At 37.9% G+C, this 283,127-nt stretch overlaps 25 protein-coding genes, 4 long non-coding RNA genes, 3 other non-coding genes and 3 pseudogenes across 64 annotated transcripts; 17 read left to right on the top strand and 18 right to left on the bottom strand.

Annotated features, from left to right (window-relative positions):
* Positions 1-644: 644 nt before the first annotated feature.
* Positions 645-1,356, top strand: LOC139194314 (protein FAR1-RELATED SEQUENCE 5-like). Its single transcript, XM_070818617.1, has 2 exons — positions 645-1,136; positions 1,291-1,356. Exons 1-2 carry the CDS (start codon positions 645-647, stop codon positions 1,354-1,356), a joined length of 558 nt encoding a protein of 185 aa, XP_070674718.1.
* Positions 1,357-1,706: 350 nt separating this feature from the next.
* Positions 1,707-2,464, bottom strand: LOC139194344 (uncharacterized). The gene is made up of 2 exons (XR_011579076.1): positions 2,339-2,464; positions 1,707-2,079 (listed from the first exon to the last, which is right to left on the bottom strand). It is a non-coding gene; the product is annotated as an uncharacterized lncRNA (long non-coding RNA).
* Positions 2,465-12,157: 9,693 nt separating this feature from the next.
* Positions 12,158-17,068, bottom strand: LOC103452449 (uncharacterized). Of its 2 annotated transcripts, none has more exons than XM_070818703.1 (9): positions 16,911-17,068; positions 16,195-16,490; positions 15,672-15,853; positions 15,516-15,555; positions 15,348-15,430; positions 14,384-14,461; positions 14,204-14,257; positions 13,845-13,979; positions 12,158-13,713 (listed from the first exon to the last, which is right to left on the bottom strand). In XM_070818703.1, the coding sequence occupies exons 3-9, from the start codon at positions 15,762-15,764 to the stop codon at positions 12,379-12,381; spliced, it is 1,818 nt and encodes a 605-aa protein (XP_070674804.1). In that variant the 5' UTR covers positions 15,765-15,853; positions 16,195-16,490; positions 16,911-17,068; the 3' UTR covers positions 12,158-12,378. The 2 variants fall into 2 exon arrangements, with proteins under 2 accessions (XP_070674804.1, XP_008390162.1); XM_008391940.4 differs by having other exon boundaries at positions 15,672-15,803.
* A 19,617-nt stretch (positions 17,069-36,685) lies between these two features.
* Positions 36,686-37,635, bottom strand: LOC114824100 (uncharacterized). The gene is made up of 2 exons (XR_003772348.2): positions 37,432-37,635; positions 36,686-37,325 (listed from the first exon to the last, which is right to left on the bottom strand). It is a non-coding gene; the product is annotated as an uncharacterized lncRNA (long non-coding RNA).
* An 11,964-nt stretch (positions 37,636-49,599) lies between these two features.
* Positions 49,600-50,234, top strand: LOC139194358 (uncharacterized). Its single transcript, XR_011579088.1, has 2 exons — positions 49,600-49,785; positions 49,901-50,234. It is a non-coding gene; the product is annotated as an uncharacterized lncRNA (long non-coding RNA).
* A 140-nt stretch (positions 50,235-50,374) lies between these two features.
* On the top strand, positions 50,375-58,121 carry LOC139194313 (putative disease resistance RPP13-like protein 1; annotated as a pseudogene).
* Positions 58,122-59,124: 1,003 nt separating this feature from the next.
* On the bottom strand, positions 59,125-113,528 carry LOC114823837 (uncharacterized). Of its 12 annotated transcripts, none has more exons than XR_003771784.2 (8): positions 113,405-113,528; positions 112,263-112,572; positions 111,737-111,870; positions 111,570-111,597; positions 110,438-111,477; positions 110,261-110,314; positions 109,916-110,045; positions 108,707-109,783 (listed from the first exon to the last, which is right to left on the bottom strand). XR_003771784.2 is itself a non-coding variant. In XM_070818698.1 (7 exons), the coding sequence occupies exons 2-4, from the start codon at positions 112,569-112,571 to the stop codon at positions 111,587-111,589; spliced, it is 507 nt and encodes a 168-aa protein (XP_070674799.1). In that variant the 5' UTR covers position 112,572; positions 113,405-113,528; the 3' UTR covers positions 108,707-109,783; positions 109,916-110,045; positions 110,261-110,314; positions 110,438-111,586. The 12 variants fall into 12 exon arrangements, 7 of the variants coding, with proteins under 7 accessions (XP_070674803.1, XP_070674799.1, XP_070674801.1 ...); XR_011579086.1 differs by lacking the exon at positions 113,405-113,528 and having other exon boundaries at positions 110,438-110,515; positions 111,071-111,160; positions 111,336-111,597; positions 112,263-112,946; XR_011579085.1 differs by lacking the exon at positions 113,405-113,528 and having other exon boundaries at positions 110,438-110,515; positions 111,071-111,597; positions 112,263-112,946.
* LOC103407549 (putative disease resistance RPP13-like protein 1) lies at positions 79,541-125,049 on the top strand (annotated as a pseudogene).
* Positions 97,045-100,012, bottom strand: LOC139194356 (uncharacterized). Its single transcript, XM_070818695.1, has 2 exons — positions 99,461-100,012; positions 97,045-98,571 (listed from the first exon to the last, which is right to left on the bottom strand). Exon 2 carries the CDS (start codon positions 98,346-98,348, stop codon positions 97,191-97,193), a length of 1,158 nt encoding a protein of 385 aa, XP_070674796.1. The 5' UTR covers positions 98,349-98,571; positions 99,461-100,012; the 3' UTR covers positions 97,045-97,190.
* Positions 100,314-101,164, bottom strand: LOC139194357 (uncharacterized). Its single transcript, XR_011579087.1, has 2 exons — positions 101,057-101,164; positions 100,314-100,979 (listed from the first exon to the last, which is right to left on the bottom strand). It is a non-coding gene; the product is annotated as an uncharacterized lncRNA (long non-coding RNA).
* Positions 124,382-129,497, top strand: LOC103415191 (uncharacterized). The gene is made up of 8 exons (XM_029099271.2): positions 124,382-124,552; positions 124,648-124,752; positions 126,722-126,935; positions 127,396-127,501; positions 127,825-127,917; positions 128,003-128,198; positions 128,493-128,659; positions 129,017-129,497. The coding sequence occupies exons 1-8, from the start codon at positions 124,382-124,384 to the stop codon at positions 129,036-129,038; spliced, it is 1,074 nt and encodes a 357-aa protein (XP_028955104.2). The 3' UTR covers positions 129,039-129,497.
* A 14,013-nt stretch (positions 129,498-143,510) lies between these two features.
* Positions 143,511-147,937, bottom strand: LOC103415160 (uncharacterized). Of its 3 annotated transcripts, none has more exons than XM_008353520.4 (8): positions 147,426-147,937; positions 146,961-147,066; positions 146,539-146,631; positions 146,257-146,452; positions 145,794-145,972; positions 145,224-145,435; positions 144,823-144,983; positions 143,511-144,179 (listed from the first exon to the last, which is right to left on the bottom strand). In XM_008353520.4, the coding sequence occupies exons 1-8, from the start codon at positions 147,757-147,759 to the stop codon at positions 144,012-144,014; spliced, it is 1,449 nt and encodes a 482-aa protein (XP_008351742.3). In that variant the 5' UTR covers positions 147,760-147,937; the 3' UTR covers positions 143,511-144,011. The 3 variants fall into 3 exon arrangements, with proteins under 3 accessions (XP_008351742.3, XP_017182341.3, XP_008351753.3); XM_017326852.3 differs by having other exon boundaries at positions 145,230-145,435; XM_008353531.4 differs by having other exon boundaries at positions 145,794-145,960.
* Positions 147,938-149,604: 1,667 nt separating this feature from the next.
* On the top strand, positions 149,605-152,762 carry LOC103415149 (non-specific lipid transfer protein GPI-anchored 6). The gene is made up of 3 exons (XM_008353505.4): positions 149,605-152,141; positions 152,258-152,359; positions 152,488-152,762. The coding sequence occupies exons 1-3, from the start codon at positions 151,799-151,801 to the stop codon at positions 152,622-152,624; spliced, it is 582 nt and encodes a 193-aa protein (XP_008351727.3). The 5' UTR covers positions 149,605-151,798; the 3' UTR covers positions 152,625-152,762.
* Positions 152,763-154,821: 2,059 nt separating this feature from the next.
* On the top strand, positions 154,822-157,881 carry LOC103415140 (uncharacterized). Its single transcript, XM_008353496.4, has 2 exons — positions 154,822-155,475; positions 157,549-157,881. Exons 1-2 carry the CDS (start codon positions 154,981-154,983, stop codon positions 157,591-157,593), a joined length of 540 nt encoding a protein of 179 aa, XP_008351718.1. The 5' UTR covers positions 154,822-154,980; the 3' UTR covers positions 157,594-157,881.
* Positions 157,882-159,320: 1,439 nt separating this feature from the next.
* LOC103415116 (uncharacterized) lies at positions 159,321-161,936 on the top strand. The gene is made up of 3 exons (XR_011579083.1): positions 159,321-160,097; positions 161,647-161,792; positions 161,825-161,936. It is a non-coding gene; the product is annotated as an uncharacterized protein (transcript).
* A 2,150-nt stretch (positions 161,937-164,086) lies between these two features.
* LOC103415132 (F-box/kelch-repeat protein At1g55270) lies at positions 164,087-167,451 on the bottom strand. Its single transcript, XM_008353488.4, has 2 exons — positions 167,033-167,451; positions 164,087-165,703 (listed from the first exon to the last, which is right to left on the bottom strand). Exons 1-2 carry the CDS (start codon positions 167,093-167,095, stop codon positions 164,453-164,455), a joined length of 1,314 nt encoding a protein of 437 aa, XP_008351710.3. The 5' UTR covers positions 167,096-167,451; the 3' UTR covers positions 164,087-164,452.
* A 2,176-nt stretch (positions 167,452-169,627) lies between these two features.
* On the bottom strand, positions 169,628-175,332 carry LOC103415108 (DEAD-box ATP-dependent RNA helicase 37-like). 2 transcript variants are annotated; one of them, XM_008353464.4, is made up of 7 exons: positions 175,155-175,332; positions 173,892-174,798; positions 173,728-173,811; positions 172,344-172,586; positions 171,889-172,056; positions 171,622-171,735; positions 169,628-170,798 (listed from the first exon to the last, which is right to left on the bottom strand). In XM_008353464.4, the coding sequence occupies exons 2-7, from the start codon at positions 174,648-174,650 to the stop codon at positions 170,292-170,294; spliced, it is 1,875 nt and encodes a 624-aa protein (XP_008351686.3). In that variant the 5' UTR covers positions 174,651-174,798; positions 175,155-175,332; the 3' UTR covers positions 169,628-170,291. The 2 variants fall into 2 exon arrangements, with proteins under 2 accessions (XP_008351686.3, XP_070674795.1); XM_070818694.1 differs by having other exon boundaries at positions 175,166-175,266.
* Positions 175,333-180,975: 5,643 nt separating this feature from the next.
* Positions 180,976-185,909, top strand: LOC103415097 (serine/threonine-protein phosphatase PP2A catalytic subunit). The gene is made up of 11 exons (XM_008353455.4): positions 180,976-181,296; positions 182,422-182,478; positions 182,610-182,693; positions 182,862-182,933; positions 183,376-183,447; positions 183,539-183,579; positions 184,255-184,321; positions 184,714-184,905; positions 185,020-185,109; positions 185,201-185,308; positions 185,397-185,909. The coding sequence occupies exons 1-11, from the start codon at positions 181,210-181,212 to the stop codon at positions 185,460-185,462; spliced, it is 936 nt and encodes a 311-aa protein (XP_008351677.1). The 5' UTR covers positions 180,976-181,209; the 3' UTR covers positions 185,463-185,909.
* Positions 185,910-186,310: 401 nt separating this feature from the next.
* LOC103415087 (phytoene synthase 2, chloroplastic) lies at positions 186,311-188,853 on the bottom strand. The gene is made up of 6 exons (XM_008353445.4): positions 188,466-188,853; positions 188,276-188,326; positions 187,890-188,062; positions 187,557-187,792; positions 187,206-187,398; positions 186,311-186,688 (listed from the first exon to the last, which is right to left on the bottom strand). The coding sequence occupies exons 1-6, from the start codon at positions 188,794-188,796 to the stop codon at positions 186,524-186,526; spliced, it is 1,149 nt and encodes a 382-aa protein (XP_008351667.3). The 5' UTR covers positions 188,797-188,853; the 3' UTR covers positions 186,311-186,523.
* Positions 188,854-191,340: 2,487 nt separating this feature from the next.
* Positions 191,341-193,611, bottom strand: LOC103415080 (uncharacterized). The gene is made up of 3 exons (XM_008353438.4): positions 193,344-193,611; positions 192,428-192,799; positions 191,341-192,172 (listed from the first exon to the last, which is right to left on the bottom strand). The coding sequence occupies exons 1-3, from the start codon at positions 193,507-193,509 to the stop codon at positions 191,469-191,471; spliced, it is 1,242 nt and encodes a 413-aa protein (XP_008351660.3). The 5' UTR covers positions 193,510-193,611; the 3' UTR covers positions 191,341-191,468.
* A 43-nt stretch (positions 193,612-193,654) lies between these two features.
* TRNAG-UCC (transfer RNA glycine (anticodon UCC)) lies at positions 193,655-193,726 on the top strand. Its single transcript has one exon. It is a non-coding gene; the product is annotated as a tRNA-Gly (tRNA).
* Positions 193,727-194,311: 585 nt separating this feature from the next.
* On the bottom strand, positions 194,312-201,314 carry LOC114823836 (phytoene synthase 2, chloroplastic-like; annotated as a pseudogene).
* A 2,407-nt stretch (positions 201,315-203,721) lies between these two features.
* On the top strand, positions 203,722-205,350 carry LOC103415510 (probable polyamine transporter At3g13620). The gene has a single exon (XM_008346458.4). It carries the CDS (start codon positions 203,745-203,747, stop codon positions 205,170-205,172), a length of 1,428 nt encoding a protein of 475 aa, XP_008344680.3. The 5' UTR covers positions 203,722-203,744; the 3' UTR covers positions 205,173-205,350.
* Positions 205,351-213,046: 7,696 nt separating this feature from the next.
* Positions 213,047-215,008, top strand: LOC103415069 (probable polyamine transporter At3g13620). Its single transcript, XM_008353431.4, has 2 exons — positions 213,047-214,690; positions 214,824-215,008. Exon 1 carries the CDS (start codon positions 213,255-213,257, stop codon positions 214,632-214,634), a length of 1,380 nt encoding a protein of 459 aa, XP_008351653.3. The 5' UTR covers positions 213,047-213,254; the 3' UTR covers positions 214,635-214,690; positions 214,824-215,008.
* Positions 215,009-216,978: 1,970 nt separating this feature from the next.
* LOC103415060 (F-box/kelch-repeat protein At2g44130-like) lies at positions 216,979-218,969 on the top strand. Its single transcript, XM_008353423.4, has one exon. The coding sequence runs from the start codon at positions 217,704-217,706 to the stop codon at positions 218,754-218,756; it is 1,053 nt and encodes a 350-aa protein (XP_008351645.3). The 5' UTR covers positions 216,979-217,703; the 3' UTR covers positions 218,757-218,969.
* A 3,281-nt stretch (positions 218,970-222,250) lies between these two features.
* LOC103415491 (feruloyl CoA ortho-hydroxylase F6H1-3-like) lies at positions 222,251-239,688 on the top strand. Of its 3 annotated transcripts, none has more exons than XM_070818687.1 (2): positions 222,251-222,865; positions 223,469-223,625. In XM_070818687.1, the coding sequence occupies exons 1-2, from the start codon at positions 222,373-222,375 to the stop codon at positions 223,489-223,491; spliced, it is 516 nt and encodes a 171-aa protein (XP_070674788.1). In that variant the 5' UTR covers positions 222,251-222,372; the 3' UTR covers positions 223,492-223,625. The 3 variants fall into 3 exon arrangements, with proteins under 3 accessions (XP_070674788.1, XP_028955099.2, XP_017186473.3); XM_029099266.2 differs by lacking the exon at positions 223,469-223,625 and adding an exon at positions 238,280-238,460 and having other exon boundaries at positions 222,252-222,865; XM_017330984.3 differs by lacking the exon at positions 223,469-223,625 and adding an exon at positions 239,424-239,688 and having other exon boundaries at positions 222,257-222,865.
* LOC139194354 (uncharacterized) lies at positions 224,093-225,627 on the top strand. Its single transcript, XM_070818686.1, has 2 exons — positions 224,093-225,140; positions 225,467-225,627. The coding sequence occupies exons 1-2, from the start codon at positions 224,228-224,230 to the stop codon at positions 225,493-225,495; spliced, it is 942 nt and encodes a 313-aa protein (XP_070674787.1). The 5' UTR covers positions 224,093-224,227; the 3' UTR covers positions 225,496-225,627.
* A 467-nt stretch (positions 239,689-240,155) lies between the features above and the next one.
* LOC103415048 (probable CoA ligase CCL12) lies at positions 240,156-245,855 on the bottom strand. Of its 4 annotated transcripts, none has more exons than XR_011579080.1 (15): positions 245,395-245,855; positions 244,839-244,968; positions 244,494-244,756; positions 244,082-244,283; positions 243,753-243,793; positions 243,462-243,590; positions 243,255-243,328; positions 242,936-243,156; positions 242,711-242,805; positions 242,415-242,631; positions 242,071-242,196; positions 241,822-241,920; positions 241,479-241,685; positions 241,115-241,316; positions 240,156-240,577 (listed from the first exon to the last, which is right to left on the bottom strand). XR_011579080.1 is itself a non-coding variant. In XM_008353414.4 (14 exons), exons 1-14 carry the CDS (start codon positions 245,661-245,663, stop codon positions 241,203-241,205), a joined length of 2,187 nt encoding a protein of 728 aa, XP_008351636.3. In that variant the 5' UTR covers positions 245,664-245,802; the 3' UTR covers positions 241,025-241,202. The 4 variants fall into 4 exon arrangements, 1 of the variants encoding a protein (XP_008351636.3); XR_011579081.1 differs by having other exon boundaries at positions 240,372-240,651; positions 245,395-245,795; XR_011579082.1 differs by lacking the exon at positions 240,156-240,577 and adding an exon at positions 240,602-240,725 and having other exon boundaries at positions 245,395-245,795.
* Positions 245,856-252,249: 6,394 nt separating this feature from the next.
* Positions 252,250-253,886, bottom strand: LOC139194152 (uncharacterized). Its single transcript, XM_070818554.1, has 2 exons — positions 253,846-253,886; positions 252,250-252,998 (listed from the first exon to the last, which is right to left on the bottom strand). Exon 2 carries the CDS (start codon positions 252,992-252,994, stop codon positions 252,395-252,397), a length of 600 nt encoding a protein of 199 aa, XP_070674655.1. The 5' UTR covers positions 252,995-252,998; positions 253,846-253,886; the 3' UTR covers positions 252,250-252,394.
* A 1,786-nt stretch (positions 253,887-255,672) lies between these two features.
* Positions 255,673-262,959, top strand: LOC103415016 (putative disease resistance RPP13-like protein 1). 6 transcript variants are annotated; one of them, XM_070818688.1, is made up of 11 exons: positions 255,673-259,489; positions 259,744-259,853; positions 260,008-260,256; positions 260,341-260,549; positions 260,648-260,777; positions 260,890-261,066; positions 261,161-261,289; positions 261,428-261,523; positions 261,616-261,733; positions 261,846-262,127; positions 262,205-262,959. In XM_070818688.1, exon 1 carries the CDS (start codon positions 255,728-255,730, stop codon positions 259,439-259,441), a length of 3,714 nt encoding a protein of 1,237 aa, XP_070674789.1. In that variant the 5' UTR covers positions 255,673-255,727; the 3' UTR covers positions 259,442-259,489; positions 259,744-259,853; positions 260,008-260,256; positions 260,341-260,549; positions 260,648-260,777; positions 260,890-261,066; positions 261,161-261,289; positions 261,428-261,523; positions 261,616-261,733; positions 261,846-262,127; positions 262,205-262,959. The 6 variants fall into 6 exon arrangements, with proteins under 6 accessions (XP_070674789.1, XP_070674790.1, XP_070674791.1 ...); XM_070818689.1 differs by having other exon boundaries at positions 260,881-261,066; XM_070818690.1 differs by having other exon boundaries at positions 260,008-260,549; positions 261,475-261,523; positions 261,633-261,733; positions 261,870-262,127.
* A 313-nt stretch (positions 262,960-263,272) lies between these two features.
* LOC103415035 (constitutive photomorphogenesis protein 10) lies at positions 263,273-265,907 on the bottom strand. Of its 2 annotated transcripts, none has more exons than XM_008353401.4 (4): positions 265,583-265,907; positions 264,160-264,233; positions 263,881-264,028; positions 263,273-263,583 (listed from the first exon to the last, which is right to left on the bottom strand). In XM_008353401.4, exons 1-4 carry the CDS (start codon positions 265,770-265,772, stop codon positions 263,486-263,488), a joined length of 510 nt encoding a protein of 169 aa, XP_008351623.1. In that variant the 5' UTR covers positions 265,773-265,907; the 3' UTR covers positions 263,273-263,485. The 2 variants fall into 2 exon arrangements, with proteins under 2 accessions (XP_008351623.1, XP_008351628.1); XM_008353406.4 differs by having other exon boundaries at positions 263,881-263,956; positions 265,583-265,896.
* A 28-nt stretch (positions 265,908-265,935) lies between these two features.
* Positions 265,936-266,007, bottom strand: TRNAM-CAU (transfer RNA methionine (anticodon CAU)). The gene has a single exon. It is a non-coding gene; the product is annotated as a tRNA-Met (tRNA).
* A 1,525-nt stretch (positions 266,008-267,532) lies between these two features.
* On the bottom strand, positions 267,533-271,830 carry LOC103418654 (glucan endo-1,3-beta-glucosidase 4). 7 transcript variants are annotated; one of them, XM_008356761.4, is made up of 6 exons: positions 271,666-271,830; positions 271,278-271,355; positions 270,522-270,650; positions 268,682-269,929; positions 268,116-268,143; positions 267,533-268,032 (listed from the first exon to the last, which is right to left on the bottom strand). In XM_008356761.4, the coding sequence occupies exons 3-6, from the start codon at positions 270,586-270,588 to the stop codon at positions 267,891-267,893; spliced, it is 1,485 nt and encodes a 494-aa protein (XP_008354983.3). In that variant the 5' UTR covers positions 270,589-270,650; positions 271,278-271,355; positions 271,666-271,830; the 3' UTR covers positions 267,533-267,890. The 7 variants fall into 7 exon arrangements, with proteins under 7 accessions (XP_008354983.3, XP_008354985.3, XP_008354984.3 ...); XM_008356763.4 differs by having other exon boundaries at positions 270,522-270,625; XM_008356762.4 differs by having other exon boundaries at positions 270,522-270,615.
* Positions 271,831-272,767: 937 nt separating this feature from the next.
* LOC103418655 (serine/arginine-rich SC35-like splicing factor SCL30A) lies at positions 272,768-276,538 on the bottom strand. Its single transcript, XM_008356765.4, has 6 exons — positions 276,303-276,538; positions 275,663-275,843; positions 275,413-275,490; positions 274,172-274,336; positions 273,571-273,708; positions 272,768-273,196 (listed from the first exon to the last, which is right to left on the bottom strand). The coding sequence occupies exons 2-6, from the start codon at positions 275,821-275,823 to the stop codon at positions 272,974-272,976; spliced, it is 765 nt and encodes a 254-aa protein (XP_008354987.1). The 5' UTR covers positions 275,824-275,843; positions 276,303-276,538; the 3' UTR covers positions 272,768-272,973.
* A 289-nt stretch (positions 276,539-276,827) lies between these two features.
* LOC103418657 (transcription initiation factor TFIID subunit 7-like) lies at positions 276,828-282,378 on the top strand. Its single transcript, XM_070818685.1, has 6 exons — positions 276,828-277,016; positions 277,153-277,266; positions 281,074-281,207; positions 281,296-281,415; positions 281,523-281,594; positions 282,026-282,378. Exons 2-6 carry the CDS (start codon positions 277,155-277,157, stop codon positions 282,185-282,187), a joined length of 600 nt encoding a protein of 199 aa, XP_070674786.1. The 5' UTR covers positions 276,828-277,016; positions 277,153-277,154; the 3' UTR covers positions 282,188-282,378.
* The last annotated feature ends 749 nt before the right edge of the window (positions 282,379-283,127 follow it).

Raw genomic sequence — 283,127 nt, 5'->3', positions numbered from 1 at the left:
ATGCAACATAATAAAAGCAAATGAATAATGGAGAGCATATTTCATGTCTCTAGTATTAATGTTATGTGGCAGGTTATGGAGAACGAAGAACCTACAAGATCAGACAATGAGTCATTACCTAGTGATGAAGATGATTTACAAGGTGTAAGTTCTTCACCTACTTGTCAATCTTAAAGTCATGATGGTTCTTTGGGACCTCCTCAGTTGAATAAAAGCAAAGAAATAATGGGAGATCTAGAACTTGGAATGGAGTTTTGTTCTAAAGAGAGCGCATACGATGTTTACTGCAACTATGCTAGAGATAAGGGTTTTGACGTGAGGAAGCATCATTGGAAAAAAATAATGCAGGAATTGTAACAAGAGTAACTTACACTTGTTCAAGACAAGGTTTTCGAAGAAATGATGAGCCAATTGAAGGTACAACTTATACTCAACCAGTTTCAAGGGTCGGTTGTCAAGCCCACATGACTTGCCTTCTTAAAAAGAATGGAAAATTTAAGATTGTTTCCTTTGATGCAAATCATAATCATGCTTTGGTTCGAACCCCTATGAAGCACATGTTGAAGATTAATCGGAAGATGTCCTGAGCTCAAAAGGCGCATGTTGATGATGCAGATAAGTCATGAATATAAATAAAAGCAACTATGGAATTGATGAGCAGAGAAGTTGGTGGGCGAGAGAATCTTGGGTTTCTTGATAAAGATTATCGAAATTACATATATCAAAAGCGAAAGACAAACATGGAAAAAGGAGATGCTGGGGCTATATTGCAATATTTTCATAAAATGCAAGTGAAGGACTCGTCTAGTTTTTACTCGGTGCAGCTTGATGAAGATGATATGATCAAAAATATGTTTTGGGCAGATTCACGTTCAATAATTGATTATGGTCTCTTTGTAGATGTCATTTGTTTTGACACAACGTATCGGACAAATGAGTATGGTAAACCTTTTGCACCAATTCTTGGTGTTAATCATCATAAACAAACCATAGTTTTCGGTGCAGCTTTGCTATATGAAGAAAGTGCTGATTCTTTTACATGGCTATTTGAGACTTTCTTGGAAGCAATGTCTGGGAAGCAACCAAAGACCATATTGACAGATCAATCTGCTGCAATGGCTAAAGCAATATCAGAAGTTTTTAATGAATCTCACCATCACTTGTGTGTTTGGCATATTCATCAAAATGTTGCCAAAAATTTGAGCCATGTGTTTAATAGGTCAAGTCAATTTGCTTCTTATTGTTTTTAGGAATGATTTTATATAATATAATTTGTTTTGTAATTTATAGGAAGTTATAATGCACCATCATGACCTTTCACAAAGTAACAGTGCAAACAAGGGGCTTGGAAAATGAGAAGATAAAGACCATGGAGGCAATTTCTATTGAATTGGAGATGTTGTAATCATTTTGTTGAACTTGTATTGTATTAAACAAGTGTGACTGAAGGGATATCACAAGTCAAGTGCTACTTTGGTGATAATTTTGGAGATTGCTATTGCTATTTTGGTTTTTGTTCAGCAAACGACAAAATTTCCCTTCACTAAACGTCTTATTTTTCATGTACTACTAAGGAGCCAAACTGGTTTCATATGTTGATTTTCTCATGTACTCCTCTGTAGGTATCTCAATGTAGCTCTGCATCAATACACATAACACTCCGACCACATACACAAATGACAATGCCCTAATTAAGTAAAACTAAATAAAGGAGAAAGACACTTTCATATGTACATGAAAACAAAAATGTTTTCCTTGAGAATACATAAGGTAGTAAACTCTGTTTGACTTATAGAGAGGATTTGAAAGAGGCTATCAAAATATACAAATACAAAACATAAGTCTCTTACTCGTTATGGATTTATAGATTCAAACCCAAAATTATAAACGAAACTAAGACCCTTTCATACCAATTTGAGAAACAATCTATGTCCATATTAGACCATAGTCATCAGCATATACAAAGACATTATTTATATCAGATAGAGACATCAACTCCTTCAACTGTAGGCATTAGAGACCCGTCAGTGATAGCCAGGATGAGCCTGTACTTCCATCCTTGTCCTCGTAATGAACATCCTGCACACAAATGACCCATAGATTATGAGATACGAGATATTTTGGAAAACATATGAACATGGTAGCTTTCGTTATATGGGCATACATCTTAAAAAATGGAACGAGTTGATTACTAAAATCTTGACAACTCCCAAAAAAAATGGAACACAATACTGTAAACTTATATTGCCAAGAACAAGATTTAAGTCACAGAAATCACAATCAAGAAAGCATGAAACCTTTTATATAAATAAATAAAGAACTCTGCAATACCACTAACCTGATGAACTGCCATTGGAATATGCCATAACTGCTACCATTCAGTCTCGGTGTTGCAATCCTTCTCCTCTCTGTCAGATTGATTTAAGCTCTAACCAAGAATAGGACTCGGATCTAACTGAGCACACATCTGTGAGAGTAGAGGTTACAACATTTATATATATATAAACACACACACACACACACACACACACACACATATATATATATATATATATATATATATATCCTTCTTATAACTTGACAAGGATTTCCTATTACAATCCTTATAGAAAACAACTTATGTTTTCCAAACCATATCAATTCAAGTATTCTTGACAGAATCCTTCACAAACAAGGATTTGTTCACAGCTTCTCATAAGGCTTTCTTATTCTAATTGGACTTATCCGTTCACTGTAAAAAACATCCAATCTCATGTTCATATTCTTACAAATACATCTTTAAAAAGTGACCAAATTGTAAAACCAATCAAGGGGCATGGAAATGGAAAAAGGAATCTAATACTCACAGGCAAAATGGTTGACATCGTGGTGTTGGAAACTCTGCTTTGTATGGCTTTGCCCTTGTGGCTGTCCTTTATGCAGCTCTTCAACCTACTTGTATTCAAACACAAAAAAAGAAAAGAAAACATACTCAAAACTAAAATAAAAAAAAACCCAAAAAACCCAGAATTCGTGCAGCTGCAATCCCTGATATACCAACACCAATAGCAATAACAAAATGGACGAAAATAGCCTACTATCGAATAATACATCAGAGAATGGATCCTTCGGTTCCATTGGAATTGAAAAGAATATGGAGAAGTGAAAAGAATTCAATTCAATTTTTAAATAATTCAAACAAAATTAACAATGACAAGAGCTAACCCTAATAAGAGAAAACCCTGCTCACATCATAAAAATTGAACATAAAAATTAAGAGCGGAGAAAAAGAAAGATGTAATTCTTCGAAAACATACCCGATTCCTTGTTTTTCAAGATCGTCTGACTTTTCTATTCAATTTTGCTGCTTGTCGTCGTTGTTCGGAGCTCGCCATCGCCGCTTTAGGTGGATGGTGGTCTGAGCAAGAAGGAGATGTAGTCTGAGAGAGAGAAGGACAGGGAGCAAAACCCTGCTCACATCATAAAAATTGAGAATGGAGAAAAAGAAAGATGTAATTTTTCGAAAACATACCCGATTCCTTGTTTTTCAAGATTGTCTGGCTTTTCTATTCAATTTTGCCGCTTGCCGTCGTTGCTCGGAGCTCGCCATCGCCGCTCTAGGTGGATGGTGGTCTAAGCGAGAAGGAGAGGAAGTCTGAGAGAGAGAGGGAGAGGGAGAGGTAGTGTGAGAGGGAGGGAGAGGTAGTGTGAGCGGGAAGGAGAAGGACGATTGAAGTCCTCTGTCATTGGGATGGGAGAAGACGCCGTTAACAAGGCTCGGTTCTTTTTTTTTTTTAAAGTTACACGTGTTAAGTTCTTATTGTGCCACATAGAATGGGCAGTATGAAGTGTCCTGAATTGTCCTAAAAATAAAGAATAGAATAAAAAAAGGGGGATCGTTTGCACTTTGACAAAACAAAACTATAAAAAATAAAGAATAAAAAAGGGATGATCAGAAACAAAACTATCAAAAATAAAGGATAAAAAGAGGGGGATCGTTTCCACTTTGACAAAACAAATTAAAAGAAAGGGCCCCATCCTGTAAAATAATCACTTCATGGTGCCCCGTGGAAAAGGATCCTTGACAGATTCATTTATTCGGAATCCGTGATCGCAACCGTTCATTGTATATCTTGTGATCAGTTTTTCGTTAAGTACTATTTATAGTTAATTTTAAATTTTAAATTTTAAAATAATTTATAATCATACGATATACATTGAACGATCATAATCACGGAATCCTTAGGATCTCTAGATCAAGCCCATAAGTTGATCACTTCATGGTCCCACCCCGTAACGTAAAATGATCACTTCATCACTTCATGGGTCCCACCCAGTAAAATGATCAATTCATGACTTCATGGGTCCCACCCCGTAAATTGATCACTTCATGGGTCCCGCCTCCTTTCCTCGTTCTTTCCCAAGCCTCTGCCACAGTGGCATCTCACTTGCCCCAGAGGATCAGGATCCTCTCCTGAGCTAATGGAGAGGATCATTCTGATCAGGTTCATCAGACCGTTTAATTTTTATCCAACGATTACAAATAAGGGATCTTTATAAAGTTATAATAATTATAATCGTTGAATAAAAATTGAACGATGGATCTGATCAGGAGGATCTCTCCATCTGCTCAGGAGAGGATCCTCTCCGGCCCCAGACACTCTTTGTCTCTCCCGGGCCCCATTTTTGGCAGGTTGATGCTCTACTAGTCTACTCTACCCGAGTAACGATTCATTTAAGGGGATGTGGTGTCTCATTATTTGCTACGACTCCTGCTACGACTCCTGTTCTACAATTTATTTTAGGGGATGTGGTGTCTCATTCTTTGCTTTTTTGTCCCCACCGTCGCACTTTATCCCCCCCGGGCCCCATCATGAAGTGTATAACCACCCCCCCCCTCCCCCTCTCCAGACATCTTTCCTGCGCCTCTTTCTAAACCAACTCCTACCCCCTTCTCCCCTTCCTTATTAGCAAACAAGTATGAAGAACAATATTGCTAGTGCTTATCGGTGCCTTCGGGCATTTTTTCAGCAACAACTCAACAAGGTCATCAACGCGTTGGATAATAATCTTGACCCAGAAGCAATAGTACCGGCTGATCAACCACCGCTGCGGCCAGCCACGGCCACCAGCTCTAGGACTTCGAAGCACAACTTAGACTGGGCAAAGATTATCATGGCGTATTGCTTGTCGACAGCTATTGGAATGGCTCTCGTTCCCATCCAACTTCATTCCGACCATCTCCCTCTAACTTTTTGCGTTCTCGGTCTCGCAATCCTACTAGCCTTTACTTGTATAATGGTTAGCAAATTTATCCAGCACTCCAACTCTCCACGGAGAATAGTTCATCTCTTCCATTATTTCGGGGTCTTCTTTGGAGTCACCGCTTTCTTCATTTCCGTCACAATCCCATTTCCTGTCTGGTTCAAATGTACGGCCTCTGTCATCTATGTGGCCTCAGGCCTCGTAGTACTGTTTTGTCATCACTACTATACATAAGGCTATTGCAAGCAAGGAGAAAACCTCAAAAACAAAACGATCGGCAGGGAAGCATAGTTGTAATGTACTAGCTAGATATCTGCATAAAATCACATGCAGACTCCTTTATGTCAGGAACGAGCAACATTTGATAACATATTTTTCATATGTAATTGTTTTCCACATATAACGATCAAGTTAAACTGTATTAGATAAAGTCTTATCAAGCTTGTGAATTTTATACAAGTAACAATATTATTGTCTTGCTTTTAGTTTTGGCCGGTATTTTACTTTTTGGAAAGGGTTTCACCCTAATATCAATAAATATTAATTGTTTGTTTTTGTTATTTTGTTTTTCTTCACCCGCGTTCTTAGCAGCTGTAGACTAGTGAATTAGCTCGCCGGACTGTTCGGTTTGCTTGGTCCCTTTTAACTGATTTGTAATATAAATGCGGTACTCTTTCGTACTCTTTTAACGAAAGGGAAACAAATTGATTGATAAAAAGGTAACGAAATGTGTTTCTATGAAGAAGTTTTGTCCCGTCAGAAATCAGACAACAGCAACATGTTAATATGAGCTATAGACTACAACAACTCCAAATTCTTGTTTTGTTAGCTGCTTCACTAAATCCGAAATTGTAACTCCAACCAAGGCAATCAAATCGCATTAGTGTACATCAATCCCTTGCTTTCACATCTTTCCTGGATTACCTCCTTGCTGTTGATTCGCGGAAGTGGGTGAGAATGGATCATAAAGTTGCTGTCCTCCTCCAGGACCAGACGCCGACTTGCCAGAGGAAAATGCAAGGTGGTTGCTGAACTGTTGATTTGGAGCACGTGGGATCTCAGGTCGAGTTGCGTGAGCAGGATAGTTTTGCTGAATTTGAATATAATTTCCTGGCCTTGGAGGCAGAGGACCTGGCAAATTGGGCATCTGGTGAGGTGGATTGAAGTTACTCCGTCTCATTGGTGGGTATGGCGTCTGAGGTAGAACGGTACTGGATTCTAGAAATGTTGCGAGTCTGGGAGGAACTGAGATGGCAGTTGAATTTCTGGCATAGGGAGCAGCAGACATATGAGCTGATGGATGCTGACCCATGTGGTCACCGAGTTGTGGTCTCGATAACACCTGACTGCCTGGCTGAGAATCCAGAAATACCCTCCTCCATTTCTCCTTCTTGCCGCGCAGAGCTCTTCACGAGTCTCTGTCTCTCTCTCTTCTTTCTCTCTAGAACCAGAAGCTCCGAGTCTTTAAGGTTCGTTTTGGCTTCGGATCGGGTCCTGCATTTGTATAAATCGGAGCTGGAAGGGATTCGGATTACAATGATCGAATTCGCTTTTTGTCTGATTGGATGGTCTGATTGGGGTTGAAGATGAACCCGCTGTGCTGCATAGCGCCGGTTTCGGTCGATCGGGACCGGGGCACCCCGGTGGCGGCGAAAATGAAGAATTTTGATCTGGGATTTTTCACAAAAAAAAAAGAAGAAGGTGATTTGAGCTTTTCAGAGAGAGAGAGAGAGAGAGAGAGGATTTGAATGGAGTGCTTGCAGTTATATCATTGAAGAAGAATACCAAGGATAATTGAATGGAATAAAAAATGGCAAAAGTGGATTAAAATATTGTAAGAATAATGACTAGATAATGCTGGAATGAAATAAAAAAAATGGCAATAGTGGATTAAAAATTGTAAAGAAAATTAACCTATATTTGTTAAAAAAATTAAATTAATAGCACATTTAGTATTATATATTTTTTAATCATTTCACACATTTACAGCTGTTTTACATAAAAGTTTACCAAATACTATCATACTGCTTTTTTTCTAAAAGCACTCTTACAAAAAAGTTTACCAAACACTCTGCTGCTTTATTTTACAGCCACTTATTTTCACAACACAACATAAGCAGTTTTTTTTCAAAACACATCAATACCAAACCAACCCTAAGAGTTCAATTACGGCAACCGCTGCATCTACTTTCTCAAATGTGTCAGCTGATATATGAACGTATAAGTTTTCATATTCACCCTGGACTTCACTCCCATCAGATGATTTTATTTCAGCCTGCAAATAAGTTAAAAGAATAAAAGAAGGGAAGGTCAATGCATGTACGTACGTATGAGCATTATGTCACATCTCGAACCAACCATTCCACAATAGATTTTTTTCCGTAAAATAATAGTTTAAGAAAAGATGAAAATGAGTAAAATTGATGATGAAGACTCCCAAATTTATCTTGATATTGATTCCTTACTGTTCTATATTATTTACTGAATATTTACGTTATGTCCTGTCCCTGCTTTGGTACCAGAGACATGAATTTTGGCTCCGGTTTCCTTATTTGCGCCGATCAAAATGAAATATAGAGAAAACACACACGACACACTGAATATGCACTTGCTAATCACAAGTGTCCTCCCTTAGATACTTGTGGATCGGTGGTGAAGACCTGGATATGGTATCGTTTCCACCGGACATGGTCCGGATGGAGATGTTACTCCCCAAATCTCTCACTGAACTCTCAATTGGTGGCTTATAGAATCTGAAGAAATTGAGCAGTAAGGGCTTTCAATTCCTAATCTCCCTTGAATCTTTGGAACTCTGGGATTGTCCAAAGCTAGCATCCATTCCAAAGGAGGGACTGCCTCTTTCACTTACGGAAATTTGCATCTATGGGTGTCCTATGCTAAAAGAGAGATGTCAACCAGGAAAATGACGCTACTAGCACAAAATATCCCACATCCCTTACATAGATATAGATTGGAAGATGATTTGAAGCTGATGGTCGATTCGATCTCATTCTTGAGTTCCAGGCTATTTCTAGGCCAAGGTTTGTTCTCGCGTTCCTCGCAACTCTAGTGTATTCTCCAGATTGCTATGTTTGCTTGGTCCCTTTTCAATGATTTGTAATGTAAGTGTGCTACTCTTTCTTCTAAATTTGGAGTTTTTCCCACTGGGGTTTCTCCGAGCAAGATTTTAACAAGACCGCTTAAACTTAATCTTTTATTTTATTTTAGCAACTCGTGAGCTAGTAATGCATTCAATTAATGTGTCGAGAATAAGCCAATCAACATGGAAATGGAAAGGCAATGGGCTTGTCGCTCAAGAGGGTAAGAGCATTTTTACCCTTACACCTGAGGTTCTAAGTTCAAAACCCCCCTTCCCCATCATTGCTTGTATAACAAACAATAATAAATAGTAATTTGGAAAGCGAAAGGGAAACAAATGGAATGATAAAAAGGTGAGGAAATGTGTTTTCTATGAAGAAGTTTTGTCCTATCTTAAATCAGATTACAGCAACAACATGTTTTGTCACCTGCTTCACTAAATCCTAAATTGTATTGCTCCGACCAAGGCAATCAAATCCCATTAGTATAGATCATAGTCTTGCTTTCACAACTTTTCTGGATTACCTCCCTGCTGTTGAGCCCAACAGCCGCGGAAGTGGGCGAGAATGGAACGTAAAGTTGCTGTCCTCCCTGCTGTTGAGACGCTGACTTGCCAGAGGTTGGGAACATCGAACTTGCAATTAGAGAGGTTTGACATTGCGCAAACACAAAAACGGGTAAAGTGGGAAAAAGATACATAAACCAGGAGCAAATTTTGATCTTAGAACTACGAAATAACATAGTATCAAACGAAAGATGACCTGAAAAGGACTTGCAAACAATACAAACAATACCTGATAAGCTAAAGCTCTTCCCTTTTTGATAGAAGCATCTTGGGTGAGATCAGAGCCCCATTTTGTTTTCCTCTGAAAAACAAAATTTTCTGGGAAAAGGACAACCTACCTGCCTAAAACAATAGGAAATACAGAGAGAGAGAGAGAGAGAGAGAGAGAGAGAGAGAATAACAGTGTGAGGATTAAGGAGAGGGATGATCAGAATGCTGCGTTTTGGGAGTGTAGACTCGCAAGTCGCAACCCAATTGCTCTCTGCTCTTCCGATAAGTGTAAAGTCTCAGAGGAATGAAAAGCGCGCAGAAACTCCATGGAGTTTTTACAGTTCCACACTTGGCCAACACGAGAGTGAATCGAGACGAGGGCCCGTTGGGTTCTTTGGTGGGCTCAAATATGTTCCGGGCCTCAGTCCAATCCAAGATAACAAATCACTACATTCACCGCTCAATTCTGTTTGAACGAGGACATTAAACTTTTACAGGCTTATTAATTGTAATGTCTTTTAAAACTATCATTTAGTAGTCTCAGTTTACTTACTGAAACTGATTTTATCTCACTTTGTTATCTTGAAACTGACATTTTCAACTCTTTTTGTCTCACTTAACCCGTCACGTTAAAGAACTGTTCAATTCCAGGATATTTTAGATTTTAGACTTTTTATACATCTATTTGCCTCTAGATCACACACTAAACCGATCACAAATACATTTTTGACGACTCTAATTCAAACCTCAAGCGTTAGGGCCTTTTTAAAATAAATTCTCAGTCGATAGAAAAATTTTGAGCAACAATGTGAAACTTTTGGTTGCAAACTGTGCACATTTTCTTTAGATGATTTTTTTTTGTATGGGAAGTATTTTGGAAATGATAGCTTAATGGTTTTTGAGATTATATTTGTTGCAAATGATCTTAGATCATTTTTTAATGGGTGAAACTTATGGTTAGGCCAATTTTAATTAGAAAAATATCTTGAAATAGGCATATCATGATTCTTTTTTGTCGTAATGAGTATTTTTTAAGTGCAAAGTTTCAAGCCAATACATGATGCTTTGCAATTGAAATAACTCTAAGAAAAAAAAATATAACCCTTATTTTGATTGATATAATGATTTTGTTACTCAAATTTTTTTTATTTATTGAATAATTTATTTTTTTTAAAGGCTCAAAATTCATGAATTTGAATTACAGTTGTTAAAATTGGAATTGAGATTGGTTTAGTGGGTATGCTAGAGGTAAATAGATGTGTAAAAACTAAAATGTCTAAAATATCCTTAGATTTAACAGTTATTTAACAGAATGGGGAAAGTGAGACAAAAAAAGTCTGTTTCATGGGGCATTTCAATTAATAAGCCAAATTTTGTGGAAATTAAAGTCTAAATTTCTGAACTGATACACACAAATTTATGTTTTATTATCGTGATATGTACACTTCACTTTCCACATCACATGATACATTATTAATATAGTACAAAAATGTTGTCTCTCTAATATTTTCCTTTTCGTTTCTAATTGTATAGCATAATTGTAGGCAAGAATATATATTTTAAGATTCATTTTCCCTTTTTTTTTATTTTTTTATGAGAACTTCGGTATATATACTTACGAAGTTGTATGAGACTTTAGTGGTTGACCTATTTTGTTTGCTTCTTCTCCCATATATACTTGCGAAGTTGTATGAGACTTTAGTGGTGACTTGTTTTGTTTGCTTCCCCCATAAAACCCCATAAAACTCCCGCCCCGCCCCCGCTTTTTCTCCCTCACACAGCTTTCTCCCCGCTTCTCCTGTGACTCCCACCCCTCCCACGGTGTCACTCACACACAGTTTTCTCCCTCTCCTGTCACTCCCACACCCCCGCCCCCCCCTTTAGATCCCGCCCTAAAACGCCCATTATCCTAGAGTTCCGAAGTTATCCTCATTCTCACCAACCCCACCCCAAAAAAAAAAAAAAAACTCCCACTCACACACAGTTTCCTCCCTCTTCTCACCCTCCAAAACCACCCACCACCAAAACTGTTTAGGGTTCCATCACTCTCCCTCCTTATTAGCAAACAAGTATGAAGTACTATATTGCTAGTGCTTATCGGTGCCTTCGGGCATTTTTTCAGCAACAACTCAACAAGGTCATCAACGCGTTGGATAATAATGTTGACCCAGAAACAATAGTACCGGCTGATCAACCACCGCTGCCGCCAGCCACGGCCACCAGCTCTAGGACTACGAAGCACAACCTAGACTGGGCAAAGATTATCGTGGCGTATTGCTTGTCGACAGCCATTGCAATGGCTCTCATTCCCATCCAACTTCACTCCAACCAGCTCCCTCTAACCTTTGCTTTCTTGGTCTCGCAATCCTACTTGCCTTTACTTGTATCATGGTTAGCAAATTTATCCAACACTCCAACTCTCCGCAGATTATAGTTCATCTCTTCCATTATTTTGGGGTCTTCTTCGGAATCACCGCCTTCTTCATTTCCGTCACAATCCCATTTCCTCTCTGGTTCAAATGTACGGCCTCTCTCATCTAGGTGGCCTCAGGCCTTGTAGTACTATTTTGTCACCACTACTATACATAAGGCTATTGCAAGCAAGGAGAAAACCTCAAAAACAAAACGTTCGGCAGGGAAACATAGTTGTAATGTACTAGCTAGATATCTGCATAAAACCACATGCAGACTCCTTTATGTCAGGAACGAGCAACATTTGATAACATATTTTTCAATATGTTATTGTTTTCCACGTATAATAATTGAGTTAAACTGTATTAGATAATGTCTTAGCAAACGTGTGAATTTTATACAAATAACAATATCATTGTCTTGCTTTTAGTTTTGGCCGGTATTTTACTTTTTGGAAAGGGTTTCACCCTAATATCAATAACTATTAATTGTTTGTTTTTGTTATTTTGTTTTTCTTCTCCCGCGTTCTTAGCAGCTGTAGACTAGTGAATTAGCTCGCCGGACTGTTCGGTTTGCTTGGTCCCTTTTAACTGATTTGTAATATAAATGCGGTACTCTTTCGTACTCTTTTAACGAAAGGGAAACAAATCGATTGATAAAAAGGTAACGAAATGTGTTTCTAGGAAGAAGTTTTGTCCCGTCAGAAATCAGACAACAGCAACATGTTAATATGACCTGTAGACTACAACAACTCCAAATCCTTGTTTTGTTAGCTGCTTCACTAAATCCGAAATTGTAACTCCAACCAAGGCAATCAAATCGCATTAGTGTACATCAATCCCTTGCTTTCACATCTTTACTGGATTACCTCCCTGCTGTTGATTCGCGGAAGTGGGTGAGAATGGATCATAAAGTTGCTGTCCTCCTCCAGGACCAGATGCCGACTTGCCAGAGGAAAATGCAAGGTTGTTGAACTGTTGATTTGGAGCACGTGGGATCTCAGGTCTAGTTGCGTGAGCAGGATAGCTTTGCTGAATTTGAATGTAATTTCCTGGCCTTGGAGGCAGAGGACCTGGCAAATTGGGCATCCGGTGAGGTGGATTGAAGTTACTCGGTCTCATTGGTGGGTGTGGCGTCTGAGGTAGAACGGTACTGGATTCTAGAAATGTTGCAAGTCTGGGAGGAACTGAGGTGGCAGTTGAATTTCTGGCATAGGGAGCAGCAGACATATGAGCTGATGGATGCTGACCCATGTGGTCACCGAGTTGTGGTCTCGATAACACCTGACTGCCTGGCTGAGGAAACTGGAAAGACGGTGCTTGAGGTGCTGGAGACGGCAACATTGGTCTGGCAAGAGAAGCGTTATGGGCTGAAAAGTGACTGCTTGGTTGGGGAACTGTTTGGAAGGATGGATTCTGTGGTCGATGCGGCTGAAAAGTGAAATCGCCAGGGCTTTGAGCCGTCATCATTGGTGGTTTTAGGGGAGCAATATTTGGAACACTTCCAGAAACAGAACTTGGAACTCTTGCTTGCAGAGATGTAGAAGGAAGTCCTGCTTGAGGCAGTGGAATAAAAATAGAACTTGGTGCTGCAATAGGATGGTTTACAGAAGATACCATATTCCCCGTTGGTATATTTGAAGGTGGTGGCATGGACGCAACACCTGGTTGTGGAGCTGGTGGACCGCTTGACCATCCAGTAGAGCTCCCAGCAGGCAGTGGTCGGTTTCCCATGAATGTGAGAGGAGCTGAAACATTAGTTTGCACTGATGCAGGCTGGGGAGCCATATATGTATGCGGCAAAAATTGTGTTGTTGGTGGATTTTGTCTAGGGGAAACAAGAGATGGCGGAAGCCCAAATGATGAAGGCAGGTACGCAGGGTTGAAAGGTGATGTTGAAAGATGGGAAGGATTGTTGAGGTTTGGTCTCGAAGAATTCAGAGGAGTGAAGCCAGGCATATACATGGGAGTGGAAGATGGGCCCCTCGAGAGAAATGGACCACGGTACTGAAACTGCCCATCCAGTGGAGTTTGTGCCAGTCCTGGCAGTGGTTGTACCATTCCCTGATTTACCACAGTAGTTGGAACCATATTAGAGGTGGTAGTGTCCTGGACTTGATTAGGAACATGAGCATTATCAGCAGAAACTGAAGCACCTGTACTGCTAACCGCTGCCAGATTGCCCTATATGGAAAGTAATTATAAAACAATGCTAAGAAAACAACTGTAGAAATCATAATAAATAGCACGGAAGAGAAATTTTAAGAAACTGTTGGATGTAAAGCTTTCTGTTTAAAAATATAAATGAAACTCACTGATACAGAGGTGACTAAGAGCTCAATCACAGCAACCGCTGCATCTACTTTCTCAAATGTGTCAGCTGATATATGAACATATAAGTTTTCATATTCACCATGGATTTCACTCCCATCAGATGGTTTTATTTCAGCCTGCAAATAAGTTAAAGAATAAAAGAGGAAAAGGTCAATACTACATGATGCACATCTCGAAGCAACCATTCCACAATGGATTTTTTTTTTTTTTTTTTTTGTGCGTAAAATAATATGTTTAAGAAAGGATGAAAATGAGTAAAATTGATGATGAGGAGTGAGGACTCTCAAATTTATCTTCATATTGATTCCTTACTGTTCTATATTATTTATTGAATAATTACCTTCTGTCCTGTCCCTGCTTTGGTACCATAGACTTGAATCTTGGCTCCGGTTTCCTTATTTGCATTGACCGATCGAGAAGAAATATAGAGAAAACACGACGACACAAAGATCATCAGAACAAGCACATGGTAATAACAAGTGTTTGGCATAACCGTCATAAGCATACACAAAACTCTTACCTTTTCTAATTGTTTCTGGTTATCACTTCCAGGACCATATATCAGGCCAACAAAATTGTATTTAGGATATTCTTTCACCTGAAAAGCATTTAAAAACATCTAAGCATCAGAATTCAAACACTGGCCGACTCAGCAAACCATGAAATTGGATAATATATACTCCCGTCTTTAGGTCCCACCCTCCACCCCTGGCCAGGAAACCTTATAAAAGTAATGGTAAACAAACATAGCAACCCATTGCATTCTATACTCAGTAATAAATTAATTGTATCCACAGTCCGTTCATCTCTGTGTGAAATAATGACATGTCAGCTCATACTAGAAGTCCTAAAAAGGCAGTTCAATGCATGTGGATTCCCGCAATGCGAGTTCAGGGAGGTAAAATATGGGCAACAATAGCCGTCTTTCTAGATGGACTGTTTTCGGAACACGAGCTCTCTACAACCTAGCCACTTGGTGAAAGTTCTTAAAACAACCAAATAATTCTTACTTATGTGAACTTACGATCAATATTATCAGGATTCAAACCAACACCGGTATCGCAAACCAACCTAAAAACGCTATGCTAAATATGCTTAAATGAGTAAATCTAAACTATTCCACCAGATTAATACGGAGTGTACCCATAAGTTGCAAAGCTTTAACCAGTTATTTCGAATTCATGTAGTACTCTATGGCCCATTCTTCACCACCCCTGAACCCCAAATTACAGCCAACCTGTTCAGATTTCAGATCCATACTTATCATTGTAGAAGTGTATGATAAGACTGCCACTTATGAGTCCAGGTTGAAATTCCACATACATGTTCTTCTTGGGTAAGTTTTATTTTAAATCAATACAACTAAGTTTGACAAAACATTTTCACACCATGATAAAATAACTTACATTATCTCAGTAGTTTGGACACATCTTAAAAAAAACAGTTAATTAGAAATGGGTTGCAGGACGAGAAGATAAACTTACAGGAATAGGGACTGTAGCCTCTTTCAACAAAGGTATATAATCAGGTGGGGCCTTGTAGCTTGGATTTAACTTTAATATCTCACCTGAGTATCGTCAAGAAAACAATAATCATGCAATCTATAATAAAACATACAGGAAGGTATAATCTAAGAAAGCTGTCAAACGCACCTATGGCTTCCCGCTTTTCAAGTTCCAACTGGTCGACATCCTACATCGATGAATATTATTATCAGTGCTTAAGAATAGAAACATCATTCAACATAGAAACGCAAGTAATCGAGAATAAATGAAAAAAAAATATGAGAACATGAAATGGAATTTTACCTTTGTATCAATTTGATGCTTAGAGGATTTGTGGTGCAGATCTTGAGGTGCTGATAGTAAGTCCTCAATCTCATCATTCTCATCCTCTAACATTCCAGATTTCAGCTGTTGTGTAATTTGATCCACCCGAGTCTGCTCAAAATTTGTACCACCAATCAGGCAGTAATATCACTTAGTGGCACCTGGAATGGGAGGTTTCCATGTGAACCATTCACACAGAAGACACAACCAGCATTTTAATACCCAATGTAAAAGGGAGACAATGAACTTCCACTAGCTGGAAATATTTATTCCTCCCACAAGTGGGGCGAGGAATGCCCTCCAAACCATAAATTTGAAATTTTAACTATATGGGGATGGGAACATGCAATTAGCGAGGTTTGACATTGCCCAAACATAAAAACGGGTAAAGTGGGAAAAAGATGCATAAACCAAGAACAAATTTTGATCTTAGAACTACGAAATAACATAGTATCAAACGAAAGATGACCAGAAAAGGACTTGCAAACAATCCAAACAATACCTGATAAGCTAAAGATCTTCCCTTTTTGACAGAAGCATCTTGGGTGAGATCAGGACCCCATTTTGTTTTCCTCTGAATCTGTTTCTTACTTTCTCCACTACCTGCATCACCGGCTCCTAGGTTTTTACTTCCGCGAAAGACAGGCACAAGTGAACCCGACAGCTTGTTTTTCGGTATAACAAACCCAGCCTTGGCAGCAAACATGGAGACCTTTTGTGTACCAGCTGATGATGCAGGTGTCATCGTTGTACCAGACATCTCAGCAATGCGACGCAGCACCAACCTTTGCAGTCATCCTGTTCTCCAATTCAATGGGCACATAAATGCCGAAAAACTTAAGAGATGAACCAAAGCTGGTAACTTTTAATCTAAAGATTTCACTTCAAATGACCAAACACTTATAAATTTCAGTATCTCCCTAAAGAGACAAGACAACCACGAAGTTAGGTAGAGAAGATACAATTTCAATTAGGGTTTAATTTCCCAAAGCCGTTGATTTCAATGGAACTGCAAATTGCTGACCTTAATTCAAAGAACTCATTGAACTCTAAAGTAATTAAAATACAAAACTGACTATTTAATTCACCCCACCAACTCCAATTTCTCTTCTTTTCTATTATTTTCCTCAGGTTTCTCAGCAGCCAAACAAAATTTTCCCGGAAAATACAACCTACCTGCCTAGAACTATAGGAAATACGGAAAGAGAGAGAGAATACCAGTGTGAGGATTAAGGAGAGAGATGATCAGAACGCTGCGTTTTGGGAGTGTAGACTCGCAAGTCGCAACCCAATTGCTATGCTCTATTGGTAAGCGTAAAGTCTCAAGAGGAATGAAAAGCGCGCAGAAACTCTTCCATGGAGTTTTGCCAGTTTACAGTTTTACCATTGACCAACACGAGAATGAATCGAGACGAGGGCCCGTCGGGTCATTTGGGCCCAACATGTTCCGGGCCTCAGTCCAATCCAAGATAACAAATACCATTTTGTTTGTAGAAAGTCTGAATTTCTGACTCATATTATCATATATTACTTCATTTTTCACATCACATGATATCATGTTAATAATTAATATAGTAAAAAGATGTTGTCTCCCAAATATTTTCATTTTCGTTCCTAATTGTATAGTGTAATTGTCGGCAAGAGTATATAATTTAGCTTATCATGAACTATCATATACCTGGGAGATTCGTTTTTCTTTTTTTGTTTTGGAGAACTTTGGCAGTACAAGAGAATTCTATTGATATGAAAAAAAGAAAGTTGAGTCTAATCAAGGGGGACATGAATCGTACTCTTCATAAGCAAAGCAAGAAGTTACACTAAAGAGTTACTTTCAAGTCATAAATTTTGTCAGCCCCGTGCATGAGCCAATTCCACAGCAAGAATGACAACATGAAACTTCACATAAAATGATTATCCCAAACTCTGGAATAAGCCACCAAAAAAATAATCTGTAAAATCTCAAAACACCCCACCACAAACCGCAAGACCCAATTTACCTTTAGTAAGATCATCCGTATTCATTTTGATCCAAGGACATAGAGAATGATGCCAAATAACTATAACTGTATAACAAGCTTACTTATTCAAAACACTATTGACATGACCAGGAGGATTTACTTTCAAACTTCACTTTTATTAAACAATGTAATTTTGAAATCACCGGAAGCTTCTTATGTTCTAGTCAATTTCACATTTCTACGTTGCCTTCCAAGGTGATAAGCTACTGTGCGCTTTAAGGAAAAAGGCATTTTATAAAATTTCAATGTTCCAATAAGATCATTGATGTAGACATGAAAAAAAGAAATTGGCTGATGCATTGCCAACGTCTTGGATGTATTGTTTTTTAATAAAGAAGGGGAGCAAGTGTTGAGTTTCCACTTCGACAAGACAAAAAGAAGAGGATCCAGTGTGGAGTTTGGATCCAATTTAGAAGCGGATCAAGTGTTTGAGTTCCCCATTTTGACAAAACAGTTGGAAAAAAAATTTCATTATGCTTAGAACACAGGTGATATACCACATATTATTATAAAAGTGAAATAAAATTTTATTTTTTAAGATGTTAAATTTTTAACACAAGCATTTCACCATTTATATAATGACATGTGATATATCACACCGTGTTCAGCACAAATTCCAAAATCTCCCCAAATGTTGGGTTTCCACTTAAAAAAAGAAAGAAAGAAAGAAAGGGAGGGATCAAGTGTAAAAGGGATCAAGTGTTGATTTTATAAGGGCCACCCTTATCATGATCCCTTCGTGCACGCAAGCATAGCTCTGCCCCAGGTGTATAAAGTCTACCATGAATTCTCTCATGGACTTAAAAATTAAACCATCACTCTCCCTTCCTCCCCAGCTGTGTAGGGTTATTAGCTACTAGTATGAACTACCATATTGCTAGTGCTTATCGGTGCCTTTGGGCATTTCTGCAGCAACTACTCAATAAGGTATTCATCAGCGCGTTGGATAATGATCTTGACCTAGAAACAATAGTACCGGCTGATCAACCACCACCACCGTTGCTGCCAGCCACTGCCGCCAGCTCTAGGACCAGGAAGCACAACTTAGACTGGGCAAAGACTATCGTGGTGTACTGCTTGTCGACAGCCATTGGAATGGCTCTCATTCCCATCCAACTTCACTCCAACCAGCTCCCTCTAACCTTTTGCTTTCTCGGTCTTGCAATCCTACTTGCCTTTGCTTGTATCATGGTTAGCAAATTTATTCAGCACTCCAACTCTCCACGGATAATAGTTCATCTCTTCCATTATTTCAAGGTCTTCTTCGGAGTCACTGCCTTCTACATTTCCGTCACGATCCCATTTCCTGTCTGGTTCAAATGTACGGCCTCTCTTATCTATGTGGCCTCAGGCCTTGTAGTACTCTTTTGTCAGCACTACTATAAATAAAGCTATAGCAAGCAAGGAGAAAACATCATAAACAAAACGTTCGATAGTGGAAACATAGTTGTAATGTACTAGCTAGATATCTGCATAAAATTCCATGCAGACTCGTTTTTTTATGTCGGGAACGAGCAACATTTGCTTTTTTAATATAAGTATTTTCTACATATGAAGGTCGAGTTAACCTGCAGTATTAGATAATGTCTTAGCATGTATCAATTTTATACAAATAACAATATTATTGTCTTGCTTTTGGTTTTGGCCCGTGGTTTACTTTTTAGGAAAGGGTTTCACCCTAATATCAATAAATATTAATTGTTTGTTTTTGTTATATTGTTTTGTCTAGCTTAATTTATGGATCACATCCTACGAAAAATCTTGAGTCAAGTAGCATGACCAACTTCACAAGATCAAAAAATCTCTTTATTTTAGTTTTACTCGACTCTTCTGCCTATTATAACCTGTATGAAAAATAATAATAAATAGTAACTCAGAAAGCGAAATGAAATAGATCGATTGATAAAATCGTGAAGAACTGCGTTTTTATGAGGAATTATGTCCTGTTAGAAATTAAATTACCGCAACATGTTAATATGACCACCTCTTTCTTACTTCTCCAACGGAGCTGACTACTTCCCCCAGATGCTGTTTTCTCCAACTTTTGATTTTTTGGAGGTTTCGGATGTTGTGGGGGTCTTCAGGGAATTCATGTAGGCTTTGTTCTGCCTTTGAACCCTCCTGACCATGGAAGCTCCCATTGGTTTGGTAGGTTGTCCGTTCTTCCCGACTACGTACCATTTTCGCTCGAGGTGGGCAGGATTTCCTTTTCTGACAGGATTTGTTATCCCATCAATCTTCTTGGTTTCCCTCCCCATCTGGCCATATTGAGGATGATCTGCACCCCTTCGTACTTTGGCCACCATATCTTCTGCCTCTTCAGAAACTTCATGGTTTCGAAATACTTCTGACAACGCTTTGGGTTGGGAATCACCTCCCAATCGTTGAAAAACGCTTCGGGAAGTGTCTTTTATTGTTGCCTGCCTGATCTTTTCGCGGGCTTTTCTTCTTTCATCTTCTTCCTTCCTCTTGATCAGCTCATGATCAATGAGGATTCCAGCCGGGGGAATTTCAAGCTCACACTCGCATTGGCACTTGCTACACATAACCATCCCCTTGATTATGGCTGCTTTTGGATACTCGGGCGATTTAATCACCCTTCCTGTAGGTTTTTCAGCCAATCTTTCTTCCTCTGGTTCCCATGTGATTCTTTCTTTTCCCTTCTCAGCCCATGTCATATTGATCATATTTACAGGGGCTTCTGAGAAGGGAACTGCAGGTTTGGCCATCATCATCTCTTCTGGCTGGCCGGCTCTAAGTCCTTTTCTTTCGGAAGGAACCAAGTCTGTATCATTTCTGGCACTCATGGAGGCTTTCTCCAATCTTTGCAACATTTGTAGCAACGTGGTTTGCAAATCTTCTGGCATTTTGACATATATCTTCTGATAAAAAGGGGGGATCCCACCGGGCGTGCCAAAACTATGTTCGCGTCAGGAATTTTCGTCGGGGATGTTTCCTGGCCGACGAGCACACAGCTCCCCGGGAGGTTGGCGCCGGTTGAGGGCTGCTGTCGGGCTTCTGCTTCACTGTCGGGCTTTGTCGGGCAAGTCTCGTCGGGCAAGTCTTGTCGGGCAAGACTCTTCGGGCAAGGCTCGTCGGGCAAGGCTGAAAGAGAAGGACATAGTTAACTTTGAGAGGTGTCTTTGTGGGGCCTTAGGTGTAGGCCTTGAGGATGCTCAGGCGTGCCACTGCCATCTTTAGCATGATAGATGTAAAAGGATGTCGAGTTTTAGTTGTATATATGTATATATCCGAGAAACCGTGTTAGTTATGACAGGTGCCTTTGTGGGGCCTTAGCTGTAGGCCTTGAGGCTTCCCATCATTAACTAAACCAATGCTCGAACACATCATATTTGTTTTCGTGATTGCAGGAGTTTTATAACTATTATACTTCTGATTACCCGAGTCCGAGAGGTAGAATGAACCCAAATAGGTGCCTTTGTGGGGCCATAAGTGTAGGCCTTGAGGCTTCCCATCAGAATTCGTTCTTATACTCAAACTCTCTAGATCGCAGAACGGAATGAATCCAAATGGGTGCCTTTGTAGGGCCTTAGGTGTAGGCCTTGAAGCTTCCCATCAGAATCCATTCCATGCTCAAGCGTTATATGATAATCATAATATAATAGAAATAAAACTAGAGGGTAGGTCGATTACTTGCGCCCCAAGTAATTTCGGACTTCTCGTTTATCAATGACTGTCGTGGATAGGTTAAGTCCACATAAGGTTCTTTTTTATGCCTTGAGGCCAAGGACTTTTAACTCATCAGATTTGCATGCCTGAGGGCTTAGGACTTGGATCTGGTTTGAACACTGAAGATATATTCAAATCGGATCCAAATACTGAGAAAGCCGTTTAATAGTCATATTGCTAGAAATAACTTGCATATAACTGGAAGTATACAACATATTGTTAGGCTTAATGAATGAAAAGACAAAAACAAAGCAAAGAAGGTCGGGCAAGGTTAAACCTTATCAGGTAAAGCTGCTCGTCTTGTAGGTTCCTATCTTTGTAGTTTTGTCAAGGGTCTGAGAGCTTAGAGAGGTAGAGGGAGAGAGAAGGATTACAAAAGATGAATCGATACTACAGCAAGGTTGAACAGGGTAGCAGAGCTATTACAAAGGTTTGAGAGAAGGGTTATCCCGAGAGGGATGAAGGCTTGGCTGACTACAGCTTCGTTTTGAAGGCAAATCTGGCTTTTGAGCAGAGTTTGTGCTTGCATTTGTTTTTTTTTATTTAGTGTCCTTATTCCTGATTTCTCTTTCTTCTTATATAGACAACTCGGCTTGGACTCCTGTAGCAGCAGCCTTGCTCGAATGCGGTTTGAGGGTGATGACTCATCAACTATTTTACATGTAATGCCACCATAAAGTACTTTATGGGCTGTGTAGCTGATCAGTCTATACCACTTGGCCCTTGGGTAGGTGAGCAAATGGCCTTCATGAGCTGCACCAAGTCAGAAAAGGCCACTTTCCTGCTTTCTGGGCTTTGACTGGGCTTCGGCCGGGCTCTTCTCTAGGCATCCCTTTGGGCCAGCTCTTTTCTTGAGCCCAAAGTCAAGTTTTGATCCAAACAGTGCCCCCTTCAATTAATGTTAAGGTTGGAATCCCAAGCGCCAACATTGATTGAATATCCGCATGCTTGTATATCAATCTTTTGGAACTTGTGCTTTCGAGACAGAAATGAAGGCGACCCTGTGCCCCTTGCCCTTCTCACGACCTTTGAACTGTCTTCTGGGCCCTATAAATTCTGGCTCGGAATCACTTCTGCCAAGCCATCAAATCCTCCTCAGCCTTCTCTTCCATCTTCCTTGAGCGTTCGAAAAACTGAGAGATGGGTTCCTCAGGCTTTGAGTGGGTTTTCCTAAAACTCCCTTTTCGTGAGAAAAAAGGGTTTCATCAAATGACTGCTGTCTCCAACACCCTCGGTCGAACGCCCCGCTACCTCCAACACCCTTGGTCAGGCGGTTTCCTCTTGAAGGCTTGTCTTCCTGCTTGTTGCGGTGATAAGTCAGGCTTCACCATCACATATGGTGACGGTCCTGCCAGAGGATCCTCTACCAGGTACATGTTGGCCGCACAACCCGATCACCTGATCGGACTCCATTCATGAAGATATCGGAAAACCAGCTGAAAGCATCACTTTATCCCGAGAGAATCAAATGTAATACGCAAGAATTGAATCTTTTGTTAATTTCACCAATTTGTCGACATGAAATAAATATTATTTCAGCAACTTTTGTCTTTCTGTCTTTTTGAATGGTTGATGAATAAACACTGCATATGAAACTCCCGAAACTTGTTTTACTTTACCCCCTCTTCAATGTAACAATCTCTAACATCCCATAATGTAGGACAGAACTTCTTCAAGAATTTAACATTAATGGGATGTTTCTGCCTATTTCCTTCGAGGTCCGCCAAGTAGTAGCCTCCTTTATCCAATACCTGACTAATAATGAAAGGACCTTCCCATGTCGGGCTCCACTTTCCAAAACCCCGAAGCTAAGCTCCTAGCGGGATGACTGTCTTCCATACTAAGTCTCCCTCTTTGAAAGACTTTATCTTCACCTTTTTGTTATAAGCTCGGGCAACAGCTTTCTTTCCTTCATGAATCTGGTTCAAGGCTTCAATTCGGGTTACATCCAGATCTTCAATTCCTTGACACATGGCTTCGATGTATTCTTCACTATGTAACCCAAATTGGTTTTGAATTCTAACAGAACTAACATTGATCTCCATGGGGAGCACTGCATCTTACCCGAAAGTTAAAGCATAAGGAGTTGTCCCAGTGCCTGCCCTCTTGGAAGTTCTGTATGCTCACAACGTATTCCCCAGCCTCTCATGCCACTTTTCTGGACTATCCATCACCATTCTTTTGATAATGTTGACCAAGATCTTGTTGCTGGCCTCTGCCTGGCCATTTGATTGAGGATAGTATGGACTAGACTGGATCATCTTTATTTTGTACTTGCTTGCAAACTCCTCAACTTCTTTTGAAATAAAAGATGGTCCACGATCCGTTACTATAGTTTCGGGCACCCCATATCTGTATAGAATCTTGGTCTCGATAAAATTCTTGACTGCATCTGAAGTTATGGATTTTACTACCTATGCTTCCACCCACTTGGTAAAGTAATCCGTTGCTACGATTATAAAAGTATGCCCTTTACTAGAAGCTGGATAGATTTGCCCGATGAAGTCCATCGCCCATCCTCTGAAAGGCCAAGGCTTGACCACTGGATTTAAAGGTACTGAAGGCACATGTTGGAGAGGTCCGTGCCTCTGACACTCTTCACAACCTCGGGCATAAGACTTGCAATCTTTCTCCATGTCGGGCCAGAAATAACTGTACCTTCTAAGCAACCATCTCATCTTTGTCCCAGCTTGATGTGCTCCACATATTCCTTCATGTACTTCGGCCATTACTCTCATGGATTCTTCTTGGCCTAAGCATTTTAATAGTAACCCATCTGGAGTCTTCCGTAGCAGGTTCTTCGCCCATAAGACATACTTGGTGGCTTGCTGTCTATTCTTCTTGCTTGTAGGCGAAGAGGGATCCTTCAAATGATGAATGATAGGTGACCTCCAGTCTTCTATCTCGGTTGTTTCTAGAACCATTACATCCAGACTAAATCCCCTTTCTAGGATAGAAGGAAGATTTCTTCTTTGGACCTCGACATCTACCCCATATTTCCTCTCATGTATTGGCACTCCTGAGGCCAGTTGTGCCATTTCGTTGGCCGCTAAGTTAGATCCCCTGGGGACATGATTGACTGATATCTCAGAATCCCAGAAACTCAATAATTGCGCAGCTGCTAAGTAATACCCCGCCATAGTGATATGTCTGCACTTGAACTCACCATTTAGCTGGTTTATTACTAACTCTGAATCACCAAAGACATCTACCTCTGCTGCCCCCAGATCCATCAGGATTTCCAGACCAATTATTAAGGCCTCATACTCTGCTCGATTATTAGTATTTCATTGGTAGTCGAGGAGAAATGAGTAATAATGATAAACCCCATGAGGGTTTACAATCACTATCCCAGCTCCTGAAGCCTTCTGAGTGTGAGATCCATCGAAATATAATTTCCAATGAGTGATCCAGAGACCAGCTACTCTTCTTATCTCTTGCTGGACCCAATCTTCTTTACCCGAAATATCTTTTCTTGGCGGGATCCAAATGCTAGTAACCTCCAGGCTTCCCGAGATATTGATCACCTCACTTTGAGATTCTTGATGCTCGGTCAGGAAGTCGGCAATTGCCTGACCTTTGACTGCCCTTTGGGGTACATATTGAAAACTGAACTCTGATAATGCTAGAATTCACTTCCAATCCTTCCTGTTAACATTGGCTTTGACAACATGTACTTTATCACATCTGTTTTGGCAATGATATGTATGTGACAGGGTAACATGTAATGCCTTAGCTTGCTGGCAGTAAAATATAGAGCCAAGCATAATCTTTCTACTGAAGAATATCTTGTCTCCACCTCGGTCAGAATTCTACTGAGGTAGTATACGGCCTGCTCCTTCCTGCCTTCATTATTCTGGGCTAGCAAACTCCCAATTGACTTTTCTGAAGCAGAAATATACAGTTTTAAGGGCTTTCCCCTTTGAGGTGACACCAACACGGGTGGAGAAGTTAAATAGGCCTTGATGCTGTCAAAGGCCTGTTGGTGTGGTGGTCCCTACTCGAAGTTTTCTTTATCTTGCAATCTTAGTAGAGGAGTCAGCGGCTGGATCTTGCCAACTAAATTGGCAATGAATCTCCTCAAGAAGTTAATTTTGCCTAGTAACCTCTGGAGTTGCACCTTATTGGTAGGTGAAGGTGACTCCATTATTGCCCGGGATTTGTTCTTGTCCACTTCTACACCTCTTTGATGCACCAGGAATCCCAAGAAGTTGCCCGCTCTTACTCCAAATGCGCACTTTTTTGGATTCATCTTCAATTTATGGATCCTCATCCTTGTCAATGCTTGCTTGAGGTCTACCAGATGCTGCTCTTCTGTCTTAGATTTTACCACGATGTCATCAATATATACTTCCATGCTCTGGCCAATCAGATCGTGAAAGATGGCATTCATTGCCCTTTGGTAGGTTGCACCGGCGTTCTTGAGCCCGAATGGCATGACCAGATATTCATATGCCCCCACATGACCGGGACACCTAAAAGCTGTTTTATGTATATCTTCTGGAGCCATCTTTATCTGATTATATCCGGTATTTCCATCCATAAAATATAAGACTTTATGTTTTGCCACTGCATCTATGGATAAATCGGCCATGGGCATGGGATACTCATCTTTTGGCGTGGCACTATTAATATTTCTGTAGTCAACACAACATCGTACTGCTTTTGTCACAGCTTTTAAAACGGTTACAATGTTGGCTAACCACTCCATATATTTGGCTGGTCTAATAAAGCCAGCCTTTACCAGCCTTTCAATCTCTTCTTTAACCTTTTCCTCTATCTCATTTGACATCCTTCGTGGTGCTTGCTTGATAGGTTTATATCCCTCCTTAATCGGCATTTTATGTTCCACAAAGGTTGGATCTAACCCTGGCATCTCGGTATAATGCCAAGTAAAACAGTCTTTGAATTCTTGCAAAAGACAAATAATCTTTGCCGGATCATCAACCCCCAATAAACCATTGATCTGTATTGGTCTCGGATCCCCCTATGTTCCTAGATCAATAACTTCCAGAGGATCTTGGACTTCTGGTGGTGGTTTATCCGATTCTGCACACAAAAATTCGACCAGCTCCGGGCTCTCGGGCAAGTCATCTGGCCCGTCTAGATCATATATGCATTCGGCCATTTGGATGGCCCTATCCAGTTCCTCTTTGCAAGATTCTTCCTTGTTTTCATGCTGGCTGGTTGAAGCTTCCTCCTGCCATTCCTGCTATTCCCTATCTAAGAACTCCCTTTCTTGCCTCCTTCCCTTCCCATACACCAACAGTTTTTTAATCAGGGATCTGACTGCCATTACCCGATCTTTCTTCTTTTGTTCAGTCATTGATGGTGTAGGGGATTTGGGATGATACAAGGTCTATCCCACTCCTCTTCAGTAAGGAGCATTCTTTGTTCCAAAAGCTTTTGGGCCGTCACCTTGGTAGGGCGGCCGTTCTGATCAGCTCCTGAACACTTCAAGATTCCTACATTGGGGTTGTAGAAACTTGCTTATGCAACATTAGCTGTGGGGAGAAATGGCCGTGACTCGGCCTCTACCATCTCCCAAAAGCCTGGTCCTTCTGTGCCCGCTTCATGATAAACAGCCACTTGTTGATGAAGAGTGGAGGGTATGGCTAGACTTTGGTGGATCTAATCTCTTCCGAGTAAGGCCCCATAAGTGGAGGTGCAATCCACCACAAAGAATGCCAGCATTATCTGTTTAGATCCCAAATCCACTTCTAAAGGCAATATCCCATGAGTCTTGGTGATAGCGCCTGAGAAGCTAGAGACCGTGAGGTCTGTGGGAATAAGATCCTCCGTGCCTTTTCCCATTTTCCTCATCTGCTTGGCTGGTAACACATTGACAGCTGCTCCCCCATCTATTAAAATTCTTTTGAAGGGCACCCCTTCCAGATGAGCTGTAACGTATATGGGCTTCAAGTGATTGGCCATCGAGATGTTCGGGCGGCTGAACACTATCTCGTCTGTATGAATCCTCAGAGGACCCCTTTTGGATGCTTCGGCTTTGCCCGATTCTTCTTCTTCAGCTACCTCCACATTGATATGTGCCATCATTGGCTCAGTCGTCAAGTAATCACCCTCCATAGTAGCGGGCTGACCAGGTATGGCACCAAACGTGGCGGATAATACATATGCCATGTTGATATGGAAATTACTAGGCTCGAGCATATCTTCTTTCTTGCTCCCTATTTGGTCCATGAATTCATCCAACCAGGCCATTGCATCGGCTGGAAGTAGTGGTTCTGGTGCCCCCTCCTGTTGCTGCTGATTCATGTCCGTATACAGTGTTTGTTTTAGAACTTCACCAAAAGGATCCACCAATGGCAGAGAAGGTGGTATCCTCTCAGATGAAACAGTTCCAACGCAAATAGGCTCTGGCTTCCACCCAGAGGTTGGTACCATGATCAGATCTTCTTGAGCTCTCCTCAAGATCCTATACTTCCCAGGGTGTTGGCTCTGCGGCACGTGATCCCCCTCGCCCTCTGTCTTGCTGTTGGCTTTTTCCACCTCTTTCTTACTTCTCCAACGGAGCTGACTACTTCCCCCAGATGTTGTTTTCTCCAACTTTTGATTTTTGGAGGTTTCGGATGTTGTGGGGGTCTTCAGGGAATTCATGTAGGCTTTGTGCTGCCTTTGAACCCTCCTGATCATGGAAGCTCCCATTGGTTTGGTAGGTTGTCCGTTCTTCCCGACTACATACCATTTTCGCCCGAGGTGGGCAGGATTTCCTTTTCTGACAGGATTTGTTATCCCATCAATCTTCTTGGTTTCCCTCCCCATCTGGCCATATTGAGGATGATCTGCACCCCTTCGTACTTTGGCCTTCATATCTTCTGCCTCTTCAAAAACTTCATGGTTTCGAAATACTTCTGACAACGCTTTGGGTTGGGAATCACCTCCCAATCGTTGAAAAACGCTTCGGGAAGTGTATTTTATTGTTGCTTGCCTGATCTTTTCACGGGTTTTTCTTCTTTCATCTTCTTCCTTCCTCCTGATCAGCTCATGATCAATGAGGATTCCAGCCGGGGGAATTTCAAGCTCACACTCGTATTGGCACTTGCTACACATAACCATCCCCTTGATTATGGCTGCTTTTGGATACTCGGGCGATTTAATCACCCCTCCTGTAGGTTTTTCAGCCAATCTTTCTTCCTCTGGTTCCCCTGTGATTCTTTCTTTTCCCTTCTCAGCCCATGTCATATTGATCATATTTACAGGGGCTTCTGAGAAGGGAACTGCAGGTTTGACCATCATCATCTCTTCTGGCTGGCCGGCTCTAAGTCCTTTTCTTTCGGGAGGAACAAAGTCTGTATCATTTCTGGCACTCGTGGAGGCTTTCTCCAATCTTTGCAACATTTGTAGCAACGTGGTTTGCAAATCTTCTGGCATTTTGACATATATCTTCTGATCAAAAGGGGGGATCCCACCGGGGGTGCCAAAACTATGTTCGCGTCAGGAATTTCCGTCGGGGATGTTTCCTGGTCGACGAGCACACAGCTTCTCGGGAGGTTGGCGTCGGTTGAGGGCTGCTGTCGGGCTTCTGCTTCACTGTCGGGCTTTGTCGGGCAAGACTTTTCGGGCAAGGCTCGTCGAGCAAGGCTGAAAGAGAATGACAGAGTTAACTTTGAGAGGTGCCTTTGTGGGGCCTTAGGTGTAGGCCTTGAGGCTCACAATCAAGGTTAACTTTTAGATGCTCAGGCGTGCCACTGCCATCTTTAGCATGATAGATGTAAAAGGATGTCGAGTTTTAGTTGTATATATGTATATAACCGAGAAACCGTGTTAGTTATGACAGGTGCCTTTGTAGGGCCTTAGCTGTAGGCCTTGAGGCTTCCCATCATTAACTAAACCAATGCTCGAACACATCATATTTGTTTTCATGATTGCAGGAGTTTTATAACTATTATACTTCTGATTACCCGAGTTCGAGAGGTAGAATGAACCCAAATAGGTGCCTTTGTGGGGCCTTAGGTGTAGGCATTGAGGCTTCCCATCAGAATTCGTTCTTATACTCAAACTCTCTAGATCGCAGAATGGAATAAATCCAAATGGGTGCCTTTGTAGGGCCTTAGGTGTAGGCCTTGAGGCTTCCCATCAGAATCCATTCCATGCTCAAGCGTTCTATTATAATCATAATATAATAGAAATAAAACTAGAGGGTAGGTCGATTACTTGCGCCCCAAGTAACTTCGGACTTCTCGTTTATCAAGGACTGTCGTGGATGGGTTAAGTCCACATAAGGTTCTTTTTTATGCCTTGAGGCCAAGGACTTTTAACTCATCAGATTTGCATGCCCGAGGGCTTAGGACTTGGATCTGGTTTGAACACTGAAGATATATTCAAATCGGATCCAAATACTGAGAAAGCTGTTTAATAGCCATATTGCTAGAAATAACTTGCATATAACTGGAAGTATACAACATATTGTTAGGCTTAATGAATGAAAAGACAAAAACAAAGCAAAGAAGGTCGGGCAAGGTTAAACCTTATCAGGTAAGGCTGCTCATCTTGTAGGTTCCTATCTTTGTAGTTTTGTTAAAGGTCTGAGAGCTTAGAGAGGTAGAGGGAGAGAGAGGGATTACAAAAGATGAATCGATACTACAACTAGGTTGAACAGGGTAGCAGATCTATTACAAAGGTTTGAGAGAAGGGTTATCCCGAGAGGGATGAAGGCTTGGCTGACTACAGCTTCGTTTTAAAGGCAAATCTGGCTTTTGAGCAGAGTTTGTGCTTGCATTTGTTTGTTTGATTGAGTGTCCTTATTCCTGATTTCTCTTTCTTCTTATATAGACAACTCGGTTTGGAACCCTGTAGCAGCAGCCTTGCCCGAATGCTGTTTGAGGGTGATGACTCATCAACTATTTTACATGTAATGCCACCATAAAGTACTTTATGGGCTGTGTAGCTGATCAGTCTATACCAATTGGACCTTGGGTAGGTGAGCAAGTGGCCTTCATGAGCTGCACCAAGTCAGAAAAGGCCCTTTTCCTGCTTTCTGGGCTTCGGCCGGGCTCTTCTCTAGGCATCCCTTTGGGCCAGCTCTTTTCTTGAGCCCAAAGTCAAGTTTTGATCCAAACAATTTCAATTAGTGTTTAATTTCCCAAAGCCTTTGATTTCCATGGAACTGCAAATTGCTGACCTTAATTCAAAGAACTCATTGAACTCTAAAGAAATTAAAATACAAAATTGACTATTTAATTCACCCCACCAATTCCAATTCCTCTTCTTTCTATTATTTTCCTCAGGTTTCTCAGCAGCCAAGCAAAATTTTCTCGGAAAATACAACCTACCTGCCTAAAACTATAGGAAATACAGAAAGAGAGAGAGAGAGAGAGAGAATACCAGTGTGAGGATTAAGGAGAGAGATGATCAGAACGCTGCGTTTTGGGAGTGTAGACTCGCAAGTCGCAACCCAATTGCTACGCTCTTTTGGTAAGTGTAAAGTCTCGAGAGGAATGAAAAGCGCGCAGAAACTTTTCCATGGAGTTTTTACAGTTTACAGTTTTACTCTTGACCAACTCGAGAGTGAATCGAGACGAGGGCCCGTCGGGTTATTTGGTTGGGCTCGACATGGTCCGGGCCTCACTCCAATCCAACTTTTAAATATGTATAAAATTCTGAATTTCTGAACTGATGCTCACTAATTTTTTTCTTTTATTGTCATGAGATGTGCACTTCATTTTTCACATCACATTATACATTAACATAGTATAAAAAAGTTATCTCTCTAATATTTTCATTTTCGTTGCTAATTGTATAGCGTAACCGTAAGCAAGAGTATATATTTTACTTATTTTCCTGATCAAGGGGACATCAAGTTTATCTCTTATAAGGCAATGAAAAGAAAATACAGGAAATGATAAAAAGAGCCAAAAGAAAAGCAAGATTTTACACTGAAGAGTCACTTTCAAGTTATAAATTTTATCAACCCCGCGAGTCAACTCCACAGTAAGGATGACAGTATGAAGCTCCGCATAGAAAGTTTATCACAAATTATAGGATTAAACCACAAAAAAAATAACCGGCGATCTCAGAAAACCCCACTACATGTCGCGAGACCTAGTTTACCTAGTTTACCTTTAGCAGGCATCCGTATTCACTTTGAAAGAACAAAGAGAAGGATGCCAAATAATGGTAACCATAAAAAGAACTTTACATGACTCAACTGGGATCTCAGGAGAGACTAAAAGTTGTTTATCCTAAACAATATAAAGCATGACTAGGAGTGAAAACTCCAACCTGCCTAATCCATGTTAAATTATAACGATAAAAGCATGAAAAAAAGGGAGGTTACTTTCAAAATTCACTTTTATTAAACAAGGTAATGTTGACATGAACGGAAGATTCATATTTTCTAGCCAATTTTACATTTCTACTTTGCCTTCAAAGGTAATTTTGCTACTGCGTGCTATAAGGAAAAAGGCAGTCTTATCTATCTACGCTTAATTTCATAATGTTTCAAATGCTTCCGATAAGATCGCTGATGATTTCGACATGGAATTTATGTAGATCTTTCCTTTTGGTGATTGGGTTGGAAAATTGTCACTGAAAATGGGAATTGATGGATTTAAAAAGTTAGAGAAAAAAGAAAAGAAGAGTGGTTCATGCATTGACCACATGTCTTGGAGGCATGCTTTTAGAGAATTCAATATCTTATCCGATGCTACCATCAATCTTGGTTACAAAGTGACTGATGTTGGTAAACTTGAGTTCTGTTAAAAAAACTAAGATTAATTTTATAAATCGTTTAGACTTTGACAAAGGTGTTGGAGATATATTTAAAACTAAGATTAATTTTTTAAATCGTTTCGACTTGACGAAGGTGTTGGAGATATATTTTTAAATTTAGATAGCAAATGTTGTCCGTCCGTCCGTGTGGAATGTCTATGCTCATGCACATGCTAAGAGGGAGCAGGATAAAAGTTGTGTTAAAAAACGCTATATGGTGTTTTATGGTTTAGTGGAACTTCCCACTATGACTAAGAAGGGGCCCCAGTCTTATAATGCTCCCTGTATCATAGTGCTGGTAACTACGTAAGCCTAGTTTTACCAAAAAAAAAAAAAAACTACGTAAGCCTAGCTCTGCCCCAGTTGTATAAAATCTACCAATTCTGTCTGATGGGCTTAACAACTTATTCCAACTCTCTCCCTCTCCCTCGATCCCAAGCTGTGTAGTGTAGGGTTCTTAGCAACAAGTATGAAGTACTATATCGCTAGTGCTTATCAATACCTTCAGGCATTTTTGCAGCAACTACTCAACAAGGTACTCACCAGCGCGATGGATAATGATCTTGACCTAGAAACAATAGTACCGGCTGATCAACCACCACCACCACTGCTGCTGCCTGCTGCCGCCGCCAGCTCTAGGACTAGGAAGCACAACTTAGACTGGGCGAAGATTATCGTGGCGTATTGCTTGTCGACAGCCATTGGAATGGCTCTCATTCCTATCCAACTTCACTCCAACCAGCTCCCTCTAACCTTTTGCTTTCTCGGTCTCGCAATCCTACTTGCCTTTACTTGTATAATGGTTAGCAAATTTATCCAGTACTCCAACTCTCCACGGATAATAGTTCATCTCTTCCATTATTTCGGTGTCTTCTTTGGAGTCACCGCCTTCTTCATTTCCGTCACAATCCCATTTCCTCTCTGGTTCAAATGTACGGCCTCTCTCATCTATGTGGCCTCAGGCCTTGTAGTACTTTTTTGTCACCACTACTATACATAAGGCTGCAAGCGAAGAGAAAACCTCATAAACAAAACGTTCGACAGGGGAAACATAGTTGTAATGTACTAGCTAGATATCTGCATAAAATCACATCCAGACTCTATTATGTCAGGAGCCAGCAACATTGTACACTTTTCAATATAGGTATTTTCTACAAACAATGATCGAGTTAACCCTGTATTAGAAAATATCTTAGAAAGTGTATCAATTTTATACAAATAACCTGTATGGAGAGAAAGTTAATGTGGTTTGGACATGTGAAACGAAGATATACAAATGCTTCGGTTAGAAAATGCGATTATGAGATAAAGGCCTAGGGCAAACGGGGTATAGAAAGACTTAGGAAGACTTGAGAAGAGACTCTAAAAAAAGATATGTGGTACCTAGAGCTAATGAAGACTTGGCGCAAAACCAAACGAAACGACGTTTTAGAATTCATACCAACCGACCTCACTTAGTAGAATAAGAATTTGTTGTTGTTCGTGCAGGGCCAAGGGGACCCACCCATCACGTGGTAGTACAATACGGGCCCGCTCTTTGGCTCGGATACCATGTAGAATTATCAGAGAGACGAGCCATACGGCCCACTTCTAACAACACCGATATTGTACCCAACTTGGTAATTACCACCTGCACAATCCGTCAGGTGTGGGGTTTTATCATAAAAGGTCTTGGTGTTAGTTAGAGCGGGGTTAGAATATTTAAACTATTACTTATCTTTTACTACGACCGATGTGAGATTCAACAGTTGTAACATTATTGTCTTGCTTTCATTATATATATATTAATAAACTTTAATTGTTTGTTTTTGTTATTTTGTTTTGTCTATAGCTTTGAACCTAGAGTCGACTAGCATAACCCAATCACAAGATCAATCAAATCTCTGTATTTTAAATTTACTTCACTCTATGCGGACGACTTTGCCGAGAACCTATTTACTTGACTATGCGGACGGCTCTGTCGAGAAATCCTACCTTTTTGAGATAGAGGCATATGCAAGATGTTGATGGTGTTGGGAAATAATATTTTTATTGAATGATTGGAATAACATTACAACCTGTATATATACATGTATCTTCAACCAATAAGAAAACACTCCATATAATTAACCACAACAAACCGTCCAATATTTAAGGAATATCTTATACAATGTCATTTACACTTTTACCCTTAATATCTCCCAAACTAAACTGAGGCTGTCGAAGTGCAAGTTTGTCTCTGAGAAAGATGAACCTGGATTTGGACAAAGCTTTAGTATAGACATCAACCACTTGATCTTGTGAACAAACAAAATGAACAGAGATTTCTTGTACCAAAACTTTTTCACAAATGCAGTGGTAGTCTATTTCAACATGCTTAGTCCTAGCATGGAAAATAGGGTTCTTGGCCATAGAGATGGCTGATATATTATCACATCACAACTTTGGATTACAAGGTAATTAAAAACCAATGTCAACTAGAAGCTTGCAGAACTATGTAATTTCTGCAGCAGTGTTAGCCAATGACCTATATTCAGCCTCTATGGAGGATCTTGCCACTTTAGGTTGCTTTTTGGCACTCCATCTAATGATAGAGTTGCCCAGAAACCACCAATGTTTTTTTTTATCAAGTGTACAACCTGCCCAATCTGCATCTCAGTAGGCATTTATACTGGGAATAGAAGAGCACTTAGAAAACCGTAGGCTAAGATCAATGATCTTTTTAGATACCTGAGAATTTTCTTAACTGCTTGAAGATGATAAACTTTGAGACAATGCATAAGCTAACAAACAAAGTTCACTGCAAAAGAAAGATCTAGTGACTCTAGTCTGGTCCATGTGAGGTATTGTAGTGCTGCTACAAGTGATCTATACTCAATGGGATTGTTCAAGAGAGGAGAATCATGATCAAGTTTAGATGTGCTGAGGGGAGTAACACATGGTTTAGCACCATCCATTTTGACATTTTGTAACAAATTCTGAATGTACTTAGTTTGAGATATGAAGATACCTTTGAATACCTTTTGGTTTGAGATATGAAGATACCTTTGAAGACCTTTCGACTTTAATGCCAAGAAAGTAATGTAATGAACCAAGATCCTTGATAGGAAATAGAGCACTCAACAGTTGAATAACCTGCTTGCAAGCTTGAGGAGATGGACCAGTGACAAGAATGTCATCAACATAAACTAGGATGAAACCCAAATAGGGATCTTTCTTGACAAACAAGGAATTATCAGATTGTGAACCACCAAAGCCCAGAAAAGTAATGCACCATTGAGCTTTTGGAGCTTGTTTGATTCCATACAAGGACTTATGCAACTTACATACAAAACTTGGATGTGTAGAACCCTCAAATCTAGGAGGTTGTTGCATAAACACTTATTATGTGAGAGTACCATGCAAAGCATTACTCACATCAAGTTGGTTAAGAAACCAATCATATTAGGCAACCAAGGTGAGAAGAAGTCTAATTGTTACAGCTTTGGCTACATGACTGAATGTTTCAGTGTAGTCTTGTCATATCCCAGTCCCGGCTCCGCCGTAACACAATATTATCCGTTTTCGGCCCCTGCCTCGCCCTCATGGTTTTGTTTCTGGGAACTCATACGAGAACTTCCCAATAGGTCACCCATCCTAGGACCGTTCTCGCCCGAACTCGCTTAACTTCGGAGTTCCTATGGAATCCGAAGCTAGTGAGTTCCCAAAAGGCCTCGTGCTATATGGAGGTGGGCATGTACATATAAGGCACATCACCTCCTCTCCGTTGTTCGATGTGGGATGTTACAATCCACCCCCCTTAGGGGTTCGACATCCTCGTCGGCACACTCGCACCACACTGCAGAGTGGCTATGATACTATTCTGTCACATCCCAGACCCGGCTCCACCGTAGCATGATATTGTCATCTTTGGGCCTGGCCACGCCCTCATGCTTTTGTTTTTGGGAACTCACGAGCAACTTCCCAGTGGGTCACCCATCATAGGATTGCTCTTGCTCGAACTCGCTTAACACTACTACAAAACTACCCATTACTGGCACAAATAAAAACGACAAGAAAAGGTTATTACTGAGGGATTTTAAGCAAAATCCGACAGAAAATGGTTGCAGTGGCGGATATAATAAGCGACAGAATTGCCTGCGTCAGGAAATGAATTTTCCGACAGAAAATTCTTTAAAACCGACAGTAATTGTGTTGGTTCCAACCGACAGAAAATACAAGAACCGTCAGAATTTGTGTCTGCTATAACCGACAGGATATATATTTATAATAAATAAATAAGACACTTTCTGTCGGTTAAAACCGACAGAACATATATTAATAATAAAAAAAATAAAAACAACCACTTTCTGCAGCATTCACTGCATTTTCCAGGTTTTCTATTTATATTTACATGCATACTCACTCAAGCAATTGGGCAATTATCAAATTCGCAGAGACGACGTACCAAAATGATCAACAAACCATGCAACAGGAAACTTCACACAACAGATTACAATCAGTAATACATTTCTTTACAACAATGCTAATATAATGTGGTAATCAAATATATCATTATCTTCTCAATCCATCAAATTTCAGCAACTGGGTCTCTCATTGATTTACCAGAAAACCAGAAAACTGGGTTTTCGATTTCTTAAAATAAAAAAAACCAAATAAGAAGCAATATTCAATTCATCAATCTGATCATTCACAAGAAAAATACTCAAAAATTCATTCGCCAGACAGAACATCAATCACCGAAAACCAAAATCCAAAAAATGATTCAAGATCTAATAAAGTCGAAATCAACAATGATCCAAACAGGCAGACAGGTACGTCGTCTCGAGTCGCTGAGTCGTCGTCGATGACCTTCAGCACCTGCTTCTTCCTCGAAAATGACGGCAACGGGAGCGAGCTCGGCTCCGGCGACACCACGAACGCTGATCCGGCATACATGTCGGTCTTCTGCACCATTTCTGGCCTGGGCCGTAGCCTCCCAGTCCTGATCCCAGCCAAACCACCCTTTTCATTCATCATCGAGTCCAGCGACTCTCCGCGCCTCAAGATCGTGACTTTCTCCATCTTGAACTTGAAGCCCCGAAGGTCGTCGTGGGAGCTGGACCTCTTCGCGACCGGTGCCGCATCCGCCGGGTGCACCTGGATCCTCCTGGATTTGGATCGCACCGCCGTCCTCTATAAACTTCTGCATACCCTCTTTTCCCAAATAGATTTTCTGCCAAAACCCACATCACAAAATATGAATACTATATAAATTTCAATCACTCAAAAATCCTCGAAAACATCAAACAGTTTTTGAAGGAAAACAAACAAAAACCTACCTGAGCTAAAAGCATTTGTGGTATCAGAAATCTCTTCATAGGAGAAGCATTTCCAAGTGGGTATTGGAGAAAACTCTTTTGGATGTGGGTGTGGATGTTGAACTGGAAGTAAATGAGGAGAGAAGAAAATGAGAAGGAAATGAGGAGAGGAGAAAAGGGGGAAGGGAGAAGGCACATGCGCAAGGAAGAGTTGGAGGGTTTTATGTTGGAAAATTAACATTGCTGTCGGTTTTAACCGACAGAAATATTTTTTTAAATATAAACCGACAAAAATTTAAAGAGATTGTTCATTCCTGTCGGTTATAACCGACAGAAAAAAATGGTGGAAAAAAATTTCCGCCCAAAATTTTAAATTCCCTCCCAAAACCAAAATTTTAAATTCCCTCCCAAAATTTTAAATTCCCCCCAAAATTTTGTTACGATTTCAAAATTTAAAATAATAATTGTGTAGTAAATAAATAGATAATATGTATTTAAATATAATACGTTTTTTAAAATTAAATAAATAATTTTTTTTTTGTGAAAATAAATAATTGTTTGGTTTAATAGATAATAATCCATGTTAAATATGCAATAAAGAAACAAAAATATAATTGTACAATGAAAATGTCATCACACTTCAAATTACTTTTCACACTTGAAAATAAATAAATTTTGATCTTTAATTTAAAATATTTAAGAATGTAATAAACAAATTACTTAGCACAAATTACTTTTCACACTTTTCACACCTCAACCCTATAAGAATGTAATAAATAAATTTGATCTTTAATTTAAAATATTTACACTAGTGGATACCATAAAATCTTATTTTATACTTAATAGAAGTATAATATTAACTCTAGGTGTTTGTTTAATCTACTGTTTTGACGCAATATGCATTCTACGAAACTTTTTTCAACGATCCAACCGTCAAACTTATTTGTACACACTTCGAGATTGCATACGTAAAAAATCGTAAAAAAAAAACATTCAGAGATTATGTAACAGAACAAAAGTTTTCGATGGTTATAAACGAAAAATCACAATTTAACGGTTATTTAGCTCTGATTTTGATGATTTTTTACAGCTACACTGCTCGACCCTATAAGAGTGTAATGAATAAATTTGATCTTTAATTTAAAATATTTACACTAGTGGATAACACAAAATCTTATTTTATACTTAATATAAATATAATATTAACTCTAAGTGTTTGTTTAATCTACCGTTTTGACACAATATGCATTCTACCAAACGTTTTTCAACGATCCAACCGTCAAACTTATTTGTACACACTCCGAGATTACATACGTAAAAAATTGTAAAAAATAAACATTCAGAGATTACGTAACAGAACAAAAGTTTTCGACAATTATAAACGAAAAATCCCAATTTAACGGTTATTTTAGCTCCGATTTTGATGATTTTTTACAGCTTCACTTTTTGACCCTATAAGAATGTAATGAATAAATTTGATCTTTAATTTAAAATATTTACACTAGTGGATATTACAAAATCTTATTTTATTCTTAATGGAAGTATAACATTAACTCTAAGTGTTTGTTTAATCTACTGTTTTGATGTGATACGCATTCTAAGAAGCTTTTTTCAACGATCCAACCGTCAAACTTATTTGTACACACTCCGAGATTTTATACGTAAAAAATCGTAAAAAACAAACATTCAGAGATTAGGTAACGGAACAAAAGTTTTCGATGGTTATAAAAGAAAATTCACAATTCAACGGTTATTTTAGCTCCGATTTTGATGATTTTTTACAGCTACACTCCTCGACCCTATAAGAATGTAATGAATAAATTTGATCTTTAATTTAAAATATTTACACTAGTGGATAACACAAAATCTTATTTTATACTTAATAGAAGTATAATATTAACTTTCAAGTGTTTGTTTAATCTACCGTTTTGACGCAATATGCATTCTACAAAACTTTTTTCAACGATCCAACCATCAAACTTATTTGTACACACTCCGAGATTGCATACGTAAAAAATCGTAAAAAACAAACATTCAGAGATTAGGTAACGGAACAAAAGTTTTCGACGGTTATAAAAGAAAAATCACAATTTAACGGTTATTTTAGCTCCGATTTTGATGATTTTTTTACAGCTACACTCCTCGATCCTATAAGAATGTAATGAATAAATTTGATATTCAATTTAAAATATTTACACTAGTGGATACCACAAAATCTTATTTTATACTTAATAGAAGTATAATATTAACTAGTGTTTGTTTAATCTACAATTTTGATGCAATATACATTCTATTTAACTTTTTTCAACGATCCAACCGTTAAACTTATTTGTACACACTCCGAGATTGCATACGTAAAAAATTGTAAAAAACAAACATTAAGAGATTAGGTAATGAAACATAAATTTTCAATGATTATAAACAAAAAATCACAATTTAACGGTTATTTTAGCTTCGATTTTGATGATTTTTTACAGCTACACTCCTCGACCCTATAAGAATGCATTGAACAAATTCGATCTTCAATTTAAAATATTTACACTAGTGGATAATTTTTTATACTTAATGGAAGTATAACATTAACTCTTAAGTGTTTGTTAAATCTATCAATTTGATAGGACATGCATTTTACGAAACTAGTTTCAACGATTCAACCGTTTGTATGTACTCCGAGATAGCATTTGTAAAAAATCGCAAAAAAAAAAAAAACATTCAGAGATTAGGTAATGGGACCGTGAGTGAATACAAAATATTTACACCATTTTTTTATTTATTTTTAATGAATGTAACATTTTAAAATGATAAAATAATCAATTTCTGTCGGTTATAACCGGCAAAATACTAAAATAATGACCATCAGATTCTAAAATAATAAAATAGTCAATTTATGTCGGTTATAACCGCCACAATTAACTTAGAAACCGCCAGAATATCTTTAAAATATTAAAAAAAAAGAATTCAAAAATACTGAGGGTTATAATAATTTCATGGCGGTTAAATCCGTCAGGAAAAATCCGCCAGGAATTTATGTCGAATATATCCGACAGAAAGTAACTTTAATCCGACAGTAAATAAATTATGTGTCGGAAATCTTTTATCCGTCAGAATAACTTATTAACCGTCAGGATCGTCCGACACCTAAAGCTAATATTGTAGTAGTGTAAATTCGGAGTTCCAATGGAATCCGAAGCCAGTGAGTCCCCAAAAGGCCTCGTGCTATATGGAGGTGGGTATGTACATATAAGGCACATCACCCTCTCTTCGTTGGTCGATGTGGGATGTTACAAGTCTAACCCTTCCTATTGATGGAATCCCATGGCAACAAGCCGAGATTTATACATGTCTATTGAACCATTAGGCTTCTTCTTGATTCAAAACACTCACTTGCAGCCTACAAGATTATGAGATGGAGAGGAAGGAACCAAGGACCAAGTGCCAGTATTTAGATGAGCATTTAACTCTTCTTGCATTGCTTGTCTCCAATGAGGGTGCTTAGATGCTTGGAGATAGGTAGATGGGACATAATCAAGACTGGATGAGATGGTATTGGATATTTAGTAGCAGTTAGGGCTTTAGGTTTGAAATTACCAGATTTTGATATGGTTTGCATAAAATGGATATTGGTGTTGGTATTGGTATTGGTATTGGATTGAGATTGTGGTGTTTGTGAAGAGTAAGAAACTTGGAAAGTATTTGGTGTTGTGATGTATTGGATGATGTTTGAGGTTAAGGTGTGTTTGGGATAGGTGAAGTAGGTTGAGAGAGAGGTAAATGTTAGAGTTGATGGGATAAGGGAAGATTGAATTTGTTGAGAAGATGAGGATGTGATTGTTGGCAATGGTTTATGAAAAGGAAAGTTGCACTCATAAAAAAACAACATATCTGGAGATGTAAATCCTGCTGGAAGTTGGATCCAGTTTTTTTACTTTGTCATATAAGATAGAGAGATTTTCAAGTACCGTGTATTTAAACAGTATTCTACATGTTATTAAATAAGTGAAGAAAATGATATTTTTTTGTACCTCTCCACGTAAAATACCCGTTTGAATATTGAATACTTCAAAAAAAATTCCTTTAATTTTCCATGTCCCATATATGAGCTCTGACTTGGGTACGTCACGTAAGCCAACCCAACATGGCAATCCATGCACCCCCAAAGTTTATGCATGCGAATGGGCCACCCCCGGTAAATTAAATTAAACATTACAGATGTGGATGACGTGCAGTTTATTAATAGACAGCGATTATGTATGGAATTTCTTTTATATTACCTCGCAGATCCACAATGGATTACTGTGTATTTTTGCCATATTGTTTAATTGCCTTAGCTCCAATGGCTAGTGCAAGAGATAATTCAACACTTCCAAAAGAAGCACCAAATCACTATTCACAATGTACGTGTTTTACAACTCCAATCTTGCTCATTATCCGTGTTAAATATATGTTCGTCATTGTTGTCATTGTAGTTTCAATACGGCCGTTGTTCAAACCTTTGTGTTTACACTACTACAAAAGGGGGCTATAGTGTCGGAGGGTGGTGTCGCTTTAATCTAATATAGTGGCGGATTAGGCAGTTGCGACACTAACTGAACATGACGTCGGATTTACTGTCGCTTATAAGCGTTATTAAATGTTTATGTCGCTTTTAAACCGACGTAAACATATATTTTAATAATTTTTAAATACTAGTGTCGCTTTTAAACCGACGTAAACATTATTTTAATAAATTTTAAATACTAGTGTCGCTTTTAAGCGACATAAAGTGTGTATATATATATATATTAAATTATATATATATATATATTAAATTAAATTTTATATCCCTAAAAACTATAATAATTATATATATATATATATATATTAAATTAAATTTTTAAAAAATTGGTGATCATTGGATTGGCTTAAATATACATACGATTCAATTTCTTAAGTGTTATACATACAAAATAAATAAATTTAAATCTACTTAATATATATATATATATATATATATATATACACACCATTGAACTTGATTGGATACGAATTCTATGAAACTAATTTTGATAGTTATAAACGAAAAATCACGATTTAACGGTTATTTTAACTTCGATTTTGATGATTTTTTACAGCTACACTCCTTGACCCTATATGAATACAATGAAAGGATTCGATCTTCAAATTAAAATATTTACACAAGTGGATACCACAAAATCTTATGTTATACTTAATGAAAGTATAAATAAACTCTAAGTGTTAGTCAATCTATTGTTTTGATGGGATACAAATTCTCCGAAACTAATTTCAACGATCCCAATCGTCAAACTTGTTTGCATATGCTTCGATATCACATCAGCAAAAAATCACAAAAAACAAACATTCAGAGATCAAGTAACGGGACAAAGCTTTTCGACGGTTATAAACGAAAAATCACGATTTAACGGTTATTTAACTTCGATTTTGATGATTTTTTACAACTATATTCCTTGACCCTATATGAATAGAATGAATGAATTCGATCTTCAATTTAAAATATTTACACAAGTGGATACTACAAAATCTTATGTTATACTTAATGAAAGTATAAATAAACTCTAAGTGTTAGTCAATCTATTGTTTTGATGGGATACGAATTCTCCGAAACTAATTTCAACGATCCCAACCGTCAAACTTGTTTGCATATGCTTCGAGATCACATCAGCAAAAAATCACAAAAAACAAACATTCAGATATCAAGTAACGGGACAAAGCTTTTCGACGGTTATAAACGAAAAATCACGATTTAACGGTTATTTTAACTCCGATTTTGATGATTTTTTACAGCTACACTCCTTGACCCTATATGAATACAATGAATGAATTCGATCTTCAAATTAAAATATTTACACAAGTAGATACCACAAAATCTTATGTTATACTTAATGAAAGTATAAATAAATTCTAAGTGTTAGTCAATCTATTGTTTTGATGGGATACGAATTCTCCGAAACTAATTTCAACGATCCCAACCGTCAAACTTGTTTGCATATGCTTCGAGATCACATCAGCAAAAAATCACAAAAAACAAACATTCAGAGATCAAGTAACGGGACAAAGCTTTTCGACGGTTATAAACGAAAAATCACGATTTAACGGTTATTTTAACTCCGATTTTGATGATTTTTTACAGCTACACTCCTTGACCCTATATGAATACAATGAATGAATTCGATCTTCAAATTAAAATATTTACACAAGTAGATACCACAAAATCTTATGTTATACTTAATGAAAGCATAAATAAATTCTAAGTGTTAGTCAATCTATTGTTTTGATGGGATACGAATTCTCCGAAACTAATTTCAACGATCCCAACCGTCAAACTTGTTTGCATATGCTTCGAGATCACATCAGCAAAAGATCACAAAAAACAAACATTCAGAGATCAAGTAACGGGACAAAGCTTTTCGACGGTTATAAACGAAAAATCACAATTTAACGGTTATTTTAACTCCGATTTTGATGATTTTTTACAGCTACATTCCTTGACCCAATATGAATAGAATGAATGAATTCGATCTTCAATTTAAAATATTTACACAAGTGGATACCACAAAATCTTATGTTATACTTAATGAAAGTATAAATAAACTCTAAATGTTAGTCAATCTATTGTTTTGATGGGATACGAATTCTCCAAAACTAATTTCAACGATCCCAACCGTCAAACTTGTTTGCATATGCTTCGAGATCACATCAGCAAAAAATCACAAAAAACAAACATTCAGAGATCAAGTAACGAGACAAAGCTTTTTGACGGTTATAAACGAAAAATCACGATTTAACGGTTATTTTAACTCCGATTTTGATGATTTTTTACAGCTACACTCATTGACCCAATATGAATATAATGAATGAATTCGATCTTCAAATTAAAATATTCACACAAGTGGATACCACAAAATCTTATGTTATACTTAATGAAAGTATATATATATTTATTAAGTAGATTTAAATTTATTTATTTTGTATGTATAACACTTAAAGAAATTGAATGGTATGTATATTTAAACTGATCCAATGGTCACCAAATTTTAAAATTTAATTTAATATATATATATATATAATTATTATAGTTTTTAGGGGTATAAAATTATTACATTAATATATATAATTATTATAGTATTTTTTAGGGTTATAAAATTAATATATATAAAATTATAGTATTTGAAATATTAGGCGGGAAATTTCCCGCTTGTTTGAATGGATGGAGGACTTAGTGTCGGTTTTAACCGACGCTAGTGTCATTAAAGCGACGCTATGTGAATTTCAAAAAGTGTGTCAGAAGTTGGCGTCGGTTAAAAGCGATGCTAGTTTCATTAAAGCGACGCTAGTTTCATTAAAGCGACGCAAGTTTCATTAAAGCGACGCTATGTGAATTTCAAAAAGTGTCAGAAGTTTGTGTCGGTTTAAAGCGACACTAGTTTGATTAAAGCGACGCGAGTTTCATTAAAGCGACGCTATGTGAATTTCAAAAAATGTGTCAGACGTTTGCGTCGGTTTTAACGGACGCAAACTAAGTACCCATATTTAAACCCTTCTCTTTCCCATTTCAACCGTGCTTTCATTTCTCCCCCAATTTCAGACTTTCTTCTTCTCCTTCCCCATTTCATATGTGCGTCCCCTTCTTCCTCCTTTTTAGTTTTTCCTCAACTCCTTCCCCGTTTGCTTTGGATCACCAGTTTAAAGATCAACACTTTGAAGAACTCCAATTCGAGGAGGAAGATCTTGAAGGTGGTTCATTTTTAAATTATTATGATTATTAATTTTACTTTCTATTTTGTATTCTAAATAGTTTTATGCTTAAATTGAAAATTTATTTTTGTTTCTTGGTTTTTAATTGTTTTTTTTGTATTTATGCATGTTGGATCTGAAGAGCAAGGACACTGGAAATCGCAGATCCATAATTTTTTAAAGGTATAAAACCTGAGTTTAATCTATAGAGATTAGAGCCCTAATGTTGAAGTAGTAAAGTATTGGAGCACTGATCTGATGGCAAGCATGACAGTATGGAGTTGCTAGTATTATATATGGCACTATGGAGCTACAAAATCTGTGGTCTTCGACAAAGGCAAGCACAGGAAAGCATGGAGGATGAATTTTTGTAAATTATATGGAATGTTAGATGTAAAACATTTGTATATTATGGCACTATTTTTCTTTTGAATTATTTTTATTATTGTTTGTTTTGGCCTAAAATTGAAATTTATTATTTCGATTATATAATTTTTTTGAGTTATAATTTTTTGAGAACGAATACAGAAACAAATTTCGACTTTTTTTTTAATTATTATTATCAAAGGTGGTGTCGCTTTAAACCGTCACTAGTTTGCATATTTTATTTATTTAATTGTTCTCTAACGTCGGTTTAAACCGTCACTAGTTTGCATATTTTATTTAGTTAATTGTTAACTAGCGTCGCTTTAAACCGACGTTAACATCAGCGTCGCTTTAAACCGACGCTGCGTAGTGGCGGATTAAGTGAACAAAGCGACGCTGAAGCCCTTTAGTGACAGTAGCAATGGCGTCGCTATTCCAATCCGACATTGCAGTGTTTAATGTCGGATTTTTGCCAAATTTCCGACAGAAATCGGGGTTTCTTGTCGGTTTTTGGTCCGCCGGTGATAGCCTATATTGTAGTAGTGTTAAATCTTTTTACATGAATCTCTTGGACCCTTGGGTGTCTGTTTTGATACTTGTACCCTATGGTTAGGATATATACAAACGGGTAGGGTATTTCGTTAAAAGTCTCAATGGCAGGTACTCATCTATGTTGCATCTTTGCTAGAGATGACCAAAAGAAGAACTTGCTGAAATGAGTTACCACAATGCAGTGCGCTTATTCTCTTACGATGTAGGAAGAAATGGTAGTTTGGATTTCTGTGGCGCGTTATTGTAACAAATTTTTATGTACAAAGTAATTAAGCAGATAAAAAGCGTGTTTGTAATATGATCTGATGCTATCATCAACTTTGGTTACAATGTGACTGATGTTGTAAACTTTCTACTATGACTAATTAGAAGGGCCCCACCCTTATAATGATCTCGTCGTGCAGCGTAAGACTAGCTCTGCCGCAGTTGTATAAAGTCTACCATGAATTCTCTCATGGAATCACATATTAATCCATCACTGTCCCTCCCTCCCCGGCTGTGTAGGGTTACTAGCTACAAGTATGAAGTACTACATTGCTAGTGGTTGTCAGTGCATTCAGGCATTTTTGCAGCAACTACTCAACAAGATATTCATCAGTGCGTTGGATAATGATCTTGACCTGGTAACAATAATAGTACCAGCTGATCAACCACCACCACCAGTGCTGCTGCCAGTCACTCTAGGACTAGGAAGCACAACTGGGCGAAGATTATCGTGGCCTATTGCTTGTCAACGGCCATTGGAATGGCTCTCATTCCATCCAACTTCACTCCAAACAGCTCCCTCTAACATTTTGCTTTCTCGGTCTCGCAATCCTACTTGCCTTTGCTTGTATCGTGGAAGCAAAATTATCCAGCACTCCCAACTCTCCGTGGATAATAATTCATTTCTTCTATTATTTCGGGGTCTTCTTTGGAGTCACTGCCTTGTACATTTCTGTCAAAATCCTATTTCCTCTCTGGTTCAAACCTACGGCCTATATCTCATCTATGTGGCCTCAGGCCTAGTAGTACTATTTTGTCACCACAACAATACATAAGGCTATAACAAGAAGGGAGAAAACCTCATAAACAAAACGTTGGATAGGGGAAACATAGTTGTAATGTACTAGCTGGCAAGGTTTTAAAGACACTACGAGCTAATTGAGTAGCTGGCTAGGGCTCAGCACCTAGGCGGCTAGACGGGGGCTTACAGGGACTAGGTGAATTTAACTAAATTTATCATATATTTTATAAATAAGTGCATGTTTATACTTAAGAAAACACATAATGTATTGGGATAATATAAATTACAAAATAGAATGACATATTATGAAGTACTATAACATATTTAATACATGGGGAACAATCATATAATGAGAATTCATTCAAGTATTCAACAAGTCTCTTACAATTTATTAAAAAAAATAAAATGCAAAATGAAAATTATTTATTTTTTATCTAAGTTGACAGTCGTGACCTAGGTGGGTCTAAGTGGGTTGGGCGGGCACGTAAGTAGGTCTAGCAGGCGCCTAAGCAGGTCTAGACACTTTTTTTTTAATTTTCAAACGTATGATTAATCGGGCAGTGGCCAACCGCCTAGCGCTTAAGCTCAGCTAGACGGGAGTTTTTTGAACAGTGCTAGCTAGATATCTACATAAAATTACGTGCAAACTCGCTCTTTTATGTCAAAACAAGCAACAATATTTGCTTTTAATATATACGTATTTTCTACATACCATGGTCGAGTTAACCTGCAGTATTAGATAATGTCTTAGCAAGTGTATCAATTTTATCCAAATTACATTATTGTCCTGCTTTTAGTTTCGGGCGTTTACTGTTTATGAAAGGGTTTGGAATTGACCAAAAAAACATCAAAGTTTTTGTCTGGTTAGACATTGATACTTCCTTAGTACCTTACTTTCCAACAACCAAAAAACAAAATATAACACCCAATGATAATCCCAAAGGGATCATAGGCATAGCGCGCGAGGAGTATATAAGTTGTCCTGGCGAGGAATATATAAGTTGGTGTGTGTGTGTGTATATATAACATAATGAAGTCTCTCGTGGAAATACCAAAACCCATTTCTCCCTTCCTCCAGCCCAGCTTATGTGCAGGAAAATGTACTATATTACTAGTGCATATCAGTGCCTTAAGGCATTTTTGCAGCAACAACTCAACAAGATATTCATTAGCCCCCCGTTGGACGATGATCTTGACCCCGAAGAAGTACCAATACCAGCTGAACCAGCAGCAGGCAGCTCGTGGACTGGGAAAGCACAACTTAGACTGGGCAAAGATCATCGTGGCGTATAGCTTGTCAGCAGGCATTGCAATGGCTCTTGTACCCATCCAATTTCACTCCAAGCAGCTCCCTCTAACCTTTTGCTTTCTCGGTCTCGCAATCACACTTTCCTTTTCTGGTATCATGGTTAGCAAATTTGTTCAGAACTCCAAATGTCCGCGAGTCATAGTTCATCAGTTCCATTATTTCGGTGTCTTCTTCGGAGTGACTGCCTTCTTCATTTCCATCGCAATCCCTTTTCTGCTATGGTTCAAGTGTACTGCATCTGTCATCTATGTGGCTTCAGGCCTTGTAATACTATTTTGTGACCACTACTATAATTGATCGAATACATCCGGCAAGAATTAAAATAACACCAAAAAGATAAAAGCGTTCTAGAGAGAAGACATAATCAAATTGTACCGTTTGAATATTACTCTTATATATGTGTTGTAGAAGTGAGACAGTTTGTAAACTACACAGACTAATCCGATGAAATTGAAAGGGCATGGGTCAAATATAAAACCCAAGATATTTGACAAAACTTTATTGATCAAGTCAAAGAGAAGATTTTTTGTTACATTTGCAAACGATTGATTACACGGTCTTAAAGGCAACATGAATGGAAGAGAAACAACATTCCAAAAATACTGATTAGGGCATGGATGACGTGAGATTCATGAGATCACAATAAAAGCAGTATATAAATCAATTCAAACCATTCAATGCTCGTATCATGGAAGAATTTTTCTTATAATAAAAAAATAAAATCAAAGTACTTCTAATAGAATTATTGAAAATTCTGGTAGTTTCAAATCAGTTGACTTTCGACATCTAAAGCTAGAAACCAATTCAAACCAAATCGTTACCATCTCGACATTATCTACAATTGCATACAAAAAGGAAAAATTGAATTGAACACTGCCACAAAACAAAACAAAACAATGTAATTCATATAGCAAAAGAGTACTGTTAAGAGCATCCACGAGCTCATGCACCAAAGCTAAAAATTTGTCTGCCAACAATTCCATTATTATTGCTCATATAAACAAAATGAGAATAAAAGATAAAGAATTGCTCACTACCATAAACTATGATGTATGCTAAGCATCATATTTATAATCGTTATATGAATTTAAATTTCGAGATTCCTGAAGTAGACATGCACGAATTTTAAAATTTAAATTGATCTAATATTAATAAATAAGGTGATGAGTAAAAGTACACTAAAAAAAATGTAAAAGACAAACATTATGATCCCTCCCTACGACAATGAAGAGAGAGAAAACAGAGAGGACTTGTCAATTATCATAGCAAATTGAAGAGGTCTAAAGTCTCTGTCTTCTCGAATCTGGATTTGTTGATTTTCATAAGCGATCAGATCGATGGAAACAAGTCCCTTCTTCTTCATGATCATCTGAAAGCTTCAATTAACGCAGTAAGTTCTTCCTGCAAATATATGGGAAATCCATTATTTATTGATTAATTATTTCATTTTCTTCATCTTAATTGGAGCTATCTATATATATATATATATATATATACGGTTTCAGGGTCAATTTGTGCAGTTTTACGGTCGAGAGCTCAAGCTTCCAGGGAACAACTCCTTAATCTTAATTGCAAAGTTTTCAACTTCAACTGAAACCTGATCCTTTGAAGCCAGTGTCCTCTTGATCTGACGACTTCCATATAAGTTCTTACTACATATTCGGTCCTATACCGATGTGAGAGTTTCGAGTTGTGTAACTTGTCGCTTCCTAAATTAATACTCTTATTTTTAAAAGTAAAACATATATAATTTTTACATACCCAATTGAGCTCATGTGCAGCCTGTAGGACGGTTATAGAATTGTATAAATTTGTATTACAATAACTAGTTTCCTCCGACCCTCGCAAAGTGGGAAGCGTTGTTGGCTTGGCGTCGCCCTTTTTTTAAATTGGTTTCATCTGTTTTAATAATGCAGCTGTGACTAGTTGTGAGTTTGATTGGTATTGCTCAACGGATCAAACTTCCAATTCAACAAACTATGGGGGGAGAGGTTTTTCTTGTGGCATTCCTCCAAGTGCTGGTTGACAAGTTAGGCGCATCGCGAGGTCTTCAAGTACTTTGGACTTGTAAAGGGCGTAGATCAAAAACTGAAGAAATGGAGTGCCACCTTGTCTGCAATTGGAGCACTGACGAATGACGCAGAGGAGAGGCAACTGACGGCTGAGAACAACGCACTGAAGCTTTGGCTCGATGATCTCAGGGACTTGGCTTTTGATGTGGAAGACGTGTTGGACAAATATGTTACTAATATGTTGAAATGTCAGATACAACATGCTCATTCCAGCACAACAAGCAAAGTGTGGAACTCAATTCCTGATGGTGTTTTCAACTTCAACATAAACTCGGAAATACAAAAGATTAGTCAGCGGTTACAAGAGATATATGAACAAAAAGATCAGCTTAATTTGAAAATTGATACTGGGGCATTGACTACAAGGGCACACCGAAATATATCACCTAGTTCTAGTCAACCAGATGGACATGTGATTGGAAAGGATGAGGACAAAAGAAAGATTGTTGAGCTGCTGTCGAAACAAGAGCATTATGCAGTCAATTTTGATGTAGTTGCAATTGTTAGTATGGCTGGAGTCGGAAAGACAACACTTGCTGGACAAGTACTCAATGATATGGTTGCAACCCAAACGTTTCAACCAGCCGTTTGGGTGTGCGTATCTGACGACTTCAACCTTGAAAGAGTGACAAAGCAAATTCTTGAATCAATCACATCTCGGCAATGCACCATAGAAGATTACAATAAGGTCCAAGATTATCTGCATAAGGAGTTAACGGGGAAGAAGTTTTTAATTCTTTTAGATGATGTTTGGAAAAACGTGTAGCTACGGTGAATGGATGAAGTTGCAGTCCCCTTTTCGTGATGGAGCACAAGGAAGCAAGATAATTGTGACAACACGTGATACAGATGTTTCAAAAATGATGGGCGCTGCCACGCTCGTTCACAATTTGGAGCCTATGGCTGTTTGTTTGCAAGTATTTGAGCAGCATGCATTCTTAAATTCTAATGACGACAACCCACCAAATTACAAGTTAGTTAAGGAAAAAATTGCTGCCCATTGTAGGGGATTGCCTTTGGCCGCAAGGACCCTCGGTGGTGTTCTACTTCGTAAAGATACATACGAATGGGAAGAAATATTGAACAACAAATTGTGGAGTCTATCAAATGAGCATGACATACTCTCAGTATTGAGATTAACCTACTTTTATCTTCTTTCACATTTGAAAAGATGCTTTGCCTATTGCTCAATACTTCCAAATGACTATGAATTTGAAGAGAAGCAAATGATCCTTCTATGGATGGTTGAGGGGTTTATTCTTCCACTACGAAGATAAGAAGCAAATTGAAGATTTAGGTGCTGATTATTTTCGGGATCTCGTATCAAGGCCATTGTTTAAAAAATCCACCAAAAGTATTTCAAAATATGTGATGCATGACCTCATTGGTGATTTAGCACGATGGGCAGCAGGAGATGTTTGTTTTAGATTGGAAGATAAGTAAAGTGATGATGGTGGACAACTTAGATGTTTTCCGAAGGCACGCCACTCGTCCAGTATGATGGGATTCAAAGATTTGAAGCATTTTCTAAAGTGAATTGTTTACGAACCTTCCTGCCACTAAGACAGGGTTTTCTTCGGAATTTTTTAAGTCGTCAGGCTGCTTTTACGTTATTACCAAAGTTGCAATATTTACGAGTGCTCTCTATGAATGGCTATGAACTGAATGAGCTTCCGAACTCAATCGGTGATTTAAGGTATCTATGGTATCTCGGCCTTTCCTACACAGATATAACAAGTTTGCCTCAATCGACAGGTACTCTTTACAACTTGCAAACATTGATATTGGAAGGCTGTTTTAATTTGATCAGTCATTGCCTGCAAACATGAATAATCTAATTAATTTGCGCCACCTCAACAACTCAAGTGTATCTTCGTTGAAATGAATGCCTCCGCAACTAGGTCGATTGATGAATCTACAATCATTGACTAATTTTGTGGTGAGTCGTGAAAGTGATTGATCAGGGATAAGAGAGCTAGAGTTCCTATTGCATCTCCGAGGGACATTGTGCCTCTCAAGATCAGAGAATATGATTGATGTTGAGGATGCTAGAAGGGTCAACCTAAAATTTAAAGGTAGGCTTGATTCATTGGTGCTAAAATGGTCTGATTCAAGCTACGTAAGAGAAATGGAATCTGATGTGCTTTACATGTTATAGCCTCATACAATGCTGAAGGAGCTCACCATCAAGAGTTATGCTGGAAAAGAATTTTCATCATGAGTTGAAGTTCTTTTGTTCTCTAATATGGTGCTTGTGCGCTTAGAGGAATGTAACAGTTGTCTATCTCTGCCACCTCTCGGACAATTGCCTCATCTCAAACAATTTATATTGGAGGAATGAATGTAGTTGAAAGTGTTGGTGCTGCGTTTTATTGAGAGTGTATCTTGCCTTTTCCGCTATTAGAGACTCTTGAGTTTGTGGATATGCAGCATTGGAAGCAATGGCTTCCTTTCCAACATGATCGAGGAAGGGATGTTTTCCCTTGCTTGAAACGGTCAATCAAAGAATGTTATAAGTTGGAAGGTAAGCTGCCAGAGAACCTCAAATTGCTAGTCGAGCTTGAAATTGTTAAATGTGAAGAATTAGTGGTTTCGATTGCCAACTACAAACTGTTGGAAAATTAGTTATTATTTTATTATTGTTTATGGTTTTCTTGTGGGCCAGGATATTAGAGTTCCTTGCCCGTTAAGGATTCCTTGTCCGTTAAGAATTAGGGTTTTGCTTTAGTTTTTCACTATAAATAGTAGTGCTTGTATTAGTTAATAAAATCAAGTTAGTCACAATATAGCCCTTAGAGTTTTGTAGCCGTTTCGACATTCTCAATTTGTTTAATAATATTCTTATTAATTTGTAGTCTCGTTCGTTGCGCACTCTGATATTCAACTTGGTATCAGAGCAGGTTTGATCCTTCAGGGTTGAATCTGTTCTTGGTAGCTAGTTTGTTTGTCTTGTCACGTTCCTCTTCTTCGTTGTGGTTTGTCGTTGTGCCCTAGTTAGGGTTTTGTTGTTCAAAAAAAACAAAAGAAGTTGAATCTGCCATAACCCCATCGCTGCATCACCACATCTAGGCTCGCCTGGACCACTCCTGCACCAGTATAAGATCCGCTACATCTGCACTTGTTCGACTCGCCCCACCTTGCCTGCATGACTCACGTCGCTGCACTATTTACCATACCCGGATTGAACTTGCTTGCACCAGCACCCAGATCCCTTGCCGTCGTCTCGCAACCGCCTCACATCTGTACCACCACCCGTTAAATCCGCTGCTTCCCTCACATCTGTACCACCACCCGTTAAATCCGCTGCTTCCCTTACCGTACCCGTATCCCCCGCCGCCGCTGCATTAGAACCGACCCACCAAGTCTGCTGTCTCGATCAGATCCTGGTGACATCGCAACGCCTGCAACCCCGCTGTCTCACCACCACTGGTTGTAAACCCATGTTGCTCGCCTGCTTGCGCGCATCACAGATCGGACCTGATAAACCCACCCTGCTTGCTACTTGTTGTCTGACCGAAACCAGATTGTGCCATAATTTGTCACTGTTCTTGATTATTGTGTTACGAAGGCCAAAAGACAAAAAGCTTATTGCTGAGTTTGTTGCATAGAAGAACGAAAAAAAAACAAAAAGAAAAAGAGAAAAAAATAATAATTGGCTTGGTTTGAGGCCCACGGGTTGTAAGGCATGTTGGGCTCTTACTAGTTGTTTTTAAGAAAGCTTGCGCCATATGGAGTTTTTTGTTGCCTACCACCACGACAATTGCTTGAGTGCTTGGGTTGATGACCACTCGAGTGACGTTGTGCACCTGGTTAGTAATTGGATCATTTGCCGGAGTCCGCTAGCTCGCTTGTTCGCTTGGATTGTTCGTTTGCTCGCTTGATTGCCCGCTTGCCTTGTCGTGTCCGCCTAACGGAACTTGCCTTGTCGTGTCCGCCTAACGGAGCTTGTCTTGTTGTGTCCGCCTAACGAAGCTTGTCTTGTCTTGTCCGCCTAACGGAGCTTGCATCCGTATCTGCTTGGTGGCAAACTCATGACGTGTACCGCCATGAGTTTGACAGGGAGTGTTGGAAAATTAGTTATTATTTTATTATTGTTTATGGTTTCCTTGTGGGCTAAGGATATTAGAGTTCCTTGCCCGTTAAGGATTCCTTGTCCGTTAAGAATTAGGGTTTTGCTTTAGTTTTTCACTATAAATAGTAGTGCTTGCATTAGTTAATAAAATCAAGTTAGCCACAATGTAGCCTTTTAGGGTTTTGTAGCCGTTTCGGCATTCTCAATTTGTTTAATAATATTCTTATTAATTTGTAGTCTTGTTCGTTGCACACTCTGATATTCAACTCAAACGACTTCGTCAATTAAATATTTATGGTTGTAAAGGGGTGGTGCATACATCTACTAAGGTTGAGTTTGAGTTATTAGAGTCCTTGTGCCTTTCAATCATTTTAGAACTGATGTCTCTGCAAACAGGAGAATTGTGCAAAAAGGGTAACCAAGGTCAAAGATTTGAAGATTAATGGATGTGAGGAGCTGACGTCTTCATTGAAAATGAGGCTAGATTATTGCAGCAGTTGACTTCTGTTGGCCGTTTGGAAATTGAAGACAACTCTCATCTAGTTAAAGAATTGGGAAAAGTAGAGGAGTTGCTGCAATTGCAAATATTGAAGTGCAAGTTTGAATGTCTGGAGTTAAACAAGTGCAAAAATCTTTGAAGCTACCGAAAGGGTTAAATCAGTTGTCTTCTCTTCAGGAGCTTCACATACACGAATGTCCACATCTAGTTTCTTTTCCAGATGTTGGTCTGCCACCTTCTCTTAAAGACATCGTGATTACAGAGTGTCATTCGTTGATTTATTTTGCAAAATACCAGATTCCTCAAAATCTCAGAAGAATAGAGATAAGAGATTACAAAATATTAAAATCACTAGTAGATGAGAAGGTTGTTGGTTCTTGGTCGTCTTCTGCTCACAGTTGTCTTAAGTACTTAAATATCCAGGAATGTCAATTTCTGACGTCGTTATCATTGAGAGGTCAACTTCTCAGGACACTTAAACACCTTGAGATATGTTATTGTGAACAACTGGAGTTAATAGCATCAGACGTGTTCTTCGATGACAACACTAATCACTGTATTGAATGTATTAGGATACGGGAGTGCCAAAATCTAAAATCCTTACTGGATGGCTTACGGCACCTTAGCAATCTTCAAATGTTGAATATTGATTATTGTGGAAGTCTTGTTTCCATCCCGAGATTGAGTGTGGGGGGAGAACAGCCTCCAACTTGAGAAACATCTCGATCATCGATTGCGACAAATTGGAGGTGTTGCCTGAGGGCATGCACAATCTCAACCCTCTTGAGGAATTGGAAATCGATTATCGTGAAGGTTTGACTTGCTCCATTCCCCCAACCTAACATCACTTTATATTTGGAAGATCAAAAGCTGTAAGCCACTCTGGGAGTTAGTGTCGGGGTTGCAGAGACTGACCTCTCTTAGATACTTGTGGGTCAGTGGTGAAGACCTGGATATGGTGTTGTTTCCACCTGACATGGTCCATATGGAGACGCTGCTTCCCAAATCTCTCACTGAACTTAGAATAGATGGCTTCCTAAATCTGAAGAAACTGAGCAGCAAGGGGTTTCAATTCCTCACCTCCCTTCAATCTTTGGAACTTTGGGATTGTCCAAAGCTAGCATCCCTTCTAAAGGAGGGTCTGCCTCCTTCACTTAGGTAACTTCGCATCTGTGGGTGTCATGTGCTAAAAGAGAGATGCCAACCAGGAAAAGGATGCTACTGGCCCAAAGTATCCCAAATCCTTTACATAGAGATAAATTTGGTAAGGAGCTCCCCTTGGAGATGATTTTTTTTAGTACATCGATATTTTTACATTAAGGGGAGGGTGATTTCAATCTCTCTGAATCCTTGTTGGTCGTTTCTCGTTTACGCTCAGCTCATTCCTTTTGTTTGCTCTAATCTTCACACGTGAAAAGTTCCTTGTGCTGACTAAGTTGAGATGCATCAACATGGAACTAAAGTTATCCGCACTTCTTATCATGTATGAACTAAAGTTTCAAGGCTTCAATTCTTGAAAAATCGTTTCCTATTATCAGGATGCGACAATGGGCGAGATGGTAGGTAGTTATAGTACAACCGTACTGATGCGATGCAGTGCAGGTGAACCCCTATAATGGTGTTGTTGCTTTGGGTCCATCACTTGGTACAGTCTCCATGTGGAAGCCTACAAGCTATGCTCCTCTACTTAGACTTCTGTGTCACAAAGGACCCGTCTCTACAATCGCATTCAAACCATAATGGCCATCTCATGGCAAAATCTTGGGAAGAGAAGAAAATTAAGCTTTGGGACTTGAGGAAACTCGAGGAAGAACCGCTCCAATACAATGTACTGTCATTAATAGAGTTAAAAATCAAATGAGCGTAAAGATAAATTTACATATTGAATTGAGTTTGAGGGTATTTTAGGTAGTAAATTTGGGTTTAAAGAGATATGGATAGTTAAATTAAAAATCAAATGGGTGCAAAGAGTAAGTTGGATGTAGAAAGATGTTATATGAGTTCAAATAAAATTTCTAAAGTTGTGATAGTGTTTTTTATGTTTTTATATTTATGTCCTTCATTTCGCTCAAGATTTTTGGGGATTGAGGAGTGGCTGCTTTGGGAGGCTTTCATTTGAGATTTGGCTCACAAACTAGGGCAGGTTCTGTCTTGCTTTGAGAGCGATTCTTTGACGACAACCATGGCTAGGCCAAGGTTTCTTCTCCCAAGTTCCTCGCAACTATAGTGTATTAGCTCTCCGGACTGCTACGTTTGCTTGCCCCCTTTTCAATGATTTGTAATATGTGCGCTACTCTTTCTCCTAAGTTTGGAGTTTTTCCCGCTGGGTTTTCTCCGAGCAAGATTTTAACAAGGCCACTTAAAACTAATCATTTGTAATTTCTCCCTTTGATGGAGTTTGATTATGGGATCACCGTTTTCCAATCCCATTTTATTTTATTTTAGCAATTTGTGACTTGTGAGCTAGTAATGCATTTGATTTAATGTGTCGAGAATGATGCAATCAACAAAGAAATGGAAAGGCAAGGGCTCGTTGCCAAGTGCGTAAAAGCGTTTTTACCCTTGCACCTAAGCTTCTATGTTTGAATCCCACCTTTCCATTTATTATTGCTTGCATAAAAAAATAGTAACAGTAAGGTATAACTTGGAAAGCGAAAGGGAAACATGTTAATATGAAAAAAGTTTTGTCCAAGCAACATGTTATATGACCTATAGACTAGAAGAACTCAAATTCTTGTTTTGTTACCTGTTTCACTAAATTCTAAATTGTATAACTCCAACCAACGTAATCAAATCCCATTATTATAGATCATTCGCTTGCTTCCACATCTTTCCTAGATTACCTCCCTACTGCTGATTCGCAGTAGTGGGGGAGAATGGATCATAAAGTTGCTGTCCTCCTCCAGGACCTGACGCCGACTTAACAGAGGCAAATGCGAGATTGTTGCTGAGCTGTTTATTTGAAGCCCGTAGGATCTCAGGTCGAGCTCTGTGAGCAGGATAGTTTTGTTGAATATGAGTATGATTTCCTGGCCTTCGAGGCAGAAGACTGGGAAAATTGGGAATCTGCTGAGGTGGATTGAAGTTACCCGGTCTCATTGGAGGGTATGGGGTCCGAGGTAGATCGGTACTGGAGTCTATAAATGTTGCGAGTCTGGGAGGTGTTTGGGTGAATAATTAATTTTGGGCTTGCAAAGGCTTCTTGGCTGCAGGTACTTGAAGCACAGGCCCAAGACAGATATAAATATCATTTTTGGCAGCTAATAGGCAGCAAGCCTATGATGGAAGTGATAAGGGGCGGAGGGCAGCTCACCCTTGGAAAAAAGTACTTTTCCGTTGCATGGGTAGGTAAATAACAAAAACAGATGATGTCTCTTCATAAGCTATCACTAAAAGGAAAAGCTGGGACACTCGGACAAGAAAGTCTATAAAGGGACGAGGAATGCGGAAGAAAAGTCTCAACACACTCAACTCTGAACTTAACAGGCAAAAAACAGATAGCTTTATTTTGTCTACCCCTTTCTTTTCAAGCGTTAGCACCACTATAGAAAAACTCTCTTTTGTCAGTTCTTAGAAGCTCTGCTACGATATCCTTTTGTAGTATCCAATCCCTTTTGTAAATCTTGTTTGTATCCCATTTTCCCAAAGTTTGTCTTTGTAAAACACAAAGAGAAGGGTATGCGAGGAAACAAACCTTGCCTGAATCTCCTATATTTGCATTTACATATAGTATATCTAACTTTTATGCATCTTGTCTAGTCCTTATGATCCTTTCCATTTTTGTAAAGTTTTCTGTATGTTTAATCCTATTAAAGTGACTACTCTTATTTTCCATAATGTTTATCAAAGTTGGCCCCTATGGAAAGCAACTAATTAAACATGAACTATCTTATAACTGGTCATATGATATTATAAACAAAAGTCCTTGATCGTAAGGTAAGAAAAAGAACTTGATACAGACTTAACCTATTTGTAAACAATTCTAACGAATTAAGAAGCCTAAATGACTTGCGGCACAAGCAACTAACGAATCTAAAAACAAAAAGATAATCTGTTAAACAAAGACAACAGTGGAACGCTCAGATCTATGTTAATTTTGATTGTGAGCCTGAAGGCCTAATAAAAGGCCCCACAAAGGCACCATTCAAACTAATTACAAATTTATGTTGCAGTAAACCTAGCAGCGAACCTTGCCCGACAGGCAAGACAGGGAGAGTTGTGCGAGGGACAATCTAGCCCGAACAGGAGGAACTGAGATGGCAGATGGATTTCTGGCATAAGGAGTAGCAGATATAAGCAGATAGATGCTGACCCATGAATTAGTCTCGAAGAATTCAGCGGAGTGAAGCCAGGCATATTTATGGGAGCAGAAAGATGGGCCCGTCGAGAAAAATGAACCAGGGTACTGAAACTGCCCATTAATGGAGTTTGTGCAGATACTGCCAGTGGTTGTACCATTTCCCTGATTTACCACATTAGAGGTGGTAGTGTCCTGGACTTGACTAGGAACATGAGCATTATGATCACCAGGAACTGAAGCACCTGTACTGCTAACCGCTGCCAGATTTCCCTATATGGAAGTAATTCAATAACGATAGTGAGAAAACAACTGTAAAATCATAGTTAATAGAAAGAAAAAAAAATTTATAAGAAACTGTTGGATGTAAAGCTTTATGTTTAAAATAAAAATAAAACGAAACTCACTGATACAGAGGTGAGTAGCAGTTCAATTACAGCAACAGCTGCATCTACTTTCTCATATGTCTCAGCCGATATATGAACGTATAAGTTTCTGTATTCACCGTGTATCACTCCCATCAGATGGTTTTATTTCAGCCTGCAAACAAGTTGAATATTAAGAGGGAAAAGTCGGTACATGTATGTATGAGCATTATGTCACATCTCGAAGCAACCAATTGATCTGTTGCTTTTGGTACCATAGACTTGAATCTTGGCTCCGGTTTCCTTATTTGCATTGACCGATCGAAGAGAAATATAGGGAAAACACACACGACACAAAGATTATCAGCACATGCATATGGTAATCACAATTTCACAAGTGTCTGGTATTACCACAAAAATCTAACCTTTTCTAACTGTTTCTGATTATGACTTCCAGGACTATTTACAATCACAAGTATTTATTTATTTACATTTTGGTCGGAAAAGATCCATTTTCTCAGTTTTTAGTGCAAATTTGAGTGATCGGTTTTAGATCCTAAGTTTCGGTATATATATATATATATAGGGATGTGACATTCACACACACCATTTTACTTTTCACACACCCTTCTAATTTTCGGCCGTCGAATCAGATAAATTGAAGAAAATCAACTGTTTGAAATTAACAAGGGGTGTGTAAGAAGTAAAATGGGATGTGTGGATAGCACACCCCTATATATATATAGGGTACACTTTTTATACGAAATGGGTAATACTAGGGAGGCTAAATTTTCAAACCAAAATTTCAAACCAAATTTACAAACCACCAATAGGAAATAAGCACAATAATCAACACTTAAGTAATAATACAATCATCAACATCCACATCTTTTTGGTTTACAAAATTTGATTTAAGAATTCGATCTCCGTAGCATTACTCATACGCGACAAAAATACGTCGGATAAATATTTATATGCACTTATGATTCACAAATCCAGTACTAGATAGGATATTTTGAAGGAGGCAGATTGTCTGCCCTCCTGGTATGGTGTCTGCCCTCCTGGTATGGTGCCCTCCCCGTGCCCTTTTATTTGTGCGGTTACGGTTAAGTCGCGTCAACATTTTATATTTTTATTGTTTTTTATTTTATTATCTCTAAAAAATCAATATAAAATGTTAACGTGACTTTATCGTGACCGCATAAAATAGAAAGACATAGAGATGACAACATACCAGGAGGGCAGACAATCTGCCTCCTATTCTGAAATTCAACAACGTAAAAGTGGGAATAAGAGACGAGCACAAACTGAACATAAGAAGCTAATATATGTATACGTATATGTATAAAGTGCAACGACTTTTCTTTTCGTGTCACTTGATTGCAGGGTTCCCTGTACAAATCAAAGTTGGTGTTTTGGGAAGAGGATCCCTTTCGGATTCTCATTGTGGGAATAGTAAGGATTCTAGAATCTGTTGCGTCTATCGTTCATTATACAATCAGTTTTTATTATGTACTGTTTATATTTAATACTAAATACATATATTTAATATTAAATACATATATTTAAAATAATTTATGATCATACAATAAAGCATGAACTCACAGAATTCAAGGATCCCTAGATCCCCACAAAGAGGATCCGCGGATCCTCTTCCGGTGTTTTGGACTTATGAAGCCTATGAAAATCAGACAGCTGGATTTGTGCAAATGACAAAGACACGACCCGGAACCCCAAAAAGTTTCTAGCCACTGATTCTTTTCTTAGTCCTGGGTGGGTGGGCGTGAGAGTTCAGAATTTTTATTTTGGAAATTGGGGAGAAATTTCTCAATTAGGGGGAGAAATTTGAATAATTCATTAATTAAGTTTCCGAGAAGGTGTCATCTATAATGATATTAAAATACTTGAAGAACAAACTTTTGACTACTAATAAATGAGAAGAAATATATTCTCAATATATTTGATGTCGATATACAAAATTTTGTATTTATGATCAGAATAGTTCATTACTAGTATATGCTCACATACAAAGTGTGTAAATTTTTTTACTTGTTAAAATTGAAGGACAGAGGAAGAGAGTGACAGAGAACGTGGAAGTGAGGAGAGAGGGAGAGAGAGAGCAAGGTTGTTTATTTATTTATTTATTTATTTTTAAATTAGAGATAGTAAACTTACATGTATGTGAGGTTTAACAAATTTTTTTTTGTGTTGTGAAATTACGTTACTGTCCTTAATTTTGTTGTTGTGATATAAGATAAAAATGTCTTTTAACTCTCTTTTGATTCACAAAGAGAATTTCATTAATGTAATTTTAGATAACGTGATTTATGATCTTAAGGCAATTAATTGTGATAAATAGATAAGCGATTAATAATACATTACCGACCAGAAAAATGAAAACATTTCTGAGTATGCCCAATATATGTGTGTGCGCCTTCATTTTTAGAGTGTTGTATGCGTATGCATAAACTTTCACATATACAAGGAGTCAAACATACTTTCATACAGGTAAACGTATTACAACAGCACCTCACAAATCAACATCACAACTCCAAAAGCACACAGTTCAACATCCAAAAGCACCTCACAAAAATCCAAGGAGGCAAACATCCATATATACTCACACATATACAAAATATATATTTATATATCCAAAAGCACCTCAGAAAGGCAAATCATCACACTAATTCAACATCACAAATCCAACCTCCAAAAGCAACTTAATTTCATATAGGTAAACGTATTGCAAGAGCTAACAAATCATCACCAGTCAGAAAGGCAAAGCATCACACTAATTCAACATCACAAATCCAACCTCCAAAAGCAACTTAATTTCATATAGGTAAAACGTATTACAAGAGCTAACAAATCATCACAAGTCCAAGAGCACCTCACAAATCCAACATCCAAAAGCACATAAATTCGACATCCAAAAACACCTATATTTATATATATCCAAAAGCACCTCAGAAGGGTAAAGCACCTCACAAGTTAACATCACAGGTCCAACTCCAACGGAAATGGATCCTCTCCGGATCTATTACGTGGAGATCCTAGGAATCCTCATATCTTAACCGTTCATCGTGTATGGTGTGGTCAGAAATCATTTGACTTTTATTATTTAAAATTAAACACAAATAGTACCTGACAAAAACTGACCGTACGATATACGATGAATAGCTAAGATGTGTGGATCCCTAGGATCCCCACATAAGGATTCGGAGAGGATCCAACTCCAACATCCAGAAGTAGGCCCGGCAAACGGGTCGTATTTGTGTAACACCTATTATCTTAATGGATCGTGTTGTGTCACACTTATTATCTTAATGGTTCTTAACAAGTCGGGTCATTACCCAACAAGTAAAATGACCTAACCCATCATGACCCGTTAAGAAAAATATTTTTTTTTCTTTCTAAATTTGCACATACCACATTGCCGCATAAATATTACTTCAAAACATAAAAACACATTTGTCGTTAAGTACTACATCTACATACTCCAAAATAAGAGTCTGACAAAAAAGCATCAGTACACTACTAGTCTACTACAAAATATCAAATGTGCATATCCAATGTACAAGGATATGCAAAATGAAGGGACTTTTTTTTTTCAAGGTTTTCAGAAGTTAAAACAAAATACATTTAGAAAAAATAGCAAAAAAAAAAAAAGGTTACCACAAGCTTGGAGCCAATCGGTGTGGTGGAGGGAGAGTGGAGAGGGTGGTCGTGGACTCGTGGTTGGCCGAAGTTGAGGTTAGAGACTGAGATTCCAGAGTTCAGTTTGAGAGAGAGAAATCGGCTGCTTCGATTTGACTTTTGAACCTTCGAGTTTCAAGATGAGAGAGAGAGAGAGAGAGTCTGATTTAGCCTTTTGGGCTAAAAAAAACATTGGATGCCCAAGATTAAATCTCAACTGATCAAACGGTCATCAATTTTCCAAATATATATATATATATATATATTTATATATATATTTAACGATACAGATTTAATCTCACAAAAATGAGACTAAATCCTACTGCTATTATTATAGTAATTTTTGTAGTAGTATAAAATTATTAAATGAGTATTTTCCTTAGCGTGTAATGGGTTACCCATGTGTATACCTGAACCGACCCGTTATCTTAACATGTGCTTATCGGGTTACCCGAATCGTTAGCGTGTCGACCCGAAAACCTATTAATTTTGTATCGTTTCATGTCAGTTAACGGGTTGTGTCAGAAGTTGCACACAAATTCAACATCCAAAAACACCTCACAAAAATCCAAGGAGGCAAACATACACACACACATATATATATAATATTTATATATCCAAAAGCACCTCCCAAAGGCAAAGCATGTCACATATTCAACGTCACAAATTCAACGTCACAAATCCAACATAATTTCATATGGGTAAACGTATTACAAGAGCATCTCACAAATCCAAAAGCACACAAATTCAACATCCAAAAACACCTCACAAAAATCACGGAGGCAAACATACGTACACACACACACACACACACACACAAATCACAGGTCCAACTCCAACATCCAAAAGCACCTTACAGTTCAAGATTCAAAAACCCCTCACAAAAAGCCAAGGTGGCAAACATACACACACACAGATATAAAAAAAAAAAAATAAAAAAAAAAAAAAAAAAAAAAAAATATATATATATATATATATATATATATATATATATATATATATATAAAATCTAAGGTGGCAAACATACATACACACACATATATATCCAAAATCACCTCACAAATAAACATAAATATATGTGTATGCGCACCTCACAAAAATCCCAGGTCCAACTCCAACATCCAAAAGCACCTTACAGTTCAACATTCAAAAACCCCACAAAAATCCAAGGTGGCAAACATACACATACACACACACACTGCTATAATATATATGTTTTTTTATTTTTAGGTGCCGCGCGTACAAAACCCCACTGCAATTTTATTTTTAGGTGCCGCGCGTACAGTCTCCTCTAGGCAGATGTTAGGCAAGTGCACCTCAAGTGCAATGGGGGCCACCCACCTAGGCCATGTGCCTACGTGATCACCCATTCGATCCCGTCCAGGTATGATATATATGTATTTAATATACACAAAGATATCTAAGGTGGCAAACATACATACACACACAGATATATCCAAAATCACCTCACAAATAAACATACATATACACACATATATATATATGTATGTGTGTATACATATGTATCCAAAATCACCTCACAAAAATCCAAGGAGGCAAACGTACATATATATCCACATATAAACATTTAGGGGTGTATTATCTACACACCTCTTTTTACTTCTCACACACCCCTTATTAATTTATGTCCGCTGATTTTCTTCAATTCATCCGATTCGACGACCGAGAACTAAAAAGATGTGAAAAAAGTAAAAAAAAGTGTGAATATCATATCTCAAACATTTATATATATTTATTTATCCAAAAGAACCTCAGAAAGGCAAAGCACCTCACAAATAACCTAACCTCATAAATTCAACATCCAAAATCACCTCACAAAAATCAAGGAGGCATACATACATAATATATATCTATATATATACACATACATATATATATATATATATTTATAGGGGTGCGCTATTTACACACTCTTTGTTAATTTATTTCTTTTAATATTCTTCAATTCATCTAATCCGGCGGTCGAAAATTAGAAGGATGTGTGAGAAGTAAAAAAGGGTGTGTGAATATCATGTCCCTATTTATATATCACACATGCATATATATATATATATATATATATGCATATATAAATATATATATATATATATATATATATGTATATATACATAATATACAAAAAAATCCAAAGAGGCATATATATATATATATACACACAAAAATCCAAAGAGGCATATATATATATATATATATATATATACACACAAAAATCCAAAGAGGCATATATATATATATATATATACACACAAAAATCCAAAGAGGCATATATATATATATATATATATATATACACACAAAAATCCAAAGAGGCAAACATACATACATACACACACACACACACACACACACACACACACACACACACACTTGTGTATATATACCCCATCTCCAAAACCACCAACTCCATACTTCTACAAGTCTCCACCACAACCACCATCGCCTAAACTACCAAACCCATACTACTGCAAGCCTCCACCACCGACTCCTTCTCCCCCGCTTCCATACTATTACAAATCACCACCACCACCATCACCATCACCTCCACTCCCATACTACTACAAGTCTCTTCCACAGCCATCACCTTCTCCCCCACCTTCATACTACTACAAATCTCCACCACGACCGATCACCTTCACCCCGACCTTACTACTACAAGTCTCTTCCACCACCACCATCACCTTCACCCCCATCCCCTTACTACTACAAGTCTCCACCACCTCCTTCTTCACCTCCTCCAGCTTATATAACATATTCTCTACTATATATATATATAAATATATACGGGAATTAATTAACAAACCCATCTCTCCCTCCCTCCTTCCCTGAAAAAATGAAGGCATTTGTGCAGCAACTAGTCAACAAAATCTTCACTAGCGCGTTGGATAATGACCTAGAAACAACTGCACCCGCCGAACCACCAGCAGCAGCAGCTGCCGCCAACTCTAGGCAGCCTAGGAAGCACAACTTAGATTGGGCAACGATTATTCTGGCGTATTGCTTGTCAACGGCAATTGGAATGGCTCTCGTACCCATCCAACTGGATTCCAAGCAGCTCCCTCTAACCTTCTGCTTTCTCGGTCTCGCAATCACATTCTCTTTTTCTAGCATCTTGGTTAGCAAGTCCATTCAGAACTCCAAATGCCCACGAATCTTAGTTCATCTGTTCCATTATTTCGGTGTCTTCTTTGGAGTGACTGCCTTCTTCGTTTCCATCACAATCCCTTTTCCTCTCTGGTTCAAGTGTACTGCATCTGTCATCTATGTGGCCTCAGGCCTTGTAATACTGTTTTGTCACCACTACTATAAGTGATTAAGGGCTAGTTGGGTATTGATGTGTTTTTTTTTAAACAAACTACTTCTATTGTACTGTGACAATAAACAATTGTAAAATAGCGATTTAGTGTTTGATAAACTTTTATATAGAAGTGCTGTAAATATGTCAAGTGGCTATAAATGATATGAATGTTCTTTTTTTTTTATTTTTTATAATCCTTTCCTTCTCCATAATGAAAGTAACAAAAATACCAAAAAATAAAGATATATTATTTAGAAAAATAAAAGAACAAACATAAGATGCACAATGGAGATGGAGAATGTCCGGGATATGCAGAACCCCCATCCGCCGCCGCCATCCTCCAATCTCTCTCTAACCATAATTAAATTGCAGTGTTGAATATTGCTCTTGTATATGTGATTCCTTGATTTGAGACAGTTTGTAAACTAGGACCAAAATTAGATGAAACTGAAAGGACATGGATCAAAGTGGATCTTTGTCAAAACTATATATAGCATGCGATGCTTGTACACAAAGGTAAGCAACTAAAGATATTAAGCAGTGGAACTCCCCAAAATTAGAAGAATATCCTTCAGTGTGCAAATTCAATCTGGGACTTGGAGGAAGGCACAAACTCTTCGATAGAAAAGCTCTCATTTGAGACTCCTAGCTGAACACTATCAGGTGAAAGCATAAAAGTTCAAAAATAACAAACTGCCAGAAGAATATAGGCGGCAGAGCATGCCCAAACTATATATGCCCCATCTTTGACCAGTGCCATGGGATTTCATTCTATACGACGCAAACCAACAAAGGGGAGGGCTGAAGGATAAGAAACGAGTAGCAACCTGTCAAACATGAAGCATTAAAAGTTATCAATTTTCCATTCTGATCACAAGGCAGTATCTTTAATTACACCATCTTTGGAAGAAAACTTGACGCGTCATTTACTATGTGAAAAGCTTTAGTCTTGGTGCATACAAATTTGGAAATACATGCATAGTTTGTAGTTTTTGGTGAGTCAATTCTATTAAAAATGTAAAACTTCAGCATGATTAATCATTACATGATTGGTTAACCTTCATCTATCAAGCTTTTCGTCCATGAAACACTTTATCAATTACAAGGGAAAACAAGCAACTGATTCCCTCTAGCTTGCCTTTTCCAATGAAAGATAAGATAAATCATGATGCAAATGATGTTCGAATTTCTTTTGTTTTAACATCAGAAGCCAAATATAAACCCAAAAAGTTTTAGAAAATTATATTGATCAATTCAAAGAGAATTATTGACAACCATAATTTCATAAAGCTGAAATTTAGTATTTATATTTCTCAAATACTCCTAACATAAAATTCTTGGGCAAAATGAAGAACTTTAAAAGGGAATAAAGTCAAACCTGCACATGCATGACAAAAAATGCCGTGGTTGCCATAAATCCCAAATGTAGAATGCATGAAAGCACAGCAACAGAAATGTGAATCATTCATTAATTAAGTTTTCGGGAAGATGTTATGTATGTGATGATATTAAAATAATTAAAGAACAAACGTCTGACTACTCAAATATGAGGAGAAACTTATTCTCAATATACTTGATGTTCATTCACAAAATTTTGTATTTATGATCAGAACAATTCATTACAGCGTGATTTATAATTTATATTATAAATCAACCGTTGTAAAATCAATTAAAATTATGATCATTAAATTAATTAACTGTGACAAATAAATAGGCAGTTAGTAATACGTTTATCGACCAGTATAAATGAAAGCATTTCTGAGCGTGCCAAATATATATGTGTGAGCACCTTCATTTCTTTGAGTGTGTGTACAAGGAGTCAAACGTAATTTCATATAGGTTAACGTATTGCAAAAGCACCTCACAAATCCAAAAGCACCTCACAAATCAACATCACAAATCCAACATCCAAAAGCACAAATTCAACATCCAAAAACACCTCACAAAAATCCAAGGAGGCAAATATACATATATATACATACACACACACATATATACATACACACATATACATATATATATATATATATATATATTATTTATATATTCAAAAGCACCCCAGAAAGGCAAAGCACCTCACAAATTCAACATCACAAATCCAACATCCAAAACCACCTTACAAATTCAACATCCTGAAACGCATCACAAAAACCGAGGTGGCAAACATACATGCATATACATACACACACAGATATATATATATATACACACACACATACACACACGGATACACACACACATATATATATTTATATCGAAAAGCACCTCAGAAAGGTAAACATACATATATATACCGATATAGATCCTCTCCTGAGCTCAGAAATCTAAGTCTCATGACCTCAGAAATCTGAGTCTCCTGACCAAATCACAAGGGCCGTTGGATTTTAATTCAACGGCTGTAATTATTATAACTTTTAGAGGGATCTCTTGTTTGGAGCTTTTGGATCAAAATCCAACGGCTCATGTGATTTGGTCAGGAGACTTAGATTTCTGAGCTCAAGAGAGGATCCAAATCCTATATATACAGCTTGGAGTTTTTGGTGAGTCAATTCTATTAAAAATGTAAAATTTCAACATGATTGGTTAACCTTCATCTATCAAGCTTTTCGTCCATGAAACACTTTATCAATTACAAGGGGAAACAATCAACTGATTCCCTCTATCTTGCCTTTTCCAATGAAAGATAAGATAAATCATGATGCCAATGATGTTCGAATTTCTTTTGTTTTAACATCAGAAGCCAAATATAAACCCAAAAAGTTTTTGAAAATTATATTGATCAATTCAAAGAGAATTATTGACAACCATAATTTCATAAACCTAAAATTTAGTATTTATATTTCTCAAATACTCCTAACTTAAAATTCTTGGGCAAAATGCAGAACTTTAAAAGGGAATAAAATCAAACCTGCACAAGCATGACAAAAAATGCCGTGGTTGCCATAAATCCCAAATGTAGAATGCATGGAACAGAAATGTGAATAATTCATTAATTAAGTTTTCGGGAAGATGTCATGTATGTGATGATATTAAAATAATTAAAGAACAAAAGTCTGACTACTCAAAGATGAGGAGAAACTTATTCTCAGTATACTTGGTGTTCATTCACAAAATTTTGTATTTATGATCAGAACAATTCATTACAGCATGATTTATAATTTATATTATAAGTCAACTGCTATAAAATCAATTAAAATTATGATCATTAAATTAATTAACTGTGACAAATAAATAGGCAGTTAGTAATACGTTTATCGACCAGCATAAATGAAAGCATTTATGAGCGTGCCAAATATATGTGTGAGCACCTTCATTTTTTTGAGTGTGTACAAGGAGTCAAACGTAATTTCATATAGGTAAACGTATTACAAGAGCACCTCACAAATCCAAAAGCACCTCACAAATCAACATCACAAATCCAACAACCAAAAGCACACAAATTCAACATCCAAAAACACCTCAAAAAAATCCAAGGAGGCAAATATACACACACACATATATACATACATACATACATACATATATATATTCAAAAGCACCCCAGATAGGCAAAGCACCTCACAAATTCAACATCACAAATCCAACATCCAAAAGCACCTTACAAATTCAACATCCAGGAACCCATCACAAAAACCGAGGTGGCAACATATACATGCATATATACATACACACACACATATATATATATATATATATATATATATATATATATATATATATATATATATATATATATATATATATAGACACACACACACATACATATATATATATATATATAGATATTCTATATAAATATACAACCAAAAGAACCTCAAAAAGGCAAACACACACACGCGCATATATATATTTATATCCAAAAGCACCTCAGAAAGGTAAACATACATATATATACAGTTTGGAGTTTTTGGTGAGTCAATTATATTCAAAAAGTAAAACTTCAGCATGATTAATCTTTACATGCTTGGTTAGTATTCATCTATCAAGCTTAAATTTCATAAAGCTGAAATTTAATATTTTATATTTCTCAAACACTCTTTAACTTAAAAATTTCTTTAAAGGACAATTTAAGAGGGAATAAAGCCAATGGTCTGTGTGCTAAATTGAAATGACATGGGTGGATCTTGTTGGAAAACATTAGTATTAATTTAGATTTATTTTAATAGTAGTGCTACACTTTACTTGTTATTTGAACCATGACTTGTATCATTTTTCTAATAGAAATATGGCCGTCAACGCGTACAAATAGATAGTAAGAATAACATTTTTGTTATTTTAATGTTTGGTATTTTGGGCCTAGCCCTTTAGTATTAGAGTTTTGTTTCTTTGCCTATTAGGGTTATGTTAGTTTTCTATATATATGGTACTTTGTAATTCAATATGATAACAAGTTAGTCACATGTAGCATTTTAAAGTTTTATAGCCATTTCAGAATCTTTCTTTGTTTAGTAATATTTTTATCATTTTGTAGTCTTATTCATCACACACTCTTATTTCCAACCGATCTTTGTGAAAACTATATATAACATGCGGAAAAGAACAAAACTGTCACCTTTTCGACAGTCACTCACCTTTTCGACAGTCACACGATGCTTATATACAGAGGCAAACAACTAATGATATTAGGCCGTGGGACTCCCCAAACAAAAGAAGAATATCCTTCAGTATGCAAATTCAATCTAGGACGGTGTGAAAGGCACAAACTCTTCGATTGAAAAGCTCTCATCTAAGACTCCTAGCTGAACACTATCAAGCGAAAGGATAGAAGTTCGAAAAGAGCAAACTGCCTAGAATAATGCAGCGGCAGAATATGCCCAAACTATATATCCCCATCTCCTACCAGTGCCAGGAGATTTCATTATATACGAAGCAAACCAATAGAGCGAAGGGCTGAAGGATAAGAAACGACTAGCAAACTGTGTAGAAAAAGATATATCGGCTTGAAGTATATTTCATTGATACATGAAACACGAATATATACAATTACATAACTTGGTCAGCAAGGATATTATCCCTACAAGTTAGGAATACAACTACAACTAGGATTACAAACATATGTAGACTTCAACTAAGTTTCTACTTGTCTAACAAGTTGGAGAGTGGATGTCAAGAATTCCCAACTTGCATAACATAGTTGAAAACTTGTCTTTTCCGAGAGGCTTGGTGATCAAATCCGCCAATTGGTGTGCTGTACCAACATACTTGGTTTCTATAGTGCCATCTGCAATCTTATCTCGTATAAAGTGACAATCCATCTCAATGTGACGAGTTAGCTCATGAAAAACAGGATTGGCTGCTAAATGTAACTCTACTTGATTATCACAAAATAAAATGGAAGGACCATCGAAAGGAATGTTCAAATCTTTCAGCAGAAACCGAAGCCAAATTAACTCACAGCAAGCACCTGCCATAGCCCTATATTCTGCCTCAGCTGAAGAGAGTGAAACAGTTTTATGTCGCTTCGTCTGCCATGAAATCAAAGAATTTTTCAAGAATACACAATACCTAGTAGTCGAACGACGAGTGATAGGACAACCTGACCAATCAGAGTCACAAAATGCAGCTAACTTAGTCAGATTGTTAGACCGGAATAATAAGCCTCGACCTGGAGTAGACTTCAAATAACGAACAATACAAAGCGCATCATCCATATGAGGTACACGTGGCTCATGCATAAACCGACTCAAGACATGCACATAATAGGTGATATCTGGCCGAGTTATGGTGAGGTAAATTAACCGTCCTATTAAGTGCCAATACTTTTCAGGATCCTTGAGAAGTTCTCCTTTATCAGATAATTTTGTATCATCCATTGGAAAAACAACGGGCTGTGCTCCCAGAAAACCATAATCCTTGAGAATCTCTATTGCATACTTACGCTGTGAAATATAAATCCCACGTTGAGATCGAGAAACCTCAATACCCAAAAAATATTTTAAATCACCAAGGTCTTTTATCTGAAAATGGTCACGGAGAAAAGACTTCAGAGAATCAATGGCACTGACGTCGTTGCTTGTAATCACAATATCATCCACATAAATGAGCAAGGTTGTGAAAGAAGTACCGGACTTTCTGGTGAACAGTGAATAGTCAGCTTTAGATTGTTGAAAGCGAGCAGAAAGAATAGCAGTAGTGAATTTGGCAAACCATTGGCGAAAAGCCTGCTTGAGACCATAAAGAGACTTGTGAAGGTGACATACAAGATTCTCCCCTGTCGCTGAAGACCAGGAGGAACAGACATATAATTTTCCTCATGCAAGTCACCATGCAGAAAAGCATTATTAACATCGAGCTGGTGAATAGACCAAGACTGACTAGCAGCAAGAGCGAGAAGATAACGCACCGTAATCATCTTAGCAGTAAGACAAAAAGTGTCATGATAATCAATACCTTCAACCTGTGTGTAACCTTTAGCAACCAATCGAGCTTTATAACGCTCAATGGAACCATCAGAATTGTACTTCAGCTTGTACACCCATTTACAATCAATGGGAATTTTGCCAGGGGCAAGGTGGTCAAAGTCCAATTACCATTGTCATGTAAAGCTTGAAGCTCCTCAGTCATGGCACGACACCAATTGGGGTCACTAGCAGCCTCAGCATAGGATGATGGCTCCACATTCAGACTGACAGAGTTAATCAATGAAAGATGTTTTATGTGTCCCTAATTTTAAAGTGGACCTTTTATCGGTTGGTAAACTTACACATGGATATATCATGTAGAAAAAGATATATCGGCTTGAAGTATATTTCATTGATACGTGAAACACGAATATATACAATTACATAACTTGGTCAGCAAGTATATTATCCCTACAAGTTAGGAATACAACTACAACCAGAATTACAAACATATGTAGACTTCAACTAAGTTTCTACTTGTCTAACAACCTGTCAAACGTGAAGCATCAAAATTTATGATGCATAGTGAAGGCAGTAGCAACGGTAATCAATTTTCCAAATATAAACCTTGCTGAAAAAAAAAACTATAATAATACCAGTAAGGAACACAGGCTAAAAACCAAGTCACTAACGAACTATGGCATTCTGATCACAAGGCGGTATCTTCACACCATCTTTGGAAGAAAACTTTACGCGTCATCTACTAACTGAAAAGTTTTGTCTATGAGCATACAAATTTGGAAATAATTCATAGTTTGGAGTTTTTGGTGAGTCAATTGTATTCAAAATGCAAAACTTCAGCTTGATTAATCTTACGTGATTGGTTAATCTTCATCTATCAAGCTTTCTTTTTCAATTACAAGGGGAAACAAGCAATTGATTCCCACTAGCTTGCTTTTTCCATTGAAAGATAAATCATGATGCCAATGATGATCGATTGTCATTTGTTTTAGGGAATTTTAACGAAAAACGTCTAGTACTGTTCACTTTAATGAAAAACCACATTTTTACACTAAAAAGTCAATCATGGTACTATTCACTTTAATTTTTATTTTGTCCTTATTGTTAAAACTCAAAAATTTTAAATCATTTTCATTATATAAACCCAAAAAAATTTGAGAAAATTATCTTGATCAAGTCAAAGAGAATTACTGACAACCATAATTTCATAAAGCTGAAATTTAGTATTTTATATTTCTCAAATGGACAACGATTGTCTGCCCTCCCCGTGCCCTCCTATTTTGTGTGGTCATAGTTAAGCCACGTCAACATTTTAGTCTCTGACGTCGGAATTGTGATCCAATTATTTTTTCGTGCGTTTTGACTTTCCTGTGAATTTATATGGGTTTAAATTTTTATTGTTAATTTACTGATGTTGGGGGATCATTTTGGCTTATAGATTGGTTTGAACATTTTTCTGTCTTTGTTTTTTTCCTTTGTGTAGTTTTAGTCAGATTGCAGTGTTTTTTTTTTCAATTTCAGATTTAATTGAAGTGTTTAGGATTATCTACATATAGTCATATATATATTCAATTTTGAAAATTTAAACTAAACCACTATACTGCAATCAAACCCACAGATTATTGGGTCCAAAAGAAGAAGAAGAAGAAGTGAACAACACGAAATTGGCTTTGGGTAAGCTTCCACTCTCTTCTGTGTATAAGCTCTTTGAGAAGTGATTTTGGTTTGTGCTTTCGAAAAAGATGATGGCAATTTCATATTTGGACAGAGAAAACAATAGGCATGTATAATGAAGTGGAATTTTTTGTGGTATTATTAACATGCATGTTATAAAAAATTCTTCATTTAATTTTTTTTGGGGTTTGTTTTGTGCTGTTTCATTCGTGAATTGTGTGTTTTGTTGTATCTGATTCTGGTTTTTGTTATACCCATTCCTTCAATTTTTCTGCTTTCCGTTGGATTTTCAGCCATGAGTATACATCATTGAAGAATGTTAATGAATCCAAACATGGGTTTTGGGGTGTTCTTGCTAGAAAAGCCAAAGACATTCTAGACGATGATGATAATGGAGTTCATGATTCTCATTCACCTTGGACAACAAGGACGGATATGTTGTCTATGCCAACAAGGGAGTAAGGTGAGATATAGTTTTCGTCATGTCTTTATAGTAGCTTGGCATTTTCCAAGGACTTTTAATTGCAGCTGCATTGTTGAATATATTAAGAATGATGCGGTAAACCGGAGAGGGAGTCATCAGCTTATGGATGTGTTAACACATCCAATGTGTTGTAATCTTTTCGCTACTTAAACATGTTAAGACATCAATAATGTCTAGCTAGGATAGCCTTTCTTTATGTCTTAATTATTGATAGTGCTATCATCATGGCAGGTTATGTTGGAGCAAAAACTGTGCAAGCAAAGACGTAAGAGTGATGGAATTTGGAATGAAATGCAGAGGATTTCATTTTGTGCTGCTCAAGTAAAAGTTTCCTCTTCTGTTATATTTGTGCGTTGGATATTGTAGAAAATTAATATAAGTTGTATATTCATGATAATCGCTGCATGTTGAAGAGGCTGCGAGGAAAGGATGATGGTATGGGAACTTGAATGCAGAAATAGTACTTTTACGGTATTCATTCACTATATCGTGTTCACTATTTCTTCCTATGTAGTCATTAATGCTGGAGTAGTTGGATGTTGCACTGGTCTCTTGCTCTTAGTTTTCCAGGTATCCATCATATTATAGAGTTCGATAATTTATAATTAGCTATCATTGACCGTGCTATTAAAATTTAAATGGAACTCCCGATTTTTGTTCTCTCATTTTTGTTGCTCTACTGTGGTTACATTTTTTAAGTGATCAAGCTTTGTGATTGCATATATATTGGTTGGTCTGTTTCTTAAAATTGTGGTTAAAAGAAACCTTTTCGAGATTTGTGAAAATCCATTTTGTCAATCAATCTGATTAGTTAAATGTCTCTTTAGGTATGATTGGGTCCCAAAAGAAGTTAAAAGACTGCAACTTTATTAAGGACGGAATCAGCATCAAATTCTTCTAGCTCTTTCTCCGATTTCTCAAAAGGTGAATTACAACAAAATTGCTCCTCCTTTCTTCAGTGGTTGTTATTATTACCTCAAGATATTTGCATATATGTATTTCTTTTTGCAGGAAACTCAAAGGATGATTAAGAAGAAAAGGAAATCATAGATTGGAAAATAGATGGACAAAGAGGCGATAGAAATTTCTAGGGTCCCAGATCCGTGACATAAAAGGTATAAAATTGTTAATTGATAATTGAACATAAATGCACTGATTATGAATTAGTATGGTTGCTTTTGTGCAATGTATTAAAAGCGTGAGGTGTGGGCGAGGCGTCCGAGTGATAGCCCGGCCTACGGAGGTGTGAGGCGAAGCTTCATGGGACCTAAATTTTTTAATATATACACTGAGCGTACACATATATTATATTAAAAAAGAAGAAGATTATTGATCAATAATCACCCTGAGCACACACATATATTATAAATATACACACACATATATACATATTATATATATATAATAGAGGATGACAACTACAATGAGCACACATATAACAATGCACGCAGACAGCACACACATCTATTATATAAAAAAATAAAAATCAGAAAAGAAGGCTGAGAGACGATAGTTCAAGGAAGAGGTATAAGACAGTTAAAACCTAAAAAAAAACAAGCCCCTGAGGCGCGCCTAGGTGGCTCCGGCGATGCCTTCCGCCCACTTCTTCAAAACAAAGGCGGCAACCCTCATGCCCAGCCTCAGAGGACGCCTAGGCGCGCCCTGAGGCGAGCCTTTTAAAAATTTGCTTTTGTGTCATATTGAATATTGATTTCGTGGTGTACATTTTGTCTGATGGATTATTATTTCCCAATTTGTCCCATGTTCGTCTTCCATAGTACAACTATGAATTTCCACAAAATTTTGTTTGATTCTGCTTCTGTTTATTTCCAAAGAAGGGAAATTATAATAGTAGAATAAATAACCACATTAGAGTTTTGGGTTTTCAAGAGATTAATTTCTATGTTAAGAATTTTGTTTGTTTTGATGCAAGAGTGAACATGGGGAGAGTCGGGGAGACGAAGAGAGAAGAGAGGAAGACTCACTTCATGTTAGTGCCTTTTACTCTATCTTTATACTTTCAACCAAATGAAATTGTTATTAGATTTTGTAAGGTTACATGTTAATTCTCTATGGAACTTGCAATTTTTTCCAATAGGTTTGTTGCAAATAATCTAAGGAAAACTAACGAAAAGTCCAAAAAAACTTATCTTTTAACGAAAAGCTCTTTTTAAAGGTATAGTGAATAGTGCCAGTTAAAGGTAAAAATGTGGTTTTTCGTTAAAAGTAAATAGTACCGGGAGTGTTTTGTTAAAACGCCCTTAATCTATTGTAACCACTCTTTTTGCCATTTTCCAATAAGTCATTCTCTCTGATTTCTATATAATTTTTTTCACATTTGCACAAATTCAGTTGTCTTTCTTATTATACAATGTAGTTCATTAATTTGTCATCTAATAAGTGCAACCGTACGTGCAGCTCTGAATTTTGACAATATAATTATTCTTATAATTTTAATTTTTACATGTGAGTTTAGCTTATTGATTAACGTTGTTTCAGAAGTCATGGTGTGTTAATTTGATGAAGTTGCTTCCTATTGTTTTGGTTATCATATACTGGAATTTGATATGTCAATTGATTCAAAGTTTTCTCTTTTTTTACAAAATAAAGAGAGGGTTTTTTTTTGTGGGGTTGTTGCCCACAAATTCTATTTAGGCCAAATAATAGAGCTAGAAGAATTGCGGTTTGCTTTCGTTTAGTTTCCTTTATTGAGTGCAAACGCGTTGCTAATATACTTGAATTGATTCTAAAGATGGTATATTTTCTGGGTTGTTTTACAAAAGATTTTCCCTTCCTTTTGATTCAGATTTTGATGTCTTTTACTTCTAGCAAGTTAAATTAAGGAATTTAACTTTGCAATACAATCTTTCATACAAGTTTCAATCCCGCAACAACGCGCGGGAATTCAATTGCTAGTTGGTACAAAAATGCATGAAAAAGCTAAGGTACATGACTATTAGTGTACTTAGGTCCACCCCTTCCAACAAACATAAAAAAAACATAATATAACACCCATTTATATTCCCAAAGGGATCATAGCGAGGAATATAAGTTGGGGTGTATATATATAACATAAGGAAGTCTCTCGTGGAAATAACAAACCCATTTCTCCCTTCTCCCCCAGCTTATGTGCAGGAAAATGTACTATATTACTAGTGCATATCCGTGCCTTAAGGCATTTTTGCAGCGACAACTCAACAAGATATTCAGTAGTCCGGCGTTGGACGATGATCTTGACTCCGAAGAAGTACCAATACCTGCTGAACCAGCAGCAGGCAACTCGAGGACAGGGAAGCACAACTTAGAATGGGCAAAGATCGTGTATTGCTTGTCAATAAATGGCTCTCTTACCCATCCAACTTCACTCCAAGCAGCTCCCTCTAAGTTTTTGCTTTCTCGGTCTCGCAATCACACTCTCCTTTTCTTGTATCATGGTTAGTAAATTCATTCAGAACTCCAAATGTCCGCGCGTCATAATTCATCAGTTCCATTATTTCTGTGTCTTCTTCGGAGTGACTGTCTTCATTTCCATCACAATCCCTTTTCTGCTATGGTTCAAGTGTATTGCATCTGTCATCTATGGGGCCTCAGGCCTTGTAATACTATTTTGTCACTACTACTATAATTGATCGGATACATTCGGCAAGAATTAAAATAACACCAAAATTAAAGATAAAAGCGTTCAAGAGAGGAGACATAATCAAATTGTACTGTTTGAATATTATTTATACATCTCTGTTGTAGAATTGAGACAGTTCGTAAACTACACGGACTAATCCAATAAAATTGAAAGGACACGGTCAAATATAAAACCCAAAATATTTTACAAAACTTTATTGATCAAGTCAAAGAGAATATTTAATGTTACATTTGCAAACGATTGATTACACGGTCTTAAAAGGCAACATGAATGGAAGAGAAACTATATTCCAAAAATACTAATTAGGTCATGGATGATGTGAAATTCATGGGATTACAATAAAAGCAATATATAAATTAATTTAAATCATCCGATAAAGAAAAGATAGAGAGCATTTTTGCTTACCACGATAAACTATGATGTATGCTCACCACTTTATTTATCACCATTATATGAGTTTGAATTTCGATATTTGTGGGACCTGACACGAATCTCGAAATTCAAACTCATCTAATGATGATAAATAAGGTAGTGACTGATGAACATTACCATCACTAAGGGTGATGAGCAAAAAAAAAACTATCGATAAAAATAAGACAAACATTATGACCCCTACTTAGTCCTTAAGACAACGAAGAGAGAAAACAAAGGGGGGGGGGGGGGGGGACTTGTCAATTATCATAGCAAATTGAAGAGGTTTAAAGTCTCTGTCTTCTAGAATATGGATTTGTTGATTTTCATAAGCTATCAGATCGATGGAAAACAAGTCCCTTCATCTTCATGATCATTTGAAACTTCAATTAACGCAGTAAGTTCTTCTTGCAAATATATAGGAAATCCATTATTTATTGATTAATTATTTCATTTTCTTCATCTTAATTGGAGCTACACACACACACACACACACATATGGTTTCAGGTTCAATTTGTGCAGTTTTACAGTCGAGAGCTCAAGCTTCCAGGGAACAACTCCTTAATCTTAATTCAACTTCAACTGAAACCAGATCCTTTGAAGCCAGTGACCTCTTGATCTGACGACTTCCATGTAAGTTCTTACTACATATCCGGTCCTATATCCATGCGAGAGTTTCCAGTTGTGTAACTTGTTGCATCCTAAATTAATATTGTTATTTTTAAAATGTCAAACATATACGATTTTTACATACCCGATTGAGCCCATGTGCAGCCGATAGGACGGTTATAGAATTGTATAAATCTGTATACAATAACTAGTTTCCTCCGACCCTCGCAAAACGGAGAGCCTTGTTGGCTTGGGATGACTCTTTTTTTTAATTAGTTTCATCTGTTTTAATAGTGCAGCTGTGACTACTTCTGAGTCTTGATTGGTATTGTTGGACGGATCAAACTTCCAATGCAAGAAACTATGGGGGGAGAGGCTTTTCTTGTGGCATTCCTTCAAGTGCTGGTTGACAAGTTGGCACAACGCGAGGTCTTCAAGTACTTTGGACTTGTAAAGGGCGTAGATCAAAAACTGAAGAAATGGAGTGCCACCTTGTCTGCAATTGGAGTGGTGCTGAATGCCGCAGAGGAGAGGCAACTGATGGTTGAGAACAACGCACTGAAACTCTGGCTAGATGATCTCAGGGACTTGGCTTTTGATGTGGAAGACTTGTTGGACAAATATGCTACTAAAATGTTGAATCGTCAGACACAACATGCTGATTCCAGCACAACAAGCAAAGTATGGAACTCAATTCCTAATGGTGTTTTCAACTTCAACATGAACTCAGAAATATAGAAGATTAGTGAGCGATAAGGAGTTAGCGGGGAAGAAGTTTTTAATTGTTTAGATGATGTTTGGAAAACGTGTAGCTAAGGTGAATGGATGAAACTGCAGTCCCCTTTTCGTGATGGAGAACAAGGAAGCAAGATAATTGTGACAACACATGATACAGATGTTTCAAAAATGATGGGAGCTGCCACGCTGGTTCACAATTTGGAGCCTATGGAAAGTAATGTTTGTTTGCAAGTATTTGAGCAGCATGCATTCTTAAATTCTAACGAAGACAAACCACCAAATTACGAGTTGCTTAAGGAGAAAATTGTTGCCAAGTGTAGGGGATTGTCTTTGGCCGCAAGGACCCTCGGTGGTGTTCTACTTCATAAAGACACATACGAATGGGAGGACATATTGAACAACAAACTGTGGAGTCTATCAAATGAGCATGGGATACTTCCAGTACTGAGATTAACCTACTTTTATCTTCCTTCACATTTGAAAAATGCTTTGCCTATTGCTCAATACTTCCAAATGACTATGAATTTGAAGAGAAGCAAATGATCATTCTATGGATGGCCGAGGGGTTTATACTTCCACTGTTGAGCAAAAATTGTACACAATATGCAAACAAATAATTTTACTCGACACAATTTCACCCTCGTTCATTTTTCGAAGAGGGTTTTATTAATTCGAGTTCGACCCATCCTAGGCTACGCGCCTATTAATTACAACATTTCTTTTGGGAAAGGAATACCCTTTGATTCTAATATGAATAAATCGTAACTTGGGGATTTGGGTGTTTATTTGATTTTGTGACTGCGTCTAGGTAGAGCCCTAGATTGCCTACGTACCCTCGTTGAAGGATCAAGTCACTCGTAGTTCCTTATGTGTTTTGTTGGGTTTTGATGCCTTGTGCAGTTTCAGCTCGTGCAGGCAAGGAGCAACTGATGCCTTGTGTAGTTTTAGCTCATGCAGGCGAGGACGTTGAGCCATTGCAGCTTTTAATGCCTCATGCAGTTTAAACTTGTGTAGGCAAGGACTTTAAGCCATTGGAGTGTTTGTAAATTTGATATGGTTTTATGCCATTCTGAAATTTGATACGGCTTTGTGCCAGTTAACATAGCTTCATGCCACTTGAGATTCTGTTGCGGCTTCATGCCATTTGATATTTGACTTTTTCTTCGGCTTCGTGCCATACATTTGGAATTTGATACAGCTTTGGGCCATTGTGTTTTGTCGCAGCTTCGTGCCATCAGAATTTAATACGGCTTCGTGCCATTGAATCGACTTTTAGCCATTTGAGGCAGCTTTGCCCCATTTAAAGTGGTTTTGTGCCACTTAAGCGTAGAGTAAAATTAACGGATTTATTTCTGATAAACCCACTAATATTTTGGCATTTGACTCTAGCTTGGTACCATTTCTTACTCCATGTTTAATTTAACTTTTCCTTTGCAGCTTCTTTCTTCTGACAAATTTGTAGAGAATCATGCTTGGAATAAAAAAAAATATTTCCTCTGTTCTTTCACAGGATTTATCCCACAAGGGTTCTGTTCAAAGCAGCATAAGTGAATTTAGTTTATATAAACCAGAGATTCGTCTTAATTTCTTGGTTGCGTCTAAAATTTAATATCATATTACCTACGTATCCTTAACGGAATCAAACCGGCGTAGTTCGTAAATTTTGAGACTCATCACGGCTTTGTGCTTTGAGATGGTTTGCGTCCAAGACATGTGAAGTAATGTGCGTCCCTGAGGTTGATGCCATCACCATTGTCTCAACACTTTTTGTTTTAAACCAATTTGAAACCGATTTGCCTCAGTCACATCGTTGGTCTTCTTGTCCTCTACTACTGGGCAATTCCAACTCATAGGGTTTAAATTTTGCCAAACCCAAATGAACTTATATAGGAAGCCGTGGCTCTCCTATTTAGTTTGGTAATCAAGCCTTTTTTATTTCTTGGGAATTGAACTTTCTAAATCCAGGTAGGACTCCACAAAGGATAAAGCCACCCCTTTTTTTTATTTTTCTTCTCTTTGCCACAACTTTCCTTTGGTGGGGTTCAAATTCTTTGGCAAATTTTTGTTCTGTAGCAAACTTGTCCCTTTTTCTATAGAACCACCTGCATGGCTTCCCAAATTGTTTTGCTCTTCATCACGTGAAAGGATCAGGAAGCTTTGATTTCCCCCCAGCACACTTGCCCATATTTTTGTCTTGTTTCTTTGTAGAGCCAATAGCCTCCTTATTGTAAGTGTACCTTTGTTGGGACTTTTCTAATCGTAGGAAAACATCATTTTTCTTTTGACTTTTCCACCTAGAAGCTTGCTGCAACACTTTACATGATGAATAAAACTATCTTCTTTTTCCTGGAACATTTTTCGAAGGTTGAAAAGGCAACAACATTTCCTTCTTTTGTAATGCCTTGCCCAATAAATTTTGAGAAAGGTTAGGATCCCATGGCCTTCCCCTTTTGTCTTTCACGAGAATGTCTTCTCAAAGGAAGTCGATAGCAAGCCTTATTCTCCCTTTTTTTTTTTTTTTGTGAATTAAACTTTCCAAGTTCGAATGGAACTTTGCTACCCTTTCCTCTCATTGTCAGCAACCTTTTTTTTTCTTCTTCACTCGACAGCTGTGACGGGTTTCTTTGTTGTTTTTTTGGCTGGAAGCATCCTTCTCTTTTTTTTTTGGTGTGACTTCTTTTCCAAATAGGATCCTGTGGCTGACTTCAAGGCTCTGCAACTCTAGGGGCTTGATCACAATGGTGCTGCTACCATCGTCAGCCTTGATGCCATATTTTTCTTGGCACGTTTGAGCAGCTTAGAAAAGTTGTAGTGCTTCAGAGGTGTTGGTGCGGCGGTGGCGGATCACTTAGATTTGATTGGAACTTCACAGGGTGGTTTAGACTACCCCGAAGAAATTCATGGGAATAACTGCAGTGGCACGTCCTTAACTTTGAAGCAGCATCCATTTCGACTTCGGCAGCTACTTCGGTTTCTTTTTCCTGGCAACTTAGACAGCAGCTCGCACCATTTTTGGTACTCTATGTGGGCAGCACGTCTTTTCCTTCTAAGGCATTTTTTTTTTTACTTCAAGACAACGACGGCGGTAAGCGTTTTTTATTCCTTGAAAGTTCTTATGGCTCTCTTTCTCAGCTGGAACGTTGTGCATAACACCATCAATTCTAGAATGCGCGGGAGGCGGGCTTGTCTTTGAAGATGTGACCACGGCTGTTTGTTTTTGACACAGGCTTTGCGGGTTGTTGATGACAGCCAAGACACAGCGACGGTGGTGTTAGAGCCATTGCAGCGTCCTGAATTTGATTGGAACTTCACGGGGTGGTTTAGACCACCCCGAAAAAATTCATGGGATTAACTACAACGGCACGGACTACTCCTTTTTTTTCTAGGCATAGACGAACTTGATGGGTAGAGAGGTCACGACATGGCTGCAACATCCTTTTGGGCTTTCGTTTGACGTCCATGACGGTGCTACAAGTGTCTTCACTGATGGAGAAAGGAAGGTGGCAGAGGCCTACGGCTTTATTCTCTAGTTCGAAATCGCCGTGATGGATGCCATGACTTGGGAGAGGAGAGCGAAGCCAACTGCTTCATTTTCTTTTCCTGAAGAACTGAGAGAAACCAAACAAAGAAATCTAGAAAGATAGATATGTACCTTTAAATGTTTTGGTTCTTTCCTTTGCCGTGTCTCCTTTTTCCTTCTTTTTTTCGCTTTGCTCTCCTCCTTCGTTCTTCTTTTCTGGGGAGATCTCTCAATTTCTCTCCTAATTTCTGCAGGGTCTCCTTCCTTTGATTCTTCCTCCCCTTTGCTTTGGTTTGATGCATTTTTATAGGCGAGAAGGTGGACATGGCAGTTGAAGCTAGTGGGATACTATTTTCCTGGGGTGTGGAGGTGCTGAGAGAAAGCCATCACTTGAGTGGAGAACGTGGGGGTTTTTTTAGAGTTCTAGACACACATGATCTCTGTACTTGGTTGCCACGTAGATGACAAAACTTCATCAGACTTGTCATAGTCCACGTACGTGCGGGTGTAGAATATATTTTGCTATTTTATTTTATTTTTAATTTTTCTCCTAAGTCTCACTGTTTTTAATAAGACTTGCTAATATATTTTATTTGTGAAAAAATATAGCTCAACATCCACGACCAGAAGATAAGAAGCAAAATGAAGATTTAGGTGTTAATTATTTTCAGGATCTCGTATCAAGGTCATTATTTCAAAAATCAACCAAAAGTATTTCAAAATATGTGATGCATGACGTCATTGGTGATTTAGCACGGTGAGCAGCATGAGAAATTTGTTTTAGATTGGAGTATAAGCAAAATGATGATGGTGAACAACTTAGATGTTTTCCGAAGGCATGTCATTCATTTTACATCAAGGGTTTGTCTGATGGGGTTAAAAGATTTGAGGTATTTTCTGAAGTGAAATGTTTGCGAACCTTCTTGCCACTAAGAAAGGATTCTTTCTGGAATTATTTAAGTCGTCAGGTTGCTTTTGATTTATTGCCGAAATTGCAATATTTGCGGGTGCTCTCTTTCAATTGCTATAGAATAACTGAGCTTCCAAACTCAATCGGTGATTTAAGGTATCTACGGTATCTCGACCTTTCCTAAACAGATATAACCAATTTACCTAAATCAACAAGCACTCTTTACAACTTGCAGACGTTGATATTGGAAGGTTGTTCTAAATTGAAGGCATTGCCTGCAGACATGAGTAATCTAGTTAATTTGCGTCATCTCAACAACTCAAATGTATCTTTGTTGGAAGACATGCTTCCTGATGAGTCCATATTTTACCATATATTTTACCCTAATCTTAGTTATAATGTATTGGTTATTTTGGTAGAATTTTGATACTTTGTTATATATTTCTAATGTAGGACATTCGACTTCCTATGGAGCAAAACATGATCAAATGGACGAATTTTGGAGTGATTCAAATTGGAGGACGTTTGTGTGTCTCTTGCCGTCTTTGTGTCAAAGTTTCAGATTTTTCTACCAAGCCGTTTAACCATGGCGATGAAATAAAGACCCAGCGTGCAACTTTCTCGAATTGACGTTTCTGGATGTTTTGGATATTTTGAAGGTCAATGTGGCATATTTTGAGAAAGATTCCTTCTGAGGATTTGTAGGGGGCGTCTTCAGCTTTCAAAAGAGACCTTTTAGGACCAAATCGGAGTTGATTTGGTTGGTCAAAAGACTAATTTTCTGAGAACTCCGAATTCTAGTTCAAATAGGAAACCTTTTATTTTATGTTTTATCATTTAATTATGTTTCCTAGTTTTATTCTAAGACCTTTTAGGGTTTTATTTTGTAATAGTATAAATAAGGTTGTTTAGCTATTAGGGTAAAAAACGCAACATTGGGGGAGAAAACGCACGCACACTTTAGAGAGTTTTTGGATTCAAGTTTATTTTCAAGGTGTTTTCTATCCTTATTTTTAATAATATTTCGTTGTATGATTGTTAGTAACTAATTTTCGTTTGCTAGGGTGAAGCCTTGAGCCTTAGCATGAATATGTAGTCTTTATTCAATTGCTTATGATATTATGCATGTATACTTTGAATTATTAATCATTGTGCTTGAACTGTCTCTATGTCTTAATGCTTAGCTACCATTAGGGTGTTTAGATAAGTAATCGGATGCAATTCAGTCGGAATATCACCTGAGGATTGAGTATTGCTTCTTGTGGTTAATAATTGTAATTTCACCTAAGGCGAATATCACGCTCTTAGGGGTTGCATGGTTTTTCAAAAGGTTTTCATAAAACATAATGAGTCTTGCATGTTCATATTTGATCTGAATATCACAGACGAATTGCATGTTAGATATACGTTCTTGCTTGAATATCACGAGGAGAATATGCATAAGGAAAACCTAACATTCAAAGTTGCATGTGTAATTCATAAGTAATTGGTAAAACTACATAGGATTGTTAAGGGGACGGCGGAACCCTAGGTTTTTAACTTTATTTTCAAAACTATTTTCTTTAGTCTTTCTTTGTTAACTTCTTTAATTGTTTTATTTTAAAATTTCGTTTTTATTATTTTAAATTCCAAAATCAACCTTTTAGAAATTTTGTTCTAAATAATTAGCTAAGGATTAGTTTAAATACAAATTATTCAATCAATCTCTGTGGAAAACGACCTTGCTTGAGCTGCTATACTACGACAACCTTGTACTCTTGCAAGTATTTTTAAGTTTTTTTATCCCTACTTTTGCAGGTGGTAAAAATACCTATCAAGAAATACTTGCAACGGCGCCAATTTCTTAATAGGATTTTTACCGCCTGCAAAAGTAGGGATAAAAACACTTAAAAATACTTGCAAGAGTACAAAGTTGTCGTAGTATAGCAGCTCAAGCAAGGTCGTTTTCCACATAGATTGATTGAATAATTTATATTTAAACTAATCCTTAGCTAATTATTTAGAACAAAATTTCTAAAAGGTTGATTTTGGAATTTGAAATAATAAAAACGAATTTTAAAATAAAACAATTAAAGAAGTTAACAAAGAAAAACTAAAGAAAATAGTTTTGAAAATAAAGTTAAAAACCTAGGGTTCCGCCGTCCCCTTAACAATCCTATGTAGTTTTACCAATTACTTATGAATTACACATGCAACTTTGAAGGTTAGGTTTTCCTTATGCATATTCTCCTCGTGATATTCAAGCAAGAACGTATATCTAACATGCAATCCGTCTGTGATATTCAGATCAAATATGAACATGCAAGACTCATTATGTTTTATGAAAACCTTTTGAAAAACCATGCAACCCCTAAGAGCGTGATATTCGCCTTAGGTGAAATTACAATTATTAACCACAAGAAGCAATACTCAATCCTCCGGTGATATTCCGACCGAATTGCATCCGATTACTTATCTAAACATCCTAATGGTAGCTAAGCATTAAGACATAGAGACAGTTCAAGCACAATGATTAATAATTCAAAGTATACATGCATAATATCATAAGCAATTGAATAAAGACTACATATTCATGCTAAGGCTCAAGGCTTCACCCTATCAAACGAAAATTAGTTACTAACAATCATACAACGAAATATTATTAAAAATAAGGATAGAAAACACCTTGAAAATAAACTTGAATCCAAAAACTCTCTAAAGTGTGCGTGCGTTTTCTCCCCCAATGTTGCGTTTTTTACCCTAATAGCTAAACAACCTTATTTATACTATTACAAAATAAAACCCTAAAAGGTCTTAGAATAAAACTAGGAAACATAATTAAATGATAAAACAGAAAATAAAAGGTTTCCTATTTGAACTAGAATTCGGAGTTCTCAGAAAATTAGTCTTTTGACCGACCAAATCAACTCCGATTTGGTCCCAAAAGATCTCTTTTAAAATCTGAAGACGTCCCCTACAAATCCTCAGAAGGAATCTTTCTCAAAATATGCCACATTGACCTCCAAAATACCCAAAACATCCAGAAACGTCAATTCGAGAAAGTTGCACGCTGGGTCTTTATTTCATCGCCACAGTCAAACGGCTTGGTTGAAAAATCTGAAACTTTGATACAAAGATGGCAAGAGACACACAAACGTCCTCCAATTTGAATCACTCCAAAATTCGTCCATTTTATCATGTTTTGCTCCAGAGGAAGTCGAATGTCCTACATTAGAAATATATAACAAAGTATCAAAATTCTACCAAAATAACCAATACATTATAACTAAGATTAGGGTAAAATATATGGTAAAATATGGACTCATCACTTCCACAACTAGGTCGATTGGTGAATCTCCAGTCATTGACTAAGTTTGTGGTGAGTGGTGGTGGTGGTGGTGATCGATCAGGGATAAGAGAGCTGGAGTTCCTAAGGCATCTCCGAGGAACATTGTGCATCTAAAGATTGGAGAATGTGACTGATGTCGAGGATGCTCAGAGGGCCAACTTAAACTGCAAGGAGAGGCTTGATTCGTTGGTGCTAGAATGGTCTTATTCAAGCGACACAAGAGAAACAGAATACGTTGTGCTTGACATGTTACAACCTCATACAAAGCTCAAGGAGCTCACTATCAAGAGTTATGCCGGAAAAGAATTTTCATCATGGGTTGGAGTTCTATTGTCTCTAATATGGTGCTCGTGCGCTTAGAGGAATGTAACAATTGTCTATCTCTGCCACCTCTCGGAAAATTGCCTCATCTAAAAAAACTTTATATTAGAGGAATGAATGCAATGGAAAGTGTTGGTGCTGAGTTTTATGGAGAGTGTTCCTTTCCTTTTCAGCTATTAGAGACTCTTGAGTTTGTGGATATGCAACATTGGAAGGTATGGCTTCCATTTCAAACGGATCACGGAGGTAGTGTTTTCCCCTGCCTGAAAACACTCTTAGTCAGAAAATGTTCTACACTGGAGGGTAAGCTGCCAGAAAACCTTGATTCGCTGGCATCGCTTGAAATTGTTAAATGTGAAGAATTATTGGTTTCAATTGCCAATTACAAACAACTTCGTCAGTTAAACATTGACGGTTGTAAAAGGGTGGTGCGTACAGCTGCTAAGGTTGAGTTTGAGTTATTAGAGTCCTTGTACCTTTCAAATATTTCAGAGCTGACGTCTCTACAAACAGGAGAATTGTGCAGAAAGGGATTAAACATGGTCAGAGATTTGAAGATTAATGGATGTGAGGAGCTGACGTCTTCATTGAAGAATGAGGCAATATTATTGTAGCAGTTGATTTTTCTTGGCCATTTGGAGATTGAAGACAACTCTCCCCTAGTTGAAGAACTAGGAAAAGAAGCGGAGGAGTTGTTGCAATTGCAAATATTAGGGTGTAAGCTTGAATTTTTGAAGTTAAAGAAGTGCAAAAATCTTTTGAAGCTACCAAAAGGGTAAATCAGTTGTCGTCTCTTCAAAAGCTTCGCATACAGTCTAGTTTCTTTTCCAGATGTTGGTTTGCCACCTTCTCTTAAAGACATAGAGATTACAGAGTGCCACTCGTTGATATATTTTGCAAAATCCCATATTCCCCAAAATCTCAGAAGAATACAGATAAGAGATGGCAGAAGTTTAAGAGTCACTAGTAGTAAACGAGGCTATTGGTTCTTGGTCGTCATCTTCTCACAATTGTCTTGAGTACTTGTATATCGAGGGATGTCAATCTCTGACGTCGTTATCATTGAGTGACCAGCTTGTCAGGGCACTTAGAGAACTTGACATAAATGATTGTGAACAACTGGAGTTAATCGCACCGGACGGGTTGTTCTGCAACAACACTAATTACTGTCTCGAATATTTTAGGATACAGAGGTGCCAAAATCTGAAATCCTTACCGAGACTGAGTGGGGAGAGAATGGGCTCCAACCTGAGAGAGATCCGGATCACCGATTGTGACAAATTGGAGGCCTTGCCCGAAGACATGCACAATTTCAACTCTCTTGAGAAATTGATTATCGACTACCATGAAGGTTTGACTTGCTCCTTTCCCGCCAACCTAACATCACATATGATTTGGGAGGTCAAGAGTTGTAAGTCATTGTGGGAGTTAGAGTGGGGGTTACACAGACTCATCTCTCTTAGATACTTGTGGATCGGTGGTGAATACCCGAATATGATATCGTTTCCACCGGACATGGTCTAGATGGAGACGTTGCTCCCCAAATCTCTCATTGAACTCTTGTTCGTCGCAGGAATCTCCTGGTGGACGAGCACACAGCTCCCCTGGGAGAATGGCGTCGGTTGAGGGTATCTGTCGTACTTCTGCTTTCTTCTCGGGCTCGCTCGGGCAAGCCTTTGTCGGGCAGATCTTGGTCGGGCAAGACACACTTTGGGCAAGGCTCGTCGGGCAGTTCTGAAAGAGAATGACAGAGTTAATTTGAAAGGGTGCCTTTGTGGGGCCTTAGGTGTAGGCCTTAAGGCTCACAATCAAGATTAACTTTGTCGTGCTCAGGCGTGCCACTGCCATCTTCAGTATGGCAGATGTTGAATGGGTGTTAAGCTTTGATTGAATATGTATACGCCCGAGAAACCAAGTTAGATATAACAGGTGCCTTTGTGGGGCCTTAGGTATAGGCCTTGAGGCTTCCTGTCAAACTAAACCAGCTCTTGGATGTATCATATTTGGTCTTTTATGGTTGCCAGAGTCTTATCACTATTATACCTTTGATTATCTGAATCCAAGAGGTAGGACGAACCCAAATGAGTGCCTTTGTAGGGCCTTAGGTATAGGCCTTGAGGCTTCCCATCAGAGTTAATCCTTATACTCGGACCAACTAGACCGCAACATGAAATGAAGCTAAATAGATGTCTTCGTAGGGCCTTAGGTGTAGGCCTTGAGGCTTTCTATCAGAATTCACTCCATGCTTAAGCCTTTTCTACTAATCAAGATATAATAGCAACAAAACGGAGAAATAGATTGATTACTTGCGCCCCAAGTAACTTCGGACTTCTCGCTTATCAAGGATTGTCGTGGATGGGTTGAGTCCACATAGAGTTCTTTTTTATGCCTTGAGGCCAAGGACTTTTAAACTGATCTTTAAATTACATGCCCGCGGGCTTAAGACTTAGATCTGATTTGAACTCTGACGCGATTCAGATCGGATTCAAGTGCTGAAGACTCATTTTCATTATGACTTTGCTAGAAATAACTTGTATATAACTGGGAATATATAACATGTTATTGTGCTTTTAAAAGAAAGAAAAGACAAAGACAGAGCAAAGATAGTCGGGTAAGTTTGAACCTTATCGGCCAAGGCTGAACTTCTTACAAAATCTATCTTTGTGGCTCTGTCAGAGGTCTGAAAGCTTTTAGAGGGGTTGACGGGGGAGAAGAGGATACAAAATGAATCGATACCACCATGAACAAGGTAGCAGAGCTATTACAGGGGTTTGGGAAGGTTTATCCCGAATGGGATGAAGGCTTGTGCTGACTACAGCTTCGTTGAAGGCAAATCTGGCTTGAGCAGAGTTTTGGCTTTTGTTTGTTTGTTTGAGTGTCCTTAACTCTGTCTTCTCTTCCTCATTTTATAGACAACTTCAGCTTGGGTTCCTGTAGCAATAGCGGTGCCCGAATGCGGTTTGGTGATGACTCACTAGCTTTTTTACATGAATGCCACCAATAAAGTACTTTATTGGGGTGTGTAGTGACTGAATAGCCTACCCCCTGTGGTCTTTGAGCAGGTAAGCAGGTGGCCTTTGTAACTTGTGCCCAGCCGAAAGCCTCTTTCCTGCCTCCTAAGTTTTCCTCTGGGCCTTGGGTTTGGGCCGACTTTCTCTCTGGCCCAAAGTTCAGATTTTATCCCAAACAGTGCCCCCTTCAATTGATGTTAAGGTTGGGATCCCAAGCGGCAACATTAAATGAATAACAACATGCGTGCCCTTTGAGCTTCTTGCGACCTTTAAACTGCCTTCTGGTTCTCTATAAATTCTGGCTTTGGAAACCCTTTTCAAATCATCACCTCTTCTTCATTTTGGTCTTCACCCTTCATCCACCTTGAATCCTTCCGTCTCCCCACTGAGAAATGGGTTCCTCAGGTTTTGAGTGGAGTTTCCTGAAACTCCCCTTTCGTGAGAAAAAAGAAAGTTTTTACCTGATGATTGCTACCTCCAACACCTTTGGTCGATCACCCCTCTACCTCCAACACCCTTGGTCAGGCGGTCTCCTCTTGATGACTGATCTTCCCACAACTTGTGGTGATAAGTCGGGCTTCATCATCATACATGGTGAAGATCTTGTGGGAGGGTCCTCTACCAAGCTCGTGTTGGCCGCACAACCCGATCACCTGATTGGGTTTCAACCAAGAAGATAGCGGGAAACCAGTTGAAGACATCAACACTTTTAGAGAGGATCAAATGTAATACATAAGATTTGGTATCTTGTAATCTCATCAATTTGTCGACATGAAATAAGTATTTTTATCTCTTTCTGCATCTCTGCCTTCTTTAAATGTTTGGATGAACAAAATACCGTATGTGAATTTCTAAGGTCCGTCTCACTCTGCTCCCTCTTCGATATAGCAATCCCTAACATCCCATAATGTAGGACAATATTTCTTCAAGAATTTTGCATTAATAGGGTGTTTCTGCTCATTGCCTTCGAGGTTTGCTAGATAATATCCTCCTTTGTTCAAAACCCGACTAATAATAAAAGGACCTTCCCATGTCGGGCTCCATTTCCCGAAGCCACGCAGCTGAGCGCCTAGCGGGAAGACCGCTTTCCACGCTAAATCTCCTTCCTTGAAAGACTTTAACTTCACCCTTTTGTTATAAGCTCGGGCAACAGCAATCTTTCCTTCTTGAATCTGGTTCAAGGCTTCAATTCGGGCTGCATCCAGATCTTCAATACCTTGACACATGGCTTCGATATATTCTGCACTATGCAACCCAAATTGGTTTTGAATTCTTACGGAACTGACGTTGATTTCCATAGGAAGCACTGCATCTTGCCCGAAAGTCAAGGCATAAGGAGTCGTGCCTGTCCCCGCTCTTTTAGAAGTCCGGTATGCCCACAACGTGTTCCCTAGCATCTCATGCCACCTTTCTGGACTATCAATCACCATCCTTTTAATAATGTTGACCAAGATCTTGTTGCTAGCCTCTGCTTGCCCATTTGACTGAGGGTAGTATGGACTGGATTGGATCATCTTTATTTTGTACTTGCTTGCAAACTCTTCAACCTCCTTTGAAATAAAAGATGGCCCACGATCCGTTACTATAGTTTCAGGCACCCCATACCTGTGCAGGATCTTGGTCTCAATAAAATTCTTGACCACGGTTGAAGTTATGGATTTTACTGCCGATGCTTCTACCCATTTGGTGAAGTAATCCGTTGCCACAATTATGAAAGTATGTCCCTTACTAGAGGCCGGATAAATCTGCCCGATGAAGTCCATTGCCCATCCTCGGAACGGCCAAGGCTTGACCACTGGATTGAGAGGTACTGATGGTACGTGCTGGAGAGGTCCATGTCTCTGACATTCTTCACATCCGCGGGCATAGGACTTACAATCTTTTTCCATGTCGGGCCAGAAATAACCATACCTTCTGAGTAGCCATCTCATCTTTGTTCCCGCTTGATGTGCTCCACATATTCCCTCATGTACTTCGGCCATTACTCTCATGGATTCCTCTAGGCCTAAGCATTTTAATAGCAACCCATATGGGGTCTTTCTCAACAGATTTTTTGTCCACAAGACATACTTAGTTGCTTGCTGCCTGTTCTTCTTACTTGTGGGTGAAGAAGGATCTTTCAGATACTGAGTAATAGGTGTCCTCCAATCTTCCACCTCGGTCTCTAGAACCATTACATCCAGACTGAACCTCCGATCTAAGATAGAGGGAAGGTTTCTTGTTTGGATCTCAATATCAACACCATACTTCCTTTCTTGCATTGGCACTCCTGAAGCTAGTTGCGCCATTTCATTGGCTGCCAAGTTAGATCCCCTAGGAATGTGATTGACTGATATCTCAGACTCCCACAAACTCAGCAGTTGTGTTGCTGCCATATAGTACCCTGCCATAGTGATATGTCTGCATTTGAACTCGCCATTTAGTTGATTTATCACTAACTCTGAATCACCAAAGATCTCTACTTCAGTTGCCCCCAAGTCCATCAGGATTTCCAGGCCGATAATCAATGCCTCATACTCCGCCCGATTATTGGTATTTTCTTGATAATCAAGTAGGAAGGAATAGTAATGATAAACCCCTTGAGGGTTTATAATCACAATTCCAGCTCCTGCTGCCTTCTGAGTGTAGGATCCATCGCAATATAGCTTCCAAGGTGTAATCCAAAGACCTGCTACTCTCCTTATCTCTTGCTGGATCCAATCTTCTTTGCCCGAAACATCACTTCTTGGTGGGATCCATACATTAGCAACTTCTAAACTTCCCGGGATATTGATTTCCTCGCTTTGAGACTCCTGATGTTCGGTCAGGAAGTCAGCAATTGCCTGGCCTTTGACTGCCCTCTGGGGTATGTACTGAAAACTGAATTCTGATAATGCTAGAATCCACTTCCCAATCCTCCCTGCTAGCATAGGTCTTGACAACATATACTTTATCACATCTGTTTTGGCGATAATGTGCACATGACAAGGTAGCATGTAATGCCTTAGCTTGCTGGCAGTAAAATATAGAGCCAAACACAGTTTTTCCACCGGAGAATATCTTGTTTCTACCTCGGTCAGAATTCTGCTGAGGTAATAAACAGCCTGCTCTTTTCCTCCTTCATTATTCTGGGCTAGTAGACTCCCAATTGATCTTTCCGATGCAGAAATATATAGTTTCAATGGCTTTCCCCTTTGAGGTGGCACCAGCACTGGTGGGGAAGTTAAGTAAGCCTTGATGCTATCAAATGCCTGCTGGTGGGTTGGCCCCCACTCAAAATTCTCCCTATCCTTCAATCTCAGTAGCGGAGTTAGTGGCTGGATTTTGCCCGCCAAATTGGCAATGAATCTTCTTAAGAATTTGATTTTACCTAGCAATCTCTGAAGCTGTACTTTGTTGGTAGGTGGAAGTGACTCTAATATTGCCCGAGACTTATTTTTGTCCACCTCCACACCTCTCTGATGCACCAAGAATCCCAAAAAATTGCCCGCTCTTACTCCAAAAGCGCATTTCTTTGGATTCATCTTCAACTTGTGGATCCGTATCCTCATCAATGCTTGCTTGAGGTCCACGAGATGCTGCTCTTCTGTCTTAGATTTCACCACAATGTCATCGATATACACCTCCATGCTTTGGCCAATTAAATCATGAAAAATGGCATTCATTGCCCTTTGATACGTGGCGCCTGCATTTTTGAGCCCGAATGGCATGACCAGATATTCATATGCCCCCACATGACCAGGACATCTAAAAGCTGTCTTATGAATATCCTCTGGCGCCATCTTTATTTAATTGTAACCGGCATTTCCATCCATAAACGATAAAACTTTATGCTTTGCTACAGCATCTATGGATAAGTCAGCCATGGGCATGGGATATTCATCCTTTGGTGTGGCGCTATTAATATTCCTATAATCAACACAACACCGTACTGCTTTTGTTATAGCTTTTAAAACGGGTACAATGTTGGCTAGCCACTCTACATATTTGGCTGGTCTAATAAAGCCAGCTTTCACCAGCCTTTCAATTTCTTCTTTGACTTTTTCTTCTATCTCCTTTGACATCCTTCGTGGTGCCTGCTTGACAGGTTTATATCCTTCCTTGATGGGCATTCTATGTTCCACCAAGGCTGGGTCTAATCCTGGCATCTCGGTGTAATGCCAAGCAAAACAATCTTTGAATTCTTGCAAAAGAGAGATAATCTTGGCCCTATCCTCAATCCTTAATAAACCGCTGATTTGAATTGGTCTCGGATCCTCTTCTGTGCCTAGATCAATAACTTCCAATGGATCCTGGACTTCTGAAGGTGGCTTATCAGGTTCTGCACACAAAAATTCAACTAACTCCGGGTTCTCGGGCAGACCGTCTGGCTCGTCTATATCGTAGACGCATTCGGCCATTTGAATGGCCTTATCTAACTCCTCTGTGCAAGATTCTTCCTCATTTTCCTGCTGGCTGGTAGAAACTTTCCCCTGCCACTCCTGCTCTTCTTTATCCAAGAGCTTTTCTTCCTGTCTTCTTCCCTTTCCATACACCAACAGTCTTTTAATCAGGGATCTGACTGCCATGACCTGATCTTTCTTCTTTTGTTCGATCATTGATGGTATAGAGAGTTTGGTATAAGACAGGGTCTCTCCCACTCCTCCTTGGTAAGGAGCATCCCTTGTTCTAGAAGCTTTCGGGCCGTCACCTTGGTAGGGCGGTCGTTCTCATCAGCTCCTAAACATTTCAAAATTCCCACGTTGGGATTGTAGAAATTTGCTTCTGCAACATTAGCTGAGGGGAGGAACGGCCGTGATTCGGCCTCTACCAACTCCCAAAAGCTTGATCCTTCAGTACTTGCCTCGTGGTATACAGCCACTTGTTGATGAAGAGTAGAAGGTATGGCTAAACTTTGATGAATCCAATCTCTTCCAAGTAGGGCCCCGTAAGTGGAAGTGCAGTCTACTACAAAGAACGCCAACATTATTTTCTTGGACCCCAGATCTACCTCCAAAGGTAATATCCCATGAGTCCTGGTGATGGCACCTGAAAAGCTCGAGACTGTAAGGTTTGTGGGAATAAGATCTTCAGTGCTTCTCCCCATCCTCTTCATCTGCTTGGCTGGCAATATGTTAACAGCCGCTCCTCCATCAATCAAAATTCTTTTGAAAGGTACACCTTCCAGATGAGCTGAAACGTATATAGGCTTCAGGTGGTTGGCCAACGAAATACTTGGGCGGCTGAACACCATTTTATCTGTGTAAATCCGTAGGGGACCACCTTTAGGTACTTTTGAGGATTCAACCTTGCCTGAGTCTTCCTCTGTAACTACCTCCACATTGACGTGAGCCATTATCGGCTCAGTTGTTAAATAATCACCTTCCATGGTAGCGGGCTGGTCAGGCCTGGCGCCAAACATGGCGGATAATACATACGTCATGTTGATGTGGAAGTTGCTGGGTTCGAGCAAGTCCTCCTTCTTGCTCCCAACGTGATCCATGAACTCGTCTAACCAGGCCATTGCATCGGCTGGTAGTAAGGGCTCTGGTATCCCTTCCTGTTGTGGTTGATTATGTCTCCGTACAGCGCTTGCTTTGGAACTTCACCAAACGGATCCAAAGGCAGAAAGGTTGGTCTCCTTTCAGATGCAACAGTTTCCTCATGGGTGGGCCCTGGCCTCCAACCAGGTGTTGGCATCATAGTCAGATCTTCCTGAGCCCTTCTTAAGATCCTATACTTGCCAGGATGTTGGCTTTGTGGCACATGATTCCCCATACCCTCCGTCTTGCCGTTGGCCCTTTCTACTTCCTTCTTACTTCGCCAACGAAGCTGACTACTACTTCCAGATGTTGCCCTCTCTGGCTTTTGATTTTTTGAGGCTTCAGAGGTGATGGGGGTCATCAGGGAATTCATGTAGGCTTTGTGCTGCCTTTGAACCCTTCTGACCATGGATGCTCCCATTGGTCTGGTGGGCTGCCCATCTTTTCCAACTACATACCATTTCCGCCCACGATATGCAGGAGTTGCTTTCTTAACAGGATTAGCTATCCCATCAGTTCTTCTGACTTCCTTCCCCTTTTGGCCATTTTGAAGCTGCTCTGTACTTCTTTGGAGTTTGGCTTCCATGTCCTCTGCCTCGTCAGAAACTTCATAGTTTCGAAATACTTCTGACAACGCCTTGGGTTGGGAATCACCTCCTAAACGTTGAAAAACGCTTCGGGAAGTATTTTTTCTTGTTGCCTGCTTAAGCCTTTCGCGGGCTTCTCTTTTAATTAACTCGTGATCAATAAGGACTCCAGCTGGGGGAATCTCGAGTTCACATTCACACTGGCATTTACTACACATAACCAGCCCTTTGATTATGGCAGCCTTTGGGTACTCGGATGGTTTGCCTATCCCTTCCGTAGGTCGTTTGGCTAGTTTCCCTTCTTCTTCTTCCCTTATAATTTTCCCTTTTCCTTTCTCTGCCCAGGTCATGTTGAGCATGTTTACCGGGGCTTCAGAAAAGGGCAACACAGGGTTGACTATGACTACCTCATCTGGTTGGGTAGTCCTGTGTCTTTCTCCTTTGGGAGGAGCCAAACCTGTCTCATTTCTAGAGCCTAGGGAGGCTTCATTCAGTCTCTGTAGCATTTGAAACAATGTATTCTGTAAATCTTCTGGCATGTTTATCTTTATCTTCAGATCAGAGGATCCCACCGGGCGTGCCAAAACTATGTTCGTCGCAGGAATCTCCTGGCGGACGAGCACACAGCTCCCCTGGGAGAATGGCGTCGGTTGAGGGTATCTGTCGTACTTCTGCTTTCTTCTCGGGCTCGCTCGGGCAAGCCTTTGTCGGGCAGATCTTGGTCGGGCAAGACACACTTCGGGCAAGGCTCGTCGGGCAGTTCTGAAAGAGAAGGACAGAGTTAATTTGAAAGGGTGCCTTTGTGGGGCCTTAGGTGTAGGCCTTAAGGCTCACAATCAAGATTAACTTTGTCGTGCTCAGGCGTGCCACTGCCATCTTCAGTATGGCAGATGTTGAATGGGTGTTAAGCTTTGATTGAATATGTATACGCCCGAGAAACCAAGTTAGATATAACAGGTGCCTTTGTGGGGCCTTAGGTATAGGCATTGAGGCTTCCTGTCAAACTAAACCAGCGCTTGGATGTATCATATTTGGTCTTTTATGGTTGCCAGAGTCTTATCACTATTATACCTTTGATTATCTGAATCCAAGAGGTAGGACGAACCCAAATGAGTGCCTTTGTAGGGCCTTAGGTATAGGCCTTGAGGCTTCCCATCAGAGTTAATCCTTATACTCGGACCAACTAGACCGCAACATGAAATGAAGCTAAATAGATGCCTTCGTGGGGCCTTAGGTGTAGGCCTTGAGGCTTTCTATCAGAATTCACTCCATGCTTAAGCCTTTTCTACGAATCAAGATATAATAGCAACAAAACGGAGAAATAGATTGATTACTTGCGCCCCAAGTAACTTCGGACTTCTCGCTTATCAAGGATTGTCGTGGATGGGTTGAGTCCACATAGAGTTCTTTTTTATGCCTTGAGGCCAAGGACTTTTAAACTGATCTTTAAATTACATGCCCGCGGGCTTAAGACTTAGATCTGATTTGAACTCTGACGCGATTCAGATCGGATTCAAGTGCTGAAGACTCATTTTCATTATGACTTTGCTAGAAATAACTTGTATATAACTGGGAATATATAACATGTTATTGTGCTTTTAAAAGAAAGAAAAGACAAAGACAGAGCAAAGATAGTCGGGTAAGTTTGAACCTTATCGGCCAAGGCTGAACTTCTTACAAAATCTATCTTTGTGGCTCTGTCAGAGGTCTGAAAGCTTTTAGAGGGGTTGACGGGGGAGAAGAGGATACAAAATGAATCGATACCACCATGAACAAGGTAGCAGAGCTATTACAGGGGTTTGGGAAGGTTTATCCCGAATGGGATGAAGGCTTGTGCTGACTACAGCTTCGTTGAAGGCAAATCTGGCTTGAGCAGAGTTTTGGCTTTTGTTTGTTTGTTTGAGTGTCCTTAATTCTGTCTTCTCTTCCTCCTTTTATAGACGACTTCAGCTTGGGTTCCTGTAGCAATAGCGGTGCCCGAATGCGGTTTGGTGATGACTCACTAGCTTTTTTACATGAATGCCACCAATAAAGTACTTTATTGGGCTGTGTAGTGACTGAATAGCCTACCCCCTGTGGTCTTTGAGCAGGTAAGCAGGTGGCCTTTGTAACTTGTGCCCAGCCGAAAGCCTCTTTCCTGCCTCCTAAGTTTTCCTCTGGGCCTTGGGTTTGGGCCGACTTTCTCTCTGGCCCAAAGTTCAGATTTTATCTCAAACAACTCTCAATTCGTGGCTTCCAGAATCTGAAGAAACTGAGCAGCAAGGGCTTTCAATTCCTAACCTCCCTTGAATCTTTGGAACTCTGGGATTGTCCAAAGCTAGCATCCATTCCAAAGGAGGGACTGCCTCTTTCATTTACGGAACTTTGCATCTATGGGTGTCATGTGCTAAAAGAGAGATGTCAACCAGAAAAAGGACGCTACTGGCACAGGATATCCCACATCCCTTACATAGATATAGATTAATGCATTCAATTAATGTGTCGAGAATAAGACAATCAACATGGAAACGGAAAGGCAAGGGGCTTGTTGCTCAAGAGGGTAATAGCGTTTAACAAACAATAATAAATCAGATTACAGCAAGAACATGTTTTGTATAACAAACAATAATAAATAGTAACTTGGAAAGCGAAAGGGAAACAAATGGAATGATAAAAAGGTGAGGAAATGTGTTTTCTATGAAGAAGTTTTGTCCTATCATAAATCAGATTACAGCAAGAACATGTTTTGTCACCTGTTTCACTAAATCCTAAATTGTATTACTCCAACCAAGGCAATCAAATCCCATTAGTATAGATCATTGTCTTGCTTTTACATCTTTTCTGGATTACCTCCCTGCTGTTGAGCCCAACAGTCGCGGAAGTGGGCGAGAATGGAACGTAAAGTTGTTGTCCTCCCTGCTGTTAAGACGCTGACTTGCCAGAGGTTGGGAATATTGAACTTGCAATTAGAGAGGTTTGACATTGCGCAAACACCAAAACGGGTAAAGTAGGAAAAAGATACATAAACCAAGAGCAAATTTTGATCTTAAAACTACGAAATAACATAGTATCAAATGAAAGATGACCTGAAAAGGACTTGCAAACAATACAAACAATACCTGATAAGCTAAAGCTCTTCCCTTTTTGATAGAAGCATCTTGGGTGAGATCAGAGCCCCATTTTGTTTTCCTCTGAAAAACAAAATTTTCTCGGAAAAAGACAACCTACCTGCTTAAAACTATAGGAAATACAGAGAGAGAGAGAATACCAGTGTGAGGAGTAAGGAGAGAGATGGTCAGAATGCTGCGTTTTGGGAGTGTAGACTCGCAAGTCGCAACCTAATTGCTCTGCTCTTCTGCTAATTGTAAAATATCAGAGGAATGAAAAGCACGCAGAAACTCCTCCATGGAGTTTACTTACTGTTTCACACTTGGCCAACACGAGAGTGAATCGAGACGAGGGCCCGTTGGGTTTTTTAGGTGGGCTCAAACATGTTCCGGGCCTCAGTCCAATCCAAGATAACAAATCACTACATCCAACGCAGAAACTTCTAAAGGCTTATTAATTGAAATGTCTTTTAAAGCTATCATTTAGTCTCAGTTTACTTATTGAAACTAATTTTATCTCACTTTGCTCTCCTGAAAGTGACATTTTCAACTCTTTTTATCTCACTTAACCCATTACGTTAAAGAACTATTCAATTCCAAGGGTATTTTAGACTTTTTACACATCTATTTACCACTAGATCACACACTAAACCAATCACAATTCCAATTTTTGACAACTCTAATTCAAACCTCATGCGTTAGGACCTTTTTAAAATAAATTCTCAGTCGATAGAAAAATTCTGAGCAACAATGTGAAACTTTTGGTTGCAAACTGTGCACATTTGCTTTAGATGATTTTTTTTTTGTATGGGAAGTATTTTGGAAATGATAGCTTAATGGTTTCTGAGATTATATTTGTTGCAAATGATCTTAGATCATTTTTTTATGGGTGAAACTTATGGTTAGGCCAATTTTAATTAGAAAAATATCTTGAAATATGCATATCATGTTTCTTTTTTGTCGTAATGAGTATTTTTTAAGTGCAAAGTTTCAAGCCAATACATGATGCTTTGCAATTGAAATAACTCTAAGAAAAAAAAATATAACCCTTATTTTGATTGATATAATGATTTTGTTACTCGAATTTTTTCTATTTATTGATTTTTTTTAAAAGTCCCAATATTCATGAATTTGAATTAGAGTTGTTAAAATTGGAATTGAGATTGGTTTAGTGGGTATGCTAGATGACACACCCCGACCAAGATCGAGGCATGATGGCCGTCACATAAGGGTGACGTAGCCATCTGCACAGTGCGGAAGCAATTAAGATAAAAAATATACGAATAAACAAAAACCGAAGGCTACTAAAGTGCACTAATAAACAGGAAGAGTTAGGAGTGAGATATAGAAGTAAATACCCCTAATCTGACACGCCCCGATCCTGATATTCCCCGAATACCAGGATAGCACGTGCTGGCCGACACCCGAGGGTGAAGAAAGCCATTAATTGATACAAAAGCTAAGACTAAGAAGTAAATAAGAGTTAGAAATTTAAAATACTAAGAGTTAAAAATTTTAGGAACGTACTCAGAGCATACAACTAAACCTAATCACTAAAAAGAATTTAGATAAAATTGAATAAATAAAAGAGTGGGTCCTACATCGAGAGGATTCGAAGATGCTGCTGCGGAAGTGCCTTAACGCCGGGATTAGGTGCCTTGATTCTAAGTCCTGAATGGGGGCTCAAAACAAAGGTGAGTGGACCAAGTTTATATATATAATAATAATAAAACAGTTATCAACATACTAACCCCCAAAGTTTATATAATGAAAACTACTAGCATAATAAATGATGGATTTAATAAAAAGCCTAGCATGCCAAAAATATCTCAAAAGCCATATTGCGAAATCTCATCGCAGAAATCAAAACAGTAAACGTCTCATAAATCGTCTCGTAAGCGCGGTGTGCTGCTAGTAAGATCGCCGAATAAATATAACTCCCGGCCCAATGCCTGCTCCGTGGTCTCTGCGCCCGTAGCCAGAGATTACCAACTCCCGGCCCAATACCTGCTCCATGTCCCTCAGCCCGTAGCTAGGGATTATTTCTCCCGGCCTAAATGCCAACACCAGTTCCTCGCCCCATGCGGCATAGTGTCTACTAGGTACGCACAAATATTTACGCATCTCATAAATAACCACTTCATAGCATAGATTACCGATCATTGTCTACACTATAAAGAGGGGTTCAAAAACATGTTCTAGCATCCTATCGTCATCTATCAGATAGTCTACCAGTTCATGGTTTTTATAGAAAATACGATATATTAAAATATAGCTCAAAATAGGCTAACAATTAATTCCTCACCAAAACACGAGACGATAATCAATATCTTAAATCATCAGGCTTCGCATAAATCAAATCATAAATTTGTAGGCATGCTAATCATTTATGCAATTACTATAAAATCATGTAATTTTAGAAAGGGTCCACTCATAGTACTTAGTTGCCAAAAGCTGCGCCACTAGCGAAGACAGAAACGTCACAATAATTGCCCCTAAACACATAAAGAGTCCAATAAATAAAACTATATAATAGCAATTGAATTTGGGAAAACGGGCATTGGAAACGGATTCAGAACGTCGAATTACCCTAAGAAGAGTCTCAGACAAAAACCCGAAAAGTCAACCCTAAAGTCAACGTTGACCGGAGGTCAACGGTCAATTTAGGTCTAACGGGTTTTAGGCTTGAAATCCGGATTAGGGTTTAGGTTAAATAGGATTAAGATCTATTGGGTTTTGGAATTCTAAGGTTTTTGGGTTAAAAGGGTTTAGGGTGAAGAAATGATGGTTTGGGCTTAAACCCAAACACACACACACACACCACAAACACACACACACGGGCTGCATACACACAGCCCACACAACACACACACACACACACACACACGGGCTGCATACACACAGCCCACACAACACACACACACACACACACACACACCACAAAATCACAAAGGCCTTAAGGCCTAAAAAAAAAACATAAAGAAAAATAGGGTTTTAAGCCCCTTTTAAAAGCCACCGGCCCAAGGCCCCTTTTGGGTTTAAAAAAATAAGCTAATAGAAATAAAAGAAAAGGGTTGGGGTTTAATGGGCTTAAGGCCCGAGGGAAGGAAATGGGAAGGCCGGCTGGCCTTGGTTTGCCGACAGAGAAGGCCGGAGCTACTACAGCTCCGGTCACCTGAAAACTATGGCTTCAAGCTCCGATCTAAGTACAACCTTGAAGAACAAGAAGAGAGGAAGAGGTTTCTACCTTCCAAAAACCGTAACTCGGTCGGAGGTGACCGGAAAAAGCTTCCAAAGTCCACGGTTCGCCGGAAAACGGGTGTGCTCACCCACTACGATTCCGAAGCAAAACCTACGTAAAAATGGAAGGATCTAGTTCATAAAACCCATCCAGGCATCAAGCTAGGTACATGAATGAGGGATTCGAGACTTACCCCAACGGAAAAGAAGAAAAGGTTCACTGGAGTTTTGCTCCGTGTCGTCGAGTTCACCGGGGGAAAGTCCTGGGCTTGAGGCGGGTATCTCCTGATGGTTACTGTCCTAGTGAGTCCAGGGGAGAGAGAGAGAGATGCGAGAGGTTGAGGGAGAGGGATATGGGAGAGTTGAGAGAGCTACGGGAGGGAGAGACGAAGAAGAAGAAGAGAGAGATCACAGGGGGGACAGAAAAGAGAAAAAGAAAATGAGGTTAGATGGTTGACACGTGTCAGCTTAGGGTAAAATAGCAAATAATACATATTATTGGGGGTGGTTGTAACAAATCAGAGCATAGAAAGTCTAGGTGCAGTCCAATAGGACAAGTACTAATTATACAGTACCATAAGATGTCCTACAATTATTTTAATATGTCAGAATCGCCGAAATCCTCGTACCTAGCAACAGTAAGCTTACCTAAAACCTAGAGGGGCGCAAAACAGAAAACGTGAGTGGGTAAAAACAAATGTTTTACAAAACCATTTCATTTCTCAACAATTCTAACCCCTCGCCGTAAAACATGTATAATTTTCCTAGAATAGAATATTCACATAAGCATAAAATATATATGTAAATATATCAATTCAAATCATGCTTCACATATTCATAATCATAAGTATGCAATGCCAAGATATAACAGAGTAAGTAATTCAGGTGAGAATAATTTCATGGAAATATAACATATTAGCCGGAACTCCTGCATAAGTCTGTATAGCTGAATTCATAGCTCAATGGTCAATCTAGCCGAAGTCACTTCAATGACCTATACGGCACTATACTGCACACGAGTCGGAACCAATGAAAAAGTCTGTACGACAATACTGGGTGTAATATAATTATGCTCAATACTACTCTCTCATAATAGCTGGACGATAAATCGCTAGTCACCTACGAGTTGGAACCACCTATGATGGTCTGTACGACAGGACTGTGCACCTAAATTGGATTCAATGTGAGTATATGGTGCGGGAGGTGACATCAATAACAGACCTGGGCCATATATTTGGCTAAATCACATCACCCTAGGTGCAATTACATTAGCTCAACGTTATTCAATCACATGCCATTAATTGTTAATTCTCATAACCAAACATAATTCGCCTGGTACTTACTTGAGCGTCCACAGAACCACAATTATGTATATGTGCAAACAATTCAATTCATATACAAAATATAAATTTATATGCATGGCATTCAAGGCATACTTTCATTTAAACGCATTTTCTGGGAAAATAACAAGTATATAAATATACTGAAAACCAAAAGCCCACTCACTGGTATGTCGAAGGGTCGTAGCCCCTAAGTCTCCCTTGATTACGCTCGTCCTCAGGATAAGTCTCACCTATATGTGAATTAACTGAATAAACGTAAATTTAAAGCACCTAACCAATACTAGCTAATAACTTCTCATACAATGCTCAAATGGGGTGTTTGAATATACCAACGTGATCTACACAACCTCACGAACATCCTCATATTTAGAAAAAATTTCCAACCACCCACGCACCGGCCAAGGTATAGCCAGATGTGCCGCCCACGCGAGGGCACGTGCCTGGCACACCAACGGCAACAGTGACGCCGTTGGGAATATTCTGTTAAATAGTAACGGAATCTGTTAAAATTAACTAACGCCGTTAAAATATTCCGTCAAAATTGACGGAATATTATGTCATCCCTAACCTCAGAACTCCGGCGACCGTCGCCGGCGCCAGAAACTGGGGAATTCTTTAAACCTTGATATCTCTCTCGATTTTCAACCAAAATTCATGAAACCAACACCAAAATAAAGCTCTTAACTTGTAGAACATTTCCTTACCTATTTAAAGCCCCAAAGATCACGGAATTTCGCTGGAGAAATTCGAGAAAAACCGACCAAACTTGAAACCGACGATCCCGACGTCCAAATTGCTTGGTTTTTCTTCTCCGAGCTTCGTGGGGATGTTATAAAGCTTCCTACAAGCTTCAAATCACCCGAAACATAATTACGTCCACATGAACAGTGCATCAAAACTGAGATTTTGAGTTCTCGGGTTTTCGAAGGTTTCACTTACAAAGATGGTATGGATGAATTCTTGGAGTTGCAAGGAACACAAATATCATTTCCCTAGCTTTGATCTGTGACTGGAAGTGAAGATTTGAAGGTTGTCCGTACGTGAGGGAAGGAGAGAGAGTGAGTCCGAGGGAGAGAGAACACAGGAGAGAAGAGAGAAGAAGGGTTTGTGTGTGTGTGAATGGTCCACATGGTCACCAACCAAAACCACAAAACTAAGTGTTACTTTGGTCCAAAAATTAAGGAAAAACATAAGTTTGGACCACCCCTAACATGCATAACACACACCACGACACTCACGTCCAAGGGTAAAATAGTCAATTCACGTCATCGATAATTTATTTCGGGACGGGCTGTGACAATAGAGGTAAATAGATGTGTAAAAACTGAAATGTCTAAAATATCCTTGAATTTAATAGTTATTTAACGGAACGGGGAAAGTGAGACAAAAAAAGTCAGTTTCAAAGGACATTTCAATTAATAAGCCAAAATTTGTGGACATTAAAGTATGAATTTCTGAACTGATACACACCAAATTTTGTTTTATTATCGTGATATGTACACTTTCACTTTCCACATCACATAATACATTAATATAGTACAAAAATGTTGTCTCCTTAATATTTTCCTTTTCGTTTCTAATTGTTTAGCATAATTGTAGGCAAGAATATATATTTTAAGATTCATTTTCCCTGTTTGTTTTTTATTTTTATGAGAACTTCGGTGGTTCGAGTTAGATTAAAAAGTTGTTGATGCATTGACGACTTCTTGGAGGCATGCTTTCAGAGAATTCAAAAATATCTGCTCATATGTACTTACGAAGTTGTATGAGACGAGACTTTTGTGACGTTGAGTTTGTCGGAATGAGAATTTCCGACAACAGAGTTGTGAAACAGAATAGATTGAAAACCTCTCCTTTGAACGCCTGGTAGAAACCTCACGGAATATTTCTGAGGGGCCGTTTGCTTATCCTGTCCCCATAAAATCCCCGTTCTGCTCTTTTGTTTGCTTCTGGTGCAAATGGTATAAGATTCATCCTCCTGTCGCCCATAAAATTCCCCTTCTGCCACCCTTCACACTTTGTTTAGGCCCGAATTGAAGTTTTGTGAAATTAGATTCTTATCAGATTTTTATACCAAATTATTTCTCCGTTCATTGCAGGTAATATAAGATTCAACGATTTTTCTCTGTTTATATGTCTTCGTCAATTTTGTTGGACCAATTAATTACACATTTATAACTAACTTTGATAGATGGTTCAACAAGTAGGTGATTTGCTTTTGCCCGAGCTTGAGTACTCTCAATATTATTGCTCAAGTTAGAACAGGGCAAGATGAAGACTTCAGGTATTTCTGAAGTATGACGTGATCTCCTCTTCCCTTCTCTATTAATTTTTATTTTACTATATAAAAATATCAATCCTTGCAAGTACATTATTTCACTAGAACAAATGTTTACCTGTACCAAAGGATGCAAGGCCAGCAGTACTGGGGGATAGATATGTAAACGGGTCAGGTTTATTGGGTTTAGGTCGGGTTCAACCCAACCCGTTAAGTTAACGGGTCATCCGAACCCAACCCGTTAAGCTAACGGGTCACCGAACCCGACCTGTTAAGCTAACGGGTCACCCGTTTCACCCGTTAACAATTATTATTATTATTTTTTTTTTTTTTGCATAAATTTTATTTTTTGTTATTAAGAGTTTACTAAAATTACTAAAATATCCTCAACTAATGGGTGTTAATGGGTCCTAACGGGTCTAACGGTTTGACCCAAAGTGACCCGTTATTTAACGGGTTGTTAACGAGTTCACCCGTTAGCGACCCGACCTGTTAAGCATCCACCCAAATACAAATATTAACGAGTTGGGTCCAAAATGCCAGGCCTACTGGGGGATGTGAAGTGAAGAGCAAGCCTTAAATACTTCACTGCGTTCTTAAAATTGTCATTAAAAATTGCCGTGCGCAAATGCATTAAATCCTCACCATTTGTAGAGTATGGCAATGGTATGGGCAGTAACAGTGACTTGAAGCCCTCTGATATGGGAACAACGTATGATAGGAGAAAGATTTGCTTTCAGATTCAATCAGCTATATTATATGATATCATTTCCAACTTTATTGTTGTCTTCTATGAGAACTATTTCTCTTTCTACATGGTGACTATGAAAATATTTGAGTTCATTTTTGTATTCGTATTTGACACCCTTTTAATGATTGGGGTAATGAACTTATTTCAAGGGATTAATGATGTCAAGTTAGTCTTGAATGGACTAGAAAAGGCATAGGAGTTATGAATGACTGATACTTTCATTCACAAACCTTTATAATACCTACGAAGTGCAGTTATTTTCTCCTTTAGTAGTTTGTAGTTCATTCCTTGCTAATTTGACCTTAATTCTTTGGAACTTTGATGTCCCTCTCACCCAAATATGATCTTTAGGCGGTCTTTTGCATGCGCATGAGCAAAACAATTAACATGAATAAATGCATTTAAGTCTGACGTTGATTTTGTCGACCCTCTGCCATAGTGGCGTCTCACGGAATATTTGAGAGGGGCCCCTGAACTCTGTTTGTCCCCACGACACGAGCTGACGACAGGCATGCATCACCATGAATCTTTGTTAGTGTATAAACCCCACCCCCCCGAGCCGACGACAGCCAGCCATGCAGCACCAAGAATTCCCCGTGTATAAACCCCACCCCCCCCCCCCCCCCCCCGAGCCGACGACAGCCAGCCATGCAGCCGTGGAAAAGAAATAAAACTTGGTGCTGCAATAGGATGGTTTAGAGAAGACACCATATTCGCCGTTGATATATTTGAAGGTGGTGGCATGGACGCAACACCTGGTTGTGGAGCTGGTGGACCAGTTTGACCATCCGGTAGAGCTCTCAGCAGGCAGTGGTCGGTTTCCCATGAATGTGAGTGGAGCTGAAACATTAGTTTGAACTGATGCAGGCTGGGGAGCCATATATGTATGCGGCAAAAATTGTGTTGTTGGTGGATTTTGTCTAGGGCAAACAAGAGACGGCTGAAGCCCAAATGACGAAGGCAGGTATGCAGGGTCGAAAGGTGATGTTGAAAGATGGGAAGGATTGTTGAGGATTGGTCTCGAAGAATTCAGCCGAGTGAAGCCAGGCATATTCATGGGAGCGGAAGATGCGCCGCTCGAGAAAAATGGACCAGGGTACCGAAACTGCCCATCCAGTGAAGTTTGTGCCAAGTTTGGCAATGGTTGTACCATTCCATGATTTACCACAGTAGTCGGAACCATATTAGAGGTGGTAGTGTCCTGGACTTCACTGGGAACATGAGCATTATCACCAGAAACTGAAGCACCTATATTGCTAACCGCTGCCAGATTTCCCTATATGGAAGTATTTAAAGTAACAATAGTGAGAAAACAACTGTAGAAATCATAATAAATAGCACAAAAGAAGAAATTTTAAGAAACTGTTGGATGTAAAGCTTTCTGTTTGAAAATAAGAAGGAAACTCACTGATACAGAGGTGACTAAGAGTTCAATTACAGCAATGCATCTACTATCTGTAATGTGTCAGCTGATACATGAACGTATAGGTTTTCATATTCACCCTGGATTTCACTCCCATCAGATGGTTTTATTTAGCCTGCAAATAAGTTAAAAAGGATAAAAGAAGGGAAGGTCAATGCATGTACGTATGAGCATTATGTCACATCTCGAAGCAACCATTCCACAATAGATTTTTTTCCGTAAAATAATAGTTTAAGAACAGATGAAAATGGGTAAAATTGATGATGAGGACTCTCAAATTTATCTTGACATTAATTCCTTACTGTTCTATATTATTTACTGAATAATTACCTTATGTCCTGTCCCAGCTTTGGTACCATAGACTTGAATTTTGGCTCCAGTTTCCTTATTTGCGCCGATCAAAAAGAAATATAGAGAAAACACACACGACACAAAGATCATCAGAACATACCCTTGCTAATCACAAGTGTTTGGCATAACCGTCATAAGCATACACAAAACTCTTACCTTTTCTAATTGTTTCTGGTTATCACTTCCAGGACCATATATCAGGCCAACAAAATTGTATTTAGGATATTCCTTCATCTGAAAAGCATTTAAAAACATCTAAGCAACAGAATTCAAATACTGGCCGATTCAGCAAACCATGAAACTGGATAATATATGCTCCTGTCTTTAGGTCCCCACCTTCCACCCCTGGCCAAAGGAAACCTTGTAAAAGTAATGGTCAACAAACATAGCAACCCGTTGCAATCTTTACTCTTAGTAATAAAATGGTTGTATCCACAGTCCGTTCATCTCTGTGTGAAATAATGACATGTCAACTCATACTAGAAGTTCCTAAAAAGGCAGTTGAATGCATGTGGCTCTCGCAATGTGGGTTCAGGGAGGTAAAACATGGGCAACAACAGCCATCTTTCTAGATGGACTGTTTTCGCAACAGGAGCTCTAAACAACCTAGCCGCTTGGTGAAAGTTCTTAAAGCAACCAAATAATTCTTATTATGTGAACTTACGATCAATATTATCAGGATTCAAACCAACACCAGTACGGAAGGAACCAACCGAAAAAGCAATGCTAAATATGCTTAAAGTAAATGAGTAAATCTAAACTATTCCACCAGATTAATAGGGATTGTACCCATAAGTTGCAAAGCTTTAACCAGCTATTTCGAATTCATGTAGTACTCTGTGGCCCATTCTTCACCCTCAACCCCAAATTATGGCCAACCTGTTCAGATTTAAGGTCCATACTTATCATTGTAGAAGTGAACGATAAGACTGCCACTTATGAGTCCAGATTGAAAATTCCACATACATATTCTTCTTGGGTAAGTTTCATTTTAAATCAATACAACTAAGATGGACAGAACACTTTCACACCATGATAAAATAACTTATATTACCTAAACAGTTAATTAGAAAAGAGTTGCAGAGAATTGCAGAACCAGAAGATAAACTTAGAGGAAAAGGGACTGTAGCCTCTTTCAACAAAGGTTTATAATCAGGTGGGGCCTTGTAGCTTGGATTTAGCTTTTAATATCTCACCTGAATATCGTCAAGAAAACAATATCATGCAATCCATAATATAACATACAAGAAGGTATAACCATATAATCTAAGAAAGCTGTCAAACGCACCTATGGCTTCCCGCTTTTCAAGTTCCAACTGGTTGACGTCCCACATTGATGAATATTATTATCAGTGTTTAAGAATAGAAACATCATTCAACATAGAAACAAAAGTAATCAAGAATAAATGAAAAAAAAAAAAAAAAAAAAAGAGAGAACATGAAATGGAATTTTACCTTTTTTGTCAATTTCATGCTTAGAGGATTTGGATTTGTGGTGCAGATCTTGAGGTGCTGATAGTAGGTCCTCATCATTCTCATCCTCTAACATTCCAGATTTCAGCCTTTTGTGTAATTTGATCCACCCGAGTCTGCTCAAAATTTGTACCACCAAACAGGCAGTAATATCACTTAGTAGTGGCACCTAGAATGGGAGGTTTCCATGTGAACCATTCACACAGAAGACACAACCAGCATTTTAATACCCAATGTAAAAGGGAAACAATGAACTTCCACTAGCTGGAAATATTTATTCCTCCCACAAGTTGGGCGACAAATGCCTCCAAACCATAAATTTGAAATTTTAACTATATGGGGATGGGAACATGCAATTAGCGAGGTTTGACATTGCGCAAACATAAAAACGGTAAAGTGGGAAAAAGATGCATAAACCAAGAACAAATTTTGATCTTAGAACTACGAAATCACATAGTATCAAATGAAAGATGACCAGAAAAGGACTTGCAAACAATCCAAACAATACCTGATAAGCTAAAGCTCTTCCCTTTTTGACAGAAGCATCCTGGGTGAGATCAGGGCCCCATTTTGTTTTCCTCTGAATCTGTTTCTTACTTTCTCCACTAAGCGCATCACCAGCTCCTAGGGTTTTACTTCCGCGAAAGACAGGCACAAGTGAACCCGATAGCTTGTTTTTCGGTATAACAAATCCAGCCCTGGCAGCAAACATGGAGACCTTTTGTGTACCAGCTGATGATGCAGGTGTCATCGTTGTACCAGACATCTCAACAGTGCGAGGTTCGACTGCGGATGCAGCGCCAACCTTTGCAGTCATCCTGTTCTCCAATCCAACGGGCACATAAATGCCGAGAAAACGTAAGAGACCAAACCGAAGCTGATAACTTTTAATCTGAAGAATTTCACTTCAACTCACCAAACTCTTATAAATTTCAGTATTTCACTAAACAGACAAGACAACCACGAAATTAGGTAGACAAGATACAATTTCAATTAGGGTTTAATTTCCCAAAGCCTTTGATTTCAATGGAACTGCAAATTGCTGACCTTAATTCAAAGAATTCATTGAACTCTAAAGTAATTAGAATAGAAAATTGACTATTTAATTCACCCCACCAACTCCAATTTCTCTTCTTTCTATTATTTTCCTCAGGTTTCTCATCAGCCAAACAAAATTTTGTCGGAAAATACAACCTACCTGCCTAGAACTATAGGAAATACAGTGTTATGATCCCACGTTGACTACACTTATGGGATTGTAGGGTTCTTAAGTCATTGGGGTCATCCCACCTTTTGGATTAGTCTTTTGGGTTGGGCTCTTCCCTTGGGCTTGAGTACCTAACATTGGTATCAAAGCCTAGGTGCCCGATGCTGCGGGTCTTGATGACGTGACGTGCCGTCTCGTGATTACCGCCTTGGGAGTATGGGCTCCAAGGGACTTGGTGACGAGGGACTGGGCGACGTGATTACCGCCGTGGGCGTCGGGTCTTCCGAAGGGTGGTGTAATGTTATGATCCCACATTGACTACACTTATGGAAGTGTAGGAGTTCTTAAGTCCTTGGGGTCCTCCCACCTATTGGACTAGTCTTTTGGGTTGGGCTCTTTCCTTGAGCTTGAGTACCTAACATACAGAAAGAGAGAGAGAATACCAGTGTGAGGATTAAGGAGAGAGATGATCAGAACGCTGCGTTTTGGGAGTGTAGACTCGCAAGTCGCTCGCAACCCAATTGCTATGCTCTTTTGATAAGTGTAAAGTCTCCAGAGGGAAATAAGATCATTGATGTCTACATGAAAAAAAGCTCCAAAAAGTTCATTGATGTAGACATGAAAAAAAGAAATTGGCTGATGCATTGCCCACGTCTTGGATATATTAATAAACAAGGGGAGCAAGTGTTGAGTTTCCACCTTGACAAGACAAAAAGAAGGGGATCCAGTACAGAAGGGGGATCAAGTGTCGAGTTTGGGCCCAATTTAGAAGCGGATCAAGTGTTGAGTTCCCCATTTTGACAAAACAGAAAAAAAAAAGCGATAGTGTTGGAAAAAAAATTTCATTATGCTTGGAACACATGTGATATACCACATATTATTATAAAAATGAAATAAAATTTTATTTTTTAAGTTGTTAATTTTTTAATACAAATATTTCACTACTTATATAATGACGTGTGATATATTACCCCGTATTCTGCACAAATTCCAAAATCTCCCCAAATGTTGGGTTTCCACTTAAAAAAAAAGAAAGAAAGAAAGGGATCAAGTGTTGACTTTCCAAGGGCCACCCTTATCATGATCCCTTCTTGCACGCAAGCATAGCTCTGCCCCAGGTGTATAAAGTCTACCATGAATTCTCTCATGGACTTAAAAATTAAACCATCACTCTCCCTTCCTCCCCAGCTGTGTAGGGTTATTAGCTACTAGTATGAACTACCATATTGCTAGTGCTTATCGGTGCCTTCGGGCATTTCTGCAGCAACTACTCAATAAGGTATTCATCAGTGCGTTGGATAATGATCTTGACCTATAAACAATAGTACCGGCTGATCAACCCCCACCGCCGTTGCTGCCAGCCACTGCCGCCAGCTCTAGGACCAGGAAGCACAACTTAGACTGGGCAAAGACTATCGTGGTGTATTGCTTGTCGACAGCCATTGGAATGGCTCTCATTCCCATCCAACTTCACTCCAACCAGCTCCCTCTAACCTTTTGCTTTCTCGGTCTTGCAATCCTACTTGCCTTTGCTTGTATCATGGTTAGCAAATTTATTCAGCACTCCAACTCTCCACGGATAATAGTTCATCTCTTCCATTATTTCGGGGTCTTCTTCGGAGTCACTGTCTTCTACATCTCCGTCACGATCTCATTTCCTGTCTGGTTCAAATGTATGGCCTCTCTTATCTATGTGGCCTCAGGCCTTGTAGTACTCTTTTGTCAGCACTACTATAAATAAAGCTATAGCAAGCAAGGAGAAAACATCATAAACAAAACGTTCGATAGTGGAAACATAGTTGTAATGTACTAGCTAGATATCTGCATAAAATTCCATGCAGACTCGTTTTTTTATGTCGGGAACGAGCAACATTTGCTTTTTTAATATAAGTATTTTCTACATATGATGGTCGATTTCTTTTTAATAAGATCAGTGTGAGGATTATGGTTGTTGGCCAATTTCTTTTTAGTTTGGGTTGCAATTAAAGTATTTCATTCCGTATGGTATGTCATATTCAACGAATGTTATTTTTCCTTTGCCACGCGTCGATTTGTTACGTATGTTGGGATCGGGGTGTGACAGCTCTTAATCGAGAACTTCATCAAAAACACAAACTTACCAAAAAGAAAATCTATTATAGCATGCAAAGATACCCACAGCGTATTTTTTTCATTGCATCATCCATTTTGTAACACATTAAAAAAAAAAAATTGTTTCAAAAAGAAGAAATAATACCAGCCTTCTTCTCTTCGGCATCCATAATTCCATCATTGAATTAAATCACAGAATGGAAAAAAACCAGAAGAAATCATCACATAGAATTAAATCACCCAAGTAAAATTAGATCATGGACACAAAAAGAAATGAAGGCAGTTTTATTTGACTTAATCAATGACTTACTGAATAACCTTCGAATCTGTGTCACACATGCGTTTGACTTCAACTCCCATCCTCGTTGCCCCTATGATAAGCAGACACAAAGAAAAAAAATTGACTTTAAATTATAAGTTTAAACGCATTACCTGTAAGGATATGCCCCTGTGATAGATGACATATTACTTGTAAGGATGAAGACTTGGTAAAACCATCTACCATATGAATTTAAGAGAATGAACTTACTCATGTTAAACCCAAAGCAAACACAACCACCATACATTAACTAAAAGAAAGACCATATTCTTATAGGATAAGAAATCGTCTCTCTTCAATTCATCCAATTTGCCACACAGCTCTGTATCTATATTCTATAGTTCAGTCATAGGAATGAGCTTATTGTAATGCCTGACTACGCTAATAATTGATAACCAAACAAAATTAAAGATGAAAAGCCTTGGTACCTGTAGCAAAGGCTCAATCTACCAATCTCTTTCTGATCAAAGTAATAATAGCTGCAAAAAGACAATTTTGTCGACATAACTTGATAAGTTAAAAGAGCAGAACATATATAAATAGTTACTTTCCATGTAAACCGTGTACGAAGAGAGCTAAGATTTAACCTTGAACTTGCCTTTGCAGGCGATTGCACTTGGCAGACAAACTCAGCTCTTACAACCGAAAGAAAAGATTAGGGGTTCTTAGTTTCTTACCCAAATCCATAAATTTGAATAAAATCTCAGCAGCCCAGCTTGAGATCCCTTTGAAATGACCTCTATGAACACAAATCTTATACATGCAGAACATTTTAGATGAAGTTGTAAGAAGGGGTGATCAACAGCGAGAGAAGAAGCGAGAGGCAAGGCAGAGGTGTAATCAACTCAGTTAACATTTTGCGAGGCTAACCTATAGACTATTGATATACGTTCAGTTCCTAAGCAACACACAGTATGCAATTGTAGCTCAAACTAACTTTCTACATCACACTTTCTTCTCTCATAAGTGAAATACAGGACTGAAATTAAGCAAAAATTAGTCAACAAAAAGTATAAAAGAAATGTACCTGTGAACAACCGGTAAGCATTAGGCAACATCCTATTCTGTGTAGCATAGAACATGTCAGTTTTCTCCTAAAGATACAGAGAGGAAGAAAGTCCCAAATACTGAATTTGGGAAAAAGGAGAACATCAGTGCAGTTACAATTTTGTCAAGCTCTGCACCAACAATTAAAAAAAGATAAAACCATCAAATAACACCTTATTCTTTATCAGTCATCTCAGGCATTGATTCTAGGAAGATTCTACATCACGCAGCACAACAAAATGTAATTTGACAAAACATAAAAATGTATCCAAAATCTACACAAAGATACATTCACCATTATTACCGGAAGCTTGGCCGCTTTCTCTAAAGCCTTCTGCTTTTCAATTCCACTTCTCTTGCCAGCCCAAATATCAAAATTACTTTCCCTCGAAAACTCAATAATTCACATAATTATGTCTACATTATACCCATTTCTGTAAGAATTTGAAATTAATTACATTTCAATATTACAAAGTATTGTATAAACACTGGGACAAAAACCTGGCAGCAACGAATGCAAAATCATTCACAATACAAACAGAAAACATTAACTCACACAACAAGATACAAAATCCTAACACACTAATTCATACAACATTATAATCCACCATCCCATTTGTCAACATAGTTCACCTCTCTGACTATCTCCCCCCTTAAATTATAGACCCTTAAATTAATGGACTTTGACAAGAATGAAAGAAGGAAGGACCTCAAAAAATCATGTACCTCGCATTTTGGATGACCATCGCTACTTTGATGAACTCTAGGACACCAATCTAACGCCCAAACAGGCTCTCCAACATACATCACAAAGTCTTGGCTGCAAAAATGTATAAAGGACATTTGGAGATGGGAAATTTTATTTGAATCCATGTAACTTTTTTCTACACCTAATTTAAATTTAAATTGTTAATTGTCTATTTTACCCTATTACATAATTAATATTAAGTACAAAATGAAATCAATAATAAAACTCAAATTTATCAATAAACGCATTAAACCCTACCATCACTTCTTGTTTATTCTACGTTCATTCTGGCTAAAACCTTAATAAGTCTTGTAGAGAAAAAAAAGTGTTTTTTATTGATGGATGGTGATTTTGAAGTTTTGAATCCTCCAACTAAAGTATGACTCAATTTATGAATATTTTGTTCGTTTGATTTCAATTTTTTTCATCAATCCCGAATGGTTTGTTAAACTTTCTGCAATTAGAAAATTCTAAGGAAAAACTTCTTCTTACCAATGTTCTTAGATTATAAATGTCACATCCTGGCCTAGGTCCCCACCACATCCCGTGCTCGATTCTACCGTAGCTTGATATTGTCTGCTTTGGATCTCGACCACGCCCTCACGATTTTGTTTCTAGGAACTCACACGAGAACTTCCCAGTGGGTCACCCATCATGGGATTGCTCTCGATCGAACTCGCTTAACTTCGAAGTTCCGATGGAACCCGAAGCTAGTGAGCTCCCAAAAGGCCTCGTGCTAGGTAGAGATGTGAATATACATATAATGCTGACATGATCTACTTCCCTGGGCGATGTGGGATGTTACAATCCATCCCCCTTTAGGGGCCCGACGTCCTCGTCGGCACACATTCGGCCAGAGATTGGCTCTGATATAAAATTATCACATCCCGGCCTGGGCCCCCACCACATCCCAGGCTCGACTCCACCGTAACATGATATTGTCCGCTTTGGGCCCTGACCACACCCTCACGATTTTGTTTCTGGGAACTCACACGAGAACTTCCCAGTGGGTAACCCATCATGGGATTGCTCTCGCGCGAACTCACTTAACTTCAGAGTTCCGATGGAACCTGAAGCCAGTGAACTTCCAAAAAGCCTCGTGCTAGGTAGAGATGTGAATATACATATAATGTACATGATACACTCCCCTAGACGATGTGGGATGTTAAAATAAACTTCCTTGCTTGCTTGTTGATAAATATAAGGGGATGAATTGTTTGATTTGTTACTTATGTAGTAGAAAAAAAAAAAAACAAATGTATAGGTTTGGTAGCATAAAGAAAAAGAAAAGTAGCCATGGAAATGCTAGTGAGAGGTGGGGGTGAGGCAAGGACACCTCTTTTAAAAAAGAGGTAAGAGGTGTCCTTGCCTCACCCCCACCTCCCACTAGCATTTCCATGGCTACTTTTTTTTTTTTTTTTTCTTTCTGCTACCAAACCCAGACATTTGTCTTTTTTCCTTCTACTGATATGCATAAGTAACAAATCAAACAATTCATCCCCTTATATTTATCAACAAGCAAGCAAGGAAGTTTATAATCTAAGAACATTGGTAAGAGGTTTTTCCTTAGAATTTTCCAATTGCAGAAAGTTTAACAAATCATTCGGGATTGATGAAAAAAATTGAAACCCAAATACTCATCTTCTAAACTTAAAAAAAAATTGAAATCAAATGAACAAAATATTCATAAATTGAGTCATACCTTAGTTAGAGGATTCAAAACTTCAAAATCACCATCCATCAATAAAAAAAACTTGTTTTTCTCTACAAGACCTATTAGAGTTTTAGCCATAATGAACGTAGGATAAACAAGAAGTGATGGTAGGGTTTAATGGGTTTATTGATAAATTTGAGTTTTATTATTAATTTCATTTTGTACTTAATAGTAATTATGCAATAGGGTAAAATAGACAATTAACAATTTAAATTTAAATTAGGTGTAGAAAGAGGTTACATGAGCTCAAATAAAATTTCTCATATTCGAAAAGTAGAATAGCAAATGAAATACCTAAGCCAGTGGCCGAACCGTAAATAAGTGGAAATTCTGGTCAAAACAAATGAACAATGCAACTGCAATCCTTACGTTAGTAATACGTTTTGCTAGACATGTCTTTATAATCTCTTTTTAAAAGACATGAGACATGTCTTTTGAGATTTTAAAGGCATGTCTTTTTTTTTTAACTTTTGTCTTTTTGCTAAATATGTCTTTTTGTACTCTTCAGGGAGGAAAAAAAACCAATGTTTCGACTCAATTATTCTTTCGTTCTTCTCTTTCCATTCTCTCTTTCTCGTCTACTCTTTCATTGACAAGGCATTTCTGCAGCCACTGCATAAGAGGATATTTCTTTCTAATTATAAAAAAAATTAAAATGTACACTTCGGTTGTACTTTTTCTTTATTTTTAACAAACGATATAATTTACACTAATTGCAAAGAGAAAGTGGATTAAACCTCACAATAAGCTAGCCATAATGTGGTTCAAATTCGCCTTTGGTGATAATCGAACTTAAGACATCTCACTTATAAGTAAAAAGAAATACCACTTAAGACCGTAGTATTAAGTGCCTACCTAATAAGATTTTTAAAGTAACAACAATAATTTTTAAAAGATTAAAATAAATAATAAATTTAGAAAGGGCAAATGACGAGCTTAGCAATAGTACAACTTCCTTGACATTTCGTAGAATATGCACTAGTCGATTTGACGTTTATATGGGATCAGGATCTTGAGCCTTAAAATCTGAGCTTGCTGATCAGGAGATCGTGATCGTTGAAATTGATCCAACAGCTACAAACAAGGAAACTCTCTAAAAGTTATAATAATTATAACCGTTGTATCAAATTTCAACGGTCACGATCGTCCACTCAGCAGGCTCATGAGAGGATCCTGATCTGTTTATATGTGTGTACATGTGTATTATTAATCTATATGTATATGTATCATGTGCGATTATTTGGAAATTAACAAACGTGTCTCTCCTCGACCGAAAACCAATAAACAAACCCATCTCTCCTCGACCAAAAACCAATGAACAAACCCATCTCTCCCTCTCCCCTTTCCACAAGAATGAAGGCATGTTTGCAGCAAGTAAACAAAATCTTCACTAGCGCGTTGGATAATGACCTGGAAACAATTGCACCTGCCGAGCCACCACCACCAGCAGCTGCCGCCAGCTCTAGGCCGCCTACGAAGCACAACTTTGATTGGGCAACGATTATTCTGGCGTATTGCTTGTCAACGGCAATTGCAATGGCTCTCGTACCCATCCAAGTTCACTCTAAGCAGCTCCCTCTAACCTTTTGCTTTCTCGGTCTGGCAATCACACTCTCCTTTTCTAGCATCTTGGTTAGCAAGTTCATTCAGAACTCCAAATGTCCACGAATCATCGTTCATCTATTCCATTATTTCGGTGTCTTCTTTGTTTCCATCATCGTTCATCTATTCCGCCTTCTTCGTTTCCATCACAATCCCATTTCCTCTCTGGTTCAAGTGTACTGCATATGTCATCTATGCCGCCTCAGGCCTTGTAATACTATATTGTCACCACTACTATAACTAATGAGATGGATCCAGCAAGAATTAAAATAATTTCAGAAAATAAAAAAGCATTCAAGAGGAGAGAATTGAATTGCAATGTTTGAATATTACTCATATGTATGTGTGTTCTAGAATTAAGACAGTTTGTATGATATGGGTGAATCTTGTTGGAAAATACTAGTATCTAGAAATTTGAATCACATCATTCTTTTGCTACTTGATTGATTAAAATCATATTCATTTTGAATTTTTAATCAAGGTCATTGGGTATTAATAACATCATTAATTATTTGAATAATAAAATATTTTTATTTTTAAATATATTCCTTTAGTGTTAAAAATGTTATAATTAGTATATTTATATTTATGGCTAAATTTTTTATCATATATTTTTATTTTTAGTTTGTACCTATTTTTAATTTGTACCATTTTTTTTTTCATTTTTTATTTGTACCCATATATTAGTTTCTTTTTGTGCCCATATTTTTTAAAGTTTTATTTGTGTCTGTACCCATGTGTATACACCGTCACATGACATTGTATATTTAATCAATGATAAAAAAATTACATATGGTATATTTATGTTTTATGCCTAAACTTTGTATCATATATTTATATTTTTAGTTTGTACCCACTTTTAATTTGCAACATTTTTTAAAATTTTTATATTTAAAGTTTTAAAAATTCATTTGCACTCATAATTTTTTAATCTTTTATGTGTACCCTAATTTCTTTATAGGAAAACTAATGAAAATGGCTTGAAAACTTTGAGTTTTAATGATAAGGACAAAATAAAGGGTAAAGTGAATAGCACCAGGTTTGACTTTTTAGTGTAAAAATGTGATTTTTCATTAAAGTGAACAGTACCGTGGGCTTTTCGTTAAAACTCCCTTATTTATAATGCACCCATTCTTCTTTATTAATGTACCACTTTGTTATATGTGAAATGTAACAATTTTTTTTTAAATGTACCAATTTTTTAACACTATGGATACATTCTTTTGTCATTTATTATTTCTTATTTTTACTTAGTTTTTATCCATTTATTCAATCAAAATGTTTGAATTTTTTTATTGTAACCGTTTCTAATAGTATTATAATGAGGGATTTTAAATTTATAGGATTATAAATCTCATAAAATATCAAACAATTAATGTCAAAACTATAAAAATATAAATATTAATTGTAATATAATGAGGTGTACAAAGTCAATAGACTTTGATCAAACTTTGAGTACCATTAAGGTTTTAGTCAAAGTATACTAAGAATTAGGGACCGCATCCAAAGTATCCTTTTATTTTAAGAGTAACTATTTGTATCCTCACGTGTATCATCTCTTTAATGGAGGTATGTTCCACAAACTCATGTGAATACAAATAAATGGTAAGAATAACATTTTTGTTATTTTAATGTTTGGTATTTTGGACCTAACCCGTTAGTACTGGGTTTCATTTCCTTGCTTATTAAGCCAACACATGTGAATACAAATAAATTGTAATAATAACATTTTTGTTATTTCAATGTGGGTTTTTTGGGCCTAACTCGTTAGTATTAAAGTTTCGTTTTTTTTTTCTATTAGAATTAGGTCAAGTTTCTATATTTATATGGTACTTTGTAACTCTATAAAATAAAAAGTTAGTCACGATGTAACCTCTTGAAGTTTTATAACCATTTCGACAATTCCGTTTGTTTAATAATATTCTTATCATTTATAAAAACTATATTTAACATGCGGAAAAGCACAAAACTGTTGCCTCTTCGGAACCGACAGTCACACAATGCTTATACGCAAGCAACTAAAGATATTAAGCAGTGGGACTCCCCAAACAATAGAAGAATATCCTTCAGTATGCAAATTCAATCTGAGACACCGTGAAAGGCACAAACTCTTCGATAGAAAAGCTCTCAGCCGAGACTCCTTGCTGTACAGTATCAAGTGAAAGGATAGAAGTTCCAAAAGAGCAAACTGCCTAGAAGAATGTACGCAGCAGAGTATGCCCAAACTATATATCCCCATCGCTTACCAGTACCACGAGATTTCATTATATACGACGCAAACCAATAGAGGGGAGGGCTGAAGGATAAGAAACAAGTAGCAACCTGTCAAACATGAAGCATTCAAAGTTATGATATCAATTTTCCAAATACAAACCTTGCCAGAAAAATAACATAATAATACCAGTAAAGAGCACAAGCTGAAAACCAAGATGGTAATCACTAATCTATTATGCCATTCTGATTACCAGGCAGCATCATTACACCATCTCTGGAAGAGAACTTTACGCGTCATCTTAGTAAGTGAAAATCTTTAGTCTTGGTGCATACAAATTTGGAAATACATGCATAGTTCGGAGTTTTTGGTGAGTTAGTTATATTCAAAATGTAAAACTTCAGCATGATTAATCTTTACATGATTGGTTAATCTTCATCTATCAAGCTTTTCGTCTCTGAAACAATTTGTCAATTACAAGGGGAAACAAGCAACCGATTCCCTCTAGCTTGCTTTTTCCATTGAAAGATAAAATAAATCATGATGCCAGTGATGATTGAATTTCTTTTGTTTTAACATCAGAATCCAAATATAAAACCAAAAATTTGACAAAATTATATTGATCAAGTCGAAGAGAATTACTGACAACCATAATTTCATGAAGCTGAAATTTAGTATTCTATATTTCTCAAATACTCTTAGCTTAAACTTTTTTGGCAAAATAAAGAACTTTAAGAGGGAATAAAATCAAACCTGCACATGCATGACAAAAAATGCGGTGGCTGCCATAAATCCCAAATGTAGAATACACGGAAGCACAGCAAAAGACAAGTATCCTTGCTTTGCTGATACCTTATGTTCTTCTGGGAGTAAAGCAGGACCATCTTTGTTTACTTGCTTCCTTGTGCGATTTTCTGTTACATTTGCAAACAATTGATTACACGGTGTTGAAAGCCAGCATGAATGGAAGAGAAACAATATTCCAAATTGAAGGCGTTGCCCGAAGACATGCACAATTTCAACTCTCTTGAGAAATTGATTATCGACTACCATGAAGGTTTGACTTGCTACTTTCCAGCCAACCTAACATTACTTATGATTTGGAAGGTCAAGAGCTGTAAGTCATTGTGGGAGTTGGAGTGGGGGTTATGCAGACTCACCTCTCTTAGATACTTGTGGATTGGTGGTGAAGACCTGGATACGGTATCGTTTCCACCGGACATGGTCCGGATGGAGACGCTGCTCCTCAAATCTCTCACTGAACTCTCAATTGGTGGCTTCCCAAATCTGAAGAAACCGAGCAGCAAGGGCTTTCAATTCCTATCCTCCCTTGAATCTCTGGAACTCTGGGATTGTCCAAAGCTAGCATCCATTCCAGCGGAGGGACTGCCTCTTTCACTTACGGAACTTTGCTTCTATGAGTGTCCTGTGCTAAAAGAGAGATGTCAACCAGGAAAAGGACGCTACTGGCACAAAATATCCCACATCCCTTACATAGATATAGATTGGAAGATGATTTGAAGCTGATGGTCGATTCGATCCCATTCTCCATGTCCAGGTATGATCTTCTCAAGCAACGTTTTTATTATTATTATTATTATTATTATTATTATTATTATTATATTGTTAATCATCTTTATTCTAGCTGCATTGGGCAGGTTTTTGGCGGGAGAAGGATTGTGCTGCAATGACTGCTTGTCTGGGGAACTGTTTGGAAGGATGGATTCTGTGGTCGGTGAGGCTGAAAGTGAAATTGCAATGGCTTGGAGCCGTCATCACTGGTGGTTTTAGGGGAGTGAAATTTGGAACACTTCCAGAAATGTTGCTTGCAGAGATGATGATAGAGATGTTGAAGTCAGTCCCGCTTGAGGCCGTGGAATAGAAGCAAAAACTTGGTGGTGCAATAGGATGGTTTACAGAATATTACCATATCCACCGTTGATATATTTGAAGGTGGTGGCAACTGGCATGGATGCAACACCTGGTTGTGGAGCTGGTAGACCGCTTGACCATCTAGTAGAGCTCCCAACAGGCAGTGATCCAGGAGAATTATTAGACGTATGTTAGGGAAATGTAGGTGCAAACGGGCCAGTTGGTGGTGGTTGATTTCCCATGAATGTGAGTGGAGCTGGAACATTAGTTTAACTGATGCTGGCTGGGGAGCCATATATGCATGCGGAAAAAATTGTGTTACTCCAAATTAGAGCCTATATGCTACCTAATGTAACTTCATTTGTACTAGCTTTTGACAGTAATGCGGTTGCGCCATGTTGATGTTTGTTCATGCTGTGCCTATGCAACTTGTACTACTGCATTTGCAACTACATTCTCTCTTTCTGGAACCAACACCATGTAGCTGCAGTCTTTCAACACAACAAATTAAACCAATTTATAATCAAATTTCCACAAACAAACCCACTCAACCCCGGATTCGCTAGACATCAACACGATCCTACTATTTTCCCGGCTCCCAAACAGTCACCACTCAAGCATGACAATGATCTTTTCTTTTTTTTTTTCAGCATTTTCTACCTTAACAAGAAATTTCAGGCTAATCTGAAAAGTACAGGAACTTCAGTTTGTTGTGTGTTTAATTTCATGCCCTAAACGGTGAAAGGTGTACGTTTATAGTGTATTCTATTTACTTAGCTCCAGAAATGTGCATCGCTTTTCAGAATTTTTTCAGGAATCAAACAAAAATCAAAATTAAAAGATATCACCAAAGTTTGGAGACAAAAATTGTGCTGTGAAATGGAAATTACAAAGTTTGTGGATAGGAAAATTACCTCGGAGGCAATCCAGGGCGAAGATCTAAAACTCTTTGAGACGAACTTCAAGGGCGGAAGCAGAGCGGTAGAGAGAGAGGGTCGGGACGACGTCCTTGACGACAGATTTCCTCTAAGATCGAACGGGTTGCATTTTTGCTCCTCTCTCGGGCCCGGGGAACCGGAAGGATGAGAGTAAACCCTTCTTTTTTTTCTGTGTGTTTCCATTTTGGTTAGGTATAACAAGATTATATAACTTCATCAGTTTTTTTTTCATGGTGAGATTAATCCAATGACTCGTGTAAAAGAGGTCCTCAAAAAGTTATTAATCATATATAATATATAATATATATATATATATATATATATATATATATATATATATATATATGGGGTGAAGTCCGTTAGTAATTTTGGTCCAAATCAAGTTTTCATCATTTCATGTGAGCGGCACATACAATTTTTTTGCGGCCACTTGTATGAAAGTTTTGATTTGGACTAAGATTGCTAATGGACTCCACCTCAGGTGTACGATTGTTAACTTTTTTTTTTTTTTTTTATCACGGGGTCATTTTGAAAGCAACCTATCACTACATGGACAATGAAAAAAATTTGGTTTTTTTTTAAGGGAAATTATATTCACACCTCTTAAATTACTTTTCTCACACTTTTTAAATTTTTTAATATTTTTCTTTCAAGTGTTAATGATTCGTATAAAATATTAAAAACTGGTGTGAGAGAAGTAATTTAGAATGTGTGAATATAATTTCTCTTTTTTAATTGTTCTCCGAGCATGTGTCGTATTTGACTTGATTGCTTTAGCTGACATATTGAAGTATTAGCAGCAACATAAATTGTAATATGTTTAATCCTTAATTTACTAAAAAAATGGTTCATAGAGTCCAACGATAGTTTGCCAATATTCATAATATCACAAAATCCTCCTCCCTAACAATTTAATTAGAAAGGGGCAAAACTAAAATTAGTTAGTGGGTTTTTTAAATTATTTGAAACTAAAAATTGAAATTTAAGTTTTTAATAAATAAAGAATAAAATGTAAAAAATATAGAATAACTAATAAAATAAAAAATGACAGAGAAGGGCGTTGGGCACTCCATTAATAATACTTATACTTACTCTTTACCTTATACTTGTAACGTTCCATAAAAAAAATAGAAGGAAGTATACCATGAAGCCACAGTGATCAGATCAGCAATCCAGTCCTGACTCTAATCCTCCTATGGCGGACTCTCTTGTCCTAGTACGACACCTCCGCCCCCATCAATCCCGATTGCCTATCTACCATCCCTGCACAAAAAAACGTTCTCTTTCATTCCCTGGGTTCGGCTATCGAGTCCAGCATTGTATGGGACAGTGTCTACTTTGTCCGGATCGCAGAGTATGGCTACGAGTACGAGCAGACCTATGCTTTCTTCCCCCTTCTTCATCTTTGCATGTCGTTCTTATCCCGCACAGGTTAAGCCCAGATTATCAGCTTTCAGTAATAACATTTTGGAAGTATGATAGTTTCTACGGTTTCAAGCAATACCCAATTGGCAATTTGTGAACTTTAAGCAATACCCAATTGGCAATTCGTGAACTTTGAGCTTACCCAATTGGCAATTTGTGAACTTTGAGCTTACCCAATTGTCAATTTGTGAAATTTGAGCTTACCCAAATGACAATTTGTGAACTTTAAGCTTACCCAATTGGCAATTTGTGAACTTTGAGCTTACCCAATTGGCAATTTGTGAAATTTGAGCTTACCCAAATGACAATTTGTGAACTTTAAGCTTACCCAATTGGCAATTTGTGAACTTTGAGCTTACCCAATTGGCAATTTCTGAACTTTAAGCATATCCAATTGGTGTTTTATCAGTTTGTTGAGTTTGAATAAGTGCTTTTTTATAGTTAGGAGTTGTGCTTTGTGTTTCAGTTTTGGCGCCATTGGTTCCAGTTATTGGGCAAAGAGCTGTGTTGGGATTATCCGGCTATGTGATTAATAACATTGGCTTCGTGTTTGCGGCAGTTTATTTATACAGGTGAGCTAGTTAGGATTTTCATAATTTCAATTCGATTCGGAAAAGGTTTATCCGGACTCTAACTATTTGGCATCTTCAAGTGTGTTTCTTTCCAGCAATAATTAGAGCTTGTCTGCCACCTTAATGAGGCCCTTATTCTCTGAAATTGGATTTTGTCAATAATTAAAAGGAAAGAATGTAGATATATATCAGAATGAAGTTTCGAGAATGGGGAGCTATAAATATCAACCTGGATCCTATTGGCTGCCCTTGATTATTTTACATTGACTTTTCGATTGGTTTAAAACTTTTGATTACTTGTCTTTCCCTTGTCACTTTAACAGGCTTTCAGTTGTCATTTTGAAGGACCAAGAAGCAGCAGTGAGGGCTTCGATTTTGTTTTGCTTCAATTCAGCTTCCATATTCTATTCATCAATGTAATTTCCCTTTTCTTTTGTTTCTTTCTTGTTGGTACCTATGATATTGCATCAGGCTGAGGTTGTCATCTGCTTTATACTGCAGATATTCAGAGACATTGTTCGCCCTTTTTTCAGTTGGAGGATTGTACCATCTAATATCTGGAAAAGATGTCATTGCTGTTCTTTGGTTTGCTCTTTCGGGATTTTCAAGGTTCAATGGAGTGCTTAATGCTGGTTATTTCTGTTTTCAGACTATGCATCAGGCCTATGATGCTGTTTTCTTGAGAAAGCGTCCTTTTGTAGGTTTCAATTTTTTATTTTACATATGATTTTAAGTTGATACATATGAAAGATTAAGCTTCAGTATCATGATTATCAATAATTTATTTTGCCCACTCGGTTCCACGAAAGTAGACTTTCATTCAGCAAACCATACCACTCCATACCATGTAGACGTGGTTAGAATATTCTTGTACAGTATCAGAGGAAAACAGAACATGTCAATTATGTAGCACAAAGCAATTTGTTGGTTTATACTTATCAAAAAGATGATCGCTTAGTAATTTTCATTTCTGTGGCGGTTGGTATTGCAGGCTGTTGTTGGTGGAGCTCTGCTCTGTATATGTATATTTGTTCCTTTTATTGCATTTCAAGCATATGGATACAACAAGCTCTGTCTTGGACATCTTCCATCCGATATGAGGCCCTGGTGCAATGCAAGGGTACCATTGTTGTACAATTATATTCAAAGTCACTATTGGTATGTGATCTTTAACCACCAATGCTTGTTCATCAGACAAATACCTTTTTTTCAGGTTTAGCTAAACGTTCACAATCATTACTGTCGATTGTTGTAGAGCACTGTTACGAAAAAAGTCCTTGTCCTGCTGATTATTGGAAAAGCATCACTAAATAGTAATAAAGGATAGTCTATTATGTATAAGATGCAAATTAGTATTTGATTTTGCAAGAAATGGTAATTGGGCTAGCTCTATATACATCTGTACTGTTTCATCTTGTTATACTTATAGTTATACCGTGCAAATAAAGGATAAATGTAAAAAAATTGGAATAAAATAGAGATATATTCATAGTTGATGGTTTACGTTCATGCCAGGGGAGTAGGTTTCTTGAGATAATTCCAAGTTAAACAGTTGCCAAACTTTCTGCTGGCGTCGCCAATATTGTCTCTGGCACTTTGCTCAATCGTCCACTACGCGAAGTCAAATCCTGAAAATTTCTTCTCTTTGGGTTTCCGTGCACCTCTTGAGGATAAGGATTCTGCTGCTGTGCTATTTTCCCTAGCAGAATACTCCTCCAGAAGTCAGGGTTTTACTTTTAAACAGCCATTGCTTTGTGATTTGACATATTATTACTGTCATTGCTTTATAGCTTATTCTGTTGACGTATGTGAAGCTAGTAAATCAATCGTTTAGCATAAATCAATATGTGCACATGCATCCAATTGTTTTATTATGCATGACCTAATCAGTATTTTTGGAATATTGTTTCTCTTCCATTCATGCTGGCTTTCAACAGCGTGTAATCAATCGTTTGCAAATGTAACAGAAAATCGCACAAGGAAGCAAGTGAACAAAGATGGTCCTGCCTTACTCCCAGAAGAACATAAAGTATGAGCAAAGCAAGGATACTTGTCTGTTGCTGTGCTTCCATGTATCCTACATTTGGGATTTATGGCAGCCACCGCATTTTTTGTCATGCATGTGCAGGTTTGATTTTATTCCCTCTTAAAGTTCTTTATCTTGCCAAAAAAATTTGAGCTAAGAGTATTTGAGAAATATAGAATACTAAATTTCAGCTTGTTGAAAGAGTCAAAAGTCTAGTCGTTAGGGTTCCTTTATTCTAGGGTTTACTCCTGGACGTGCTAATAACCCTCCTATACTTGAGGGACAAGTTGTTTTCTGTTTTTAACCTAGTCACTCACCACGATTTTAGGGCCTGTATAATCGTGGGTTGTTATTTGATTTCCTGTTTTGGAAAATTATGTAGGACGGCAATAAGGCCAGCGATGTTGTATGGCACAGAATGTTGGGCGCTGAAGCATCAACACGTACACAAAATGGGTGTGCGGAGATGAGGATGCTTCGTGGGATGTGTGGGCACACGAGAAAGGATAAGATTGGGAATGAGGATATCCGAGGTAAAGTAGGAGTAGCCGAAATTGAAGGAAAGATGAGAGAAAATCGGTTCCGGTGGTTTGGACATGTGCAAAGAAGGCCTACTGACGCTCCGGTTCGAAGATGTGACTACGGGACAGAGGTTCAGGGCCGAAGGGGTAGAGGAAGACCTAGGAAAACTTTGGAAGAGACCCTAAGAAAAGACTTAGAGTACTTGGTTCTAACGGAGGACATGACACAAAACCGAGCGCAATGGCGTTCTAGGATTCATAGGCCAACCCCACTTAGTGGGAAAAGGCTTTGTTGTTGTTGTTGTTGTTATACTAGTGCTTCCATACTTTGCATTCTCAAAGCTCTTGATAACCTAGTTCAGTTCCAACACAGCTTCATGAAATTATGGTTGTCAGTAATTCTCTTCGACTTGATCAATATAATTTTGTCAAATTTTTGGGTTTATATTTGGATTCTGATGTTAAAACAAAAGAGATCCGATCATCACTGGCATCATGATATATTTTATCTTTCAATGGAAAAATCAAGCTAGAGGGAATCAGTTGCTTGTTTCCCCTTGTAATGGACAAATTGTTTCAGGGACGAAAAGCTTGATAGATGAAGATTTACCAATCATGTAAAGATTAATCATGCTCAAGTTTTACATTTTGAATAGAACTAACTCACAAAAAACTCCGAACTATGCATGTATTTCCAAATTTGTATGCACCAAGACTAAAACTTTTCACTTAGTGAGATGACGCGTAAAGTTTTCTTCCAAAGATGGTGTGAAGATGCTGCCTTGCGATCAGAATGGCATAATAGATTAGTGATTACCATCTTGGTTTTTAGCTTGTGCTCTTTACTGGTATTATTACGTTATTTTTCTGGCAAGGTTTGTATTTGGAAAATTGATATCATAACTTTGAATGCTTCATGTTTGGCAGGTTGCTACTCGTTTCTTATCCTTCAGCCCTCCCTTCTATTGGTTTGCGTCGTATATAATGAAATCTCGTGGTACTGGTAAGAGATGGGGATATATAGTTTTGGCATACTCTGCTGCGTACATTCTTCTAGGTAGTTTGCTCTTTTCGAACTTCTATCCTTTCACTTGATAATGTCCAGCAAGGAGTCTCAGCTGAGAGCTTTTTTGTCGAAGAGTTTGTGCCTTTCAGTGTCTCATATTGAATTTGCATACTGAAGGATATTCTTCTATTGTTTGGGGAGTCCCACGGCTTAATATCTTTAGTTGCTTGCCTCTGTGTATAAGCATCGTGCGACTGTCGGTCCTGAAGAGGCGACTGTTTGTTCTTTTTCGCATGTTATATATAGTTTTTATAAATGATAAGAATATTATTAAACAAACAAATTTGTCGAAATGGCTATAAAATTTCAAGAGGCTACATCGTGACTAACCTTTTATATAGAGTTACAAAGTACCATATAAATATAGAAAACTGACCTAACCCTAATAGGAAAAAAAACTAAACCCTAATACTAATGAGTTAGGCCCAAAATACCCAACATTAAAATAACAAAAATGTTATTCTTACAATTTATTTATTTTCACTTGGCTTAATAAGCAAGGAAATGAAACTCCAGTACTAATGGGTTAGGTCCAAAATACCAAACATTAAAATAATAAAAATGTTATTTTTACCATTTATTTGTATGAGTTTACAGACCCTACCTCTATTAAAAAAATGGTACACGTGATGGTACAAATAGCTACTCTTAAAATAAAGAGGTATTCATCAATTTACCCCTTGAACTTGTGACCATTGACTAATTTCCCCCTCAACTTTAATTTTGGCCAATTTCCTTTCTCAACTCTCATAATTAGTCAATTTGCACCCTACTTTAATTTTTTTTTAAATTTTTCATGTATTCTTCTGTTAAGTAGGCATCCGCATGACTGCCTTTGAAGGGCAAAAAAAGTCAATTTGCACCATGCTATCATTTTTTCAATTTGCACCCTATTGTCATTTTCCGTTAAGTAGGTTTCCCTACACCTTACCAGAGGTAGACGAGGCCGGGGGAGGAGGCGACGGGGTGTGGGCAAATGCAAACTGCAAAAGCAGCATAACAAATGGACTGGGATGCAAATAGCGGAGGAGGGAGGCATTAGCAGTAGTCACGGGCTCATCATGGAGACAAGGAAGAAGAAGAGAAAGTTGAAAAAAAAGGAAGAAGATATAAGGTGTAAGGAAAATAACTTTTTTGCCCTTTAAATACAGTCATGCGGATAGCTATTTAACAAAAGAACAGATGGAAAATTAAATTTAAAAAAAAACACTAAGGTGCAAATTTACTAATTGTGAGAGTTAAGGGGGGGATTTGGCCAAAATTAAAGTTGAGGGGGGAAATTGACTAATTATGAGAGTTGAGGGGGAAACTGGCCAAAATTAAAGTTGAGGGAAAAAATAGGTCAATCCTTACAAGTTTATGGGGTAAATTGATGAATACCTCTAAAATAAATCTAGATACTAGTATTTTCCAACACGATTAATTTACCCATATCATACAAACTGTCTTAATTCTAGAACACACATACATATGAGTAATATTCAAACGTTGCAATTCAATTCTCTACTCTCGAATGCTTTTTTCTTTTCTGGAATTATTTTAATTCTTGCTGGATACATCTCATCAATTGTAGTAGTGGTGACAAAATAGTATTACAAGGCCTGAGGCCGCGTAGATGACAGAGGCAGTACACTTGAACCAGAGGGGAAATGGGATTGTGATGGAAATGAAGAAGGAGATCGCCCCAAATAAGACACTGAAATAATGGAAGAGATGAACTATGATTCGTGGGCATTTGGAGTTCTGAATGAACTTGCTAACCAGGATGCTCGAGAAGGAGAGTGTGATTGCGAGACCGAGAAAGCAAAAGGATAGAGGGAGCTGCTTGGAGTGCAGTTGGATGGGTGCGAGAGCCATTCCAATTGCCGTTGACAAGCAATACGACAGAATAATTGTTGCCCAATCTAAGTTGGATGGGTCAAGGTCATTATCCAACACGCTTCTGAATATCTTGTTGAGTAGTTGCTGCAGAAACGCCTTCATTTTTTTTCTGGAAAGAAGAGAGGGGGAGATGGGTTTTTTAGTGAAGCAACTTCTTCACACCTCGTGTAGTGAACGGGGCTTTGGATCCCTATCCCTTTTTATAGAATATGAGGAAGCACTATTATATATATGTGCATCTAGAGAGAGAAAGAGGGGGGAGAGAGAGAGAGATGAGATGGAGTCGGGAGTGTGAGAGTTTGTTTCAGCTGGACCTGGAGACGAGGCATTTTATAGCAAAAACATAGAGCGTGGGCATTTTGGTAATTTAATATCGGCTCGATTGTTTGGGTGAAGAAGGGCATGCTACAGCAATTCGGTTTGTGCGCATAATTTGAAAGATGTTTTGATGACATCAGCATATTTAAATTAGGGGGTTTTTGAACTTTAATTCTTAAAGAAGATAAAAATTTAAAAAAAAACCTGGTGTTAGATTGAATATTGATTTTAGTCCCTAATGTGTCCTTAATTCAAAATATTTAATGTGCATTTTATTTAATGTCTCCCATTAAATATTTAAATTTATTAATACACAAATTTTAATTTATTTTTTGACCAAAAAAAGAGTTTTTTAATTTATTAATTTTATTTAACATTCTTCAAACTTGAAAGCTCAATTAATGTACCTAAATGTTAATACCGAAATATATTATATTGAACTAATATATTTAAATGTTAGTACCGAAATGTATGTACCTAAATATATGCACCGAAATGTATTAATATTAAATTAATGTACCTAAATGTGTGTACCGAAATGTATACACCGAAATGTTAGTACCAAAAATGTATTATATTGAATTAATGTACCTAAATGTATGTATCGAAATGTATGTACCGAAATATGTGTACCTAAATGTATGCATCGAAATGTATTATAATGAATTTAATATATCTAAATGAAGAAGATAAAGTACATCGAAATATATTGTATAACAAAAATTAGTTTATCTAAATGTTCACAACAAAATATATTACGATGAATGAAATGGAAATGAAAATAAAAATTATAATGAAATAAAATTAATACATTAAAAATTAGAAAGAAAAAGATAAATAATAAAAAAATCAAAATATAATTAATAAATGAGGTTATTAATGTATCAAGGGACTAAAATTAGATTTTGATCTTACTTATGGTTTTAATCTAAAAATCATCTTTGCCAAAGATTAAAATGAAGTTTTCTATTTAAATTATTCTGTACATTTGAAAGATGTTTTAGGGGAGGTTTGATGACATCAGCAGATTTTCACAACCCTAAAATTCTGTCATCAATTCAACGATAACCAGCCGGATTTATTGACTTTTAAATACGCGATATTTATAAATACTGATTTATGGACTTTTATACCATGCACAGTTCATCAGCGAAGGAGCTTTATACCATGCACAATGTCATACATCAAATGTACAGAAGAATTTAAATATGCTGATGTCATCAAACCTCCCCTATGTCGTCAAACCTCCCCTAAAACATCTTCCAGATGTACAGAATTTAAATATGCTGATGTCGTCAAACCTCCCCCAAAACATCTTCCAGATGTACAGAAGAATTTAAATATGCTGATGTCGTCAAACCTCCCCTAAAACATCTTTCAAATGTTCATTTGTTTCAACGGCTGCAATTATTATTTGTAACTGTTAAATTAAATTTCAAGAGTTCAGATAAGTTGCTCAGCAAACTCCGGTCCTCAGGCTCGGGAGGGGATCCAGTTTCGACACTTCATGTCTTTTTGCTAGACATGTCTTTTTGTACACTCCATTAATAATACTTACATTTGGAAATTAACAAGGCATTTCTGCAGCCACTGCATAAGAGGATATTTCTTTCTAATTATAAAAAAATTGAAATGCACACTTAGGTTTTACTTTTTCTTTATTTTTAACAAATGATATGATTTACACTAATTATGGAAAGGAAATTGACTAAACCTCACAATGGGTTAGCCATAATGTGGTTCAAATTCGCCTTTAGTGATAATCGAACTTTAAGACCTCTCATTTACAAGTAAAATGGAATACCACTTAAGATCGTAATATTAAGTGACTGCAGAATTATATTTTTAGAGTGACAACAATAATTTTTAAAATATTAAAATAAATAATAAATTTAGAAAGGGCAAATGACGAGGTTGGCAAAAGTAATTGGCCTTTTTATATTAGACCATGTTTTGTTTTTAAATTTTTTTTTATTTAAATAGCTAATTTATATTTTTATTAAAAATCATTCAAAAAAAAAAAAACGAAGCAAAAACGTGAAACCTAACCACCTTTAATTTTTTTTCTTTTCTAAAGTTTTAAATTTATATTCATTAAAAATTAAAAAGTGGTCAATCAATTAAACTTTTTTTGATTCAATTGTAATTTTTGAAATTCTTGAAGGGTAATATATGGTATTTTGAATATTTCACCTTTATAGAATGTTCACTTTATATATATAGATGCACTAGTCGATTTCACGTTTATGTAGGTACATGCATGTATTATTAATATACAAGAACAATTCCACGACCCAAAAGCCCACGTTTTTTTTTTCCCCTGAAATTCCCCTCTGCCTGTGACCTTTTTATTTTCTTGTTTCTTCTCCGAATCGGTCGACTCCATTGACTCGCTCGCTTCCAACGCAATCCTCCTTCTTTCGTCTTCTTATTTTCCCTCCCTCCCTATTAGGCTGCAAGTCTATGCGCATGTTTACTATCCTGCGCACTGCCCGCTTGTGTTAGTGAGAGAGTCATTTTCTATTATATTATTTACTCACACGAGGATGAGACGTTGACCACTTCCATTTTCTATTATATTTTGAATCACGGCGTGCTACACGTGACTTACACGTTTTAAATGTATTTATATGTGTAAATTGACAAAAGAAAAGTCAAATATTTCAAAGTAAATGAATAATTTTAGATCATGCTAGAAGAAATCCCTCGTAAACCAATTAAAGCATCTGAATTCACATAATAAATCGGTCTCTATAGAATTTACATTAAGAATAGAGAAAATAATATTTAATAAACAATTAATTGAATCACACTATTGTTAGTCCATTGTGAGACTAAGGGGGAGGGGTTGGACAAATAGCCTTCCTCTACCAACAAGCCCAATTGATCTTTTCAAGCAGAGCTTATTCCCTCCACTTGTAGAGGAACTGAGTTTTAAGAGTGAACTATGCACACCCTATTTTACTTTCTGCTCATCCACTTATCCTTTTTAATTTTCGTTATTTTGTTCAATCCTACAGCTAGAAAAAAAAAAAAAGAAGAAAGGTGTGTAGAAAGTTAAAAGTAGTGTACATACATTCCTATGAGGATAGAGATTCAATTGTCCACGATAGTGTACATATTTTATTTTATTTAATCAATCTAATAGCTTACAATAAAAAAATGTGTAAAAAACTAAAAACAACGTGTGAAAATCAACTCTCGTTTTCTTTTTTGGCTTTGCATAACCTAAAGTGCATGTCTTCTACATGTGATTGTGCATGGTCATGAATCATGACAACTATGTGAGACTAAGGCCATTTGTTTACCCTTAGTTTCACAATGGGCTAATAATAATGTGATTCAATTAATTGTTTACTAAATATTATTTTCCCTATTCTTAATATAAATTCTATAGAGACGGATTTTATTATGTGAATTCAGCTGCTTTAATTGGTTTATGAGGGGTTTCTTCTAGCATGATCTAAATTTATTCATTTACTTCAAATATTTGACTTTTCTTTTGTCAATTTACGCATATAAATACATTTAAAACGTGTAAGTCACATGCAACACGCCGTGATTCCAAATATAATTGAAAATGGAAATGGTCAACGTCTCAGTCCTCGTGTGAGTAAATAATATAATAGAAAATGACTCTCACCAACACAAGCGGAGAAGAAACAAGAAAATAGAAAGGACCAGGTCACAGCAGAGAGGAATTCATCATTTTGTTGAAGTGACATCAAAATCACTGTTCATGTTCATCTTTATTCATCTTTTATGGAAGTGGCCAAAAGTGGCCAAAAGTCATCTTTGTCGAAGTGGCCAAAAGTCATCTTTTGTCGAAGTGGCCAAAAGTGGCCAAAATCACTGTTCATATATATATATATATATATATATATATATATATATATATATGTATGTATCATGTGCGATTATTTGGTAATTAACAAACGTATCTCTCCTCGACCAAAAACCAATAAACAAACCCATCTCTCCCTCTCTCTTTTCCACAAGAATGAAGGCATGTTTGCAGCAAGTAAACAAAATCTTCACTAGCGCGTTGGATAATGACCTGGAAACAACTGCACCTGCCGAGCCACCACCACCAGCAGCTGCCGCAAGCTCTAGGCCGCCTAGGAAGCACAACTTTGATTGGGCAACGATTATTCTGGCGTATTGCTTGTCAACGGCAATTGCAATGGCTCTCATACCCATCCAACTTCACTCCAAGCAGCTCCCTCTAACCTTTTGCTTTCTCGGTCTCGCAATCACACTCTCCTTTTCTAGCATCTTGGTTGGCAAGTTCATTCAGAACTCCAAATGTCCACGAATCATAGTTCATCTCTTCCATTATTTTGGTGTCTTCTTTGGAGTGACCGCCTTCTTCGTTTCCATCACAATCCCATTTCCTCTCTGGTTTAAGTGTACTGCATCTGTCATCTATGCGGCCTCAGGCCTTGTAATACTATTTTGTCACCACTACTATAACTGATGAGATGTATCCAGCAAGAATTAAAATAATTCCAGAAAATAAAAAAGCATTCGAGAGGAGAGAATTGAATTGCAATGTTTGAATATTACTCATATGTATGTGTGTTCTAGAATTAAGACATTCGAGAGGAGAGAATTAAAATTTAGTCTTATTCAACGTATTGATTTTCAATCGTTAATTGATATACTATAATTTGGAACTTCAACGCCTAGACGCATGCTTATGTGTAAGAAATTTAAAGTGTCAAATTCGGCACATTATTCTTCATCATTTTATTCACTTCCCTTTTTTTTTTAATATCCTAAATAAAATCTCCCAATATTGTACTAATTAATTATATATAAATGATTATGGTGTGTTTAAACTTCTTTCATTAATTACTACATATTTTCTACACTCACAATGTTTGCCAGCTCGCTATATAATCAACTTAAATCAGTTAAATCCATCATGCAATGCATTTCCTTCCAATTTTTTGTGATAAACTAATAGATAATTGACTAAATAAACATCCTGCAAAGTTTCATTAAAAATTTCCAAGTTTTTCTTACAATTTCCGTTGTTTCCATGTAATTTTTATCGATATCGATATTATCCCGATATTTCCATCGATATTTCCGTGTTTTCGGACTACCGATATTTCCGATATTACCGATATTTTCTTCCTTGGTTGGTACCATAGACTTTATCTTGGCTCTGGTTTCCTTATTTGCATTGACCGATCGAAAATAAACTCTTGACAAAACACACACGACACATAGATAGGGATGGGCAACGGTTATGGTGGGTGGGTATCCTTAATCGTTTATGTTCATATTTTCATAACCGTTTACCCGTTGGATAATTGTATAAACAGTTATACTCATACTCATAACCGTTTATAAACGGTTAACCATACTCATAACCGTGTACCCATTTAACCATAATCGTTTACCTATTTAACCATAACAATTTATCCGTTTACCTCTTTTTCAACTAGTTTATCAATTTTTTTACCCATTTACCCATTTCTTCACCCATCTACACGTTTTTTCTAACAACTTGAAAATTACAATAGAAAAATTTGTCATAATTTTCGTTTTATGACAATTAAACATCATTATAGGTACATTTTAGCATGCATTTCCATATTTTAATCATTTAAGTCCCCATACAATTCCAATAATTGAAATAATAGTTTACGAATGATATTTTTTCGCTACACCCAAGCAAGTCTTTAATTATAATTCATATGATTACAAAGTAAAGATTCTAAAACCATTAAGTAGTCATTATCTTGAATACTAGATGATTCAAAGCTCCAAAATATTCCGAAACTAAACACTTTCGAACACTAATGCTTTAGCACGTTCAATCACAAAGTCTCATAGACTCGTTATCACCAAAAGAGGCATACAAAAGAAATGTATAAATTGAATTAGTATCCCATTTAGAAACACCAACACCAATTAACATGAATCCAACAGAGGTAAGTGATCACAGAAAGTTTATATTGTACACTCAGTTTACATTGATCACAGAAAGTTTACATTGTACACTCAGTTACAGAAAGTTTAAATGGTTAAATGGATACCCATTATAACTACGGGTAATACCCATAACCGATAGATACCCGTTATAACTGCGGATAATACTCATAACCACCCATTTAAATTTCATGGATAAACGGTTATACCCATAACTGTTTGTTCGTCTAAACAGTTACCTATAACCGTAATCGTGAACTTTAAATGGACGGATAATCGCGGTTACCCAAATCCATGGGTATTTTGCCCATCCCTACACAGAGATCATCAGCACATGCACATGCTCTTCTGGCATGACATTCATAAAGCATTACCACAAACTTACCTACAGCGGCACCGTTTCCCCATCTCTGCCTAATACCAATTGGTTTTCTCCAAAAATATATTATAAATTGGTTTTATAAAGGAGAAAAATACTTTTGTAAATCATTTTTGTTTATAATTTTTTAAGGCAAAAATTTATTAGGAATCCTGGTAATATAGTATTTTCAAATTGACCTCGTAATAAAAAGGTTATTAAACATATATGTGTGTGAAGTCCGTTAGTAATCTTGATCCTAATTAAATTTTTCATCCAAATTTCGTTGAGAAGTTACACGGGCTGCTCACATGTAAGGGTATAAATGTCTTTACAGCTTAATGACTATGGGTTTTCTATTGTCATCTTCAGATTTTTTTTTTCAGTTTTTTTTCTTTCTATCTTTTACCTTTTTCGATTTTAAAACATTCATTTTATGACCATGTGCCAATGTCATTGGTCGTGGCGGTCAATAATATATAAGAAGCTTTTGTTCATTGTGTGTGAGCGGCACATACAATTTTTTTACAGGAAGGAACTTGTATGAAAGTTTTGATTTGACCTAAGATTGCTAATGGACCTGCATTACAGGTGCACGAATGATAACTTTTTTATCATGGGGGTCTTTATGGTAGATCAGCGTCAACTGCTTCTTCAGGTCCCTTGTACATGATAGAAAAGTGAAGTGGTAAGATTAAAAGGGGAAGAAAAAAAAAAAAAAAAAAAACCATACATGCACAATTTTTTTGCTGCAATTAAAGGATTGACAGAACAATTGGAAAATTAAAGGATTGACAGAACAATTGGAAAAATCACAAAAAGAGATAATGAAAAGTACATGTTAAAAGTGGGGTTAGACTCCTCCGTTGGAAAGTAAAAAAAAAATAAAAAAATAAAATCGAAAATACATCCGAATTTAAGATCATACCCCAAAAAAGGAAAAGAAGGTGAGAGATTTGATGATACATGCAATGTTTTCCTGGATTCATGATTTTCTTCGCATGCAATTTGTTAATTTGTGTGGGAAAATTGACTGATTGAAGCAGAAGAGCCTTTTGGAGTTGTAGAAAACAACTCACCAAAAGAACATCTGTTACAATGAAGCAAAAGCAAAAATGGAGTTTTTGTAGTAGAGGCAGAGGATTACAGTGCCGAACTGCCGATGGGTGAATGTTGGGGGTGGATGGAGAAGCAAATCTGAAAAGGTTGAAATTGAACATTCCAATCTCCTTTTCAGAACGTGGGTCGTACATGGAGACAACAGTTTCCATCGTCAAATCCTTGCAACTGCCTCGTCCAGTCCTTTTTTTTTTTTTTTTAATATATCATGTTTGGGATCACTAATCTAAGGGGCCAAATTTATTGATGAAATTTATGATGAATCTGCCAGGGTGAGTGTGATTCATCCAACCAATAGTAACAATCTTTGCTGAGTGTGCGTAAACAGTATCCCCCAGGCAAGCATTTCCCATCAATGTTGTGTTTCATTTTTACTATTTTACCTATATTATAAGCGGTTAGTTTTGAGTTATCTCTCTTATTTAATGAGGATATTTTTGGCATTTTCAAATGCTTTACCAAACTGGGGCTCTCACTTTATATATATAGATATAGATACTTATATTTGGGATAATTCTTTACCTTATTTTGCTAGAAATGTTTTTTTTTCTTTAACTGTATGAGGTTCCACTCTAAATAAATTTAATATTTCATGAAAAAAAATAGCAGATGACAAGACCAAGTACAAAGACTTGTCTTTTTGTACACTTCAGTGAGAAAAATGAACCCAAGTTTCGACTAAATTATTCATTAAAAAAAAAGAGAACTAATGTTTTGACTAAATTATTCTTTCATTCTTCTCTTTCCAAGCTCTCGCTCTCTTTCTCATCTACTTACAAAAAGGAACCAAGGTTTTGACTAAATTATTCATTATAAAAAAGAAAACCAATATTTCGACTCAATTATTCTTTCATTCTTCTCTTTCCAAGCTCTCGCTCTCTCTCTTGTCCACTTACAAAAAGAAACCAAAGTTTCAACTAAATTATTCATTATAAAAAAAATAAAAAATAAAAAAGAATCAATGATTCGACTAAATTATTCTTTCATTCTTCTCTTCCCAAGCTCTCTCTCTCTCTCTCTCTCTCTCTTACAAAAAGGAACCTAAGTTTCGACTAAATTATTCATTAAAAAAAAGAGAACCAATGTTTCGACTAAATTATTCTTTCATTCTTCTCTTCCCAAGCTCTCTCTCTCTCTTGTCTACTTTCTCTCTTCTCTTTCATTCTTATATTATCCATCTCTCTTCTCTTCTCCATCTCTCTTTACATTGATGATCATGATTGAACAAATATGTGGTGTACGAATGCGGGCTTATAAATATCATGTGATATTTGGAAATTAACAAACTCACTTCTATGTTCTATAGTTTTCAAAACATTATAAATTTAATTTCTCTAGCATTGCTTAATTTAATATTCCATAAAATAAAAAAGATGAAAAGATGAAAAGATAAAGTACAAAGCAGGTGATAAGATTAAGTACAAAGCAGATGACTAATATCAACTACGAAGACTTGTCTTTTGTACACTTCAGTGAGAAAAATGGACTAAAGTTTCGACTAAATTATTCATTAAAAACAAAAGAGAAGCAATGTTTCGACTAAATTATTCTTTCATTCTTCTCTTCCCAAGCTCTCTCTCTCTCTTGTCTACTTTCTCTCTCTTTCATTCTTATATCATCCATCTCTCTTCTCTTATCCATCTCTCTCTACATCGACGATCAAGATTGAACACGTATGTGGTGTACGAATGGGGGCTTATAAATATCATGCAATATTTGGAAATTAACAAACCCATCTCCCCCTCTTCTTTCCAGAAAAAAATGAAGGCATTTCTGCAGCAACTACTCAACAAGATATTCACTAACGTGTTGGATAACGACCTTGACCCGCCGAACGACCACCACCACCAGATGCCGCCAGCTCTAGGCCGCCTAGGAAGCACAACTTAGATTGGGCAACAATTATTCTAGCGTATTGCTTGTCAACAGCAATTGGAATGGCTCTTGTGCCCATCCAACTTCACTCCAAACAGCTCCCTCTAACATTTTGCTTTCTCGGTCTCGCAATCACACTCTCCTTCTCGAGCATCTTGGTTAGCAAGTTCATTCAGAACTCCGAATGCCCACGAATCATAGTTCATCTCTTCCATTATTTCGGTGTCTTCTTTGGGGTGATCGCCTTCTTCATTTCCATCACAATCCCATTTCCCCTCTGGTTCAAGTGTACTGCCTCTGTCATCTACACGGCCTTAGGCCTTGTAATACTATTTTGTCACCACTACTATAACTGATCAGATATATTCAGCAAGAATTAAAATAATTCCAGAAAATAAAAAAGCATTCGAGAGGAGAGAATTGAATTGCAATGTTTGAATATTACTCATATGTATGTGTGTTCTAGAATTAAGACGGTTTGTAAACTGCATGGACTAAATCCGATGAAATTGATATGATATGGGTGAATCTTGTTGGAAAATATAGTATCTAGATTTATTTTAAGAGTAGCTATTTGTACCATCACGAGTAGCATCTCTCTAATAGATGTAGGATCCGTTAACTCATGTGAATACAAATAAATTATAAGAATAATATTTTTGTTATTTTAATATTTGGTATTTTGGACCTAACCCGTTAGTACCAGGGTTTCATTTCGTTGCTTATTAGGCCAACGCATATGAATACAAATAAATTGTAAGAATAACATTTTTGTTATTTTAATGTTGGGTATTTTGGGCCTAACTCGTTAGTATTAGGGTTTCGATTTTTTTCCTAGTAGAGTTAGGTTAGTTTTTTATATTTATATGGTACTTTGTAACTCTATAAAATAAAATAATAAGTTAGTCACGATGTAGTCTCTTGAAATTTTATAGCCAGTTCGACAATTTTGTTTGTTTAATGATATTTTTATCATTTATAAAAACTATATATAACATGCGGAAAAGAATAAAACTGTCGCCTCTTCAGTACGGAAGAGGATCCAGTCCGGATCTCTCCCATCAAAGGCCCAGGATTAAGTGATCCGGACTATCGAAATTTGATCTAACGGTTACAAACAGGAAGCCCCTCTAAAAGTTATAATAATTGTAGCCTTTTTATCAAATTTCAACGGCCTGGATCACTTGATCATGGGCCTTTGATGGAAGAGGATCCGGACCTTCGGGACCGACAGTCGCACGATCCTTATACACAGGGGCAAGCAACTAGAGATATTAAGCCGTGGGACTCCCCATACAAAAGAAGAATATCCTTCAGTACGCAAATTCAATCTGAGACTCTCTGTGAAAGGCACAAACTCTTCTATAGAAAAGCTCTCAGCTGAGACTCCTTGGTGTACACCATCAAGTGAAAGGATAGAAGTTCGAAAAGAGCAAACTGCCTAGAAGAATGTACGCAGCAGAGTATGCCCAAACTATATATCCCCATCTCTTACCAGTACCACGACATTTCATTATATACGACGCAAACCAATAGAGGGGAGGGCTGAAGGATAAGAAACGAGTAGCAACCTGTCAAACATGAAGCATTCAAAGTTATGATATCAATTTTCCAAATACAAACCTTGCCAGAAAAATAACATAATAATACCAGTAAAGAGCACAAGCTAAAAACCAAGATGGTAATCACTAATCTATTATGCCATTCTGATCGCAAGGCAGCATCTTCACACCATCTTTGGAAGAAAACTTTACGCGTCATCTAACTAAGTGAAAAGTTTTAGTCTTGGTGCATACAAATTTGGAAATACTTGCATAGTTCGGAGTTTTTGGTGAGTCAGTTCTATTCAAAATGTAAAACTTCAGCATGATTAATCTTTACATGATTGGTTAATCTTCATCTATCAGGCTTTTCGTCCCTGAAACAATTTGTCAATTACAAGGGGAAACAACAACTGATTCCCTCTAGCTTGCCTTTTCCATTGAAAGATAAAATAAATCATGATGCCAGTGATAATCGAATTTCTTTTGTTTTAACATCAGAATCCAAATATAAACCCAAAAAATTGACAAAATTATATTGATCAAGTTGAAGAGAATTACTGACAACCATAATTTCATGAAGCTAAAATTTAGTATTCTATATTTCTCAAATAATCCTAGCTTAAATATTTTTTGGCAAAATAAAGAACTTTAAGAGGGAATAAAATCAAACCTGCACATGCATGACAAAAAATGCGGTGGCTGCCATAAATCCCAAATGTAGAATACATGGAAGCACAGCAACAGACAAGTATCCTTGCTTTGCTAATACTTTATGTTCTTCTGAGAGTAAAGCAGGACCATCTTTGTTCACTTGCTTCCTTGTGCGATTTTCTGTAATATTTGCAAATGATCGATTACACGGCGTTGAAAGCCAGCATGAATGGAAGAGAAACAATATTCCAAAAACACTGAATAAGTCATGCATAATAAAACAATTGGATGCATGTGCACATACTGATTTATGCTAAACGATTGATTTATTAGCTTCACATATGTCAACAGAATAAGCTATAAAGCAATGACATTAATAATATGTCAAATCACAAAGCAATGGCTGTTTAAAAGTAATACCCTGACTTCTGGAGGAGTATTCTGCTAGAAAAAAGAGCACAGCAGCAGAATCTTTATCCTCAGGAGGAGCAAGAAAACCCAAAGAGAAGAACTTTTCAGGCTTTGACTTCGCGTAATGGACGATTGAGCAAAGTGCCAGAGACAATATTGGTGAAGCCAGCAGAAAGTTTGGCAACTGTTTAACTTGGAAGTATCTCAAGAAACCTACTCCCCTGGCATGAAGGTAAACCATCAACTATGAATATCTTTCTATTTTATTCCAATTTTTTATATTTATCCTGTATTTGCACAGTATAACTTTAAGTATAACAAGATGAAACAGTACAGGTGTATATAGAGCTAATCCAATTACCATTCCTTAAAAAGTCAAATATTAATTTGTATCTTATATACAATAGACTATCCTTTATTACTATTTATTAATGATTTTCCAATAATCAGCAGAACAAGGACTCTTTTAACATTGCTCTTCAACAACAATTGCCAGTAATGATTGTGAACCTTTAGCTAGACACACAAAAAAAAGGTATTAATCTGATGAACAAGCATTGGTGATTAAAGATCACATACCAATAGTGACTCTGAATATAATTGTACAACAAAGGGACTCTTGCATTGCACCAGGGCCTCATATCGGATGGAAGATGTCCAAGACAGAGATTGTTGTATCCATATGCTTGAAATGCAATAAAAGGAACAAATATACATATACAGCGCAGAGCTCCACCAACAACAGCCTGCAATGCCAACTGCCACAGAAATTAAAATTACTAAGCAATCATCCTCTTGATAAGTATAAATCAACAAATTGCTTTGTGCTACATAATTTACATGTTCTGTTTTTCTTTGATATTGTATAATAATATTCTAACTGCATCTACAAGGTATGGAATTGTATGATTTGCTGAATGAAAGTCTACTTTCATGGAACTGAGTAGGCAAAATAAATTATTGATAATCATGATACTGAAGCTTAATCTTTCATATGTATCAGCTTAAAATCATAAATAAAAGAAAAAAAATTAAAACCTACAAAAGGACGCTTTCTCAAGAAAACAGCATCATATGCCTGATGCATAGTCTGAAAACAGAAATAACCAGCATTAAGCACTCCATTGGACCTTGAAAATCCTGAAATGGCAAACCAAAGAACAGCAATGACATGTTTTCCAGATATCAGATGGTACAATCCTCCAACTGAAAAAAGGGCGAACATTGTCTCCGAATATCTGCAGTATAAAGCAGATGAAAACATCAGCTTGATGCAATATCATAGGTACCAACTAGAAAGAAACAAAAGAAAAGGGAAAATTACATTGATGAATAGAATATGGAAGCTGGATTGAAGCAAAATAAAATTGAAGCCCTCACTGCTGCTTCTTGGTCCTTCAGAATGACAACTGAAAGCCTGTTAAAGTGACAAGGGAAAGACTTTAGTAATCAAAAGATTTAAACCAATCAAAAAGTCAATGTAAAACAATCAAGGGCAGCCAATTGGATCCATGTTGATATATACTATAGCTCCTTATTCTCTAAAACTTCATTCTGATATATATCTACAATCTTTCCTTTTAATTATTGACAAAATTCAATTTCAGAGAATAAGGGCCTCATTAAGGTGGCAGACAAGCTCAAATTATTGCTGGAAAGAAACACACTTGAAGATGCCAAATAGTTATAGTCCGGATAAAGCTTTTCCAAATCGAATTGAAATTATGAAAATCCTAACTAGCTCACCTGTATAAATAAACTGCCGCAAACACGAAGCCAATGTTATTAATGACATAGCCGGATAATCCCAACACAGCTCTTTGCCCAATAACTGGAACCAATGGCGCCAAAACTGAAACACAAAGCACAACTGCTAATTACAAAAAAACACTAATTCAAACTCAACAAACTGATACAAACACCAATTGGGTGTGCTTAAAGTTCAGAAATTGCCAATTGGGTAAGCTCAAAGTTCACAAATTGCCAATTGGGCAAGCTCAAAGTTCACAAATTGCCAATTGGGTAAGCTTAAAATATGTCATTTTGGTAAGCTCAAGTTTCACAGATTTCAAATTGGGAAAGCTCAAAGTTCACAAATTGCCAATTGGGTATTGCTTAAAGTTAACAAATTGCAAATTAGGTATCGCTTAAAACCGTAGAAACTAACAATTCCAAAATGGTATTACTGAAAGCTGATAATCTGAGCCTAACCTGTGCGGGATAAGAACGACATGCAAAGAGGAAGAAGGGGGAAGAAAGCGTAGGTCTGCTCGTACTCGTAGCCACACTCTGCAATCCGAACAAAGTAGACACTGTCCCATACAATGCTGGACTCGATAGCCAAACCCAGGGAATGAAAGAGAACGTTTTTTTGTGAGGGGATGGTAGATAGGCAATCGGGATTGATGGAGGCGGAGGTGTCGTAGGAGGACAAGAGAGTCCGCCATAAGAGGATTAGAGTCAGGACTAGGAGTCTGGACTGGATTGCTGATCTGATCACTGTGGCTTCATGGTGGAGTTTCGGTGAGAATTTGGTCGGAGGCATTTGGGTTTGGTTACAGAACTCCTATCCGCTCGGAGAAGAGGGACAGAAATGATCGAGGGTCTATGCAATTTCACGGACACCGCTAATTTACGGTTGCATATTCATTAAGAACATCAGAGGCTCGCAATGGGTTGCTCCGCCTCCCTTCCAGGTAAATCCGCGTGTAAAGTCAGATCCTTTTAGGGATTTTATTTGAGTAAATTGTAACAATCTCTCAATTTTATCTCAATTTTAACTTAATTAGAGCAATGATATCTCAACTAAAAATTTATTACCATTGGTCTCTCAACTTATCAAAGCGAGCAGCAATTATCCCTCAACTAAAAATTCATTACTAATAGTCCTGCAACTTTAATCCAATTACAAAAATGATCTCTCAACTTTAATCTAATTGTAACAATAGTCCTTCCAACCTGACTCGTTTTGACGAAATTTTGACGAAGTTGACGAAAATGACCATAACTATACGTTTTGATATGTTGACCAATGGTAATGGATTTTTAGTTGAATGATCATTACTCCAATTTGATTAAAGTTAAAGAACTATTGTTATAATTTACTCATTTTATTTGTAGGATTTTACTGTTTCGATTCGATCACATTGAAATTTTCATCTGAGTGCTCTTTATTTGGTCTATTTCCTTTTTCTAAGCTCCACGAAATTGAAATGATAGAAAGGGAGGGGGTTGTTTGTTTGCTTAATTAGAATTTGAGTTTCGCTAATTGCTCTTAAGTATAAGGTGTGATTTGTAACTAACACCTATGTGCTGGTGTGATCTGGTTATATGGTTTACTACCTGTTTTTGTGATCCACGCACATGACCTAAATATTGATAGAGAGAGTGGTCCATTAATCTACCTTAAACTAGGAATATATGTCCGTACATTATTTGCCTTTAAACTTTGCAGGAAAAAGGAATATGCAAATGCATATTTAATTATACAACTTTACCTAATCTTGTCCATACATTATAAATTGTTGAATTTTATGTTCATCTCCTCGGGTGGTGTTAGCCATAATATCTTTGAGGGATAAAGGATTATCATGTCCCTGCCGTCTTAAGTTTGTACATGATAATTCTTTATTTATTTATTTATTTTGCTGCCAATAAGTTTTCCGTTTTGCAAGAATAGCTTCAAAAAAATTAAAAAATGGTGTGAAAAGTTTTTGAATTTCTATCATTCGATTGCTTTATAAGTATTTATTCTCACTCTTTTTTAGAGCTATTTATAGAAAAATCACTTTAAAACATTAATCATGGTACCAATCATGATGGACTTGTGAGATTGCACTTTTGGAATGGAAAGAAAACCAATTGGAGAATTATAAACACTCTTTTTATTTTTATACATACTCCGCTTAAACTTATTTTTTTAAATTTATTTAATAGATGATAAAAATAAATAAAAAATAAGTGAAAAGTCTTAAGAATTGTGTAAAAATCAGCTCCCAACCAAATTTACCGCATCATGAGCACATTGAAATTTCTGAATAGTAAAAGCAATTTATCACATGTGGAAGAGGTGAAAGTTGAAACCCTTAGAGCAGTTCCAGAGTGGGAGTCCTCCTCCCAGATAATTCACTATTCAATCCACCCAGTGAACAGTAACTGCCTTTAATGAACAGTAACTATCTTTTACATCTCCACCGTTGCACTTGAATAGCCCTGACAATAGGTATTAAAACATTAGTTTTTTTTAAATAATACAAAATAATTTTATTTGTAATTTCGGATATAATTTTTAATCGGTCTCGTTGTGTCATTTTCTATTAAAAAATTATTTTTATTTTTTCTTTTCCCATGGTGCATCACACCATTCCAAAACCTTTTTTCTTCTTCTTTTCACATGGTGCCAACGCACCATTCCAAAAGCACCCAAACCCTTCTTTTCAACCCGTGTCCCCCCACTCCCCCCAACGCAGCCAAACCATCATCGCCTCTCTTCCTCCATCTTCACCACCCCACCGTTGCATCTCTTCCTCCATCTTCACCATCCCACCCACCTCAGCCTCCATCAATTGTCCCGATCTTCCGCACTCCCTAACCAAACTCTCTCTCTCCTCTTTCCCCCAAAAACAAATCCCAAATCGTGCAATCTGGGCGTGCCAATGGAAGGAGGAGGATCGCGAGTGCGTGGCGGCGAAGGCGGTTTGGGGTGCTGTAGAGGAGGAACTAGATCTCTGCCATTTGTCTATGGGTGTTCATCAACCTCGACGACGAACTCCGGTGAGAGCCGTTGAGTTCGAAGCCTGGGTTTTACAATTTTTTTATTTTTTTATTTACTTTATTTTATTAATATTTTATATTTTTATTAATTTTATATTATAGCTGATGTCAGCCCACGTCACGTTGCCTTCGGGCTCTCGGGCTGGCAACTCGTGCCGGGCCTCTTCCTTGGGCCCGCTCGGGCTCCATCGCCAGCACACGCTGGGATTGGTTGCTCGGGCTCTCTACCACTGTTCACGGGCCTGTCCCTCGGGGGAGAGCACACGCTGGAAGTGCTCTTATGTATAAAAGCAAAACAAGTCCACGTGGGGAAGGAAGGGGATCCTCTCCGGATCCCTTTTATCAAATCTACTAAATATATCAATTCGGACTCTTGAAATATGATCTAACAACTAAAGTTATTATAACTTCTAAAAGGATTCATGTTTTTAGCCATTGGATCAAATTTTATAAACCAGAATTTGTGGATTTGATGGAAGGGATACATAGAGGATTCCTGTCCGTGGGGAAGAGGTGAAACCCAATTTTCTGGCAGTGAAAGCTTCTTTATGGCTTCCTTCTTTACCAGCATCATTGCGAAGGCAGAATTGTCTTTCTCCAAAGAATATTAGAAATATAAAGTAAGTTGTCTTCTTATTTCCTAATTCTTTTACTCATATAATTATAATATGAATGAAAGATTTTGTTTGGGGCCGGGCGCATAGCTTAATTAAGTACTATCTAATCACGGATGGATGAAAATGGTCACGGGTCCAGGATTTTAATCCAGATTAATTATCACGAGTTTCGATTCCAAAACTAAATACGTAAAAAATGATTTTGAGTGAAACAAATTAGAGAAATATTTAATAATTTTGTGTTTTCGCCTTCTGGTTTTGAGATTGATACTGCAACTCATCCTCCAGCCAACTGAAAGATCCCAACTTTCTCTTCTGTGGTCCAGATCTGTCTAAAACATAGAACACAAATGAAAAAAAGAAAAAAGATTACCATATTGTACTTTTAAGTAGCATGTACTAATTCAACGATTCTGAAACATACAATCATCGTAATTCACATCCCACGTAATGTATGGATCTATAAGAGTTACATATAAGTTACCATATGGGTGCTTCTTTACAATGGTAGTTTGCTAACTCAACAATTTTGATACACACAGTCACTGTAATATTCACATTCTATGTACGATAAAGAATTTCAGAAGTTACCACATCGATGTATCTTCACTTCAAAAGTCTTACTAATTAATTGAATATTTTGAATACATACAATCACCGTACGTAGATTTTACATATAATTAAGAGATACAAAAGTTACCACACCAGTGTCTCTTTTCTCTAGATTATTTTTGGAGGGTGGGGTCGTTCTGTTGCAATGACAATATTTCAGTTCATTTAGGGTTTTGGGTAAATGGTAGGGCACTAGTGCTGGCAATGCGTTATTTCTCCATTATTTCTCCATTATTTCAGTTCATTTAGGGTTTTGGACAATATTTTCTCCATTATTTCTTCTAGTTTTAGATGCGTTATTTTAGTGCACAATGTGACAAGTATTAGCCATTTCAGGACAAAACATGTCCTTCACATAATTCACATGTGAAGCCTCCAATGAGATCACTTTATACCAGATGCTTGCATAAATAACAATTACTGCCACTCCACCACCCAACTACTTCTCAAATTGCATAAAAACCAAAAGGGCAGCCAAGAAAAAGCACAAAACCCACAAATAGCGCCCCATTTCTTCTCTCCCACCCTCCCTCTCTCTCTCTCTCTCTCTCTCTCTCTCTCTCTCTCTCTCTCTGCACTACAATGAATAACTCAAAGAATGTGAGTGTGCAGGTACTCTCATGCACCTTGGTGTTGATATTTCTAGTTGGTTTTGGCAGCTGCAACATAGACCAAGATAAGGCAGAATGTGCAGACCAACTAGTAGGGCTTGCCCCCTGCCTTCCGTACGTCGGCGGCGATGCCAAAAGTCCAACCATAGACTGTTGCAGTGGGATTAAAGTAGTGGTGCAGAAGAGCAAGAAATGCCTGTGTGTCCTAATTAAGGACCGCGATGATCCAAAACTCGGCCTCAAGATCAATGCCACTCTTGCCTTAAACCTTCCCAGTTCCTGCCATGTACCTATCAACATATCAAGATGCGTTGGTAAGTAGATATATATGAACTGAAGTATATATACTAGTTAGTTTAATTTTTCTAGAAAGGTACATGATTATATATAACACTAGTTTCATCATTTTCAACGTTGGTGATGGATTCAGATCTCTTGAATTTGCCATCAAACTCTCCGGATGCGAAGATGTTCCGGGATTATGAAAACAAGACTGAAGCTAGAAGCAGCACTACTGCCCCTATATCCAGCGGTATTATAACAAATTTCCTCCAGAATTTTAACCTATTATTTTTTATGGTAATTAGTTTTCTAGAATTTAATAGCTCTTTATCTAGTAATATATGTTTAATTTACTTGGTTTTATGTTAATTATTATAGGGAATTCTACAAGCAGTGGTACAGTAGCTCAAGAAAAGAGTGATGGTGGGAGCCTGGGAAAGAGCTTGATGGGAATAGAGATGCTCTTTGGGAGTTTACTGTTGTTTTATATTCCACACCTGGTGCTTTCTGTTTGATGTAAGACTGGCTTGTCCTTACTGCTGATCGTTTTGTGTGTTGTGAGATCTCTCTCTCTCTTCCTGTCTGTCATCATCTGCACTTATTTTGGTGCGTGTATGGATCAATTGGAATTATTTGAAAGCAGATTCACAGAATCCAGAAGCTCTCATTATTTTGATTAGGGAACTGTTGTCTGCATTTTTTTATTGGGCCACTTGCCGTAGTTATAGTCTTAAAAGATCTCATTGGGATGTTAAATGTTTTGGCAAATGATCATATTTTTCTCTCTCCCTTTATATCAAAAAACAACAACTGGTGCCAACGAGTCTCACACACACAAGTCGAATTGCCGATACTCCCCCCATTTTAGCTACTCAGAAGCAACAAGTATGGAATTTTTATCAAAAAACCATCGACAGTGTATGTGTGTGGAACCATTCCTTATAAGGGACTTGATGCTCTCCTCACCCACCCATGTGGGCCTCCAATTTTTGGCTCAATCAAAGCCACACCAACAATCTTTTATTTATACATTCGAATTCTCCTTTTTTTACTAAAAAAAAGCTTACATGAAACAATAACATTTAAGTAGTGGTATTCCATATTAATCATATGATTCTACGTGAAAAAGTTAAAACATGTAACAACTCTTAATTAGCGTAAAACACCGTCACTTTCTCATTCCTTATCCCATAGGTCGCTCACTTCACTCACCTTTTTCTTTAGTGTTCGTAAACCACAAACCCTTTTTCATTAGTGTTCTCCAATTCAAGCCCAAAGTTATGTACATCATATATTACCATGCCACACACGGGATCCATGTTTCTATACCGGCATTGCATTGAAGGAAAATATCATATGTATGACCATGAGTAACTATCCAGAACCACCCCTCGCATTATCTTCTAACAAAATTTACAAAAAGTTTAAGGAGATGGGAGACTACCTCATCCTAGTGTCAAAGTATACCACAAGTTTCTTTAAAGACTTACAGAAGGGGTCTTAGCCATTTTTTTTATTTTTATAGATCGCCCGTATTGCTAACAGCAAAACTCGAACATAGATAGGCCTTAGTATAGTATAAAGAAGAGAATGATCTTTACCTACTCAACCAATTCTTATTGGCTTATCTTCCAACCATTTTACCATCGTCATTTACTCACAATATGCATTATAAGTCTTGCATGCTTCAACAATAAAACTATATCAAGGCTATGTGTAGTTGTAAAGCCTCAAATTCTAATTGTGCTTGATCATGAAATGTAACCGATGCATTGGTGTACCTTTCTATTTTTATTCCTTTCCCTTTTTTTGGTTAAAGCATAACATACTCTGATACTTTAAATGTTAAATTCAACTCTTTAAATTAGATTGAATATCTCATACTCCGATGCACCGTAACTAGGGGTTTTTTGGTATTAGATCCTAAATAAAAAATGGGATCCTGAATTTCAAACCAAAAATTTTTGGGACGGAAATTTGAAGACCAATCTCAAACCAAAATTTCGGTATTCCTGAAATGGTTTCGATATTTCGGAATAGATCAGGATTTGATTTTCAGTATTGGGTTTTTGGGTTGAAATTTAGGATTTTTGGGTTGTGGGTTAAAATTTGGCCATTTTTCCTAAAATTTTGTTCCACAATTTCATATCAATTAAAATTTAGGCTTTTTACCTCATACCAATTTGAAAATTCATACCAATTAAAATACCAATTCATTCATACCAAGTCAAATTGATGTTTCAAAATTTCAAACTACTTAATTTCATACTTTTATTTCTAAATATAGTCTACTATCAAACTACTTAAATTCAACATTCAACATGCATGCAACCAAAATAAATATATATTTTTTCAGTTCGATTCAGAAATCCCGAACCATTGAATGTGAAATCCCCATTCCTGTACCGAAAGGTTCAAGATCGGTTCGATATGGATCTCAAAAAATTCGGTATTATCGGTTTGAGAATATTTCGGTATGGGATTGAAATTTTTTTTATTTGGTTTGAGATTTTCGAGAAAAATTTCCAGCACTAACCGTAACTAGACTTCATGTACAAGTCCTAATATCCTTTTCTTTTTGTTTTTATCCCAAATCATTATCCATTTTCTGATTGGTGTTATTGACACATCTTTGTGCACTAACCCACCAAGACACCAGGAAAAACCCATGACTTCCCATAAATACCACCAACAACAAACTAAATCCAAACCGTTCAAATATTTAAAATCCAACGGTCCACACTCCTCCAAACCCCTCACGTCCTCAATATATAAACCCAAAAAACTTGTTCTGGAAAATCCAACCTGCAAAATATACTCAAAAATCCGCCAAATCCCGCACACTTTCTCTCTCTACAACCCGACCCGAATATGTCACCGACCCCGAAACCCCAACTGGGTCTGATCCCGATCCTCCTCCTCTCTCTCTCCGTCATCCCAAGTCTCTCTCTTTCTCTCTCTGACTCCCCTCCCACAGTGTTTGACATTTTACCCAAATTCGGCCTTCCCCGCGGCCTCTTACCGGCATCGGTCTCCAACTACACGCTCTCCGACGACGGACGATTCGTCGTCGTTTTGCCCAAGACCTGCTACCTGCAGTTCGATTACTTGGTCTACTACGAAAAGACCATAACGGGCAAGCTCACGTACGGGGCGATCACCGACTTGAAGGGCATTCAGGTCCAGAGGTTCTTGTTCTGGCTCGGCGTCGGCGAGATCAGGGTCGATTTGCCGCCGTCCGATAACATTTACTTCACTGTGGGGATCATCAATAAGAAGCTGGATATCGGTCAGTTCCAAAATGTCCGGCCTTGCCGTGACGGGTTATCGGGTTCTTGCGTCGGGTCGTTCAAACGGGGCATTCAGGTATTGTATTTATTTTTTATTTCTTTTGTTTTGTTTTTATTTTGTATATTTCTGTTTTTCTTTAATTATTGCGTGAAATTTGAATTTTGAGTTTTGCATTCATGCAACTTTATAATTTGAATCGTTGAAGTGATTATTTTTGTTAAAAAGAATCAATTTTGTTTTAAAGATTTCCCTTTTGTTTGTGAATATATGAGAAGTTTAATTCAATTTCTGGATAGTCATTGTGTTTCCTGGTGATTGAGGAGGTAGTTTTCTTTGAGTCTGTGGAAGTAACCGATACGAACCGAAATAGAAAACAACAAAAACATAGAATTGAGTGCTCCCATTGAGGGAAGCTACTCAAGAAATCTCCTAATCATCAGCTTGCACATAAAGCCAGAAAAGAATGATACTTTAAGAAGCTACTGACATAGTTAGGTGGCTGCAAGCGGAAGGCATCAGCTTGGACAGTTATTCTGTCTGCTGCCTAACGAAACTGCAAAACCACCAACACCGTGTAACAAATGACAGCTTGCAGAGTCTGCAAACATGAATTAGAAGGATTCTATGGCAGCTTTCATTAGAAGGATTCTTGGCTTATGTTGCTCCTTTGTGACTGAAAGGTCATGGGTTCGAGTCGTGGAAACAGCCTCTTTGCAAAGCAAGGGTAAGGCTGCGTACCCCCAACCCTCGCAAAGCAGGGAGCTTTGTTGGCTTGGGGTAAATACCCAGTCGTGTTTTAAAGTCTTAAATGGAATAGGAGTCTTAGTGTGGGAGTATCATGAAAACCCAGTCACCCAATTTTAGAAGCATGTTATTGTAAAGATATTGAGTTCATTTACTCACTAAATTCTTTTATGCAACAAAGGGACTGAGATATTCACGTGCATTTTGTATCCTTTGCTAGTTTGTCTGGTAAGATACTGCAAGGTCGTTTTGTGGATTATGATTGGTATGGTACTATATAGTGGTTTCAATTTGTGGGTGGGAACTGGGATGGAGGATTGCGGAGGTTCAATATTGTTTGTCATGCATAACGTCTTCAGTTCGAACTCCTGTGTATGTTGTGCCTTTAAGATTAATGTAGAATCTACGACATTAAATGAAAGATAGGAAATCGGGTGGTCCCAGCCCTCCCGGGGTCCCACCATGGGAAAGGGTGTGTTGATATTTATGCATTGTTATTTCTCTTTGAAAAATGTGAGAAGTCTGGAGTTTGGGGAGCAAGTATCAGCATAGGTTTGTCTTGTGGGAACGAGATTGTTGCGTCTGTGACTTTGTATTGGTAACATAGGAGTTAAGGACTAGGAATGTACTCTATAAAAACTCTAAATCCAACAAGTTAATTTCACCAATCTCTTCAATCACGTGAAAAATTAATCCCTCCATTTGGTTTCTTTTCTTATTTACACTGACAGTGAGAGACCACGGTTTTAGAGATATTAAAGATGAAAAAGTATAGTTATCTTTAAGTCGTGTTGTTCTGTAGGGAACCTTGGCAGAAATAAGAACCGGGTGAATAGTGTTGTCTTTTATTTCCTTTAGGCAAGGAAAGACCTATGATGAAGAAAACATACCCATTTTGGTTTTAAGGAGGGAAAACATACCCTTAGTATCACATGATTACAAAGTGACCAAACTTTGCTCTGGGGAAAAATTGTATTATGATGCATTATTACCTTTCTCCTCTAACATAAAAATTAAACGGTTACTGAAGTTTCTCAGGAGATACCGAACATTCTAAGGAGACTCATTTTTTAGTTCTATTATTTAAATTTGATTTCTCTCTTTGTTTATGGGTGCATTTAGTATTCTGTTTTAATTTGCATCTGTTTCTCGGAAGGGATGTCCGGAGATACAGAACGTTTTGCTTTTCTAGCTGTTCATCTCATTGTGATCACTTCTTTGGACATTTTGTAATTTGATTTTAGCTGATTGATTGTCTTAATCTCTGCATTAAGTGAGCTTTAAAGTTAAAGTCCATTTTCCTGAAATTTTTATGCCGCTTTCAAATTGGAATACGTACTTGTTGAGCACTTCTCTCCCTACTGATGTTTATGTAACTTTTTATTGTCCTGTGGTGATTTGCAGCTTCCATCTCCAGTGGAAGAAATTGAGATGCTAATAACCGAATAGATAGACACCAACGAGTGGTTATATTGTACGATGTGTAGTGGCTGAGCAAAGGCTCTCCAATAGTAGTTCACACTGTCAGACTCACAAAAGCCGTCGAGTTTGGTTTTAGTAGAATTCAGTGTGTTATGTACTTCATAAGGGAATACGTACTAGTGTTCCTCGCTCTAACGTTGTAGTTTGTTGTATCTGCTGTATGTGAAGGAATCAGATCTTGTATATTAAGCTGGATGTTAAAACTCAAGACTGTTACTTGTACCCATTAATATCAAGGGTGAAGGTTAAAATGGATATGTGTGCTTCTTGGTGATATTACCTTGGTAGCGTTGTCGCAAGTGTGTCGGAATCGGAGGCTAAAAATCTCCTCTCTTTCACATCCTTCTGGAATAAATGTTCGTTTTACGACTAGACAGACTAATCTGGAAAAATCAACATAAAGACGATACGTGAACGCTGTTAGCTGAAGATTTTGCAAATTAATCAAAGTATGCATTATGAAGCGTAATCAAATTCAAACCCTAAAGCGTGCATGTTGAAATTTGATGATCGGGAACTCGAAGATTTTGGTATCCATCAAGCTCAACCATGCCATTAATAACAGCCGGCTGGAATTTGCTCGCCAACATAATTGCTTGTATGAGGAAGGGATAGAAATACAAGACGTTTGCGATACCATCGACGTACATTGGTCGATTTGTTGCCATCGAGCGAGAGGAAGGACAAGGATTTCGAAGAATATGAGATTTTCCTCTATGTTGATGGAGCCCAGTGACTCAGTCGCAGATTGCTTTCAAGGATTTCATTCATTTGTGCGCAGACTAGTTTACAACAATGGGTTTGTTTCCCTGAAAATTCCAGTTTCCGAGGGGTTTTAAGATGAAAAGTTATATTACAATTTAGTTTAAGATCCTTCTCTGCATCCTGGTCATCCACCCGGTTATCATCACGTAGAGCCTATCTTGTACATTGTCTGTGGCTCGAAAATATGCATATCGCCATGTTCTCTTGAGCATTAGAGGACTGCAAACTCCCCAGAATCCAAAAAGGAAACCAAGCACAATGGAAATATGAAACCATGGAATTTGAAGCCCATTGTCCACATCTTCATTGTTCTTGCCATCTATGACAGCGCTATGAATCGGTCTGCACTCATTTGGAAGTGGGGCACCACAAAGTTTCGGATTCCCCTCAAAGGCAGAGGCATTGAAGCTTGGGAACCGAGTGCTTGCTGGTATTGGTCCCTCGAGATTATTGTATGAAACATTAAAATGTGACAAGAAATTAAGACTAGACAATGCATCGAAATTTTCCCAGACAAATTATTGGTAGAGAGGTACAACATCTCTAAGTTCTTTAGGTTAGATATTTGATCTGGAATGTTGCCGAGAATTGGTTGTCTAGAGCCAACCGGAGGAGAAGCTTCAACTGACCAATTTCAGTAGGTATGCTGCCTTTGTTGGTATTGTTGTATGCCGGAGGAGAATCTCAGGTTGTATCTGACCCTTAAGAAAGTTACAGCTCAGTCGAATTGCTTTGAGCAAATGACATGAGTAAAGGCTTGTTGACAAGTTACCATTAAAGTAAACAACATAACATACGTAATCAACAACATAATCATCTTTTTATATATCGACTCAAACTTAAGACCTTTCGTTGCCCAATTTAGCAATCTACATCACATAAACCTTGTGGGTTAGCTCTATTATTCTGTGTCGTTTGCTTTCACATTTGTCCTTGGGCATGGATGTTACAATTTCGAATAATTGAACAGGGGTAAAATTGTCATTAACTCACCCTAAGAAGTAAGAAGTGCACTGGACTTTCCTTCCAACTAAAGATACCTACCAACAACCATCCAGCCCAATCATAGAACAAAGTTCCCTTCCCATATTACCCTTCACAACCCTCTTAGACTTGCATCTCTCTCCCTCTGTTCTTCCCCAAGTGAAACTCCACCTTTCTCCCTCAGAGCTCTGCAACAATGGCATCAGCCTCCGCTCAGATCTCTCTCTACCTTCTCCTCCTAACCCTTTTTTCAAAAACCCATCTCACTCTATCCCTCAGAGACCTCAAACCCAATCCCAACGGTTCATCCAACACCTCCCAATCAATTGCAGACGTCCATGACCTCCTCCCCCAGTACGGCCTCCCAAAGGGTCTCTTACCAAACAACGTAAAATCCTACACTCTCACAGAAGACGGAAGCTTCGAGATCTTTCTCGAAAGCCCGTGTTACGTGCACTTTGATCAGTTGGTTTACTACAACAAGCATATTAAAGGGAAGCTGAGTTATGGGGAAGTTTCTGATGTGTCTGGGATTCAAGCCAAGAAGCTTTTTATTTGGGTTTCTGTTACCGGGATTCACCGCGATAAAGGATCGGATTCCGTTGAGTTTTACGTTGGTGCCTTGTCGGAGAAGCTGCCGGCGAAACAGTTTGAAGATATTCCTGATTGTAAGAACAAGGCTTGCCATGGGATCAGAAGTGGTTCTGTTGAATCAATCTGAGGTATTATTCTTTCCTTCTAGAAATACAGAATTACTGGTTTTATTGGATCAAATGGGAAAGACAAGAATTTTTTGTTATTGGTTTCGCGTGTAGCTCGAGTGGTTATGAGCGTTTACTCCTGCACCTCGGGTTTGTGTAAATCCACCTATCATAATATCACTTGTAGCAACAAAACAAACAAAAAAATCCACAAACATTTTTATTTTTCGGGAAGTTCAGCCTTTATAGGTTCGTTTGGACGTATTTTAAAATGTTTGAAAGCATTTTAGAGAAAATATTTTTGGGTTCCAAAAATACTTAAAGTGATTTCTATAATAAGCATCAGTTATGTGTTTCTTTCAAGAAGCACTTTAGGTGCTTTTCCAGGAACTACTTGCATTTTTACTAAGAATTGTTCCAAAAATATTTTCCTCAAAAGCGCTTTCAGTAATTTTAAAAGAAAATTCAAATGAGCTCTATATTTTTCCTCTGAGCTTGATCTTTGTAAGATTAATTGTAGGCTAGGCTAATAAGAACAATACTCGAATCAGACCGAAGGAAACTGAATGTTTGTTGATTATTTGTCTCGGCGGATTAGATTATTGGACCAACAGAAGGATCAAAAGCTTTATTGCAGACAGATTGAAAGGGATATTTCTGCTTTTGATAAACAGCGAAGTTTTTTCTTTTTCCGATTAACGACTTGCTCGATTTGGATATGGAATTTTAGCGATCATGCTCGAGAAAGATCAAGGATTTCAATCATAATAAGGTGATAATATAGGCACTTGACATTTGAATCACCAAAGTTTGGAATCTCTGATTCTTTACTTTCATATAGGCACTTGACATCTGAACTGCAAATCTTGTTCCAATCTTCTTGGTTGGTGGCATTCGGTCTCAGGTCGAAAGGTTAACTTCATCAACCCCATCTTGGACCTTATTTTCTTAATTCCTTGTACAGGAAGTTCACAGTCCTTGATGATCTGGTACATTTCTGATGTGTCATTTTGCACTTTGTACTAATAAAAGGTCGTACCCAGTGCACAAGGCTCCCGCTTTACGCAGGGTCTGGGAGAGGTGAATGTCGGCTAGCCTTACCCCCATTATCGTTATGGATGGTGTTGCATTATCATTTCTCCGTTTAACGAGATTTGGTGGAGCTATGCTGGTGAAAATCTTTTAATCTCTTCAAGTTTTCTTCAGGGATCATTCAAAAAGAAATTTCTAGTGATGCTGCGTGATGAAAAGGCTTCTAGGTTACCATAAAACAAAACCAAAACCAAATTTGTATTGTTGAAGCCTGAAACCTGCATATGTGAAGCGCGAACCATACAGCTGAGAAGCTAGACAACATTGCGCAGCTTCCCGGCTGTATGTTTTATGTTCGAAAGATGACATTTTAAAATTAAAGTTTCTCTCTAGATTTCTTAAGCAAAAGTTAAACTCTGACTTGCTTCATTAAATTGGTTTCATTGACATTGACCACCTAATGTAGGCTTTACTTGCTAAGGTCGAAAAATTAGGCTAATCTTTGGAGGACTAATGGGCTGCCCCGATATTGTTGCAGGCAGAAAGAGCACAATGCAAATTATGCAATTACTGCATGGAAGAAGGAAACCATCTGCAGATCTTTCCATCGATCTCTTGCAGTCATCTTTATGAATATACCGGTGGCCAGTAGAAGCAAATAAATATGCATATGAATTCTTGTTAGTAGAGAGAGAGAGAGAGAGAGAGAGAGAGAGAGAGAGAGAGAGAGAGGTGTTATTCTGGTGTAAACCTGGTATAAACCTTAGTAAATATATGTAAATATAAATTTCATGCTTGTCAATAAATTATTTGGTGGATCTTTCGGTCTCTCATTTCTTCTTAAATTATCATGTGAACAACCAAGTAATTACCCTTTAAGAATATTTTTGTCAAATCAATCACTTTACCTAACCGACATTCACCCATTAGCAGTAGGTCTCGGGTTCGAGACTTGGGAGCAACCTCTCCATAAATGGGGATAAAGCTAGCCGACATTCACCTCTCCCAGACCCTGCGTAAAGCGGGAGCCTTGTGTACTGGGTACGACCTTTAATCACTTTACCTAACCAGGATATCGACAAATTTTTTACGGAATGATCAAAATGATTTACGATGGACAAACTCAGGGACCACTCCTATCGATTTTCATTGTTAGGGACCAAAATAAGGAATTATGTCAATCATGGACCATTTGGCTAAAAAACCTATCTTTTATAATGAATCCAAACGCGAAGTTGTTTCCTTGGTAACCAATCCGACATCGTTTTTGTAACGAATCCAGACGCAAAGCAGTAACCAATCTAACATCATTTTTGTAACGACTCAGAACACAAAGATGAAATGATCAAGAGAGAGTCATGCAAACACAAAAGAACTTCAAATTCAGCCACCAAAGTCACATAAAAATCTACTCAAACGACGACCCACAATATAGATCGACCGTGTAACGGCATAAAGCAGCAAATCTGTACTGAAAGCAAGGAAAAACTCTCTTAGAGAGATTGGTTAATGTCTGTACTAAGAAGTATGAAGTATGAACTAGAACCAAACCATTTTGGTCAACTAGTACGTAATTAGATTAGTTGAGAAACCTAAAACCTAATTAATCCTATTTAATAATGTGTTTTAGAACCAAATCCAATGTGAACCCTACAAATGACACCAATTTTATAGTCTGGATGGTTGAATCTTGTAGTCAATAATGGCTGATATTATTTAAGGTCAAAAAAATTATTACCAGGACGTGTACGTGTAAGCCCTCAAATACAAATAGTGTGTACACTAATTAACAATCAGCATGGACTATTAGTCTATGATTAGGTCGTCTAATCAGGCTAATTAGTTAATGTTTAAGGTCTCAATCATCCATATTTATCCACGAGGAAATCCAAATATTTTACTTATGTTTTTTTCACCAACTTGCCAATAGAATAGTTATTTTAGATACAATCTTTGGCATAATTAATTATTGGGTCAATCTTTGGCCTAATTAACAAGCATAAAATAATAAAAATGCTATTTTTCACTTGTTTTTTTGTTTTTTTAAGCCTGAGGTATCCTGCACCGCCCCCAAAAAGTATTATTAATCAATGGGCTCGAAAAGTCTAAAGGTATTTCAGCTCTTCCCTTATTACAGTCAAATGATACAGGTTCTCTCAAAACTTTCAACTAGGCAATTACCTGTATTTTTGCTAGTTTTGTACCTCGAATTCAAAACCAGAGAGCTAATCTGACTTGAAATTCTACCGCAATTCCATTGACGGATAAACATAATTTTGTTACTCTTGTGTAACTTGTTTGTGCTTTCTTTCTTTCCCCTTTCCTTTCCTTTCCTTTCCTTCAATCCATATGAAACTCATGCTTCTAAGTTTTAGAAACGTTTGAAGCTATAAATACATTCATTGTGCTCATTCCCCAACACAAATCGACTTTGAGTTTCGAGGCACGTTTCTCTTCAATCCCTTGCCGAATCCAACGTCAAGAAATTGATCAAACCCTTTTGGTTATTGAACTTTCCGAGCAAGCTGCGGCGATGGATGTTCGTCAAGAGGTTGCTGCTGCCGGCGGGAGCAAAAGGATGCAGAAGGAAAAGGAGAATACAGTGAAGAAACAAACGGTGAACCGCAGGATGAATGCGGCGGATGATCAGGAAGGCGACGTGAATGAAATGGCTGATGCCTTCATCAAAAAGTTCAGAAACCAGCTCAAGATTCAAAGGGAAGAGTCGTTCAAAAGGTTTCAGGAAATGCTTGCTCGTGGAGTTTGAAATATATGTCTTGCTATGAACAAAAATAACTAAAATTATGTGCGTCGTGGCTACAAATTCATAATTTTTGTTGTACAAAAAGATAGGTGACATTGATATTCCAGCAAAATTAAGAAATTTGATGTCCCGTCCGGTGATATTAGAACAATTCAAAAGATTATCATGACCCCTGCACACGGATGACACACATCAAAAAAGAAGAGATGATGGATTAATGGAAAAGTATATATTGAATGATCTCTAATGACCCATGTATATTCACAAAGGCATCTAAGATTACATGCTACTAAACATAAAATCCCCAAAGCACAAGACAAAAAGGCCTAGACCAATATAACTAGATTTACAAATTTATCTGCCCTCTCTTGATCATGAATATAAAGAAATGACATCAAAAATCTATTTCCGAGACCAACAACCTCGAAATTCTATTTCCGAAACCAGTATTCGCCAGTCGCATACCAGATCGCTTGCAAGAGATGACTGCCTTGGCTCTACAGATGCACCAACAATGCTTCTCATCTCAACTCTTGCTTTACACAAAGCATAAGCAACACCGAGAGCAGTTGTCAGCTTGTCATGCTTGGAGCACTTGACAGTGAACAATGTGACTCTTCAAACCAGTTCGGCCTGCTATACTTGACCATATATTTGAGACTAGAGTTCTGAAATGACCTTTGCCGGCGATATTTTCCCAAAGGTGAGGGTTGCTTTCGACATGTTTATCCGGACTTGAAACATCAACTAAACTGATGCTCATGTTATTACGAATAATGCAAAGCTTCCCGTTAAGGGGAACTAGCGCAGCAGCCTCCAAAGCACAAGAACTCCCTAGATGAACCTTGCTATCTATAAATTTGTTCCATGAATCTGATACTCTATCATAAACCCTAAGCTTGCACCCATCACGGCAGTCCAGAGCATAGAGCTGCCCATTTAAAGAAATACTCGGGTTGCGCCACCCAGCAACCATCCCGTCACTAATAGGGGTCCAGGTATTGGCTTCAGGAGTATAGGCTTCACTCATTACCTCACGGTGTGACCCAAGTCCTTTTAGGAACCACATTCCGTCATGCACCACCCCAATAAATGGCACCATAGCTGTGCTCATATCGGAAATAAAGCTCCACCGATTTTTGTTTGGATCATAAATTTCAGCAGAACGAAGAGTCCTTTGAATTCCTTCACACTCCCCACCAGCTACATAAAGACAATTATTAATAACACAAGAGCCAAAGAAATGGCGTTTCCGAAGCATATCTGGTGCCCTGTGCCATTTATTTGTCCGAGCACTGTAAAAAATGACCCGTCTCATAGATCCCCTTAATGGATGTTTTCCTCCAAACAAGTACAGGTGACAACCGCTAAGGACAGCACAACCAAAACCAAGCGCGGCAGAATACTCACCAGGAACGGGTGGAAGTGGCTGCCAGAGCTGGTATGTAGGATCAAAAGCATGCCAAGAGATCCTTCCATCACGGTCTCTTTTGATAACATAAACCCATTCTTCCGCCATTCCAAGACTTTTCCTAAGCGAATAAAAGAAGTTTCCCGCTAGAAGGTGATACCATCTTTTGCAAACTATACGGAGTTTCCTATGCTCAACACGGGGGACTCTGATTAAACAAGCAATTGCAAGATCATCAGGTAGACCAGGCAGGAGGGGTGGCTGGATTCTGGTCCTTTCCCGGCGTAAATTTTTTCCCCTGTGTGCATTAGGATTGATATCAGGCTGGATGCAAATCTTTGATCCTGGGACAAACTTTCTTGCCCCTGCAACAGTTTTGAAGCCTGCATCTACTTTACAATAGCATGATACAGAGTCAACCTGCAAAAACAAGGCATGTCAAGGCATGTCAGGATGCATGAAATAACAAAAGTAAAAGGTAAGTTAGAAACATCGAGGGGAAGCTAGTGGCCACGAGTCCACGACATATATTTTGATGTGCTTGTGATAATAGACATACGGTAGGCATGGATTTGGAGACATTATATGGAACTGCTTAGTTAAATAGCATAATTAAAAAAAAAAAAACAAATCTGGGATGGTAACAACAGTATAAAATACAAAAAAAATGATAGTAGCAATTGAATCCTTTTCCACAGCACCAAAGGGGTGGAGGGGTTAAAGGATGCAAGTATCTATCTACAATGTAAAGGATGCCAGTATTTATCTACATGTAATTTATCATGCAAAAAGAATGATATTGTTGACAAATGAACTACTCAAGCACTACAAAGCTATTACCAAAACGCTAGAAATACGCTACAAAGACACTAAACAAAGGACTTTCAAATTACACCCTTATGGACCTCTAAGGAGTCATTTGAAAGTTCTCTCAAGGCTATTGCATCTGGTCCTTTTGAGATCCTATTTCTAATTTGGTAGTGCATTCCTAACAAATTTGGCCTATGTTCCATGGCACTTTAAAGTCCCTCATCCAAACGCACCCTAAAAGATATACCAGAGAACAAGATAGAAATAGCTTGAGTAACCATTGAGGTACTGAAAAGTAAATGCAGTAATTTCATCCAAAGTATTTGTAAATGTTATAAAAACGTAACTGTAACTCAAGTGGAAGGCAATTAATCGTCAAAGAACAGTAATTTCTTAGCAAAGAATGACCTCCTTTCTCTAACTTTATTCTTTAAAACGGACGTTTAGGAAGAACACACTTTCTCATTAAACCAAGAGAGATATCTCAGGTTCCAATTTGATCATCACTGAGAAGCAGAAAATACGATCCCAACACCACGAAATCAGAATACTGCACCTCAAACTTTAAAAATAAGGCACCTATTAGAGCACTCAAGAAGAAAAAACAACCAAATGTCCAATCTTTTGTCAACAATTTTGCACAGTTCAGCTAAATTCTCATAAGAATCAAAGTTAAACATTTCCCCCATCCCCTACGTTCATACAATAAAAAGTCAAAACCTTTCCCCAAAGAATCACACATGCAACAAAAATACTTGCTGAGCAGCTCTAAAATCTTAAGAAAACAAAAACCCAGAAGCAAAATCCAAAATTTCTCCACAATTTTTCACAATTAAGCTAAACTTTCATCTGGGTATCTCTAAAATGCCATGAATTCAGAGGAAAAATTATAAAAACATAAAAAGGAAACTGGGTTCAGAGATCAGTGAGGAGACTAACCAGCGGAGCTTGAACTCTGAAGCCCCTCTGAGCATTGGAAGAGTGTTCAGTGTTCTGGTCCATGAGCGAATCACAAGCTCATAGAAAAATGGTTGGATGAAGCTTGGATCGAGAAGCCACTTTGGAGCTGGAAGTTCAATTTCTTGAATCCGATCCAGCAGATAGCATAAATGAACTAAAAGCTTTGGTTTTTTTCTTCTGGGGAGGTTTGTTTTTCCATTTTATCTGCAAATGCAAACAAAAAATGCAGAAAAATAAGAAGTCTGCCTCCACCAACTGGGAAGTTAGACTTAGAACATCAAAATGTGAGGGCACGTCTTCTCTCTCTTTCACTGTCTCAATCTCTCTCTAGAAGAGAAGACTTGCTTGCACTCTCGTGTTTCTTTCTCTCTCTAACCTAAAGAGTACAGCTGGACCATGGACTTGACCAACTTCTGATGTTGTAATTTGATAAGTAATTTTTGTATTTTTAGGCTGAAAAACTTAAAATAATATAGAGGTGGATCTTGAAAATTTTGAACTAATTTAATTTAATGCACTTTTGAAAAGGTTAAACCTTTTTGTTTTTTCATTTAGTTTGAGTGTTACAGTGACACGTTACACACATACAGAGACTCGCGCATAAAAATTAACGTCAAAATAGATAACATGGACCAACAACATTATTGACGAGATGAAACACAATGACCTAATTGGTTAAATTCAAAACACAAATTTGTTTATACAACGAAATTGGAAGATGATTTTGGTTAAACTGCATAATTAATCAACATAAATAGGTATTGAATTCTTCATTCATTGATGTTGAATCTAAATCTTCACACTTACAAGTGAAGAAAAATATTACTAAACCATAACACTATTTGAAAGTTAGATGTAAAACATAATAAATCAAACAATATGCAAGTAAATAGAGGAACCAAAATGATCTTTTAACCCCTTCTAAAATGTTTTAGTTTAATTTCAACTCCAACAAGGGGGAAAATTTTTAGTTGTGACGGGAACACAGATGGTATATCAAGTATTTTTATGTAAGTGGTGGAAAATTTTAATTTTTAAGCTATTAACCTTTTAACACACATATCCAATCATTTACATAGAGATATGTGGTGTACCGTCTTGCGTAACTGTTACACTGAAAAATCTCTCTAACAAGGGTGACAGAGCTCATGCCCAAAACTCAATTTAGGAGAGAGAACTAGTATCAGAGAGAGAGAGAGAGAGAGAGAGAGAGAGAGAGAGAGAGAGAGAGAGAGAGGAAGACAACGGGAAGGTTTGAATATTGCTTTTGGTCTCACAAAATATTAATAGCTCACCTCCACCACTCTTTAATGAGCTTACCTATCCATTGGTGACTGTTGAATGAAATATCATTTTCTGTTTCTCACTTCCCCCCAATTCTCTTCTTATCCTTTTCTCCAAATTTTAGTGTCCAATTATTTCTATGGGAGATAAATCAATTGAAATATACTACTTTTAACGTCACTTATGAGGTCCAAGTTCATGACTTACTCCAATAAATTGATGATTGGGTATCGTTAGACCAAATTTTTATTATATTAGCAGTCTGACTCGGTAAACCAATTTTTCATTAAGGAATTTGTCTTAGGTAGTCCAACCTCCCAAGTAATCAGACTTTCTAAACAATTTTCACATTCGATTTTTTAGAGTCAATCTTCACCATTTATTTTCTAAACTACTTAGGGACTGAAGAAAAATTGGGGGTTAAGAAAAGGAGGGGGTGAAGAGAATATAGAAATGGACAAAGAGTTGAAAGAGGAGTTTTCCAGCATTTTGATTTGGATGTGAGAAAGAATAACATAAAATGTGTACTTGCTCTTTTGGCTCATATGCACTTGTCAAAGAAGCTTCGTTTAAGTTCTGATACGTCAAAAGACTCGAGGGGATTAAAGAACCTCTTTTTTCTACGTGATTAACCACTTAATTGAGTTGTCGTTGGTCACTTACCTCCTCCTTATGTCCCACACGCCAAAAAAATAAAATTTAAGTCTCTCTCTCTCTCTCTCTCTCCCATTCTCTTTGGTGTTAGGCTTTGACAATCCAACGCTCTAAATTGTTGTAATATAAAAAGAAAATCGGCAACTTAGTGCTATAATCTAACGATATTCCTCCACATTTACAAATGAGAGATCTTAAGTTCGATTCTCGCCAAAAATAAATTTGAATTACATTATTGTTAGCTTATTATAAGACTAAGTCTACCCTCTCTCCTTATGTAAATAATATTGTTTGTCAAAAACAAAAATAATAATAATCAAAAGTGCAAAAATGACAAGCGTGTTGCCCACTCAACTAGCCTAACACACATTTGCATGTTTTTGAATTCATTATGTAGCCATTTTATATATATTTAGAAATGATATTAGAGAAGAGAGAAGACGAGCATAGAACCTCGAGAGTCGGATACAAAAGTGAATTAACCAACTGAACTACCAGTCAAACTTAAAAATTAAATCGATGTTAACTTAGAAGTTAAAGACCTTTCTTCCCTTGCTAAAATTTCTCATTCATAAGAAGAAGAAAAAAAAATGCATTCAAAGCAAAGTAGGCAGCCAAAATAAAAGAAAACCGATCTGAAAATACTTGGCCCTTCTGAATTCACATAGCTTGCATAAAAACAACAAACGTTTCGCGTTCAACAACGACTGGCAACTAAGATTACTCCGGTCCAATTGGTACCGGAAGTTCCCGTTCAAATCGGAGAAATCTGGTTTTCAACGAGAGCTTTGTATTTATTTCAGTCAGAACCAAAATATTACAAAAGCCCTATATAACTCCTCATGTTCAACTCCTTGAAAGGAGGAAAGAATTGGCAGGAACAGAAGAACCCTCAAACACTATAAACCCGACAAACTGGGTTGAAACGAACATGCCTATGAGATAAACAAAGATTGTGGCCGAAAAGAAACCCTCTCCCCTCTCCCACTACATATTCTACAACCCATCTGAACTCACACGCCGGAGTACGTAATAAGGGTACAGAATGACTAAAATGACAGTAATCCCTACTATGTTAGCACCTTTTAAATCGACACCTACGAACGTTACACAAACCTTCTATTCCAGTGGCACCAATACCAAATATAAGTACCCCCTCCCCTCAAAACATTGATGAGCGTCTCCGACAGTGTGAAACATTGGTCGTTCAAACCAAACATTACATAAACAAAAATATGACCTTATAAAGAAGTCTGCATCCATTACCTACGACACTGTAGCTGCTTTGAGGAGTTAGTGGTTAGTCCCACGCACTGGCCACCCCAGCACCATATCCTCCAGAAGCACCCCCATATCCACCAGAAGCACCCCCATATCCACCGCTGCTACCCCCACCACCTCCACCGTAGTAATCATTGCCACCCCTGCTGAAAGAGGAATCCCTTCGGAAGTCACGGCCACCAAACCGGCCTCCCCCAGAACGACGGTTCCTCCCACCACCAAAAGAAGCTCGAGCTGCGTACCGGGACAGCCAAGCAGGTACTTCTTGATTTGATTCTTGCATCAATTCTGCCAAAGACCTAGCAAGTGATGAATTGTTCTCATTAAAGAAGGCAGTAGCCAAGCCAGACTTCCCAGCTCGTCCCGTACGACCAATGCGGTGAACATAATCATCAATGTCATTTGGAAGATCAAAGTTGACAACATGTGCAACATGAGGAATGTCTAGCCCACGTGCAGCCACATCAGTAGCCACCAAGATCGGAGTGTTCCCACTCTTAAATGACCTCAATGCTTGTTCTCTTTCCTGCAGACAAGTACAGATAAACAAATATATAAACAAAAGGTAGAATTTAAACATTAATCTTACAACAATGCGGTACACCGTAACTACTAAATGACCTCAAGCCCCTGGCTTAACATCCAATCCTAAGTTCAAATTGATTATACAAGGGTACATTCTTAGACATCAAGCCAATTAAGTTTCTTCTAAGCTGAAAGTTCAAAACAGTGTATATCCTAAAAACAGCTTTTCCATACCACTTTATCACCCAATTCATATTTCATTTATCAACATAAAAGAGGAAGAATGCATCTCCAATCACTGCCCAGTGCACCTTGACAACAAATCCCAAACCTAAAACTCATAAGCTACGCAATGTGATGTACGTGGGTCAATAACCAAAATAAAAGGGCCAATGCATGCTTATAACCACCAACAAGCCCATGGAAAGCCATATCATGACAAACACAGTATCAGCAAGCAGTATAAGATTCAAACAAGGCATTTAATATTCCTCGTGTTCTCTATTGGTTATGTACCTTGTCATTCTTTGCTAACATGCTACTTCATGTTCACTGGAATCTCAATATCCAGGAAGGAGAACCCTAAATACAACATTCCCAAGCATGAACAATCTACTAACTAAAAAATCTGAGTTAGAATATCCATGTTTGTTCTTCTACCCCAAGAAGCCTGAATCTGATAACTCGCCATGTTAGTGAGGTGTGTGTTGATAGCAACAATTACAAAACCACACCAATGTAACCCCCCTTAAAGTTAAATATATACAGTATATCAAGACATGTACCCCCGGAATGATAGAAACCAGATAGCAAAACCAACGTACCTGCTGTGATCTGTCACCATGAATAGTAGTTGCAGGAAAACCATTCATACACAGCCAATGTTCCAGCGAATCAGCTCCCTTCTTTGTCTCCACAAAAACTAATGTCAGAGCTTGCTGCAAAATAAAAAAAAAAAAACAATGTAAGCAACCAATGTTTTCACATTATTAAATGCAGGAGATCCAGAATCACACAAATTTAAATTATCCAATTAGTAATAGTTTTCACATTAGTAGCTAAAAAGTTCAAAAGAAGTTCCACAAGAATACCTTGCCCTGTGCGCCATTGGCCCTCTGTGCATGAATAAGGTCCATGAGGTGACTTCTTTTATCAGATTCATGCACAAATTCCACTCTTTGGACAATCAAATCAGTACTAGAACCCACCCTTCCAACCGCCAGAAAGATGTACTTTGCAAGAAAATCAGAGGCCAGTCTCTTCATGCAAAACGAAAGTTTCAAATATAATGCATTAAAGCTTTTCAGCATAAGGCCAGAACATAAAACCAAAAAAAAAAAAAAATAAATTTATCAATTCTACTTAGTTTCTACAACATAAATTCATCTGGAAATCCCAACACAGATCTACTGAGGCCTGATTAATTAGTTGGTTAGATTAAAGAAGTGTGATACACTGATACTGTTCTAGTTCGGAAAATGTCTACAAAAAATCTATGAAGAAAGTCTTGCATTTATAAACTTCTTCCCACAAAAAGAAAAATTACCTGTATTTCCTTCGGAAAAGTGGCACTGAACAGCATAGTCTGTCGCATACCTGGAGGAGGCATGTCCATTTGCTCCACAATTTTCCTTATTTGTGGTTCAAAACCCATATCCAGCATTCGATCAGCCTCATCTAGGGCTAAATATCTAATCATCTGCAACGAAACCCTGGCTCTCTCCAGCAAATCCACCAATCTTCCAGGAGTTGCCACAAGAATATCAACACCTCTTTCAAGCTCCCGCAGCTGTCCAAAAATACATCATCAAGATCTGCTAAATATCTCAAAAATAACAATTCGGTACGGTAAACAAGAAAATTTAGATGCACCAGAATCCAGTAAAGCAGAGTAAGGACAACAGAATAGAAAAGTTCATAGGCATAAGGCATATGCGTGTGTGTGCCATGTATCTGATCCCAATAAAAAAATATGTATTACATGAATGATCTCAATGAATAAACAGTTTGGAAAAAAATATCCTAAACCAAACTACGCATCATTTCATACAATACCAACATAACAGCAGCAAGATGTGAGTATTTAATATGCTAACTATAATGCAATCATGTCGTTTACTTATCAGCTATAGACTATAGCTTACAAGTTAAGATGTCACACTACACATCTGACAACTGACAACTGTATCCGACTACAATGCCTTAATGGTTTGCAATCGGTGTCCAAACCTTTCCTAATACCTTTCCAAAATACTAACCCAGAATGAGGAATGAACCTCCCTGGAATATCTTCTGCCCCTTCTCTATGACAGATTTGACTCCAATCAAGCTTCTTCACAGTTTCAGTCCTAACCCAAATCTCCCAAAAAAAAAAAAAAAAAAAAGCCCAAAGAGGCCTACACAGTAATTTGCTTATTGAACTTAACCGTGTAGATAAACCCAATGCAACACATGAGCTCACTATTCAGTCCAAAATTCTTAGTCTCTGAAATTTCTAATGTATTTCATGCATATATATTAAAAGAGCTATTTAAGCAATTTCAAATTTAATAACTTTGCCATGCTTTTTCAAATGAAGCACAACTGAGACACAACAATTTAACAACAAAATGCAATCAAGAAATTAAACAAGCCACAAACTTTCATAATACGGCATAACAAAAGAACTTCATGTAATTTCTTTCAATTATAGTTTAAACAAATAACGAAAATAGAGGGCACAATCATAGCTTGGGTAAATGAAATTGCAACAAATAAGACCATAGGTTCTAAAATGTAAAGTTCATAAGTTGGACAGAGTAATCACCACTCTAACAAGTGTCATTAGAAACGTAAAGTCATCATTATGAAACAGTGCATGAGGGCAAAAGCCAATCCAACATAGGGCTAAAAACCAAGTCAACAGAAAGAGAAAAAAAAGAATGAGAAACCTGTTGGTTAATTGGTGCTCCTCCATACGCAACAACCACCCTAACACCTGTTTGATACGAAAATTTCCGGGCTTCCTCATGAATCTGAAACACAGAGAAAATTTTAATTCTCATGGCCTGCAACAACATGTGAGGAAATCAGAAGGTCACTTTTTTAAACATACTTGAATTGAAAGCTCCCTAGTAGGAGATAGAATGAGAGCAAGCGGATGAACTGTATGTGCACCACGGGGTGGTCTCTGTGCAGGTTGTCCCTTCATAATTCCACTGATGATTGGGAAACAGAAAGCAGCAGTCTTTCCAGAACCAGTTTGGGCACATGCCATCAAGTCTCGGCCTGCAAGGGAGATAGGAATGGCATGACGCTGCACAGGTGTGGGTTTCACATATTTGCACCTCTGAATATTTTTATTAAGTGCGTCCCCCAAGTCAATATCTGCAAAGGTATTCACAGGAGTGGGAACATTATCGCCACTTGTCTCAACCGGAATATCTTCGTATGCATCAAAGTTAATACCACTGTTCTCTTGCTCACTAAACGGCTGCTCTGTTTCATCATCATCTCTAAAGGGGTTCACTTCTCGTGCTCTCCCATCCCAACCACCACTCCTGCTTCCCCATCCTCCACCACGACCAGCATTGCCACCATAGCCAGTTCGACTGTTGTCGTTTCTGGGACCACCCCAACGAGGTGCACTGAACCCACCTGGGCCACCTCGATCATTGGTAACCGGCGCAGTATATGCTGGAGCAGGTGGGTCCGAGGAAGGTGGACGGTTACGGAGATGTGGGGGGACATAGGTGGACCGATTAGAAGCAGGAGCAGGAGCAGGAGCACTCCCTGAACCAACATTGCCAGAAGAGCCAGAACCTACATTCTCAGCTGCAGAATTTGCAGCCAAATCTGCCCATGAAGTTCGCATAGTCGGTACAACTGGGACAAAATTATCACTCCAAAATAGCCTCCAAAAAAATATACAATCTTTGAAACCACTTCAAAAATTCTCCACAACTGAATCCCTAATTCAATTACAATTCCAACAAAATCCAATCAACGCAGACGATAAAACCCTGCACAAATAAACACTAAGTAAGAAAAAATAAACAAGCAAAAAACTTTACACAAATATCAATTCAAATATGCTAAAGGAATGATCACCAAACACAAAACCAACAACTCAACAACAATGCACCCAAAATCACCAAAAAAAGAAAACCCATTTCACCACTGAACTCAATTAATAAAATTTTCCCTCATTTTCTCTTCTCCTTTGATAAAATTTTCCCAGCAACAAACAGAACCCAAACAAAAGCAAATGGAGAACAATCCCCGATCTAAATGCAACGAAAACAGCAGAATCGATGCTAATGCAAGGCAAGAGATTGACATGCACAGAAGAGAGAGAAAGAGAGAGAGAGATCTGTACGGAAGCAAAACCCTTTAGCAGTAGCGCGGACGTGACGACGACGGAGGTTGGAAGAAGAAGGAAAAAGATCTGAGAGAGAAAAAAAACCCTAATGTTTTGTTGGTGCAGCACGCTGACAAAAATATCCCAACCGAAAGCCGCTCCCTTTTCTCTCTCTCTGAAAAAAATAGAAATTATTAATTTAATTTTAATTATTTTTTTCGATTTTATTGCTTTTTTCAAAGGAGGAGGAGGGGTTTTTTTTTTTTTTTTTAAATTAGGAGGAAAATAAAAAGGAAAAATGGGAGAAGAAAAGGAGAAGCCGAAAATCCAACAAGTATTGCGGCTGGCGAGTTGTTGGTGAATTAGAATGAGAGGTCTTAAAATTTTCACTATATATCCTAATTCCTAATATCTATCAATTCAATCCTATTTACATTCACCTCATCTCACAACTTAACCATTATTTATGGTAATTTTGCGTGATTTACTGCGCCGTAAAATATATAGTGAATTTGTGTAATTACTTGCATATTGAACCTTACATATGAGCCTTTGTCATTTCATCAAAGTTGTGCCCAATGGATGCACAACCAAACTCTTGTTTTTGCGGGTTATCCACCAAGATTGTATTTTTAGGCAACGGAACTTTATAAATTTCAATTATCAAATGAAAGAAAAAAAATATGCATCGGCAGTGTTCTAAAAAACGCCCTAGGCACTGGGCGCCTAGCAATCGAGGCGTTTTTGGGCAAATAGGGAGGAAAAATCGGGTTGGGCCTAGGCGGGCTAGGCAGGTTGGGCGGCTAGGCAGGCTAGGAGGGCTAGGTGGTCCTAGGAGGTTTTTTTTATTTATTTTTTATTAATTGCGTGCTTTTTTCTTTTTTTGTTTCATGGTGGTGTACTTATGGAAATGGTGTATCTAATTTGCAAATGATGGATTTACTACAAGTTCATCCAATACTTATGGAAATATTGTACCTAATTTGCATTTTATCATTATTTTATTATCCATACAAGTATAGTTTTTTTTTAAGTGTCAATATGCACTTATTTACAAGATATACAAGAAATTTACCTAAATCGGCTTAGGCGCCCGCCTAGGCGCTAGACGCTAGTCCGCCGCCCGACTAGCGCCTAACGTTTTTTAGAACCTTGTGCATCGGATTTGAAGAAGCCAAAATTTCACCTCTGAATTCCACAAAAAAAGGGAAATTTCAAAGTTCAACCATATAAATGGTTGATTCGGCATCGGAATTCATACAGTTTGAACCTTGCCCCGATGTAGGAGCTTGTGATTTCGGCGGTGCAACCTCGATGCCTAGGACCAAACCTGGTCTCTATACACCGAAGTCCAGACCCGACCCATAAAGACGCTGCACCCTTAACTTTGTTGCCTGAAATTGAACCTATAAATCTAACTATCTCCCCAAAACTGAACTCGATGACTCGTGTCCTGGGATTTGATTTGGGGCGTCGATGCTTGAAATCGAACCTACTGACCTTGTAACCTAACACCTAGGACTTGGGGACATGGCTCATATGATGCGGGGATCAACATGTGTCATGAGAGCCCAATTCTCACCCTAGATTGGACTTAGTGACCTAATGCTGGCAAACGACTTCATGGACGCAACCTCTGGACATGTGTCCATGAGTAACCAACCAGCAAGACGGAGCCCCAATGACAAATGCCTACAACTAGACCTAAAAACTCGATGCTCGAGATTGAACCCGAAGACCCTACGCTCCGGTCCAACCATCCATGATCTAATCTTATCTCACTTCAAATTTCTACCACAAATATCACAATTGCTATTACCATAATGCATGAAACCAAACTCAAAGTCATTTGAATGTGGATTTAGTTTCTGAAGTGAAAGTCTTCAATTAAAAAAGAATGGGCCATTTCAAGACTTATGATCAAATTCATACATTTTGATTGTATTCTCAGTATTTCTGTAATATATATGAACTTGTTTTTTAAAATTAAAACATTATAAAAACACTATTGACGTCGAAACATGCACATCTTGATTGGGACCGTGTTTATGGGTGTGTCATTCCTTACTCCACAATAGATACTGTTAAAGGCTAATCTCCGTTCTCAACTAATCGTCCTTCATACATCAGAAGTTGGAAGTCAAACCCTTCATACTAATATAATCCTTTTGATAATACTATAATTATCCATTTCCCAATTCCAGCTCATGATGGTATAAGAAAAAATCGGATCCCTTCCGGATCCTTGTAAATTGAGCCTCCTGATAAAGGGGTCCAGACCGTTGAAATTTGATTCAACAGTTACAATTATTATAACTTTAGAGGAACCTCCTGTTTGTAGTCGTTGAATCAAATTTCAAAGGGTTTAAAGGGATCCGGTTCCGTATAAGAATTTAGGTTAGAGTTGGGATGTCATGTCCGTGATTAGACATGAGGCTGTTGCGGCCCCGAGCTCGAAAATCTCCTTGGGAGTATGCTCATGTATGAAACTTGTACAGTTATTTGTGTTTATAAAAATTTAATCTATGAGGCTCCTCACATGTGAAAGTCTAGATTCGTAGTTACTTTAAGGGTGTGTTTGTTGCATCGGACTATCTCAAACTGGACTAGCTTTATAAACTAAGCTGGACTATCTTATACAAGACTGAGCTGGATTAACTTAGTGAAGCGTTTGATGCAGAGTTGGACTTAAAAGCAGAATTAAGGACAAAAAAGAAAAAAAAAGTTTTTGTAAACAAAACTTTCTCCATAATTCTCTAATACAAAGAAATTGAACCCAACATCAAAAATTTTCTACAGAATCCAACTACGCCTGGCAACCAAATTTTATATTCTCTCAAAAAACGTGATTTGAACCCTCAAATTTTACATTATCTCAACCCATAAACAAAACTTTCCAATAAATCAATGAAACCCAAAAGCCCAATTGAAAACCCTTCGAATTTTTCAATTGGGAACTCAACTTTCTATTGAATTACCACTCATATGAATTAGAAGAACCCAGATAAAAATCACATTGATTTTTCAAACTTTCATCTTTCCATTGATTTTCAATCTTTCCTCATTTTCCAAATTACCCCTCCACTCCTCACTCTCCCCATCCCCCCTCAAACTGTCAATTATGTCCCCAAAACTCAACCCCTTTTCGTTTTCCCCAATTTTAATATCCAACCCAACCTGCAAATTTCTCAAGGCAGCAAGAAGCCAAACATCCGCTTTCTAGAAAAGAGAGAAAACACTGAAATTTCCATAAAGCTCCAAGACTTGGCGCTCATTTAAGTTCTTCAAATTTAATGCGATTTTTCAACTGAGGACTCAAAATTCAACTTGCAAGTGGACGTCCGACATGGCCAACCTCTTGATCCGCTTATCGGCTCATAACATCTGTAGGTTCTCCACCGACATGCCGATTTTGGCAGTAACGTCAATCGACAGCGGCGTCGCTTCGACTGTGAGCTGCAGTTACCCCCCCAAGACTTGGGCCACGAAAGAGTAAGCACTGCGACACCCTGGTGATGGCGCCGCAGAAGAAGAGGGGATTGGATGTCAGTGAGCAAAACTTGGGGATAGGATGTCGGCCTTCCTTTCTAGTCCCCCTTAATACCAAGCAAAAGCTTGGGATTAGATAGCCTACTTTAGCGAACCCCAGAGGGCCTCATAGTCGAGGCGAGTCCCATTTATTTTAGTCTGATGACATACCAAACACAATATTATAGTCCTACTTAAGCCTGTCCAAGACAGTCCCTCCTAAAGAGGTGAAACAAACGCACCCTAAGGGTTTAGAGTTAAGTTATTGAGCCTCACATAAAGGAATGATGAGGATCTTGTGGATCATCCAATCACGTCCATTCATCGTAATCCTGAGGCCAGTTTTTGTTATGTATTATTTATATTCAATTTTAAATAATAAAATTTAGAATGATTTCTGACCGCACGATGTACGATGAACGAACATGAATGGAAAATATCTGAAATCCTCACAAAGCCGGATCCTCATTCCATATAAAGGCTCAAGTTTTGGGTCTCATATATGGTTTCTCTAGTTTATGTCACGAGTCTTGAGCTTAACTATGAGACCAAGTTTTATGTATCGGCTCAACATCTTGAGCCACGATCAAAGTCTTAAATTTGGCTTAAAGTAAATGTCAAAAAACGAATCCATATCCAAAGTGTATGCGCATATAACTCTAGATATATCTAAAACCTTTTTCCTTATTAGATAAAATAAATTCGATCAAATAGAAAGAAAGTTCAACATCAACCCTAAAGCAATAAAAGAGGCCCCCTCTCTTTTTTCCTCCATCTAGCTACACTTTCGTACTATCTCTCAAATAAATTCGATCAAATAGAAAGAAAGTTCAACATCAACCCTAAAGCAATAAGAGAGCCCCCCTTCTATTTTTTCCTCCATCTAGCTACACTTCCGTACTATATCATGCGTAAAGCATGCATAACCAGTGATGATCTTATTACAATTTCTAGGATTGAAACAAAACAAATGCATGAAACATGAAAATTAAGTCGTTAAACGCTGGATGCTATCAATAATGGCACAATGATAATCAACATTGCAATGTTCTTTCTTGATCGATCACTGATTCACCAACAGTTTATCCACAATACGTTAACCACAATAATTTTAAATTGAACTTGGCATCTTTTGAATACAAGTGTTAGAGACAACAATCTCCCTCTCCTAAAGGCAAAGCAAGGGCTATGAACTTGTCCTTCAGCCTAAAAAAACCTCCACCAGTCCAATTTGTGGAGGGTAAGTGGTGAGCCAACACTAGTTCGTCCAAAAGTCGAAAAAGATAAGTTTGGCTTTGTGCAAGTGGCCAACATCACCTGCAGGAGTGGGCCCCACTGTAGTAGGCCAACAACAGAGCCCAACAATTTCCTGACGTGGCTTACTGCTGACCTATCTGATTACATTTTCTAGGACTGAAATAAAATGAATGCAAGAAAAATTGAAATTGAGTCGCTAAACGCTCAACATCATCGATAATGACACGATTAATAATAATCAACACTATAATATTCTTTCTCAATCAATCTCTAATTCATCTGCATGTTATTCACAATACATTAACCATAATAATTTAAATTTAAACTCGCCATCTACATGAATCAAATTGAACACATTTCAACAAATTTGAATACAAGTGTGCGAGAGAGTGATCTCACTCTCCTCATTTATTGAAAAACATCGCACACTAATGACGATTCATTATTTCAGATTTGGATCCTCTCTTTAGCTAATGGAGATGATCCTCCTGACCAATCATCGTGTGCCATTGAATTTTTATCCAACGGCTACAAACATGAGGTTTCTTTAAAGTTATAATAATTATAACCGTTGAATTTTTATCCAACGACCCACGATGATTGGTCAGGAAGATCCTCTACAGGAGAGTATCCAAATCCCATTATTTCCGGATTTGGATCCTTTCTTGAGCAGGAGATCAGGATCCTCGGGATCAAACACCATGGGCCGTTGGATTTTAATCCAACATCTATAATTATTATAACTTTTAGAGGGACTTCCTGTTTGTAGCCATTAGATCAAAATCCAACGGTCCATGTTGTTTGATCCCGAGGATCCTGATCTCCTGCTCAGGAGAGGATCCAAATCCATTATTTCCGTCCACAATCTCAAATAGCCACAAATATCTTTGTCTTTCACGCGCTTTGGAAACCCAGTGTTATGGACCGCCCAATCACAAAACTCTAACGCCCGGCGCAAAGCCCCTGAACTGGTCCAGTCATCCCCACGCGCCTACCCACTCCGCACTAGCGGTTTATCGTTTCAAACTCCCGAGACCAATAAAAAAACTAAAACTAAAACTAAAAATAAAACAAATCCAAAAAAATAAAAAGAAAAATTCAAAAGAACTGAAAGGCCTTTGGTTTCTCCACCACCGCTCTCTCTCCCTACTCTCTCTCTGAGTGGCTCGAAGAAAACGAAGAAGACGAAGAGGGAAATCTACGATTGCCTACAGATCTAGGGTCAGGGTTTCGGAGGGGCATCTTGATCTGTGAAAACGGTGCGTTTTGGGGGAAGAGGAAGAAGAGGATGGATTCAGTCCCTTCGAACTCACATGGGAACCTGGATGAACAGATTGCTCAGCTCATGCAATGCAAGCCCTTGTCCGAACAAGAGGTACCCAAAGCCTCTAACTTTTCAGATTTTCAATTACTTTAATTTTAATTTTAGTCCATTTCTTTTTATTTTTAATTAATTTTTGCGTGAATGTGTTTTTGGTGAGAATTTGTGTTGAGTTTTAGGAAATGAGACGGATCGAGCTCTGAAATGTTAGAGCTTGATGGGGCAGATCGAAAAATGTGGTGCATTTCTTTGTTTGCGACTATGGGCGTGGTCTGTGAATTGAATTTAGCTGAATTAGGGTTCTTATGGGACCGATCTAGGGTTGTGATTTCATATAATTTGGGGATCCATGAATGAATGTTTTGATTTCACTTAGGTGGGTCGATCTTTTTATTGGATTTACCAATGGGTTAAAAATTCTAAAGAAATACATGAACTTGGTGGTTTGTAAAGATTTGTTCTGCTGTTAGGTTTGGGTATTGGGAATGTGGGTCAGATCCCCTTTTCCGTGGCACTGCGGGCTTCTGTGTGTGGATTTGTGAACAAGAAAAGCAAAATTTGGGTTTCTAAGTCTAAGGCCACAAAATCTGAATCTTTCAATAGATTTTTAAACCTATGTGGAGTTATGATTAGCAGAGACTTTGTGGAGCGTAGTATTTGAGTATGGTTTTGGCTAAATGTGATCATTGCAATACATTGTTAAGGAGATACCTTGAATTGTCCTTGTTTGGACAGTTCTGAAATCAGTAATGTTAAACGTCCTTAGTTTACGTTCTATTCTATGAGGAACCTCTATACACCTTCTGATTTGCCAAATAATGTGCACGCTGCGGTATATGCTTTTTAGTGCATGTAAGCATACCAATATTTCTTGGGGAGGGATGAAGGGTTGTGTGGGTATGCAAGGCTGATAAATACTTTACAAGAGTGGTAGCTTCAAAACTGAGTTGCTTTAGTGCTTCTTGAATTGCAGAACATTGGCTATGTTCTGTGGTACATGAGCCTATACACTACTACACGTTATAAGACCAAAAAATTGCTCATTGAAAACGCTAATGAGCAAGAAAACGGAAATCGTTATTGAAAGTGTGTGCATGTTCAATTTAATGTTTGTTGGTTTCTTGGGAGTTTATTTAAGATGTAAAATAATTGTCATCTTAATTTTTTTGTTTAATATAGGTAAGAGTGCTCTGCGAGAAGGCCAAGGAAATATTAATGGAAGAAAGCAATGTCCAGGTGTGCCTTTTTAGTTGCAAGTTTCTGTTTCATGTCTTTCTTTGTATTGTTTCATACAGGTTTTGGACCTATAATGATTTGGACATGTCTTGAGGTAAATGAATAACCATTTTGGATCTTATGTTTTGCAGCCTGTAAAAAGCCCTGTAACTATCTGTGGGGATATTCATGGACAATTCCATGATCTGGCGGAGCTCTTCCGCATTGGAGGAAAGGTATTTGTTCTGATTGGTCTATTTAATTCTTCTTACATTTGCTTAATAGGTTGTTACTTATTGGTGATGTTTTCTCTTTCCTAATTTGTAGTTTTCTGGTTTGTTCTGTTGGATGTTTCACTTTCCAAAACTAACATTTATTTCCTGTTGTTGCAATTTTGTTTGCAGTGCCCAGATACAAATTATTTGTTTATGGGAGATTATGTGGACCGTGGCTATTATTCAGTTGAAACAGTGACAGTAAGTATGAGTATTTTTATTTCTACTTATCTTTCAATTAGTTAAGCTATAATTTTAGGGTGGCACTAAGATAAAAGATATTTTGGAAACTCTGAGCAATGTTTTGGTTTGATTATTTAGGGTTTTGGTCAATACAGTAAGTTACAATTCCTAATGAAAGACATTAAAGTTTTACTATTGAGAGTTGGATACATGTTGAACATGAGCTATAATGAAATAGTATGGTTGGGATATGTTAGCGCTTCCAAGATTATGCTAGCAGGGGAGACTGAAATAGGGTAGTACACATTAAGATAATGAGATTGGCCCCTAAGCTATATTGCACTTGAGAACTTAGTGTTCTTATGATGGGAATTTCTGGGAAAAAGGGGATGTGTCATCTTCCCTTTTGGCATCCATTTATGCATATCATTATGCTCCTAACTTTATCTTTTTTATTCAGCTCCTAGTGGCCTTGAAGGTGCGTTATCATCAGCGTATTACTATCCTAAGAGGAAACCATGAAAGCCGTCAGGTATTTTTACCATCCGCTTTCTTGTTCATATAAGTTTGGTAGTACTTGCATGTGTGGTCTTTGATTGTGGCTTTTTGTTTCCCCATTGCAGATTACTCAAGTTTATGGTTTTTATGACGAGTGCCTACGGAAGTGAGTTTCTTAGCATCTTTTGTTTTATGGGTCAATTTTGATACAATTAAGATTTATGTGTGGCTTGTGACTTCTGGAAGAACTCCATTTTCCATTTTGCCTATGTTCGGGCCTAAAAACTATATACATGTAAAGGTTTGCTTTTTATGTTTAGTTGTCTTCTAAGTTTAGGTGTAAAAATTTTAAAAATGACCAGTGAGCTATCGTGTGCATATATCTGTACATGCATGAATGTAGGGTATTGTGTGCTTTTATCTGTACATGCATAAATGTAGGTAGGCATAATTATGAACGCATGTTGATATAGTATATTTGTATTTGCAGTTTCTGTGCTACATTAAAACCTCCACATATCACATTCACATTCATTTGATGTATTTTCAGTTTGATTTCATGATCATACTTCTTTTACTGGATAAAAGAGTAAAATATGAACCAGGAATTAAATTGATGAACACTATAGTGTGAATCAATCCTTGGGGTGTACCAAATCAATATTATGTCAGAAGTGTATTACCTTAAAGAATTCAACCTACTGTTGGCCTTTATTAATCTCTTATGCCCATGAAGTTGACTGTTGATCAGTCATCTAGTTTTTGTCTTCCCGCTTGTCCTTGATTGGATGTATCGTATTTATCAAGCATGTATAGTGACCCGTTCTATTTCTCTTTGCAGGTATGGTAATGCCAATGTTTGGAAGATCTTTACAGATTTATTTGACTATTTTCCACTGACAGCATTGGTTAGTATAGTTATATGTGACTTAATTATGATGCTTAAATGGTCTGTGTAGGTTAGCGAGCCAGTGCCTGCACTTGGATTAAGTTAACAGTCAACATGACCATGAACATTCTTGTTATTGTATCATTTGAAGATAAGCACCCTAGAAATTTCTGGGTGCAACCTTCTAGTTCATTGCTACCAGTTTAATTACATGAGTGCCTCTAGTTCCTTTTCTACTTGCTGTCCTCAATCATGTTGCTCTGCAGCATGACTGTAAACTGCTATTACTTTACCACCACCTGTCACATTGATCTACCCTTGCATCTTTTGTTATACACTCATTGTTGATAGTTGTAGGTGTAAATAGTTCCTTTTCCAAGTATTGACATATTTTCTTTTATTTGTTTAAAGGTTGAAAGTGAAATATTCTGTCTGCATGGAGGGCTGTCTCCATCTATTGAAACCCTTGATAACATACGTAATTTTGACCGTGTACAAGAGGTTCCTCATGAGGGTCCCATGTGTGATCTTTTATGGTCTGACCCTGATGATCGCTGTGGTTGGGGTATCTCTCCCAGGGGTGCTGGATATACGTTTGGTCAGGTACGTTACCCATTCATTTCGTTTCTTGTTGGGGTTGGTGGTTTGAATCAGTTGGCCAGTCTTCTAGAGTCGTGGCCTTGTAGGCTGATTTGCGTCCTTTTGTTGTTTTAACAGGACATATCCGAGCAGTTTAATCACACAAATAACTTAAAGTTGATTGCTAGAGCACATCAGCTGGTCATGGAAGGATACAACTGGGGTCATGTGAGTATTTATCCTAATTCTGTGGCCGTTTTTGCAAATTGTTTATTTTGCGAAGGAAAGTTTGTGTAATTGATTTGTTTACCTTATAAAGGAACAAAAAGTGGTCACTATATTTAGCGCACCCAACTATTGTTATCGCTGTGGAAATATGGCATCCATCCTGGAAGTTGATGACTGCAAAGGTCACACATTTATTCAGGTTGGTCCCTGCTTTCTCTCCCAAAACCCAACCTCTCCCCCCCCCCCAAAGGGAGAAATGCTTGAAACTTTGTTATCTTGTATTTCAGTTTGAGCCAGCTCCAAGGAGGGGAGAACCAGATGTGACCCGAAGAACACCTGATTACTTCCTATAATGAGGGTGTCAAATCAGTTGCTGCTGCTGCCTGCAAGGTCTACGTATTGAGGGGTATTCTTAAATTTAAGATTATGAATTACACAACAGTGGTGGTGTTCGGTTTGGGAAAGAAATCGTGTATGATTGGCAGGTTAGGCTTCCTTGGATGGCGCACGAGTCTGCAAAAAGGAAGTAGCGGAGGTGGCGACACTGTTGCAGCATATGTACCATTTCCAGCAAACAATGTGGCATCTTCTGTTCTGATTTTTCATATTTTTTTTCTTATTTTATTTAATTTTTCTGTAGAAGGATATGGTATTTTTGGGGGGGTTGGTGATCTGTAGAGGGATGATGAGCTTGCTTCCTATGATGGGTGCTATTTTATTTTTTTAAAATTTTCCCCTTAGTATTGAATTCTAAATGTTCCAATAGGTTTATTTTATCTCAATTTTGTTTCATAGTCCAATTGATAGTCTTGTTGTTTTCCACTACACGAATCTATTGTTTCGCTCTTGATTTTGGCCGTTTGTATTCAATAAATCAAAGGATGGACGTTTGAAGATTCCGATTAGCACGTTTGAAGATTCCAATTATGTTTCTTTAATCGGAAGCCAAACTTCCCAAAACTCGGGAATAAAATAGAATGGCTTTGGCCAAGGGAGAAAAAATTGCCCTTGGATGGGAGAGTTCTTTAGATGAGCTATTCTTTTCTTTCGGCAAGAGAATGTCTCTATTGATAGAGATGATATTCTACATTAAATTCATTTAAGGTACGGGAGTGAGATACGAACTTGGATGCAGAGGTGGGAGTGCATTGCTCTAACAGATCAACTATTATATTCTATTGAGATGAGGTACAAAGAGAAGGAAAGTTCAAACAATCATTCTTCGCACCTTTGTTATGAATGTGAATTTTCGTTTGATTCTTTGTTTCAATTTATACAGGCAGTGAACGCTTTTAACTGCTTGAGTTACAAGTCTTTTGAAATCTATAACGACCAAAAATGTACACAATTTATACATAGCTCGATTACTCGCAAAACATGTTCAAGTAATTTGATGTGTAACTTCATGTTTTTATTATTGGGACATCAAATTATGTGTTGATAGAGATCTTGTGTATGCCAAAGGCAGCATGAGAAGTTTCTTGGCTCTCTTTACGTACGCTCTCTTTGTCAAGTTATCGTAATCATTGTCTTCGATCGCGTCTAGTATGTTTCGATATATCAGTAACGATGACCATACCTGCAAAAGTATAGCAGATCATTAGATAGAAAAAGGGAGATGACTTCTAATCTATCCTGCATGACAAGAACGTGTATTGTTAATGAATGAACAGGTAAGACAGCAACAAAGGGACAACAACTTCGACAACATATTTGTTTTGTTGTTTGTCTTTGTATATTCTCTTAGTTTATATACCCTATGAAGTAGAATGTTTTGTTTTCTAACCGTTTAGAATTTGCTTCTGTATGAAGCGCTTTTGTTAGAAGTTCGTATGCTAGAAACACGTTAAATTCATATTTAATTTCAAGTGTTTCTTGAAGAAGCACATGCCTAGAAAGCTCTTCTATGAATCAGGACTTTCAAGTTTTTCTAACAAAATATGGTTAGAAGTGCTCTTAATTATCAGAAAACGCTTTTAGCCCTTCCAGATTAGTCTCAAAAAGGTGATGGAAGGATTTCTTTTTGGTCCATGACATCAACGATGCTAGTAATGGAACAAAATCAATTAATGAAATTTTAGCAAAGAGGTATATACCGGCCAACGGCTAGCCTTATCAAGCTGAGAAGCTCCTTCTTCTGCTAGGTTGAAATAAAACCTTGCTCTTGTAATCTGTTTTTTCATGAATGCTCTCCATTGATCAGTCACTTTTCTTGAAAAAACATCGTTATCGCACAACCCAAACTGCGCAAGCTCATCTTGGGGAAGATAAACTCTTCCTCTCATTGCACTGAAAAAACAATAGAAAAAAAAATTCAAATCACAGGCAAAGTGAACTCGAATTTGTGTGCAAGAGAGGGGGACACATTGCCCTAATCAACTAACTTAACTCACGTTAGGCAATGAGGAACATAGAATGAGAAATTAGTACACATCAAAGAAACTTACTCCTCTCCAACATCTCTAAGGATGTTTGTGAGTTGGTTTCCTATGCCCAAATATAATGCAGAATCATATGTACTTTGAGTAGAAATTCGAGAATCTGGTGCAATTCCCATTATAGGAACACTCATTAGGCCGACCGTCCCTGCCACATAGTAGCAGTAAAGATAGAGCTCTTGAAAATTATGGTATCGGCATTTTTGCGTGTCCATTCGCATACCCTCAATCATGTCCCGAAAAGGCTTTTGGTCACAAGAAGATGAGTTCATGAGATTAAAAATTTGACAAGAATCAAATGATGATAAGTTTAATGAACTAAATAAGATATTTTATAAGCACCTTGATGTCTAAAGGAAAATTAAAAACGGTATGAGTCAGCGCAGCATCAAGCATGTCATAAGGCCGTCCTTCGAAAATGTCTTCCAGTCTCTGTTCCCATCTATCAAGAACTTCCGAGCTCATGTAATCGGAATTCGGGCCATCCACCAGTTCATCTGTCCTCCTACACCAAACTGCATTTCATTTTCCTAAGAATCAAATTTATATTCATTCAAATTTAATTTTTGGCAACGAATGAGGCAACTTAATGAACATGATTTTTCTTCCAATTATATAAAGTTGTACGTCACCATTTTTTTTTAATTTTTTTTTTAATTTTAACAAAGTGATACTCTAAAATAACCTACCACGTGATACTACATGAACATAGAGAGTTGAATTCTCACCATAGATTGCCCATATTGCCTTTTGACGCTCTTCTGTCATAAGTAAAGTGCCTGCATCAAAAGAGCACACCATAATTAAATCTCATATTCATGAAAAAATTATCATTATTTATTAATTCAGTAGCCTGGCAAGCAAAAGATCCAATAAAAATATTTGATGGAGAAAGAAACAAGGGTGATGAAGTTGTACCTAGATAGAATGTCTTGGCATATTCTGCACAAAGGTTCTTGCACCTCTCATATGCTTCTTCAAGAAAGCTAGGGTTGAACTGCGGCCTGCGCCGGCCGCCTTCCCCGTCCACACTACGAGTCTGAGACTGCCTTTGAACGATTTCTTGCACGTGTAAATCAGCAAGAGGAAAGCCTTGAATCGAAAGCTCAGGAAAAACAGGCCTGCTTCTTTGCTTGGGAGCTGTAATCACTTGAGCTTTTGCTGCTGTGACCATAGATATTCGACGCCGAATTCTTCCATTGCTCTCTCCGATGTAAGTCTTTCCTGCGAAGGAAATTGTAGAACACATTTGGAAGTTTTTCACTTCTTTTCGAAAGGGTCTAGAGAGTAAGATAGAAATGTGAAATGGAAGACCTCCTCTGCATTTAAATATCCCTCGCTCTCTTTCATGATGTGATAATTGAAGATAAAACGTTAAATATAATGCAGAAAAAAGGCCCACGAGTAAGACAAGCCAAATCTTGGATTAAAAGTCGATGACATTTCCACCTCGCTTTCTTCCCAAACGCTTCTTGTTTCTAGTAAATTGAAAGTCCAAAACGTGTTTCTGATGGTTTTTACTATGGGGACACTAAGCATGCAGTAAAATAAGTTTTAGTGCTACCTTATCGTCGGTTTAGTGTCCCTCTAGTGAAATAGAATATTTGTAAAAATAGAATTAAAGGAGCACTAAATGAACAAGAAAATGACTCTAAATTATTTTATATAGCAAATGGTGAATTGCCCTGGTGGATAAGATCTTCCTCTTTAATTAGCCCAATCCGTCTTGGATCCAAAACATATTATATATAAGCAAATTATTCTGTTATTTTAATGAAAAGTTTGTAACTGGTTTTGTTTGAGCATATTTCCGTAGATTATACGGCATCAACTAACAAATACACACACTTGAGTACAAAACCCTTGTTGGGTAGGAGAATGTGACGTGATTTACAAAGAGGCTGTTGTGTTGTTTTGTGCTGTCTTTAGCTTATCTACCCAAACGTTGTTGCACAAACTGTCTTCTTCTGCAAATCTCATCGACAGAATCTTTCTGAATTCATCAGAATTTGATGCTCCTTTGAGCTTCTTGACTCCTTTTTTAGTATTTTGTCATGGAGTGACGTTTCAGATTTAAGATTTTGGGGCTCCAAGTCGAAATTAACTTTGAAGGAAAAAGATGCTTATAGTGATTAAATAAAGCATGATTCAATAAAATAATGAGGAAACAGATTAAACCGTCGTCATCTGGTATGAATTTGGAAGCTAAAGATGGCGAGGGAAGTACTTAATTATGAATGAAGCACTTTGGATCCAGTATTAGCATTGAATATTTTTGTTTATTGTTGTTTGTTTAGGAATTTCAGCCGCACTGCAGACGGCTATGAAGTAGAAGATGAATCAATCATGAAATAAATCTACTTTTCAGTCGCCATAAAATGATAAGATGTCAACACTTTATAATTAGACTACTTAATTCCTTTGGTTTGGTAATTTGGAAGTTGACATTCATTTCTTACTGCAACATACATATAATTTTAGCGAGTTAACTAATCCATTCCTAGGCACCAAATGTGACCTATGGTCTCGTTTGATGTCTGTGGTTGGATTTGATTGGATAATACATTGGATTCAATATATGTTGAAGAAATAAATGGATTCAATTTTGAAATTGTCCAAGTTGAAGGTAGAAGATGAATTAGTCACGAAATAAGCTTATCGCTCACAATCTCACCATATTTTATAACGATTGGAAGGAAGAAGTTTCTTTAGTAACTAATTCAAATCCAACTTCAGACACCAGACGAGGCGTATATGTACAAAGATGTAAAGGAAGAAGTTTTATAGATAACTAATTCAAATCCGACTTTAGACATCAAACAAGGCCTACATGTACAGATGCACAATATTTTATATTTCATCTTGCTTTCAGTTCTCCCCACTTTTGTTTGACAATATCGAGACAGATTAATAAATCTTTTGCTAACTAGAGGGCGGTTGGGGGGCACACATTTGTTGACAATATCCAGCCAGAGGGAATAAATTGTTTTGGAACTTGAAAATATCATGTGTAAAATGATACGTTGGAACTCAAAGTTTTGTCCAATCCTCAAATTAGTACTGCATCCGCACATGAAGATGCCATGGGTTGATCGGAGATTTCTGGATTAAGTGAGTAGGTTGAAGCATACATAACAGCACTATTGTATGCCGATTAAGTAACATATAAAATAAACTATGATTAAGTAATAATATTCAACCTTCGACTCGTGAAACACATCTTCAATTCAAGGCATGTTCATCTACTGTCTTAATCCTCTTTAAAAAAAAATTGAAGACAAAATACTATACATGACATGCCTTCACTTCTTATTTTTTATTTCCAGATACAAGTGATATCGAGGAAGGAGGATTAGGATATGAGATCTCATGTGAAGAGTGAGTAAATGTTCTTAACTATTTGAGCTACAAATCATTTGCGGATTTGTGAATTTTCCAATTATGCAAGGGTTTTTGTTGTTTCAATGACAACATCGAGGTAATGAAGGCTAAGGCAAGCAGAAACAACCCCCCAAAGCCGGAGAGATATTTCAGTGTGACCGGTACACGGGATGGTACATCACGTGTCATTATACAAATGATGAGATATATGTGCTAAAAAGTTGATAACTTAAAAAATAAAATTTCCCACCACTTCTATTAAAACATGTGGTGTACCACTTGTATTCCCGTCGCAATTAAAAATTTCTCCCCGAAAGGACAATAAGAAACGGGTAATTGGGCATGCCCGGCGTCAAGCAACTTAACTTTGTCCTACGAAAAAACTGGGTACAAAAACAGAGATCAAGAAAAATATAGAACAGTTTTGTATCTATTAACTTATAGTGAGGTGTAATTTGTAAGAAACTATGAAAGTATTAGCTTCAATTTCATTTTTCCTAATATATACAATACAACCATGTTGTCTACACTGAAGATATATCACTCGTTTATCCTTAGACTTATTGGCAAGGGCTTAACTGCTGCCAGGACCACAGAAACTTTACATGCAAGAAATCCAATCATCCCGGCTATGAGTTGTTTCGGAGTGAATACGATTGGAACATCTCCGGAGCCATACTTCACTGTGAGTAAAGTAAAACCAATAGCCAATGCAAAGACAAATATTGGAGCCTTAGATCCTCCGAAGTTTTGGTTGGTCTGTCCTGTGTTCGTGGAAGTCAATTCTGCTGCGGGCAATCCATCAACCGACCTTTGCAGTAGCAAGAGATAGAAGAAGCCGCCCATCCCACCTGTTAAAAATGCAAAGCTTATGTTTTCCCCAGCTGAGAAGGATGCGACTGATGTACCAACAAAGATCAGCATGGCATCATAAAGTAGCAAAGATAGTTTCAAATCCTCGTATTCTCTCATGGTTTCCTCGTTTGATATCCCACTCACAGGTAGAGTTGATTCAGGGAGGCTTTTGGTGAAGATGGTGACGGGGTCAACCCCAGATAGCTCGGTCACAAGGCAAGGTCTAAGTTGCACCATGGAACTGTCACTTCCCTCACCCAGCAAGATATCCTCAACAGCAAAGTTGTAACTGAAACCAGTATACTGAAGTTTTTCTTCGTCTTTTTCTTCCAACGAACTTTGATTCCCACAGATAACGGTCAAGCTCACACTTCCTAACCGCCATTGACCTGACTTTGGAGAGTTTACAGAACAATTGTTAGCATGATTTGGTAAAACATGCGTAATGTCAGTATTTTAAGCTCACCTTTTGATCCTACAGAAATTCAACTAGTACGCATACGCAGAGACAAGAATACATATAGTTAATCTGCAAAGAGTAAGCCACAATATAACATAGGCAAGCCAAATGTAATTTTTCGGTATGCATATTCATTGTTTCATACTTAGCCTACGGATGCTAAACTAATTCTAGTCAGTCTAACCTGATTCAAGACTGATCCAAACAGCTCCAACTTTTCCAAGCTTAGGTCCCTCAAAGGTGAACTCATCAACAGAACCTCTTTGAAAGTGAAGCACGCCATCCTCCGACTCTGTAGCATGATTTGTTATGATACTCGACGGTATCCTCTGTAATATGGAGTCACCATTTTCATCTATCACGCAAAGGAGGATCCCAGCATTCAAGTCAGAGAGACTTGAGCCATAAACATTACTAGTACCTAACTTAACCTTGTATAAAGACTGAGATCCGTCATCCCTTAAAGACGAGAAAAGCTTTTCCACTGAGTTATCTGTGCAGATTTTCACTTCTGTAGCTGGCAAGAGACGCGAAGGCCTTGCATAGCCCTTGGAATCTGAACAAAAAAAAGGGAAATATTATAGCATACAGTTACAACATTAATCCCTGCATACATGAAACGCCTAATGTCCCGCGCTTCAGTTCCCCCTCCCCCAATGTTGTTTGTTTAACGGTACATATTTGACAAAAGTATAGAAATTCAAAGATTTCACAGGCAGGTTATCCAAAAATTTAAACTTTTGATATTTGTATTGGATTCGTTACAACCTAAATGAAACCATCTCGAAGTCAAATTCGTATTAATCTCAATTCTCTCTCTCTCTCTCTCTCTCTCTCTCTCACACACACACACACACACACACACACACAAGTAAATGGCCTGCACACAACAGAAGAAAGTTCAAAACCAAGTGAACGAAATCTAATAAGAATTCAAACCCTTTGTCTTTAACTTCTAAACAAGAAAAAAAAGCATTAAAGCCAATCCCAAAATTTACAAATTTTCCTGAGTTTTCTCAGAAACCAAACAAAGAATTTATCTTTCTTCAAATGAAGGAAATCCCATTAAGTGGAAAAGAATTTGGTGGGTGTCTGTTTACCTCGAAAACCAGAGAGTTTGGAATGGATTCGAAAACGCCGAGTTGGGGTGTGAAGGTGAAACCTTCGGCTGCTGCTCTGAAATTGATTTTCTGGGTCTCTTTGTCTTTTTAATAGAAAGCTCTGATTGGTTGCAGAGATTGAATGCCTCAGAGGAATCGACTCCATGGCTGCAGTTTCAGAGCCAGACGCAAGCAGCTGAGACACAGAATGAATGAGAGTTCGTATGGATTCTGCATCATCAAAAATTAAAAAATTAAAAGTAACGAAAAAATGGAAAATTAAGGAGTATTTGAGATTGTTGAACATCTGGGCGTTTGTAGTCCAACGGTTAGGATAATTGCCTTCCAAGCAATAGACCCGGGTTCGACTCCCGGCAAACGCATTTTCCTTTCTTTTTGTCGTTTTTATGTTTTCAATTATGAAAATTGCACAAAAAGGAAAGTTGTGAATGAATAAAGAGAGGGATGCGTACATTTATGGTTGCATTCGAAGAAGTTTAGTTTTCCCCTTAACACAAAATTGAAATGAATAATCAATGTGAAACGTGAGCGTATGTCCTAATTATTCAATTCACACGAAATTAGTTATGAAGTACACGAAAAGGCAAGTTGCATATGAATAAAGAGAGGGATGCGTGGAACATTTATGGTTGCATTCGAAGAAGTTCAGTTTTCCTCTTCACACAAAATTAAAATGAACAACCAAGGTGAAACTCAGGTACATGTCCTAATTACACGTTATACACGAAACGTATCTTTTCTTCTTCGGATATCATACGCAAAATACATCGTGGTAATTTGACATATATAATTCCAACTTGTTCATCCAAAGGACTTTTACATAATATCACACTAACTTCTTGAATCTTGATGATCGATTTTATATGTAAATTTAAGATGCAAATTAAGGGCACTTTTATATATAACTTTACATTTCAACAAAATGTAAATGTGAGTTCTGCTCCATTTTATAGAGATCTTTTGTAAGCCTAAGGCAACATGAGAAGTTTCTTAGCTCTCCTTACATATGCTCTCTTTGTCAAGTTATCATAGCCGTTATCTTCAATAGCATCCAAGATGCCACGATACAAGAATAACGCTGACCATATCTGCAGAATTACTGCACATCATCAGAAGGAGGCAACCTTTCCCACATGCAGCACGATAACTTTTATTTTATATTTACTTTGAAAGAAATATTAGTTCAAGAAACAATGCAATGCTGCAGGTACGTTCATTGTTGTAAATTCGTAGTGTTATATAAAGAGGTATATGTATATACCGGCCAACGGCTAGCCTTATCAAGCTAAGAAGCTCCCTCCTCTACCAGGTTGAAATATATCCTAGCACTTGCAATCTGTTCTTTCATGAACTCTCTCCACTCATGAACTCTCTCCACTGATCAGTTACCTTTCTTGCAAAAATATCGGTATCGGATAACCCAAAATGCGCAAGCTCGTCTTGGGGAAGATAAACTCTGCCAAGAGTAGCACTAGCAAAAAAAAAAAAAAAAACAGAAAAAGGGACATTGATGAGTTAGACAAATGGAGTGAGTGAAGAAATTAAAACTGATATTTGTTTTAGAATGTCAGCATCCAACCCAAAAACGATTGACAATAATAAAGAGAGGTTCAATATGATATAAACCACTAAGGCAAAGCTTCATATTTCAATGCTGGACAACTCTCAACATGATGTATACACATATTAAAGAAGCTTACTCCTCCCCAAATTCTCTAAGGATGTTGGTCATTTGATTTGCAGTGCCAAAATGATTTGTGCCTTCATATACACCTTGAGCAGAAATCAGAGAATCTGGTGCAATTCCCAGAACAGGAACACTCTGTTGGTATTTAGACAATCTTTCATCATTAATAAAACTTGAATAAAATGATAAAGATTGAAAATAAAAAAAACATAGTGCAGAGAGCTTTTGAAACAGAGGGCTGATGCTTTTTCTTAAAACAGAGATCTGATATTTTCATTCAGATATTTCTGATATATATGGCTCAATACATAAGCTGACTGAAGTAATTGGGTCGACTGATAAATAGAATGGGTTGACTGATAAAGGCAACAGTCAGCCCTTTTACATAGAATCAGTTTAAGTAAAGCATTAACTTTTAACACTCCCTCTTAATGCTTTGCTGCTTCACTCCCAAAAGTTCTCTTAGGTAGATGAATCTGTCCTTTGGTAATGCCTTGGTGAAGATATCAGCAACTTGATCTTCTGTCTTGCAATATACCACATCCACTTCCTTGTCTTCCACAACACCTCTGATGTAGTGATGCTTCAGAGCAATATGCTTTGATTTACCATGACAGACAGGATTCTTGCTCATGGCAATAGCTGACTTATTGTCACAAAGGATATGAGTTGCTGATTCTTGTTTCTCACCAAAATCTTGCATAATTCTTCTCAGCCACACTGCTTGAGAAGTTGCAATTGAAGTCGACACATACTCAGCCTCTGCCGTTGATAATGCAACTAATTTCTGTTTCTTAGATGCCCAAGAGAATACACCAGTCCCTAGTGTAAAAGTATAGCCAGATGTGCTCTTCAAGTCATCCACACTACCTTCCCAGTCACTATCACAGAACCCATACAATTTGGGCTTAACATTTATTTCATACATAATACCAAAGTCAAGTGTACCTTGTATGTATCTTAGGATCCTCTTTGCAGCTCCATAGTGAATGCAAGTAGGCTTGTGAATAAATCTGGACAACAAGCTTGCATCATACATAATATCGGGTCTAGTCGCTGTCAAATACAACAAACTCCCAACTAGGCTTCTACACACAGATTCATCAGCATCACCACTACCATCTTCTCTTTGAAACTTTTCATTCACAACTAGAGGTGTTGCAACAGGCTTGCAACCAACCATTTTGAACTTTTCTAGAAGTGTTTTTGCATATTTCTTTTGAGTAATAAAGATACCATCATTTGATTGAATGATACTAATTCCCAAAAAATAATGCAACATGCCTAGATCACTCATCTCATATTTCCTCATCATGTCATTCTTGAAATTCAAGATCATATTATGACTACTTCCAGTATAAACCAAATCATCAACATATAAGGAAACAATAAGGATATCTGAAATACCTTCTGTTTTGACATAGAGGGCAGGTTCATTCTCACTTCTTTGAAAACCTCTTTCATTGAAATATGAGTCGATCTCTTCATACCATGCTCTCGGAGCTTGTTTCAAGCCATACAATGCCTTCTTAAGCTTATACACCTTGTGCTCTTGTCCTTTAAGAACAAATCCTTGAGGTTGATCAACGAACACCTCTTCTTTTAGGACTCCATTTAGGAAATCCGACTTGACATCAAGTTGGTGTATAAACCACCTCTTCTGAGCAGCTATGAAAATAAGGCCTTTGATTGTTTCATGCCTAGCTACCGGTGCAAATGTTTCTTGCAAATCAATCCCGGGTTTCTGAGAATAACCCTTTACTACCAATCTAGCTTTGTTCCTTTGAACGGAACCATCTTGATTGAGCTTAATCTTATAAATCCACTTCACTCCAATGACGGAGTTGTCACAAGGTCTGTCCACTAGTTCCCATGTCTTGTTTTTCACAATGACATTGATCTCCTCTTGCATTGCAGCCTTCCATGTCTCTTCTTTCATTGCATCATCAAAGTTTTCTGGTTCTTCAACACAGAAATTGCAACTTTAATAGACTTCATTTAAGCTCCTTAACCGAACCGGTGTTGAACTTGGACTTGAAGGTGTAGGAGAGTGAACTTGAGGACTGTTTTCAGGTGATAATTATGGAATTTCTGGCTCAATTTCTTCCTCATTTGGTTGATTTTCTTCTTCAATTCTAATTAGTGCAGATTCCTCTCGGATGGTTGCTTGATTCCAATCCCACGAAGATTTCTCACAAAAAAGAACATCTCTACAAACCACAACTTTCTTCCTTTTTAAATTGTAGAGTCTGTACCCTTTTGTGTATGAAGCATAGCCTACGAAAATGCATCTTTCACTTGACTCATTAAGTTTTTGTCTTAGTTCTTTCGGAACATAAGCAAAGCAGATTGACCCAAACATTCTCAAATGATTCACGAAAGGCTTTCTTCCACTCCATGCCTCAAATGGTGTCTTATCTTCAACTGCCATTGTTGGATGCCTATTCATCAAGTAGACCGCTGTATTAACTGCCTCACCCCACAAATATTGAGGTATTCCCTTGTCATGTAACATTGCCTTGGCCATTTCGAATATGGTTCTATTTTTTCTCTTAGCTACTCCATTTTGTTGTGGAGTGTAGCTGACTGTAAGTTATCTTTCCAAGCCAATATCTTGACAAAACTTATCAAATTATGTGGATGTGTACTTTCCTCCTTTGTCACTTCTAAGAACTTTGATTAGATAGCCAGATTATCGCTCAACCATAGCTTGAAACTTCTTGAAGATTGAGAACACTTCTGATTTCTGTCTTAGAAAGTATACCCAAGTCATTCTAGAATAATCATCCACGAAGATTAGGAAATACTTGTTTCCCACTTGAGTATAGGTCTTCATGGGTCTGCAAACATCTGTATGAATCAATTCCAATGGAACTTTTGCTCTTCAAGCTTTACCATGTGGAAATGAATCTCTATGACGCTTCCCAAGTGCACACCCTTCACAGATTTCTTCATTTTCTTGGATACTCGGCAACCCATGCACCATTTCTTTTTCTTGTAGCTTCTTGAGACTTTGAAAATTCAAGTGGCCAAGCCTTTTATGCCATAGCTTTGAATCTTCTTGCACTTCCATCTTGAATGCAGATTGAGTTGCATACTCAATTGTGAGAGGAAAAACTTCTAATCTTCCTCATCTCAATCTTAGCCACGAGTTGTTGACGATTCCTCCTATCATATATCTTGCAAGTATTGTCTCCAAAATATAAGTAGTAGCCATGCTCAATGAGTTGTCCAAGACTTAGCAAATTTTGCTTCAAATCAGGAACTAACATGACATCCTTGATGAACATCTTTCCATTCTTCGTATGCACGGCAACAGTACCTCTTCCCAATGTATCGACTAGCTGCCCATTTCCCATCTTCACTCAGGTTAGGTTTGTAGTGTCAACATTATGGAGAATGTTCTTATTCGCCGTCATATGATTGCTATAGCCGCTGTCCACAAACCAAACTTTAGCTTCTTCTTGGACGGTTGTATCATGACCAACATAAAACATATTGGTCTCTTCATCTTCTGCTTTGGTATAGTGAGCTAGCTGATTATCTTTGTAGGTACAATCCTTTTGCATATGCCTAAATCTGCTACACTTGTGGCGTTTCACTTTTTCTTTGATCCAACATTCACCGGAATGAGCTTTGTCACAAATTTTGCACTTCGAAACATACAAACTCTTCTCAACCTTTGTATTCTCTTCAAAATTACCCTTTCCTTCCCAAACTTTGTATTTGCCTTTCCAATTCTTGTTGGACTTGGCTTTGCTTTGACTTGAACTAGCTTGAGTTTTTGGATTCACTGTAAGTGTTTGGAAAGCATTTTCTACATCATTGTTGTCATGTCTAGATAGTCTTTGAGCAAAACCTTTGAGAGAACCAATCAATTCTTCAACACTCAAAGTTAACAAATCCTTAGTCTCCTCTATGATTGAAACTGTGTTGTCATACTTTCTTGGCAAGCTAATTAGATACTTCTGAACTATTCTCTCATCAGACAAGATTTCACCATAGCTTTTCATTTGATTAATAATCTCAGACAATCTACTCAGGTAATCATCTAGCAATTCATCATCTTTCATTCTTATATACTCAAAATCTCTTCTCAAAGATTGGAGTTTGACAACCCTTACCTTAGTAGAGCCTCTGTAGACTTTCTCCAGCACATCCCAAGCTGATTTGGCACTTGTCTCATTTGAGATTCTCAGAAAAATTTCATCTGAGATAGCATTTTGGATGACCCCAAGAGCTTTTGCATCTCTCTTGATGTTTTCCTTCAGCTCCCTTGTTTGAGTCTCTGTCAAAACCATAATACTTTGAGGTACAATATAGCCATCTTCAATCAAGCTCCACAAATCATGAGATACAAAAATTGTTCTCAACTTTGTCCTCCAGAAGTCGTAGTTCACTCCACTGAAGATAGGAGTTCGAATCTCACCACTGCTACTTGAACCAGCCATCAATTTGAAAAATTTTGATTCTAGGGTTTCACTTAGAATTTTCCCCATTTTTGAGAATAAAAAAACGCCCCACTCTTTGATCAGATTGGCTCTGATACCATGTTGGTATTTAGACAATCTTTCATCATTAATAAAACTTGAATAAAATGATAAAGATTGAAAATCAAAGAAACAGAGTGCAGAGAGCTTTTGAAACAAAGGGCTGATGCTTTTTTCTTAAAACAGAAATCTGATATTTTCATTCAGATATTTCTGATATATATGGCTCAATACATAAGTCGACTGAAGTAATTGGGTCGACTGATAAATAGAATGGGTCGACTGATAAAGGCAACAGTCAACCCTTTTACACAGAATCAGTTTAAGTAAAACATTAACTTTTAACACACTCATTAAGCCAAAAGTCCCCACCACGCGGTAGCTGTAAATATAGAGCTCTTGAAAATTCTGATAGCGAAATTTTCTTGTGTCCATTCGCATTCCCTCGATGACATCTCTAAATGGCTATGATCAAACAAGGATATTCTATATGAGAAAGAATCATGGAAATAATTTTTATGAAACTAATGGAATATATAAATTGCATGTTTGGAAAAGAATATCCAAGCATGATTAGTTGCATTAATAAATAATTAAACACCTTGATGTCTAAGGAGAAACCGAAAACGATATGAGTCAGTGCAACATTGATTATGTCGTGCGGGCGTCCTTCAAAAATGTCTTGCAGTCTCACTTCCCACATATCAAGAACGTCCGAGCTCATGTGTACAGAATTGGGGCCATCCACAAGTTCATGTCCTCCTACCCCAAGCTGCATGCATTTCAATTTGACAAGAATAAAAAGCAAAATTTATCACGTAACGACTCCTACTGGTTACAAGATCTTAAACTCATAGTTGCTTATTTTGCATAAACCCAAAGATATGTCTTTGTTGAGAAGGATCATGCAAGATTAATTCCTCAATAACGGTCTACAGAGCACCCACAAACCACATCCAAAGGAGTGAGGACATTCCGGGAGTCCCCTGCCCATAAAAACTTCCCCTTTCATCTTGATTTGAAAACTTTATATGTACACCACCACTTATTATGTATAGAAATTCTTTTGAGTAGGACGTTCAGATTTTGTTTAAAAAAAAAAGAAGAAGATTGTGTATCAACAATGGATCAAAATACGTTGAGACGTTCTGTTATTGAAATTTTATCGACACTGAACATAGAGAGTTAAATTTTTACCACAGATAGCTCATATTATGTCTAGGACAAAACTTCTTGTTACTATATGAACATAGAGTTAAATTTTTACCATAGATAGCCCATAATGCTTTTCGGCGCTCCTCTGTCATCAATAATGTGCCGGAATCAAGACTATGCACCACTAGTCATGCAAATGTGACAAATAGATTGGCAATGAAAGATCATGTAATGCTATATATAATTAAAAAGTTTTGATGGGAAATAAAAGAATGAAGTTGGACAGTGAACCTAGATAGTATGTCTTGGCATATTCTTCACAAATCTTCCTGCATCTTTCAAATGATTCTTCAACAAAGCTAAGATCCAACCCTGGTTTTCTACGGCCGCCTTCTTTGGCCATCTTACATGTCTGGGACTGCCTTTGAATGATATCTTGTACTTGTAAATCAGCAACAGAGGGAATGACTTGTATTGATAATTCCGGAAAACAGGCATGCTTATAATTTGCTTGGGAGCTCTCCTTCTTGTTGCTATGACCATATATTTTCGGGGCGGGAATTTTCCATTGCTGTCTCTCGTGTATGCCTTTGCTGCGAGGGAAAATGTTGAGCACATTATACAATTACAATTCTCAAACTGTATTGTGAATATATAGATTGAAACAGGAAAGTTCTCTTAAATATATGAACACAACATCTTCTATACATTTTATGTTTAATTATGGTCAATGGCATGTAACACATTTAAAAACTTAAATGCTATAAATTAATCTTATCTGGTGTGAGGGGAATTGCATATTTTACGTATCTTACGTACTAACTACTCAATTATTGTTGCAAATTAAGTGTGTCATCAAATTTGATGCATGTATAATAGCACCATTGTCAGTTGATTGAGTAAAATATCAAATAACTTTCTAGAATAATCATACAAAATAGTTATAATAAAAAACAACAACGAAAATCTTGACAGATGAAACAAAATCTTCCCTTATGTGAGTGTGATCTGTCTTTGTTTTATTATCACATGAAAAACGCGCTTACATTAAATTTTGATGATCCCAGTGAATTAAATAAGCATGTTTATACCACATATGACAAAGGTTAAATTACACTAAAAGCAAGTCTGGTTGAAAGGATAGTCTGCTAGGTGACCCTTCTCAACATATATCCCGTTTTCCGCCCTCTGTTGAAGGAAAGGCGCACGACCGGCAAGACCATGCTGATCATGACGGTCCATTCCATACCAGGAAGAAGGCCAACCATAACATGTCCCTCAGCGTGTGGCTTGTATTGAAACTAATATATACTGAAGTTTTTCTCAAGTTTTCCTTCAAAGAACTTTGGTATGACAAATAAACGGTCAAGCTCATACTTCCTCACCTCCACTGACCTGACTTTAGAGAGTTTAAAGAACATTGTAGGCACTTAGCATAAACCTTAAACCCTATATGACATGAATTTGTCCCATTATTTGCACAATAACTAGAGCTACAAGAAATTGTCACTTTTTTTTTAGTTGTGACAACAAATACGGTATCTGAAAGTCTTGAAATTTGTATGAAACAACGTATTGATACAACATTTGGCACTACTTATGATGTAGTCTTTAAATAATATAAGGTTACATCAGTTGACCATAATAGCATCTCCGTCTCCTTGTGTTATCAAGGTATTTGTTAGTCAGTTTTAGTAGTTTTGGTTGTTAGTTTGTTAGGCCCCAAATTGTGGCCGGGATTTTGGAATTAGCTTATAAGCAGTATTTGTGTTGAGCTCTCTCATTGTAGTTAATCCCATCTTGTTAATAAGAATTGCAGTTTTACATCATAAGTAAGGTACAACAGGCTCTATCACTTTGCACTCAAGTTCGAATTCAAATAATAATAGTTATTTAAAACCCTAGAAAAATGAATCGATTTGAATCGTAGTTAAACTCCTAGAGTTGTTTACCTCAGGCGAAGGCCATATCGATCTCACGAGATCGAAAAGTAAGAAGAGGAGAGAAGTATATGACTTGGGCGCAATTACTCAACACACCCACCCACTTATAAATCCTAGTTACATTAAGAAAGGGTAACTTTAATCCAAAGAAAATCCATCTCTCCTAGCCTAATATATATTGTGTTTGCTGTATTCAAACATTCAAGATGGATATTGGCACCATGGACTAGAAGCCATTATAAAGAACAATAGGTAGAAAAATTTGCTAAATCCAACACAAAAATACAAAACCAATCACTCACTTGTAAGGAAAATATATCTTTCTCTCTGGAAAAAAGAGAGAATATATCTCAATTTCTCAACTTGCATGAATTATTGACTTTGTATTTTGATTTTTAATGCAATGCACGAATGACCTTGTATTAATCATAGACTCTAAGTTATGCGACATGTCCATCCAAAATATCACCCACACACAATATGAACAGAAACAGATGCATTCTTTGCTATATTGGTAAACTTGATATGGACCGTCCAGAACTATCAGCTGTCTTCATTGGTTTTATGCAAAGGGCAGGTGTCTATAAACCCTAATAAGATTTGCTACAATAATTATAATGAAAAGTTGGCTACATATCATATATGAGCGGATAACAGTATTAATATATCTTTTACATTCAAGAGAAAAAGGACTTGAACCGGAGATGCAGTAGGTGATAGAAAAACATTCTAATCACTAGAGAAATCAACCACTTACAATGGAGTTGATATGTTAAGAAGATAGAGTAAATAGTTCAATAAATAAGAATATAAGATACATGTATTTTTTATGAGCAAGATACAAATTACGGAATAACGGTCACCACGGAAAGTTACCAAGGCTCTCCGCGATATTGGATGGCGAGAGCATCCAGAATCTTATCTTATTAAGGATTCACTCATCAGAATCCAACTGCATTCCTATTTGAATGACACAAAAAAAAAAAAAAACAGATTTCCAATGGGACTCCTTCTTCTTATATATATATATATATATATATATATATCCAGGCCAAGTCTTTGATTCATCGAACAATCAAACATGCCACAAAACCAAGAGTCCACTATGGAGCCTTCTTCAAAAACTGCAATGGTTCCTCAAGACCTTCCCGTCACCACCGCTGCCACCACCACAACCGCTACCACAAACCGAAAGAAGCTCACCCTCATCCCTCTCATCTTCCTCATCTACTTTGAAGTTGCCGGCGGCCCTTTTGGAGAAGAGCCTGCAGTGCAAGCCGCCGGACCCCTTTTCGCCCTTCTCGGCTTCCTCATCTTCCCATTTATCTGGAGTGTCCCGGAAGCTCTCATCACTGCCGAGCTCTCCACCGCCTTCCCTGGAAATGGCGGTTATGTCATCTGGGCCGACCGTGCTTTTGGACCTTTCTGGGGCTCTTTGATGGGCACCTGGAAGTACCTAAGCGGCGTCATCAACATTGCAGCATTTCCAGTTCTTTGCATTGATTACATGGACAAGATAATCCCTGCTTTAGAATCCGGTTGGCCTAGGTATCTTGCAATATCTATTTCTACTCTGATTCTATCTTTCGTAAACTATACTGGTTTAACTATTGTTGGATATGCTGCTGTTCTTCTTGCTATCGCTTCACTTTCTCCTTTTATTTTGATGTGTTTGATTGCCATTCCGAAGATTCGTCCTCACCGTTGGTTGAGTCTCGGGCAGAAGGGTGTGGAGAAAGATTGGAACTTGTTCTTCAACACCATCTTTTGGAATTTAAATTTTTGGGACAATGTGAGTACTTTAGCTGGGGAAGTAGATAACCCCCAAAAAACTTTTCCGGTGGCTCTTTTCGTGGCGGTCATCTTTACTTGCTTGGCGTACTTGTTCCCGCTTTTTGCTGTTATTGGTTCTGTTAATGTGGATCAAACTAGATGGGGTTCTGGATTTCATGCCGAGGCTGCTGAAATGATTGCTGGAAAATGGTTGAAGTATTGGATTGAAGTTGGTGCAGTGTTATCGGGAATTGGACTTTTTGAAGCACAACTAAGCAGTTATGGTTACCAACTTCTTGGCATGGCGAATTTAGGGTTCTTGCCTAAGTTATTTGCTCTTCGGTCCAGTAGGTTTAACACCCCGTGGGTTGGAATTTTACTTTCCACAGTGGTAATTCTTGCAGTTTCCTTCATGAACTTTACAGATATTATTGCATCTGCAAATTTCTTGTACAGTTTGGGAATGCTGTTGGAATTTTCTGCTTTTCTTTGGTTGAGGAGGAAGTTGCCAGCATTGAAGAGGCCTTATCGAGTTCCGATGAGGCTGCCAGGTTTGGTGATCATGTGCTTGATTCCATCTGGGTTTTTGGTCTTTATCATGGCTATTGCTACCAGGACTGTGTACTTGATCAGCGGTTTGATGACCGTGGCGGGAATCGGATGGTACTTTTTAATGAAAATTTTCAAGTCTAGGAAGTTTTGTGTGTTCAGTACTATTGAAGTTGATGAAGGATCACAAGCAGAAATTGCTTGTATTTAGCGAACCATTTCTAACGGCGTCAAATTGGGAAACCGGTTGTGCATGATTGAATCTCTTTGTTGATAAAGAAATCCGAGATTCCATTGATCAAAGTAGAATTTGTTTATATTGAGTTCTATTCAAATTGAAAAAAAAATGTCGAATGACATGAAGTTGCATGGTTTCTGCTGTAACTTGTTTCGATCTTATGATCCTTTCTCAAGTAAATTTTAAACATGCAGCACTCTCTTCATGGAACTCTTCACTATTTTCTTCCTCAGTTCTCTAAACCAATCAATCTCTAAACCAATACGCCACCACTACCCCCACCGTGTAAGACCACCACTTCACGGCTGAAAAGTATCATGCTGACCGTTCCTATCATGATCTGAACAACAAGTTCACAAAATAATTTGTTGCGGCGACAAACTGAAACTATGAGAGAGATGATACAAATGTAATATGAAAAATGTGATAAGTATAACATGTCTGACCGTTTCTAATTATTTTTTTCTATTGAATCAAAACCCAAGTGAACATAATTCAGTGCAAAAGCACTTACAAAGAGCCTATCCAACCATCCATCAAGCCCAGGAGCTAATTATGAGAACTTATATGAAATAAAAATTCCAAGAGTGTCTCAAACTAATGATTCGAGGCTATGCGAGAACATTAGAACAATGACAACCTGTGATATTTTTGGGATATTACTAATGAACTTCTCGATTTCTAGTATCTCTTTAATACGAAGCCTCATAGATTTCAGCCCAATAATTATTTCTAGTCAGTTAAAGCTCATTGAATGTTTGGGTCAAGCATCTTCAGAAAATAATTTCTCGAGAGGGAGATATGGTCATAAAATTTATGGACTTGAACAATAATTCGGAGTAGTTCTTGAATTGCACACCAGTCGCATGAACCATATCGTCCAAATGAAGCACCTAAATTGATTCCAAAGGAACCGCGCCAGCGAAATGAATATGCAAATAGTCTCTGCTTACAAATACTCGTTTAATTTGTTTTCTTTAGCTGACACCTTCTTTGAAATCTTGGGTACTTTAGTTGAAGTATACAATTCATACAAAGCTATTCCTTCTCTCTGTTTGATTCCGTCTCCATTTTTTATCTTTGGGATGACTATTGATCCGATGACCGTGGTTGGAATTGGATGGCATTGATCCTTTCTAGTTAATGTTTCTTACCAACAATTTGATCCACGGTCATCACACCATATTAACAACTAACGAAGAGAATGTTTGAGGAAGGCAGCAATGAATTGCTTGGTTAGTTTGTTAATATGGTCATCACATCTTATTCACAAGTTTTATTTATTTTTATTTTTTTAACAAACGATATTATCTATACTAAAAGCCAAGGGTGGGCGGGCTCAGCCTTGCTCAGCCTTACATGGGCTAACAATAATGTGGTTCAAGGCGAGAATCGAACCTAAGATCTCTCACTTACAAGTGAAGAGGAATACCACTAAACCGTTGTACTAAAGAGCAACTTACTCAAAGGAAGTTTGCGATCAACAATTTTAAATATGTCGGTTTTTGGTGTAAAGATATAGAGCCACCAGATGGTGACAAGTGTCAACAGATAGATGAATGAGTTTTTTAAGTCGGTTAGTAGTAGTTTACTTAGTGTGCAAGGAAACTTGTTCATATATATACTTGTACTGTGAGCTCTAACAATTATTCATTCAATACAAGAAGATAATTCAGTTGTACTTCTCTCTATATTTCTCTCTCTCTCTAGATTACATAGAAACCGTCATTGATGTTCTTCACAATCTGTAGCTTAACATGGTATCTTCGACCGTCGTTCTTCGATCCTGAGGATTTCACTGCTTCCGCTCTCGATTCTTGAAGATTTGGTGCGCTGTGTTGCATATTGCTGCCGTTTCTCTTGGATTTGAGCTCTGCCTTCAACGTCGATATCGATCTGCACAATCGATTGTAAGCATATTCACTACTTGCTTGAAGAAATGTCTGACTGGAGCTTTCTCTTTGTCTCTATGTCCTCTATTTGAATCTTGTAACATCCCACATCGACCAACGGAGAGGGGGTCATGTGCCTTATATATACATGCTTACCTCCTATAGCACGAGGCATTTTGGGAACTCACTGGTTTCGGATTCCATTGGAACTCCGAAGTTAAGCGAGTTCAGGTGAGAGCATTCCCAGGGTGGGTGATCCATTGGGAAGTTTTCGTGTGAGTTCCTAGAAATAAAACCGTGAGGGCGTGGTCCAAAGCAGACAATATTGTGCTACGACGAAGCCGAGACTAGGATGTGACAGAATGGTATCAGAGCCACTTTGCAGTTTGGTGCGAGTGTGTCGACGAGGACGTCAGGCCCCTGAGGGGGGTGGATTGTAACATCCCACATCGACCAACGGAAAAGGGGTGATGTGCCTTATATGTACATGCCCACCTCCTACAGCACGAGGCCTTTTGGGGATTCACTGGCTTCGAATTCCATTGGAACTTTGAAGTTAAGCGAGTTTGGGCGAGAACATTCCTAGGATGGGTAACCCACTAGGAAGTTCTCGTGTGAGTTCCCAAAAACAAAACCGTGAGGGCGTGGCCCAAAGCGGATAATATCGTGCTACGGTGGAGTCGAGACTGAGATGTAACAAATCTTCTCGTTGATTACGATATGTTCTTTTGAAATCTCTTGAAATCTTTCTTTGAAACCCTAATTTTCTCAATTCCTTCAAGAAAATATGGTGACGGCTGCACAATTGCACATAGTTCAGTTGCTGATCATAACTCTTATTACAAATATGTCTACTTCTTTACTGTAAAGCTTGATGATACGAAAACTATCTTGTTTGGCAATATCAAATTCGGTTGCTTCTTGAAAGCCATGGCATTTTAGGCTTTGTGGATGGTACTAGGCGCTGTCCTAAACGATTTGATGATGATGCTAATATTGAAGGTGCTAAAACTGATGACTATCAGATTTGGAAAATGCATGATCGTGCATTAATGATGCTTATCATTACTACTTTGTCTCCGACTGCTATGTCATGTGTTATTGGCTGTTTGAACTCTTATGATATGTGGATTAATCTGAAGGATAGGTTTCTACTGTTACAAAATTCAGTATTTTTCAGTTGAAAACCAAGTTACAAAACATCAAGAAAGGGTCATATTATGTCTCAACATATCTGCAACAAATTAAAGATGTTAGAGATCATCTTTCTACAGCTAGTGTTATATTTGAAGATGGTGATATTGTAATTTTGGCATTGAAAGGGCTCCATTATGAGTACAATACTTTCAGGACAGTTATAAGGGGTAGGGAGAATGTTATCACTCTTAAATAGTTTCGATCCCAGTTACTGGCAGAAGAAGCAACTGTTGAGCATAATTCTACCTTTGAGCCTTTTGTTAATGCAATGGTTGCACAAGACAAACAAGGTAAAGGCAAAGCTTTCATGCTCGGAGAAGGGTCTTCCAGTGGCTCTTCACAGTATACCAATTACAAAGGTGGTTTTCCTAGTGGTGCGTATCATGGTAGTTCCCAAATTCTAATGGAGGCTATACTACAAATGGTTTTCGAGGACGTGGTAGGGGCACGAATAACTTCCATTCGAGGTATAATCCAAGATCTCCAAATCCAAGTGCTGGAATTCTTGGCCCTGCAAAGCCTCACATTTCAACTTGTCCAGAACATGGCTATAAAGTTCCTATCTCTTAGATATGCAATAAAATAGGACATATTGATGCATATTGTTTCCAAAGACACTTTTCTTCAACTTCTACCACATCCAAAGTTTAAAGCCAAATTTGCTAGAAATTTGGGCATACTGCAGCTCAGTGTTAAAACAGGGGCAACTTTACTTTTCAAGGCAAGCCTCCATCTTCCAATCTTTTTGCAATGCATACGACATTTCAACCATCTGCACCACATGAGCAATTATGGGTTGCTGATACTGGAGCAACTTCCCATATGACTTCAGATCTCTCTAATCTCAATCTGGCAACACCATTTTTTGGCAATGATTCAGTCACAACTGCAAGTGACTCAGGTTTGCTAATATCTCATATAGGCTATTCTACTCTACATACACCGTAATATACTTTTTAGTTAAAGAAAAGTTTACATGTGCCTTAGTTATCACAACATCTGCTATCTATATATAAATTGTGTAAAGATAATAAATGCAGATTCATTTGTGATGAATTCGGTTTTTGGATCCAGGATAAGATCACATGGACTATCATTCTTCAGGGACTGTGTAGAAATGGTCTCTATCCTATACCTTTTCATATTCCACAACATCTCATTTCACAAGCACATAAATACAATGTAACTTTTCAGCAACAAAGCTGCTATCTTGGCAGTCAAGTCAAAATAAACCTGTGACACTAATGATTAGGACACCCTTCTAACATTGTCACTTCTGCAATGTTAAAACAGTAAAAAATTCCTACATCTTTATATCATGTGTCTTCTGTTTGTAAATCTTGTTTGGAAGGCAAGTTTGCCAAACTTCCATTTACCTTAGAGGTAATATACAGTGATGTTTGGGGTCATTCGTCTATTGTTTCAATTGAAGGCTACAAATTCTATGTAAGCTTTGTGGATGAATGTACCAGGTTCACTTGGATTTTCCCTTTAATGAATAAAAGTGAAGTTTTTGGTGTTTTTGTACATTTTCACATCTTCTTAGTTACTCAATTCTCTGCAACTGTGAAAGTTTTTCAAAGTGATGGTGGTGGTGAATACACCAGTCACAAATTCAAAAACTACTTACTGGATAAAGGAATCATTCATCAAATGTCATGTACCTATACTCCCCAACATAATGGTCTAGCTGAAAGGAAGCATAGACACATTCTTGAAACTGTCATTACCTTGTTGCAAACTACCAGATTACCCCATATATTTTTGTTCCATGCTTGTGCCATTTCTGTTTACCTTATTAATAGAATGACATGTCCAACACTTCGCATGTCATATCCTTTTACCTGTTTATTTGGCATAATTTTATATTTCATCTTAAAATGTTTGGCTGTGCTTGCTTTCAAATCTTAAAATAGTATAATTCCAGTAAGTTGCAACCTAAGACTTCAAAGTGTATTTTCATAGGGTATGCATGTCAATACAAAGGTTATATTTGTCTTAATCCACTTACAAACAAAATCTTTGTCTCGAGACATGTTTTGTTTGATGAGACAAGTTTTCCTTATTATCTATAGTTGCATCCGACATCACGTTGTCTAGTTCTGCATCTACATCAGCACCAATGCATAAACTAGTTTATCCTTCATTAATTGATTCCCAAAACACTGTCCAACCACATATACACTCTTGAGCCTCAGAGTTTTCAGTCTTTACTACCCCTAATGCCTAAGAGTTTTCCACATCTCATTCCAATATAGCTTCCTAATGTTCAAATTTAAGTCCTATTACACCTACAACATATGTGGAATCAATTACAAAAGCTACACAGTCCCCAGTCCCAGTTGATTCGGATTTTCAACTTGAAAATATGTCCATTGTCCTTCCTATACCATCAGTAAGTTTGCATCCTATGCAAACTCAATCTAAAAGTGGCATATTGAAGAAGAAAGTGTTTTCAGCCACAATTCAGGTTCCTGCAACGGTTTCAGAACCTACAACCTTTAAGTCTGCCAATAAAGTGCCTGAATGGATTGCTGCAATGGAAAAAGAAATCACAACCTTGAAGTCACAACATACTTGGTCTTTAATGTCACTGCCACCTCACAAGAACCTAATAGGTTGCAAGTGGGTGTATAGAGTCAAAACCAATCCTGATGGTTCAATGGCAAGATATAAGGCTTGCTTAGTTTCCTCCTTTAGTCCTGTAGTGAAACCTACAACATTTAGATTGATTTTGGCTTTGGCAGCTCAGTTCAAATGGTCATTACGACAAATGGATGTGAAGAATACATTTCTTCATGGTGATTTACTTGAAGAAGTGTATATGTCTCAACCACAAGGCTTTGAAAGTACAGAACATCCATCTCATTATGTTTGCAAGTTACATAAGTCTCTTTATGGCTTGAAATAAGCTCATCGAGCTTAGAATGAAAAATTTACAAGTTTTTTTACCAAGTTGGGTTTTAAATCTTCTCTTGCAGATCCATCTCTTTTTGTACAACACACTAGTCTTGGCACTGTTGTATTACTTCTCTATGTGGATGATATCATCCTTACTGGTAATTCATCCCAGTTGATTAACAAGGTAGTTCAAACTTTAACTCAGGAGTTTGAAATGAAAGACTTGGGGCAATTACAGTATTTCTTGTGGTTACAGATAACATATCAGAATGATGGTCTTTTTGTTTCATAGTCAAAGTACATCAGAGATTTACTTGAAAAGGTTGATCTGCAAGATTCCAAGCCTTGTGCAACACCATGTTTGCCATATCACAGGTTGTCTAAAAATGAAGGCATTTCTTATCATAGTCCACACCAATATTGCAGTATTGTGGGAGCTTTGCAATACTTGACCTTTACTCGGCATGATATTTCTTTTTCTGTGAATCAGTGTTGTCATTTCATGCATAGTCCCATGGATACTCATGTTGTGGCTGTTAAGAGGATTTTGCGATATCTACATGGCATTATGGACTATGGTCTTCAATTTCAATCAGGATCCTTACAGTTGTAGGCTTATAGTGATCCGGATTGGGCAGAAGACCCCAATGATTGATGATCTACTTCTGGTCACATTGTTTATCTTGGTTCCAATCCGATATCTTGGGCCTCTAAGAAGCAACACACAGTCTCTCGGTCATCTACAAAGGCTGAATATCGAGCTTTAGCCATTGCCGCTGTTGAGTTAGCATGGATAAGGCAATTGTTATGTGATCTATGTGTACCTATTCTAGTTGCTCCAGTTATTTATTGTGACAACATTTTTGCGATTACTTTATCATCTAATCCTGTTTTTCACTCAGGGGTGAAACATATTGAAATCGATTACCATTTTGTAAGGGAGAGAGTCATTCAAGGAGATATGCATGTCTCTCATGTGTCTTCAAAAGATTAGTTTGCAGATATTTTGACCAAGGTTCTTTCTGCACCTTTGTTTCAGCATCATTATTTCAATCTTATGCTTGGCTCCTCCAAGCATATAATTGAGAGGGGATGTAAAGATATAGAGCCACCAGATGGTGACAAGTGTCAACAGATAGATGAATGAGTTTGTTAAGTCGGTTAGTAGTGTAGTTTACTTAGTGTGCAAGAAAACTTGTTCATATATATACTTGTACTGTGAGCTGTAACAATTATTCATTCAATACAAGAAGATAATTCAATTGTACTTCTCTCTCTAGATCTCTCTCTCTCTCTCACTCTCTCTAGATTACCTAGAAACCGCCATTGATGTCCTTCACAATCTGTAGCTTAACATTTGGGAACGGGTTTGCCGTACAAGAAAATAATGTAAGATAACTTTAGGAATCTAAAGTTACTTTTGTCCATCTTTTGTTGTTAGGAGACGAAGAAATTTCCAAGAAAGAAGCTGCATGATCAGTACAAGAAGCGAGAAGGAGAATGAAAGGAGGCCATATTTTGTATCCATATGTTTTATTTACATCAGACTTTTTGTTGCCACATGAAAATTATTTAACTAGATGGTGAACCTACTTTGTAACGTACATGTGCATGGAAGTTGTATTCTGGTGATGAATTATAGTTTATTGTACAAATCACTTAGAGAAAAACTTAGGTGTTACCGTAAATATATCACTCATCATTCTGTTTCACTCATCACATCCCCTGTCACAGTGTAAAAGTTAATCATACCCCCTTCTCACAAGTGACAAGAATGTGTACTGGTATAAGCAATTTCCGAGGAAGCAGCACACTCAGTACAACACCACAAAGAGGCAGCAGAAGAGTTGAAACATTGTTTGAGTATATTAGTTGCATACATTCTGACAGTATTGACAGCATTTTGTTGCATGCCACATGGACCAATTTATATATCCGATGAACTAGCAAGCAAGGCAACCAGCCTTCCAATCCATCCTCCGCCTTCAACCTTGGAATCCAATCACATAACTCTTGAAATTCCCATTGAAAATCCAGCAAATCCCAAAGGAAAAAAGAAAACACCATGAAATCTCCCCAATCTTCTCCAAAATCGAAAACCTCTCTTCTTGAAAATGAAAAAGAAGTACAAGAATATCCAATGTTTAGCAACACCAAGATCAAAAGCAAAAAACTAGCATTCATCCCATTAGTTTTCCTCATTTACTTTCAAGTCTCCGGCGGTCCCTATGGCACTGAGTCCACTGTCGGTTCCGGGGGGCCTTTCTTTGCCATCCTTGGCTTTCTCCTCTTCCCCATCATCTGGTGCATTCCTGAGGCCCTTGTCACTGCTGAGCTAGCCACCGCCTTTCCTGGCAATGGCGGCTTTGTCATATGGACTCACCAAGCCTTTGGTCCCTTCTGGGGCTTCCTCATTGGTTTCTGGAAGTTCCTTAGTGCTGTCATTAACCTATCGTCCTACCCAGTTCTCTGCATAGACTACATTGATCCGATGCTACCAACTTTGTCCCACTTGCCTCACTATTTTCTCATCTCTCTTTCAACCCTTTTGCTCTCAGTTCTTAACTTCATTGGTCTGCCTACTGTTGGCCATGCTGCAATATCTTTAGGCATTTTATCATACTTGCCATTTGTAGTAATTTCGGTTTTTGCTATTCCCAAAATTGACCCAAGCAAATGGGTTTTTTCTGGCCAGAATAGAAAGAAAAAAAATTGGCCATTGTTTTTTAATTCCTTATTTTGGAACTTAAATTGTTGGGACAATGTTAGTACTTTAGTTCTGGAAGGTGTTAAAAATCCCCCCAAAACATTACCAAAAGCATTTCTCTCAGCTGGGTTGTTGACTTTTTTTACTTCCCTAATACCTCTACTAGCTGCAACTGGTGCCATGTCTCTTGACCTAGATGATTGGGTTGATGGGTATTACACAGTTGTGGCAGAAAAAATCGTAGGGAAAAAGTTCAAAAAATGGGTTAGGGCTGGAGCCTTTTTGTCTAGCATTGGTGTCTACCAGTCCCAATTGAGCAGTTGCTCACACCAGCTTTTAGGCATGGCTGAATTAGGGTTGTTGCCTAGACTTTTCGGGGCACGGTCAAAATGGTTCAACACTCCTTGGGTGGGAATTTTGATATCAGCAGTGATATCAAACTTGGTTTCTTACATGAAGTTTAGGCATGTCACATCTTTAGTGAATGTTTTGTTCAGTTTGAGCATGCTAGTCGAATTTTCGGCTTTTCTTTGGTTGAGGGTGAAGATTCCGGATTTACAGAGGCCCTTCAAAGTTCCAGTTACAAGGCTGAGAGGGTTAATAGCAATCTTATTTATTCCGTTTGGAATTTTGGTGTATGTAACTTGTGTTGGCACAAAAGTTGTGTACTTGGTGATTGCTGTGCTGACTGTGTTTGGGATTATTTGGTACCACTGCATGAAGATTTTCCAGGATTAGATGTGGCTTGGCTTCAACCATGTTGTGGCAAAACTAGCAGATTATGAAGATTTGGGGTGAGTTTATGATATTAGTGCTTCTTAAAGACATTTGTTAAAATAAAATTAAAAAACAAAGTCTATCTATCTATATTTTCCATCTGTTAATGATGGTGCTGATTCCATTTTTGTCCTTGGTATGATCTTGCAGCTACTATGACCAATTTGTGAAGAAGTGATTAAGTATTCAATAGATCAAGAATGGAGCTGACTAGTTGTATATGCATTTTAGTGAAGTTTTAAAGTTTGACATATCCCTATCAACTTGATTAATTTATCAGAAGAATAATGTAAGGTTTGTGTTATAAATAAGCTATCAATAAGGTGGTTATTAAATTTTTGCTTTAGGTCAACTGTGCTAGAGTGCATAAATTATATATAGAAATTACTACTTGGTTCAAAAAACAATATTCACAATAGTGAAATGACAAAAATATCCTCAATTAGCTCTTCATTCTCCCTCTTTTTTCCTTCTTGGCAATGTCTGTGTCCACAGCTGCCCATGGGTCGATCGTTGTCAAATGCTCTGCTTCGACTATACGATCTCGACTTTTCCCTTCGTTTCCACTTCTCTCTTTCAAATGTCTGTTTATGTCGATCTCAAACCTCGCTTTCTTTCGCTCTCAAACCTCTGGGTCCGTTGCTTACTAGAACGTTCAAGATTTTATTAATAAGCATTTTTAGCAAGTAAGTTTACTTACGTGAGTAGAGAGGTGTTCACAGGTCAATAATTCATTTCCTACATATGGCCGATCAAATTGACTGATTCATTCCAATCCAAACAATATAATTTATTTTGTTGTACGTTTGGATTAGATTAATCACTGAAAACCGATTTGATGTGATTGGTTTGTCAAAGAAAGCGGAAGAAAAAGCATTGCTTAATATAGTAAATTGTGATGGGTTGAAGAGTTGTATACAAATCATACAATAGAATTATTGAGAGTATCCATACTTAAGAGGAAATGGCGCTTAATTTAGCCTCGGGCTTTCAACTCAAAGAGTGTCACACGCCAAATATATCTTTGTTTGTTTTTTTGTTTTTTTTCCAAAAGAGAACAACTAATGGCAAATCATAGTTATCCATCTCTTTCGGAGGCCGGAAAGACTCATAAAGGCATTTCAGCCTCCTTTTGGCCACAAGTCTGGTTTACACACCAGCAACGGGTTTCGAACATGAAACCTCCAGTTTTTAGTTTAAAGGAAGCATCGCAATCCGTCATTTACCACTGACCATCAATTTGAAGGAAGACTCACAATCCACTCTTTACCGCCAAATAGATCTATCATAACTATAACTTATGAACAACTATGTCACGCTGTTCGCCAAACCATATCTAAGCATATAAAATCAGCTGCTAGATAGAAAAAATAGAGGAAAAGTTCTTATAGCCGCGGATCCTTGTTTTTGGCTTTGAGCGGTCGGAAGCAATTCCTCTGGACACCTCTTTCCCTCTTTGCTTATCTATCTTCTCTATTGGTTGTGATTGCTCCTTCGCACAGTCGAAGAGAGTCTTTGTGGTTGTGCTCATTTTTTTACTTTGTTGAGAAAAGTCTTTTATATTTTTTGTTTTAATTATTTTTTATAATTTTTGTTCTTAGGAAATAACTAGAGGAAACTCGACCTCTGTTGCATTTGATTAATAGCAATTTTTTATAAGTTTGCAATTGTAGAGCCGTGTTTCTTTAGTAGTGTGGCCCCCTTGGTAACTGCTCTAAGGAATGTTTTTCCCAAGTAATTCTATCTTTTCAACCGACTCGGACAATCACTCATCAACTCTTGCAACAGGAGAGGATGAAATCAACGAACCTTATCTTAAATTCTTTTAGCCATTAAACCCATGCGCTCGACATACTGTGCTTGTCAAGAGAAAACTAGTACTAAATTTCACTTTCACTGACCAAATATTTATAAATTGCACATTACCATCGTATCAACTTTTTCCTGCTTTAGATACGATAAACTTGGAATATAACATCCAATCACTCGCAACTTGGCATGGAAAAAATCATTATTGTCCCAATCCAAAGGTTGCAAGCGAGTAAGCAATAACTAATAATTGAAACTTATCCTCATCCTCATCAAACAGTAATCCCATACAAAATTACAATTAAATTCTATACACACAGCTAAAGACACATATCCACTTATCCGCCACGTGGCAGGCCGATTTTCACCATGAATTGTCTCACCGCTTCTTGAATTTGATTGCGTTTTGCCACTAAGTCATCCCTTCCTTTCCGACCCTTATCCCCTTTGTTTTCATCAATCAATTGAGTAATAGTTGTAGGGTATTGAATCAATATCATGCAATATAATTAGTTTCCATAATATGATCAGTGCACATTTTAGTGATATATTTTCTCAGTTTTGAGTAATAATAAGTTAGCAATTTAGTTTATTTTTATCTTAAGGAATGTTTAGTATTTTATGTATTATGATTTTCTATTAGGATAAAGATTGTGATTGTTTTTCTATTTGTTAGTAGAGTTCGAGACTATATTCATGTTTGTTTCAGGATTAAATCTTTGTAAATGTACCTATTTTGTAAAGAATGAAGTCTTAGTAAAGATGTAAACGTTTAATTATGAGAGGCTAAAATATTATGTGAATCTTTTCGACCCGTAAAAAAATGAATTGTGGCGAGAAAGCAACTAATCGGTATGCTTTTAAAGAGAAGAAGAAAAAGAAAAAAACTGAATGTAACGTTTTCATGAACTAGTATAGAATCATATGGGGCCGGCGGCCATTTTTAATATATGGTTTTGAAGGGAAAAAAATAATATTTGCTGTCAAATCCGAGACTAGATGTTTTCGAACATGACCAATGCAATATGTTTCCTTTTTACAGTGTACACCATCTATCTGTTTCTATAAATAATTAGTCCATGGCCTACGACGCAAGTGCACAATACACTTCTTTGATGCAAAACAACACTTCTTTTTTTGGCAAACATAACTTTCTCCTTAGCTGCAAAAAGCACTTCTTGCTTAATTTGCTTTGCTGCAAAAGCACACTTCTCTGCTAAAATGTGGAGTATCGAGCTTACCGATTTGATTCCGGGTCTGCCTGCAGAACTCGGACTCGAGTGTCTGACTCGGTTGCCCTACTCAACTCAACCAGTTGCTTCCCGGGTCTGCCGTCCATGGCGGACTCTGTTGGAAAGCCAAGAATTTTACCATCACAGGAAGAAAATCGCACGCACCCACAAAGTTGCATGCTTGGTTCAAGCTCTTCCTCGAAAGCTTGTTGCATCAGAATCTGACGTACCCAAATCCACCGAGTCACCGAGTTTCGGAATCACCGTGTTTGACCCAGTGAGTCGTTCGTGGGATAGACTCGACCCGGTTCCTCAGTACCCAAATGGTATGCCCTTATTTTGCCAATTGGCAAGCTGTGAAGGGAAGCTTGTGGCGATTGGCGGGTGGGACCCGGTGAGTTACAACTCGGTCACTGACGTGTTTGTGTACGACTTCACCACTTCACATTGGAAGAAAGCCAACGACATGCCGTCCAAGCGCTCATTTTTTGCCATCGGATCGGACGCGGGACGGGTCTACGTGGCGGGCGGGCACGACGAGAACAAGAACGCGTTGAAGTCTGCATGGGTTTATGATGTGAGACTGGACGAGTGGACTGAGTTGACTCAGATGAGTCAGGAGCGAGACGAGTGTCAGGGGGTGGTGATTGGGAGCGAGTTTTGGGTGGTTAGCGGGTATCGCACCGAGAGTCAAGGAGTCTTCGAGGGAGGTGCCGAGGTGTTGGAGTTGGGGTCGGGGCGGTGGCGGCTGGAGGACGAGGCGTGGAAGGCGGGACATTGTCCGAGGCATTGTGTTGGAGGACTAGGGGAAGGTGGGAGATTGGTGAGTTGGGGTGAGTTGGACTCGGCGGTCCGAGTTGGAACGTGCGGTATCATGCTTGGGGGTGGGACCCTGGTGGTGGGGTCGGAGTACCAAGGGGCAAGTCAAGGGTTCTATATGGCGGAAGAAATGAAGGGAGGGCAAAATGGTAAATTAGATATGATTAGTGTGCCCGATGGGTTTTCTGGGTTTGTTCAATCAGGATGCTGCGCTGAGATTTAGATATTAACTAATAAGGATAATGACACATGAGTATATGTATGATTTTTGGGTGTAACCTTTTTTCTTTATTTGAATGTATAACATATAGTTTAGGGTTTAGGCCTAGCGTGCATTATATATACAAGAATTGTATAGGCCTTTTCGACTTGAAAATTTACACGCAACTTGAAACATAGACATAAAATTTATATCTTTAGTTTGAGAAATTTGATATCTTAACATCTTATTATTTTAGTTGCATGTAAATTTTTATCGTGCAATTTTCTATAAACCCTTATTACAGTTTGAAACAGTTTATTTGCAACTGATGAAATGCAAAGCTTGAGATTGCCTCGAGATAGTACCACCTTTAGCATCCTGTTGACCTAGTTGCAAGTGAATTTTTATCATACGGTTATCTGTTTCCTTATTACGCTGAATGAAAATTTAGATGCAATTGAAATACAAAACTAGATGTCTCTATTGTCCTAATTGCATGCAAGTTTTTATGATGATGTTTGTCTGCTAGTCCTTCCTTCGTTTATGAATCACAATGCGTTGACGGTTCAAGGTCGGCACCAACGAACGTCCTATCATAGCTCACTAGCAAGCGTGCCTGTGCGATACTGCAAGTTTTAAAACAATACAAAAATGTAGTAAGTACATATACGTGGAAATCTATATACATACATGTGAAAATTTATTTACACCCCTATTTACAATAAGAAACAAAATAGGTGTTGCGCCAAACAATTTACATACATGTGAAGATCCGTACTTTGGTTTTGCTACATTCAGAGTGGCACCCAAACATGATGTTTGAAAAGAAAATATTTGGTATTACACAACGATCGAATATAGAGGATCAACTTTGGATACATAAACCAAACCGTAATATTTCGGGCAGAACATCAACCCTGTTGAGATGCTACAGCTGAGGATGCCAGTTTAATTTATCCAAAGGAGCCAGGGGATTGATCTTGGCAAGTCAGCCGGAATGAACAACAGTGTATTCACCGAAGGTGGATGTGCCAAGAAAATGATTAGTCGAAGCCCCGTTTATAGAAAACCTCGGTTTCTGGTCGCTAGGCATGACTCTATCTGTATTAATTCTTTAAAAGTCACATATATTGCTTTCCTCGAATTTGCAATGCACACAATCCCGGCATTCCCTAGTGAAAACTGGTAGCACATCACCAACCTGGAGGCCTTCAACACCTTTTCCAACACTCTCAGCAATGCTGTAAAAAATTAAGCATTTCCATTCATAATTTGGATTAATTCATAGTTGCAAGCAAGAAAAAAAAAGAAAAAAGAATCACGACTAGAAAGCAATAAGAAAATTATAAAAATAAAACAAAATAAACATTTCCACATAACTTGAAACACAATTTGAACAAAAAAAAGAGTTCTCAATCAGAGAAAACTTCAATTTTATGTTTTTTTTTTTGGTTCTAATTTTAGGGCATAACAATGCAATGTTGGAACTTGCATTTGGTTATTTATTGAGTCACAAATGTATTTTTAGTAGAATTTAAGCTGAAGTTCAAAAATAAAAAGAAAAACAATTATAGTGGAGACCAAAACATTGCTAAAATGGGAATCCATCCTCAAGAATATCAACGAAAAATCTTACATGAATTTTCAAGACTTTACGGTGCTGTACGGTGAAAGGCTATACATTTTATGATGAATTTTGTACAATTTTTCAAAACAGCCTAAAAATTGTGACGGTTAGCCCACTTTTTTGGAGAAAATTCAATTTTTATTTTCGCAAAATATTTTTGGAGGTCATTAAGAAAAACTTTACAAGACAATTGGAAATGGTTTTACCATGTATTGATGCACAAATATATTTTTAATATATTTAAGCTAAAAACATAGTAGGGCCCAAAATATTGCCAAAACGGGACTCTATCCTCAAGAATATCAACGAAAACTCTTACATGTTTTTGCGCAAGACCTCACAATGCATTGAAGGTGAAATTATATAGTTTTTGTAACGATTTTTAAACTATTTTGAAAAACTGCCAAAAATTGTGATGGTTAGCCCTTGTTTTTAAAGAAAAATTCAAACAAAAAACAAATTTGCAAACTTTTTTCCTTCATGATGATTAAGAATAAGTTTATAAGCATTTCAAATCAGTTTTACCCTTTCTTAAACCACAAATGTATTTTCAAAAGAATATTTAAGTCGAAATATGAAAATCCTTTCTTTGCCTCCTTGCAATACTTATCAGTCTTTACCGCAATTCTAAGGCCTTAAATACTTTCTCCTCGCCGTGTACATTTGTACCTCCACTACACATCTCATAATACTTGCAATACATTTCTTTCAAATCCAGTAAAATGTCCTTCAGTTCACCATTCTAGATTTCTGATTTTGAAACTTTTTCAAGGGTTTGGAGAATCCATTGCTCTCCAAGAATCGAGCCATTGAGCGGAGTGTTTGATTATTGAACGTAGGTTTATAGATAAATTTTGGTTTTAGTTTCAATTGAATTTTGTCTTTAATGGTAATTGTGCAGTAGGAAAAAGGGACAATTTTTCTCAATCTCATGGCCAAAAAAAAAAAAAAAAATTCTCAAACAACAGACAAGATTAATATATACCACTTTGATTAAATGAAAGCACAAAATGACATAAAATAAATAAAACCTAAAATGGTGATGTGGACAAATTCAAAGTACTTTAACTAAATCTTGAATAGGAGAAAAGAGACAAATGCTTAATCATAAAATATGAAAGATAAATAGGGAATTCTAATTTTCTCAACAAAAAATACAAAATAAAAAATCCTAACAGACCATAATAAACGTCTTTCATGGGTTGAAAAACTACTTAGTTGACCTATATGACAATTACAGATGAGCCAAATTCAATGTGGATATGTCAATTCATAAGTGGGTATGTATTAATATTGCGTGTTACACCACCTACCCACGATAGAAGAATTTATATGCACACTGTTTCTTTTTTTTTAAATGGGGATAACTGATGGTAAGTCACGGTTATCCACTTCTTTTGAGATCAAAGAGGTTAAGAGGAATTACACCCTACATGTGACCAGGGTCAAACAGACTCACCAGATCGGAGCATTAAACTCGGGACCTCCAACATTTTTTTTGTTTATTAAAAAACCGCAGTCAGCGCCCTTACCATTGTAATTTATATGCACTAAGTTTGTGTGACTAATAGACCTATCCCACAAGCTAGGAAGATCTATTTATGTGCCTTAATTTGTCGTAGTCGGACTCTTACCTATGTATGCGAGCCACTAGTTAGTTGGCTAAACATAACTGATTTACATGAGCATTATGCGAATTTTTTTTCTAACAAGTGATTGTCATACTATCACATTACACTTAAAAATATTTCTGCACCTTATCGTAGCACTAAGGTAAAGCAACACCTAGCACTTAGGATTAGGTAATTTAGTGCCCAACCTAAAGCTCACGTGATCAAGCTAGCATTCTAATTGCATTTGATGGTAGGTTAGGTGTTAATATACAGAGTAGAAGGGTAGATATAGAATATCCAAGTATATGTATTAGTCACTGGATCAAAACTCTACTATATAGATAGTAAACTAAGTACTCTCTTCTCCCGTACCCAGATTGTAGAAGACTTAACAACTATGGCCAAAACCATCTCCGACCTCTCAGATATCACTGACTTTGTTATAAACAAAGGCAATGGAGTAAAGGGGCTCTCAGAATTGGGCCTCAAAAGCATCCCCAACCAATACATCCAACCCCTTGAAGAAAGAATCAGTACTATGATAATGTCCCAAGACTCCATTCCTATCATTGACATGTCGAATTGGAACGACCCGAAAGTGGTAGAATCTATTTGCAGTGCAGCAGAGAAGTTGGGGTTCTTTCTACTAGTGAATCACGGGGTGCCGGTTGAAGTGCTTGAGAATGTGAAGGAAGCAACTCATCGCTTCTTTGTATTGCCAGCTGAGGAGAAGAGTAAGTACTCGAAAGAGCATTCGCCTTCGAAAAATGTCCAATATGGCACGAGCTTTAATCCTCAAGCAGAGAAGGCTCTGGAGTGGAAGGATTTCCTTGGTCTCTATGCTTATGAGGACAAGATGAGGCGTCTGCGTTTTGGCCTCCTGTGTGCAGGTAAGAAGTAAATTAATGCACCCTAACATGTACATGAAGTAAAACTCACCCTATCATGTACATCCATTTTATAAATTCAGGTATACAGCATGATAAACTATGTTGCACAAGTACTAGTAGAGATACGCTACAAGTACGAACACTATAGAAAATAAATTTCCATAAATTAGGACATGACTACAGCTATAAAAATAATAAATGATACACATTCAAACACAAGATTGCTGATAAGTACATTCATATCATGTTCATTTTCCATATCATTCCGCTCATAAGAAAGGACTAATAATCATAACAAATATGATCACTTGTAGGACAGTGGCTAGTTAGTAGACACCAAATCTATGGTACATGGTGTATCATGGATATTAATTTGGTTGATATATTTTGTCAATCATGTCAAATATCAACAAAATAGTAAGTATCGACCAAGTATGGACATCATACCACAAATGATAGATTAGTACGTAATAAAAAATTCATTTCTCATCGCCATCATCTTAAAAGTCATTATATCTTCTTTAGATTTTTTAACTTATTAATCTGAATTAATCTGAATAAAAGTATTTATACGACTATGTATATATGTATGTATGGTTTTAGGGATGAAGTACTTGAATATATGAAGAAGTCTGAAATTCTTACAAAAACGACTCGTAGAGTTGCTAATGAGAAGACTAAATGTGAAAGAAATAGACAAAGCAAAAGAATATCTTTTAATGGGGGCCAAGCGTATCCAGCTCAACTACTACCCCATTTGCCCAAATCTTATAGAAGTATCAGTCTTTAACCCTAATACAGAAGTAGGGTTAAATGGTGGAAGAATAATGCAAGCTTTTATCTAGCCTTGATGGATAACAGCTCAACTTGCATTCAGCTAGTCTTAGTGCTAGTATTAGCTGGTTGTTATTCCCTCATCATTATAAAGCTTGTTAGTGGCTGTAAAGCTTGTTAATGGTTTAAGTTAGAGAGAGTGGAGGTCATCATTATACTTGCTTAGCTGCCATTGTCCCCTACCTTTTGTTCTCCTCTCTCTTTCCCGTTTCTTCTTCTATTTATGTATGAACTTGTAACTGTTTTATACATGAAATATACATCAGATATTCTACATGGTATCAGAGCAGTGATCCCTCTTGGACCTGCCTCTGTGTTCTTCCAAAATCCTACCAAACCCAAACCAGTTAAGCCATTATGGCAACACCAGCAGAGAAAATTTCAAAAAACGAAACCATGGATACCAACCCAATTCAACGTTTGAGCTCTGTGCTCCTAAACGAATTCAACTATCTGCCCTAGTCACGAGCTATTTCTCTCACTCTTGGAGGACGTGGAAAGCTCTCGTTCATTCAAAAGGATGACATCATGCCCGAAACAACTTCACCAGATTATGCAGCATGGGTGTCCCAAGATCAACTTATCATGTCTTGGCTGTTAAACTCTATGGAACCAAAGATGGCTAAGATTTTCAGTTATTCAGTGTCATCTCACCACCTTTGGAATTCTGTACGAGACATGTATGGGGATCTAAACAATATTGCGCGAGTCTTCCAGCTGAAGAAAGACCTTACGGAAGTACAACAGGGAAATCTCTCCTTTGTTCAACATCTTGGCAACTTGAAGGCCAAATGGAATGAATTGGATCTCTACAGACCTCATACCACGGACACAACCATTCTTTTAAAGCGTGCTGAAGAAGACAAGGTGTTCCAGTTGCTTGCCAGCATTGAACCAGAGTATGAAGACCTTAAAAGTCATCTCTTGATGACACATGAACTTCCCACTTTCCAGATGGTCTGCAATGTTATTCAACGTGAAGAAGTAAGAAAGAAGGTCATGAACGCAGACGTGGTCGTTGGAGAATCAGATCTTAGGCCATCAGAAGCGAGAGCCTTCATCTTCTCCAGACCATACAAGGGAAAACGACCAGACTTAAAGTGTTCTTACTGTGTGAAGATAGGTCGTCCAGGCGTTGGACACATAAAAGAAAAGTGTTGGATTCTTCATCCAGAACTTAAACCCAAGTTCAACGATGATGGAAGAACACCAAGAAACCAAATGAAGCCTGCCTACACTCCTAGAGGAAACCTTGTTTGCGACAATGTCTCCAATAATGTGATAAACTCTTCCTCTAGTCCCATTACTCTTATAAATGAATTTGCTAACTTCTTGCAACAGAAACAAGGAACAACAAATCATGAATGTCCCTCAGCCATGCTCGACAAGTTTGCTGGCTTCCTCGAACAATCAAGCTCAGTGTCACAAAATGACGTGCCAGGTATTGTTGCAACTATTTCCACTGCATTGGATCTTAGTAGTAGTCGTGATTTTTGGATAGTCGACTCAGGAGCTTCTGATCACATGACTAACGATGCATCTTTACTAAATGATTTTCAAAACTTCTCCACTCCTTCTTTTGTCTCCGTAGCTAATGGCACTAAAGTTCGTATAGTAGGTAGAGGGAAACTCAAAATCTTTTCAAGTAAAAAAGAATCCCTTGTCATGCATGTCCCTTCTTTTCCTTTCAAACCGTTGTCAGTAGGAAGAATAACACAATTGCTCAATTGTCTTGCAATTTTTTCCACTCACTGTGTGATTTTCCAGGATCAAGTTTTGAAGGAAACGATTGGTAAAGGGTTCTTCCTCAATGGACTGTACTATGTCAACTTCTCTTCAAGTTTTCCAAAGAGTTTCTACGTAAACTCAAACACAGTAAACAAGGAGCAGATGTGGCACATGAGATTAGCTCACCCTTCTTCACATGTTATGTCTTTTCTTTTTCCTAGTTTCTGTAAAGTGGTCCCAGATTGTGAAGTTTGTCACAAATCTAAGTTTACCAGGTTACCCTTTCCCCATTCTCTCTCTAGAGCTACCAAAGCTTTTGAAATTGTCCATTCCGACATTTGGGGACCTGCAACCTTAGAGTCTTTTGATGGTTACAGATTCTATATATCTTTCATTGATGATTTCTCTAGAACTACCTTTATGTATTTACTTAAATTCAAGCACGAAGCTTTCCAGTGTTTCAAAAAAATTCATAACTTAGTTCAAAATCATTTTAACTCTAATATTGGCATCTTAAGGTCTGATAATGGGTCTGAGTACACTTCCAAAATCATGACAACTTACTTAAGTGAGCATGGAATTTTGCAACAAACAAGTTGTGTAGGAACGCCATAACAAAATGGAATTTCAGAAAGAAAGAACCGAGATTTGCTTGAGAAAACACGATCACTAATGTTACAAGCAAATCGTCCAAAGAAGTTATGGTCTCAAGCTATACAAACCGCTGCATACATCATCAATCGCCTTCCTAGCAGAATCTTGAAGTTTAAATCTCCTTACCAAATTCTCAAGGGGAGAGAAATTGACATAAGTCTGAAGGATTTATTTTGTAAAACATGTTCATTTGAGCAACATCATATAGCATGCAATTAACAATTAAAGGCGGAATCATGCTTGCATGTACTCAAAAACAAAACATTACCATGAAATTCAAAGCCTAGTAGATTGGTGAACCAATTAATCAACTCAAAACAAAGTGAGTTGAAATTAATACCTTTGTAGATTCCTCTTTGCATAAGCAAAGGCTAATCACCCAAAGAGATAGGGCCTTCATTCCTTGCTTCTTAGATCCATGGATTTGGATGGAAGAATAGGTTCTCTAAGTTCCCAAAATTGAGAACCTCTAAGTCTCTTCACCAAGGTTAGATTGTAGAAGAAATGAGTGACCTTGGAGTAGTAGGATTGCTAGATGTACCCTCCAAGGTGTTGGCCTCTTTAGAGAGAAAATGGAGAGACAATTCTCACCAATTTTCCCCCAAAATAAACCCTTAATCACTTCATGAATATTTAGTTATAAAGTCATTTATATAGTCACTTCTTTAAGTGACCTAAATAACCAAAACCCTAATTCATCACACTATGGCTTGCCATTTAGGGGATTTTGGGCTTTTGGGCTTTAATGAATCTTCATTCATTAAATTGTCATACAACTTAAGTTAATGGGCTTGACGTTCGAAGCCCATTGGGCCTTAAGGTCCAAAACTATACCGAAGTCTTTAACGAACTTATTCGTTTGATTAATTAACATATTAATTAATCCTTGCCATAAATAAATGATTAAACCATTTAATCATTCTTACTCATTTCCGTTTAATCTTCAATCTCCACCTTTTATGGTGTGCGATCCATTAGGTTCCTTTTAGCGAGGTAGTGGGCGATTAAAACCATTTTACATCGATTGTGAATTGAAACTATTTTCAATTCTCCCTTTAGTGATTACACACGTTTAGGGCTTCCACAAACCATGAGTGACACCTAGCAGCATATCATGGTTACCCAAGCTAATCAGAAGAGGATAGAGAACCTATTCAGTTTGGGATTACAAATGCAATACGGTCCTTCTCTAATCTAATACTCTTGACCACATTGTTTGGTATGATAGTTTATTTATTCATGTCTACTATCCAATGTGATTCGTGTGCTTATATGATTTCCTTGAATGTGATTTGGAACGCATTCCCTAATCTCATTCATACTCTGGCCAGAGATTCCAAATCATATCATAGAGTATTCTCCCTCAACTGTTTGAAGGTTAGAGATCCCTTGTTGCGCATTCACTTGTCTCCATAGCTAAGTGGCTTAACCCCAACGATGCCGTGGACACCCCGAGGGGGTGACTTTGACATAATCAAAGATCAAGGACTTAACCACAAGACAACTGTGATGCCTCAGGTCAAAGGACTACTTTGCATTATCCCAACCATGAGTTCTCATGTGACATGGAATATAAGAACTCTTCGTTGATCACGTTCAGTGAACTCATTCTCTATTGAGCACCTACGTACTTGTCTTGATGTCACACACACCAATGACTCGAGACTAATCACTCTCCCTGAGAGAAGACATAGTACGTACTGATCTTAACGGACTGTCAACGACCAATTGACAATCCTATGATCAGGAACGTTTAGGATGTGTCTACGAAAGAATGGTCTCATGAATCTAACTTCATTAGATTACATTCTCCCAATCACATATTCCTTGGACTTTATCGTTTAAGCATATAACATTTATATGAGACGGCTCAAACAATAATGTATGCCCTTTATATGTAAAACTAGATTAGTTTAACATGTGAAATGTCCGTAAAGTATCATCACATGATTGGCTTTAGGGCACATTTCCAACAATCTCCCACTTGCACTAGAGCCAATCAGCATTGGTCATCAGTGATGATACCTCTTCTGTAGTCATTTCATAAATGGCTGAAAAGTAGGCCTAGACAATGGATATCTATATGTTATCCATAGAAGCAACGTTGAGAATATCGACGTCACCATTATACATGATTCTCAATCATGTGGTTCAGTCTCTCATTTGTGTTCGGATCTTGATGAGCCCTTGATTCCCAGGCTTGAGCTATCGCCCCATTAGTGTCATACACTTTCTGGTTGGAACCGAATAGAGAGTTCATAAATGAACTTTCCCATCCAAACAACATTGTTGTAAACTTCTATATGGCAATATATCTTGCATTCATAATGGAACACACTAAAGTCATTACTTTAATGTTTCCATCCAAATATCTCTTTAGTCATAATAAAGAGATATCTGTTTATTTCTTCATTCGTAATGAAGAAACATCCAATGATGGATTAGATTCATAATCTAATACATTTACGCTTCCATTACGTTACTCTAATTCTTCCTCGATCTTTGAGGAATTTATCCTTTAGTATTTCTTAAATACTTAAGGACTCACTTGACAGTTGCCATGGTTCTGATCCTGGGCTTGTATTGATATCGTCTTGTACCGTTCTAGGTACAACTCATATCAATGTTTTTCATACAATATGAAATACATAAATCACCTTTCTGCTTACGCATAAAGGATTCTATTTACGCATTATTTCTTTGGGAGTCAACAACTTCTTAGTCTTACTAGAATTGTCCATTTGATTGAAGTTTATCATCATATGAGAAACTTCCCAGCATCTCTTGTCTATTATTAGGGATTGATACAATCCAATTATATCCTAAAATCTATCAATATAGATTTCATTCCCATGTATATAGACTATATCTCCCATATACATTCTATCGTTTATAGAATGCTTAAAGTCATAACTTTAACGAAGAAGAATTCATTTCATTTCCAAAATTAATATATCATATATATTTTAAATTTTAGGAACATGATTAACTCCCACTAATCTTTTGTAAACCTAGTAAACAAAAGATTTATTTACATCTTTATAAGCAATCAAACGATTTGATCTTTTTCTCATAAGATGCAAATAGCTCCCACTAGCTTGCTAAGATCCATGATGGATGGATCTCTACAACTTACATGTCTTGTGATTCATAGTTTTAGACATATATTATCAAGACTATCTTAATAATGTCCAAACATTGAATCACCATTTAGTTGTAGCTAGCAATCTTCGAATTAATTGAAACTAAGACTATCTCAAAGATGGTTTCTTCAAAGTCAACCATTTTCTTTGATTGTAGTCACCTTAAGCTACCAATTAGCTATGAAGGTTTCATTATTTCGAGTCAAATGGTACTTTACCATTTCCTTGAGTATATATCGTATATGCACTCAGTGTATAAGGATTTTCATTCTTACTTCTTTCGAATTAAGAGGTGCAACTCTATGACATAGTCATAAAGTTCAAACCATTCAACTGAGACGGTTTATAAATCCTTCTCGACTACCTTGGAGCTTTTGGTATAGGGACTAGATTGTTATATTTGTTGATTACTTTCTTGTCTCTCAAAGAACACATTCTTTGAGTTCTATCTCTCGTTCATTTTCTTTTAGGCAAATCACATTGTAGGATTACAATGAACTACCCAACAAAACAACATTTGTTAGTTGGTTTATAGAAGCGATATCCAAAAGTTATTTTAAGGATATCCTACAAGATTGTTATCAAACAAATATTGCTTATTAGCACACAACCCCAAATCTTTAACATGCTTAAGATTTGTCTTTCTTTTCCAACTACATCTTATGGAGTCATGAAAATATTGGAAGATCTTCTCATTGACAATCATATTGTTTTAGAAGTATATATCCTATATATTGGTAATAGATAACATTTAACGAACTAAATCTTTATTCAAGTTCGTTCTTCTCCTAATGGAGAAATACATTATCTTATGATGCTATTTTCCTTGATATCTTTCAAGGAAACTTATCTAAAGTGTTACCTTTCCTTGGATCAAATCTAAGGAGGTAAATACTTTAGATGTCTTACTCATCAACTTACATTACTTGAATTCTTTGAAACATTTTACAAAGTATTCGGACTTGTGTTTATTCAAAATAAACTATAGTCCAACCGAGAGTGATCTTCGGTGAATGTTATTCAACATGAGTAATATTATGTTTGTGGACAAGTGCCACTAACATCTAAGTGAATTAACCTCAACAACTTTGTGATTCTTTCTTCTTTCCAAAAGAATAAAGATTCGAACATTTCGCCTCCATACAATTTTAACAAGAAGGTATTGGATCCAGATCTAACGATCCAAAGCGTCCATCTATGACCAACTCGTAATTTATGTTTTTAGAGGTATCACAACTTTAGTTGGGATTAGTCACTACCTTGCAACCTTTTGGGTTTTAAGCATCATTATTTTCTAAACAGTTAACACTACCATATTATCTCTACTATAGAGACAATCAATTAGATTACTATAATCCAATTTCTTTGGTAGTTCATATGAGGAAGTAAGTACTATCTGCTTTCGCAGAGATCTATATCTTATTCACGTTCCGTATGTGAAGCACCTTTTCTTCTCTCATATATCTTCTACTTCTTATTAGTCACACTTTTACAACGATTTGTAAAACATAGTTACTAATACGGAATCATGCATTCAAGTAGAAGAACCAACTGTTTTGAACTTTTCAAGAACATTTTTCAACACCTTCGAAAGGTGTGTTCTTGACACTTGCAAGACATTTCTTGCAAATACCCTTTCCAATGTCCATCCTTTCATAAAGAAAGTTTGTTCCCTTGGAGTTATTTATCTTCTTTATTTGACTTTCACCTTTGACTACATTAGTCATGGTCCCTAAACTCCCACTATCTCTCTTGAAACCTTTTTCAATTGTGTTATACACATCAAACAATTTTGGAGAGCATGTGGTTTATTGTTCACTACATAGTTTACAATAAACTTAGTGAACGATTAGGATAGGGAAACAAAGGTGAAGTCCTTGCCTAGTTTCCGTCTCGTTAAGTGGTTTATCACTTCAACACTCAATGATTCAAAATCATCATAAGTCCATGTTGATGGACTATTTTTGTCAACCAACCATTATGTTCTAAACATAATTACAAACTTTAAAGAGTTGTACAAGGCAACTCTCAATTTCTTCATACAACAATTTGTAAGTGAAGAATCATGTCACATAAAGTGTCCATGCCTTTGTGCTTTCTTCTCAAGTTCTTTGTTCATTTAACAAAGAAACAAGCACTAAGTGTTTGCATTGACTAAGGGTTGTTCAAAGCAACTCCTATTTCTTCATACAACAATTTGTAATTGAAGAATTATGACATTAAAAGTGTTGTCCTCTTTATGATAGACCTTTTCTAACATATTCTTCTAATGATACATTATCAATAGGAAGATTGTGAGGATGAGACTACTTTGGTACTTTTACAAGCCATTAAAGACAATCTATGGTTTTGTAGTACCAAGTCCGTAAACTAAACGTTCGGCTTTTATTTGTCAAGTGTTGGATAGCGTTTGCAAATATATTGGTAAACAAATACATAACGAATATAAATTGATTGATTTTAAGCCATTTGATTCGGGTCTTTAAATCAAAATAGCACCACCCACTATTTTTGGCAAATTCCATATCCCTCATTGGAATTCGAGAGCTTTGGATGAAACTCCTAGTAGGTTATGGGAGACTCACTATTACCAAGCCCACCTCACGATGATACGATATATGGCTAGCAACAATAATAATGAGAGAGTACACTTACTCATTTGCAACTCATGCAAGTACCCATCTTATTTGGCCTCTAGAGAATGTAACCTCACAATGATATGATATTGGTTCCATTGCACTTAGTTAAGTTCTTCCCACCATGCTTAGTGCGTGAAGGGGTTCAAGAATAGCCTCACGATGATACGATATATAGCTATCCTCGTTGCCTACACTCACCTCATCATATGTATATGGATTCCTCCTGAGTATAAGCATGCACTGTGTACTCCCCCATGATAGGGTGAAGCCGGTGTACAAGTCATAAACGATTGGATCCCACCACGGTGGAAGGCCACGAAGAGATATTCTAAACATCTCTCGCTTATCAACTTAATATTTGGTTGGTTGAGGGTTTTAGGTCTCATCACATATCAATATACATTTTAATCTCTATTAAAACAATTTTGGTCCTATTACAACTATTGGTCCATATGATTGTTTTAGTTGTACATAATACTCCCACTATGCTTTTAAAACGGTTTTTAAAGCAAGAGTATATGTTACTACTAACATAAGGTTTGCATTCATTTGATGGACTATATAGTTGCCTTAGGGCCTTAGGATGACTATGAACCTTTGTTTAGATTCAACACGAGCCTTGTGTTGAATCTCGGTCTAGGGATGGAGATTGATTTTAGTTACGCGTTTAATCACATTAAGGCGTGTTGTCTTAGGGGCGTTGGACCCAATTACTTCATTTTCATGCATATCATATAAAGCAAGAAAGAAATACTTCAAAGTAAAGGATGAGCTTATGCTCATTACAACATTTGCATAAAACAAATTACCTTAAAGTAAAGAAGGACTTATGCCCTTTTACAACATTTGATCAAATCAAATTACAACCAAAATCTAATCTACACATTCCCATGGTTCAAACAAATTTGAAACGCCTTTCACATAGCTCAATTATATTAGGCTTAGGTTCATAATCATCCTTTAATTAATTAACGCTTTAACTAATTAATTGAATGCAACATTTTCATTTGGTTTTTGTATCCATAAAATTGATTTAAGTGGAGCTAAACAAAATGAAAATCCAATTCTCATTTAAAGAGACAAAACAATTTTGTTCTCATCCTATTTGGGCCATCATGCAATAACCACAACTTTTTGGGCCATATTGCGAAAACATAAACTTTTTGGGGTCACTTTGTAAAAACACAAAAGTCACTACTTCATGTAAATACAACTAGAACCCAAAATTTAAATAAATTCAAAACTTCATTAAAGGAGCAAAACAATTTGTCCTTTAGAGTTTTTAGGCCTTAACGTCAAAACGTAAACTTTCGGGTCAAAGTACAAATACACAAAAGTATCAAAACTTTATGTAATTGCATAAAAGCCCCAAAAATACCCTATTTTATTAGGGTGGCCGGTTTTTAGGATAAAAAGGAGTGGTGGGTGTTTTGATTTATTAGTTTTGTCAAAAACAATCAAGTAGTGCTTTCACCTTTCATAAAAATAATATATGTTTTGATGATTGATATTTCTTTCATCATTTATACAAATATTTAACACTTTAAATACTTTCATAAAAAATAATATATGTTTTGATGATTGATGTTTCCATCATCATTTATACAAATATTTAACACTTTAAATACATGATAAATCATTTGAAAAACATATATCATAAACTTTATGAAATAAATCAAAACTTTGAATCAAAACACAAACCTTTGTGTTCTTGGCAAGAACATCAAGAACATATGAAGAACATCCATGAAAACCCATAAGAGCTCCATGAATGTTTTCATGCAATAAAACTCAAATTTTTATCATTCAAAATGAGGCTAACATCCTAGGGTACTTAGGGGTTCCAAAAGTCACCTTAAAACCATTTTAACAAGACAAACATGAACCCAAAAAATCACCCTTTGGATTTGGCCGAAAATCCCTAAAATCATGGCACCAAATTTTAGCTCCAATATTCATCCTCATATGAACTACATCTACAACATTTGAGATGGCAAATTTTCAAACAAAATTTATATTCAAAGAAGCAAGAATAAAGCTTGTAACAATTACAACTTTTAAATCATAAACTTATGAACTACAAAACCCAAAAGGATTCACCAACTACTAGACCTAGGCTCTGATACCACTTGAAGGATTTATTTTGTAAAACATGTTCATTTGAGCAACATCATATAGCATGCAATTAACAATTAAAGGCGGAATCATGCTTGCATGTACTCAAAAACAAAACATTACCATGAAATTCAAAGCCTAGTAGATTGGTGAACCAATTAATCAACTCAAAACAAAGTGAGTTGAAATTAATACCTTTGTAGATTCCTCTTTGCATAAGCAAAGGCTAATCACCCAAAGAGATAGGGCCTTCATTCCTTGCTTCTTAGATCCATGGATTTGGATGGAAGAATAGGTTCTCTAAGTTCCCAAAATTGAGAACCTCTAAGTCTCTTCACCAAGGTTAGATTGTAGAAGAAATGAGTGACCTTGGAGTAGTAGGATTGCTAGATGTACCCTCCAAGGTGTTGGCCTCTTTAGAGAGAAAATGGAGAGACAATTCTCACCAATTTTCCCCCAAAATAAACCCTTAATCACTTCATGAATATTTAGTTATAAAGTCATTTATATAGTCACTTCTTTAAGTGACCTAAATAACCAAAACCCTAATTCATCACACTATGGCTTGCCATTTAGGGGATTTTGGGCTTTTGGGCTTTAATGAATCTTCATTCATTAAATTGTCATACAACTTAAGTTAATGGGCTTGACGTTCGAAGCTCATTGGGCCTTAAGGTCCAAAACTATCCCGAAGTCTTTAACGAACTTATTCGTTTGATTAATTAACATATTAATTAATCCTTGCCATAAATAAATGATTAAACCATTTAATCATTCTTACTCATTTCCGTTTAATCTTCAATCTCCACCTTTTATGGTGTGCGATCCATTAGGTTCCTTTTAGCGAGGTAGTGGGCGATTAAAACCATTTTACATCGATTGTGAATTGAAACTATTTTCAATTCTCCCTTTAGTGATTACACACGTTTAGGGCTTCCACAAACCATGAGTGACACCTAGCAGCATATCATGGTTACCCAAGCTAATCAGAAGAGGATAGAGAACCTATTCAGTTTGGGATTACAAATGCAATACGGTCCTTCTCTAATCTAATACTCTTGACCACATTGTTTGGTATGATAGTTTATTTATTCATGTCTACTATCCAATGTGATTCGTGTGCTTATATGATTTCCTTGAATGTGATTTGGAACGCATTCCCTAATCTCATTCATACTCTGGCCAGAGATTCCAAATCATATCATAGAGTATTCTCCCTCAACTGTTTGAAGGTTAGAGATCCCTTGTTGCGCATTCACTTGTCTCCATAGCTAAGTGGCTTAACCCCAACGATGCCGTGGACACCCCGAGGGGGTGACTTTGACATAATCAAAGATCAAGGACTTAACCACAAGACAACTGTGATGCCTCAGGTCAAAGGACTACTTTGCATTATCCCAACCATGAGTTCTCATGTGACATGGAATATAAGAACTCTTCGTTGATCACGTTCAGTGAACTCATTCTCTATTGAGCACCTACGTACTTGTCTTGATGTCACACACACCAATGACTCGAGACTAATCACTCTCCCTGAGAGAAGACATAGTACGTACTGATCTTAACGGACTGTCAACGCCCAATTGACAATCCTATGATCAGGAACGTTTAGGATGTGTCTACGAAAGAATGGTCTCATGAATCTAACTTCATTAGATTACATTCTCCCAATCACATATTCCTTGGACTTTATCGTTTAAGCATATAACATTTATATGAGACGGCTCAAACAATAATGTATGCCCTTTATATGTAAAACTAGATTAGTTTAACATGTGAAATGTCCGTAAAGTATCATCACATGATTGGCTTTAGGGCACATTTCCAACAAAGTCATCTCCATGTGTTTGGATGTGTATGCTATGTGCACATTCAAACTATTCACAGAGATAAACTTGATCCAAGGGCTATCAAGTGTGCATTCGTAGGCTACTCAACTTCCCAAAAGGGATACAAATGCTATAATTCTAAGACCAGAAAGGTGTTTGTATCCAGGGATGTACGTTTTGATGAGACGCACTCCTTCTTTCAGAAGCATGATGATGAACCTCAGGGGGAGCTCTCATATGAAGTGTTTCCCACTCATCTCTTCCCTGATGATCCAAGGCTATCAACACCGCACAATGAAGCTGTTGAGATAGAGCCAGCTCTTGAAAATATGGAAGCATATGATGAAGAAGTCCTTCATGAAAGTAGAGAGCCCCAACTTGAACAACCTCCTCCTCCACGAAGGAATCCTTCTCGAAACAGACAACCTCTAGCCAGGCTTGATGATTTTGAAATCTACACGCCTAGATATCCTATTGGACAAATGGTTTACCATAGCAAGGTCTTCCCATCTCATGCGGCCTTTGTTACTGAGTTATCTCGAAACTCTGAGCCTCGATCATTTGAAGAGGCAAACCAATCTCCTGTATAGAGGCGTGCCATGCTTGAAGAACTGAAGGCACTCGATGAAAATCAAACTTGGAGCATTGTTTCTCTGCCGAAAGATCAACGTATGGTTGGGGCAAGATGGATTTACAAGACGAAATTTCACTCAGATGGAACCATACAGCGGCACAAGGCAAGGTTAGTTGCAAGGGGCTTCACGCAAACCTTCGGGGTAGATTACAAAGAAACCTTTGCCCCAGTGGCAAAGATGAACACAGTTAGAGTGCTTCTTTCGGTGGCTATCAATTCACACTGGTCTCTACATCAAATGGATGTAAAAAACGCTTTCCTAATGGGGAGTTAGAAGAAGAGGTGTACATGCGCCTACCACCTGGTCATGAACGAGAAAAGGAACAAGGAATAGTCTGCAAGCTTCACAAGGCCATTTACGGTCTCAAGCAATCTCCAAGGGCTTGGTACTCAAAACTGAGCTCTGTCCTTATGTCATCCGGTTTTAAACGAAGCAATACAAATTCTTCAATGTTCACTAGGATTGGTACGCATGGAAGATTGGTGGTACTTGTTTATGTTGATGATCTTATTGTCACAGGAGATAATCCAGAAGAAATAACTGCTCTCAAAGCCACCTTACATTCAACCTTCTCAATCAAAGATCTTGGCAGACTCCGATACTTTCTTGGAATTGAAATGGATCAATCTCCAACTGGTCTGTTTCTAAATCAACAAAAGTACGTTCTCAATCTTTTAGAAGAAGCCAATATGATGCATTGCAAGCCTGCCAAAACACCACTACCAACAAATTTCAAGGATGAAACCTCAGGCATCCAGCTTGAAAATGCATCGGAGTATCAAAGGTTGGTAGGAAAACTTATCTATTTGACTATAACCCGACCTGACATTGCTTATGTTGTTAGCTTTGTCAGCCAGTTCATGCATTATCCCTCGTCTCATCATCTGCAACTAGTTAAAATGATCCTTCAGTACTTGAAAAGCTCAATGTCTACCGGGATTTTCATGCAAAACAACGGACACTTCACCATTGAAGGATACACAGACTTTGATTGGGCAGGCAATGTCCTTGATCGCAAGTCCACAACTGGTTACTGCAGTCTTGTTGGTGGTAATCTCGTCACGTGGAAGAGCAAAAAGCAATCCGTTGTAGCTCGGTCAAGCGCAGAAGCTGAGTACCGTGCAATGGCATTTACTGCATGCGAACTAATTTGGCTAAAGAGTTTGCTACGTGATCTTGAAATCATCTCATCCAAGCCAATTCTCTTTCACTGTGACAATCAAGCAGCGATGCATATTGCTGCCAACCCCGTCTTCCATGAACGCACAAAGCATATCGAGGTTGACTGTCATTTCGTCTGCAACCAAGTCCAGTCCAAGCTGTTACAAACTGTATTTGTTCACTCCAGTGATCAACTTGCCGATGTGTTCACCAAGCCTCTTCCTTCTGCACAACTTGATCGTCTTCTCTTCAAGCTTGGATCCAGAAAATCTCTCGATCCAGCTTGAGGGGGAGTATTGAAGTATCAGTCTTTAACCCTAATACAGAAGTAGGGTTAAATGGTGGAAGAATAATGCAAGCTTTTATCTAGCCTTGATGGATAACAGCTCAACTTGCATTCAGCTAGTCTTAGTGCTAGTATTAACTGGTTGTTATTCCCTCATCATTATAAAGCTTGTTAGTGGCTGTAAAGCTTGTTAATGGCTTAAGTTAGAGAGAGTGGAGGTCATCATTATACTTGCTTAGCTGCCATTGTCCCCTACCTTTTGTTCTCCTCTCTCTTTCCCGTTTCTTCTTCTATTTATGTATGAACTTGTAACTGTTTTATACATGAAATATACATCAGATATTCTACAGCCGTCACTCTGATATCTCAACGCTTACAATCCTCCTTCAGGACGATATTGGTGGCCTTTACGTGCGAAGGAATGACAATGATAGCGGTTGGATTCATGTTCCACCTGTGAAGGGGTCCTTAGTGATCAACATTGGTGATGCACTGCAAATAATAAGCAATGGGCGATACAAGAGCGTTGAGCATCTAGTAGCCGTCAGTTCAAGTAAGAACAGGGTTTCGATTCCCATATTTGTCTTCCCAAGGCCATCTGAGATGATCTCTCCGCTGCCGGAGGTGCTTGAAAGTGGCGAGAAACCAGTGTATAAGTCAGTTCTCTTTTCTGATTATGTCAAGCATTTCTTTGCGAAGCCCCATAATGGAAAGACAACGATTGAGTTTGCCAAAATATGAAGATTATGCACTACGCACGAAAATGTTCTCATGTAGTAAGAGAGGTGATTAAATCTCTTAAATGTATGCATTCTTATCCTACTACAACTCATCATATCCAATTCTAAATTGAACTGAGTATGTGATCTGATTTTCTTCTTCTTCTTTGTGCCAGCTTGACGAATATGAAATATCCTTCTTTTATTGTTTATATTGTATCTTTCTCCTTTCACACTAAAGGCACACAAAGAAAATGTTGCAAATCCAACTGTTCACAAGGAGTCTATGACAATTATAACCTCAGAAAGTTTAAACTTACAAACTATGCCTAAGCATGGTGGCGAGAGAAGAAGACGAGCGTGTCACCTGGGACGACTGCACGACTGCAGGTCGTCTGTGTGGTCAGAGATCATAGATCTCCACAGGATATCGCACGAAGGCAATGAGGTAAACGGAGAGATCGAGGGACGAAACGGTTCGTATGGATCTCTGCTGGGTTTTGGCCGTCGGCTTGGTTTACACGTTGCGGCTTCAGGCCGCAGTTATGCATTATATTGAATGTTCATGCAATTAGGTTGAAAAAATTTCGACTATGTTTTAAAAGAACTTTGATTGTGATGATAAATATTGTGAATGAGTTTGTAGGAATTCCTCCTCCAATTTCTTCCATCTTCAAAGCGTGTATTTCATTTGACATAAAAATAAATTGAAATTAATAATAGTATATGAATTTAAAAAAGTAAAATTTTATTCATAATAATGATTGAAACGTAATAATCTTCTTATTGAAGATGGACAATTTTTTTTAATGCAGTGTCAAGAACATGCTGGTGTTGTGGCCTATTTTAGAGGAGGGGGAGAGACGGATTTTGTGGCCTATTTTAGAGAAGGGAGAGACGGACGGCGAAGAGAGAATATGAAGACTAGGCTTGAGGAATTCTGTATTTTATTCCCTGATCTTGTGACTTTATTTATATTTATAGTAAATCAAGTATGATTTTCTGTTTTGCAAGTAATACAATCCTAAAGTGAAATGATCTTATAGTATCCTAAATATAATCTACTAATAATTTACACAATCACATATATGCTAAAAGTATATTTACAACACTGCATAAGTAATATTTCATTGTAAGAAGGATGCTAGCTACCTTTCTTAACCTGTCTTTCCCAACTCTTTGTTACCATGTGAACTCTACTATTGTTTAAAACTTAATATTTAATATGTTAACCTGTCTTTCCCAACTCTTTGTTACCATGTGAACTCTACTATTGTTTAAAACTTAATATTTAATATGTTTAAAATCTACTTCGTGTATATATATGTACAATTTCAAATACATCAAACTCATTCTCAATGTACGTATGTCAGTGCATGATTAGATATGTATTAATATTGCGTGTTACATCACCTACCCCCGATAGAAGAATTTGTATGCATTGCGAAAATTGGCTATAAAATGGAACAGGATGCTCTCCGGATTCACTTAGTAGAAATCTTAGAGATCATCACATTCTAACCGTTTATTGTACTTCGTCCAATCAATTTTCGTTTGATACTATTTGTGTTTAATTTTAAATTAAAAAAAGTCAAATGATTTCTGACCGTACGATACACCATGAATGACTAAGAAGTAAAAATTCCTAAGATCCCCACAAAATGAAAGTGGCAGATTCTATTTGCATTCACATGTCGAACTGGGAGGACCGGAAAGTGGCAGATTCTATTTGCAAGGCAGCAGAAAAGTAGGGGTTCTTTCAGTTGGTAAATCACGGGGTGCCCATTCAAGTGCTTGAGAATGCGGAGGGAACTATCGCTTCTTTGAGTTGCCAGTTGAGGAGGACTAAGTATTTGAACGAACATTCGCCTGAGCATTCGACTTCATACCATATCCAATTCGGCCAATGCAAGCAACAATATGGTTTCAGTTCCCAATGCCAGCAATAAGAGCAGTGAGCATCGAGTGTCTGCCAATGCAAGCAACAACAGGGTTTCAGTTCCCATATTTGTCACACCAAGGCCTTCGGAAATCATCTCTCCGCTGCCGGAAGTGCTTGTGAGTGGGGAGAAACCAGTGTATAAGCAAGTTCTGTATTCTGATTATGTCAAGCATTTCTTTGCGAAGCCCCATGATGGGAAGAGAACGATTGAGTTTGCCAAAATATAAACATCATGCACTACGCACGAAAATGTTCGCATGTAGTAAAAAATGTGATGAATAACGACCATTAAAGCCAAGCTCAATAGCAAATGAGATATGTACCACCAAATAAACAAAATTAAAGACACTAAACTTGAAACCATAAGCCACTACATGGAATGACTGACCAAGAATGCTCTCTGAAATCACCTCTAAAAGACCTTTAAACGTGAGACCCCCGATTTATAATTTTTTTGTAATCAACAATTTAGAATGTTGCCAAGTGACTATTATTAAACAGAAACATCCTCTTTATAATAGCATCAATTGCGTTCTTCACTTATTTCAGCAAACTGAAACTTACAATGTATTGCTAGCAGAAAACTTGTCCTATTCACCCATACAAAAGGCAGTGGGCTCTGTTGGCTGACAGTCGAGTCTGCTTGGCGCTGCTACATTCTGCTCCGAACAGAGAGCTCATGCTTAACTTGGTCCCTCAAAACTCTTCTTAGTAACTTGTTGGAGGCTGTTCGAGGAAATTCTGGTACAATCTTGACCAAGCTCACCTGTCCAGTCCATTAAAATGTTTGAAAACTTCAGAACCTTCAGAGGAAAAAAAACAGCTAAAAATGCCGTGAACATGCCTTGGTTTCTGAAGCAGCAACAAAGAAACACAGGCGAACTGTCACGGGAAATGTTTTTGTTTTGAAAATTATTAGAAGTCAAACCTTAAACAAAGGGTTAAGGTTGCTTTGAATTGCTTTTGAGAATTTCTTCTTTAGCTCGTCTGGTTCGGAGTCGTATCCCTTCTTTAATACGACAAATATAATCAACTGTTCAGGACCACCACTCTTGGGTGCAACACTGACTGCAGCTGTCTCCAAGATGCTTTCATCAGCCCGGTCACAGACGCGCTCGATTTCAACAGAACTTGTCTGAAATTCAAGAAAGATCGAAGGCATTTAATGTTTCGAAAACAAGTCCGAGCATATCAGTTTAAATGTAAACAGATGATCAGGCAACAAAGCTTGCACTTGCTCATCAAATAAAGGGTGCAGGTGAATTCTTTACCTTGATGCCACCGAGATTCATGGTATCATCAGACCTGCCTTGAACAATCAAATAGCCTCCAACAGTTCTTTTAAGTATGTCTCCGTGTCTCCTAAGTTGCTGCCGATCATATGTCAAGTAATACAAAAGATTCTTACTTTCATCACAGATCAATTGCAGTACCAAACATAAATTCAAAAGATTCGATAAGTTCACATTTAAGCATATGAAGACGTTCAAGTGTTGTAAGAAATGCAGTTCTGATCTTACCGTTCCATTATACATTGGCATTCCCTTGAAGTAGACTTTTTCATGATCAGCATTTAGCAGCCTGTCAGTCGCTCCCATTAATTGCGGGAACAAACCCACTTCCCCAACACAAGCTTGCTCCTCTGGCTGTATGATCAAGGAGATCAAAGATATTGACATACAATATAGTCTAATAATATAAATGAGTTGACTTTGTTCCTTGATGTTTGTTCTTATTATTTTTTTCCCGCCTGTCACCCATCATTCAAGAAAAACATATCCCCGGGACTAGCATGATGTAAACGAGTGACAGGTAGGTTAAAGGAATTGAACCACAATTAGAAAGCAGCTAGTCATGTGCTTACATAAGGAATTCCATGTCCATCAAAGATGACAAAGCCTGTTGTCATCGACTTTGTGCTAAATGCTCCAAAAGCTTGTGGCTGCAGCCGACTTCCCATGATGTAGGATGAAGCAAGCTCTGTGCCCCCACAACATTCAATAATGGGTCCATAGTTAGCACGGGAAGCGAGCCAAAGGTCATCATCAACGCTAGACGCTTCACCAGTGGAACAAAATGATCTGTACAAACCGATGTTTTAAGTCCATATTCTGAGTCTCATGTTCATAAATCGTTCTGAAGTTTAAATAAAAAGATTACCTTATCTTTGTCCAGTCTAGGCCTTTCATACAGTGTGTACTCTTCCAAGCCTTTACTAAGCTAGGAACTGTGCCCAATATAGTTACTCTGGCATCCTAAACAGATACAATAGACGAAAGTAAGAAGGCATTCGATAGCATGGTACTCGTAGGTAGTTACTAGTTATAATACATGAAGTTCTTGCACTTTTTATATGAACTTTGAAAAAAAGTATATAGGTTTCACCTGAACAAATTTTCCAAAGCCATGACTGAGAGGAGACCCATGATACAGAGCAAGAGTTGAACCAGTTAGAAAGCACGAGTAGAGTAAGATTGGACCCATAACCCATCCCAAATTTGTTGGCCAGCAGAAGACATCCCCAACTTGATTATCATTGTGAGCCCATGAATCAGCAGCACATCTAATTGGTGAAAGTTGTGTCCATGGAATAGCTTTCGGATCTCCTGATAAACACCAAAATATAAACTGAAGATCAAAAGATGAAAATGTGTTGCAAAGTAGAGGTAACCATAAAAAAAAAATTTAAAAGCAATTTCTTTACCTGTGGTTCCAGATGAAAATAGAATATTAGTCACAGAGTCGACTGGCTGATAGACTGGAGAGTAGTAGTTCTTTCTGCAAAGAAGAGAATAGCGTTACATGGATATACAAATTGGTTTGAAACTACATTGATTGAGAAACAAGATAAGTCTCTCATTGCATAACAACGTCTAATTGGCCAGATCAATATCGCTGGTATACTAATTACCTTGGAAGGTGATTGACACGAGAAAGAAAAGCATGCCAGGATAGATCCTGTTCTCTTAACTGAATGCCTACATTGCTCCCAATTGCTGGAAGCACAATAGCTAAATGTGGAGCGGCCTCTGCAACTCGACTGCAAGGAAAGAAAAATCATATCCATGAACATGAACATGCAACATGCAACATTCACAGATGTAACAGTTAAACTAGCATTTATATGTATAATTAACACTTTGACATTTCAATCTCTGAAAGAGCAGAGAGATAGCATTATTTATAAGGAAGCAGTATCTACCTGTAGAGAGGAAACTTCCGGCCTCCCCTTAGTATGAAATCCTGAATACAAAGTGAAAGTAGAAATCATTTGCTAGAAAAAGAGCCAAAAAAACACACTGCAAAATATGAAATCCAGAGAGAATTGAAAATTATAGTTTGAAAACACACTCTTAATATGAAATCCTGTATCCTGAATTTTCAGCACTTTCAAGGCTCTTAAGTCAAATAAGTGGATTATTCAAAATTTAATCAAGCAGATATGTTATTGAAACTTGCTGCCATGAGAATTCATAGCAGAGAATAATCAGCGCGATCCAGTGCATTTAGCTACCAGTCACGGAAACTCACCTGGGTAAAGACACCCCTTGCTTTAGACACGCGTAGACGAGTTGCAATTTCATTTGTAGCAAAACTGTCTGCTATTGATACAACAACGAATCCTGCTAGTACAATTGCTAAATATATGATAACCGCATTGACATTCATTGGCATGTCGATAGCAATTGCATCACCCTTTGAAAAGGTTGCATCCAGTGCATTAGCCACCAACCTGTCAATTATGCCGTAGACAACATCAAAAAAGGAGGAAAACTAAAGACATTGTGTATACAAAGGGAATAAAGCTCCGGCAACATTACAAGCAGAACGATGGAAAAGTTGAGAAAGGATGAAATCAAAAGGCTTAAACAATTGTCAAAGCAGAAATTGCACTGATCTGAAGCATATGCCACTGTGCTAAGGAAATCAAATAGGAGCATACATTACTTGTTCCCGAAGTTCCTTTAATGTCATATGATTAACAAAAGAATCATCGTCGCAACCTTCATCCCTCCATACAACAGCCAAACTATCATCCTCTTTTCTTGGGTGGCTGGTGGGTAGCAAACAACATTCAGCAATATTGAAAACTGAATGTGGAAGCCAGGATCCACTGCGTTTTGATTTGTCAGTCCTATCCAAAATACACTTTGGGACTTTACGAAATGAAACCGAGAGCTCTTTTAGAACAAGTGACCAGTAAGCCTAGAACAATAACAGCACAGCTCGTTCAATAAAAAACATGCATCAAGCCTGCCAAAACTCAAGGATACGAATGAGTAGTTACCTCGGGATTCCGAACAGAGAATTCCTGGAAGAGTGTATAACTGGTTATGGGATCCTTATATGATGTTCCTAAAAGCTCTGAACCGTGCTTTTCCATCAATCGCCCCAAGTTTGTTTGTCGCGACTGGTATCTGAAAATAGAGAAGAACAGGGTTCGGTTAGGATTTAGAAACAAAATTAAAAAGTAGAAGCAAGAAGACATTCCATGTCTGCAGAATTATTTCTCCAAGATCCACACATTCATGATATATATATATATATATAGAGAGAGAAGCATCAAATATTTGAATTAATCAAAAGTGACCTCTTATATGCTCGATATTAATATGTTTTAAAAATCTCATTCTACACAATATATTTTTCTTTTTAATTATATTTAAGGTGCAAAATGAGATTTTTAGAATACGAATAACAATCTCTTTAATTTTATAGATTTCAGATTTCATTCCTCACATGCCAAGTTAAAAAGAACAAAATCTTACGACAAGAGAAAAAGTGAGACAGAGAAAGAAAAGGCAAAAGAAAAGTGGGTGGGAGAATGGAGAAAAGTGAATTACAGAGAAGGGAACCAGTAGAGAGGAGGGCCTTTGGTGGAGGCATCCCAATTGGCATAGACTGAGTAGTAGATCAACTGGTGCAGCTCATGAGGGTGTGATGGTTTCAGCAATCTCTCAGCCACTATCTGCCGCCATATCTCTTTTGGGTCCGTTGTGTTCGTGCGGGAGATTGTATTTTTGAGGACTCTATCGAAATCCTTGGCCTCTTCAACGTCTAGCCCTGCCTGAACAAAGTTCTCCACTCCCACCTCACTTATGTTCTTCACCATCTCTCTCTCTCTCTCTCTCTCTCTCTCTCTCTCTCTGGTTTTGCAGGTTTTTGCATGTGTTTTAAGGACGATTTGTGTTCAAACTTTGAAAGTTATGGGTGTGGTGGTCTGCCTAATGTAAGGAGTAGGTGAGAGATGTGAAGACAGAGGAACCACGTGCTGATCATATGGTCGTCACTAGCTTCGGACTATGGTAACAACTAAAAGAAAATCTACTTAAATTAGTAGTTGATGACTTCTTGAATTGGGCATGAGTTTTCTTTATTAATTTGATTAAATTAATCTCCTTAAAAAAAATTGATTATATTATGAGTTCTTTAGATATAGACCCTTCCAACTTTTTTTTCTTAGATAAAAACTCATCTAATTCTAAACATCGAAACAAAACCAAAATTTGAAAAACATTGCCACATAGAAAAGTAATTGACCTATTATTACAAAATATATACAACTTGTGCTACAATCTTCAAATCAAATCAATAAATATTGTTACTCACCTTAATTATAATGAACAAATAATTATTGAACATACTATTACCCATCCTAATTATTAGTAACATATATAAAAGATTTACCAATATTGAAAAATAAAATAATAGACATATGTTGTCACATCCCGGGCTCAACTCCGTCATAGCACGATATTGTCCGCTTTGGACCCCGACCACGTCCTCATGGTTTTGTTTCTGGGAACTCACACAAGAACTTCTCAGTGGATCACCAATCCTGAAATTGCTCTCGTGCGAACTTGCTCCTGGAATTGCTCTCGTGCGAACTTGCTTAACTTTGGAGTTCCGATGGAACCCGAAGTCAGTGAGCTCCCAAAAGACCTCGTACTAGGTAGAGGTGGGAATATACATATAAGGCTTACATGATCCACTCCCCTCGGCGATGTAGGATGTCACAATCCACCCCCCCTTAGGGGCCCGACTCCCAAAAGACCTCGTACTAGGTAGAGGTGGGAATATACATATAAGGCTTATAGGATCCACTCCTCTCGGCGATGTAGGATGTCACAATCCAACTCCCCTTAGGGGCCCGACGTATTTGTCGGCACACTTCCGCCCAGGAATTGGCTCTGATACCAAATTGTCACATCCAGCCCAGGCCCCCACCACATCCCGGGCACGACTCCGCCGTAGCACGATATTGTCTGCTTTGGGCCCCGACCACGCCCTCACGGTTTTGTTTCTAAGAACTCACACGAGAAATTCTCAGTGGGTCACCCATCTTGGGATTGCTCTCATGCGAACTCGCTTAATTTCAGAGTTCCGATGGAACTCGAAGCCAGTAAGCTCCCAAAAGGCCTCCTACTAAGTAGAGATGAGAATATACATATAAGGCTTACAGGATCCACTACCCTGAGCGATGTGGGATGTCACATATGTCGTACAAAAAAATAATATTATTTAAATCATGTAATAAACTACATATGAATTAATTTACCTACTGATATAAAATATTTATACTAATTTACCTACATTTAAATTAATTTACCTATTCCAAAAAAAATTGAGTGATATTAGATAATGTTTGAATGTTGTGGGTTTGTACTTGTAGTTAATTAAATAAACTTGTGATCTAATGCACATGAATCATGTAGGTAAATTAGACTATTTTGGAATTAAATTAGACCCTTTAAATTTGGGTTTGGTGGAATAGGCAAATTAGACTATTTTGTAGGTAAAAATTGCACGAAACATATAGCTTTGTTTTGTGCATTAGGGATTGGAGTATATATGCAATAGCCGAAGCTATTTTAGGTTTATTGTTTTATTGTTGTGTTGGTAGATAAATTAACTTGTATATTTAATGCACAAAATCATAAAATTAGTATTATGTTGTGGTCTATTTTATCTGACAGAGGGACTAGGGCCGGCTACAGAGAGAGAGAGGAGAGAGATGTGTGTTTGTAGAATTGTAGGGGAATGTGTGTGTTGTTATCCCTCCTACATTGTGCCTTTATTTATAGTAGTAAAGGGAGAGAAGATATTCCTTCTTCTCCAAGTAATACAAGTTGTAATAGGAAAGGATAACTAGAATCAAATCTTATCTAGGATTTACACAATCATACTTAAACTAGGAATGTTTACAACACTCCCCCTTGAGTGGGTAAATACTCAAGGTAGATTCAGCATCATGCAGAAGTTGAGGAAGTCGACTCGTCGGCATTGATTCCAAGGAACAACGCTTATTCTCAATAAGGTAGGAACTTGCATAAGTAGTAAGTCTCACTAAAAACCCTAAGGCTATGGCAAAAACCCAAGTAGGGACAAAATCCATAGTCTAAGGAAAAATGCGTGAGAAATGCAAAGTCAAAAGAAACGTCTACAGGACGTCATCAGGGATATGACCAGCCCAAGGTGGGTGCCTCGTTAAAACCTAGTTAGGTAGCAAAAACCCAGTGGGAAAAATGCTCCTAATCGTAGGGAAAAAGAGTACATTAAGATCAAGCAAGTATCTAGAAGATACTCCCCCTGAGTTTGACATAATTCCAAAGAGAAATAGCAAAGTTACAGCTCAGAAAGTTTACGCATACCAATTCCATGAACAAGCTTCTGAAACGTCGCCTTCGGTAGTGATTTGGTGAAGAGGTCGGCCAGATTGTCTTGTGATCGGATTTGCGTGACTTCAATCTTCTGATGCTCTTGTTGTTGATGTGTAAAGAAGAACTTCGGCGCAATATGCTTGGTGTTGTCTCCTTTGATGTAACCCTTCTTGAGCTGTTCGATGCAAGCTGTGTTGTCTTCAAAAATCGTCGTCGGGGCATTAACGGCGGGATGAAGATCACAGGAGCTTCGAATATGGCCCACTACTGCTCTCAACCAAAAGCATTCCCGAGTTGCTTCATGTAAGGCGAGAATTTCAGCATGGTTAGACCAAGTGGCAACTAAGGTCTGTTTAGTTGACCTCCAAGATATTGCGGTGCCTCCAACGGTAAAGACATAACCCGTTTGAGAACGCGCCTTGTGCGGATCAGATAAGTATCCAGCGTCGGCATAACCAACAAGGCAAGAATCAACCCGAGGAGCATAGGGTGCGGCATCACTCGAGGATTCGTAGGGATAGAATAAGCCCAAATCCGTAGTACCCTTAAGGTAACGGAAGATGTCTTTCACGCCAGTCCAATGTCTGCGTGTTGGTGCATTGCTGTATTTTGCCAAAAGATTAACAGCAAAGGAGATGTCGGGTCTAGTGCATTGAGCTAAGTACAATAAAGCGCCTATCGCACTTAGATAAGGAACTTCAGGCTCCAAAATCTCTTCATCATCCTCCTTCGGACGGAAGGGATCTCGCTTTGCATCTAGCGTACGAACGACCATAGGAGTACTCGAAGACTTCGCTTTATCCTCATTAAAACGGCGCAACACCTTCTGGGTGTAGTTCGATTGATGTACTAGGATTCCATCCGAACAATGCTCTATCTCGAGGCCGAGACAGTATCGAGTCTTACCTAGATCTTTCATCTCAAATTCCGACTTCAGGTGCGAAGCAGTTCTCGCGAGCTCTTCAGGAGTTCCGATGAGATTCATGTCATCGACATATACTGCAACAATCGCAAATCCGGAATGTGACTTCTTAATGAACACACAAGGGCATAGTTCGTTATTCACATATCCCTGACTAGTCAAATACTCACTTAAACGGTTATACCACATTCTTCCGGATTGTTTCAAACCGTATAGTGAACGCCTCAGCCGAATTGAGAGCGTGTTCCGGGGTTTGGAAATATTTGAACCAGTCAATGTAAGTCCTTCGGGAACTTTCATATAAATTTCCGTATCGAGATCCCCATAGAGATACGCGGTTACTACGTCCATCAGCTGCATATCCAGTTTTTCGGAAACTACCAAACTGATAAGGTATCGAAAAGTAATCACATCCATAACGGGTGAGTAAGTTTCGTCATAGTCAATCCCGGGGCGTTGTGAGAAACCTTGTGCTACAAGACGAGCTTTGTAACGCACAATTTCGTTCTTCTCATTACGCTTCCGAACGAAAACCCACTTGTAGCCAACGGGCTTCACATGTGGAGGAGTAGGAACTACAGGTCCAAACACCTTACGTTTCGCAAGTGAATCAAGTTCGACTTGGATTGCTTGTTTCCAGTTTGACCAATCAGCTCTACGTCGACATTCATCAACGGAACGCGGTTCAATGTCATCGCTCAACATGATCTCAGTAGCTACTGCAAATGCTAATGCATCGTCGACAATCATCTCATTTCTACGCCACACATCATCTAAGCTAGCATAATAGACCGAAATCTCACGATTCTCGGGAGGAGGATTCGTCTCTTCAAGGACGCTTCCATAATCTAGAATTTCCTCATGAGTTGGGTAAAATGAGTAAGCGATAGTCGGATTCACGGTAGGCTCTTCAGGACCTTGTGCCGTGGTTTTCCTCTTCCGGGGGTGTGAATCCTTTGAACCAAGGGGTCTGCCACGCTTTTGTGTAGGGGCAGATGATTGGCTAGCCGCTAATGTACGTGGATCACTAGAATTGGCGTCCCGGGCTTCCAGGAGGGTAGTCCGTCGTACATTTGGTACATCCATCTTTGCAGGCGTATTCGCAGCTGGAATATGTGATCTTGTCACGCACGCTAGATCGGTGAAAGCATCTGGCATGCTCTGAGCTATGCTCTGGAGATCTAATATGCGCTGCACTTCAGCTTCAGACTGAGCGGTGCGGGGATCTAAATGAGACAAAGTGGGAGTCGTCCACGATAATTCGCGTCGTTCATTAGGAACGTTGACGTTCTTATCTCCCCCTAACGACGAGAAGACTGTCTCATAGAAGTGACAATCCGCGAAACGAGCGGTAAACAGATCGCCTGTCAAAGGTTCTAAGTAACGAATAATCAAAGGAGAATCATATCCGACATAGATTCCCATCCTTCGCTGAGGCCCCATTTTTGTACGTAAGGGCGGCGAGATCGGCACATAGACCGCACAACCAAAAACGCGCAGATGCGATATGTCGGGTTCGCATCCGGTGACCAACTGAAGGGCACTAAATGGTTGTGTCGCAACAGGCCTCAGGCGGACCAACTTTGCTGCGTGCAATATTGCATGGCCCCAAGCAGCGATCGGGAGCTTGGTACGTATGACCAACGATCGAGCAATCATTTGTAAACGCTTAATGAAAGCCTCTGCCAGGTCGTTCTGGGTGTGAACATGGGGTACAGGATGTTCAACTTCAACCCCAACCGACATGCAATAATTATCAAAAGTTTTAGATGTGAATTCTCCAGCATTATCCAATCGAATATATTTGATCGGATAAGCAGGGTGGTGAGCCCTGAGCTTGATAACCTGAGCCAACAGTTTGGAGAATGCAGCGTTCCTTGTGGACAACAAGCACACGTGTGACCAACGTGTAGAAGCGTCAACCAAAACCATAAAATATCTAAATGGTCCGCAGGGAGGTTGAATCGGTCCACAAATGTCCCCCTGAATCCGTTGTAGAAAAATGGGAGGATTCGAACGAATCTTGTCATAAGAAGGCTTAGTAATAAGCTTTCCCATAGAACATGTTTGACATGCAATTTCATGGATCGAACCTAAGCTTCGGGTTAGTGGATGCCCGTGTGAAGTTTTGAGGATACGGCGCATCGCTATTCGTCCAGGATGTCCCAAACGATCATGCCAAAGTGTAATTTCGTGCGCGGTCCCTGTGGTAGGGCCGGCCACATAGTGGCATTCTATGGGGCGTATGGTCGTAGTATACAGACCACTCGGGTTACGCTCCATCTTCTCTAGAATACGTTTCTGGCCATATTCGTAGGAAGTTACGCACAGAAATTCAACTCCGTTTTCTACGTGGGTTTCAGCGTGGTAATTGTTATCTCTAATGTCCTTGAAACTTAGTAACGTTCTTCCGGAACGTGGAGAATAGAGTGCCTCAACAATGGTCAAAATTGTACCATTGGACAACATTATACGTGCCTTACCATATCCTTCAATCAGGTTGGATGGGCCTGAGAGGGTTGTCAGAGGTGCATTCTTAGGTACGAAGTTAGTGAAATAGATGTGTTCACGCAAAACAGTATGCGTGGTTGCACTATCTGCCAGACAATTAACTTTCCCACTAGTCATACCTAGAATGAAAAAGTAATTTGAATCGGTCACATGCATAAAAGTTTATAAAAACAAGTATCAATTCAAAATAATTTCATTTATTCAAGGAAAAAACTGAATATCCAAAATAAATCGCCAACTAATAATCCAAAACATAAAGGAAAATTGTTCAAAAATCAACCAAAAAAACAAGGTGGGGTTCGGCCACAAGGTGGAATTCGGCCCCAATTTGTCTTATTTTAACTGAAAAATAAGTCTATGTCTAAGATTCTAATCTTCCATAGGAGTGGTATCCTCCTGAAAATTAGAAACTTCCATCTTTGTAGTCTCCGGTTCGTCCACTTGCAGGAAGTTTGATTCAAACTTCGTACGACGAGAATGATATGCATCCACAACCTTCTTGGGAGCACGGCAAATACGGGACCAATGGTCCTTGGAACCACAACGATAGCACATATCGTCATTCATTGTGGCAGGTGCTTTGCCCTTATTCTTGAAGTTCGGGGCCTTGGGAGCGAGGTTTGGGCGCTTCTGGGCTTTGTTTCCTCCCTTGGATGGGCCTTGGCTCTGTTGACCTTGGTGGGATGGCTTCTGGCCGCCCTTACCACGCCTCTTTTGGCGTTTTGGGTGCTGATTAGTGCTATAATGTGCTTAAGGCACAGCAGTAACCCCAGTAGGTCGAGCTTGATGATTCTTCATCAACAGCTGGTTCTGCTTTTCAGCAAGAAGTAAAACAGAGATCAAATCCGAGAACTTAGTGAACTTCTGAGCTCTATATTGTTGCTGCAGGACAATATTAGAAGCAGAGAAGGTCGAGTAGGTCTTCTCCAAGAGATCCTCTTCAGTCAAAGTTTCATTGCAAAACTTGAGAAGTGATCGGATTCGACAAACTTCAGAATTATATTCATTCACAGACTTAAAGTCTTGGAAGCGCAAGTGCTGCCAGTCGTGTCTTGCTTCAGGCAAGAATATGTCCTTTTGGTGATCGAAACGATTAGCCAAAGCGACCCATAATGCACGTGGATCCTCCTCAGCAAGGTACTCAGTTTGTAGAGCGTCATGGATATGTCTTCGGATGAAGATCATAGCAGTGGCTTTTTCAGCCTCGCCAACAGGTTTATCTGTTGCTTCTTCAATAGCAGGACGCAAGTTCTTTGCAGTGAGGTGGAGCTTCACATCTTGAACCCACTTGAGGTAGTTCCTTCCAGAAACCTCCAAAGCGGTGAAGTCGAGTTTGTTCAAATTCGACATGGTCCTATCAAAATAGATGGACAAGATGTGGTTAGTGTAATGGAGAAAAATCAATCCATTCACATAGGAGTAGAACATACAGGTTCTAATAGACATGTATTGGTTTAATTTTGCATGAAAAACTTCGGGTTTTCATGGGTGATATATTTAAGTGAAAACTTCGGGTTTTCAAACAAGGCATGTGTATAAGAAACTTCGGGTTTCAAAGTAATTATGAACTTCAGGTTCATATATTCCTGCAGGCAAACACAAATATATATGCAAACAAATATGCAAAGAATATATGCAGAAATATTGTATAATGATAAGTGAATTAATTTATTTTTGGTCTTCGGGGCCAAATTAAAGTGTGGGTGAAAATATAAAAACCCATATTATTTAAAAAAAATTAAATAATAAAATCTCGGGGCCTAAAAATATAGGCCAAGAACCCTCGGGTGGGATTACAGGCCCACGGGGTGAGAAGAGGGGAATGGGCTGCTGTGTGCAGCCCTAAAAATTTTTTTTTTTTTTTTTTTTCTCGGGCCGTTCCAGGCGAGCCCAGAATTTTTTTTTTCGTTTTTTATTTTTTTTTATTTTTATTTTTTATTAGATGCATATATAATTCAATGAATCACATATTTACTTTGATGCATATGCAAATAATAGTTTCAATGCATGTACATATGTAAGATTCAATTCATGGCAAATATCAAATTCACATAATTGTAGCAATTTTGATGATGAAGCATACACAATTTATGTAGAATCTAAAATACGTTAAACGTAAAGTTGGGTCATGCATCATGGTGAATGTTCATGCTATCAGGGCTTGCAAAATATCGAGTTAAAAGCCGTTGTTTGGAAAGAACCTGATTGCGTGATGATATGGATGAACTGGTTTGATGCAGAAAAAATCTCCAACGTCAGATTCCTAAGCGCAGCGGTAGGAGCGTGCTGATAACGTGTTGTGGTCTATTTTATCTGACAGAGGGACTAGGGCCGGCTACAGAGAGAGAGAGGAGAGAGATGTGTGTTTGTAGAATTGTAGGGGAATGTGTGTGTTGTTATCCCTCCTACATTGTGCCTTTATTTATAGTAGTAAAGGGAGAGAAGATATTCCTTCTTCTCCAAGTAATACAAGTTGTAATAGGAAAGGATAACTAGAATCAAATCTTATCTAGGATTTACACAATCATACTTAAACTAGGAATGTTTACAACATATTATTATTTTTCAAAGGCACATTATAACAATCTAAATACAATGCCATGAAATATTTTGTAAAATAAATATAATTAATTAAATGGATATAGCAAGTAAAGATCCAAAAACCCCATCCAAGCATTAGTAGAGATAGTTTAGGCATCCGGAAAATACACAATTTGAAAAGTCAAATTTCATTAAAGAATTTGCTTAATTGGAGCTTAGTCAATAGGCTTTAATCAATTAAACAAAATGAGATGGATTTTAGTTAAAGAAAACATAATTTCAAGGGGTAATATCAAATTTTCAGAATATTTTTCTTCATACAAATGATACTTAAAGCTCTAGTCAAACAAAAAAGCTCGGATTCCACAACAAAAATCACAGAATCTCGGGTTCCATGCAAGTTACAACTTTGCCATTTTATTTATATACCAGAAATTTTGTTTTTTATAAAATCAAATGAAAGTTTATTATATACACTTTTCTCGACAAAATATGTGTAGTAATGCAATTTAGACACATCCAATTAATCCCGTCGAAGAGAAACTCACTAATACAATGTTCAATTATTAGAGAGGTTAATCAAATGCCCATTTTCAACAACACCGATATCATTTTTAACTTGTTAACTACTATTATTTTTAACTTGTTAACTACTACATGCATAGTCCAACAAGTATCAGGTCTCAATATTAATTAAAATGACATTAAGATGTTTAAAATATTTTATTTCTCTCTCATTCTACTAATGTGAGATACTTCGACAAAGTGGCTACATAAATTTGCAAAATTAAAGAAAAAATTAAAAGAGAGATTTGAAAAAAAAAATAATAATAATATATAAGCCCTTTAAGGGAAGGGATCCCCTTTTTTTTTAAATATAGACACCATCTTAACTATTAGATTTGACTTTAATGAAATTCTATGGTTGAGATTAAATCACAGGTCACATAATCTCAACCACATAATTTCATTAAAACCAAATTTAACGGTTAAGAAAGTGTTTCCTTTTTTTTTTTTAAATAAGGATCTCTCCTTTTAAAAGCTTCCTAGATATATATTAATGCTCCAGATGTCAACACGTATCATATTGTACATGAAATCGGTAACCTTTTTTATAAATAGAATTGTGGAATTGACCCGGAGAACCAAACCGTTGAATATGGCGCCAAAATCCAACGTCATCCAACTGACACATTACGTTTTACCACCAAATATGTTTTCCTATTCCATATTTTTTATTCACAAGAAAAGGAAAATGTCATCCCTCCGACGCATTTTCTACACCCTTTTGTACTCTTTTGGAAATTTCAACCCACATGCCAAGACACAACAACGCATGTCGTTTTCAAAAAAAAAAAAAAAAAAAAAAAAAAAAAAAACCAACGCACGTCCATCCATGTCGTGCCACTACTGGTTACCATGTAAAATTAAGATATATAATCCTGCAGGCTTTGCTTGTTCCTTACTTGAATTTCACAAGAATTTCCAGTTTTTCAACTTCAAATACTCCATCAAAATTAGTCTTTTTGCCAAGAAGAGAAAATGGCTTTGGTTGCAGAGGCTTTACTCTCCGGTTCAATCCAAGTGATGTGCGACAAGATTGCCTCCAGAGCGTTCATGGACTTCTTCCGGGCAAGAAGATTCAACCATTCACTCGTGGACAGACTGAAGGTGACGTTGATGACCCTCCATGCAGTGCTCAACGATGCAGAGGAGAAGCAGATTGTCAACCCTGCCGTCGAAATGTGGCTTGACGAGCTCAAAGATGCTGTGTTCGATGCCGAGGACTTGGTGGATGAGATTGATACTAAAGCTTTGCATCACAAGGCGAAAGATCAGACTGGGACAACCCAGGTGTGGAACATCCTTTCTACCTCTCTTAATCCTTTTAATTATAAAGGCTTGAATGGTAGATTAGAAAATTTATTCAACAAGTTGGAACACCTTGCAAAACAAAAAGATATCCTCGGTCTTAGAGGAGGTGTTGGGGGCAAGGTTTCACAAAGAAATCCCACAACTTCTGTTGTTGAGGAAGGATTTTGTACCTATGGTAGGGATGGAGACAAAGAAAAGTTAAAAGCTCTACTGCTGCTCTCTGACAATGAAAGTAGCAGTAATTTTTCTGTAGTCCCTATAGTCGGAATGGGTGGGGTTGGAAAGACAACTCTTGCTCAAGTCCTTTACAATGATGAACAAGTTAAAGAGCACTTTGATATGAATGCTTGGGTTTGTGTTTCCGAACAGTACGATGCTTTGAGGGTGATTAAGACCCTTATTGAGCAAATCACTGAGAAATCTTGTGATGTCTCAGATATGAATTCCCTTGAAATTCGACTAAGGGAACAAGTAAGGGGAAAGACATTTTTATTTGTCCTGGATGACCTTTGGAATGAGAGCTATGGTGACTGGGATCGGATACGAACTCTTTTCACGTATGGGGCGAAGGGAAGCAAGGTCATTGTAACAACAAGGAGTAAACGTGTTGCATCCATCGTGCACAATACCATTCCAATTCACGACTTAGAAAAATTGTCTGAGGAGGATTGCTGGTTGCTACTGAAAAAACATGCATTTAGAAATGAAAACCCCACTGCACATCCAGACTTGGAAGAAGTTGGTAAGAAAATTGCACGTAAATGCAACGGTTTGCCTTTAGCTTCAAAAACACTAGGGGGTCTCTTAGGTTGTAACCTAGACTATAAGGAATGGAATCACATACTGGATAGCAATCTTTGGGATCTACCACACGCTAATGGTGTTCTTCCTTCTCTAAAATTGAGTTACCATTATCTTCCAACTTACTTGAAACGATGCTTTGCTTATTGCTCAATTTTCCCAAAGGACTATGAATTTGATAAGGAAAATGTAATTCTATTATGGGTGGCAGAAGGTTTAATTCCACAACCAGAGAGCGAGAAAGCAATGGAAGAGGTTGGTGAAAGATACTTTGATGAACTGTTATCGCGATCACTATTTCAAAGACCAAGATTGGATCAACCAAAATTCACTATGCATGATCTCATCAATGACTTGGCTATGTCTTTGTCTAGAAAATTTTGTTATAGGTTGGATCAGGAAAATTCACATGAAGTTCCTAAAAGAGTTCGCCATTGGTCTTATATGAGAGGAAAATTTGATACAACTCCAAAATTTAAGCCATTAGATGGAGTTACATGTTTGCGTGCCTTCTTGCCAATGTCTTTATCACCATATAATAGCCGGGGAAATGTAAGTAATAAGGTTCTTGATAAATTACTGCCAGCACAAAAATGTTTACGGGCATTTTCATTGTCAAAATATGATAATATCAGTCGCTTACCTGATTCCATTGGTAAACAAACACATTTGCGCTACATTGATCTCTCTTACACGAAAATTAAAAGGTTACCAAATAGAGTGTGTACTCTTTATAATTTACAAACTCTATTGTTGTTAGGCTGTTTTTCTCTTGTTGAATTGCCTACAGACATGAGGAAATTGATTCATTTGCGTCATCTTGATATTAGTGGAACTAAAATAAAAGCGATGCCGGTGCAAATGGGTAAACTAAGAAGTTTGAGAACGCTTACTGCTTTTGTGTTGGGGAAATCTACTGGGTCAAGTATTGGAGAACTGAGGGAGTTGTCGCACCTTCGAGGAAAAATTTCTATCTTGAATCTGCGAAATGTAGTCGGTCCTATTGATGCCTTGCTGAAGGATAAGAAAGATCTCAATGAGGTAGAGTTGTCATGGGGTAGCGTGGTTTCCGACGATTCCGTAAAAGAGAGACAAGTACTTGAAAGCCTTCAACCTTCTGTAAAACTGGTGAAACTGACCATCAGGTCTTATGGTGGAACCAGTTTCCCGAATTGGGTGGGAGACTCGTCCTTCTCCAACTTACAAGTGATGCGTCTGATTGATTGTAGTAAATGTAGTTCTCTGCCACCAGTTGGTCAGCTACCTGCTCTGAAAGAGCTCTACGTAGAAAGGATGGAATTTGTTACGAGTGTTAGTGTTGAATTCTATGGGGGAAATGAACCATTTCCATCTTTAGAGAAGCTAGAGTTTATGGATATGCCAGCATGGGAGGAATGGGTGCCAAGTCCAAGTGGAGGTGAAAGTCCAGATTTTCCTCGTCTTAAGAACCTGACTTTAATAAATTGTGAGAAGCTCAGAGGAAACTTGCCCCCTCATCTTCCTTCCTTGAAAATACTTTGGGTGTCCAACTGTGAGGTTCTACATGAAAACAGAGCCAGTAATGTTCTGAACATGGAATCCTTACGACCATCTCTTGAAGAAGTGCAAATAACAGGATGCCCGGGTCTCTCATTGTTACTAAAGACGACGGAGACGCTGCCGTCGCTTCAGATGCTCCATATTAATCTTGTTGGGACAGGGACACAGTGGTTGCCGCAAATGTTGCACAACAGCAATCGTCTTCAAAGTTTGACTCTATATAGCTGTTCCTCACTCTTGTCGTTGCCTTCAAATGGTCTGCCCGCCACGCTCACGTCACTCCGTATAGAGCATTGCAAGAAATTAGAATTCCTATCGCCTGAGATGATGGCCCAATTGACTTCCCTTCAGTCTTTGGATCTATTCAATAGCTGTGATTCTCTGAGGTCCTTCCCTTTGGGCATTTTCCCCAAACTTTCATCTCTTGATATCGATGGTTGTCAGAATCTGGAATCCCTTTCTGTTGAAGGAGGAGCAAATGAAAATCTCAACCATCTCAACACCCTGGATATCAGTTACTGTCCAAATTTTGTCTCTTTTCCCGACGGAGGACTGCCCACTCCCAACCTGACTGCCATTAGAGTCGCTGGATGCGAGAATTTGAAGTTGTTGCCGGACCGAATGCACACCCTCACCGCCCTTCAACGTGTTTGGATACAAAATCTTCCAAATGTGGTGTCATTTGCACAAGGGGGTTTGCCTCCCAACCTACATACATTTTATTGTATCGGCAGAAGCCGGGCTGTGCTGGAGACGTTGCTTAATGAACACCTGCTCCCCGCCACTCTTCACACTCTCGATATCTCTTATGTATCGAATCTGAAATCTTTGGACGGGAAGGGACTTGAGCACCTCACTTCTCTTCAAGAGCTACGAATTTCATGCTGCAAGAGTCTCGAATTCCTACCAAAAGAGGGTTTGCCGGCATCTCTTTCTTATCTGATCATCTGGCGTTGTCCTACACTGAAGAAGGCAAAATATTGGAGAAACATATCTCGCATTCCCTGCATAAAGATAGATGACCAAGTCATCATCCAATGAGCTTTCATTTCACTCTCTCCAACTCTCAACTCTCGAGAAAAAAGCCAGGTACTTTTTCATTTATTATTAAATTGATTGTCTTCAGCGATATTCCTACATAAATTCAAGTTTCAGAGTCCAATTCCAATGAAATTATAGGAGAATGCGAGGGGAGTGACTTCTTTCTAGTCTGATACTGTGGAACTACTTGGGGTGGATATACACACACACACACACATACACGTATTAAACCCTGGATGATGGTTTCCTCATGCTTCTCTCGGCATAACTTTCTCATTTTTCACTGTAACTGTGATCTTCAGGTAGGTTGTGTTTGCTTGAATGTGAGTACGTACATTACGTTACTAGATAAGGAGGCTGGTTGTTGTGGTATAGATTTCACCAGTGGAACATTGCGGATCAGCTGTAAATTGTAATTTACTCCCTCTCACTTTTTCTATCTTCAGTTTGCCTTATCTGTATTGCATTTATATTAACAGTCTTTTCCTTTAACAGTTCAATTCAACTATATGCTAAGTCAAGAGAATGTGATAGGACTAACTGATATATCGGTTTCATTGATGCAGCAAGCAAATAGAGTTAACCGGTAAAGACAGGATCATCAAACGTTGCTCTGGTTTTCTGGACTATCAAGTTTGAAATCTTTGGACGGAAGTGGACTTTCAACACCTCCTGGTCTCCCAATTCCTGCCAGGATAGGGACCTCTAGACCTCAGCTCTCGTCAACAGCTATATAAAGATTGAATGTATGTGGGACTTCATCGGTCCAGAGAAAAAACTATTGATAACGATGTCAGATTACATCAACAACTCAGGTACTTATGTATATATATACTGCTGTGGTTTCCATATGGCGGAATGCTTACTCATCTTTCAATGCCTCTGTCATCTTGAGGTAGGTGTATACACATGCTTCTTTACAAACACAATGGTTGAAGAGAGCATGGCTTATTAACATGTTTGCTAGAATGCCAGTGTTACTAGACTCAGTGGCTGGCTGCCGTGCCTACAGATTTCAGTGTAAGCAGTTGAATACTTGAGTGTTACTAGACTCGATGGCTGGCTGCCGCGCCTACAGATTTCAGTGTAAGCAGTTGAACACTTGAGTGTAAGTTATTCTTCCTTTCTGTAACAGTGTAATTCAACTATGCTATCTGTCAGGACAACAAGATGGGACTGACATATACGTTGGCTTTGTTGATGCAGATGGCACCTCTATAATTGTTAAGATAGGATCATCTACTGCCAACAATTTAAACGTGCATAAATTAGTTGTCCTTGAATGGTGCTAGCTCCGGCTGTCTGGCATGAATGTAATTCTCCTTTAGCCGGAGAGGTAACCCCTGGAACGATTTTTTTTCTAATAATGCTACGGTTTGAACTTGGAATATGAGAGGCGTGCCTTTTCATCTTCTCTTGATGTCACTCTCATCTTCAAGTGGGTGCAGATATGCTTTTGTACAGGCAAAGTGGTTGAATAGCTCAGCGTGATCCTTGTAGCACTGGCCGTCATGCTCGCACTTGTTGGAATTCCAGTAAATGATGTTACTAGAATAGGTGGTTGGCTGGTGTGCTACGGATTTCACAGGAGTGATATTTCTTACGTTGAGCGCTGCACATGAGCTGTAATACAGCTTTCCACTCTCTTTTATTTTAAGTTCCATTTGCTTGTTTTCTAAGATAATGTATCAGTGATAATTTATTCGTCTATGAATTTAGGAGTATCTTGTTGAGCTCGGGATGAAAGAGGAAAGCAATTAAGTTGGCATCCTATTGAAATGGAAATGAGAGAAAACATACCTTTCACAGTTCGATTTAGATTGTAACAATGTTACAAAGCATGTGAAGGTAAAGCTCTGCGTTCTTTTCCTACATTTGCATCAAAACTCTGCATCCCCATACTCCTTAAAGGAAAACATCACATATTTTTATCTGAACTTGTGCCTGTTGTTGCTGGCCGCCTATGAACATCTTATCTCCTGTTAGCGAACCCAAGGAACTAAGAGATTATAGCATTCTTCTCACCATTGCAGATTTCATGAGCAATCACGAGAATATTCAAAGTTGCATCTGGACTCGGAGGTTTGTTTTCAATATATTAGCGTGTGTGTAGTGTCGTGTGATACCCATGGCAAGTTAACAAAAGAAAAAATATATATATTTGAACATTGCAGATTTTCTCACTGTGTAGGCGATAATCTGATTCATTAATCGCTCCAGAGGAAAGAAGCTGTGGAGAAATAGATGATGGGGAAAGTTGGAGCAGCCCCTGAAAATTTAGAAACTTTTTTGGTAAGTAACAACTTCGACCATGATAGTGCTTCGTGTATACATTATTGCAGATAGCACCAGTAAATTCTAATCGCTAAGGGGTCCATTGATTGTTTCTCTTGATTGGTTTTAGTTTTTCTGATTGGTACCTGTTCAGCCAAGTGCATCGGGGTTCAGTCCCCTCTACACATCGAGGCCATGGCACTACATCACGGGATGCAAATGGTGGCTGATTTGGGGGCTGCTGCTGTGGAAGTGGAGAGTGATTCCACTCTAGCTTTGGCGGCGCTGCAACAAAAGGAGCAGGATTATTGTGTGTTTGGTCTAATATATTTCATGATGGCAAGGCTACGCTCTAATGCAATTGTTCATTGTGCTTGCGAGAGACATGGGAGACCAACAAGGTTGCGCATAGGTTAGTTTCCGATATGTGTGTGTGTGTGTGTGTGTGTGTGTGATGACATACGCATGACTTGATTTGAATTTGTGTAGAAACACTGCAGAGTCACTCGCAGCATAGGCGATCATCTTATTCATTAACCGCTCCAGAGGAAGATTACTCAAACAAAAGCTGCTCTCCACCACTCACCATCTGAACTAACAAGTTTGAAATCCTTGGATCAAAACACCTGGCACTCTCGGAATCCCTGCCCGGAGAAGGACCTCAACAACTGGGTCTCTTCAACAGCTATGCATCATCGATTGTCTCGCATTCCTGCTAGAAGAGGATTTGCCGCCTCTCTTTCTTTTCTGAGGATCACCAAAATGTTTGTGTCGGGATTTTGGCTCGTTAAAGTTAGTGTCCTCTTTTGTTTAGGATTGTATTAGGGAAATTAAAGGTGCACCGATTCTTCTCCTAAAAGGACCAGGAAAGAATCAAAGTTTCCTTGTACAATTAGATTGGAAATCCTAGAAGATAATATAGAAAATGAAAGAGTGTAATTTCCTATTCCATATAAAGTAGGAAACTTAATCAGAAAATAGGCATGTAAACCACACCCTATACTTATAAATACGTGCAGCAAGGCTAGGGAAAGCTCGCTGGAAAGCCAGAAACAGCCACTGGCAAGTGAGAAAAGCCAGAGATAGCCAAGAGGGACAAAGAGAGATTAGTTCTAGGGTTTTGCAAAAGTATTGTAACTCTATTATTAATCAAACAAGCCGTGGTTTCTCTATTCAGAGAAATTACAACTGGACGTAGGCAAAAGTTCTGCAAAACCAATATAAATCTTGTGTATTTTCAGTTATTCTCTAATTTGCTAAGTTTAGCGTACTTGCCAGATACATCAAAGAGCAAGATCCAGAGGAGAGTCAGAATTATAACAGTTTGTTTTTCTTTGAACATTGCAAGATAGCTCACATTCCTTGCAATGTTCATTGATGCAAATCAAAGTCCGAACTTTGAACCAATTTTTTTAAATTTTGTACTTAAAACTGCTTCTTCTCAACGTTCCTGCATGACTTCTTCATAAGAAAGAGAGAAACAGGAGAATACGAAGGTCTTACAAGAAACTTACAATCCCGGCAGCATGCACCATGTAAACTTAGTAGGGCATCAAATCAAGCAATAGGGATATGTAAGCATTTGCCCTTGAGCATGGTTTTCGGTTATTCAACGATGGGTCCACAAAAAATTCAGCTGGTACATTCATGCTTGGTATCAAACTCGTTGGGTACATAACACGCTAGCTCATAGTATTCGGTTCATAACATAACGTCCTTCATGACTACTTCCTGACTATTTGCAACGATATAAGAAGATCCCAGGTAAAATCACTTAGCAAATCGCAGCGTCCACTCAGAAGCAAGCTCATCATGTTTAGCTTTATCTTCCAAGTACAAACGGGCAATGCTGGGGACAAGGGGATTATCTGCTCAGATGTGAATATCCATTCAATCAGTACAAAAAATACATCACGCTGCTCAGGGGTGCAAGCTAAGTTATTGCTATGCTTGGGAAATATTTTCTCTGTTCCTACATCATTTTTCATACAAGACATGGATCCAACCTGTTATCAATTTTTTTTTATTCGCGTGGAATTATGACAAAATTTCCCTTAAAAATACTTACATGATTAAGATCGACGAAGTGATATACTACTTACATAATTAAGACCGATGAAGTGATATACTGAAGGTAAAATTGGAGGAAAGATATTAGAACTTACAAGGATCAGGTCTTGTGAAGATGGATCGGATGGCTAGTAGCAACTTGGTTATTGTTAGAGCTGGACTCCAACTATCCTTTAACATTTCCATGCTTAGATTTCCGTTAGAATCAACATTGCAATGATAAATTCGAGTTGTGAATACAACCTACAAAACTGATCCTTAAAGTAAAATAAATAATGAAATAAGAGAGTAATAGCTCAAATATTTAACTATTCTCTACTCTATCAAGTTTCCAGAGGAAACAGCACTATTTGGAGATTTATAGGACACAATACCTTTGGAGGTTTAAACGGATAGTCACTTGGAAACGTAATGTCAAGGAAATATATGCCACCGTGGTACGGTGTTCCTAGGAACAAGAACATAGAAGTGTGTCAAAGCTCGCTATGGCCAAGGAGAGTTAGATCACTCAATCTACATAGTCGTTGGCAGCTTACATAACAAACATTAACTGAAAAGCCAGTCAAAATCATATCCAGTGGATAGTTTATTCAACTCCATTCAAAACATAAACCATATCAGTAATGTAATACTACCCAAAACCATAAAAGAGCAGAAAACGACATTCTCCAGAATCCAGATACATGAAAAATGAAGAACTGATGGGTTCCCACAGCACTCAACTTTTACAATACACAAAAATTACAAATTTGGTTCTAAGATAAAACCTATTGTCCGCAAATTTAAGTTTTTCTGACATCCATGCCAAAAGACATCCAAAAATAAACCAAAGTAATCGAGCAACAAAATCACAAACCAAGGGATGGAGCTATTAGGACGTGCTCAGTATCTTTGAGGAAAAGGACTACATATCCTACCACCCACAAGCCTACGATGTTATATCACCCACAGTTAGAGATAAAAATCAGAATAAGCACCATAATCCAAAGGACATGATTTTATCACGCTAGACATGCCAATGAAAACCCCTCTGCAGCAGATGAAATAAAACTCAATCAACTACAAATCCATAATCAGTATAATGAATTGAAAAACGAATAAGCTTGCTTGACGCGCACGCCAGAAACCTAATACTGATAAAAAGACCTTGGCAGCAATCTTAAACAAAATCATGTTGCAGCCACACATCAGCTAAAGAGTTGAAAAATAAGAAAGATTGCTTAGGGAACTATATTTGCACTACGCAGCTAGCTAGTTCTGATGAAATACTCGAAAAAGGCAAAATCCATTTTCATGTGCTTCCCAAAAGTAAACCTAAAAGTATAAAAATCGATCCGCCTTAAACCCAGAAATTCGAAACCAACCCATCACCTAGGAAAGTACCAAAATTATGAACTTTTAAATCTTGACACTTCACTCTTGTTATTAAAAAAAAATTTAATCACACAAGAAACACAAAATTAAGTAAAAGTCGGCAAAACCAAGAAAGCAAAGCAAACAAATATCTCACAAAAGACCATCAATTTCGAACCCTAAACTCCATACAGAAGCAAAACGCTAACAAATTAAAGCTTAATCCAGAAAGCAAAGCAAACACAATACACAAATCTCAAAAGAGAAAACTGAGCTGGGAAGCCACAAATTCATTACCGAACCATCCATTTCAAACCCAAAACTCCACACTGAAGCAAACAATCAACAAATTAAGCTTAACCCAGAAAAATAAAACAAACAAAATCCATGCGAAAATTCATATCATTTTTTTTAAAGTGATTTGCAGGAGGGAAGTGAAAGAACCTGGGGGGCCAAAAAGGGTGGCGATCCAGTGGTAGAGATTGTCGCCCTTGGGCCCAGCGCAGCAGTCGGGAGGTGGGTCCATGTTAAGCTCCACCATTTCTCTCTGAATCCTCTTCCCTGATGACGACACTGAGGTCGTCGACGCCCACCTCGACGACGATGCTAACGACGGTGCTGACGGTGTCGTCATCTTCGACGCGCCTGTCTCTTCACTTTAGGTGAATTTAGAGGGAAGAAAGATAAATGCTGCTTCTGTCAGAAGCTGCATTGCAGAGGTTAGATGACGGAACGGCGCCGCTTTGGGTGAATTTAGGGGTAAAAGAGGAGGGAAAAAAAAGGAAAAGAAGATAATTTATCAGAGCCAGGTTTCGATCCTGGGACCTGTGGGTTATGGGCCCACCACGCTTCCGCTGCGCCACTCTGATCTGTGGAAAGATGAGGCCGAAATACAGTATAAATGTTTCCGTACCTCTAACGTTGGGTACATTAGACTATCTTCAACTGGCCCGGCCATAGAGCTAAAAATAACTCGGAATGACATGAAAATCATCTCCAATTGAGGGCTAGGTCAAAGGGCTTGTGGGCACTACAAGGCCCAAACCCCCAAATTAGGCCAGTGAGTTGGCCATTTCCTGCTAGACCTCCAACGGCCCTTTAGCTTAGCCCATTTGAATGCCAACAACTACTTGGCATCAGCATGACGCCAGCTAGCTACCGTCAAGTTACCGTTGGAATTTGAATTTTTTTTTAACGAATTAAAAAAAATCTAATTTTTTTCCTAAATACCTACATCATTCCTACAACATTGAAAGCTGAAGATAAGAAGTGTCACGTAGATAAGAATTTCATTTAAATTTTGCACAAACAATTACTTATCAACACGTGACACCCGAAATCATATCAAAAAATTATTAAGATTACATAAAGATAAGAAATATGAAGAGTTACTCACTTTAGTGACACATGTCACTTTCATTTGAAATCCTATCCGAAAAATTATTGATATTACATAAAAATAAGAAATTTAGAGAGTTACTCACGTTAGTGACACATGTCACTCGAAATCATATCCAAAAAAATATTGAGATTATATAAATATAAGAAATCCAGAGGCTTATTCATTTGGCCACAATTGGCACTCAAAATATGTCCAAAAACCTTATTTTAATATAGTAGTTTAATTTAATTAACTATATTAATTTAACTAAAATAATAAATTATATTTGGCTTATGGCCATTTGGCCATTTCGGTTAGAGATTGTTTTTAGTCAAAGAGCTATATTTGGTCTATAACCTTTTGGCCCATTCGATTGGAGATGGTATAAAATATGACTTAGCCTGTTCATTAAAATATAATTTCTTGCAAAGTTATAAGGCAAAAGTTGGAGATGGCCTTAGACCTTTCAAATAGGCCATGTTTGTCGTATTCATGTCGTATTGTATCATACCCATTAAGATAACGAATCTTGTCATGTTAAACACGTTATTTTAACAGTTTTTAACAGGTGACTCAATAATGACCTGATTCGTAGACGGATCATTCCGTTTCATGCCAGGTTAACGAGTCATGCAAGAAATTATCATGCCTAATTTCTAAATTTGGCAAATGATATCTCATTAGATTCTTTTTAGGAGTGACTATATAACGACCTGACACATTAACAGGTTCTTATAACCCAATAACGATCCAACTAGTTAACAAGTTGACTTGAAACTCATTATTTTCGAGTAGGATTAACAGGTCGTGTAAGAAATTGTCGGGCCTAAACATATTGTGGGGTGAAAGTTGTAGAGTTGACAATAACCTAGTCAACTTGGCTACACCCATATTTGGCTGCGGAGTAAGATATTATGAGTTCTTTCTAAATGATCCGGACAACATTATTTTTCCGATGATTTGGGGAGATACATAAATTAAGAAACATGTTAAATTCATGCACAGATAAAATCCGATACGATGAAAAGTAAATTGGAAGGTAGAATTATTTTTCCATTGACAAGGTACAAATCAAGTTCTAGTTAAGTTGGTCCGAAAAAATCAAGGTCTATCCACTACTTCATCATAAATGCCTGCAAAACGCAAAACGCAAAACGAACTACACAAAACTCCCCGGTATTTGCAGAGGTGAAGGAGACAGCCTCAGAAGTGGGAAACACAAGCAAAATTGATGAAACAACGTACGGGCATTCCATTGTGTCACCAATCTTGTGCTACCGTACACTTCCCGAGTCTTCTTCAATCATTTTGCTATCTTGAATTTGGTTCTATAACTACGCTACATGGTAACAAACTGGACGGAACCTCAAGTCAAAGCAAAAGCAGTACAAGAAATGCAGCCGGTATGAGATATTGAAGATCGGAAACTTGTAGATTCGAACTCCAGCCTCCAACGGCGCTTGAAGGTGCAATTGCCGCTGGTGTAAGTCCCGTAAATGTGCTTGAATTAGAACTGTCACAATAGGGCAAGTTTAGACCCAAACTCATAATTTATTGTACAAGTTCTATAGTTATAATTCTGAAAAAGATGCTTACCTTCCAGAAAATTTACACGCGCCATGGCCTGTAAACGAATGACCACCAAAACGAATATTAGGAGGATAAAGAGAGAATAAATGGAAGGAATATGCTTAACTTGAGAGGTAGTAGAAATGGACAAAGTAACCATAAAAAGAAACAAAATACTTCAAAGGTTGACAAGCAGACATCAATAGTCAATATTACAATCAGAAAAATGTAGCCATTTTTCATGTTCAGATGCAACAGTAGCGCCGATTTAAAAACCACACCTTAAAAACTAGTTAAAGCTGCATTTACTAGAAGCTTATTTTCTCGGAAAGGTTATGCAACCAACTAAACTATTGTTTTGTTTAACCGGAAAACCAATATAAGAAGCATGAGGTTCATTGCAACAAAACAAGAAACAAAAAATCCTCCTAATGATTGTCGACATTGTAATAGGGCTGTTTCCAACTGATAAAACACCGCAGATTAATGAAAGGCAATTGAAAACTTGTCTTCAAAACTATCACAAAAATAGTGCTTCCTGAATCCAAACATACTCAAATATCAAGGGATAACAAGATGTGACAGAAACTTACTTGGATCAACAGTGGTTGTCATGGCAGTGCCATCAAAGTCACATGTTCCGCCAGCACTTTGCATCTTTTGATAATAGTCATTAAAAGCATATGAAGCATGATTTACAATAGAATCGGGGAGATAACACCGCTGCCCTTTTTGAATGGGAGTGCAGTTAGCCCCGCCTTGCCCACAAGCCCAGTTTAAGCCATCCTGCAACTTATCTGGATCTGCATCAGCTTTTGCCACACAGAAAACCCCTGAAGAATTCCCAGTAATTTGATTGGAATCATTCAAACTTAAAGGATATACAGCAGACCCATTTGTATAGAACACACCCCAGTTTTTCTCTGACACTGGCCCTGGCCTCTGATCTTCGTTGAACAACTCGTAAATGTACGTGTTGATGGGCAACTTTGGCTGGCTGGGCGGACCCGAACCATTTAACACTCGTTGAATCAAATTATTAGTGTAGGTCTGAGCATTTCCCGTGTTGGCATCAGGCTCTTTGGATCCGCCAAACCATGGCCAGCCAGTCTCGGTGACAACAACAGAGATCCCAGAGAAATTGAAATCCTCTATAGAATAATAGGTGGCGTCCACCATAGCATCAAACATGCTATTATAGTGGAAAAGAGTGTTCGGGTCAACAATCTGCTTGACAGAGGGAAGGGGTCGGAAAAGAGCATAATCAAGCGGAAAAATTCCGTCCCCACTGGTGTAACCATAATAAGGATAGGCATTTAGCATGTAATAGGAATTAGTGTTTTTAATAAACTGAAGGATTCGGTAAATGGTAGGTCCCCATGAGTAATTAAATGTGGCAGTGGACGGGGGGAAAGGCTTTGGGATTATATCCATGGATTGTGGAGTCGAAACTTTGATCTGAAAATTTAGGTTTGACGCAACTAAGGCTTTATGAAGGTAATTCATAGCAGAAACCAAAACTGGTGCGGCATTAGGGATTGTGGTAATGACCTCACTGCCAACAGCAATGGCGGTAATATTGGTTGAAGGCAAATAAGCCGCCACATTTTTGTTAATCCAGGCAGCTGCTGCCGATGCAGACTCTCCAATCCCTAGAACTTCCTCATTTGTGACACCTACCATTACTTCAATTCCGCTGTTTGAAAGGGCTTTCAGCATGTGAGCATCAGCATTGTAGAGGCGCACATGTGTAATTTGATGGGCTTTAAGGAGTGCAACTGTATCTGTCTCAGATGGAAGGTCCGAAACGTCAGTCCCAATGTTTATCCCTATGAATGAACCTATAAATTTGAAATTGTGATTTCAGTAACTTGTTAGAATGGTAACAGTACAACAATGAACATAGGCATCTCAAAATTTCAAATTGTGTGCTTCAGTTAAAGTAAAACATTAAAATATAAAAAATCCTGAAAATATATAGAGAATCTAGATATCATGTGAACATACTCCAAAAGTTCCCCCAAGACCGCAAATACCTAGAATGACAAAGCCTCAAGAACAAGGTAGGGCTGGCAACATATTGCCATATCGGAGAAGGTAAAGGGAAAACGATATTTTTTGTAAGTACAAGTGAAATACTTAAAACTATGTAGATGTATGTTTTCCAATTATAATGAGGGGCCATAAATTTGTTTCTTATTATACTCACTTATCATAAGCCGAGATAAGGATGTAGTTTAGAAAGCAAATTAACACTGTTGATACGGAGCTTAAAAGTAGTAACATAAACATGATGCAGGCAATGGAATATTGAAGAAATTGGTAAAACCAAGACCTCACGACAAGGATTTCAGGCAAACTGGAGCTCGAAGTTATACTATCAAAAATAGAAAAACGGAATCAACAGAAAACAGAACAAGGTTACAATGTTACCTAGTACATTGGTAAACATGCCAACTAGGAGGAGAATCATGCCTCCAATCCATTTTCCACGCATCATTTGTACCAACCACACTTCAATTTGGACCTGCAATGCCCTGCACTTAGCTCGTAACTCCTAAACTGAAAGAAATGAACCGTATACAAAATGCGATGAGATCGTGATGAACAAAACCAAAGTTGAGCTACAGCTTTGAGTATTATCAATGGCATTCGTAATAGAATGTGCTCTGCCAAATAATGTACAACATGAAAAGGGGATGAAAAAGTGTATAACAAAAAGAGTACGAGAGATCGCATACGTAAACACAACTCGCAACCACACAGGCTCATCACAAGCGAATTTAATTATCAAGAACAATCAGTCCTAAAACAAACTCCGAAAACCAAAAACCAAACATTCCAATTTAGACATGATATACTCTTATTCTCAACAGCTGACAGACAACAGGGAACAAAAGCAACAATTCTTAGTTTCCTCCAACAATTTCTTTCACTTCCCCCCACTTATCATTTTCGATACGAAATCGGAACTAAAACTTGTGATCTCAAGCTCCCAGCTTGAGCAAACTAAGTAGTACATAAAATTGCTCAAGCTTCGATTTTTCGCACAACCCGGCACAAGAAAATGCCTAGCCAGAGAACCCAGATATAGAAAACCAGAAGAAAAAAAAGCCAGTGCAGAAGCAAATAGACCACAAACAACACAACCAAGAACAACCCAGAAGCTGAAAATTAGAGAAAAATTACCAGAAAAGCAGCACTCGATTCAACTTCCCCAGCTGAAAACAGCCACAAAGTTTACTTCCAACGATTCAAACAAAAATCCTAGATAAGAAAACAGTAAAGCACATAAGAAACTGAAGTGCCTAGAACCAAGCAAGAATCCAAGAAAGGTTCTTCATTTGTTTAAAGTTCAAAAAAAGTAACTTGCTCAAATGTGGAAGCCAGATGAGCACTTCACAAACAATAAAACCTTTACTACAATTTACATCCCTGGAAAATAAAAAAGAAGAAATTTCTGACAAATTTTGTCCCCCCACCATCCAATCATTTTAATATTATTCATTAACAAATAAAAAATAAATATAATAATATATAAAAAATAATGGGAAGAGGAAGGTTGTAGAGATAGAACCTGTAAATGGAAAGTTGAGGAGCTACCGAGACTGAGAGTGTGAACCCAACTGAAGCCAGATATTCGAAACTCTGCTTGCTTTGTTTCTTCATTGCTTGTCTTTTTCTGCCTTTTCTTTCTTTTCTTTTTTTTTTCTTTTTTTTCACACAAGAGAAATTGACCGGAGTCATCGGGATTATCGCTACTTTTCCTTGTTAATTTATTTAATTATGTCGGTGATTTTATTCGGTTTTCCCTCCAAAAGCCAATTTTCTCAGATTGAAAGAAAGAAAAAGGTGATGGAAAGTCATGGGATAAGCCGCGTGAAAACGAACGGTTTTGTACTTCTTAACTCTTAAATTGGGTTTAACGCACTTTATCACAATAGTAGAAAAATGTTAAGCAGTTACATGGTAAGTTTAAATTCAATTGATAACTAATTTAACATCTGTGCGAGAAATAAAAAATCTTAATTCGGACTTATAATGTCATTATCGCTGCAATTATGATTGGGAGGCGTCAATTCAACTCTTAAGATCAATAACTAATCATGAACAAATTAGCTGTGTAACTCAGCTTAAATTATCGATTTGTGAAAAAACAAAAAGAATACGACTTTAGATAAAAAATTGAAAATACACTCGCATTGGATTAAGGAAAGACTGGCAAAAAATATTACGCCAAAGCCCGAATGGGAAAAGAGAAGACTCTATTGTTTGGTTCGTGGGATGGAACGGAACGAGTCATTTCGTCCCACGTTTGGTGCGCCTAAAACGAGTGGAACGCGCTCTTCCACGGGACGAATTTTGAATGAATTTTTTGTTCTACCTCACCCCCTGGAACGACTCGTTCCACATCCGTGGAACACAAAATTATAACGTCTCCGTCTCCTTCCTCCTTGTTTCCATCCAAAGGCATCTTTGCTCCCTCCCTGTTCCGTCCCGTCCTATCTCATCCCATCCCGTCTGCATACCAAACGACACCTTAACTATCCCGGTTGTGCGTCTCTACCTCCCAAGCAAAGCGAGTATCGCCGGTTCTGCGGAGAGATGCACGGGAGATGGGCTCTCACTAGCGACGAAAACTCGGCAAGACCTAGTTAATGGAACAAAATCGCAAGCGATGATAAGAAAGTTCAGAAATTCTGTCATAATACATGCCATTCAAACAAAGGCATAAACCTACATATCTTAATCCGAAAAACGACCAAAGTCACCTCATCAAACAGTAGCATCAACATCGGACTGACCAAAATACTAAACGAAATCCAACAGATGGCATAACAAGTCACTTTCCGCTAGCTTAAGAGAGCAATTATCTTTCTAGGTTTCATGGACTAGGAGATCTGTCTCCATTTGGTTCCCTTGGGTAATCTTCATTGATAGGGCTTCGGCTTCTTCTTATGCTCCGCCTTGGACTATGGCTTCTGCTTCTGCTCCGGCTTGGACCCCTAACTGGGCTCTGACTACGGCTCCTTGACCCCTCATATGGTGGAGGAGATCGAGAAAACGACTTCTCTCTGCTGTACCTTCTCTCTTGGGGTGAGACAGATCTAGAAAACAGAAGCAGGAAGCAAACATTAGAACAAATAGCAGGAAGCACTAGACAGAAGCACCTAAGTTCATACACGTAATGTGGAAGGGACTCGTATACAACAGGTCTACTATATAAAAATGTAAAAGTAGCAATTTTTTAGCAAGAATATGGAGGAAATACATGAGTAATCAATACCGGTAGGAATAATTCCACAAGAAACCCAAAACCAAAATATATATTTATCCCCTATATTCTAATGCATCTTATTTGGACTCTGGGAATGATAAACAGCAGATTGCATAACATGAGTAAGTAGTTTCCATAACCAAAACCAACAAGAAATGGCTTTACCGGAAAGAGGACACAGCAGAGAAGAAACAGAACTATTACCTGGAATAATCCCTTCGTTTTGGAGGAGAATAATAATCATGGCTGTGAGACCGAGATCTTGCACGGCGTGGAGGTGGAGAGAGTGAATAGCGAGGAGGAGACCGTCTTCGATCACGATATCGACTAGTAGTCCGGGAGCTAAGAGAAAGGATTTAAAAAGTTAGACTGATGGTGCAACTCAGAAGCAGAAAAAGTATAATACCAGTTTCTCAATTACACATTATTAATTATCATCTCAACTCAATTCACCTTGCACAATGTGTTAAGGCAAACTAGATAGCAGAACCGTTAAAATTACTAGAATGACTAATTCATATATACACACATAATACGTATATTCTAATGCAAGAACTCTACCGTTTAAATATGGGCATTTTTTACACTTCCTAAATTGATATACACAGATTGGCAATCCTTTGGTTTTTTCTTGTTGAATGACTTAGTATATGTTAAAATACATCAACTAGGAATATACAAGTGATTTCTTTGTTCTTTTAAACAAGTTCAAAACCACATGAAATAGACATCCAGAAGATATATTATTTGAATTAAACATCAACTTCACAAGCGATATGAAAAAAAGCAAGAGGCAGGTTTTTACCTTGGACGCTCCCTATGCCTCATATCAGATGGCTTCTTCCTGTTCTCCTCTGCAAACACAACAGTTATCTCCCGACCAAGAAGAAGCTGACCATCCATTTGATATTTAGCCTCTTCAGCATCGGAAGGTTCAACAAACTGGACAAAACCAAAACCACGAGGCTCCCTGCAAAAATAGATGGAAAGAGAAGAAAAACAATAGTCACAAAGGAGCTACACCGAAAAGCAAAATTATGCAAATACTTAACAGACCCAAAATCTTTCCTAATAAATTTGTCGAAATAACCACCAAAAAATATGGATGGTCACTATAAAGAAGCAAGCACTTGGCTGCTGACCTTGCAAGAGTCAGTTTTAAGATGACTTGAAATTCTTCAAGACTTGGAACATCTTCACAATGTACTCAAATCCAACTTCCTTCAAATCTTCACTACCACTAACATCATCTTCAAACTCTAATTACTTGATTCTTGTCTTCAAAACTTTAATTTCACTGTTAAACCTCACAAACTTTAATTAACACACCCAACCAATCGTAGCAATAAGAAAAGATCACGTAAAATAAGCCCCCTTCTTAAGGACAGTATCTAGAAAGAGCAGAGCAGGTCTCCTAGGTATTCCAATATTAAAATGATTCCTTAATAAATAATTAAAATAGCATTGAACATATTGCCATGAATAGTTGTTTTTGAAAGCTTTGCTTTTTTTTTTCTTTTTTTTTTTTTTGGTAAAGAAAAGTTTAGGGGGAGATTGGTTACTCTCACCACCAGCACCAAGGCATACCCACAACCTCGAGCCTAAAGGACTTATGTGCGACACCTAACTGCCAGCTGCCATCAGTATGGATTTACGTAGGAATTTATAAAGCGCGCAACCTTACCAACTAAGCCAACCCTCGTTCGCTTAAAAGCTCTGGTTTTCATTAAAATAAAATGTGGGTACAGAAGCACGCAAAAACACATCATAGCAATTACATAACAAGAGAAGTTCAACCATAGAGATCCCATCTACAAGATAGCTTATATCTAAAACTTAATTTAAATTTGCTACACCAGTGTTGCAAAAGCTTGCAAAATCATGCCATAGTTTCAGAAATCATGGAAAATAAGCAAGCAGAAAACTATGAAATTTCTACTCATAAGGTAAAATATACATACAAAAAACGAATACTTAAACATATACAGAAAAACAAAATTATTATTTCATCATGATATTCAACTAACGTTACTCTGATATGCTCACCCAGTATAGTAATCCTTTGGCAGGTAGATGTCCTTAAGCACACCAAACTGCCCAAATGGCCTGCGGAGATCTTCTGGCCTGTGATAAAACACATAATAAGACAACAGCTCATTAAGTCATAAATTCAAAATAACATGCCTTTTTGTACCTTCCCCCTTAAAACAGCCATCACACTCCCGTACACAAAATTTGCAATGCAAATCGAATGTTTCAAATAAAAAAGAGATGACGTGTGTTAACCACAACAAACCTGCAATCATGGCGAAGGTTGCGAACTAGAAGGCTTGTAGGAAGATCTCTGCTGCTACCTCGACCACCGCTATAGCGACCCCTGGGGCTAGGACTTCGTTGTCCCCTCCTACCATATCCTCCCCTCGGTGGTGGTGATGGACTGTAACTCCTTCCCCTCATTATGAACTGTCAGCAGCCTCCTGACCAATTTCAAAAATTCATTAGAAACTTCAAAAGAAAAATATTACAACATCACAAAAACTATCTGTAAGTACCCACTGAATCCAACAATCAAGAACCAAAATTTCAAGTAAAAACATTCGAGCCCGGCTCAAGTTCTGCGCAATAAAGCAAAATTACTACGTAAAAACAAGAACAACAAATCCATGGAAAAAAAGCCCCCAAATTTATTTTGTTTTTACAACAACCTTTTACTTGGATCTTTTTTTTCAAACACTAAATTCATAAGTGAAATTGGCTACATTAATCAGGAATTATAACCATATATTTGGGAGAAAAATTACCAATTTGAAAAAATTCATTGCGAATACATAAACCCTAACAGGCATAAACTCCCGAGCTCCGAACTCTAACCCTAACAATGTGCAAACATACTGAGAGAGAGAGAGAGAGAGAGAGATAGAGAGAGAGAGAGAGACCTGAAGGCGGAGAATCGGAGAGGATGGATTGAGGTTGAGGACCTGGAAGTCGACGGCGGTGGTTTGCTTTTGTTTTGGCTCTGAAAACGCCCAGACACAGCGTCGATAGATAGATGAATATCCGTAGGAGTTTATATAAAAGTGTCTTTTGTTTAGGGTTACCCGTTTTCTTATTGGAATTGGATCCTCTCCGAGGCAAACCCTCGGGATTATCTTGATCGTAGTTAGTGGGCATTAGATTTATATTTAATGGTTACAATTATTATAAATTTTAAATACTCTCTTATTTATAATCATTAGATAAAAATTCAACAGTCCACTAATACCGATCAATAGGATCCCGAGGGTTACCTCGGAGAGGATCCAATTCCTTTCTTATTACCTTTTTTTTTCTTAAAGGAAACCACGAGTGACGAGCCATTATCTACTATTTTCAGGGGCCAAAAAGATTTATTGAGGCATTTCAGCCTCCTGTCAAAAGTCTGGCGTCCACGTTAACAACAGGTTTCGGATCCAAAACCTCTAGCTTTTAGTTTTAAATAAGACTCTAATCCGACATTTACAACTAAGCTACCGTTTTTTATTCTTACTACCTTATTTTCGAAAATACCCTTCTCAAATGCTTTGTTTGATTGTCCCGTATCTCGCATCCTTAATTGGTCACACGAGCAGAGCTGTCCAATTTCTCTCCTTCTGACATTGATTTTCTCTTAGGTAATCTCTCCGGCACCGAATTTAGTTTACAATTAGGACCGAAATTCTGAATTCATTGTGCATTTGCTTCGCATCTAGGGTTTATTCTCCCTTTTTGCGCTCGTATTCAGGCTGATATGGTGCCGTTTTTTCGCAGTGATGGAGGAGCAGTTCGTGCTCAAAGTCCCACCTTCTGTTGCAGAGCGACTGGACCGCCTTCTGGGCGAAAACGCTTCTACCGACGACAAGTCGTTGGATTTGTCATTCGGAGGTCAGAAAGAAACCTCATTTTACTGGATTGAATTGCGTTTTAAGTATTTATTAATTGTAAATTAATATGTTGTATTGAATGCGTTTTGCTAATGAGGACCAATTGGGGACGTAATTATCAGTGTTTAAGGATTAATATGTTTGTTATTAAGTAGCTTCATTAGTGATGGTTGGAATTTGCTGATATTGCTTATGCATGGGAGTGATTGGTTCGAACTTGGATTGTCTTTTGGGGTGGGGGGGGAGTGATTTGAAAGAAATAATGACCCGTTATGGGACTGCTTTTGTGAGAAGCACTTTTGCTCACAAACGCTTTTATTATAAACACGTCAAGATTTTTTTTGCAATTCCAAGTGCTTGGAAAAGCACTTGCTTTCCCAGAAAGTGGTTCAACAACCCTCAACCACTTCTAAGTTAGGAAGTGCTTTTAGCTCCTTCGGGAGTAGTCCTAGTCAGGCCCTAGTTTTGGCAAATAGTATACTTTGTCGGTTTGAAGCTTCTTTTGTTATGTTGCAGTTGTGATGGTGGCATTTTACAGCCATTTGGTATGTGTGATATTGATGTTATGCATTGTCTTGTGGTGTATGATTCTTGGTGGTGATTTGTGTGATGCCTGGTTGTGTTAACCTTTTCCTTAAACTCATGAACTTTTAGTATGTTGTGACTTAGTTCGTTCGTCAGTGCGGAAACGAGATTCAGATTACAACCTCACCAAATCACACATAGTTGAACAGAATAAAATACAAGAAATAAAGATACTAAGAAATTTACGAGGTTCAGCAAAAACATGCCTACGTCCCCGAAGAGATATTGCTCTTCACTATAAGAATAACAGTACAAGTACACATGAGTTAAATCAATATAACCCAATCCCGAATCCCTTGCACACCCACTCATAGAATTTTCCCAAGAGCCTCACTCTACCCCAAGAGTTCTTTCATTAAAATACTTTTCACTCTAGCTCTCTTGATTTTCTCTCAACCCATGTTCAACCTTTCCCATGGGAGAGTCGAATGCTCTCTCCACCTTGGATGCTTTTCTGGCTGCCATCTCACACACGGCAAGCCCCTTTTTTTTGTGCATGAAAAATACCTTCACTTATAGGCATGCACCATCAACTATGTCAACAACCGACTAAAAAAGTCTTAAGTTCACATGGCATTTTCAACACCTAGCTTACCTAACATGCAATCTTTTTCTTTCTTTACATTAAATTACAAAGAAAGCAAGCACAATTGCATGAAAGCAAACCAAAGGTTAAGGATCATGCTCCCAACATCCACAAAACATGCTTCCAAAGTCCAAAAGCAAACCTACGTTTGCTTTTCCTTTGTAGCACTCCACATGGTTGAGAGGAAATGGTTGTCAACTCATAATTATATAAGCCAAACACAATACCAGAGCATTCGGCTCTCCCATGGGAAAGGTTGAACATGGGTTGAGAGAAAATCAAGAGAGCTAGAGTGAAAAGTATTCTAGTGAAAGAACTTTTGGGGTAGAGTGAGGCTCTTAGGAAAATTATATGAGTGGGTGTGCAAGGGATTCAGGATTGGGTTATGTTGATTTAACTCATGTGTACTTGTACTGTTATTCTCATAGTGAAAAGCAATATCTCTCCGGGGACATAGGCATATTTTTGCCGAACCTCGTAAATTTCTCAGTGTTTTTATTTCTTATATTTTATTTTGTTCAACTATGTGTGATTTGATGAGGTTGTAATCTGAATCTCGTTTCCGCGCTGAATAACGGACCAAGGCACAACAATTGGTATCAGAGCATAGTTGGAGGCTTGGTTCGTTGGAGGTCCAGATTTGTTGTTCACCATGGAACTTTCAGTTGACCAGTTTAATGGGAGAGGCGGTTTTGCTCTTGGTAAAGGAGAGTAATGGAAGCCTGAAGACATGTTCAAGATGCTTGGATCAACTGCGAAAGTTGATGTTGAGGAAGACGACAAATGCCTCTTTCTTTTTACCTCACTTTTAGATTCGTACGAGAACCTTGTGAAACTTTACTGCATGGAAAGATATAGTAAGTTTGGAGCAGGTGCAAGCTTCTTTGGTGTGGAATGATACACAAAAGAAGATGACCATGGATGGTGTTGGGCACAAGACTGCTTTAGCTGTTCAAGGTTGGAATCGTGGAAGAAAATTGGAAAGAGGATCTGAGAGAGAACAGGTTCAGATCCGGTTCCGGAGGCAAGGGTCCACAGTGCTACAGGTGCTAGGTCGGGTTGTAGCAAGTTTGTGCTAGGCCAGGTTGTAGCAAGTTTGTGGTGGAAGACTTCGAGTATGCCCTCTAGGTACTTAGAAGCAACACTTCTCTTGGTGATTTATAGTCTCAAGTGTTGCAGGGGTTTTGCAACAGGTGGAGCTATAGGATTCACAGGTGATCAGATAGTCCTGAGGTAGGAGGAAGTGTGGGAATTTTGTCTGGCTCGATGGGTTGTTGCTGGAAACGGGCGCGCTGACGATTTTCCAGGTTGCAGACAATGAAGAGGAGAAAAACCTGCTGGAGGAGACGAAGATGTGTCGAGATCATGTCTGAAGCTAAATGGTGATTTTTAGCTTGCAGCAGCTGCACATGCATTGGCAATTATTGAATCGGAACAGGACCAACGAGGTTGATTTAGGGTGTGTATGCTGGTACGTAAGGCCAATGGACATTGGTGATGGTGCAAGGATTTTTGCACTGTATATTCGCCAATGTGGAGATTGTTGTGTTTGGCTCATATAATTATGAGTTGGCAACCATTTCCTCTCAACCATGTGGAGTGCTACAAAGGACAAGCAAAAGTAGGTTTGCTTTTGGACTTTGGAAGCATGTTTTGTGGATGTTAGGAGCATGATTTGTAACCTTTGGTTTGCTTTCATGCAATTGTGCTTGCTTTCTTTGTAATTTAATGTAAAGAAAGAAAAAGGTTGCATGTTAGGGAAGCTAGGTGTTGAAAATGCCAAGTGAACTTAAGACTTTTTTAGTCTTGGTTGTTGACATAGTTGATGGTGCATGCCTATAAGTGAAGACATTTTTCATGCACAAAAAGAAGGGGCTTGCCGTGTGTGAGATGGCAGCCAGAAAAACATCCAAGGTGGGGAGAGCATTCGACTCTCCCATTAGAAAGGTTGAACATGGGTTGAGAGAAAATCAAGAGAGTTAGAGTGAAAAGTATTATAGTGAAAGAACTCTTGGGGTAGAGTGAGGCTCTTGGGAAAATTTTATGAGTGGGTGTGCAAGGGATTCAAGATTGGGTTATGTTGATTTAACTCATGTGTACTTGTTCTGATATTCTCATAGTGAAGAGCAATATCTCTCCAGCGACGTAGGCATGTTTTTGCCGAACCTCGTAAATTTCTCAGTGTCTTTATTTCTTGTATTTTATTTTGTTCAACTATGTGTGATTTGGTGAGGTTGTAATCTGAATCTCGTTTCCACACCGACGAACGGACCAAGGCACAACATAGTATAATGCAGATGCATGCCAGTATCGTGCACCTTTTGGGTTTAGTGTCGAGCAGATATGTGAGATTTGTTCAAAGGTTTTCGCAGTTATAGTACTTTGGCATGTGTGTAAAATCATACCTCCACATTCAGAAATGCCCATATTTAATCTTGTGTTTTGCCTACTTATGCCTGTAGCTCTTTTTTTAAAAATCAATTTCTCGATCAACTTTCGTTTCTAGTATGTTTTATGGACAACTAGCCAACTAGTGATGGACAAGTAACAACGATGAATTTCTACCATAGTTGTTTAATACTATGTTTTTCCCTGTTTCACCAAATGTTTCACTTGTAAACTTGAAATATCATGCAGAGGATGGCAGGACTGGCACATTTGTCATTGGCAATGACCATTTCCCCGCATCACTGTTTGATCTTCCTTGTGTTGTGGAGTCCTTCAAAACATATGATGATAGTGTGTTAATTAAGACAGCAGATATTGGTCAGGTGTGTCTCGTATATCAATATTGAAGCAGTTAAATAGATCAGTGCTTAATTTCTAAGGGATTTATTCGAAAATTTGTGGTTTTAACAGATGATTATGGTTAGAGACCCGAATGATCCAGCTCCAGATACAGTGGAGTACAGGCATGGCCTCACCCCTCCAATGAGGGATGCTCGAAAGCGAAGATTTCGCAGGGAACCTGATCTAAATGTATCGTTAGCCTCTTTACTTGGATTTTTTTTTTCAGCTTCATCTTATTGCAATATTCTTTCATATCTGGATGCTTTTACTGATTGCAATTTTCTTGCATTTTACAGCCTGAGCTTGTCCGGCGTGTTGAGGAAGACCTACTGAATATTAGTATAAGCGGACCAGCTGATAATATTGATATCCTCACATATTATGTTTCATTACTTTCCTGTTATCATTTTGTGAAAAAGGCAATATGAATTCTTCTGTTAAGTGAGAAATAGGATCCCCACTGCTATTGGTTCTAGTCTCAAGCCTGCTTGAATGCCATTTTCTGATGTTTGAGGCCACTTAAATTACTGACATGCGTTTAACTGCTCTGTTGGTCATGTTTCCTCTTTTTGACGATATTTCTTTTGAAGTTCTCATGTTTCTTAGGTTACAAATTTGAGATTGTTTATGTCAAAGCATGTGAACCGTTTGGATTATCAATGGAGAAATTTCCTTTCCAATTGAATGATGAATTCGACCTTGTTGCCTTGTTGTGACACACTAGATTAGTAGATTTGTATCAGATGTGCAGAGTCTGCATGGTCTGTTTTGCTTATCCTTAAATTGACTAGGCTCACATGTTGAAGCAGCTGAGCAAGAAAAGGATGGAGACGGAGATGCTCGTAATGCAAGTAAAAAGCCCGTTGAAGAACCTGTATCACAACCTGATGTCCCAGAGGCAGCTACAAATGCTGGGGATCCCGATAGAAGTGACTCTGATGAATCCGACGATTCAATTTGACCCAACTCCTCTTGCGGATATGTTTTCCCCTTTAAGTCTGCTTGATGCGGTTGTTGAAAACATACCCGAGTTTACAGGGATGTTTATCATAGTGGGTTTTGTCACTTGGAAAATCTTAAAGAAGAAATGCTTGTCCTCAACTTTGTATTTAACAAGTCTGTTAATAGATTTTGCTCCTTATTTGAATACAATCGATATTCGTACTCTAAACTACACTGAGGGAACAGGGAGACTCGTTCTAGTAACCATTAAGATAATCCGCCAAAAAACAGGAGAAACATCTGTGTTCCAGTTGCATTTTAGGGCTGGCCATTTGGGCTGCCTTGTGCTGTTCATGTTGGGATGACATTGATAAATTTAAAAGGGTTCATTGGCCGGCCCCATGCAATAATTTCACATGGATGTGAACATTTGTTTATGCAAGGGGATGTGTGGAAGGGGATGTGCTATCCACACATCTATTTTTACTTTTCAGACATCCTTTGTTAATTTTTATCCGTTGATCTTCTTCAATTCATCCGATCCGACGGCCAAAAATTAGAAGGGTGTGTGAGAAGTAAAAAAATGATGTGTGGATATCACACCCCTATGCAAATAGTAATTACATCTGCACATTCAAAACCCTAATTCATGTCACCAAACAAAAGTAAAAACTTTGCGAATGCGCATTACATGTATTAATGACTCATTAACAGTAAGAAACAGTGTTCTGGGAAAACTGAACAAATTTTATAAAAAAACAATTCCCATGCATTAGCCATGAGGAGGGATTGCAGAACCAGCTTATACTCTGTGCAACTTGCCGGAAAATCATCTAGCTTGTCTTGAAGACTTGAACATAGTTATCATTATTTCTATGTGATCCATATGCAGGCTCCTAGTTATTAGCTACTTAAACAAAAATAATTTACCTTCTTTTGCAACGGCAGATCTGATTTTC

Source organism: Malus domestica, chromosome 03 (genome assembly GCF_042453785.1).
Source record: "Malus domestica chromosome 03, GDT2T_hap1".
NCBI lineage: Eukaryota > Viridiplantae > Streptophyta > Magnoliopsida > Rosales > Rosaceae > Malus > Malus domestica.
This window is presented reverse-complemented; position numbering and strand designations above follow the sequence as displayed.

What these genes read in the sequence shown, in the direction of transcription:
- LOC139194152 (XM_070818554.1), bottom strand. Translation starts at nt 252,994, where the DNA reads ATGTCGAATTTGAACAAACTCGACTTCACCGCTTTGGAGGTTTCTGGA.
- LOC103415149 (XM_008353505.4), top strand. Translation starts at nt 151,799, where the DNA reads ATGAATAACTCAAAGAATGTGAGTGTGCAGGTACTCTCATGCACCTTG. An exon ending in CAACATATCAAGATGCGTTG is followed by an intron (nt 152,142 to 152,257) that starts GTAAGTAGATAT and finishes TGATGGATTCAG; the next exon opens with ATCTCTTGAATTTGCCATCA. An exon ending in TACTGCCCCTATATCCAGCG is followed by an intron (nt 152,360 to 152,487) that starts GTATTATAACAA and finishes TAATTATTATAG; the next exon opens with GGAATTCTACAAGCAGTGGT.
- LOC139194354 (XM_070818686.1), top strand. Translation starts at nt 224,228, where the DNA reads ATGCCCGAAACAACTTCACCAGATTATGCAGCATGGGTGTCCCAAGAT. An exon ending in GTCACAAAATGACGTGCCAG is followed by an intron (nt 225,141 to 225,466) that starts GTATTGTTGCAA and finishes GTGATTTTCCAG; the next exon opens with GATCAAGTTTTGAAGGAAAC.
- LOC139194356 (XM_070818695.1), bottom strand. Translation starts at nt 98,348, where the DNA reads ATGCCAGAAGATTTACAGAATACATTGTTTCAAATGCTACAGAGACTG.
- LOC103418657 (XM_070818685.1), top strand. Translation starts at nt 277,155, where the DNA reads ATGGAGGAGCAGTTCGTGCTCAAAGTCCCACCTTCTGTTGCAGAGCGA. An exon ending in GCAGGGAACCTGATCTAAAT is followed by an intron (nt 281,416 to 281,522) that starts GTATCGTTAGCC and finishes TGCATTTTACAG; the next exon opens with CCTGAGCTTGTCCGGCGTGT. An exon ending in GACCAGCTGATAATATTGAT is followed by an intron (nt 281,595 to 282,025) that starts ATCCTCACATAT and finishes CTAGGCTCACAT; the next exon opens with GTTGAAGCAGCTGAGCAAGA.
- LOC103415510 (XM_008346458.4), top strand. Translation starts at nt 203,745, where the DNA reads ATGGAGCCTTCTTCAAAAACTGCAATGGTTCCTCAAGACCTTCCCGTC.
- LOC103415132 (XM_008353488.4), bottom strand. Translation starts at nt 167,095, where the DNA reads ATGGACCAGAACACTGAACACTCTTCCAATGCTCAGAGGGGCTTCAGA. An exon ending in TCAGAGTTCAAGCTCCGCTG is followed by an intron (nt 165,704 to 167,032) that starts GTTAGTCTCCTC and finishes TTGTTTTTGCAG; the next exon opens with GTTGACTCTGTATCATGCTA.
- LOC103415108 (XM_008353464.4), bottom strand. Translation starts at nt 174,650, where the DNA reads ATGCGAACTTCATGGGCAGATTTGGCTGCAAATTCTGCAGCTGAGAAT. An exon ending in CTAGGGAGCTTTCAATTCAA is followed by an intron (nt 173,812 to 173,891) that starts GTATGTTTAAAA and finishes TCTGTGTTTCAG; the next exon opens with ATTCATGAGGAAGCCCGGAA. An exon ending in CCAATGGCGCACAGGGCAAG is followed by an intron (nt 171,736 to 171,888) that starts GTATTCTTGTGG and finishes TTTATTTTGCAG; the next exon opens with CAAGCTCTGACATTAGTTTT.
- LOC103415097 (XM_008353455.4), top strand. Translation starts at nt 181,210, where the DNA reads ATGGATTCAGTCCCTTCGAACTCACATGGGAACCTGGATGAACAGATT. An exon ending in ATTCAGTTGAAACAGTGACA is followed by an intron (nt 182,934 to 183,375) that starts GTAAGTATGAGT and finishes TTTTTTATTCAG; the next exon opens with CTCCTAGTGGCCTTGAAGGT. An exon ending in GAAACCATGAAAGCCGTCAG is followed by an intron (nt 183,448 to 183,538) that starts GTATTTTTACCA and finishes TCCCCATTGCAG; the next exon opens with ATTACTCAAGTTTATGGTTT.
- LOC103415191 (XM_029099271.2), top strand. Translation starts at nt 124,382, where the DNA reads ATGACTGCTTGTCTGGGGAACTGTTTGGAAGGATGGATTCTGTGGTCG. An exon ending in TGATAGAGATGTTGAAGTCA is followed by an intron (nt 124,553 to 124,647) that starts GTCCCGCTTGAG and finishes ATATATTTGAAG; the next exon opens with GTGGTGGCAACTGGCATGGA. An exon ending in TCTTGAGAAAGCGTCCTTTT is followed by an intron (nt 128,199 to 128,492) that starts GTAGGTTTCAAT and finishes TTGGTATTGCAG; the next exon opens with GCTGTTGTTGGTGGAGCTCT.
- LOC103418655 (XM_008356765.4), bottom strand. Translation starts at nt 275,823, where the DNA reads ATGAGGGGAAGGAGTTACAGTCCATCACCACCACCGAGGGGAGGATAT. An exon ending in AACCTTCGCCATGATTGCAG is followed by an intron (nt 275,491 to 275,662) that starts GTTTGTTGTGGT and finishes GTTTTATCACAG; the next exon opens with GCCAGAAGATCTCCGCAGGC. An exon ending in AGGCATAGGGAGCGTCCAAG is followed by an intron (nt 273,709 to 274,171) that starts GTAAAAACCTGC and finishes CCTTTCTCTTAG; the next exon opens with CTCCCGGACTACTAGTCGAT.
- LOC103415080 (XM_008353438.4), bottom strand. Translation starts at nt 193,509, where the DNA reads ATGGAGTCGATTCCTCTGAGGCATTCAATCTCTGCAACCAATCAGAGC. An exon ending in CAAACTCTCTGGTTTTCGAG is followed by an intron (nt 192,800 to 193,343) that starts GTAAACAGACAC and finishes TTTTTTGTTCAG; the next exon opens with ATTCCAAGGGCTATGCAAGG. An exon ending in TTGGATCAGTCTTGAATCAG is followed by an intron (nt 192,173 to 192,427) that starts GTTAGACTGACT and finishes CTCCAAAGTCAG; the next exon opens with GTCAATGGCGGTTAGGAAGT.
- LOC114823837 (XM_070818698.1), bottom strand. Translation starts at nt 112,571, where the DNA reads ATGACTGCAAAGGTTGGCGCTGCATCCGCAGTCGAACCTCGCACTGTT. An exon ending in GAAGAGCTTTAGCTTATCAG is followed by an intron (nt 111,924 to 112,262) that starts GTATTGTTTGGA and finishes CTCCCATTCTAG; the next exon opens with GTGCCACTACTAAGTGATAT.
- LOC103415035 (XM_008353401.4), bottom strand. Translation starts at nt 265,772, where the DNA reads ATGACGACACCGTCAGCACCGTCGTTAGCATCGTCGTCGAGGTGGGCG. An exon ending in CACCCTTTTTGGCCCCCCAG is followed by an intron (nt 264,234 to 265,582) that starts GTTCTTTCACTT and finishes TCTTGTTCCTAG; the next exon opens with GAACACCGTACCACGGTGGC. An exon ending in ATCCGTTTAAACCTCCAAAG is followed by an intron (nt 264,029 to 264,159) that starts GTATTGTGTCCT and finishes TCAGTTTTGTAG; the next exon opens with GTTGTATTCACAACTCGAAT.
- LOC103452449 (XM_008391940.4), bottom strand. Translation starts at nt 16,452, where the DNA reads ATGTCTGGTACAACGATGACACCTGCATCATCAGCTGGTACACAAAAG. An exon ending in ACCAGAAACAATTAGAAAAG is followed by an intron (nt 14,258 to 14,383) that starts GTAAGAGTTTTG and finishes AATGCAAATAAG; the next exon opens with GAAACCGGAGCCAAGATTCA. An exon ending in AAGCAGGGACAGGACAGAAG is followed by an intron (nt 13,980 to 14,203) that starts GTAATTATTCAA and finishes ACTTATTTGCAG; the next exon opens with GCTGAAATAAAACCATCTGA.
- LOC103415048 (XM_008353414.4), bottom strand. Translation starts at nt 245,663, where the DNA reads ATGGTGAAGAACATAAGTGAGGTGGGAGTGGAGAACTTTGTTCAGGCA. An exon ending in CGTGTCAATCACCTTCCAAG is followed by an intron (nt 243,329 to 243,461) that starts GTAATTAGTATA and finishes TCTTCTTTGCAG; the next exon opens with AAAGAACTACTACTCTCCAG. An exon ending in GCTTTGGAAAATTTGTTCAG is followed by an intron (nt 242,806 to 242,935) that starts GTGAAACCTATA and finishes GTATCTGTTTAG; the next exon opens with GATGCCAGAGTAACTATATT.
- LOC103415060 (XM_008353423.4), top strand. Translation starts at nt 217,704, where the DNA reads ATGTGGAGTATCGAGCTTACCGATTTGATTCCGGGTCTGCCTGCAGAA.
- LOC103415491 (XM_017330984.3), top strand. Translation starts at nt 222,373, where the DNA reads ATGGCCAAAACCATCTCCGACCTCTCAGATATCACTGACTTTGTTATA. An exon ending in TTTTGGCCTCCTGTGTGCAG is followed by an intron (nt 222,866 to 239,423) that starts GTAAGAAGTAAA and finishes TTTTTAATGCAG; the next exon opens with TGTCAAGAACATGCTGGTGT.
- LOC139194314 (XM_070818617.1), top strand. Translation starts at nt 645, where the DNA reads ATGGAATTGATGAGCAGAGAAGTTGGTGGGCGAGAGAATCTTGGGTTT. An exon ending in TGGCTAAAGCAATATCAGAA is followed by an intron (nt 1,137 to 1,290) that starts GTTTTTAATGAA and finishes TGTAATTTATAG; the next exon opens with GAAGTTATAATGCACCATCA.
- LOC103415069 (XM_008353431.4), top strand. Translation starts at nt 213,255, where the DNA reads ATGAAATCTCCCCAATCTTCTCCAAAATCGAAAACCTCTCTTCTTGAA.
- LOC103415140 (XM_008353496.4), top strand. Translation starts at nt 154,981, where the DNA reads ATGTCACCGACCCCGAAACCCCAACTGGGTCTGATCCCGATCCTCCTC. An exon ending in CGTTCAAACGGGGCATTCAG is followed by an intron (nt 155,476 to 157,548) that starts GTATTGTATTTA and finishes GGTGATTTGCAG; the next exon opens with CTTCCATCTCCAGTGGAAGA.
- LOC103418654 (XM_008356761.4), bottom strand. Translation starts at nt 270,588, where the DNA reads ATGATGCGTGGAAAATGGATTGGAGGCATGATTCTCCTCCTAGTTGGC. An exon ending in CATGTTTACCAATGTACTAG is followed by an intron (nt 269,930 to 270,521) that starts GTAACATTGTAA and finishes TCAAATTTATAG; the next exon opens with GTTCATTCATAGGGATAAAC. An exon ending in GACAACCACTGTTGATCCAA is followed by an intron (nt 268,144 to 268,681) that starts GTAAGTTTCTGT and finishes ATTCGTTTACAG; the next exon opens with GCCATGGCGCGTGTAAATTT.
- LOC103415087 (XM_008353445.4), bottom strand. Translation starts at nt 188,796, where the DNA reads ATGTGTTCTACAATTTCCTTCGCAGGAAAGACTTACATCGGAGAGAGC. An exon ending in GGCAATATGGGCAATCTATG is followed by an intron (nt 188,063 to 188,275) that starts GTGAGAATTCAA and finishes AATGAAATGCAG; the next exon opens with TTTGGTGTAGGAGGACAGAT. An exon ending in ATTTTCCTTTAGACATCAAG is followed by an intron (nt 187,793 to 187,889) that starts GTGCTTATAAAA and finishes TGTGACCAAAAG; the next exon opens with CCTTTTCGGGACATGATTGA.
- LOC103415160 (XM_008353520.4), bottom strand. Translation starts at nt 147,759, where the DNA reads ATGCCTCCGACCAAATTCTCACCGAAACTCCACCATGAAGCCACAGTG. An exon ending in TCCATATTCTATTCATCAAT is followed by an intron (nt 146,453 to 146,538) that starts GTAATTTTCCCT and finishes TTTATACTGCAG; the next exon opens with ATATTCGGAGACAATGTTCG. An exon ending in TATATTCAGAGTCACTATTG is followed by an intron (nt 145,436 to 145,793) that starts GTATGTGATCTT and finishes CCTTCATGCCAG; the next exon opens with GGGAGTAGGTTTCTTGAGAT.
- LOC103415016 (XM_070818688.1), top strand. Translation starts at nt 255,728, where the DNA reads ATGGCTTTGGTTGCAGAGGCTTTACTCTCCGGTTCAATCCAAGTGATG.